Source organism: Bos javanicus, chromosome 2 (assembly GCF_032452875.1).
Source record: "Bos javanicus breed banteng chromosome 2, ARS-OSU_banteng_1.0, whole genome shotgun sequence".
Lineage (NCBI taxonomy): Eukaryota > Metazoa > Chordata > Mammalia > Artiodactyla > Bovidae > Bos > Bos javanicus.
The window spans coordinates 19389095-19677452 of record NC_083869.1 but is presented as its reverse complement, the minus strand read 5'-3'; the positions used below and the strand labels follow the sequence as shown (position 1 = coordinate 19677452).

The 288358-nt window shown below is 38.6% G+C and overlaps 2 protein-coding genes and 1 pseudogene across 8 annotated transcripts; 1 reads left to right on the top strand and 2 right to left on the bottom strand.

Moving 5' to 3' along the window:
* Positions 1-130736: 130736 nt before the first annotated feature.
* AGPS (alkylglycerone phosphate synthase) lies at positions 130737-264904 on the top strand. 7 transcript variants are annotated; one of them, XR_009739801.1, is made up of 21 exons: positions 130738-131020; positions 163754-163843; positions 172237-172327; positions 175091-175211; positions 175308-175382; positions 178321-178392; positions 179932-180011; positions 181302-181382; positions 191165-191290; positions 193794-193902; positions 201362-201489; positions 211990-212041; positions 218521-218597; positions 220409-220521; positions 226848-226917; positions 227757-227818; positions 232573-232662; positions 236283-236382; positions 239916-239973; positions 260218-261453; positions 264428-264904. XR_009739801.1 is itself a non-coding variant. In XM_061434399.1 (20 exons), exons 1-20 carry the CDS (start codon positions 130761-130763, stop codon positions 260226-260228), a joined length of 1866 nt encoding a protein of 621 aa, XP_061290383.1. In that variant the 5' UTR covers positions 130738-130760; the 3' UTR covers positions 260229-262924. The 7 variants fall into 7 exon arrangements, 4 of the variants coding, with proteins under 4 accessions (XP_061290387.1, XP_061290383.1, XP_061290374.1 ...); XR_009739797.1 differs by having other exon boundaries at positions 264404-264904; XR_009739807.1 differs by lacking the exon at positions 264428-264904 and having other exon boundaries at positions 260218-260326; positions 261333-262924.
* Positions 264905-271110: 6206 nt separating this feature from the next.
* Positions 271111-274045, bottom strand: LOC133258012 (intraflagellar transport protein 70B). Its single transcript, XM_061434367.1, has one exon. It carries the CDS (start codon positions 273714-273716, stop codon positions 271722-271724), a length of 1995 nt encoding a protein of 664 aa, XP_061290351.1. The 5' UTR covers positions 273717-274045; the 3' UTR covers positions 271111-271721.
* Positions 274046-281238: 7193 nt separating this feature from the next.
* LOC133235684 (histone-lysine N-methyltransferase SETMAR-like) overlaps positions 281239-288358 on the bottom strand; it is an 18798-nt pseudogene continuing 11678 nt past the window's right edge.

The following is a 288358-nucleotide window of genomic DNA, read 5'->3' as shown; positions in this document are numbered from 1 at the left end:
TATTGACTATATCCATAGTGTTGTACAATATACCTTGAAGCTTATTTCCTACATAACAGTTTGTACCTAATCCCTTACCCCTATTTAGCCCCTCCCATTCCCTGTCCCTGATGATAACTTGTAGTTTGTTCTCTATATCTGTGAGTCTGCTTCCTTTTTTGTTATATTCACTAGTTTGTTGTATTTCTCAGATTATACATATTGGTGATAGCATATAGTATTTGTCTTTCTCTGACTTATTTCACTTAGCATGATACCATCCAGGTCCATCCATGTTGCTGCAAATGACAAAATTTTCATTTTTTGTGGCTGAGTAGTATTCCATTGTGGGTATATGTATATGTGTGTGTGTGTGTATTTAATATATATATTTCTAGTTGTTCAGTTGCTTACTCTTTGCCACCCCATGGATAGCAGCACACCAGGATTCCCTGTCCTTTATTATCTCCTGGACTTTGCTCAAACTCATGTCCATTGAGTTGGTGATACCATTCAACCATCTCATCCTCTGTTACACCCTTCTCCTCCTGCCCTCAATCTTTCCCAGCATTAGGATCTTTTCTAATTAGTCAACTCTTTGCATCAGGGGGCCAAAGTATTGGGGCTTCAGCTTCAGTATCAGTCCTTCTGATGACTATTCAGGGTTGATTTCCTTTAGGATTGACTGGTTGGATGTTCTTGCTGCCCAAGTGACTCTCAAGAGTCTTCTTCAAAACCCGAGCTTGAAAGCATCAATTTTTCAGTGCTCAGCCTTCTTTATGGTCCAATTTTCACATCCATACATGACTGGAAAAACCATAGCTTTGACTATATGGACATTTGTAGGCAAAGTGATATCTCTGTTGTTTTAAATCTGTCTAGGTTCATCATAGCTTTTCTTCCAAGGAGCAAGTGTCTTTTAATTTCATGGCTGCAGTCAACATCCCCAGTGATTTTGAAGTCCAAGAAAATAGCCTGTCACTGTTTCCATTGTTTCTCCATCTATTTGCCATGAAGTGATGGGACTGTATGCAATATCTTGGTTTTATGAATGTTGAGTTTTAACAGTCATATGCTCTGAAAGCATTAGGACTTGTAATGCTTTCTCTAGAATTTAAAAAATTCTCCTGGGTACTGTGACAGAGGCAATATAAGCACAGATAGATCTGGGTTCATTTACTTAACTTGCTGTGTGATTCTGGGAAAGCTGATTTATCTTACTGAATCCATTTTTCTCATCTGTGAAATGAAGGTTGTTGTGAAGTTAACTGGCATAATGTATATATTTAAAGTTACTTGTGAAGATGAAATGATAACCCTAAACCAAAAAATTAGGATGTGAAAAACACTGAAGTAATAATAGATCACTGCCAATTTATAAACATAAACTATTAAGTTCTTTTCATAAATATTTGATATTTGGGCATAATAAAAAAGAACTGGTCTAAACTTGGAAGACCTAGAGATTCTTCTAAAGGAAGAATCTTAGACTTAAGATTCTTAGCTTAGACTTAAGCTTATACTTAAGCTCTTCAAGGGCTAGAGACTTTGCTATTTTGGTTTATCCCTAGTGTATTTTATTTCACTTGATATGGGAGACTCTTCATAAATATTTGTTAAATGAATGAATGATTACATGAATAGACTTATTGATTTCTAAATTTTCTTCCAACATCAAAGCACTGCTTTTATAGGAAGATGACAGGAAAGAGAGTACATTGTACAAGAGTATTTTGTCGAAAAGATTTTGTTGTGTTGTATTGGAGCACATGAATTAAAAATATCAGCTGCTGGTTTGGCTAAGACCTTGGTATTTATGTTGAAATAGGGAGGCTGTATTTTTGTACATTTTTTTGTTACATACTTGTAACATTCATTTTCTACTCATCATGGAATTTTCTGAGTCAAACGAACATGACCTTGAAGGAGACTCTGTAACATGAGATTTGCTTTATTATAAGGGAATGTCAGATTCCAGTTAGAAAATATTATAAATAATTTTTAATAATGGCAGTGGAAAATAAGGAATAATTCTTAGTGTTCTTTGCAACTCTTTATGTTTGTAACTTAGGAGTCCTTGCTGGCTAAATTCTCTGTTACTACTGCCAAGAATTTGAAGACTGCATAAATATTTTCATTTGCTGAAATACTAATGTCTTAATTTCAAAACAACATAACACTTGGTCCAATAGCTAATGATCTCTACCATTCACTTTTACATTGCCCTTAATTCAGAAATATTTTCCAACCTCGATTCTACATATGGGATTGAATACGCTATGTAAGGCCAGTGGCTCACTACGAGCCTGTAAAAGGAGATCAGTATTGATCTTAGCTACTTGTATTTGCTATAAGCAGAGCTGGCACTGTCACAACTACATGATTTCAGGGACTCAAACAATAATGCTTTCCTTGGTTAATACATGCTTTTAAAAACACTTTCCTACCTGTTTCTCAATGACTAAATTGTTGGCACTGGTTTTTCTCTGAGTGGTAGGTGTAGGAGTAGGGGAATGTTTACTTCCTACCTTGCGTATTTCTGAATTGTTTGATATTTTTAAGCAAGCACCGCATGCTCAGTTGCTTTAGCCGTGTCCAACTCTCTGTGACACCATGGACAGTAGCCTGCCAGGCTCCTCTGTCCATGGGATTTCCCAGGCAAGAAAACTGGAGTGGTTGCCATGCCCTCCTCCAGGGGATTTTCCCAACCCAGGGATCAAACCCACGTCTTTTGTGTCCCCTGCATTGGCAGGCAAGTTTTTTACCACTGCGTCACCACAGGAAAGGCTTATTTACATATTAATATTTGAATAAGTAATATATACCCATAATTAAAATATTTAAAAACTATAAATGTGAAAGTCTCTTCCTTTCCTCTCTCCCATTCATTAGATCTCCTCCCCTTTTCTCCTCCCAATCTACTGTTACTGGTCTCTTGGATATTATTTCACAGTAGCTTATGTATATATAAGCATATACTTAAATGCATTTTTTTCTTTTTATCACACAAAATGTAGCAGATCGTGCATACTGCTCTGTATCTTGCATTTTTTCTTAAATATATCTTGGAGGTTTTTCTGTATCAGTGCAATATAGAGCACATCCTCATTGTCTTTCTTTTTTATTTCTATCTTTTTATAGCTGTATAATTTTCCATTAATATGGTGTGCTTAATCACTCAGTCGTGTCCGACTCTTTGCGACCTCATGGACTGTAGCCCACTAGGCTCCTCTGCCCATGGGGATTCTCCAGGCAAAAATTCTGGAGTGAGTGGCCATGCCCTCCTCCAGGGGATCTTCCCAAACCAGAGATCGAACCCAGGTCTACCACACTGCAGGTGGATTCTTTACCATCTGAACCACCAAGGAAGCCCAAGAAGACTGGAGCAGGTAGCCTATCCCTTCTCCAGGAGATCTTCCTGACCCAGAAACTGAACCGGGGTCTCCCGCATTGCAGGTGGATCTTTACCAGCTGCTACCAGGAAGTCACTTAGTATACTGAGTACTAAGTGACTCTTTATGATCCCATAGATTGTAGCCTGCCAGGCTCTTCTGTCTATGGGATTTCCCAGGCAAAAATGTTGGAGTGGGTTGCCATTTCCTTCTCCAGGAGAACTTCCTGACCCAGGGATTGAACTTGAGTCTCCTATATTGGCAGGTGGGCTCTTTACCACTAGCACCACCTGGGAAGCCCTTATACTGGGTGGTCAAAAAGTTCATTCAGATTTTCCTATAACATCTTATGGAAAGAAAACTGAGCAAAATTTTTTGCCAACTCAAGACATGAATGCATCATGATTTATTTAACAGGTATTGTATTGATGGTCATTGGACTGTTTCTAATCTTGATATTACAAGTAATGCTTCAATTAATAACCTGTACCTACATCATTTTAGGTGTCAAATCTATTCATAGAATATATTTGATTAGAAGGGATTGTTGAGTCAAAGGGCATATGTGCTTGTAAGACTGGTTGATCTTGCCAAATTAACCTCCATGGACTTGTTACAATTTATAATCATACAAAGACAATCAGACTTAGATTTTTGAAAATCTGATATGTGAAAAATTATATATCAGCATAGCTTTAATTTGCATTTATCTTGTGTAAGAATTTGAATATCTTTTCATATATTTATGAATTTCTCTATGAGTTATGGTATTGTGATTTATAATAAGAAATATATATTTGTTTTTCTGGCACAGAGCTCCTAAAACCCTTGGAATTCCCTAAGTGGTGATAGCAGTAAATGTGTATCATGTTATGTTAACAAGACAACTTTTAGAAAGCACGAAAGATTGAGGGCTGGTTGACAGGGGAGCCAATGATGTGATTAGAGGGCTGGAACTTGTTTCTCCATGTCCTAGGAGGGGAAAGGGGCTGGAGATCGAGTTCAATCACCAATGGAAAATAATTTAGTCAATCATGTCCATGTAATGAACCCTTTGTACAAAACCAAAAGAAGAGATTCAGAGATCTTTTGGGATTGGTGACACATGGAGATTTAGGGAGAGTAGTGAGTCTAGAGAGGGCTTGGAAGCTCCTCAACCTTTCCCCATACTTTACATTATGCATCGCTTCCATCTGGCTGTTCCTGAGTTATCTTCTTTTACAGTGAACCAGTAATCCAATAAGTAATCCAATTTATCTGAACTCTGTAAGCTACTCTACCAAATGAATCAAATCCAAAGAGGGGAACATTGGAAATTCCAATCTATAGCCCTGGTTTTGAAGCACAAGTGAAAACTTGGACTTGCTACTGATCTCTGAAGTGGAAAATGGACCATCTTGGATTAAACCCTTAACCAGCTGGATCTAATGTTACCTCTGGGCAGGTAGTGTCAGAAGTGAGCTGAATTGTAGGACAGTCAGTTTGTTGATATAAGAATCCGCCTGCTACACACGCACACACACATACACACACACTGGAATTGGTACCAGAACCCTTTAGTTCTTTATTGATTTCCATTCCCCATGTTTCTATTAGGTTGTCAATTTTTTTGTTCTTATTTATTTCTAGTAGTGCTCTGTATATAAGGGATATTAGTATTTTGTAATATGACTTGAAAATACTTTTTCCTGGTTTAATTATGGTGCTATATATATATATATATATATATCCACACAGAATTTTAAAAAATTTTTTACATAATTGAGTTTATAAATTTTTAAATGGCTTCTGGATTTTGAGTCACATTTATAAAGACCTTCCAAGGTTATAAAGAAATTCTTTCATAGTTTTAGTAATTTTAGTATGATTTTTTTTACACTGAAATATATGATTTCTTTGTATTTTATTATACAGTGTGAAGTGTGGATCTAGTTTTATTCCAGATGACTATTCAGTTATACCAATACCGTTTATTGAACAGTTGCTCTTTTTCCTGGTGATTTATCATATACTAATTCCTTTATCTATCTGGGTCTGTATTAGAACACTCTTGGGGCTTCCCAGGTGGCACTAGTGGTAAAGAACCCGCCTATCAATGCAGGAGACATAAGAGACGTGGATTTGATCTTTGGACCAGGAAGATCCACTGGAGGAGGTCATGCAACCCACTCCAGTATACTTGCCTAGACCATCCCCATGGACAGAGGAGCCTGGTGGGCTACAGTCCATAGAGTCATACAGGGTTGGACACTACGGAAGCAACTTAGCATGCATGCATGCCGAACACTCTCATCTTTTCCACTCATCTGTATATTCATTTATGGACTAGTCTCACAGTGTTTTAATTACTGAGGCTTTATAATGTGTTTTAATATCTGACCTTTTCTCACACACAGATGTACATATTTCTCTTCTTTTCAGAATTTTCCTGGTTATTCTACCCCTGTCTCCAATATAAATTTGAAGATTATTTTGTCAACTTCAAAAAGAAAAAAATTGGCATTTTAGTGGACTTGTGTTAAAATTTTAAAGTAGCTCTGAGATAAATAACACTTTAACAATTTTTTATTTTCCTATCCAGTTATATCTTCTACTTGTTCAAATCTTTTTTTTGGAGTCCCCCCTCCCTTTTTTTCCTTTTAAGTTTTCTACATATAGGTCTTGTGCATATTTGTTAAATTTATTTCTAGGTATTTTCTCTTTTTTGTTGCTACTTTAAATAATGTCCTTTATCCTTCTATCTTCTAATAGGTTATTGTTTGTATATGTGAGATCAGTTGGTTTCTATATATTAATTTTGCATCCTTCTAATTTACTGAATTATCTTATTATTTATAATAGTTTTTATTGGGCTTATCAAGATAAAATCTTATCATCTGCACATAGCGAGTATTTTCTTTTTCTTTCCCAGTTTTTTATATTTGAAGTCTTTACTTTGTCTATGATTGCCAGTATCTTATGGAAAATTTTAACTAATAATGGTTGTAGCAAGCACTTCTGTCTTATTCCTACCTCTAGCATTTCCCTATAAAGCAGAATGCTTATCTTGGGAATGACATAGACATATTCTATCATATTAAAGAAATATTCATCCTTTCTTATTTCAAGTGCTTTTTATCAAGTGGTTGAAATCATGAGCATTTTAATAAACCCTAACTACAAAAAAGCTATTCTTCTGACCATCTATCCTCCAACCTCCAATCTCCTGCTGATGTCTTCCCCTTGGCTGGTCCTAAAAGAAGACAGAAGGGGAGGGAGTCCTCAGGGTCAGCCTCCGAGACCACAGAGCAGGGTAGAGAAGAAGGATTGAGGTTAGGTCTGGAAGACCAGACAGTGTATATCCTGTACAGAAACCAACAGTGGATAACAAAACAGCCTCTCTCTTCATTAACTGAAGATGTTTATAGGTGGCTAAAGCAATTTTCTTGAAGCTAGTAGCATCACCTTTGCTTATTAAAAAAAGTTAAAAGGGACTTCCCTGGTGGACCAGTGGTTAAACTCTGAGCTCCCAAAGGAGGGGGCCTGGGTTTGATCCCTGGTCAGGGAACTAAGATCCCACATGCCACATGGCACAGCCTAAAACAAAAAGGGTGGGGGTCTCAGTCTTAGGCAATTTTACGTGGAAAGCTGCTGGTACTAACCTTTTCTAGATCTAACATTAGCAAGCCCAGGGTCTGCATTTCATCATCAGGACTGATTGAGCTTCTCTCTCTCTCTCTTTTTTTTCCACATTTACTTTTTAGGATTGAGCTTCTTGAATACAGTTCCCCCCTATATCTAGTACCTTATTTTTAAAACCTTGTCACTCCTTCCCCAGATCTAAAAATAATATTCTAGTGTGATGGGGATCAGATGGGTCAGTTGTCAGCACCGGAACCAGACACTGTATCTTCTGGGAAGGACCCAGCAGAACACGCCCTTTTTTTACCGGCACCTTGGCCAGTCTCCAGGGCTATTCCGTTCAGGCCTACCTCAGATGCCCCACACATCAGCAGGCCTGGCACTGGGGGCAGCAATCTCACCTGACTGTGCCACATGATGCCCTCTCTGACAGGCTGCTTCCCTTCTGCCAGACGTTTGGAAACTGTTCCAAACTCTGCAGCAATCCTGGCCTCCTACTGCACAGGCTGCATGTTCAGGAGACTTTGTGGCTCAGATGGTTGCCAGATACTAGACAAGGCACCCAGTTAAATTTGAATTTCAGATAAACAGTGAATAATTTTTAGTATATCATAAATATCACAAGGGACGTCCTTATACTGAAAAATTATTCTCTGTTTATGTGAAATTCAGACTCAGCTGGACACCCTGTATTTTGCTCTACTAAATCTGGCAACTCTCATCACAGCTAATCCTCCACTTGTGCTTCCCCTTCTCCTCTAGTATTCTTGCCTGGAGAATCCCATGACAGAGGAGCCTGGGTGGGCCACAGTCCATGGAGTCGCAAAGAGTCGGAAATGACTGAGCAATAAAAGCAACAACAGTGCTTCCCATCCTCTCCCCCAATTTCAAAATCCCTCCACTGGCATCAAGTTCACTAAAGTGCTGCTGCTGCTGCTGCTGCTGCTAAGTTGCTTCAGTTGTGTCTGACTCTGTGTGACCCCAGAGACGGCAGCCCACCAGGCTCCCCTGTCCCTGGGATTCTCCAGGCAAGAACACAGGAGTGGGTTGCCATTTCCTTCTCCAATGCATGAAAGTGAAAAGTCAAAGTGAAGTCACTCAGTCGTGTCCAACTCCTAGCGACCCCATGGACTGCAGCCTACCAGACTCCTCCGTCCATGGGATTTTCCAGGCAAGAGTACTGGAGTGGGGTGCTATTGCCTTCTCCAAACTGAGCCACTCGGGAAGCCAAATATTTTTTAAGACAGGCAAGAGGCCCACAGACAGAAAGAGAAGAGTGGCCCCACTTGCCAAGAACGTCTGTCCCTCATCTGGCATGGCTTAGTCCCAGTCCAGGAGAGTGTGCGGAACAGGCTATCTACTTGGGAACAGCCTAAAGGCCTCAGAATTTTAAAGAAAAGGATAAATGAGTGTTTCACACACAGAATTGACCCATGGCCACTTTAAACTGGACTTTGCCTGTTTATTTGGGAAAAGGCCTTACCATTACCAGGGATTCTTAAGCTTGAGCCTGCACGGGAATCACCTGAGAGCTCTTTAACACAGTTTGTTGAGCCCCACTTCTAAAATTCACTTTAACATGGCTGGGGTGGACCTGAGAATTTGTATAACCAGTCCCCAGGTGATGTCAATGCTGCTGGTCTAGCACTAAGCTTTGAGAATCACTCAAAGCATATTTCTAAATATGCTTTCTAAGTATGCTTTATTAAGAGGAAGGCTTAACACTAAAGTGTTAAGACAACTCAAAAGGGGTATTTACTATACAGGTCATAGTTAGGAGTCACTTTTGTGGCCTTGGCCTCTGACTTCAACTTCCATTAACAGTGACTAGTTTTTCCTATCGGTAAATCTGTTCTTTGCCACCAAGAAAGACATTTTAGTGGCACTGGAGAACAAGAGTGGAGCATAAAAAAAGTAGATCTCAGCAGGTGTCTGTAGGAATCGGGGGGAGGTGGGTATCCAGGAGTAACTTAAAGGAAAGCCTGCAGGACAGAGAATGTTGACGCTAACTTGGACCATCTAACAATTTTGCCTGACTTGGATCTGTGCCTTACTCCTTCCTTGGGTCCCCGTTTCCTTCTCCTCTTTGTCTAACATGCACTCACCGCCAGGTGCTCTGACAGTAAAGAATCTGCCTGCAATGTGGGAGGTCCAGGTTCAATCCCTGGGTGGGAAAGATCCCCTGGAGGAGGTCATGGCACCCCACTCCAGTATTCTTGCCTGGAGAATCCCATGGATTGAGGAGCCTGGCAGGCTACAGTCCATGGGGTCACAAAACATGGGACAGGACTGAGCAACTTTCACTCACATCCTCAGGTGCAGGGCATGAGCTGTGTGCCAGCAGAACAGAAAGCAGGAGACCTGGTAAAGGAAAGAGCTAGCAAGCAACCAAGGGCTGGGGGCAAAATAGGCCAGGAGAAGTAAGACCAAGAAATATTTAAAAATTAGGGGCTTGACATTTAAGGAAAAAGTCCAAAGTTAGCCAAGAATAACTGCTTATTGCAGGATTCAAAACCTCTGAGTGACAAAACTTCTGAAAGAGGAAGTGGTGGCAGCACGGGGCACCCTGCTGACCCATCTCCCGTCCCCGATCACTTCTGCATCCCCCCTCCAGCCAGCACACAGAGCAGAGACGAAACCTAGTGGCCTTCTCCCTGCAGGCGCTGTGCCCCGCAAGGCTGCGGCTGACCCAGAGGCCCTCGCTATGAAGTCGATAAACTGGACCGCAGCCTTATTTTCTGAGACTGACTCAACCCGACCAGCCTTCCCAAATGCAGTGGCCCAGGAGGTTAAGAGTTCAGTCAGTCATGAGGCAGACACCACCTTACCTCACAGGACTGTTTCCATGTGGTGTCCAAGCTCATGGAGGCAGGACACTGACTACTCAGGGGAGCCAGCCTGGGCTAAACTGTGCCCTGTGAGTTTGTGTTGGCTGTCTTTACCCCCACCCCAGGGGTTTTGAGCTGGACCAGGCAACTGTGGAACCCTTACTGTAAGGCCCTGTGCACATCTGACTTGCCCAGAGAAGCTGAAGAGTCTGGGGCTTCCAAGTGAGTAGAGTGGCCCATCTCATCATGGTTTGTCCAGGACTTGCCCTGTTTAAGCACAGCAAGTCTCATGCTCCAGGAAACCCCTCAGTCTGAGGCAAAATGTGGTCATTCTGCAATCAAGACCGCCAAAGTGTGGGTACCTGTATATCAGTTACCATGGCTGTAAAAGGCTGGGGTTGGCCAATACAGCTTCTAATGTTTCCATTGCATCTAATAGTCCATGATTCACCCTCAGGCTCCTGACCTTACCCATCAGCTCCAAACAAAAGTTACTTGATCCAAGCCCTGAGTTCATGTAATCTGAAGACAAACTAGTCATCAGTGTGTTATGGCTCTAGGAGGAAGGCATATGGTCGGAGCTGAGAGGTTCTAATGGTGGGAGTTCAGCTTGGGAAATGGGATATCCCGCTCTGTGCCATCCTGAGAGGAAGATATATTTAGGCAGGTAGTTTGGAGGCGCTGGCCTGACAGAGTTGGCCTGACAGGCTGATTTCAGCTTCACAGTAGGAACAATAGCCACAGGCAGGCCTGTCTTGTCTGTCTCCAGCTAACTTTCACACTACGACATGAGTACAGTCAGTAGTTGAGACCGCAGACCCGAGAAGAAAGGAGATAGTCTACTGATAGACTATTTTTGAATGCATCTGCTCAGAGCCCCTTTCTGCCATCTGAAATACAGATATGCAGCTATAATTTGGGGGATAGGTTAAGAGTTCAAACTCTGGGATCACAGCCTACTAACTAGGCAAGTATTAGGCTGAATCATATGAAGTTGCTGATAGTAGACCTTTTTTGATCTGCAAAAACAGGGATTCCATGTGGTTCAGGTAATAACTTATCATCTCTTTTTCTTGGTTTCCTCGTGTGTGAAATGCAGAGGCACCAACCTTGAGGGATTGCAGAGAGAAGACAGGGAGGTGTTCAGACAGCCCCTTCCTAGAGATGCCCACTCTATGGCTCCACCACCTCCACCTCTGCCACTACTGGTGAAAAAGCATGCAAGGCCCGTCAGCTGAGCCCCGGGAGACCCGGCCTGCTTCCAGGACACCTGACACCAACAAACCAAAGCAGACTGATCACTTTAGCTCAATGTAAAACTTCATTCTCATCCCAGGGTTCAGAAAGAAGAATAAGGTTCATACCATAGATTTTTCAGGTCATTCCGAGAACTGAAGGTTTTGCTTTTTCTCCCACTACAGAACAATCAGTTCCAAAGCCTAGCAAAGGGCTTCAATGATGGGGTTTTGCTGTAATAAAACTGGGCCCCACCTTTAGCCTTACATCTGTGTTTGTAGCAACCACATAAGGCAGTCACCTATTCAGTTTAGTTATATACGCACACAAACGCGGACATTGGGAAGTGTATGCGAAACAAATGAAATAGTCTTATCATTATCAGAGTGCAAAAAAAGTTACACTGAATTTCTTCTCTCAATAACTAACAGGAAGCAATAAAAAGAGAGGAAACATAAAACATTTTGCTGTGGTATTATCGTCATAATTAAATAAAATTTATTAACTTAAGCAAATTCACTTGGCTTTTTATAGCTTCAGGAACCTAGGAAATAGCTTCCTTACATATAATGAGGAAGTGCATCCCTAGGCCTCTTAATATGTTCCTTCCCTATACCACTCCTGTGTTTTATCTGTTGTTTTTTTTTTTTTCCAAGTTCATTCCCTTGACGTAAAGCAATCTCTTCACACAAGAATAGAGAATACTATTAATCCTGAGGTCAAATCACAGCTAGGGGAGACTTTGGCCTCCGAAGCCAGCATTTCCCTACTGTCTTGATCCCATAGACACAAAATCACAAATCTAAAAAACAAAACAACCGTGTGCCTGGCTTGGTTTAAATTCTCTCTCAAGCAGGCCTCTTAACTGTGAGAAAGTTCAAATTCTCAACATGTATTAACAAAAGGTGTTCACAACATAATGCCTGGTTGTGCCCAATAATGGCTTTGCTCTGTGAATTAATTGTTTCTTCGTGACAAAGGCTGAGCTCTGGAACTTCTGGGTATGGCTTGGCAGGGCATTTTTACTTGGCGTGGCTCTCTTAAGTGGGTAGAAAAGGCTTGGTTGGGCACCTGGTATTCTGTAGCCAGTAATTATACTACAATTGTTACTGTGTATCACCGAAACTTCAGCTTTTGACCACAAGCCAAGTGTACTCTAAAACAAACATCTTTTGAAAGCCTAGTGTGTTTTGAAATGATTTTAAAATCCACTTTGCAAATAATATTTGGTACAAGTCAGATTTTTTTTTAATGATGCTTTGCTTTCAGGCAGCATTTCTTTGCCTGTCAGTTGATCTGACTTCTGCAGCTCTTACAAGTGATCCTTCCACTTAAGTCATCTTCATGCTTCCTTTAGCTTCATCATTGAGGACATACTGTACAATGACATGTCCTCCCGGGAGGAGGACAGATTTACTCTAGGGTGCATGCTCATAACTGAGGTAGGGGAAGTGAAGTGATAAACATTTAAACACACAGAGAAACATCACCTTTGCCACATTTAGAAGGCTAGAGAATCATCTATAGACAACCCAGCTGTGGGTCTTACTCTGAGAAGGTCCTCAATTCTTAAGTGAAAACTTGATCACCAAGATCGCTGGATCAATCTTTTGAGGGTAGATTCATAGGGGATGAGGTAGAGGAAGGGAAATGGTACATTTAAAGACCAGTCAGGCAGGAAGGGGTTTAACCTGCTAGTTCCCAAATATAACAACTTTCATCAGTGCCTCTTCCCCTCAATGTTAGTTTCAGGAAAATGACACAGAACTTCACCTCACAAGGACCTGGTGAAGTTACACGTGATACACATGTGATAGTGAAGTGGTTTCTTTCTTGGTATTCCCCTGTCCCCACCTCCATGCCTTGGACAGCAGGTTCTTTGTTTCATTGCCTCAAGGTAAGAGAATGATGTGACAACATAAAAAGCAAAATAAGAATGAAAAACTTCTCTGAGTTATGCTTTGTGTTATAAAAGCCCTCAGAGGACTGGAGAGGACCAGGCGCGCAGCCAAAGTGATTCAGAAGAAAAAGGCCTGGGGAGATTGGGGTTTCTCTGGAAGATGAGAAATACTTCCCTTCACTGGGTGGGAGGAGAGATGGATGAAAAGTGAGACAGCAAAGGCCTGGTGGATCCATCCCTCCTCCCTTCCCCGCTTTCCTCAGAAAGGCACAAGCCTGGGGAGATATCAGCTATGGGGTGTGGGCTTACAAAGCTTGCCAGACCCTGGAGTGACCCCAAAGTAGCAGGGAGCTGCTGGGCATGCATGGGCTGTGTGGACAGGAAGGAGGGGCCGATGCATCTTTATTAGTAGGGAGACTAGCAGGAACTGTAGTCATCTGGATTTACGCCTTCTCCAAAAGCTGACTTGAGGAACAAATAGATCCCCCAGTACCTTGGCACTAAGCCCTGCATCCTGCCACGTCCCAACCCAAACCTGGACACACCTTCAAAGACAGAAAGATACTAAAATGATTGGACTCATTGCTGACACCTTCCAAGAGAGAGCAGGGGCTTAAAGAATAAATTAGGCTGCTTTATAGTAAAATTAAAATGTATTTTCTGCTCACTTAATCCTGTGCCTCATCTAGTGTGAGCTGCTGGGGTAGATGGGATGGTGTAGAGGAGAGACCTCTGACCTGAGAGCTGACCTGAAAGCGAGCTCTGTCCCAGTTGTTGTTCAGACCCTCAGTCATGTCTAACCCTTTGCGACCCAGTGGACTGTAGCACGCCAGGCTTCCCCGTCCTTCACTATCTCCTGGAGCGAACTCAGACTCATGTCCATTGAGTTGACAATGCCATCCAACCATCTCATCCTCTGTCACCCTCTTCTTCTGTCCTCAAGTAGGATATACATTGGACAAGTCATGTGACTATTCTGGCTCTTGAGGTCCTCGGTCTATAAAACGTGTATGATAACACCTGTCCTGACAACTCACAGTGCCATTGTGAGAAATGGGATGCTGCCCAGAGGTGTCACAAAGGTGTCGCAGAGAACCGTGCCAAGCAACGAGGCAGACTAAATGGTGTCGAATGCAAACCACAATTAGAAGAAAAACACTATGTAACTCACCTTGGAGAAACTTGCAGGGAAGACTGGCTAGATAGTCATCAATTTCATTTTCTCTTCCTGGCACACAAAAGACAACATTTCCCGGCTCCCCTGCAGTTAGGATGGGACCCCGTGGTTGGATTCTGCCAGTAGGATGTGACAGAAGTCGTGGCCAGTGCTTGTAGACCTAGTGACAATCTTTAGCGTACTCTCTTCTCCCTTGGGGGCAACTGTTGGGGCCAAATGTCAAAGCTGATGGCATTTTAAGATGAAAGGAACCTGAATCACCACTTAGATTCCTCTAAGTGGTGGGGACCTCTGTAAGATGTAAACTTTTATCATGTTAAGTCAATAAAATGTTGAGCTTCCCAGATGACACTAGTGTTAAAGAACCCTAATGCCTGCCAATGCAGGAGACATAAGAGACTGGGATTTGATTTCTCGGTTGGAAAGATACCCTGGAGGAGGGCATGGCAATCCAGTCCAGTATTCTTGCCTGGAGAACCACAAAGACAGAGGAGCCTGGTGGTCTACAGTCCACAGGGTCACAAAGAGTTAGACACGACTGAAGTGACTTAGCACACATGCCATAATATTCTGGGTTGTGTATTACTGCAGCCTATCTAGCCTCTCCTGACTCGCATAGTAATAGAATAATAGGATAATAATATAATATAATCAGTATTATGCTGCTAAGTTGCTTCAGTCGTGTCTGACTCTGTGAGACCCCATAGACGGCAGCCCACCAGGCTCCCCCGTCCCTGGGATTCTCCAGGCAAGAACACTGGAGTGGGTTGCCATTTCCTTCTCCAGTGCATGAAAGTGAAAACTGAAAGTGAAGTCGCTCAGTCGTGTCCAACTCTGTGCAACCCCATGGACTGCAGCCCACCAGGCTCCTCCATCCATGGGATTTTCCAGGCAAGAGTACTGGAGTGGGGTGCCATTGCCTTCTCCAAATCAGTATTATACATACACACATATCACATACATATTATGAGATGTCTCAAGTCATGAAGAAGTAGCTCAGTCTGTATCTTCCCTTCCATATTGCACAGAACAGAAAAGTTCAGTCTGTGCTGTTCTTGGGCAAAAATGTCACAAGTTACATTACAGTCTATCACTTTCTCAGTGGAAGCTGATTCACCTGTAAACCTGCAGGAAAGCTCCCACCTGGAATTGATAGACCCTAGGCCCTCTGCACCTCCTCATTACAGCTGCTAAGGTTTTACCTTGCATGACAGCTGCCTGGTCTTAGCTGGGAGACAGTCCCCCTCCTTCCTCAGCTCATATTCTCCATGGACACTCAGCATTCTAACCAGAAGGACCCAGGAGATGCTCTTGGATCCAGGCAAGGAGGAAATCTGTTCTATAGGGAGCACAGCTGTTACAAAACATCTCAAAGCAGTAGGTTTTATTTGTTTGCTTATTGTTATCTCCATTCCCCAAACACTTCCAGCAGGCACACATTTGCAGCTTACCTTAACTTTGGTGACTTTGGTGCTCAAGTCACCAAAGCAGGAGGTGCTATCAACTGTACTCAGAGACTAAAACTTCACTGCAGCCCTGGAGAATGTCCCACAGTAAACAGTGGGACAGTGATACTTTCCCCAGAAACCACACTCTCTTTGTCCAGGGCTGGCAAGAGAGCCCCGTTATCCTGGAAGGTCCTGGGCTCCAAATTTCCTCTGTCTCAGGCCTGACTGCCACCTCCTTTTTTGGTAAGGCTTTCTTCTAATGCCTTTGACCAGTGGGGAGGATCTTTAGGGAGGGCTGGGGCCTTCATTCCTTAACAAAGACTATAATCCTTTGGACCAGTTAGTTGGCTTTGACCCATGTCAGAGAATTCTGCCCAGTGGGCATGTAGACTTGGGCCATCGGTCATACAGGGTGAATGAAGAACCATGAATACAATGGGAAATTAGTCAGCATAATTGAAGGAAATCTCAAAGCTCCTGTCCTATTGAAGGCAGGTAAGTGCAGGTGTATCATCATCTTTGAATAAATGGTACTGATCTTCAGAAAAAGAAAGCATTAATACACTTTTTCTAGGTATTATTGTTATTATTATTGATCTACTATGAATTGGTAACCTGAAGAGTAAAGATACTTTGCATGCGTGCGAGCTAAGTCACTTCAGTTGTGTTGGACTCTGCGATGCTACGGACCATAGCCCGCCAGGCCCCTCTGTCCATGGGATTCTCCAGGCAAAATACTGGAGTGGGTTGCCATGCCCTCCTCCAGGGGATCTTCCCAACCCAGGGATCGAAGCCACATCTCTTATGTCTCCTGCATTGGCAGGCACACTAGTGGCACCTGGGAAAGATATTTTAACTTTTGAATTTTTGCTTTCTATAATAAACACTTTAAAAAATAATATGCACTTATTGTGGTAAATTTGTTAAATACAGAAAGGTATACGAAATGTTTTAATAACATCTCTCAGCATCTGCCTTGGGATATAGTGAGTCATGTACATGTCTATCTCCTTTCAACACTGTATATTTCTTGAGGGAAGAAATCATAGACAGCATTTCTTCATCTTTGTGTAACCCATAACATCTCACCCCAGGGCCTTTAATTCCGTAGAATACAATAAATGTTTGTGGAATGAGTGTCATTCAGTGAATTTGGGAAAATTGGTGTTCTCACTTACTTTTGTAGACCAGAGTTTCCACAGTTGTAAACAAAATAAAAAAGAAAGCCCAGAGATAAACCCACACACCTATGGTCTCTTAGTCTACAACAAAGGAGGCAAGAATACACAATGGAGAAAAAAACAGTCTCTTCAATAAATGGTGCTGGGAAAACTGGACAGCTACATGTAAAAGAATGAAATTACAACACTCCCTAAGACCATACACAAAAATAAACTCAAAATGGATTAAAGACCTAAATGTTAGACCGGACACTATAAACTGTTAGAGGAAAACATAAGAACAACACTCTTTGACATAAATCACAGCAAGAACTTTTTTGACCTACTTCCTAGAGTATGAAAATGAAAGCAAAAATAAACAATTGGAACCTAATTAAGCTTTAAAGATTTAGCATAGCAAAGGAAACCATATACAAGATGAAAAGTCAACCCTCAGAATGAGAGAAGATATTTGCAAATGAAACAACAAAGGATTAATCTCCAAAATAATAGAAACAGCTCGTGCAGCTCAGTGTCCAAAAACAAACAACCCAATCAAATAATGACCAGAAGACCTAAACAGGTATTTCTTCAGGGGAGACATACAGATAGCCAAGAGGCACATGAAAAGATGCTCAACTCACTAGTTATTGGGCTTCCCTGATGGCTCAGAGGGTAAAGCTTCTGCCTACAATGCGGGAGACCCGGGTTCGATCCCTGGGTAAGGAAGATCCCTTGGGAGAAGGCAATGGCAACCCACCCCAGTACTCTTGCCTGGAAAATCCCATGGACTGAGAAGCCTGGTAAGCTACAGTCCATGGGGTCACAAAGAGTTGGACATGACTGAGCGACTTCACTTTCACTGTTGAGCATCTTTTCATGTGCCTCTTGGCTATCTGTATATCTCCCTTGAAGAAATACTTGTTTAGGTCTTCTGCTCATTATTTGATTGGTTTTTTTGTTTTTTGACACTGAGCTGCACGAGCTGTTTCTATTATTTTGGAGATTAATCCTTTGTTGTTTCACTAGTTATTACAGAAATGCAAATCAAAACTACAATGAGGTATCACTTCACACCAGTCAGAATGGCCATCATCAAGAAAGCAACAAACTATAAATGCTGCAGAGGGTGAAGAGAAAAGGGAACCCTCCTACACTGGTGGGGGGACTATAAATTGATACAGCCACTATGGAGAACAGTATGGAGGTTCCTTAAAAAACTAAAAATAGAAGTACTATCATGACCCAGCAATCCCACTACTGGGTATATACCCTGAGAAAACCATAATTCAAAAAGGCACGTGCACCCCAATGCTCACTGCAGCACTATTTACAACAGCCAGCACATAGAAGCAACCTAAATGTCCATCAACAGATGAATGAATAAAGAAGACGTGGTGCATATATACAGTGGAATATTACCCAGCCGTTAAAAAGAGTGAAATTGGGTCATTTGTAGAGAAGTGGATGGGCCTAAGAGACTGTCATACAGAGTGAAGTAAGTTAGAAAGATAAAAATATATATTGTATATTTATACATGTGGAATCTTGAAAAATGGTACAGATGAACCTATTTGCAGGGCAGGAATAGAGACAGACATAGAGAACAGATGTGTGGACCTGGGGTGGGAATGGATACACTTGGGAGATTGGGACTGACATATATACACTGCTGCTGCTGCTGTTAAGTCGCTTCAGTCGTGTCCGACTTTGTGCAACTCCATAGATGGCAGCCCACCAGGCTCCCCCGTCCCAGGGATTCTCCAGGCAAGAACACTGGAGTGGGTTGCCATTTCCTTCTCCAATGCATGAAAGTGAAAAGTACTACCATGTGTAAAATAGGTAGCTAGTGGGAAGCTGCTGTGGATCACAGGGAGCTCAGCTCAGTACTCTGCAGTGACCTAGAGAGATGGGATTTGAGAATGGGTGGAAGAAAGTTCCAAGAGGGAGGGGATTTATGTATACATATAGCTGATTCACTTCTTTGTACAGCAGAAACTAACACAATATTATGAAGCAACTATGTGTATGTGTGTGTATGTTAGTTGCTCAGTCGTGTCTGACTCTTTGTGAGCCTGTGGACTGTAGCCCACGAGGCTCTTCTGTCCATGGAATTCTCCAGGCAAGAATACTGGAGTGGGTTGCCATTATTTTCTCCAGGGGATTTTCCTGACCCAGGGATTTAAAAATAAAAAGATACATGTAATAAAGACTATCTACACCCAGGTGGTATATGACTGTGGTTTCTGAAGTCAGACAGACATGGTCTGGAATCCATCTCTGATCTCATTGTGTCCCCAGGCAAGTTATTCCAATGCTCTGAGTCTCTTGTTTGATGGACTGGCCTCATTCCTGGACTCAAGCTGATGGAATGATCACTACTTGAAACATTGATGCCTGGAGGTGTCCCAGTTTTAGCACTGAAAATCCCACTCCTTGGAAAACTCCTCAATCCCAGGCAACCAGGAAGGCTGGTCATCCTACAGACAAGGAGGACAAATCACACACTGGCTCTTGAAACTTTTGTGCAGAAGCAAAATGCAAAACTTCTGCTTCAGTGAGCCAATCAAGTCACATGGCCATAGAGAACTCTGAGGGGCAGAGTAGTGCCATCCTACTATATTCTGGGAAGGAAACCTGGAAATATTTACTTGCCAGCTCTAATGACCACCACACCTGCTTCACCATTCTCACCCCCATTGGGGTTTACAGTCTGCTTAGAGTGACATTCAGCTCTAGCACCTGATCTTAGCACAGTTATTGTCAATGGATTCTCCCTCCCCACACTTCACTCCAAGAATGGCAGTTGGTAGTAAGGTGGGCCGTGGATGCCAAAGACAGAACTGGCTTCTCCTTCAATGACATCCATTCATTCATTTATTGATTAGTGGATTCATTGACTAGATAAATGCTGATTGAACCCCTATTTTGTCAGAGACATGCTATGTGATATGATGTGATTTTCAGTACAAAATATTTAAGTTCCAGAAATGGTGAGCTGGTAAAACTAGGTTTTTACAGATCTCATTTTCTCTATTAAATTATTTTGCAGATAATATAATATTTTCTCTCCTGCTTCTTCTCAATGTTCACTAAAGATGGAATGTGTAGGCTTAAAGTAAGTAACACTACTAAAGTGTTCAACCTGATTAGCTCGTACCTGCTTAGCCAAGGAGCATTGCTCATGCATGGTTCTGCGTCCTGGCTTAGGTGCAGGTTTTAGGGAAGGGGACAGGACTTAAAATTGGGACATTGTGATGCTCTTACATATGCGTTAGTCCCTGCAGCTTGATTTCATGCTGTCAGCGTGCCATTTGCCATTCCCAGACGCAAATGGCTGTTTCCAACGGTCTAGGTCAATCGCCTGGGGAGCACTGAGACACTTGTGCCCAGGCCTCATCCAGAAGCAATTAAAGCAGAATCTCCAGGGTGAGGTGAGACTCAGACATTGATATTTTTAGTGTTTAATATTTAAATGTTTAATGTTTCCCAGGCAAAGACACTGGCCTAGGACCACAGTTCTAAAATTTAAACATATATCAAAATCACCTGGAGGACTTATTAAACCATATCTACTGGGTTCCCCTCACAGAATTTATGATTCAGTTGGTCTGGGGTGTGGCCTGAGAATCTGTATTTCTAACAAGTCTCCAGATGATAATGAAGCTGCCACTTGGGGACAACATTTTGTGAACCACTGGTCTAGGAGACCCTCAGCATTCGGAATAGCCTAATGGAATGGGGATGGACTAGTGGCTGCTGCTGCTGCTGCTGAGTCGCTTCAGTCGTGTCCGACTCTGTGTGACCCCACAGACGGCAGCCCACCAGGCTCCCCGTCCCTGGGATTCTCCAGGCAAGAACACTGGAGTGGGTTGCCATTTCCTTCTCCAATGCATGAAAGGGAAAAGGGAAAGTGACACAACTCTTAGCAACCCCATGGACTGCAGCCTACTAGACTCTTCCGTCCATGGGATTTTCTAGGCAAAAGTACTGGAGTGGGGTGCCAGTGCCTTCTCTGGGCTAGTGGCAGGGAGGCCCATTCTAGATGTTTGTTACCTCTGGAGGATCCGGTCGGGTTGCACTGTGAGCAATCTCTATAAGAAAGAGGTGAAATAGCAGGGCCTGGTAGACAGTTGTGAGGTTTAAGTGAAATAAGGTATTATACCAAGCCCTTAGTTTGAAAGTGGCCACAAGCAAGCACTCAAGCAACGCTAACCTGCAGTGCTAAACCATCGTTCCCCAGAAACCCAGGAGTGAACTGGAACATTGGAGGAGGGTCTGAAACCTCCATGTCTCCCACAAGTCTTTCTTCTCTTACCCCATCTCTTTTCAAATAGTTTTTGAAAAGGCAATACACATTTATGAGTTAAAATAAAGAATTGTGCAAAAGGATGAGAAGTAATTTTGCCTCTCCCAGATCTCCAATTCTCCTATTCTGCCCATCAGAGATAAGCACTAGTTCAACTTTATTATATATGCCTCTAGAGGCATTTTTTTGTAGACAAAACTATAAGGAAGTGTGTGTGTCCACCTCTTCTTAAAAAGTGTTAATGACAGCATGCTATACACACTGTTTCTACAATCTTGTTTTAATATACATCCTCATGCAAACTTTTTTTACTTAAGACTGTGTCTTGGGGATGGTGGTGGTGATTTAGTCACTCAGTCGCATCCAACTCTTGCAACTCCGCGGACTGTAGCCTACCAGGCTCCTCTGTACATGGGATTCTCCAGGCAAGAATAGTGAAATAGGTTGCCATTTCCTTCTCCAGGGGATATTCCCGATCCAGGAACTAACCTGGGTCTGCTGAACTGTAGGCAGATTCTTTATCGACTCAGCCATGCTGCTGCTGCTAAGTCACTTCAGTCGTGTCCGACTCTGTGCGACCCCATAGACGGCAGCCCACCAGGCTCCCCGTCCCTGGGACTCTCCAGGCAAGAACACTGGAGGGGGTTGCCATTTCCTTCTCCAATACATGAAAGGAAAAGTGAAAGTAAAGTCGCTCAGTCGTGTCCAACTCTTCATGACCCCATGGACTGCAGCCTACCAGGCTCCTCCGTCCATGGGATTTTCCAGGCAAGAGTACTGGAGTGGGGTGCCATTGCCTTCTGCGACTCAGCCATGAGGGAAGCCCTATTTTGGAGCTAGTTTCATGTTAATGCATATAAATCTGCATTATTCTTTTTTATGAGACTGCGTCATCCCACTGCAACTATGTACTGTAAATTACTTAACCAGTTTTATAAAAATGGATGTTTAGTTGTCTTTTTGTTTGCCATCATAATCATTCAAACAGCCAGTCAGACAGATCTATCAGATAAGTTCATTACGGTAAAATTGTTAGATCAAGAGTATATCCAATTTTCCTTTTGATCCAAACTGCCAAACTCCCTGGGAGTATCCAAGAGCTGGCTTAGTAACAAAAGTTCTGCTGTCAGGCTGCATGCATTCAGCCACTGGCTTAGACACTTACTCCTTATGTAACCTGGGGCAAATGACTCTACACCCCTGTGCCTCTGTTTCCTCATTCACAGAATGATGAGAGAAGCAGTTCTTCCCTCACAGGGCTGTTACAAGGACTATGAGAGAATAGCTGTGAAATAGTACAACAAAGCAAGTTCTTGGAAACTCTGACACAAAACAGAAAATAAAAAGTCAGAGCAGGGACCTCCCTGGTGGTGCAGTGGATAAAAATCCACCTGCCAATGCAGGGGACACATGTTCAATCCCTGATCTGGAAGATTCCACATTCCTTGGAGCACCTAAGCCCATGAGCCACAACTACCGAGCCTGTGAACCGCAGCTACAGAAGCCCGTGTGCCTAGAGCCTTTGGTCCACAACAAGAAAGCCACTGAAATGAGAAACCTGTGCACTGCAATGAAGAGTAGCCCCTGCTTGCTGCAACTAGAGAAAGCAACAAAGACCCAGTGCAGCCAAAAATACACAAAAGTTTTTTGAAAAGTCAGAGCAAGACAAGTAGAGTCCCTGAGACAATGATGGGTAATCCAGATTATCCCATTTTGGTTGGGCTTCTGCATCTATGGGGCACCAGAAGTTCCCAATGAGCCCATATTTGGCACACAAGTAGGTTGCACTGATGGGACTTGTAGGGCAATGTCACAAGGAACTATGTGACTTCCCTGAGGATCAGGCCCTTGCCATTGCTTTGGGTCCTGTCACAATAGCTAACACAGACTAAGTGCTGGGTTCCAAAACTAGAGCTTCCAAAGGAATGATGTGCCAAGAGTGAGATTTAATGCTGACGACAGGTATAGGAGGCTTACTTGAGGAAACCGACACTGCAGGAAGTGAAGCGACTTGTTTAAGATTACACAAAAAGAATGATGCAGGTGGAGCCGGCATAGTAGAAAGCATTGTCTTTCAATTGTGCACAACAGTCCTCCCGCTCCCTTGCCCGCTTCTCATTTAAGGCATGGTTTTGGCCATGTAAAAAAAAATGGTGATGATAACGATGATGCCTGTGACAATAGCAGTTAACTAAAATGAATTGAATCCTGTGGGCGAGGTGCTGTGCTAAGCACTTTATATGGATTATTTTGTTTAATTTACTCAGCCATAGGGTTGAGTGTGCACTCTGTGCCAGTTGCTCTTCTAAGCACTTTATATATTCAGATTCACATCATTGTCAGGACAATCTCCTGAGGTAGGTACTAATCCTATCTCCATTTTACAGATGATGAACTGAGGGATCGAGAGATTAGTTAATCTCCAAAAAGCCCGTGAATAGTGGAGTCGCAGTTTTGACCCACATATTCTGGGGTTTTTTGCTTGTTTTTAAAACTTCTGGTACAGGAGGTTATATTAATCGCACTCCTTGATCTATAGTTCGCTCTCCTCATCAGTTCCTCTAATGGCCCTCTCTGGTTTTATCAATCAGTCAACCAATCCTCTCATTTTGTTTGGGCCTCCCCCCACCCTCCTCCCTTTCCCTAGAAGCAACCATTCTACTATACTTAATATGTACTTTGTTTCTGTGAGTTGTTGCAAAATCTTTCTTGTAACACAGGTTGTGTTATATCACGTGCAGCTTCTTATTTACTCTAAGGGCAGTAAAAGCTTGTGCCATCATTGTGTAAGATCACTGCCACTAGACGCTGCCCCCAAATGCTTGAACTACCATACTAGAAAAGTTAACTTACACTCTGCTCTCTCTGGGCTCCCCTCATGGCTCAGTTGGTAAAGAATCTGCCTGCAGTGCAGGAGACCTGGGTTCGATTCCTGGGTCGGGAAGATCCCCTGGAGGAAGGCATGGCAACCCACTCCAGAATTCTTGCCTGGAGAATCCCATGGACAGAGGAGCCTGGAAGGCGGGTCGCAAGAGTCAGACATGACTTAGCAACTAAACCACCACCACCACCACCGCTCTCTCTGCGGATAAGCATGAGCCAGTAAGTGAGTCTGAGAGCATGGAAATCCTGCAGTCTTCGTTCCAGCTAACACATTTGGGTTACTATAGTTACAATAGATCTGGGAAGGTCAGCAGGATGAAAGGATAAAGTAGAGATGGATGGATGTCCAAAAGCTGGTTAGGAGTCTGACCTCCCTTACCTTCAACAGTTCCCCTATTTGGGAGGTCATCCCAAATAACAACAGACCATATAAACACGATGGGCTTGCCATAAACATTGGCTTAGGGCAAGTCCCTTAGCCTCGCACTTCCAACAAGATTATCACCCCAAGTCTCTGCAGAGGACTGGGTCCATCTACACTAGAGCTTTAGTAAACCACCTAATTCACGTATCCAAGTCAATTCCTGACGGAAAAAAAAATGCTATTCTAAAGCTAGAGGTGTAATTAAATGTGTTCAAACCAGTAGTTATCCCAAACTCAGACTCATTTGCAGCAAAAAGTATTTCCGCCATTCCCTAGTGTTCAAAAATTCCACTTGCATCTCTGCCACACTGCCCAGATCCCATTTCTCTCCTCCTCCCCCTACCTACACCACTTTCTTTCTTGTCATCAGGCCTTTTATTGGTTGAATTGTGTCCCCTCAAAGAGAAATGGTAAAGTCCTAACCCATAGTACCCCTGAATGTGTCCTTATCCATAAACAGGGTCATTGCGGGAGTAACCAATTAAGATAAGGTCATTAATCCAACATGACTGGTGTTCTTACAAGAAGAAGGCCATGCCAACACACAGAGAAACATGGGGAACACCATGTAAAATTGGAGGCAGAGATTGGAGAGCTGTATCTCCAGCCAAGAACACTTAGGAATGTCAACCATCACCAGAAGCTAGGAAAGAGGCACACAGTCCTTAGAAGGAACCAACCTTGCAAACACCTTGACTTCTAACCTCCAGAACTCGAGGAGCATACATTTCTTATTGTCTTAAACCACCCAGCTTGTGGTACTTAGTTATGGAAGCCCTATAAAACCAACCCTGGAAAGCCTGCAATCCATAGGGAGACATTCCAGCAAAGCTTTGGCCAGCACCCCTGATTCCATCATTTCTACCTTCCCCATGCAGCCAATCCTGCTGATCTCAATTCTAGCTGGGACACACTATCTAATTTTTTAGCTCCTATCCACAGCTATTAAGGAGATAGTGCAATTTAATGAATTGGTTCTGTTGCAGAGTCATTCTCTCCCTTTCCCCAATATAAGTCCCATGGATTCACCCTTGAGGGTCTTTAGACCTCTCCCTTGGTAACTTAATTCAGTCTCTGGTTTCTCCATCTACTGGTATAATGTCACATGTCATCTGAAAATCTTTCCAGCTCTGAGCTTTTCTCTCAAGGTCTACATTTCTAGTTGCCTCCTGGACATCACTATCCAATCGTCTCACTACTTTAAATTCCATATGTCAATGAATGACTTCACTGAGGCTTTCCCCCTAGACCTGCTAAGTCCTTCCTTTTATCTTCCCACTCACCCAAGCCAGAGAGCCCCTCCTCGCCTTCCATACATAACACAAGTCAAACTCAGTGAATTTTAACCAGCTAGTACCTCATATCTGCAAGGCATGTGACCAAAAAATATGTAAGGCATTAGTGCCACTCGGCTACTGCTCCATAGTTCTTGCAGCTTTTATTGATCCTCTGTGTGGTATTCACAGGTCATGACTTTTTTTTTTTTGGCTGAACCTCTGTGGTATCCAACAGCTCATGACTTCAGGCTCACAGTTTTTTAGTTGGTCACATTCTTCATTCATTTTCTGGCATTCCAGTCTTATCTCCATTTACTTAGTGGTTAATGGCTACAAACATGCATTTCAGAGTTTTGAAAGACTGTGACACTATAGACTACCATGACTATTGTTAGTAGGATAATTCCCAATGTCTGGAGTGTACCTCAGAACCGTGATCCCCAAGACTAAACCAATGAAAATCAAGTAAGTCAAAGAAAGGACTGCATGAAGGAGTCACCCTTTCAGGCAACTGGCTTGCTTAGTGTTTGTATGTAAATGAGTTTCAACTTCCCCAGAAGTGCTAATTCAGGTGCAGCAGGTAGTGCTGGCCACAGAACAGACACCTCCTTGTCCAGCTAAAAGATAAACAAAGGCTAGCCTATTATCAAGAGCAACTTCAGAAAGAAAGTCTACGAACTGTTGTTGGGGAGCTATTTCTTTAGCAGTAGACTCCACAATACTTTCAAGAGTTAAGGAGAGGTTCCTGATCATGGCCTCATTTACATTTACTCTTAACTAGGGTAGTAGGGACCTGCCAAAGGAAGAGAATTCTGAAGCACAAAAAATGCCTGGTATGTCCTTTCTAACCTGAGAATGTAAAATTCAGGGGAGTTGACAGGTGAGGTGCCTCAGTTTAATTGTGGACAGTCAGAGGGACGGTTAGATAACCTCGGGCTTCCCAGGTGGCTCAGTGGTAAAGAATCCACCCACTAATGTAGGAGACATGGGTTCAATCCCTGGGTCAGGAAGATCCCCTGGAGTAGCAAACGCCAACCTGCTCCAGTATTCTTGCCTGGAAAATTTCATGGACAGAGGAGCCTGGCAGGCTGCCTTCCATGGGGTCACAAAGGGTAGGACACAACTGAGCACACACACAATGCACAGTTAGATAACCTGAGAGGCATTTTCCCAGTTACATGCTGGCCATCTAGGCACCCATAGGCTGAAGGAGAATGAGAACCACTACAGACAAAGATAAATCTTTGGGGGGCCCAAACCACTTTCCCTAAAGTGGAACTGTTAATGGATTCATTTGCAGATGCTGTTTCACTTGCCCATTCAAGCCAGGGGTCAGTTATCTTTTCAACGCATTCAGGGACTAAATCTCCTAGTCTGAAATAAAAAGTTGTTCCAAATTCTAGATACCCTCCTTAGTAATGGCCTAGGAGATGTGGACAATCATGTTATCTTCCCAGGCAAATGCCAGCGTAAGGAAAAGAAGAAGAAAGAGTTTCATGTTAAGGTATGAAGTCTTGATCAAGCACCTTGAGAGGAATCAAGCTACCGCCATGCTGGCTACCTCTTAACCCAGTCAATTTGACTTAAAGATCTCACAGCTGAAGACTTCTTCAGCAGTGAGATGCCTTCCTAAGGTTCAAATCCCTGAAGTCTGGCTGTAGTTAGGAAGATATGGTATAGCCTCTTCCAAGGAGATACAAGAGCATTCTATGTCCTCAGTGATTCCAAATCAGAAAAGGGGAAGAAAATTGGAAATGTAGCAAGATACTGAGGTAACTACAAGAGTTTAGAATCCAGACTAGTTTATATGCCTAAAGACAGTTAACAGAACTAGAATCTAATAGCTACAAACATAATTTTTCTCTCTACAATTTCCCCCATTAAAAACAGATAATCACAGTAAAACTAATTTGTTTGCATTAAACTTGACCTGTAAGTGCAGTGAAAACAATGACTGACCATATAAGCTTTGGTCAAATCTGAGTCCATGTATATCTCTCTCAAATATGACATTGCAGTCAGAGCCTTGGTAATATAGCCAATGTTTCCAATCGTGTTCTGTTACCAGGAGAACAGATTCATACTGAACTTATGCAAATAACTAACTCTATTGCCGAGGAAGAATACTCAAGGATTTTCTAATTATGGAAGGGATCAAATAGGGAGAAAAAGCAAATGTTTCATCTGTGTTTACAAAGGTATCTTTTACCAAATTGCTGCATGTCATGTTCAGATGAAGAGGAAAGGTTTCCTTAAATCTGGGAAAATAAAAATATTAAGGAACCAATGTTTCAAACAAAAAGTCATAAAAAATTATAATCATCTTCCTCAGTTCATTCAGTTCCATCCACTTGTTTTGCTTGAATCCAGTTTTTCCATTAGTTCTGGAGTTCTCACTCAGTTCAGTTCTATGATCTTCAAGTTAGTAGAAACCTGTACTTGTCAAAGTCTTTTTCATGAATCTCCTTTAAGATGAAGCACTTTTGCAAGAACATTTTTGCAAAAACATCAAAGTAAAACCATAACTCTATAAACGATAAAGGACTTTAAAATGGGCATGGTTAAAAATCATTTTAAAAAAAGATAAAAAGATCTGATGAGAATTCATTACAATGTTATCGACAAGGAAATTCAGGTATTTCTATGACATATACATTTTAAGATATAATTGTGACTGATTACATTAGACCAGAACTTATCAGATTTCCAGGAATTTAGCTCAATTTCAGGAACACATATAAACATATAGAAATACAATATAAAGAAAGTTTAATATTACTTCTTATTTGACAATGCTTCCTATGTAATTGGGCTTCCCTGATGGCTCAGACAGTAAAGAATCTGTCTGCAATGCAGGAGACCCGGGTTCAATCCCTGGGTAGGGAAGGTCCCCTGGAGAAGGGATTGGTAACCCACTCCAATATTCTCGCCTGCAAAATCCCATGGACAGAGGAATCTGGTGAGCTACAGTCCATGGGGTCGCAAAGAGTTGGACACGACTGAATGACTAACACTTTCACTCTCCCATGTAAATAAACATATCAAATAAGCTTAATTAGTTTAACTTATGGGGTCACAGGGCTTTCCTGGTAGCTCACCTGGTAAAGAATCCACCTGCAATGCAGGAGGAGCTCCTGGCTCGATTCCTGGGTTGGGAAGTTACTCTGGAGAAGGGAGTAGGTGGCCTATCCCTTGGGCTTCCCTGGAGACTCAGACGGTAAAGAATGTGCCTGCAATGCAGGAGACCCGGGTTTGATCACTGCATTGGGAAGAGCCCCTGGAGGAGGGCATGGCAGCCCACTCCAGTATTCTTGCCTGGGGAATCCCCATGGACAGAGGAGCCCGGCAGGCTACAGTCCAAGGGGACACAAAGAGTGGGAACAACTGGGCCACTATGCACAGCACAGCACAGGGTCACAGAGTCCCAGAGCCCCCGCCCCTGCCCCGCCCCAGGAAATCCTAAAGTTAGTTATAAATCAAAACACTTTATTTAGAATCTGACTTGGGGAAGTTTGTAAACAAATATAAAAAGATTTTAAAACAATTAATCATAAAAAGATCATAGGTCACTATAATGAAATAAGAGCCATTTTACCACAGCGACAAAGACTTTGAATGCAAATACAGGAGGGTACGTAGTTTTGAGCAAAACTTTGCTTTTTTAATAGCAAGAAGAGTAGGTTTGCTCAAGTAATCAAAGACCTGATAAAAACAACAAACACAGGAAATTATTTTGATAAAATACAGAATCTTTGTTTTCTAGGCAGACCACTTAAAAGGTAAAGAAAAACTTTTGTTTACAATGTCTTACTAAGAGCAGACTAACAATCCAAAACAACGTGTCCTTTCAACAGAGAGAAAACCATATTTTAATACTGTACCAGCTTACCTTTGATATTAAAACTCACTGACTTAAATAAATTCATTTTGATCTTAGCCAGCCTGACCACATGTAAAATTCTTTTCCCAAGATTATTTTTCCACAAACCTACAATTTGTCCTGCATTTTTTCTCCTTCCCATTATGAAATAAATGGCAACCCACTCCAGTGTTCTTGCCTGGAGAATCCCAGGGACGGCAGAGCCTGGTTGGGCTGCTGTCTATGGGGTCTCACAGAGTCGGACACGACTGAAGCGACTTAGCAGCAGCAGCAGCAGTCTCTAATCAGGACAAAGTTCCTTTCTTTTTCCTCAACATAAATGCACCTCCATTCCTTGTACCTTCTTTTATACAAAACACGTTTCCTACTTTCCTTGAATATGAAGATGTTTCCCTTATTATTTCTAGTAGCTTTTGTTGTTATTGCTCAGTTGCTAAGTCATGTCTGATTCTTTGCAACTCCATGGACTGCAGCACTCCTGGCTCCTCTGTCCTTCACCATCTCCCGAAGTTCGCTCAAACTTATGTCCATTGAGTCGGTGATGCTATCTAACTATCTCATCCTCTGCCACTTTCTCCTCCTTTTGCTTTCAAACTTTCCCAGCATCAAGGTCTTTTCCACTGAGTCGGCTCTTTGTGTCAGGTGGCCAAAGTATTGGAGCTTCAACTTCAGCATCAGTCCTTTCAGTGAATATTCAGGGTTGATTTCCTTTAGGATTGACTGGTTTGATCTCCTTGCTGTCCGAGGGACTCTGAAGAGTCTTCTCCAGCACCACAGTTCGAAAGCATCAATTCTTTGGCTCTCAACTTTCTTTATTGTCCAACTCTCATGTCTGTACATAACTACTGGAAAAACCATAGCTTTGACTATACGGACATTTGTCGGCAATGTGATGTGGCTGTTTTTTAATATGCTGTCTAGGTTTGTCATAGCTTTTCTTCTAAGGAGCAAGTGTCTTATCTACAGTGATTTCGGAGTGATTTTATTTTATTTCGAAAATAAAATCTGTCACTAGTAGCTTTAATTGTATATATAGGCTTCCCAGGTGGCGCTAGTGGTAAAGAACCCGCCTGCCAATGCAGGAGACATAAGAGATGCAGGTTCAGTCTCTGGGTCGGGAAGATCCCCTGGAAGAGGGCATGGGAAACCACTCCAGTACTCTCGCCTGTAGAATCCCATGGACAGAGGAGTCTGGCAGGCTCTGCCAGGTTGCACTGAAGCGGTTTAGCGCGCGCCCACACACACACACACACACACACACACACACACACAACAATTGTGAACTGTTATATTAGCATTCTGTGCTTTGACAAATTTATGGATACTTTTTTATGATTTCTAGAAACATATGCTTTCTCACAGTAAATTTTTCATCGTGACCAGCCAGATTTATGTTTACTAATAAATCCAAGTATCTTTAATTCCTCTGGGAAAGGAAGCAAAAGTAAAAGGGCCTGTGTTTAGTAATTAATGTTTTAGTATTTTATATCATTTGGGAATGATCTAGGTACACAATGACTGTCCATCATTTAATTCAGCAAAACTTTAAGGTTTCAGTACACCAAAAAGGTTTGTGGAAACTAGTTTAAAAGTTCACCTAAAAACTTTTATCCTGTTTATATCTATTAAATTCACTTATTTTCAATAATTATGTTTAGACTACCCACAAAAATTTCATGAGACATTAGATAAAGTCAGCCATCATCCCAAGTTATTTTTCTTTCTGACAGATTGTGTAAGAAAGACTACATGAACTTATTTGACCAAGAAATCCGAGTATAGATTGGCCAAAAAGTTCCAACTTTAATGGAATAAAGTATACCTGCATTATTTTAATGCTGATAATTCTGAAGACATACCTATTTTAATTAACCTAACAAACTTGAACTAGTTTTTATTTACCAAAGATTATCTCAGATCATGTGAACTTGAAAAGCATTTGGGTTAGTTTCCATTATATTTTTGAGAGTTTAGGATTTCTTAATTCATATAAGTGCTTAATTCTCTTCAAGCCAAGTAGAGTGCTTTTACAAATTAATTTTGGTTCTACCATCCAAAGGTAGAAAACATTACACATTTATTACACACACACACAAACATATAAACAGATGAAAACGAGACCTTATAGCTTCTGTTTTAAAATTACTGCCATGGAACAGGTATAAGACAAAACTTACTAGTCATGAAAGCAGTTGGATCAATGTTTTCCGATAGATGAAATAAATTAAGCTTATCTGTTCAGATGGCTAGAGCTGTTTACTAATATTTGTGGAGAAGACATATAAGAGATTTTTCATTTGTCTAAGTTCAAAATGACCACCTCTTCCACTTTATTTTGTTGTTTGTTTTAATAAGAATTACTTCCCTGAAGTTGATATCCTAAAGAAATGATCTAAGAGTTCCTGGAGCATTTCTGGTTTTGCCAAGATTCATAAGAAAATGACAGTTGTTTTTAACTCCTAAAGGAATTGGGTTTCAACTTAAATGACATCATAGGTTGCTCCACCCATTTTTAGAAGGTTTTTCTTTTACTTTGTGTACACAGTTTTATTTTAGCTTAGTGGAGGAGGCCTAGAAAAATTCCTATCAGGGTCTGAATGTCAGCTTTCAGCCTGGCCAATTTCTGACCACAGAGCTACTTAAAAATCCTTCTAAATATCTTGTCCATTTTCAGCCAGGACAAACAGTAAATATTTCTGGAAGTGCTGAACAACTCCTTTGTTATCTCCAAAGAAAATGCAAAAGACATTTTATTTTTCTCTTTATTGGGCACTGTAGACAGATCTGGGAGAGCTGACTCTGGTTATAATTCTCCCCTTAGCTCGATTGTATAAGTCTTTTCAGGACCACATCTGCAGGCTCTGAGAGGGGTTTAAAGTAGAGAGTGTAGCTTCAGTATCTGAAAGAATTTGGCAAGGTTTTCCATTAATTTTAGTTTTCCTTGGCTGTTTAAGGGAATAACGTAATAGTTTACCAGAAAAGCCCTCGGAGTCTCATCAACTCTGGGAGGGACCCATACAGGGACCCTCCTTTGAGGGTCAATATAAGGACATTCATATCTACAAATCAGCTGAATATTATGCAGAGGCTTGTTTGAGGACATTTTCTTTTCCAGAGTTCCAGTTGCTTACCACTGAGACATCTAGCCATGAGTTAGCATTTTAATGATGGACTCCAAGAAGACTGTGATGTAGGGGCCCAGCATCATTTTAGGTGACTGACATTATTTCAGGTGACTGACCTTGGAGCTGTTATGACTTTAAAGCCAACTGCTTGGTGGATTTTTGTTTACAATCTTGTTCCAAAGTCCTTTTAAAGTGTTCAGCTACAGTCATGAGTTTGGTCAAACAGGTAGCTAGCCTCCAATCCCATTTTTTTTTGGTTTGTTTGTTTTGGTCTTTTTATTAATCCACTAACTTCAGGACATAAACTATTTACAAATAGTGTAGCTAGAGCAGGTTGGGTGACTTCATCCCTTGAATGAAACCCAGAAACCTGTAGGAGGAGAGCCTCCAGATGAGCTCTAAAGTCAGCCACAGATTCATCTTTTTTTTTTGGTTGCATGTTTGAATAACAGACCAGGGAACTCTAGGATTGGCTCTCAAAAGATCAGTTTCTACTTTGAGAGCATTTTCTGCTCCACTGGAGACCACGTTGAAGATTGAGGATCTCAAGTTATCATCTTCAGGGTTTTGCTTTTTGCTTCCTTCATTTTTGTGCTTCATCAGATTCTACCAGCATGTGCACAAGCTGATAAAGATCTGTCAGACCAGGGTCATAGGCTCAATAAGGACTCTAAATTCTTCAAGACTTTTGAAGTGGTTTCTTTTTATATCCTCTCTGGGTTTAGGAAATTCTTTAAGTACCGCCCTTGATTCAGTCTTGGACTAAGCCGTGAAAGATACATGAGAAGGATTGCCTACAACCCTGGGCGGTTTTATTTTAAACTGCTTAATAATCTCTTTAGAATGGAAAGGCGGGGGGTGGGGTTGGGGTGGCTCAAGAGGGAGGGGATATATGACTCACACTGTTGTACAGCATAAACCAACACAACATTGTAAAACAATTATCTTCCAATAAAAAAAAAACAAAAGAGTGGAAAGGCGGTTCAGATAGAGAATTAGTGGAATGTGAATACTCAGGTAAATGAAGGTAGAAAGGAGCAGTAGGAGCCATGTTACTCATACTGTCTTTTATTTTAGGACCTCTTGTGTCTTTTATTTTTTATTGGCCTTTCCAATGAATCTGTCAATGAAGCTGCTTCGGAATCGTGAAGGCTTTTGGAGGCCCCTGCATGCCAATTAAAACAGGTATCTCATTTTATTTAATTTGGGAATCCTAGCTTTCAAGTGTACTTCTTAAATGAATGATCTTATCTAACTATAACATTCCCCATTATGGCCACTGGAATCCTAGCTTGTTTTTGGTAAGATTTTGCCATTTTTGTAAATATCTACAGCTTCCAGGTCCATAGTTCTTAGCCATAAAATAAGCAGGTGTGCTGAAAGGTGGTGTGCTTAATGCTTTAGAATTTGAGTTAGTAATTAACTTTTAATTTTATTATTTTTAAAAAACAATTATTACTTTAAATTATTTACTTATGTATTTATTGAGCTAGCTTTTGGAGTCAAAATAATACTAAAAAGGGATGTGCCACTTAGGAGAAAATTGTATGGTGTTTTACAGTGCACTTCATTGCATGGCAATGTTCTTGAGGTTGGCTGGTGACCTAGTGTCTGTCTACCCAGTCTGTGGTGAACTTATTCTAAAATAGGAGACTTAAAGTTTGGTGAGAAGTGCTCTAATAGCTTTTAAGTGTTCAATCCATGCTCACCAATTTTTGTGGCTTTTCTGTTTCCAAGATCTTTATAAGCAATAGTCTTTCATATAAAACAAAACAAATGTGTGCCCCTTAATATACCAAGCAGTAACCAAAGAAACGTTACCACAGACGGGCCAGCAGAAGGCCCTGTGCACACGGCCAGCCATTCCCAACGTGGAGCTGGGGTTGGGGAGAGAATTGAAATAAAAGACCTCAAAGATGGGCATCGCAAACTGATTTCAAAGGAATGGGAAACTGCAAATTAAACTGCCAACAGTTCCCAGCGTGGAATGTGGTCACAGAACCAAGGGCTAAGATTCCCAAACAAATGAGTTGAAAACTGAACCAAGACCTAGGAGTTAGTTCTGGGTGGAACTGTCTGCTAGCTTAAACTGACCTGCCCTGGACTGGAAAGTCTATTAAATCAGGAGCTTTATCCAAAGAAAGCGAAAGCAACCAAGAGGAACTTACCGATGACCTTCGGAAATGACAAAGAAGACAGAAAACTCAGTGGGTTTCTGGAGTAACATGCCTCTGTCCCCTGCTGTTCCTGAAGCCATCGGAAGTTCACTTCAGATCCCACTGCTGCCACCAAATCTGTTAAAAGACAAAATTCAACTGAGTAAGTTTTATAGGTCTTACTGACTTTGTTCAATGATCCATGAATTGGTAGCATCCTATGTAGCATATATAAAGGTGCTATACACAATGAAGGGCTTTTATAAGCAGAAGTGGGCATGACAAGGAAAGATCAGATTACCTTATCTTTCTCTTAGAGGATGGAAGGGGTCTCTAAGGCAGATTACCTCACTAGTGCTGACCAGGAAATTCCAGACTGAACAGTTTAGACTATATTCCTGGGGGAGGTTGAGACTGCAATTAGGTTATGTATTAAGTCTTGATCTGTGACATGGCTTAACACAAGTGATTCCATTTGGGTTTTTTTTTTGTTTTCTTCACACCAACAGTGAGTGTTTTACTCTGTCCTGCCCTTCTAAGAAGTTGCTGCTTTAGCTCCTGAGTTTTCATAGCTCTTTACATAGACCTCTCTTATGACACTGAACATTTCCTTTGTGTATTAAAGTTACTGGTATCAGTAACAACAAACATCCTTTGTTATAAACTTAATGCATTATTTTGTTTTATATTGCTAATTCCATTTTATATTCCTAATTTATTTTATCCCCATTTTGCGGGTTAGGAAACTGAAACATGAAGAGGTTAAATAATTTATGCAAGAATATGTACATGGTGGAGTCAGGGTTCAAATGAATAAAGCCAAGAGCCCATACTTCTAACCACTACTACACAAAACAGTATTGTGGTTACTAGACTGGGAGCTTCTGGGTGGCAAAATCTTTCTATGCTCCATCTTTGCACCTCCCAAAGTACCTAATGCCATTCATTGCCCTTTAAAGATGCTCAGTAAAAAGAAGCACACATTTGGTCAAATATCACTTTCCTCTCATCAGAAGGTGGATGAATTAGTGACTGGTACATGATGTTTAATGCAAATACTGAAATCTCATTTCCCCACTGCTCCTCTTCCCTGTTTCTCCTTCTCCTTTTCTTCCCCCAGACTGTTGAGAAGGACTATTGTTGGGAAGGGCAGAGGGGCTTCTTTCCACTCTAAGGAGAGTTTAGAAAGTCCCCACTTTCCTGGGGACTAGACACCTCCTGAGTAACATGGAGGCAGCAGCCCTTTTTAGCTGGCAAATGCTCTATAGTTTGCAACCTCAGATCATTCCAGAGAATGAATCTTTTGAAATAAACACAGAGGAATGGGATCTTTTATTATCTCCAGATGGGACTGTGCAGCCTTGCAAGCTGTAGAAATAGTTCTGTTATGCCTGGATCATGCTTCTCTTATCTTCCAAAAGGAAATAAAATTCCTTTCACTGAGGAGTGGTAAATTGTGTTATTTTAAAAAGTCAGCTTGGATTAAATTCTGCGGATTGACCCCCCCCACTCCCACAACCAATCCATATTTTTCTGGTTTACATTTTATTTAAATTAACATCCCTCTCCTCCATTTAAAATAAAATATTAGGTTGAGTTGAAAATACACACACACAAGTAAAATTGTCATTTTTAAGTTGTTATCACAGATTTAGATGTTATTTTGTAAAATAAGAATGAAATCTGAAAGTGGAATGTCCTTTAGGGTATACTAGGAAGGGAATAGGTTAAAGCCTATCTGTAGTATTTTTATTTCTCATTCTGTTAGTGGTAGCCAGCAGGGCAGCTTCCACATAGAAGATGCCCAATAAACATTTATTGAATGAACTGCATACTTAAAATTTGGGGTTACAAAATAGAAAACGTAATTTCAAAATTGATGATGCCACCTATTGGCAAAGATAAAATGTAAAACAACACTTACATAATAAATTACATCATGTTTCCCAGGCATTTGTTATTTATCCCCACAGAGATTATAAGAATAATTGAGGAGCTGGAAGGAATAGCTTGCTTGGTCCATGCAGACATGAAGCCCACTTTAGTTGCTCTCCATTGTTCAGCTGCTCAGTCGTGTCTGACTCTTTGCAATCCCATGGACTGCAGCACACCAGGCTTCCCTGTCCTTTACCATCTCCTGGAGCTTGCTCTCTACTGGAGTTGCTCTCTACTAGATGCCTATTAAGTGCACAATAATTTGGAAGATGTTAGCGAAGTGAAGACATAGCCCTATCTTCAAGGAGCATCTTATCTAGTTGGAAAGTGAAGATCTATCTCTAGGGAGCAGTCAACAAATACAACACCAAACAATAAATAGCCTGATATTAAAATGCATGATGGGGAAACAGTAGAAACAGTGACAGACTTTATTTTGGGGAGCTCCAAAATCTCTGCAGATGACTGTAGCCATGAAATTATAAGATGCTTACTCCTTGGAAGAAAAGTTATGACCAACCTAGACAGAATATTAAAAAGCAGAGACATTACTTTGCCAACAAAGGTCCATCTAGTCAAAGCTATGGTTTTTCCAGTGGTCATGTATGGATGTGAGAGTTGGACTATAAAGAAAGAATTGATGCTTTTGAACTGTGGTGTTAGAGAAGACTCTTGAGAGTTCCTTGGACAGCAAGGAGATCAAAACAGTCCATCCTAAAGGAAACCAGTCCTGAATATTCATTGGAAGGACTGATGCTGAAGCTGAAACTCAGCTTTGGCCACTTGGTGTGAAGAACTGACTCCTTTGAAAAGACCCTGATGCTGGGAAAGACTGAAGGCAGGAGGAGAAGGGGACGACAGAGGATGAGATGGTTGGATGGCATCACCGACTCAGTGGACATGAGTTTGAGTAAACTCTGGGAGTTGGTGATGGACAGGGAAGCCTGGCATACTGCAGTCCATGGGGTCACAAAGAGTCGGAAACAACTGAGCAACTGAACTGAGAATGCATGATGTTCATTCCATGTATATGGTTATATTTTACTTATTACATACTGGCTGTGGCAATAGTAGTAAAGAACCTGCCTTCCAATGCAGGAGATGTAACAGACATGGATTCGATCCCTGGGTCAGGAAGATCCTGGGGAGAAGGGCATGGCAACCTACTCCAGTATTCTTGTCTGGAGAATACCATGGATAGAGGAGTCTGGAGGGCTACAATCCATAAGGTTGCAAAGAGTTGGACATATCTGAAGCGACTTAGCACAGCATAGCACAAACATATTTTGGGTACTCACAGGGCAGGAATAAGTCTATTTTGCTTACTACTTACCTCAGAACTACCACATCAATTAGAAGGACATTGATAAACACTATTGAATAATTGAATAATTTAGTACTCATGGTTAGATACATGTAGCTTAGAGAATATTTTAAATCCTGACTGGCAAAACAGATCAGAAAACACATGTGAACACAGGAAGTCATATGGAGGAAGTGGGGTTTGAGTTCTGGAAACTCCCTCAAGGGATTTATAACCTAATACAGATGAAGCCATCAGTGTAGGGAGATCTCTTGTAATCTTGGATTTGCATTTAAACTGGAGATTTTTGTGGTTTGCTGTACCAACCCACGCTTTTTCCTCAGTCGATGACTGAGTTTTTGCTCAATCCTGGTGAAGTCCAAAAGCAAAAAAAAAAAAAAAAAGGCAGACGGTGGGTAATTGCAAAACTGCAAACATACATTTTACCCCTGAAGTCTGTGGGCAGGTAATCTGGAAAGGTTTTTCCTTTCTCCCTTTCCCTACCCAGCTATGTGCTTCAGAGTATTCCTATAGCACTTGGCAATATGTATAAAGAGTCTTAAAATGGCTATATCTTTTGATCTAGTATTTTGTCTAAGAAAGTATGCTAAGGAAATAATCAGGAATGTGAGCAATGCTTTCTGGTACAAAGGGAAATCTATACTCAACATGGAAGCAGTCAAGTTTTGCTACAGATTTAAGATAATTCTCATACAATATTAAAAAATATGGCACAAAATTTGTGTATGAAGGTTATCCCTGACTAGAAAGGTTACAAGTTGTTTTGATTTTACTCTAGAGTAATTAAGTCTTTGAAATTTAGCGGATGAAATTTAGCTCATTGATTCTGGTTACTTCTGCTTTTATTGTCTTTGACTAGACTATTTTCCAATTCAGTAGAGAAAGAGGGTTAACATGTAACATGCAAATGTTTCCTATCCATAGCTATATAAATGATTCCTATTAATACAATGTAAATAAATTTTGCTGGTAGATAATATGTGTGTGTTCAGTCGCTCAGTTGTTTCTGACTCTTTGTGACCCCCATGGGGTGTAGCCTCCAGGCTTCTTTGTCCATGGTATTTTCCAAGCAAGAATACCGGCGTGTGTCACCATTTTCTACTTCAGGGGATCTTCCTGACTCATGGACCAAACCCCTGTCTCATGTGTCTCCTGCATTGGCAAGCAGATTCTTCACCACTAGCGCCACCTGGGAAGCCCATATAAATCTCTGTGTCCATCAGCAGACAAATGGATAAGAAAGCTATGATACATACACACAATGGAATATTATTCAGCCATTAAAAAGAATGCATTTGTATCAGTTCTAATGAGGTGGTTGAAACTGGAGCCTGTTATATACAGTGAAGTAAGTCAGAAAGAAAAACACCAATACAGTATATTAATGTATATACATACGAAATTTAGAAAGATGGTAACGATGACCCAATATGCAAGACAGCAAAAGAGATACAGATGTAAAGAACAGACTCTTGGACTCTGTGGGAGAAGGGGAGGGTGGGATGATTTGAAAGAATAGCATTGAAACATGTATATTATCATATGTGAAATAGATCGCTAGTCCAGGTTCAATGCATGAGACAGGGTGCTCAGGCCTGGTGCACTGGGATGACCCTGAGGGATGGGGTGGGGAGGGAGGTGGGAGGGGAGTTCAGGATGGGGAACACATGTACACCCATGGCTGATTCATGTCAATGTATGGCAAAAACCACCACAATATTGTAAAGTAATTAGCCTCCAATTAAAATAAATAAATTAATTTAAAAAATCTCTGTAAATCAAGTTCATTTGAACTATCTATAGTATCTTACTGTTTCCTCACCAATGAGTTAAATAAAATCTTTACTGTGTGTTAATTCGATATTTACATAAGTCACAATTTTACCTTTTTTGAAAGCTATCCTCTAACACTATATTTTTCCTGTAGTCTAGATATTTTTGAAATTAACATGTGTTGCCAAATTTTTGGTAAACTTTAAATTTAAGTACATTATGCATGCATACAAAATTTAAACATGTATGTTTTAATTAACTATGCATGCATACATACATAAATTTATAGCTCAACTAATTCTCACAAAATCAATATACCTATGTAACCAGTCTTCAGATCAAGAGATGGAATACTATTATTAGCCCAGAAGTTGCTCTTGTGCCTCCCTCCTAGTCACTAGGCCCCACCAAAACAGACCTGACTTATAACATCAGAGATTCATTTTGTCTGTTCAACTTTTGGCTACACCATGTGGCTTGTTGGATCTTATTTCCCTGACCAGGGAACCTGGGACCCCAGAAGTGAGAGTGCTGAGTCCTAACCACTGGACTGCCAGGGAATTCCCTATTTAACTTTATGTAGATAAAAATCACATGGTGTGTACTCATTTGTGCCTGGCTTCCTTTACACATCACCATGTTCATAACATTCATCCCTGTCATTGCATAAAGTTTTGGTTCCTTCGTTCTCACTGCTGTGTAGCTCCATTTTATGAATAGATTACAATTTATCTATGGGCTTTCAGGTTGTTTCTGGTTTGGGGCTATTAGAAATAGTGTTGTCATGACTATTTTTGTGCATATTTTTTGGTGAAAATATGAATATATTTCTGCCAATTATCACATGTATTAATTTAAAATCTGAAAAAATAAACCTAAACTACATTACAAAATCAGTTTCCCTTTTTTCTCTACAAATCATTCCATCAAGATAAAATTCTTCTGATTACTAAACTCTTTTAACATGTAAATATATTCTAGAAGAATTAGTCCTCATTTATGCCTTTTTGTGAATTTCTATAATCTGATATTGAGATCAGCAGCTAGTTGAGAAGTGTCCACTGGCGCTGGAGGGTGTGAGGAAATCTGGCGTGAGGAAAAGGGAGAGGGAGATCTGGGTCTGATAGAAGGCAGTGAGTGTCGGGCCAGGGAGAAGAAGCGAGAGGTGGGAGATGGAGTGACTTTTCCACCCACTCAAGGTCTTGGCTGCTTCCCTTTGAAGAGAACCACTACAATAATTGTTAACATGATTTATTTGTTTTAAATAGTTTACAGTTGGCAACATGCTTTTATATTTATTACCTCATTTGATCTTGCTCTCACAAGATGGTTGGTATTTTCATTACTGTTCTTGTTGGCGGGTTACAGTCCATAGGGTTGTGAAGAGTTGGACATGACTGAAGCAACTTAGCACACTTGTTTTAATAATAGATACTTAGAGCTTAAAATTGGATACCATGGTTAGACTGGTAGGCTAGGGTACCATTTCTTCACCACAGAGGCCAAAGTTTATGCTGTCCAGATCAGTTTGGTATCCTCCATTCACTCGCTGCGTGCTTCCCTGGTTGCTCAGTCGGTAAAGAATCTGCCTGCACTTCAGGAGATCCGGGTTCAATTCCTGGGTCGGGAAGATCCCCTGGAGAAGGAAATGGCAACCCACTCCAGTATTCTTGCCTGGAAAAGCCTATGGACAGAGGAGCCTAGTGGGCTACAGCCGATGGGATTACAAGAGTTGGACACGACTTGGTGATTAAACCACCACCCATTCAGTCCCCATCTTGGCAGTAGGGAAGGAAGGGGGAATTAAAAAGAAGAAAGAGCAGAAAATATGTCTTCGCCATCTGTGAAGCACCTCAGCAGACCTGCTGGTCAGATGGCAGGGGAGGAGGCTGTGGTGCAGGCCTCGGATGGATGGTCAGATGGAATGGGATTCACCTGAAAACTCCTGACAGCTACTCTCCTGTGTCCTTGGCTTCAAAGCCCTGAGAAAGGGATTAAATCTGATCTGTGCCAACCCTGTCAGTGGGCTCATCTAACTTGGCCAGCCTATTTTTGTTGACAGCTTCCAGGTGTGCATTTTCTTAGAGATGGATCTAAGGCACAAAAAATGCAATTCTCATTGCCAAGGTATTAATTTAACAAGTAAACAAGTTACAAAATGCTGAAGGGGAACATAAAGACGTCTCCAGCTTCCCACTGGGCTCATCAGGAACTGCTTCTCTGCCATTTCCCACACTCAACAGCCCAACAATTCTGCCGTAGATAGGGTGTGTTTTATTTTATTTTCTTTCTTAATACATGTTTGAAATCTTATTCTTATACCTTAGGACCCAGCACTGTACACCCAAAGAGCACCTATCATTGAATTTGCAGATTAAACAGAGTATGATTCCCATTTTAAATCTATAAAACTAAAGGAGCCCAGGAGATTAACATAAAGGAGTCAACTATTGTTCTGCATGATACAGTAAGGTTTTAACCCTGAACTGCTAACCTGTAATTAGGTATCTATTCAAGCATCTATCCTCCATAGAGAACCCACGGTCTTGTGAAATCTCACTTCCCACACATGAGAACCATTAAATGCAACCTGGCCAGGCTACCAGTTTAGGGCACATTTCCACAAGGCTAGCCCTTCCAGGAGAGCAGGAAGCTCTCAGCTGCTTCTTATTCTCTGCCTTTTAAGTAACCAAAGGATTTGGTCACTCCATAGGCCTCTGAGATAAACGCTTGATTATCCTCTCAGGATTGCGAAGTTGTTCTCCGGGGACAGCCCAAACTTGATTGCTCAATGTTTGCAGGCAGAAACACAGATTAATCATCGGCATGTGAGTTCCTTTTTTACGCTACCTGAAGTTTCTTGGATGGCATTTTAACTTAAATAATAAAGTGGTAACCTATTTAATGTTCCTTCTACAAATGGCATTTTCTAAGTGTATTTCAAATTCTGAATTTTTTTTTTTTTTACTGATGAATATATATTTGAGTTTCTTAAAATTTCATGAAGCACTTTACAAAAGAAAAACAACTGAACTGCTGGTTATGAATAGCATTTGACACAGACTGGGATTGAGTGATTTTGGTAAGGTGAAAACTTATGATGCCATGGCATCTTATTACTCAAAAGTGCTCCATTTGGGGCAGCAGGAGGAAATGAGATGGGTCTAAGGAGAGTCATGAAATCTGGTTGCCTTTGTAAAAGACAGGAGCCACTGGGGGCCCACCGGCCAGGTGAAGGTGGAGTGAGAGCCACACATTCTGTTAAAAATTTCTTTAAAATATATTTTTCTTATTACAAAAGGAACAATTCCTCATATTTCAAATAGAAAATCTGACTAAAGAGAGCGGGGAAGAGAATAAAAAATACCTTAATACCACCACTCACTGTTACTAATTTCTGCACCGTCTTTCCCTAGTTTGGGGAATTAACTTCTAAATCTAGGGAGATATGAGAATTATCCTTGAAAATACCTTTGATTACTCAGTGCCAGAATAGAATATTGCTTCCTCAGTTGATCCCTTATGAAGCTGTTGTGTTAATAAGCCATGTTATTTAAGTCTCAAAAAGCAAATAAAAACAAGAGGATCTATCAACACTAGAATAATATTCACTGTGGCCAGATACTACAAATATGAAAAGTACCTGGGACCAGAAATGTATCCAATTTACATCAAAATTATCTCTTTTGGATTAACCTCAGGTTAAGTTCAAGCTCAGTTAAAGGCAGGTCAGGCAGAAATCATCACATCACTTAAAACACCCTCTTTTGCTCACCACCACCCTCCGACGGCGCTCCTCTCCTTCCCTTTCCCTCTTTCCTTTCTTCTTCCTCTTTTGCCTTCTTCCTTTAGCAAATGCAAAATGCTGTGATGCTACTTATTAATACATTTGTACCTATCCTGCAATAACTTTTATTTTTTTAATTAATTTTTTTAGGTAAGAAGTGCACAACACTTTGGAAGTGGATTGATTTAGAAACACACTCTGCAGACAGAGTGTGGGCCATCTCAGCCCTTCTAAAGGTACAAAAATACATACATACTAATTTAAAAATTCAAGTAGTACAGAAAATATAAAATAAAAAGTAAAAATCTTCTCTTTCCATTCTCTTGTCTTATTCCTCAGCTTTCTTTCCACTTGAAGAGAGGTAGGCAAGACCCAGAGTTGGGCGGAGGGTGAGAGCAGAGGGCATTTCTTTTTGTACATTTACACACTGTCTTTTGTGATTCTTTCTGGTTTAAAATCATTTTAGTGGGATGTGGAAAGCAAGAGGAGATCAAATACATGTGTTCGGTCCACCATTTTGAGTCAGAAGCCCTTTGCTGCTGCTGCTGCTGCTAAGTTGTTTTAGTCGTGTCTGACTCTGTATGGACATGTACAGAGTCTATACGTACAGAGTCTGTGTGGACGGGCTCCCCCGTCCCTGGGATTCTCCAGGCAAGAACACTGGAGTGGGTTGCCATTTCCTTCTCCAATGCATGAAAGTGAAAAGTCCTGTCTGACTCTTCACGACCCCATGGACTGCAGCCTACCAGGCTCCTCCGTCCATGGGATTTTCCAGGCAAGAGTACTGGAGTGGGGTGCCATTGCCTTCTCCAAGAAGAAGGGCTTTTAAAACCACCCTTACTTTCACACATGTATTCATTTTACAAAATTGGAATCTGTTGGTTGGTTACCTTTGTTTGTCCTTAATACACTTTAGAATCTTATCATATGAATAAATATTTATCTATGACATTACTTTAAATATAAATAGGACACTTTATATGGAGGTATTTATTTAACTAAACTCATTGTTGGCTGTTTAGGTTGCTTCTACTATTTCTGTATGGTGAACATAGCTTGGATGATCTGCCCAGGAACTCCATCTTTGCATATATGCTTAATTACTTCCTAAGGGTAGAATTCTAAAATTGAAATTGTTCACCAAAAGATATGTGGATTTTTGAGTGTATGGGACACTTGCTGTTCTTACATTTTTAACTGTGTAGTCTAGGAATTAACAATGAATTTAGCTTGTTTTCTAGGGTGGGACACTACTTCAAACTGCTTTCATGTCAAGATCTGCCTCATCTTCCTACATGGGAGTTCCCAGCATCAGACTTATGGAGGTGGAAGCATAATCCCCTCCTATAAACTGGAGTGAGTCACTATCAGCTTTCCTTTCTCCACCCTTACTGAGTCCATACACATCCCTGCCTTTTTTTTTTTTTTTTTTTAAGAGGTGGAATCCAGCCTAAGGGATACATTGGAGTGGAATTAGAAAAAAGCATCTGTCCTAGATCATTCTTGCTTCTAGATTGGCTCCCTTAAACAGAGCCATCTTAAGATAAGCTATTATTAATATCTTAAGAGGTAACCTTAAAAATCTTAACCAATGTAACAAAGTAAAAAATCTTCACACGTCTTTGAAACTATTATCAATAAAAATGGTTATTATTTTTTGAAAAGTAATGACAGGTACTTGCGACGGACAGTTACTTTGTCAGTAAGATTAAGGTGGATACTCTGACATTTGGGTAGATTTCCTAGCTGATTTGCGTTCCTTTCGATTTGAACACTAGATGGCTTTCATGGAACTTTTTGGAACATGAAGAAAACTCAGCATCTGGTCATGCACACACAAATATACCTCACTACCTATCCACACTTCTCTTCCTGTTTGCTTCCTATTGCTATTATCATACCACCAAAGTCCAGCAATGATTTTAAAATGTGTAATGTGGTCATTATGACTGATCAGGGCACTTTCTAGGTTAAAAAAGGAAATATAAAAATGAATTTTCAAAATCTCTCGTGGCATATATTACTTTAAACACAAAGCACTTTCACACATCTGATATGATCTCATAATTCTCCTGTTAAACAGTTTTTAAGGCCCCATGTCACAAATAACAAAATTGAGATGGATGGAATTTTAAAAATGGCTCAAGATAAAGCTTGGGGTTATCACCCATGCCAGTCCTCTCTCATTCTTTGCAGGTGTTATGCTCAGGGATTTCATCCTATTGAAACTGCTCCTGATCTAAGGACTAAGCAATGAGATCACTCTCTGCATTAGGGATTTTATGCTTTTTATTATGAAGCCCTGACATTCTGCTTTCTCTATCAGGAACCTTGGACCGTTTGATCAGGCTCCTGTACCATGACTTCATGATGAGATGGAGAAAACGGTGCCAATTTACTTTTCTCTAGGACTAAAATCATGGTCATAGAAATCTAGGAGGAAATGTACTAGTAAAACTAGCTTTCATGGTAGGTCATCTCACATTCAGCTAATTTGGGATTAATTTTCAGGAGATTCCAGATAAATAAAGGTAATTAAAACTTTGCAAAACACTGCTGTAAAGTCTTAAACGATCCCTATCAGACAGATCTGTTTTCCAGAGGCACTAATTTGCTCAAGTTGAGAACTGGCATCAAAACAGAGACATCTACCTCAAAGAGTAAAGAACAGAAAACAAACACGAGAAGTTCCACTTAAAATAGTCAGGATTACAAGTTAGAGTACCGAAGAAATGCAAAGAATGCAACATGGTTAATAATCAAGGAGTGTAGCCAGATTAGTTTCCAAAATTGTTTTTGGGGGACATGTACATATTTTCCCATAAAACCTTTCATTTAGTGATTAGGTATCAGGTTCGTCTACAAAATCTATCAAAACTATATTGAGTCTAAAACTGCATTTCAGTTTCCCAAAGATTCCATCCTTATCCGAATCCCTGTGGAAGCCTGAGTGAACACTGGGAAATCGCAACTTAAGACCCACCGAACCCTGAGAGACTGTGGGTGGAGGTGGGCCCTTCAGGGTTCAGTAGTAGAATCAATGTATGCTACTTCTGGGAGAGGAAAAAGCCATCAAACACAACAATGGCTGTTCATATATTTTGCTCCAGATACATTTTGTTGTTCCAAGGATCACCCTGTACTTTCTTGAGCAGGATCTAATGGGGAGAAGTCTGGTTGTAGGGAGCTTGTTTCAAAACTTCCTTTGTATAGTACCTTACAACAGATTGAGACATCAGTTGTTCCACCTGAAGAAAAAAATGCCAGGGGTGGTTCCTATAAGTGGGGAGAGAAAGGGTGATGAACCCCACTTAGGAGAACTCACTTTTTCCTCAAGCCTTTTATTTATTTTTTCTAGTTTTACTGAGATGTAATGACATACATCTGCACAAGTTTAAGGTGTTTAGCATGACAGTTTGACTTACATATGTTATGACATGATCACTGCAATATGTTTAGTCAGCATGCATCATCGCACATAGATACAATCAAAGGAAAAAGAAAAAAAATTTTTTTCCTTTTAATGAGAACTCTTGGGATTTACTCTTATTAACGACTGTCCTATATATCATAGAGCAATGTCAACTGTAACCATCATGTTGTATATTACATCCCAAGTACTTATTTATCTTATAACTGAAAGTTGGTTCTTTTTGACTACTTTACTAAATTTCTCCTCCCCCAGCACAACCCACTCTGAAAACCACATATTTGATTTCTTTTGCTATGTTTGTTTTTTTTTTTTTAAGATTCTATATACAAGTGAGATCATACACTTGTGTCTCTCTCTCACATATATCACTCAGCACAGCGCCTTCCAGGTCCATCCATGTTATTGAAAATGGCAAGGTTTCTTCTTTTTTATGGCTGAATATATATAGTGGAGTATTACATGTCTCACAATTTCTTTATCCATTCATCCACTGATGGACCCTGACATTGTTTCCAGGCCCTCAAGCCTTTTAGAACAATGTCTCATACTTAACTGTACTTTCTTAGGTTGAGTAACAAAACTACAAATCTTTCAAAGTATTCTAACATTCACATTTACTCACCAAGCCTAACCTTGGATTTCTTTTCACTTGTTTGAAAGCAGATCAATTCTTGCTGTAAGTTTTGAAAAAGAACACAGTGCTCTTGCAATAATGATGACCTTCCAAGAGGCAAGGTAAGGAGAAGAGCAAAGCAACTGCCCAAGATGGACTGTGGCCATTAGGGAGGTGTGGAATCTGGAAAATCGCTATCACAGAAAATCATACTGAAAAAAGAGGTTCAGGAAAATTCAGTTTGGCGCTCCATGTTTTACAGTGTAAAAACTTGTCTAGGTTAACAGGATTAGATATGGTCTCTTGGCAATCAGCTTCATTTTCACTAACTTCTATAGATATCTTACCCCCCCAACCCCGCACAGTATTATAGGAATTGGAAGGCTCAAAACTATATTTCCTACTTTTCATCATGAACAAAAATCAATATCAGATGAATTATCAATTACGATGTCAACAGTAAAGCAAGCTTTCACAAGAAGACATAGGAGAAAACATTTATGACCTTGGAGTCAGCAGTCTTAAACCGGATGCTCACAAAATAAATGGACCATAAAGGAAAATCTCTGATAAACTGAATTACATCAAAATTATGAACATCTTCATCAGATGACATTATTAAAGGAATGAAAAAAAACAAGCCACAGAGAGGCAAAAGGTGTTCCTGATACATATACTAAACAAACAGTGGTAAAGAATTAGCCTGCCAATGCAGGGAACACAGGTTTGATCCCTTGGTTCGGAACATGCCCCGGAGAAGGAAATGGCAATCCATGCCAGTATTCTTGCCTGGAAAACCCCATGGACAGAGCAGTCTTGGTGGGCTACAATCCATAGGGTCACAAAAGTGTCGGACAAGACTTACCAACTCAACAATAACAACAACAAAAGACTCATATTCAGAATGGTGGCGGTTGTGGTTTCGTTACTAAGTCATGTCTGACTCTTGTGACCCCATGGACTCTAGCCCTTCAGGTTATGGGATTTTCCAGGTAAGAATACTGGAGTAGGTTGCCATCTCCTTTTCCACATACTCAGAATAAAGAACCACAAGGAACAAGAAAAATCAGATAAGCTAATAGAAAATTGGGTGAAAGAGTTGGACAGGCACTTCATGAAAGAAAATATTCAAGTGGCCAACAAACATAAAAAAATGATGCTTTACTTGTTAGATATCAAGGTAAATAAAAATTAAAACCACAATATGATTTCAATATATTGCATTAGTCTTTCAACAGAATGGCTAAAATGTAAAAGATGGAAAATATAAATTTTGATAAGGATGTGGCACATTCATTACTTTGGAAAATTGTCTGGCAATATCTACTTGAGCTAAGCGTATGCATTTCTTATAACCCAGAAATTTCATTTAAAAAAAGTATTTATTTTAATTGGAGGATAATTACTTTACAATATTGTGCTGCTGCTGCTGCTAAGTCGCTTCAGTCATGTCCGACTCTGTGCGACCCCATAGACAGCAGCCCAACAGGCTCCCCCATCCCTGGGATTCTCCAGGCAAGAACACTGGAGTGGGCTGCCATTTCCTTCTCTAATGCATGAAAGTGAAAAGTGAAAGTGAAGTCGCTCAGTCGTTCCTGACTCTTAGCAACCCCATGGACTGTTGCCCACCAGGCTCCTCCGTCCATGGGATTTTCCAGGCAAGAGTACTGGAGTGGGGTGCCAGTGCCTTCTCCAACAATATTGTGCTAGATTTTGCCATATGCCAGCACGAATTGGCCACAGATATACACGTGCCCCGCTCCCATCCTGAACCCCGCTCCCACCTCCCTCTCCACCCTGGCCCTCTAGGTTGTCCCTGGTTGTCTTTGGGTGCCCTGCTTCACGCATCGAACTTGCACTGGACTTCTATTTTACATATGGTAGTATACGTGTCAATGCTGTTCTCTCGAATCACCCCACCTTTGTCTTCTCCCACTGAGTCCAAAAGTCTTTCTTTACACCTGTGTCTCCTTTGCTGCTCCACATGTAAGATTGTTGTTACCATCTTTCTGAATTCCATAGATATGCATTAATATACAGTATTTGTCTTTCTTTTTCTGACTTATTTCACTCTGTACAATAGGCTCCAGTTTCATCCACCTCATTAGAGCTGACTCAAACATGTTCCTTTTTATAGCTGGGTAATATTCCATTGTGTATATGTACCACAGCTTCCTTATCCGTTCATCTGCCCATGGACATCTAGGTTGCTTCCATGTCCTAGCTGTTGTAAATAGTGCTGCAATGAACATTGGGGTACCTGTGTCTCTTTCAATTCTGGTTTCCTCGGGGTGTGTGCAGAAATTCCGTTCTTTTAAATCTAGCTGAAATGCATACATGTTATTTTCATAGCAGCACTATTTGTAATAACCAAACTGGACACAATCCAAATGTCCATCTGCAGTAGGATACATAGATTTTGTTATCTTCATCCAGTGCAACAACATACAGCAATACATGGATAAATCTCACAAAAATACTGACTGAGAAGATCCAGTCATAAAAGAGTACATAGTATATCATTCCAGTCTGTAAAAGATCAAAAATAGGCAGAATTGTTTTATGATGTTAGAAACCAGCCTTCAAGGGGGACAATGACTAGAAAAGAACATAACAGGTACTTTTAGGTGCTAGAAACTTCCATCTTCCAATCTGGGTGCTGATTACATGGGTATGTTCACTTAGGAAAGTTCATCAAGCCGACTGATTGTGATTTGTGCATTTTTCTATGTGTATGTTATACTTCAATAAACACTGACTTACAGTTAAAAAACATTATAGTTTAATATAAACTAGATTTTGCCAAGCAGACACCATGAAGTGAGATTTGGAAGGTAAAAGGAAGATGGATGCCATTTTCCCCACCTGTTAGATTCCCCTCCTAGGTGTTAATGTTCATGCAGTATTAGAAATAATTGTCAATGGCTAGACTCTTTCATGCATTGGAGAAGGAAATGGCAACCCACTCCAGTGTTCTTGCCTGGAGAATCCCAGGGACGGGGGAGCCTGGTGGGCTGCCGTCTATAGGGTCGCACAGAGTCGGACACGAATGAAGCGACTTAGCAGCAGCAGCAGCAGCAGACTTTTTCTGCCTCAGTATAGCCACCACCTCCACTGGTGAGAAGTGGCTGTGGTGCTGGCAGCAGTCACCGTAGCTTTCTGACCTCTAGGCTGTTGCTGTGTGGTCTGGCCTGAAGTTCTAGGACAGCCTTCCTGAAAGTTTTGTGATCATATTTAATTCTTTGTATTCAATACATACAGCAGTATCTGCACAGAACCCTAGTCAATATATCAGCTAGTATTACAACTGATGGGCAATGTAGTTAGGATTGGTTTTAAGTCTTTGGAAAAAAAAATTATCTTTGGCAATCTTACTACCTAGGATCATCATTCTCATGAGAAAGTTCTGCTTTAGAGCTACCTAAATCTATTCTATTGTATTGCAAAGCCATTTATTTCAGAGGATTGCTGGTTTCAGGTGTCATTCAAAAATGATTCTTAAGGCATCCTTTGTTCTCTCTTCACAAGCTACATAATGACAGTTCTTTGAAACTTTCTTTACATGCTCTGCAGCTCTTCCTGGTTGTGGATGTTTGAGTAAAGTATTCATGTAAGGACTGCCTATACTGGTAGGATTTACTGCCCTTTTCTTTTTGTTACACTCGGCTCACACTTGCTTATCTAACCAAAGCCTTACACTGCTGACTCAAGTGTAGTTTATGGTCCAAGCCCAGAATTATGTTATTATTAGCCAAAATCCCTGTGGATTGAGGCAGAATTGCAGAAGATTGAAAAACAAAACTTTTCAGCCATAAGTAAGAATTTTTACCTGGCCCTCCCAAACACGACAATATCTAATACAACAGCTTATAACAATGAGAATCAGAAGCCTAAAGAGAAATGAGCCAACAAGCATAGAGGAATTATTGAATAGTGGAATTGTACAGTTAGAAGAAATTTAGAAATAGTCTATATAAGCCAGGAAATGAAGTTCAGAAGTCAGACCAGCATCAACAGCACCTGGGAACCTGTTAGAAATGCAGAATCTTCTGCCTCGAGGTCCATAAGGTCAGAATCAGCATTTTAACAACCCCTCCCACCCACCAAGTGATCTGTATACATGTTAAAATTTGAGGAGATATAGGCAAAGGCCTTTTCATACTGTTCATGGGGTTCTGAAGGCAAGAATACTGAAGTGGTTTGCCATTCCTTTCTCCAGTGGACCACATTCTGTCAGTATGTAAAGGCAAAATGATAGGACACTGAAAGAGGAACTCTCCGGGTCGGTAGGTGCCCAACATGCTACTGGAGATCAGTGGAGAAATAACTCCAGAAAGAATGAAGGGATGGAGCCAAAGCAAAAACAATACCCAGTTATGGATGTGACTGGTGATAGAAGCAAGGTCCGATGCTGTAAAGAGCAATATTGCATAGGAACCTGGAATGTCAGGTCCATGAAACAAGGCAAATTGGAAGTGGTCAAATAGGAGATGGCAAGAGTGAACGTCGACATTCTAGGAATCAGCGAACTAAAATGGACTGGAATGGGTGAATTTAACTGGAATGGGTGAATAAAATGGACCATTATATGATGACCATATATATAATATATATATATATATGACGATATATATAATATATATAATAATATATATAATGATGACCATTATATCTACTACTGTGGGCAGGAATCCCTTAGAAGAAATGGGAGTAGCCATTATGGTCAACAAGAGTCTGAAATGCAGTACATGGATGCAATCTCAAAAATGACAGAATGATCTCTGTTCGTTTCCAAGGCAAACCATTTAATATCATGGTAATCCAAGCCTATGCCCCAACCAGTAATGCTGAAGAAGCTGAAGTTGAATGGTTCTATGAAGACCTACAAGACCTTTTAGAACTAACACCCAAAAAAAATGTCCTTTTCATTATAGGGGACTGAAATGCAAAGGTAGGAAGTCAAGAAACACCTGGAATAACAGGCAAATTTGGCCTTGGAGTATGGAATGAAGCAGGGCAAAGGCTAATAGAGTTTTGCCAAGAGAACACACTGTCATAGCAAACACCCTCTTCCAACAACAAAAGAGAAGACTCTACACATGGACATCACCAGATGGTCAACATTGAAATCAGATTGATTATATTCTTTGCAGCCAAAGATGGAGAAGCTCTGTACAGTCAGCAAAAACAAGACCAGGAGCTGACTGTGGCTCAGATCATGAACTCCCTATTGCCAAATTCAGACTGAAATTGAAGAAAGTAGGGAAAACCACTAGACCATTCAGGTATGACCTAAATCAAATCCCTTATGATTGTACAGTGGAAGTGAGAAATAGATTTAAGGGCCTAGATCTGATAGATAGAGTGCCTGATGAGCTATGGAATGAGGTTCGTGACATTGTACAGGAGACAGGGATCAAGACCATCCCCATGGAAAAGAAATGCAAAAAGCAAAATGGCTGTCTGAGGAGGCCTCACAAACAGCTGTGAAAAGAAGAGAAGCAAAAAGCAAAGGAGAAAAGCAAATATATAAGCATCTGAATGCAGAGTTCCAAAGAATAGCAAGGAGAGATAAGAAAGCCTTCCCCAGTGATCAAGACAAAGAAATAGAGGAAAACAACAGAATGGGAAAGACTAGAGATCTCTTCAAGAAAATTAGAGATACCAAGGGAACACTTCATGCAAAGATGGGCTTGATAAAGGACAGAAATGGTATGGACCTAACAGAAGCAGAAGATATTAAGAAGAGGTGGCAAGAATACACAGAAGAACTGTACAAAAGAGAGCTTCACAACCCAGATAATCACGATGGTGTGATCACTGACCTAGAGCCAGACATCCTGGAATGTGAAGTCAAGTGGGCCTTAGAAAGCATCACTACAAACAAAGCTAGTGGAGGTGATGGAATTCCAGTTGAGCTATTTCAAATCCTGAAAGATGATGCTGTGAAAGGTTGCACTCAATATGCCAGCAAATTTGGAAAACTCAGCAGTGGCCACAGGACTGGAAAAGGTCAGTTTTCATTCCAATCCCAAAGAAAGGCAATGCCAAAGAATGCTCAAATTACCGCACAATTGCACTCATCTCACATGCTAGTAAAGTAATGCTCAAAATTCTCCAAGTCAGGCTTCAGCAATACGTGAACCATGAACTTCCTGATGTTCAAGCTGGTTTTAGAAAAGGCAGAGGAACCAGAGACCAAATTGCCAACATCGCTGGATCATGGAAAAAGCAAGAGAGTTCCAGAAAAACATCTATTTCTGTTTTGTTGACTATGCCAAAGCCTTGGACTGTGTGGATCACAATAAACTGTGGAAAATTCTGAAAGAGATGGGAATACCAGACCACCTGACCTGCCTCTTGAGAAATTTGTATGCAGGTCAGGAAGCAACAGTTAGAACTAGATATGGAACAACAGATGGGGTCCAAATAGGAAAAGGAGTACGTCAAGGCTGTATATTGTCACCCTGCTTATTTAACTTTTATGCAGAGTACATCATGAGAAATGGTGGGCTGGAAGAAGCACAAGCTGAAATCAAGATTGCGGGGAGAAATATCAATAACCTCAGATATGCAGATGACACCACCCTAATGGCAGAAAGTGAAGAGGAACTAAAGAGCCTCTTGATGAAAATGAAAGAGGAGAGTGAAAAAGTTGGCTTAAAGCTCAATATTCAGAAAACGAAGATCATGGCATCTGGTCCCATCATTTCTTGGGAAATAGATGGGGAAACAGTGTCAGACTTTATTTTCGGGGGCTCCAAAATCACTGCAGATGGTGACTGCAGCCATGAAATTAAAAGACGCTTACTCCTTGGAAGGAAAGTTATGACCAACCTAGACAGCATATTCAAAAGCAGAGACATTACTTTGCCAACAAAGATCCATCTAGTGAAGGCTATGGTTTTACCAGTGGTCATGTATGGATGTGAGAGTTGGACTGTGAAGAAAGCTGAGAGCCGAACAATTGATACTTTTGAACTGTGGTGTTGGAGAAGACTCTTGAGAGTCCCTTGGACTGCATGGAGATCCAACTAGTCCATCGTAAAGGAGATCGGTCCTGGGTGTTCATTGGAAGGACTGATGCTGAAGCTGAAACTCCAATACTTTGGCCACCTCATGTGAAGTACTGACTCTTTGGAAAAGACCCTGATGCTGGGAGGAACTGGGGGCAGGAGGAGAAGGGGATGACAGAGGATGAGATGGCTGGATGGCATCACTGACTCGATGGACATGAGTTTGAGTGCACTCCAAGAGTTCGTGATGGACAGGGAGGCCTGGTGTGCTGTGATTCATGGGGTCGCAAAGAGTTGGACTCGACTGAGGGACTAAACTGAGGCAAAGGCACCACAGGCTCTTGTGCTTCGATTTAAAATCTTGCCTAAATTATATTGCATAGAAAAACCTGATCTCTTTTGGACAAGACCACTCTCCACTTTCACTTTCATCAAGAGGCTTTTTAGTTCCTCTTCACTTTCTGCCATAAGGGTGGTATCATCTGCATATCTGAGGTTATTGATATTTCTCCCAGCAATCTTGACTCCAGCTTGTGTTTCTTCCAGTCCAGCGTTTCTCATGATGTACTCTGCATAGAAGTTAAATAAACAGGGTGACAATATACAGCCTTGACGAACTCCTTTTCCTATTTGGAACCAGTCTGTTGTTCCATGTCCAGTTCTAACTGTTGCTTCCTGACCTGCATACACATTTCTCAAGAGGCAGATCAGGTCTTCTGGTATTCCCATGTCTTTCAGAATTTTCCACAGTTTATTGTGATCCACACAGTCACAGCCCTGGGATTTCTTTGGAAGGAATGATGCTAAAGCTGAAACTCCAGTACTTTGGCCACCTCATGCGAAGAGTTGACTCATTGGAAAAGACTCTGATGCTGGGAGGGATTGGGGGCAGGAGGAGAAGGGGATGACAGAGGATGAGATGGCTGGATGGCATCACTGACTCGATGGATGTGAGTCTGAGTGCACTCCGGGAGTTGGTGATGGACAGGGAGGCCTGGCATGCTGTGATTCATGGGGTCGCAAAGAGTCGGACACGACTGAGCGACTGATCTGATCTGATCTGTGTTATTATAGGTCTTGGTCTAATAGATTATTTGAATAGCTTGATTAAAGGAAAAGACAAGCTCTCTCTAATGATTTCTGAAAAAAAAAATAGAGGGCATCTGTTTGAGCTGTGCTAGTTTTTAATGTACCCATGCAGATTTTAATCTGCTAGAAAAATTAATAGCCTATTTGGTAGTAGCATGTCCTGCAGAAATAAGTGCTATAAAATGGAAGTATTTAAATGGATATTTAAACTATGCAGTCCTTGGTGATTTAGTTTTCAATTACACAAAGGTAATTACACTAGATTCACCTCATTCACCCTTCCGTGAGAAACTGCTAGAGTGTTGTAATAAGCACTGCTGTCGGGCAATGAGTGATCTCCACTCCTTTTGGCTAGGACCTGGATTCATGTGTTAAGCAGTTTAGGGTGTATGCTAGGAATATAAATGACGGAGACACCCTTTGTGACCCTTCTCACACAGGAAGCCTTGTCACTATTAAGGGTTCATGTGAGGCCACAGGCCCAGCCTCTCAGACTGGGAAGGGCTCACATGGCCCACAGATTTGGCTTGTGAGACAAGAGCGGGACTGTGGCAAAGGAGAGCTCCACAGCTGGGCTCTTCCTATGACTCTGGTTCTCAAAGTTCTCGTGCTTTCCGGGTGCCAGTCATGCTTTATTTCTTCATCTGGGTGTTGGTTTCATGAGTGTTTTCATTTATGAGCTTTCACCTGTAAAAAATATATACTTCCCTGTGTGTATGATACACTGCAATAAAAATTCAAATGTAGAGAAAGTTGCAGCTGCATAAGAGCAGATTTCTCTCCTATCTCTTTCCTATTCAGATGCAGGTGATCTATGTTTCTTACTTTGAGAAACACTGCCCAGAGCAATCCGGGAAAATTGATGACCAAGCTTCATTTATCCAACCTATGCATAGACATGGACAAGTAAAATCAAACAAGTTATAATGCCCAGTTCAGGGTGTAATATAAACACATTCTTCTGGTCTTCATACACCCTTGGGAGGACAATATTATCTCCATTGTACAGAGAAGGCAAAAGGCACCCATAGAGTAGGCTGAGCCAAGAGGCCATGTCAGGTGTATAAAACCAAAGTCTATCTTACCACTGCTGGGCAGCTTGAAAGGGTAAATAAGTCGCAAGGACAGCCTGAGGGAGTGAGAGTGATAGAGAAAGAACACTGAATTCTCTGCCAAGGTAGTAGATAGTCATTAAGGGCAGACTGCAAATAGGAACCTCTGGTCTTTTCAGAATCTTCTGGTAAGTATTATAAATGGCATTTTCGCAGAGGTAATGCCTTAAGGCCACAGTCAAGGGATCTCTAATTACCTGGAGGAGGTCCTACACATGTCCCAAACTTGGCTGAACATCAGAAACACTTTGGGAAGATTTGAAACATACAGATTCCCTTTTCTACCCTAGAGACTCAGTTTCAGTACATTTGGGGTGAGGCCCGAAAGCTCTTTAAACCCGTCCAGGTAATTCTGATGATCAGCTGGGCTTGGGAACCACCAGTGTAGTCATGCTGACCAGATAAAAAGTCGGGCTTGAACTGACCTTGGTAGCAGTTCATCCACAACTCAAACAGGGGAAAGCAAAGGGCCCATTATGGTTGTCCTCAAACTAAATAAATGAAACAAAATATCAGGTCAAGAAACAAAGTGGAATAAAAGGAAACTTGCTATCATGAGACGGAAAAATGTGGCTAGTTTAGGCCTGCAAATAAAAGGTCTACACTGATGTGTCCCAGGTATTAACACTCAACTAGAGTTCATTCCCCCAGCCTGTTCACAAGGAGAGCATCTAAAGATTCTCAACATTTCTTAATTTTTCCTCTTTAAAAAGTTGAGGACTTCCCTGGTAGTCCATTGGTTAAGAACCCACATGCCAATGCAGTGGACACAGGCTCCATCCCTGCCCTGGGAAGATTTCCTATGCCTCTGGGCAACTAAGCCTGTGCAGCACAGCTACTAAACCACGCACAACTGCTGAAGCCTGAGCATCCCAGAGCCCGTGCTCTGCAACGAGAGAAGCCACCACAGTGAGAAGGAGAAGCCCAAGCACTGCAGCAGTGATGAGCAGCCCTGCTCCACAACCAGAGAGAGCGCGAGTGCTGCAGTGAAGACCCAGGGCAGCCAAAAATACATAAAATTATTGTAAAAATTGAGATATAACTGGCATATAACACCATATTGGTTTTTAATACTGTTAACTTTTTAAAAAGTGTTGTACAAAGAGAGTATACAAACTTCCATAGTTGTGGGGATGTAAAATGTACGCCATGGTGACGACAGGTAATACTGGCGAAAAACATGAACCATAAAGCAGTTTATTATCTGATCTTAACATGAAATACTTGGTCTAGACTGTTTTTACTTTGGAAGTTTAAAAATTTTGAACACAGCAAAATCAGACTTTCTTTGCAAAATTTCAGGAGACAGTGTTGCAAAGGTAACAAGATCCAAGGGCACCTTCCCCTACCACAGTGACCTGAACTGTTTTATTCTATATTTAAACTATGACCTTGAAGAACCTAGACTTCCATTTGACCCCAATGCTCAGTGGTGAAAGTACAGAGGTGATTTTATACAATCAAGAACTTCCCTATCTCATCTGTCAACCAGAATAAACAGCTAAAACTGATAAGTTGATAAACAGCTTTTTTTTAATTGGAGAGTTAATAACTTACTGTAAAGTAGAATTTAATTACTGGACCTTGCTAACAACTGACATATGAATTAATTACCTTAAATCACTGCCAAGTTTAATCCCCATTCAAGTTTAAAGGAACACTTCACAGCACTCAAACCTAGAGGAAATATTTATGATGTAAATGATAGAACACAATTAAATCTATTATTCATTGGTATAAATGGAAACAAAATACAGTAAACAATGAAATAAACCTAGATAGGATTTATGAAAACCATCGCAACTCAAAACATGTTCTCATCTTAAATCCTTGTCTCATTTGAGGAAACACCCCTTGTTCCTCATTTATGAGATTAGAGTCTCATGTTTTATTTCTTTCCATGTGTGGAAGTGGGGTGAAGAGATCTTTTAGCCAAGAAACACATTCTGGGTCCAAACATTAGACAGACGACTGATCTCATAAATTTTATTAAAAAGTTAATGTTACTCTTCTGGATAAAAGAAAAAATGAGGACAGAAAGGGGGAAATTAGAACACATACTCAACAATTAAGATGATCCTTGGTGTGATCTCAGTTCACCAGTTTATTCAGCTTTCTGTTACCCTGATGCTGGGAAAGATTGAAGGCAAAGGGAGAAGGGGATAGCAGAGGATGAGATGGTTAGAAAGCATCACCAACTGAATAGACAGGAATTTGAGCGAATTCCAAGAGATAGCCTGGCGCCCTGCAGCCCATGGGGTTGCAAAGAGTTGTATATAACTTAATGACTGCGAGCTCAGTCACTTCAGTCGTGTCCGACTCTTTGTGACCCCATGGACTGTAGCCCACCAGGCCCCTCTGTCCATGGGATTCTCCAGGCAAGAATACTGGAGTGGATTGCCATACTCTTATCCAAGGGATCTTCCTGACCCAGGGATTGAACCCTCCTCTCCTAGGTCTGCTGCATTGGCAGGTGGGTTCTTTACCACTAGCGTCACCTGGGAAGCCCCACTCAGTGACTGAACAACAACAATTCCTGTCTGGGCAAAATACCTCTAACAGGAAAGAATGCTTTCAGCTGCAAATATAACTTTTTAAAGTTTTTCATTTATTTAATTTGGGTGTGCCGGGTCTTTGTTGCTGCTTGGGGCTTTCCTCTAGTCGCAGTGAGCAGGGACTACTCTGCAGCTGCGTGCTCAGGCCTCTTACTGTGGGGCTTCTCTTGCTGTGGAGCAGCAACTCTAGGGCACTCAGGGCTCAGTAGTTGTGTGTCTCTGCATGTCTCCTACATTAGGAGGGAGACTCTTTACCACTGAGCCACCAGGGAAGCCCTATTCTGAAATTTTTGATTTAAATGTGTCACAGTAACCTGAGATGCAACCTATTACTTATCCCTTTAGCAAAGAAATTATAGACATTAGAAAAAAAAAAAGTATTTTAAAAACTCTTATACCCTCACACTATGGTCTGGTTGTTTTTTTGTTTGTTTGTTTGTTTTTATGGTCAGTTGGTTTTTGACAAGGGTTCTTGTCAAAAATAATAAATGAGGAAAGAATAGTCTTTTCAACAAAACATTTGGGACAACTGGTTAGCACATGCAAAAGGATATAATTAGACCTTTACCTAATTACAACAATTAGCCTCATCAAAGCAAAGACTGAAATGTAAGAGTTAAACCTATAAAGTTTAGAAGAAAATATATAAGCATAAATATGTGACTTTAGTCAATGACTGTTTAGATATTAACACCAAAAGCAGAAGCAACCCAGGTACATATGACTTCATCAGAATTAAAACCTTTGTGTTTCAAAGGACACCAGCAAAAATCTTGTAGAAGGTGAGAAAAGACTTGCAAATTAGATATCTGGAATGAGATCTGTATCTAGAATACATTAAAAAAAAAAAAAAAAAAACTCTACAGTAAAAAGACAACCCAGTTTAAGAATGGGCAAAAGATCTGAATACACATTTCTCTAAAGAACATATACAAATGGCCAATAAACATATGAAAATATCCATAACATCATTAGCCTTCAGGAAAAGGGCAATCATAATCATGATGATTTCCTTCACACCCACTAGGATGACTAGCATACAAAAGACAGATAATAACAACTGTGGTGAGGGACTGGGGAAAATGGAACTTTCATACATTGCTAATGTAACTGTAAATGGTGCAGCCATGTAGGAAAACAGTCTGGTTTTCTCCAAAGGCTAGACAAAGAGCTACCCTGTGATCCAGCAATTGCCTTTTTAGGTATACAACCCAAAGTAAATGATATCATTGCTAAGTCACTTCAGTCATGTCCGACTCTGTGCAACCCCATAGACGGCAGCCCACCAGGCTCCCCCATCCCTGGGATTCTCCAGGCAAGAACACTGGAGTGGGTTGTCATTTCCTTCTCCAATGCAGGAAAGTGAAAAGTGAAAGTGAAGTCGCTCAGTCATGTTCAACTCTTAGCGACCCCATGGACTGCAGCCTACCAGGCTCCTCCATCCATGGGATTTTCCAAGCAAGAGTACTGGAGTGGGGTGCCATTGCTCCACACAAAAACTTGTATAGAAATGTTCATAGCAGCACTATTTGTAACATCTAAAAAGTAGAAACAGCTCAAATTCCATCAACTGAAAAATGAATAAATGAAGTATGTTATATCCATACAATGGAATACTATTCAGCAATAAAAGAAAGCTGATACACACTGAAACACAAACGAACCTTGAAAACATTAAGTAAAAAAAGCCAGTCACAAAGGACCACATATTGTATGATTTTCTTTATAGTAATGTTTCTGCTACAAAGCTAGTGGAGGTGATGGAATTCCAGTTGAGCTATTTCAAATCCTAAAAGATGATGCTCTGAAAGTGCTGCACTCAATATGCCAGCAAATTTGGAAAACTCAGCAGTGGCCACAGGACTGGAAAAGGTCAGTTTTCATTCCAATCCCAAAGAAAGGCAATACCAAAAAATGCTCAAACTACTGCACAATTGCACTCATCTCACACACTAGTAAAGTAATGCTCAAAATTCTCCAAGCCAGGCTTCAGCAATACGTGAACCGTGAACTTCCTGATGTTCAAGCTGGTTTTAGAAAAGGCAGAGGAACCAGAGATCAAATTGCCAACATCCGCTGGATCATTGTAAAAGCAAGAGAGTTCCAGAAAAACATCTATTTCTGCTTTATTGACTATGCCAAAGCCTTGGACTGTGTGGATCACAATAAACTGTGGAAAATTCTGAAAGAGATGGGAATACCAGACCACCTGACCTGCCTCTTGAGAAATCTGTATGCAGGTCAGGAAGCAACAGTTAGAACTGGACATGGAACAACAGACTGGTTCCAAATAGGAAAAGGAGTACATCAAGGCTGTATATTGTCACCCTGCTTATTTAACTTACATGCAGAGTACATCATGAGAAACTCTGGGCTGGAAGAAACACAAGCTGGAATCAAGATTGCCAGGAGAAATATCAATAACCTCAGATATGCAGATGACACCACCCTCATGGCAGAAAGTGAAGAGGAACTCAAAAGCCTCTTGATGAAAGTGAAAGAGGAGAGTGAAAAAGTTGGCTTAAAACTCAACATCCAGAAAATGAAGATTATGGCATCTGGTCCCACCACTTCATGGGAAATAGATGGGGAAACAGTGCAAACAGTGTCAGACTTTATTTTTCTGGGCTCCAAAATCACTGCAGATGGTGACTGCAGCCATGAAATTAAAGACGCTTACTCCTTGGAAGGAAAGTTATGACTAACCTAGATAGCATATTCAAAAGCAGAGACATTACTTTGCCAACAAAGGTCCGTCTAGTCAAGGCTATGGTTTTTCCTGTGGTCATGTTGTATGGATGTGAGAGTTGGACTGTGAAGAAGGCTGAGTGCCAAAGAATTGATGCTTTTGAACTGTGGTGTTGGAGAAGACTCTTGAGAGCCCCTTGGACTGCAAGGAGATCCAACCAGTCCATTCTGAAGGAGATCAGCCCTGGGATTTCTTTGGAAGCAATGATGCTGAAGCTTTAACTCCAGTACTTTGGCTACCTCATGCGAAGAGTTGACTCATTGGAAAAGACTCTGATGCTGGGAGGGATTGGGGACAGGAGGAGAAAGGGACGACAGAGGATGAGATGGCTGGATGGCATCACTGACTCGATGGACGTGAGTCTGAGTGCACTCCGGGAGTTGGTGATGGACAGAGAGGCCTGGCGTGCTGCAATTCATGGGGTCGCAAAGAGTCGGACACGACTGAGTGACTGAACTGAACTGAACTGAACTGAATGTTTCTGCAACAGACAAATCTATAGATAGGAAATAGATAGTGGTTGCCTAGGGCTGGGGCAGGAGCGTTGGAGGAAAATTGGGAGTAACTGCTAAGAGGTACAGGGTTCTTTTGGGTGTGATGAAAATTCTCTAAAACTGACTGTGGTGATGAATGCACATACCAGTTAATATACTAAAAATCACTGAATCTTACACTTTAAACGGGTGAACTGTCAGATATATGAATTATGTTTCAGCAAAGCTGCTTATTTTTTATAGAAGTAGAAGAGAATTTGTCACATCCAAATAAAAGTGTTTAAGACCCTGTATGATTTTGCTTTCTCTTTCTCTGCTAAGGCAATCTTAGAAGCACGTATTGATAGGAAAGTGCTATAAGATCAAAGCAGCTTAAATATGGAGCCAACACATGAAAGGAAATTGTTCTAGAGATTCACCCAGACCCACAGCTGACTCTGAGTAAAAGAGAAATAAAATTTTGTGTTTTTTAAAAAATCACACTTCATTTCGATATAGTGTTAAAAGAAGATTTAGAGATCGTTCATCTAGCCCAGAGTTTCTCAACTCCTTAGTATTGAAATTTTGGATAGGATAATTCTTAGCTGGGTGTTGGCCAGGGCCAGGGCGAGGGGAGGGAGCTGTCCTATACAGTGTAGGATACTGAGCAGGATTCTGGCCGCCTCAGTTGTGAATGTCTTTAGACCGTGTCACATGTCCTTGCGTGAGGGCACAAAATCCCCACTTCCCCTGCCTGTGGAGAACCACTGACTTACTCTAACAGTAATTTCCAAAAGAGTGTTTCTTAGAATATTCATTTCACCCACCGCTGCAAAAGAAAAGGGTTACACAGTTTCGTTAAGTGTGGAAAACAGAAAGCTAAATGAATTCTCTCACCCCTTCTGCCCTCCTCACGCATTTTATAGTCAGAATATGTAGAACAGTGTCTTGTGTCACTTAAGCAATGACTTAATTGTAGTTTTGAGTTAAGAACTTGGGTCTTCTCAAACCAAATCAATGCTCTTTTGACTCTTTTTGAAACCAAGGCTCCCAAATTCTAGAACTGATACCCTCCAAATAAAGCTTTGAGATTTGTTGACTGGTTGTAAACTACTAGAAGGTCCAAGCGCAGACTCTCCCAAGAGGTCACATTCCATTCTGAGAGTCAAGATGTGGAGTGCGGGTGGAACGAGAACAGTAGGCTCTGTGAGGCAATCCAGAGGCCATTTCCCCTCCCTTCTCTTAATGACCAAACATTTTCAGCTGTACCTGATCCTCTCCCTTTAATTAAGACCTGATCATGAAGGAAAGAAGATATAAGGCATGGATTTGCAGGACAGGTCTCAAATTTAGCATTAGTCAGATTGAATATAACAGTAGGCATCTGGAACATATGAAAAAGATATAATAAACAACATCTTCAGAAGCAGAAGGGATGTATACTGAAGATATATTCTGATATTTATGGTGAAAGCTGCTCAGTTGTGTCCAACTCTTTGCGACCCTATGGACTATATAGTCCATGGAATTCTCCCGGCCAGAGTACTGGAGTGGGTAGCCGTTCCCTTCTCTGGGGGATCTTCCCAACCCAGGGATCAAACCCAGGTCTACCGCATCACAGGTGGATTCTTTACCAGCTGAGCCACAAGGGAAACCCAATGTTTGTTGGATGGGATTATACTCAAGGCCGAGCTATGTACCTTGAATGATACAGTAGGATAGAAATGTTCACACATTCTTTCAGGAAATTCAGCTTACATACAGACATTAGTAAAATGGGAACACATTCTATCAAGTGACAAAAAATGATATCAAAGATTAGGGGAGAGCTTCGGTTGCCAAAACTTTTTAGAAACCCAGAGAGGATTTTAAATGGATGTCTGTTCGTCACCATCTTGGGATAAAATTTGGACGTAACTATATGTCAAATAGACTTAAAATAATAATTCTGAAGAGCTATTCTGCACAACCAGCAAATAAAACACTGCGGAGCCAGGACTGCCCCTGACATTCTTGAGACCGAGAGGGCAGAGCAGAGGTCTGCGTCTTGTGTCTAAGGGCTTCCCAGGTGGCTCAGAGGTAAAGAATCTGCCTGCCGATACAGGAGATGCAGGAGACGTGCTTTCAATCCCGGAGTCAAGAGGATCCCCTGGAGACAGAAATGACAACCCACTTCAGTATTCTTTCCTGGAAAACCCTACGGACACAGGAGCCTGGGACTACAGTCAATAGGGTCACAGAAAGTTAGACATGACTGAGCAACTGAACTCATACACACCCCATGTCTAACTGTGGAAATGCTACAAATAAAATATGTTTCATTTTTTTTAACTTAGTAACTTTATTTCCCTCATGATCTCAAGGCCAAGTTTGAATGGTTGATTCTTGAACCCCTCAGAGTTCTGCGGTAGGACATGGAGGCATGGGGTGAGCTGGATCCCAGGCTGAGGCTGCCGCTCTTCTTGTCCCATCCCTGGCTCTGACGGAGAAGGGCCTGTTCTGCAGGAGTGTGGATGCCCTGGCCCACACACCCACGCTGTGTGTACCTCCCCTGGGGACCTTCAGGCTGAGGAGTGAGTGTACTAGTGGCATGGTCTGCCCTTGAGAGGATGGGACCAGGGAGGAAGTATAGGCTGGCCTGGAAAGTGAGCCTGATGTTGTTTGGGCAGGGAATTCTGGGATGGTCCAGGGTACCCAGAGTCTGGTCTAGAGGCAGTGGTCCCCAATCTTTTTGGCACTAGGGATCGGTTCGTGGAAGACAATTTACAGACTGGGGCGGGAAGGGATCATTTTGGGATGATTCAAGTGCATTACATTTATTGTGAACTTTATTTCGATTACTATTACGTCAGCTCCACCTCAGATCATTGGGTATTAGATCCTGGAGGTTGGGGACCCCTTGTCTAGAGGGAATCAATGTGGGTTCTGAGTGGGTACATCCTCTTGGCCCCAGTCTCCTCATCCAGTGGTGAGGGGCACAGCAGGGAGGGTTAGAGCAGGGCCCTTTAAAACCTGAAAGGCTCTATCAGCAAGATCCCGGAACATTCTGGAATGTGATAATTAGTCTGAGACACAGAATCCGGCACATACTTCAGGCCTGCTTTGGCAGGAGGAGGGAGGCCAGATCAAGCTTGTCCAGACAGGAGAGATGGATCATGCCTCACTTGCCCTGGAGGGTTCACAGAAGCTTATTGATTCCTGGCAAAGCAGAACAGCCCAGGCTGGAAGAGTCTGCCAGATCTGAATGCTGGTTTAGTTAATGATTTAAAGGGACATTCACCTTTTAAATTTATTTGGAGACTGGACTGCAAAATTCTGGTGTGATTTTTATCAGGGCCATTGAACTTTCTGTTCGTCCTCTTCATTGTGACCCCTGCTACGTCATCCACCACTGTTCTCATGGCACCAAAGACCCATCAGCCCTGCTGCCTTCCTCTCAGCTTGTTACCAGTGTTGACAGTTTCAGGAATAATCTTCATAAGTGCCCTTTACCCTTTGGCCCTCCATTCAGTCCTATTTTTTGTACTCCCCACCCAAAGTGAAATCTACCATATACTTTCTATTTCTGCTCTAAAACAGAAGATGTTGCTGGGGAAAACTGAGAAATCAGATCCAAGACAATGTCAACCGACTGTTTCCACTGAGCCCTTGCTACCAACAGGCAATTGTCTGATTTTTCAATCAAGATAGGTGCTTTCCCACCGTATTTTCTTGATCTTTCCTACAATCCCACTTCCTGTGTATCACTCCCATCTTGCATGATGGAAGAGATCAAGATTCTACAATGTCAGCCTCCTCTTTCTGCGGCTTCTCTGCTGAGAAATATTTAAACAAGGTATTTCCTTTTCTCCCTCCATCTCACCTCAGATGAAGATGGTAACCCTCTCTTCTCTAGGTTTGTTTTCTTCTTGAGTCCCAGAGTCCACGGATTCACATGGGGTCTCTTCTCTGTTCTACATCTGTTTCCCAGTATGCCAGTTTTCTTACTTACTCTTCACTACATCAGAGCATCCAATTCCTTGGCTCCTCTTCTGCCTCTTCTCCACCAGGCCCCCTCCCCAGGCTATTGGTGCCTTCTTGGCTCACTTTTATCACTTTTGAGCTATTGTTTATCACTTTGAACATTTTTTTTTCATAGCATAATCAATCCCTTTGCCCCTTGGTCTTTCTGCCCCAGCAGATCATCCCAGAAAATTCCAAGTCTTGGATCAGTCTACCACCAATTTTCTCAGCTCTTACTATTAATAATCCAAACTGTTAAAGAAAATCATGCAGTTATGTGGACTAGCGCCAACTGCAACTTTGGTCTCTTTCTTCAGCCACACTCTCAAGAGGCAATAATTCTTCTAGCTGTCCTCCCTTGTTTAAGCCGCTTTCCTACTTCTCTTGGTAATAAATCTAATTTTCGGCATTTTCATTTCTACCCTTTCACTCATCATCTTCCTATTTTCGAATCATTTCCTTCCTTCCTTCCTCTTTCTTTTATATTCATTAATACCTTGGATGTGCCTTATATTCTTCTTTCTTTTCTCTCCTACCTCGTCTCACCAGTAACCACATCCGGTTGATCTTCCCTATAAAACATTTCCTAAACTCATCCTCTCCTCTTTATTTTGTCATTTTTCTTAATTCAGGCTTTCACTGTCTCTACCTGGCCTTTTTGAACTGTCTCCTAAATGGCATTCACTGATTCTAGCCGTATCTCTCTCCAATTCCTATTGAATAAACTTCTCAGAGGGATAGTTTCTTAGGGAAAGGAAGGGTGAGTTGGGGTTGGGGAGGAAGGAAGACTGAAAGGAGAGAGGGAGACCCAAAGTTTGGAAGCCAAAGAAGGACACTAAAGGGAGAATAGAAATGCTTGCAGTTAAACCCTCTCTTTTGTCTCTTCATAAAAATTTCAGTCAAACCTACGTTGCTTACCTCTTCTTTGTGGAGTTGACTTGCTTTTAGAGAAACGCAATCAAGTACTGAGTCCTGCTGTAAGGCAAAGACTGCACATGAAGCCAGCTAACATCTGGCCTGTGTGTTCAATTATTCTTCATTCATTTACTTATTTCTTACTTAACAAATATTTACTGAGCTCCTATCACATGTCAGGCACATGCTAGGTGTTGGAAGGTGATCCAGACAATCTTGCCTTAAAAGAATTTATAGTCTAGTGGAGAGCAGACAAATAAACTAAGATGTGGTAAGTGCAATGACATGAGAAGTTTATGGGAGTGCCTGGAAGGGATACATCAAAGTCAAGAGTGGGAGGGAGTCCAAGGGGACTTCCCCAGGGAATTGGCATTTAACTGGAGATCACAGGAATGTGCAGGTATTAGCCAGGTGTAGGGAAAAGATGGAGAAAATCTAGGAAGGTGAAGAAAGTTCAGAGGCAAATGAGGGGATGGTGAGCCCAAGGAACTGAAAGAAGAGGGAAAATTGTGGGAAACAAGGTAGTATAGGTAAACTGGGGACAGATCTTAACTTGTAAGTCAAGTTTAAAAGTTTACACTTTATCCTAAAGGTAATGGGAAGCTACAGACGGTCTTTTAGTGGGTGAATGACTTGATCAGATTTATGACTTTGAGAGAACATGTGACAGGATGATATGTGAAGTATTAATGGAACATACTTTGTCTGTTCATCTCTCTCCCTGGGCTCTGAGCTACCAACCTGCACCCTGCTAGCTCACCAAGACACACACAGACACACACGCACACACACTCCATCAGACTTCTTTGTTAGCAGAGTGAAAAGCACATTGATTACTGAGGAGGTAGTCTACTGCTGAGAGAGACCCAGACTGTGCTACATAATTCAAAGGGTTCTGCACTTTAACTCAGAGATTAAACTGATGAGATTAAACAATTCACACAAATGCATAAATGGGAATTGATTTTTTTTTTCCCCCTTTTGTGCTGGAAGGGGAGAAGAAATGACCTGACCTGGAAAGGGGATATGATGGACAAAAGGAAGAAATGTTCCTGGATTGCTCTTTGGGGTTGCAGGAATGTGGCTGCCCCTTTGAGAGGTGAAGCTACATGGGAAGTGGATGTGCATGCCAGCCTGTCACCACCATCAGAGCCAGCAAGGTCCAAAAACCTAGAGGAGACACTGAGCCCTGCTGTGTGAAGAGGTCAGATAATGGCAGCGTTGCCAGCAGGCTGGTGCTAGCATGAGGATCCAGCCCAGAAGAGATGAAATGGGTAGTTCTCACTCCATTGCCATATGCAGCCAATCAGACATAAACCACCATCCCCGTCCACAGTTCCCTTGGGTAGTTAGCCCAAGGAGACTCCAGAGTAAGGGGCTGGAAGAAGGGAAAGAAAGTCTGAAATAATTATAAACTGAAATACTTGAATAATCTCAGATTCTGTCACATCACTGAATCTACTTGAGAGAATCTAGATTAAGTTGTCTGCCAGGAAGAAGGCTGGAAGTTCAGATTCCGATATTAAATTTACTCTAGGAAATAATGTTTTGTTTTTGCATACTTTGCATCTTTGAAATTCCTTGCTTACAACAATCACATGTTTACTGTGTGGGGAATGATCTGAGAGGAAGAACAGAAACAGAGAGACTTCCCTGGCCATCCAGTAGCTAAGACTTTGCCTTCCAATGCAAGGGGTGTGGGTTCAATCCCTGGTCAGGGAGCTAAGATTCCACATGCCTCATGGCCAAAAAACCAGAACATAAACAACAGAAGCAATACTGTAGCAAATTCAATAAAGATTTTTAAAATGGTCCACACAAAGAAAAAACAAAAGAAAGAGAGACCAGGATTAGGTGAGGTGTGATGGTGGTAGAGAGGAAGGAGATAAGTAAAATGATTAGAGAAAGAGAATCAAGAGTTCATGGTAATGCAGACAGATAAGAAAGAGGATGGAAAGAAAGCAGTCAGGAACCAAACACAAATTTCTGGCTGCATCAATGAGCACACAGTAGTACTTGCCACTCAAAGGGGAAATCAAAGAGATACCAGTTTGAAGAGGAAATTAGTTCAGTTTAAAGTGTGGAAAATTCTGAAAGAGATGGGAATACCAGACCACTTTACCTGCCTCTTGAGAAATCTGTATGCAGGTCAAGAAGCAACAGTTACAACTGGATATGTGCCGGGAGCCGGCATATTGCATATTGAGTGCATATTGCATATTGAGTGCAGCACTTTCCGCAGCATCATCTTTCAGGATCTGGAATAGCTCAACTGGAATTCTATCACTGCCGGTAGCCAGCGTGAGGAACTCCGCCCATGACAAAGGTCATGAGGAAGGAGGCTCGGCATACGCAAAGGCGGGATCGAGCCTCAGGAGTCCCCCATCTACGCCCAAAACCAGAGTCTGCCTACTTTCTGCTTTGTGCTTTCACCTACACCTCTGACTTTACGGGGGGCTGTCCCCCACTACCTCTCTCTGAAAAAAGAGTTAGCTAACAGCTCCAGTTAATAATTCCTGGGTGTGACAGTGTTTCAACCTACAAACTCCTTTGAAAGTCCTCTAGCCTGCCTGAATAGGTTTTTCCGGCCACATGTGATTGCTCAGAGCCTCCCAACTGTGAGAGGCATGAGATGTTCTAAACTGTCTAAATACAGATTCCTTTGAGCAGTTAAAAGATTGATTAGAAATTGTATTGGTGAAGGGATTTTCACTTGTTGGGCCAATGTTTGCTGCTAAGTTTCCATATCCCTTACCTGCTGTGTCCCTGGCAGTGTATTGATTAATATAATTGGTGTAAGTAGTAGCTTTAATGTTTGTAACCTGGGACCCTTGAGTTAATTCTTTTTCTTATTATAGCCCACCACACCTTTGCTCTGTAGGAATGCAACTTTATCTAATGCTTTTGGAGGGTGGCGCTTGACCAATCACCTTTAGAGAAAAATAAGTTTTCTGAAGAAAGGGTCTTAAAATGTTAACAGGCCTCCGGGCCAGAAGATGATGCAAATCACCTAAGCTTTTGCATATGATAAGTTTGCAGGAAGAAAGCCTGGCTTGCTGCCTGTCTCTACCCCTTCCCCCATTATCCTCTATGCATAACTTAAGGTATAAAAACTACTTTGGAAAATAAAGTGCGGGCCTTGTGCACCAAAACTTGGTCTCACCATGTCGTTCTTTCTCTTACCTTCTGGCTGAATTATTCAGCCTCTTTTCTCCACTGAATTTCTTCACTGAGCTATCCTTATTCTATTACTCTTTATATCCTTAATTAATGTTTAATTAAGCAGTTGTTTCCTGATCCTCGCCGACGCCGTCCCCGCTTCGAATTCCCTGGATCAGCCGGGGCTGGTCCCCGGCAGATATGGAACAACAGACTGGTTCCAAATCAGAAAAGGAGTACGTCAAGGCTGTATACTGTCACCTGCTTATTTAACTTACATGCAGAGTACATCATAAGAAATGCTGGATGGGATGAAGCACAAACTGGAATCAAGATTGCCGGGAGAAACATCAATAACCTCAGATGTGCAGATGACACCACCCTTATGGCAGAAAGTGAAGAAGAACTAAAGAGCCTCTTGATGAAAGTGAAAGGAGAGTGAAAAAGTTGGCTTAAAGCTCAACATTCAGAAAACTAAGATCATGGCATCTGTTCCCGTCATTTGATAACCAATAGATGGGGAAACAGTGGAAATAGTTGCTGACTTTATTTTTCTGGGCTCCAAAATCACTGCAGATTGTGATTGCAGCCATGAAATTAAAAGACGCTTGCTCCTTGGAAGAAAAGTTATGACCAACTTAGATAGCATATTAAAAAAGCACAGACATTACTTTGCCAACAAAAGTCCTTCTAGTCAAAGCTTTGGTTTTTCCAGTAGTCATGTATGGATGTGAGAGTTGGACTATAAAGAAAGCTGAGTGCCAAAGAATTGATGCTTTAGAACCATGGTGTTGGATAAGACTCTTGAGAGTCCTTCGGACAGCAAGGAGATCCAACCAGTCCATCCTAATTTGAAATCAGTCCTGAATATTCACTGGAAGGACTGATGCTGAAGTTGAAGCTCCAGTACTTTGGCTACCTGATGCGAAGAACTGACTCATTTGAAAAGACCCTGATGCTGGAAAAGATTAAAGGCAGGAGGAAACAAGGACGACAAAGGATGAGATGGTTGGATGGCATCAGAGACTCAATGGACATGAGTTTGAGTACACTCTGGGAGTTGGTGATGGACAGGGAAGCCTGGTGTGCTGCAGTCCGTGGGGTCACAAAGAATCGGACACGACTGAGCAATTAAACTGAACTGAACTGAAGATGCCTGAAGGGACTTCCCTGGTGGTCCAATGGCTAAGACTCTGCACTCCCAATGCGGGGTGTTAGGGGGCTGGGTTCGATCCCTGGAGAGGGAACTAGATCCCCCATACTGCAACTAAGAGTTGGCATGTGTAAAGATCCCACTTGTCACAATGAAGACTGAAGATCCTGCCTGCTGCAACTAAGACCAGGTGCAACCAACCAAATAAATAAGTAAATATTAAAAAAAAATAAAATGAGTAGAGATAACTTCTATAAGAAGTTTAGCTGCCAAGAGGAAGACAGGGCTGTGGGTGGAGATGAATGTGGCTTTGTTTTAAACTGAGAAATAAGAAGCCAGTACAGAGGAAGAGGTAGACTATAAAGATAAGAGTGAGAAAGAATAACTCAGAGTGAGGTCAATGAGATGTCAGGAGGAGATGGAATCCAGAGCACAGGTCAAGAGATTGGCCTTAAGATGGGCGAGAAGAACCTCTTTTATAGTAAGGGGTAAGATGGGTAACAATGCAAGTAATGTATAGGTTGCCATGGAAAACTGAGGCTGCTCACATCTCATAACTTTTTTTTCCCCTTCCCTTAATGAGTGGGAAATAAAATCACAAGCAGAGAAGGTAGAGAGGGCAGGCATGGAGGTTTGGAGAGAGAGGAGAATTCTTGAAATATCCCCTCTGGGGACTCAGGAAGCTTATGCAGACAAGAGGAATGTGACAGGACCGCAGGCCACAATGAAGGCCTTCTTAATGTTGCCGACCATGAGCGTCCATGTGACCATGTGGCTTTCTCCAGCAGTGTCCAGCAGCTCAGGTAAAAGAATGGTCAAACCAGACAACTGGATTTGAGGTATGTGTTCTAAGTCATGTCAGGCAGATGAAACAGAAGTGTAATGCTGCAATGGAGTTGAGGACTCTGGTCAAAAGCTTATGTATGCAGTACGGGGAAAGAAAAGGAGACAGAAAGTAGATGATAAATAAGGAGATAGAAGAAAACAGAAAGATTATCACTTTGGACAACTGATAAAGTGAAAATAACCAAGTGAGAAGGATTGGAGGAATAGAAAGTTGTGGGTTCAGAGGTGCTATGGTTTTTTTTTTTCTTTTCCTTCTTTCTTTTGTTCACTCAGACACATGGCTCAGGGGATCTTAGTTTCCCAGCCAGGGATTAAACTTAGGCCACAGCCGTGAAAGTTCAGGTCCTAACTACTAGATTGCCAGGGTATTCCCAGTGCTGTGGTTTCTTGATGACAAAGTTTGAGTGACCATGGGATTGAGAGATTGAAGCAGAATGGAAAAGGTAATTGGAGATGGAATCAAGGAACTGAGAGGTCAAGAAAATCTCACAGTCATACCAAACGGGCCAGCTTATTGGCAGAATTTGGAATGAAAAGGAACACTCTGGACCTGTTGCCAGTAACTTCCATAAATAAAAGGGTAAGACCAGGCGGTCAGTAGATGACAGCTGGAGTAGAGAGTGTGCCATAATGGCTATGGTGCCTGGGTCTCTGAGGGCACAGAACGAAGACCATGGAAATGGCAGTGTAGGACAGAAAGAACCTGACCTGGCAGCTTCCACTTGCCAGGGCTGCAGAGAAAGCAGTGTGACTGGGGGAAAAACCAGGTTTCTCAGGGGTGAGGCTGGGGCTATCAGGGGCCTTGTTGACAATGGAATGGGATTCCTGGGGTCACAGAGGGAAAACGCAGGAGAAGATGGAGAAGTGGGACACTGAGTCAGGTATGAGGATGAACGTTCCTATGAGGATAACTCATTGGAAGGGCCTCTCTGGGCACATATCAGGGCTATCAGGGGCCTGAGGGATGGTGGTCTGGCAGCTGCCTTGAGGCAGGAGCATTCATAGTCAGGCCTCTAGGGATTCAGCTTTGTCCTGGACACTTCCTGAGTGTCACATTTCAGGAAGAAATGAGTTGGGTGTTGACTCCAGGAATAGGCTATAGTTGAGGGCTGCTGATCGGCAGGATGGTGTGAGACGGTATGACCCTTGTGACATATGTAAGCTGGTGGCTGGGTGATTCTTAACATCCCAGCTTCCTTCATTCCCTCATATCCTGCACTATCTCAGTGCCTCTCTGCCTGTTCACTTTAGGGCTTGCTTTTGTTTCTAAACTTAGAGCCCAGGGAAAAGCATTCAGCAACCTTAGAGCACCAGGAGACGTCTTGGAAAAACACCCTGAGTCATCATAGGATTAACTAATTTCAACCAAGGAACATCAAAGGGTCCTCCTTCAAGGAGAGATGCAGTGTTTCGTTTCCTACTATTTTGTTTTCAGTTAAAGAGAGAGAGAGAGAAAATTTATAAAGGACTCTGATCACTGCAAATTGATTTTTTCTTAAATATGAACCATGGTCCACTTGGCCTCAGGTTGGTTTACTTACACACCATATTTATTTTCACTCCCCATGGTGAGTTTTTTTGTTTGCTTAAAAGTCACAGGTCACATTTTAGAGTCTGTCCAGTTCACGACAGATGAACAATTTACTGTTCTTTGAAATACTCTTGAGCCCTTGAAATGCCATAGGTTGATGCCTTCATCTTCCTTACATTCCCTCTGTCAGCAGATTTTTTAGTGAACATCTTGTTGGTAGACCCTGTTTTATTGTTTAATACAGAGATTCAATGACCCTAGGAAAAGGGAGGTTTTTAAGAAAGTCCCAGTGGGGCTTTGATATAAAGATCTTCTAAGTCCATGCCACTTCTTCTTTCTTGCATTATTAATGCATACCTTCCATGCTATTAATGAAGTGTTCCCTTCATGCTAACTTCTTGGGCTCTAAGCTTCAGTGCAGCATCTGGTGACATGGTGATCACCTGACAAAACAGCCAGTAAACAGCATTTTTATGCATACATGAATCTAATATTTAAAGCAAACCAAGTGGCTTGGATGAAGCACAAGCTACAATCAAGATTGCCAGGAGAAATATCAATAACCTCAGATATGCAGATGATACCATCCTTATGGCAGAAAGCAAAGAAGAACTAAAGAGCCCCTAGATGAAAGTGAAAGAGGAGAGTGGAAAAGTTGGCTTAAAACTCAACATTCAGAAAACTAAGATCATGGCATCTGGTCCCATCACTTCATGGCAAATAGATGGGGAAACAATGGAAACAGTGACAGACTTTATTTTTGGGGTACTCCAAAACCACTGCAGATGGTGATTGCAGCCATGAAGTTAAAAGAGGCTTGCTCCTTGGAAGCAAAGCTATGACCAACCTAGTTCAGTTCAGTTCAGTTGCTCAGTCGTGTCCAACTCTTTGAGACCCCATGAACCGCAGCACACCAGGCCTCCCTGTCCAACACCAACTCCTGGAGTTTACACAAACTCATGTCCATTGAGTCGGTAATGCCATCTAACCATCTCATCCTCTGTCGTCACCTTCTCCTCTGCCTTCAATCTTTTCCAACTCGGGGTCTTTTCAAATGAGTCAGCTCTTTGCATCAGGTGGCCAAAATATTGGAGTTTCAGCTTCAACATAAGTCCTTCCAATGAACACCCAGGATTGATTTCCTATCAGATGGACTGGTTGGATCTCCTTGCAGTCCAAGGGACTCTCAAGAGTCTTCTCCAACACCACAGTTTAAAAGCATCAATTCTTCTGCACTCAGCTTTCTTTATAGTCCAATCACATCTATACATGACTACTGGAAAAACCATAGTCTTGACTAGAGAAAAAACTCAGCAGTGGCCACAGGACTGGAAAAGGTCAGTTTTCATTCCAATCCTAAAGAAAGACAATGCCAAAGAATGTTCTAACTACCGCACAATTGTACTCATCTCACACGTTAGTAAAGTAATGCTCAAAATTCTCCAAGCCAGGCTTCAGCAATATGTGAATCGTGAACTTCCAGATGTTCAAGCTGCTTTTAGAAAAGGCACAGGAACTAGAGATCAAATTGCCAACATTTGCTGGATCATCGAAAAAGCAAGAGAGTTCCAGAAAAACATCTATTTCTGCTTTATTGACTATGCCAAAGCCTTTGACTGTGTGGATCACAATAAACTGTGGAAAATTCTGAAAGAGATGGGAATAACAGACCACCTAACCTGCCTCTTGAGAAGATCATGGTATCTGGTCCCGTCACTTCATGACAAATAGATGGGGAAACAGTGGAAACAGTGACTGACTTAATTTTGGGGAGGCTCCAAAATCACTGCAGATGGTGATTGCAGCCATGAAATTAAAAGACGCTTACTCCTTGGCAGGAAAGTTATGACCAACCTAGACAGCATATTGAAAAGCAGAGACATTACTTTGCCAATAAAGGTCCGTCTAGTCAAGGGTTTGGTGTTTTCAGTAGTCATGTACGGTGATCAACCTAGACAGCATATTAAAAAGAAGAGACATTACTTTGCCAACAAAGGTCCTTCTAGTCAAAAGTATTTTTCCAGCAGTCATGTATGGATGTGAGAGTTGGACTGTGAAGAAGGCTGAGCACCGAAGAATTGATGCTTTTGAACTGTGGTGTTGGAGAAGACTCTTGAGAGTCCCTTGGACTGCAAGGAGATCAAACTAGTCCATTCTAAAGGAAATCAGTCTGAATATTAATTGGAAGGACTGATGCTGAAGCTGAAACTCCAATACTTTGGTCACCTGATGCGAAGAACTACTCATTAGAAAAGACCCTGATGCTGGGAAAGATTGAAGGCAGGAGGAGAAGGGGACAACAGAGGATGAGATGGTTGGATGGCATCACCAACTCAATGAACATGAGTTGTGAGTAAGCTCCAGGAGTTGGTTATGGACAGGGAGGCCGGGTGTGCTGCAGTCCGTGGGGTTGCAAAGAGTCAGACACGACTGAGCAACTGAACAGAACTGAAGTGGCTTGGAGTTGGGTTGTATCAGATGCCCAGGGTAATCTTATATGCTTACATAGCAGGATGCATGACCTGAATGATGTAGCAACATGGATGATGTTATCTTTAAGATACAGAGAACTACTAGAATGGGAGAAATGCTGCTAGGTAGTCAGTTTTCTCACTCACTGATAACAGTTTGTTATGCATTCTTTCCATCCTCAAGCAAGAGAGTTCCAGAAAAACATCTATTTCTGCTTTATTGACTATGCCAAAGCCTTGGACTGTGTGGATCACAATAAACTGTGGAAACTTCTGAAAGAGATGGGAATACCAGACCACCTGACCTGCCTCTTGAGAAACCTGTATGCAGGTCAGGAAGCAACAGTTAGAAGTGGACATGGAACAACAGACTGGTTCCAAATAGGAAAAGGAGTACGTCAAGGCTGTATATTGTCACCGTGCTTATTTAACTTATATGCAGAGTACATCATGAGAAATGCTGGGCTGGATGAAGCACAAGCTAGAATCAAGATGCTGGGAGAAATATCAATAACCTCAGATATGCAGATGACACCACTCTTATGGCAGAAAGTGAAGAAGAACTAAAGAGCCTCTTGATGAAAGTGAAAGAGGAGAGTGAAAAAGTTGGCTTAAAGTTCAACATTCAGAAAACTAAGATCATGGCATTTGGTCCCATCACTTCATGGGAAACAGATGGGGAAACAGTGGAAACAGTATCAGACTTTATTTTTCTGGGCTCCAAAATCACTGCAGATGGTGATTGCAGCCATGAAATTAAAAGATGCTTACTCCTTGGAAGAAAAGTTATGACCAACCTAGACAGCATATTGAAAAGCAGAGACATTACTTTGCCAACAAAGATCTGTCTAGTCAAGGCTATGGTTTTTCCAGTGGTCATGTATGGATATGAGAGTGGGACTATAAAGAAAGCTGAGCGCAGAAGAATTGATGCTTTTGAACTGTGGTGTTGGAGAAGACTCTTGAGAGTCCCTTGGACTGCAAGGAGATCCAACCAGTCCATCCTAAAGGAGATCAGTCCTGGGTGTTCATTGGAAGGACTGATACTGAAGCTGAAACTCCAGCACTTTGGCCACCTGATGTGAAGAGCTGACTCATTTGAAAAGACCCTGATGCTGGGAACGACTGAAGGCAGGAGATGGGGACAACAGAGGATGAGATGGCTGGATGGCATCACTGACTCATTGGACATGGATTTGGGTGAACTCTGGGAGTTGCTGATGGACAGGGAGGCCTGGTGTGCTGCCGTTCATGGGGTGGCAAAGAGTCGGATATGACTGAGCAACTGAACTGAACTGAACTGATGAAAAGATCCCTTAAACAATAATCATACTAGTTTTATTCATCATAACTTAAATAATAAGCTTTGCTCCTGTGGAACAAGGCCATGTTCATCCATGGAACAAAATCGCCTTAAAGAAATGTTTTTGAAGTAGCATCCATTGTTGGAGGATTTTACCTTATTTTTAAAAAAATAAAAAGTCAATGGTCATGAATATATTCTATATTAATTTTGGAAAATGACATTCTTTGTGAAACTGTGTGAATTATAGAGGTGTTTCTCTTTTGATTTTTTAATCTGCACTTTAGGAAAAAGAATATATAATTCATGCTTTTGACTCAAGAAGTAATGTCTCTATTTATAAATTAATAAGGATAATGATAAAACATCATCCCTCACAAAGGATGCATATTATTTTCATTTTATAGAAGCAACTGTGGCCTAGAGAAGTGAATCAGTTTGTCTAGTAGTTATAAATGGTGGAACTGGGTTTCAATTCCAGTTCTGTCTGATTCCAGATCTTTATTATTCATTTCCCTTACGGTGGGGACAGAGTAATCTTAGAAAATATTTGCATACTACCTGATTTCCATAATACAAAATAAGACTTGCCAAAGTGAAATGCGGAAAACAGTTTTCCTGGGATTTAGAGAATTACCCATGCACAGACACACACATACACACACACACAGGTGATTGTGAGCTTTATGAGAGCAGAAACCATGGGACCATATCTGCTTTCTTTATTATACTAATCCAGTGTTTAGTATATGCCCTGCATGTAGGTCCTCAATAAGGATATGTTCAATCAAGTATATTCAAATGATCATGTTTGTGATTAGGTGGTGGGCACACTTAAACATCTTTAATAGTCTACTGCCATTTTTTTTTTTTTTTTGCAATAGAATTCAATTATAAATCTGTAAAGTGTTCTTTCTTAATGAAATGGTCTGAACCTGGTCAAGGTAATTTTCTACATTTGCAAATGTATTTTCCAGGCCAGGTTTAAGAATTAATCACATTGTGAGTCAACTTGTGGATGATTGAGAACCTTTGCTTACACAGTTGTTTGGTCATTCTGCAAATGTGTTAAAAGAAATTATGCTTGAAAGAAAACTTGAAGGCAAAGACTATTTTGTATCTTTGTATTCTTAGCACTCTGCTTCATAATAGGTGCATGGTACATGTTGAAAAAGAAGGAAGAAAGAAAGAAAAGGCAGGGGCAAGGAAGAGAAATTAGAGTAAAGAATCTTGGACTTTAGCCTTAGGTTGGTTATGTAAACTTGGACCAGTTATTTATTTTTTGTTTCTCAGTTTCCTAATCTGGAGCTAGGAATGGTGACCTACTTGATCACAAAGGCCCCTCCAGATTCTAAATGCGTGGAAGAGCCTGGGGTCATTCTTGGTATAAACGAGACCATGTTTCTTTGTGTCCACCAGGGGGTACTGTAGTATTAGTACAGTGGTCACGGTCTTCAAATTTCTCCAATTCTGATTTTGTTTTCCTTAATTTACTCCTCTGAAAAGCATTCCTTACTTTTAACTTTCAAACTCAGATTTATACTACAAAGTATAAGATTTAATTCTATAGTGGAAGCTGGATAAACATAACAAGAATTTAGCTCAATGGTTAATACAGCTTAGTAGAGAATCAGAATCATAGAATTATTTGCATAGTAAAGTTATAAGATGTTAAGATTTTAGTTGGGCAAAAAGAGGGACTTGACATTCTTTTAAAGGAAAACAAGATGGAACAAATTCCATCTACCCTAACAACAGAAATATAAACTTAAGAAATGTGTCAAATCTATATGAAGACAACTATATAACTAACCAAGAGAATAAAAGAAGGCTTGAATAGAGGGGTATACCATGTTCTTGGATAAGAAGAATCAACATTGTAAACTGTAAAATTATTCCCTCAAAGTATTAATAAATACAATAAAATTCCAATCAAAATTCTAATTACATATTCTTAGAATCTTGATAAAAGAGTTCTGAAATTCACCAAGAAAAATGAAGCTGAGAAGAACCAAGCAAAAAAAATTTTAAACTTTTCAGAGGGAAGGGGATTTGAGTTATCAGACTTTAAAAGAAATATAAAGTGACTGAAATTGAAACAATATTATAGTAGCAACAGACCACTAACACATCAGTAAAATAAGATATGAAGTCTAGAAATACACTAAGTATGGTGGCCTCCATGTGTGTGCGCACAGGTGTGTGTTTGGGTGTGTGTGCATATTACCTCGGAGAAGGCAATGGCACCCCACTCTAGTACTCTTGCCTGGAAAATCACATGGACGGAAGAGCCTGGTAGGCTGCAGTCCATGGGGTCGCTAAGAGTCGGGCACGACTGAGCAACTTCACTTTCACTTTTCACTTTCATGCACTGGAGAAGGAAATGGCAACCCACTCCAGTGTTCTTGCCTGGAGAATCCCAGGGACAGGGGAGCCTCGTGGGTTGCCATCTACGGGGTTGCACAGAGTCGGACATGACTGAAGCGACTTAGCAGAAGCAGCAGCAGCAGCGTATTACCTAGCATATGAATGATGAAGGGCAGATCTTCCTTCTTCTAAATATCAAGGGCATCAGCATTTAACTGAAGTTTATCCAATGAGATTCTGCCACTGAATCCAGAGGGAGTGATACAGAGACTGTGGTGATGTCAGTAACCCAGGAGAAGAGAATGCCTGGTGGTATCAGCGTCACTAGCTACCTTGCCTGAGCTTGGTTTTTAACCTTGTCTTGGGAGCTACCTGGCATCCTTCCAACAAATTTCAGTCTGTTTAAGCTACCTAGCATTGGCAGCTTGCAGTTGTGACTCCTGACATGTACCCAAGTTGTTAATGAGGAGTTGATTATAGACAATAGTCTTATGGAAATGAGGAAGCTATAATTATCCAGATTCACTATGGCTTTTTTAAGTCTTTATTGACTCTGTTACAATATTGCTTCTGTTGTTTATGTTTTGATTGTCTGGATGTGAGGCGTGTGGGCTCACAGCTCCCTGACCAGGGACTGAAACTGCTTGGAAGGCAAAGTCTTAATCACTGGGCCACCAGGGAAGTCCTAGAGACTCATTATCCTTGAAGATAATAAAAACCCAATTAATATTCAAAGATGGGATACTGGAGGCCCATGGCCTGTTACAGGGAAACAGCTAAGGAAATTAATGCCTCTGAACATTAGGACTATGGTGGGCATTGAGGACAAGCCCCTGGAGGACCTAACTGTCATTGCCATAGAACAATATGAAGGGTATGAGGAATAAGAGCTGTGTGCTGAGGTTGGCTGCTTCAGTTGATGAGATCAACAAGAAGAAATCTCTAGATTCTCATTTTAAAACATGAACTGAACAGTCTTTTGGACTCTGTGGGAGAGGGAGAGGGTGGGATGATTTGGGAGAATGGCATTGAAATATGTATAATATTATATATGAAACAAGTCGCCAGTCCAGGTTCGTTGCACGATACTGGATGCTTGGGGCTGGTGCACTGGGACGACCCAGAGGGATGGTATGGGGAGGGAGGAGGGAGGAGGGTTCAGGATGGGGAACACACGTATACCTGTGGCAGATTCATTTTGATATATGGCAAAACCAATATAATATTGTAAAGTTAACATGAACTGAAACCCAAACTGTGAAATTGTTAAAAGAAACTCTTTTAGCCCTAGGATTGAAATAGGTATAAACCAGCATTTGTTTTTGTTGATTGCTGACTTGCAAACCAGTTAAATTCACCTCCTTATTTGGGGTCTTACATGAACATATGTTGAGATGCTAATCCAGACAGAGTTACAGTTACAGAGATCAAGATGGTGGAGAAGGAGGATGTGGCCCTCACCTCCCATCAATGAACACATCAAAAATACATCCATGTGTGGAGTAATTATCACTGAAAACCAATTGGAGACTGGCAGAAAGACTTATACAACCACAGCTATAAAAAAAGATCCACACGAGTCAGGTAGGCAAGGAAAAGAAGTGATCAGGTCAGGATCTGTAACACTAGGAGGGGACACGGAAGAGGACAGGAGTATCATGGGGTCAGAGATCCTTCTACAAGAGTGAGTGGTTTGAACCACATATTAAGCACCCTAGCTCTGAAGCCCAACACTGGGAAGATGAGTCCCTTTAGCTGGTTTGAACCAGGGGGACTAACAGGAGGTCAGTAAGAAACCTGGACTCCACTAGTGAGGAGCCATACAAACTTGCTTACTCTTGGGAACAAGGTGGAGGAAACAGATTGAAACTTTCTGGAACTCTGACTGATTTCCCGTGACTGCCCCAGCATATGCCCCAAGCCCATGCCAAGCATGCAACCTGGGTCCTCTAGCTCCAGTGCAGCTCCCCACTAGGCAGATTGCCACTGCCAAGGAGCCTGTGCAGCTGTGGGGAACAGAGCTGGCTCAGACCTGGCACTGCATCTGAATGAGATGATGGTGCCATTACTGTCACTCACAAAGTCAGCAGGTTGGGAGCCATCTGAAACTCTTGACTGGTGTGTCAAGACTGTCCCAGTTCACATTCTGGCCCACATCAAGCACCCACACTGTCCCCTCTTGTTCTGGGGCATCTCCCCTCTAGAGGGAAGGTTGCCATTGCCCTTGCCAAGGAGAGGGTACACTGGTAGGGACAGAGTCAGCTTAAACCTGGCACTGCATCTGAACAGGGTATGGAAAGCCATTGCTGGCACTCACAGAGACAGCATTGTAGGAGTCGTCTGGACCTCACTGCCTAGTGACTGGCATCACCCGACAAGCACCTCAGCCTATACTGGGCACCAGCGCCAGCTCCTCTTACTTCAGTGCTGCTCTCCTTTGGGGCAAAGGTGACCGTGCTGGAAGAGGTGAGAGCTCACACTCAGAGTGAACAGAGCCAGTTCGGACGTTAACCTCAGGGCTTCTGCACAGCACCTTGGGACCTGCTATGAACAGCTATATGTCCATAAGCTGGACACCCTAGAAGAAACGATAGATTTGTCGAAAAATACAGTCTTCAAATACTAAATCAGGAGAAAATCGATAATCTGAACAGTCCAATCACTAGTAGTGAAATTGAATCAGTAACCAAAAATTTCCATCAAACAAAAGTCCAGGACTGGGTGGCTTCACCAGGGAATTCTACTAAATATATAATGAAGAGCTAATATTTATCGTTCTCAAACTCCAAAAAAATGAAGAGGAAGGAACATTCCTAAATTTATTCCATGAGGCTGCCATTGTTACCCTGATACCAAAACCAAAGACAATGCAAAAAAAAAGAAAGTTACAGGATGATATCTTTGATGAATATAGATGCAAAATCCTCAACAAAATAATAGCAAACAAAATTCAACAATATATTAAAAAGGACCCCATATACTATGATCAAGTGGGATTTATTCCAGGGAAGCAAGGATGCTTCAGTATCTGCAAATCAATCAAATGTGATACACCACATTAACAAAAGGAAGGATACAAATTATACTATCATTTCAATAGATGCAGAAAAATCATCTGACAAAATTTAGCATCCATTCATGATAAAAACTCTCATCACTTCAGTCGTGTCCGACTCTGTGCTACCCCATAGACGGCAGCCCACCAGGCTCTGCTGTCCCTGGGATTCTCCAGGCAAGAACACTGGAGTGGGTTGCCATCACCTTCTCCGATAGAGGGAACATATCTCAACATAATTAAGACCATACAAGAGAAACTCATAGCTAACATCATACTTAACAGTGAAAAGCTGAAGCTTTTTCTCTGAAATCAGGAACAAGACAAGAATGCCTACTTTTACCACTTCTATTGAATATATTATTAGAAGTACTAATCACAGGACTCAGACAAGAAAAAATAAAAGGCATCCAAATTGGAAAAGGAGAAGTAAAACTGCCATTATTTGCAGATGACATGATACTGTATACAGAAAAGCCTAACATCTCCACCAAAAAACTATTGGAACCAATAAGTGAATTCAGTACAGTTGCAGGATACAAGATCCATATATAGAAATCTTGACTTTTCTATATACTAATAATGAATGATCACAAACAGAAAGAAAGAAATCCCATTCAAAATCATATCAAGAAAGATAAAATACCTAGGTTTGTGAAAGGACCTTTAGGTATGGGCCAGAAGATGCAAATACCATATCATATTTTATATATTGTTGCAGAGTGGAGATGATTAAAGTCCCTGGTTATAATTTGTAATTAGTTTGGGGGTTTACACTGAAGATTAATTTATAAAACAAGCAAACTTGATCCTGCAGTGGTTGATTCTGGTGGAGTGTGTGTATGTGCGGCAAAAATTCCACCTATTTCCATCTCACTCTTCCCTTACAAATCCCTAGGTGACTCAGAGTATGATTAAAGCTACTAATGTAGTCCAACCTCATTTTAGAGATGAGACAATGTTCGAAGAATTGACTAGACCTGTTGCAAGCCATCCTGTTAATGGCATAGCCAGGATGAAAACTCATGTCGGTCTCTTAAGCTAGCGCCCTGGTCCAGAATAGCATATTACTTCTGAAAGTGGGAATAAATGTCATTTAATAGCAATTCTACTCTTCCTTGTTATTTAATCCAAAACTCATAATGCCACAAAAATGACACCATTTTCTATTCTTCAAAATGTGGAAAAGAGAGTTGAAGGATAGACACTAGAATAAAAATTTTAAATATTTGAATGCATCTTTATAATCTGCATGACACAACATTTTCCCCTCAGACTTGGAATGGCCTTCTAGTTATAGGTGGTAAACATTGTGTTAAGAATGTTGTATTCATCGTGTAATTTAAGGGGAAGGCAGTGTAAGTCTCTAAAAAATGTCACTGTCTCCAGCTGTGACTTTTATCTAAGGCTGCATTGTCCACATGAGGCTTTTGAGCACTTGGACTCTGGTTATTCTAAAGTAAGATGTATTGTAAGTATAAAATACACATTAGACTTTGAAGATAGTATGAAAAAATAATGTAACATATTTCATCAGAAATTTTAAGATATTGACTATATGTTGAAGTAATAACATTCTGGAAAATTTTAGTTAAATAAAACATTATTAAAATTAATTTCACACTTTTAAAAACTCTTTTCTTAGTGTGGCTAACAGAAAGTGTAAAATTACATTTGTAGTTTGCTTTCTATTTTTCTGAATCAGTGCTGATGTAAGAAAACTAAATCAAATTGAAAGGAATTTGGCCAAAGTTCCCTGAAGCTCATTAGAACTGTCAAAAATTTAAAGACATCAATTATTTCACAAGTCTATAAGCTGCTGAACTTCTACTTGTGACAAAATCACCATCCACAAATTGGAATTTTGCATTTTTCAGAAAACATTGGAATGGCAGTGAGGAAGGCAGGACTGTCTAATTCCGCTTTTAACCCAGAACAAGTTACATTGACAGCATTTGGTAATTTTGCTCTGGAAATCAGGTGGACAAGAGCAATTTAAATCCCTAGGGAAAGTACAGTAAAAAGGGGCCTATAGTTAGTTGCTTTGAAAATGGAAAGCTTTATTTTGAAAATATGAGTCTTATATCACTTTATCATATTCTTTCCAATTTTATTTCATTATAAAATTTTAATTTCTCTACAATGACATTGAGCTGATGATATTCTTTTTGATACATAAAATTTTAGGTTGGTTATAATTACTCTTTTAACAATATTCATGAAATCAAACCAATAAAGAAATAAAATATATATATTAGCTATCTGGTATATACAACATATTATATTAGACCAATACACACCAGCATGACAAAACCATAATTTGAATTAGTTTGGCAAAATTAGAAATTACTGGCTTATGGATTCCAAGAAAGTTTTAAACAAACCAACCTAAGAGATGGGCAGGGCTGTAGCTGGGCCTTAGGCACAGACTGCAGGAACTCTACTACCATCACAATTCCTTTTGACAGATGGCTCAGCTCCCCTCTGCAAGTCACCTACATCTGTTCTCACCGCAGAGAGGATTTCCCCACAAAGTATAAAACAAGGATAACAACAGTTCTTTGGGTCAGTGTTCTTTAACAACCATGTAGCTTACTTTCTTTCTTGATTCCAGCTTGAAAAATTCAGAGGAAAGCCTCTGATAGTACTGTGTTAGGCCAGATGCCTACCCCTGAACCCCGCAGGTGTGACCAGGGGAGTGGGGTCATGTAAGCAAGAAAAGTTCTGCCTACAACCACATGGATAGTAGAGAGGGAGGGGAACACCAGTTCTTAAGAGAGCTTTTGGGGAAGGCAGTATCACAGACAATCACTCTAGTAATTATTAAAAATTATTTTAATGATATTAAATAAAAACATCAGAAAATTGTGTAATTAATTATATTTAACTTCAATTTTAATTACTAATTGATCCAGGCCTGCTAACATGACAGCTGGTGCCACTATAATAGACTTTTAGCCTTGTGTGGCCTACAAATTTCTGCTCATACTTTGCTTATTCTAAGGTTTTCTTGCTCATTTTGTTTTGTCTAATGATAATCGCTCAGTGGTGTGCAACTCTTCACAATCCCATGGACTGTAGCCTACCAGGCTCCTCTGTCCATGGGATTTTCCAGGCAATAGTACTGGAGTGGAATGCCATTTCCTTTTCCAGCAGATCTTCCTGACCCAGGGATCAAACCCAGGTCTCCCGCATTGTAGACAGATGCTTTACCGTCTGAGCCACCAGGGAAGTCCATAATGATAATTGGTTCCAAATACTGTTAATTTAATTTCCTAATAGTCATAACTCATATTTCTGTATTTGTTTAACTTATTGGCCAGAACTTCAAGAATCATATAAAATAATCATTTGTATTATTGTGAAATTTTTGGATAACTGTATAAATAAAACCTAGCAGGGTAAGGAAGTAGGAAAAGGGTATCTGTCTAGGTTCCTGTTGAAGCTAGATGAGAACTCAACAATAGAAAGGCTTATAACAAGCTTATAAAAGAGGCTTCTAACGGAGTATGGCATTCCCAGTTTTTAAAATATTGGAGCAATGGTAAATGGGTTGGTGAACTGGGGCTGCCCTGAGATACTATCCTTCCTCCTCGTCTCCACAATTAAACACCTAAAATTGTTAGATCATGGCATAGAGGGGTTGATTGGTTCTGTTAGGTAGTTAGAATAGGAAAAAGGCGTCCAGAATAGTGGTGGCTAAAAGACAAAGAAGGGGAAAAGCCCACGAAAAATAGAACAAAGGAAAGTCCAAGGACTAGAGTGAGAACCTCAGGTAAAACAAACAGCCCTCCTGGCTAGCCCAATTTACACAGGTCAGGCTCAGGGGGAGGAGAAAAAATGTATAAAAAGAGGAGCCAAAATTGGGCCTCTGGCTTCTCTTCTCTTCGCTTCTTTTGGGTCTGACTGCCCTTACACCTTGAGGATGTATTTCCCTTTGCTTGCCAAACAAAACTGAGCTGTAACACCAATCTGTCCGTCACTTCAAATTTTTGTTGCAGTGAGACAGAATCAAGGAAATTACAGTTCCAACTGGTTAATATTTTGAGTATCAGTGACATTAAAACAACAATTTATGTAATTTGATTCCTAGTGGGATACACCTTCAGGACCAAAAAAAAAAAAAAACCACAAAACCCTGCAAAAAAGTCTTATACCAGCTTTGATCTCTGAATTGTCAGTAAATATTTTGTAAGTATTAAAGTATCCTAAAAGAAGGAACCAAGATTTTTAGCAAAAAGAAAAGAAATACAACTATAAAACCAAAGAAGTAAAACTCTATACTTTTAAGTTTGTATTGATAATAATAGTGCGAACTTGTAATGCATTTTCATTTTTAAACTTCTATTTCCTAGTTCTAGTCACTGAAAAGGCCCATAAACAGTGAACAACCTCAGAGAAATAAATACTATGCCAGCCTAGATTGTGGGAAAAGACTGAGGAACCAGCTTGAAAAGGTTCCCACAGTTTGAGCATCAGTAAGAATAACTGCAATTGATTAAACACATCAGGTGTGTTAAAATCCATGCAGTCACAATAACATTTTTAAAAGAGTTTCATTGGTCACCTTTGGAGGATGATGGTAAACCAACTCATTATTCTGAAAATTGGTAAGTAAAGGGTAAGAATCAAGCATTTAGCCTGCCTTTCTCTTATAAGCTTTACCTTCTGGGAGTTAAATAATTGAGGTCAGGGAAATTATTGAAATAGATATTATAGAAATAGTGAAGATAATAAATTAAGAAGAAAAATATAATTAGAATATCACCATTTTGCAAACCCCTAATGAAAATAGCAATTACCATTGAGGACTGTTAACATAAAAAGAAAGACATTAGACATCACTATCTCCTGATGGAATAGCTTATTACAACTTATGAAATATTTTTGTAAAAAGAAAAAGAATCAAACCTGAATCAGATCAAACCTCTAGATCTAACTAGAAGCTTGTAGGTGATTAAAAGTAACAGAAAAACATGTTAACTGATGCCATAGGAATGCAATCAAATCCAGAAGTGGAAAACATTTTAGGATGAATGACCACAGCTGACACTCACAGCCTGATGGGAATAATTTTTAGGCTTTCTCCCCTAAGCTAAAGTGAAACTATGTACTTTAGAGGAAAGTACAGAGTAAAGAAACAAATTGGAAAAAATATAGTCAGAAGGGCAGGTCAGTCTCTCTCATTCAGGCTGAGACTCAGTTCTTTGGAAAACCAGAAACAACTGTCTTTGCCTTGGAAATCACTACAGGGCCAGAGGTGTGTCTCTAGAAAGTGGTTCGAAGTTCACCTGTCCTTTTGGCAAAACCCAAACCTCTCTTTGAGTCCCTTTGGTGGTTCAGGCGGTAAAGAATCTACTTGCAATGCAAGAGATCTGGTTTCCATCCCTGGATCAGGAAGACTGAGAGACAGTTTCACTTTCAAACCTCTCTTATTCATCTCAAACTGTTTATAGTTACCAGGACACAAAATTGTGCCTTTGTGATATAGATTTTCTACCCATATCATCTTTAGGGCCTAAGAGCCATTCTTTGAAATGCAAACTTTAGGGAGCTGTTTCAAAACAAAATTTGAATTCAACCATTCTTTTATAAACTAGTGAGTTTTGTACTACTGTACCTCTCTCACAAATTTTCTAAAAATGAAAGCTATAAGATCTTTGCATCTGTGCATATGTTTGTGTGTATCTGTATATATATGTTGTAGATGTGTGATATTTTTCTACCTTCAGATGGCATTGTAAACAGATAGGGTATGGGATCCCCAGAGAAAGAGAACCAACCACGGATATCTTGACATAAGATAAACATTTTGTGGCTTACAGACTTAAACATACGGCATGACCCCATAATACTCCTAGAACATAGGAAAAACATCCTCTGACATAAATTGTACCAGTGTTTCCTTAGGTCAGTCTCTCAAGGCAATACAGATAAAAGCAAAAATAAACAAATGGAACCTAATCAAGCTTACAAGCTTTTGCATAGCAAAGGAAACCATAAACAAACAAAAAGACAACTTACGGAATGGCAGAAAACATTTGCAAGTGATACAACCTACGAGGGTTTAACTTCCAAAATATACAAACAGCTTATACAACTCAACAATAAAAAAAACCAAACAACTCTATCAAAAAATGGGCAGAAGAACTAAGTAGACATTTCTCCAGAGAAGACAGATGGCAAACAGGCACAGGAAAAGATGCTCAACATCGCTATTGCTGCCAAGTCACTTCAGTCGTGTCCGACTCTGTGCAACCCCATAGACGGCAGCCCACCAGGCTTCCCCGTCCCTGGGATTCTCCAGGCAAGAACACTGGAGTGGGTTGCCATTTCCTTCTCCAATGCATGAAAGTGAAAAGTGAAAAGTGAAAGTGAAGTCGCTCAGTTGTGTCCAACTCTTAGCGACCCCATGGACTGCAGCCTACCAGGCTCCTCCATCCATGGGATTTTCCAGGCAAAAGTACTGGAGTGGGGTGCCATTGCCTTCTCTGCAACATCGCTATTAGAGAAATACGAATCAAAACTACACTGAGGTACCATTCACACAGGCCAGAATGGCCATCATTTAAAAAAAGTCTACAAAATAACAAGTGCTGCAGAGGGTGTCAAGAAAAGGGAACCTTCAATACTGTTGGTGGGAATACAAATTGGTGCAGTCACTATGGAAAGCAGTATGGAGGTTTATCAAAAAGACTAAAACTAGAGTTGCCATATTACTCAGCAATCCCACTCCTGGGCATGTATCCAGACAAAACTATAATTCAAAAGAAACATGTACTCATATGTTCACAGCAGCACTATTCACAATAACCAAGACGTGAAAGCAACCTAAAAGTCCATCAACAGTGAATGGATAAAGAAGATATGATACCTATATACAATGGAATGCTATTCAGCCATAAAAAAGAATGAAATAATGCCATTTGCAACAACACAGATGGAACTAGAGATTATCATACTAAGTGAAGTAATTCAGAAAGAAAAAAACAAATGCCACATATCACATATGTAAGATCTAAAACACAGCGTGCAAGGAGATCCAACCAGTCCATTCTGAAGGAGATCAGCCCTGGGATTTCTTTGGAAGGAATGATGCTAAAGCTGAAACTCCAGTACTTTGGCCACCTCATGCGAAGAGTTGACTCATTGGAAAAGACTCTGATGCTGGGAGGGATTGGGGGCAAGAAGAGAAGGGGATGCCAGAGGATGAGATGGCTGGATGTCATCACTGACTTGATGGACGTGAGTCTCAGTGAACTCTGGGAGTTGGTGATGGACAGGGAGGCCTAGCGTGCTGCGATTCATGGGGTTGCAAAGAGTCGGACACGACTGAGCAACTGATCTGATCTGATCTGATCTATGAAAAAGAAATAGACTCACAGACATGGAGAACAGACTTGTGGTTGCCAAGGGAGAGGGTAGGTGGGGGAGGGATGGAGTGAGAGTCTTGGGTTAGTAGATGCAGACTATTATACAGAGAATGGATAAACAACATGGTTCTCCTGTATAGCACAGGGACCTATATTCAATATCCTGTGATAAACCATAATGAAAAAGAATATAAAAAAAGGATGTGTAGATATATGTATAATTGAATCACTTTCCTGTACAGCATCAACTATACTTCACTTAAAAATGTGGGGTGGGAGCACCTCCCTGGTGGCTCAGTGGTAAAGAATCTACCTGCTAATCTAATGCTCTGGAGCCTGGAAACCACAACTACTGAGACCACACACCCTAGAGCTTGTGCTTCGCAACAAGAAAAACTACTGCAATGAGAAGCCTGTGCACTGCAACTGGAGAATAGCCCATGCAGCAAGCCAAGACCCAGCACAGCTAAACAAACAAATAATTAAAATTATATATATATATGGCTTAAAAATCTCATCTACAAATATTAGTAAAAAAGGCTTTTTTGTCTTGTAAGTTACTCAGTCATATCTGACTTTTTGGTCTTACTCAGTTTTGGACTTACTCAGTCATATCAGACCCCACAGACTGTAGCCTGCCAGGCTCCTCTGTCCATGGGATTTCCCAGGCAAGAATACTGGAGCGGGTTGCCAATTCCTCCTCCAGGGGATCTCAACCCAGGGGATTGAGCCTGCGTCTCCTATTACATTCACAGCAGCACTATTCACAATAACTAAGACATGAAAACAACCTAAAAGCCCATCAGCAGATGAATGGATAAAGAAGATGTGGTACATATACACAATGGAATACTATTCAGCCATAAAAAAGAATGAAAATTTATATATATATTTAAAGGAAGCCACCATTTTGGCTTATGCCATTTTGTGATCTAAGCCTGGCCACAATGTTTGCAGTTGAAGTAGGTCTCAGTAATTAATGATCTTACAGGAAATGAGGGAATGCAGGAACAAAGGAAAAGCACTCAAGAAACAATAGTACAGTGATAAAACAGAGTTCTAGTTCCTCCACAAGGGCTACAGATAACAATCTGATACACACCTTTGAGTTCTATAGGAACTAAGGGTCCAATTCAGGTGGAGGACAGAATGATGATATTGAACTTTTTTTAACATTCATGACTTCAATCAACTAAAACTGAGACTCAGTCAATCTTTGCCCCAATTCTATGCTGAATTATCCTCTGTTTCAGCCTCTTCATATACCCTTCACTTAAAACTTCCCCAATTTTGCTCTTTGGGGAGATGCCACTTTGGGAAAGATGCCAGTCTTCCCTTTACTTGTTGCAAGTAATAGATTCTTCATTCTTCTGATCTTTGACTTGGTTATCTTTTAGTTCAACACCCACCAAGAGGCAAATCCAGTTTTGGGGTAACAAAATTTTACCAAATTAATTTTGTTGCCAAAATTAATTTTAAAAGAGCTCTGTTAAATTGATTTAAACACATAAATTAAGTGTTCCTGCACACATTTTAATCTTATCACCAACCCCTCCTTGAACTATTAGTATAAAAACTCCTTACCAGTTCCTCCCAGGTTGGGACCCACAGTTGTTTGGCGCAGGAAGCCACTGTGTCCCTCTTTGACTGACAAAGAAATAAAGCTATTCTTTTCTGCTTCACCTGAAACTCTATCTCCGAGATTCAATTCGGCACTGGTCACAGAGGCTAAGTTTTCAGCATCAAATTTATCCTTACTACAAAATTTGCCAGCAAAAAAAATGTGGCATGACAAAATTTTCATATCACAATTGTTGAAAACAAATACATTAAATAAATATAATAATTCTGTTTTATTGTAGGTACACTTAAAAAGAACTTCCAAAATCATTTGGTAACTTGAAACTTTAGTGTTTTGCTAAGTTAAATTAAATGATGTAAATTTATTGAATAACTAGATCATTTCCAAATAAGATAAAATATTTTTCATTAATTATTGAACATTAGTTTATCGCCTTCTGACTTCTTATTACAAAGGAACTAAAAGATAAATTTGTGTTTGTCAGTTAGCAAGTCTTGTGCTTTGAAAAACAGTATAAGAAACACATGTTATGGAAATTATAAAAAATATTTATTAGCCTGCCAATTCACAAAAATGCTAATGTAAAAGTTCATAACTGCTTACTTAGTTTTCATTAAAAATTAAAGTTTCTAAGATTAAAAATTCTAGTTACTATATGTAATTAAAGTTACTAAATATAATAAGGGAAACAATTCTGCATGCAAGGAAAATGAAATGCACTTTTGGATAAGAAAAGTTATGAAGTAAGGAGATGCATTTTTATTAAGGGAAAACAAAGTGTCCTAAAATATAGCCAGTATTCCAGAATGAAAAGGGAAATAAAGGACTAGCTCTGGACATAGAAAATTGTAAAAGTTTTACAAATAAGAAATCTTGGGAAAGGAATTTTGTTTGTGCTGGATAAGATTGAATGGATTTATTATAAGGATTTCAGAAACAAGGTTTAATATCAATAGTGTATTTATGTAAAACTAAAACCTAATTTATTATTTTTTTAATTTATTCATTTATTTTAATTGGAGGCTAATTACTTTACAATTTTGTGGTGGGTTTTGCCATACATTGACATGAATCAGCCACAGGTGTGCATGTGTCCCCCCTCCCAAACTCCCCTCCCCCCTCCCTCCCCATCCCATCCCTCAGGGTTGTCCCAGTGCTCTGGCTTTGAGTGCCCTGTTTCATGCATCGAACTTGGACTGGTCATCTACTTCACATATGGTAATATATATGTTTCAATGCTATTCTCTCAAATCATCCCACCCTCACCTTCTCCCACAGAGTCCAAAAGTGTGTTCTTTGTATCTATGTCTCTTTTGCTGTCTCATGTATGGGGTTGTTACCATTTTTCTAAATTCCATATATATGTGTTAATAGACTGTATTGGTGTTTTTCTTTCTGGCTTACTTCACTCTGTATAATAGGCTCCAGTTTCATCCACCTCATTAGAACTGGTTCAAATGCATTCTTTTTAATGGCTGAGTAATATTCCATTGTGGATATGTACCACAGCTTTCTTATCCATTCGTCTTCTGATGGACATCTAGGTTGCTTCCATGTCCTGGCTATTATAAACAGTGCTGCGATGAACACTGGGGTACACATGTCTCTTTCGATTCTGGTTTCCTTGGTGTGTATGCCCAGCAATGGGATTGCTAGGTCGTATGACAGTTCTATTTCCAGTTTTTTAAAGAATCTCCACACTGTTCTCCACAGAGGCTGTACTAGTTTGCATTCCTACCAACAGTGTAAGAGGATTCCCTTGTTGGCAGACTTTTTGATAGCAGCCATTCTGACCAGCATGAGACAGTACCTCACTGTGGCTTTGATTTGCATTTCTCTGATAATGAGTGATGTTGAGTAAAACCTAATTTCTTTCTGCCCAAAAAATGAAATATTTTTTGTCTACTGGTCTGCTCTTGATAAGATTTTATGAAAATTTTTTGCCTAGAAAGCAGAGACTTTAGGTCTTATCAACTGTGCTTCACACTATCTCTACCAGGTCTTTGATAGCTTAAAATTGAATCTTATTAATATTACAAGAATTGAGTTTTACTTACAACTATTTAACTTTCTGTATTTACTGACAATTGGGACTTCACTCGTGGTTCAGTGGTAAAGAATCCAGCAGAGGAGATGCAGTTTCAATCCCTGGGTCAAGAAGATCACTTGGAGAAGGCAATGGCACCCCACTCTAGCACTCTTGCCTGGGAAATCCCATGAACAGAGGAGCTTGACCAGGCTACAGTTCATGGGGTCACAAAAGAGTCGGAAATGAAAAGTCTTATACAAGAATTTACAGAACCCTAATGCAGAAACTCGGAGAAGGCAATGGCACCCCATTCCAGCATTCTTGCCTGGAAAATCCCATGGATGGAGGAGCCTAGTAGGCTGTAGTCCATGGGGTCACTAAGAGTCAGACACGACTGAGCGACTCCCCTTTTACTTTTCACTTTCATGCATTGGAGAAGGAAATGGCAACCCACTCCAGTGTTCTTGCCTGGAGAATCCCAGGGACGGGGGAGCCTGGTGGGATTCCGTCTATGGGGTCGCACAGAGTCGGACACAACTGAAGCAACTTAGCAGCAGCATCAGCAATGCAGAAACTGATGGCTTCATAAACTTCTACAAAAGATGAAGAGTCACAAGAATTAATTACACGGGAATGAATAAACTGATGAAGATGATTATAATTCTTTATGACTTTTTTGTTTGAACCATTACTGATTTTTTTAAAAATGTTTTGACTTTTCAGATATAAGGAAATCATTGTCTCTTTTCTCTAAATCTATCAACAATTTGTAAGATGCGTTTGTGTACAAAGATGAGACTTTTTTTCTCTCAACTTGAGCCCTTCAGGATTCAGAAACTCTCAGTAAGTATTATTATTTTCATAGCAATTTAGCTATCTGTACAAGTTCAATGGGAATCTATTCTCCTTGCAACAGAATACATTTGGAAACTGGTTATATTACCAAGGGCTTCCCAGGTGGCTCAGACAGTAAAGAATCTGCCTGAAATGCAGGAGACCCAGGTTTGATCCCTGGGTGGGTAAGATCCACTGGAGAAGGAAACGGCAACCCACTCCAGTATTCTTGCCTGGAGAATCCCGTGGACAGAGGAGCCTGGTGGGCTACAGTCCACGGGCTTGCAAAGAGTCGGACAGGACTGAGCGACTATATTACCAAGACTCTGGATTGGAACACCATTTTTGAGAAAGTCATGCATAGTCTCACATTTGATCAGTTGGCTTTAAGGAACTAGAGGTTGACTTTATGGAGCCAATAAATCCCCTTAAACAACAACAACACCGGATATATTGCTTACAGGGTTCCCAACAACCTTAATGAAGTAATGAAGGTCACATCCTAGCAGGTATAAGAAACCTCAGGATTATTTGGGTGACCTTGAGAAGAAAGAAATTACTCAAATCTATAGGTATTGCAAACAAGCCTGATGGCATGTTCTTAGTTTGGTTTTTTAGCCTTAGGAGGCCTTTACAAGTTCAATCTGAGATTCATTAAAAATTTCCAACAACAGAGATGAAAAGAGCCTATAAGGGCAACTGTTTACCAAATATTTGTTTTTCTATTTCTCTGCGAATTTTGTTCCTCTCCTCTGAAGTCCCAAACCCCTACCCTCTTCTCCTTTTCTTAGATGGCATATAAGCCTCAATTGTCTAACTTGTCCCAGGGTCTCATTTTTCTCATGGGGCCACCATACATATGTAATTGCATTTGATTTTCCCTTGTTAATCTGTCTCATTTCAATTTAATTCTTAGACCAGTCAGAAAAACCTAGAAAGGGTAGAGGGAATTTTTTTCTTCCCCCAACAGAATCAACAATTCAGCATGTTTGATTTATCAGTAGACTGTTTTTTTCCCTTCCTTTTTTTTTTTTTTTTTTTTGAGATATCAGTTTCATGCCCCTGGCATTTTTAAATTCTTATGTGAATCACTGATTGAGGAAGAGCAGTAAGGTTTTAAATATACTATACCCTTATATATGAAGCCAAAACTCCAATACTTTGGTCACCTGATCCGAAGAACTGACTCATTGGAAAAGACCCTGATGCTGGGAAAGATTGAAGGCAGGAGGAAAAGGGGATGACAGAGGATGAGATGGTTGGATGGCATCACCAACTTGATGGACATGAATTTGAACAAGCTCTGGGAGTTGGTGATGGACAGGGAAGCCTGGTGTGCTGCAGTCTATGGAGGCGCAAAGAGTCAGACATAACTGAGCGACTGAACTGATACCCTTATATGAATTTATTGGCATTACTTAGTTTGTGTGTGTGTATGTATTTAAAATTATTTATTTATTCCTTCTCTGTGCTGGGTCTTGGTTGCTGTACAAGCTCTTCTCTAGTTGTGGTGAGTGGGGGCTACTCTCTAGTTGAGGTGTGCATGTTTCTTAGCAGTGGCTTCTCTTACTGCAGAGCACAGGCTCTAGGGATGAGGGCTTCAGTAGTCGTGGCTCCTGGGCTCTAGAGCACAGGCTCAATAGTTGTGGTGCGTGGGCTTAGTTGCTCCATAGCATGTGGGATCTTCCCAAATCAGGATCCAACTCATGCCTTCTGCATTGGCCACCAGGGAAGTCCTGTATATATTTTTATATGCCTCTCCATTCTTCTTCTTCTGGAATTTTGGAAAGCTTTCACAGGAAGGGAGAAGAGGCCAGGGTGTTTCTATTCTCTGTACTGCTTCATGGAAGCAGGAGACAATGCACGCATGCATGCTAAGTCACTTCAGTCGTGTCCAACTCTTTGTGAACCCCTGGAGTGTAACCCACCACATTACTCTGTCCATGGCATTCTCCAGGCAAGAATACTGGAGTGGGTTGCCATGCCTTCCTCCAGGGGATCTTCCCGACCCAGGGATCAAACCCTGGATCTGATAGGACTAAAGGACTCTGCTCTAGTCACTCTGGCACTATATCTATGGGGGGGAAAAATCTAATTTAATGAGTGTTTAACATTGTGTTAGATGCTGAGATATAAAGATGATTCAGATAATATATCAGTGCAGTCTGTGTCTTGAGAGAGTTTAGGTTAGATAGCTGAGTATCAACAACTACTATAGAAAGCCAAAACAAATGCCAAATGGGTAAAAGCAAAATGCTTTGTCAAGAGGAGAGAAACTCTAAGAACAGGCAGGTTTTCAGAAGGAAAGTGGCATGCGATTAGGCCCTGAAGGACATTACTTCAGCTGACGAAAATAAGTATTGAAGACATGTCACACGAAACTGTTGGTGGTTTCAGTTTATAAAGGAAATGGGTAAGGATATCATGTATTCTGAAAACACTGGTGTGGCTGTAACTGCCAGCTGCAGTTCTACCCAAGAGTTCCTTCTCATCTTTTGGAAATAAAGTGTAAAAGCATAGAGGACAAAAAGAATCAAGCCAGATCAAAGTGGAAAGAATAACAGTACAGGATACAATAACAGGATGGCTTCTCTACGCTGCAGACGCCAGTGTGTCAGGGAGTGGCTGTGTGGTCTTTAGAAGACAGGTACTGCCACTCAACACATATTTAACAGCTCCACCCCCTCCTGCCACTGCTTTGTGCTGGGCGTGGTGATAGATGCTGGGGGATAAAACAGTGGACAAGGCAGTCATGGTCCTTTAAACAATAACTATGTAATTGCAATGGTAATAAGCAGTGTGACAGAGAAGTGTGAGATGTTAGGGGAACTTCTGACAGGGACCCTGGCTTAGTCTGGCACATTAGGTAAATTGGCCCTAAACAAGTGATATTTGAGTTGAGTTTTGAAGGAAAAGCAGGGGTGCTGGGTCTGGGGTTAGGATTGAAGGCAGAAGTAACAAGGCTGGGAGCAGCACCAGTGTAGGTGGCCCACAAAGAGTGAAAAGGCTGAGCAGAAGCCTCTGTATGCGTGACCTTGTGGGCCTTATTCATAATTTGGGTCATTACCCTTGCATGTCAGGAAGCAACACATTGTCATTCTGAGGGCACAATGGAGAAAGGATCAAAGTGAGACAAACACAGGTGTGGAAAGGCCAGTCAGCAGGCTACAGGCCTGCCTAGAGCCTGGGCAAAGAAATGAGGGTGACTTGCACTAGGGTGGAGACGGTGGGACTGGAGAGAGTCCAGAAGAAAGGCTGGGAGGGGGAGGGCACATTTTGAAGAGAGCCTGGGTTCACAAGATCACATGTGCGCCTACATGTGTGTGTTCCATAGCTGTGAGAGGGATCGGATCATTTCTGTAAGCAGGAACTGGATGTTACATTAACAATTCTGCAGAGTTTTTACTTATACTCTCTTTTCCTTCATGCCAGAATCTCCACATTCCCAAGCCAGGCCCAAAGTCAGACCAGAACTTCAAGAATCAGTCATCCTTTTCCTAATCCCCATACACAGAAACTTGTCAAGATTTGGCTTGTGGGGTTACACCCTCAGCTTCCACACTCCCTTTCTAGAACCTGGTGCTCAACTCTAAACAAAGATTACAGGGAAGGATGCTAGGACACTCTAAGTGGAAAGAGGAAATCGGTAATCAGCTAGAAAGAAAAGGGAGATGAGTAAATATGAGTTAACTGTACTGAGTCAGAAAAATATATTAGACAAGTTCCCCAGACCTTCCTGTTTTGGGTGATAATAAAATCACTCTTTAGTTTGAAGCTCTTAACTGCTGTAACAACACTTATTACTAGGGCTTGAGGCTTTCAGTCACTCAGTTAATATTTGTTGAACTGAAGCATAACAAAGTTAAAACAGGTTGTCCCAAGATCCTGAGGGCTATATATTCTCAGCATAATTTAGTCTTCAACTCCTGTGCTTTCATTATGGAAAGGAGAAGGAAATAGGGAACAGATAGGGGCTTGGTTACTGCTGTGGAAACAGGAAATTTGTGGCATATGAAGTACGTTCTGGGCCAAGAGTTCTAGTAGTAACTGGTTGACCCTTGATACATCTGTCTTGGTTTTGTTTTAAAGTAAGGGGATAATTTAACATGGGCTCCAACTGTAATTTTTAGTCTAATGTTGTATGGGCAATAAAGCCCAAAATCTTATATAGATCTGGGTGGAGAAAGAAAAAAGAGCAAGTTAATTACTGAAGGCAACAAAGGAGGCTTCTCTGCTCCGTTTCAATTTTAAATTAAGACAGGTTCCAAATGTGTATTCTTCTCTCTGGGCTTCTGAGTAGGAAGTGATTCTTGTCATCTGTTTTTATTCACACCAGCAGCTATTATTGTCTAAAACAAGTATTCTCCATTCGCTAAGGTCTTCAGTTTCCCTGTAACTTTCTTTACAACATAGGAAGCCCTGGAGCCTTGCCAAAGACTTGGTTTCATCTAAGATTCTTCAGCCCAGCCTCCTAGGACCCTTATCTAGAGTGGCTAAGCCTCAGGTCTCCTTTCCAGGACCCTTAACCTTTCATAGCTAAGGAAAAAGTTATTTTTTAAACCCTAGAAATAAATATAACTTTATAACCCCTAATGAATTCAATTCTCTCCCTGCGGCAATGAGGGTAGGTATGGTGAGGCTGCCTGGGATCTCCATGCCTATTTACTCTTTGCAAACAGTGACCTCTGCAGCTTGTGGAGCTCACTGTCTTTGGTGCTACAAGTCACAGGTAACCAAGACCCTGCCAAGCTTAATTGTTCCAAAAGGCGTAGGGGCAATGGATGGACTCCCTTAATGTTTTAATCAGGATAGAAATTAAAGACTGGTGGTAACATCCTATCAAAATTTATTTGAAACACTGATGGGCAAGCTTTTTCTTTATCTTGTGCAAATAGAAACTCATATCAGCAGTGAGCAAGCATATTCTCAAAAAGGAATTTTTGACAAAGAGCCTTTAGATACAACATAATTATCAATGAACAAAATGTCAACAAAGAGCCTTCAGACACTATAATTCTCCTTCCTTATAACAGATATTCAAGCTACTTCCTCAAAGGGCCACAAAGTTCATGCTTAAGAACAACAGACAGCAGTCACAGTCCTTAATTCCATTGGTCAGAAAAAATTGTGATTTAAGGCAATCTTTGGTCATAGATCTTTTCAAGGTATCCTGTTACAAGGGTCAACACAGAAATATAAAAAACTTCCAGCAGACACAAATTTAAGAAAATTTTAAAAAATTGGGTTGGCATTATTTGGATCACCCTCAGGGACTGGTTCAGGCCTATCTGGGTCTAGCTAAACTGCAATATACTAGCTTGTCCTATGTTTCTCTAATAGGGTTTCCATGGCAGTCCTGTAGATGTTCTTGCTTCTCATTTACCACTGCCTTTGCCTGGCAACCAATGTAATTAGAACAAACCTGAAGTTCTAAAGACATTCACTTTATTTGGATGAAGTTCCCTTGTCAGGTTCAGAATAGGGTATTTGGCACCAAACAGCTTCCATAAAGAATCACTTAGAGCTGTTCTGCCTAAAATGATACCCACTAGCCACATGAGGCTATTTAAATTTAAATTAAGAAAAATTAAAAATTCAGTTTCTGAATCTCAAGTGCCATATTTCAAACATTCAATAACCACACTGGGCCAATGGCTACCTATTAGACAGTACAATTATACAGCATTTCCATCATCATAGAAGTTCTGATGGAAAACACTGATTTAGAAGAGTCATTTATTTATAAATATATCAGTTACTAATTCAATTTCTAATTCATTTAAGTTGAGACATCTCCCTAAATTCTTTCAGCCTCACTGCAAAAGGAGAAAAAATGTGACCAGTCTTCTACCTCTTGAAAAAAAATTTGATATTATATTTCTTTTAAGGATTGTCATAATTGGGTAGTCTTTCTATAAGTTGTTAAAAAGTTAACACTATCTTTAAATGCAGCTTCAAGTGGGGCTGGGTGAAGAAAAGGTCCTTATTAGTGAATTTGGAGGTCTGATCATATGAAAGACATAATCCACATTGTTCTCCAATTTGAAAGACTCTTGGACAAAGCCTTCCCATATTTGGTATGAATTTAGGGAACTGAAGAAGGTCCTTCTGTCTTGCCTCTGTCTTGCCTCTAAATATACCTTCTCCACCTACTCATTGATATAGGAAATTACTTCAACAGAAAGAAAAACCTCTTATTAAGCAATTACATACAAAGATTTAGTACAAACATCCTTGGAAGAAACATGCTAAGCTGTAAATGACTCATATTTACCACTTTCCAATAAGTTTTCATAGGAAATGAAAATTTCAGGTTGCTGAATTCCTAGACTGAGGTGGAACTGAGGAGAGAAGGATCAGAGGAGACAGGTTTGGAATAAAGGTAGATTTTACTACCCTATTTTGTGAAAGCTTGGCCTTTGACATTTAGGGAGTATGTAATAACAAATTGACAAAATATTCAGCTCTGGTTTCCATTTGCTTAGAAAGTAGGGTTCCTCTAGACTCTCAATAAATTTACTGATTGTTCTTAGGGTAAGAATGGTCAGAATTGGTTTAGGCTGGGATTTTAAAGATGCGCTTGACTTTTGGTGATGCTATATTACAGAATTTCAGAGCCTGAGGAACTTTGAGGACCATCTGGTCCATTCCACTAAATTGAGAATTTGCAAACTATTTTCCTTTCAATTTCAGGGGTGCATGTGAGGGATATAGTGAAAATTTACCTGAATTTTATTCAAAGTTGTAAACTGCACTAGATTAGATTAAAAGCTTCCTGCCTGCTGTCTCAGGTCTGTAGCATAGGGCAAAACACCTTACAAGGCTTCCAGAACTGCTGAGCTACAAGGCCTGACTTTAAAGATGAAGGACATAAAGGCTAGAGAAGGAAAATGCTTTTCCCAGGGTCACAGAGTGAGGTAACAGTCAGACAGGACTAGGACAGAACTGTGTGCTCTTTCCACTGCACTCTGCTGATTTCTCACAACTGCCTTCTTTCTTGAATACTTAGTTCTGGAGGCTGGTACAGCTTCCCACAGTTCAACTAGATGCCATTATTGTTTCTCCTCTATTTTTGTGTTTTTTATTCATTTCTTGTCCACCAGTGCTGAAAGCATCAAATGGAAGTATTTTTCTTGTACTAAGCAAAGACAGTCTAGCATTAAAGAAAAACAAAAAGCACTAGGAAGAAATTATATAAGAAAAAACTATCAGTACATTTTTCTGGATGTGGAGTTAGAAACTTCTACTTATTTTTGCCTTATCTTTTTTTGTACATTTCAATTTTTCTACAATAAGCATTAATTAAATTTCTTAATTAAAATTTTCTCATAATTACTTTATAATCAGAAAAGAACAGTACACACACACACACACACACATATATAAATGGATTTCCCAGGTGGCTCACTGGTAAAGAATGCCAATGCAGGAGCTGCAGGTTCAATTGCTGCAAGATCCTTTGGAGGAGGAAATGGCAACTCACTCCAGTTTTCTTACCTGGAGAATCCCATGGACAGATGAGCCTGGAGGGCTGCAGTGCATGGTGTCACAAAGAATCAGACACAAGTGAGCATCTGAGCATGCACAAACATATATTTTTATATTTATATATATATACATATATATATATGCTATGCTATGCTAAGTCACTTCAATCATGTCCGACTCTGTGCGACCCCATAGACGGCAGCCCACCAGGCTCCCCAGTCCCTGGGATTCTCCAGGTAAGAACACTGGAGTGGGTTGCCATTCCCTTCTCCAATGCATGAAAGTGAAAAGTGAAAGTGAAGTCGCTCTAGTCGTGTCCGACTCTTAGCGACCCCATGGACTGCAGCCTACCAGGGTCCTCCGCCCATGGGATTTTCCAGGCAAGAGGACTGGAGTGGGGTGCCATTGCCTTCTCTCTCTCTCTCTATATATATATGTGTGTGTGTGTGTGTGTGTGTGTGTGTGTGTGTGTATATATATATATATATATATATAAAACCACCTCTTTCTCACCCTATTTCCACTGTATGAAAGGATCCTGCCTTCATTTAAATAGAGTGGAGCAGTGGGCTCCTATGAAGCAAGCTGAGGGGCACATTAATTATTTTCCAGATATTTGGGACAATAAAGGAGGACACTTATTTGTGCCACTTCATTTTCCATATTTTCAGCTGCTATCTGAAATCACTGCTAATTTTTCAGCTGAAACCAGCTCAGTCCCTTTTTTAGTTTTTTCCAAGTGTTTTAGTTCTCTGTAAACGGTAGCCTTGCTTCATTCTTACCAATCTATTAATTTTCATATATAGAGAGTGTCTTTTTGCTCGCTTACATAATTTAAGCTAAGAAAAATGTGTAAATTATTAATCCTAGGGGTAGATTTTTTTACTTCACTCAACAGATAAAAGGTTATTAATTTAAATTTCTTAATAGTGTACTGTAACACACAAAAAGGAGAAGTATAAGCCTTTTGTATGTGAGAAACAAGAAAAATGCAACCGTAAACATTTTTCCCCCAAGCTGGGTGTCATGCAAGATAGGGGCTCACACTCAGCCAGATTATTTCCTTGTTTCAGAAACTACTAATGATGTGAGAGTGTGTGTGTGTGTGTATGTTTGTGAGAGAGAGAGAGAAGGAGTGGGACCTTTTTCCTCTATGAGTCAGCCTGGATATATATTCTTTAAGGTGTTTTTCAGATCCACCACCACCACCACCAAAAAAAATCTCAGAAAACTTAAACTCTGAGTATTTTCCAAACAGAGGAAATACAGAAATTTTTAATCTTTCAATACCTATTTGATGCATACATTTCTTTCCCCTCTTGCCCTTTTCTGAACCCCAACCATCCTCACCATATCAGTTCTATGCTGCTAATCAAAATAAGAAATCCAACAACAGCATCTGCTTTGTTACTTTTCAGCTTTGCCCAGATATTAGCAATTAAAGTCTCAAGAAGCTGTGCCAATTGCTCATTGACATTTTAAAATTTAATAGATAGGTAATACAAATTGTAAAACACACATTTGCCCCACGAGTTTGATCAAGTTTCAGGAGTTGGTGATGGACAGGGAAGCCTGTCGTGCTGCAGTCCATGGGGTCACAAAGAGTCGGACACAACTGAGCTACTGAACTGATTTAATTTAGGGTCTGAAAAAATGCAACCATAAACATTTTCCCCCAAACTGGGTCTCGGGCAAGATAGGGACTCACACTGAGCCAGATTATTTCCTTGCTCATTTAAAAAATTTTTATTTCTTGCCATCAAAACTGCCCTCTTTGGTAGTTCTTTCTCCAGGGGCCATGTGGAAGACCAGAACGTACCCCAAACACAATAGATTAGTAGGTCATAACTTCAAAGACCTCTTATGGAAAAATCCCTTCTGAAAACCACCTCTAAGTAACTCTGATTACTAAGAGGCCAAAGGAAGGCCTTCCTTCTCGTTCTCCCTATTTCTCTGGCTTCTCTTTTTGCCCCTTTCTCTCACCTGCTCCGTCTTCCATCTTTCTTCTCTCTCTTCTTCCTCCTTATCCTTTCCCTCCCCAGTCCCTCCTTTTCTTTTTACTACTTTTTCTCCCTGTCTCTCTCCTTGCCCATTACTGAACTTAGTGATGTACCAGATGGATGGGCCTTTTAATACTTATTAAGATCCTAGTTCATAACCCTTGGGGATTATGCCATAAGACTGTGTGGAAATAAATTCTTTCTCATATTTCCTACTGTTATTAACAATTATTATTACTACAACTAATAAATTATAACTATAATGATACCTTATTTTTGTATCATGATAGTCATCTTATAAAATAATGCTTCCATCTAATACTAATCTGGTTTGATTCTCAGCATTACCACATGAAGAAGGGGAGCAGGTATATCACTTTTATTTTTTTAGGTGAAGAAATAAGGCTCCAAGAGACTGACCTGCCTTTGATAGCATAATTAGCTAGTAGTGAGTTTGAGACTAGGATTTAAAAATTCTGGGGTCTTTGTTCTTTTAGATGGAGTTGAAATTGGATAACAGTAGCTAATTTTAAGTTACAGCAAGCAGTGTCCAAGAAAAAAGGTTTGTGCTCAAGGGTAAGTCCAAATGTAAGATAAAGGCACCTAACCAGCAAAGGATGGCATCACCGACTTGATGGAGATGAGTTTGAGCAAGCTCTGAGAGTTGGTGATGGACAGGGAAGCCTGGCGTGCTGCAGTCCATGGGGTCGCAAAGAGTCGGACATGACTGAGCAACTGAACTGAACTGAACCAGCAATGTGTTATAGTGAACACTTGGCAGATGTGACTGAGGGGGCTTTTATCTAGTCTGACTTCCAGGGACTATTCCTAAAGCACTCTTGGTGGTTGCTGCCACACATCTGAATTTAAAGTTGGGGCTAGTCACTGGGATGATCCAGAGGGATGGTATGAGGAGGGAGGAGGGGAGGAGGGTTCAGGATGGGGAACACATGTATACCTGTGGCGGATTCATTTTGATATTTGGCAAAACTAATTATGTAAAGTTTAAAAAATAAAATAAAATTTAAAAAAAATAAAGTTGCAAGCTCAAGATTTGGTCAGAACAAACAGACAGGGTTTGGAACTTGTTACAAAACAGTGAAATTATTTTCTTTTACAAATTTGTTACTTTCAGCTTTCGTTACATTTAAAATAGACTTTCAGGGTCAAGAGGGATATGTGAGGCAGTGTGTCAGTGAGACTGGTAAAGCATTGTACGTCAAATACAAAGATAGTAGTAGAAGACATCATGAAAAAAAGAAAACAGCATTGGTGCTGCAGGGGCTTGCCCAATTATCTTGACGTAGCCATCGAACGCAGAATACTTTTGCTCTAATTTCCTTTGAGGAAAGACGTGAACTTTGTTTTTGCAATTGCTTTTGCAATTGCTCCAGGTGCTACTTCCCTCTGCATAACTTAAACCTTTCATATACCCCTTATGCAATCTCCTATTCACTTTAAAGGGCTATGTCAGTGACTCTACCCAAGTTTTTTATTTCCTCTTCCATCTTGGTCTCATTGCCAGAGAACTCTGCTCTGGTGCTTGGCAGTAGCATTCTATTACTCTGATCATAATTAGGAGGCCATATTATCTTTCTGCGGAGAAGGCAATGGCACCCCACTCCAGTACTTTTGCCTGGAAAATCCCATGGATGGAGGAGCCTGGAAGGCTGCAGTCCATAGGGTCGCTGAGAGTTGGATACGACTGAGCGACTTCACTTTCACTTTTCACTTTCATGCATTGGAGAAGGAAATGGCAACCCACTCCAGTGTTCTTGCCTGGAGAATCCCAGGGACGGGGAAGCCTGGTGGGCTGCCGTCTATGGGGTCACACAGAGTCAGACACAACTGAAGTGACTAAGCAATAGCAATTATCTTTCTGTTCTTTTTTATGATGGAATTGCAATGTCTTTGTGATACTTTTTCACTGTCTCTGTGAGCCAGCAACTTGGTGTGTGAAATCTTGAATTGTTACCTTTAGGTGATAACACCCAACTCCAGATATTTCCATGTGGTGAAACTCTGCTGCTGCTACTGCTGCTAAGTCGCTTCAGTTGTGTCTGACTCTGTGCAACCCCATAGATGGCAGCCCACCAGGCTCCTCTATCCCTGGGATTCTCCAGGCAAGAACACTGGAGTGGGTTGCCATTTCCTTCTCCAGTGCATGAAAGTGAAAAGTGAAAGTGAAGTCGCTCAGTTGTGTCCGACTCTTAGTGACCCCATGGACTGTAGCCTACCAGGTTCCTCTGTCCATGGGATTTTCCAGGCAAGAGTACTGGAGTGGGGTGCCATTGCCTTCTCCAGGTGAAACTCTAGGCATCTCAAAATCAACACATCTAAAAACTAAATGTACAGTTTTCCTCCAAGCTTACTCTTCTTTTTGTACTATGTCAATTCATTTCTTGATGGACTAGGCTTGCAATTTGCTCAGTTTTATACAGCAAGATCTAGTTTAAATTTTCCCAGTGCCCTCAGATATCTCTAGTTTCCTCCATCAGAGCAAATCCTTCTGTACCCTGTCAGCCTTTGGCTCATATCAATAGGAGAGAAACCACCTCCATGGCATAGCAGGTGGGAGTGGGGTGTCAAAAACCACAGGAACTGAAGTCTAATACAGCATGCACCTCAGCTTTAGCATCACTCGCTGACATGTCCCTAATTGGCTCTCTTTCCCATTCCTCTACACAGCTATTTCAATGGGTGCCCCATTCCTCATCTCCCTTACCTTGCCACTACTCTGGCTCACTCTCAGGAAATAGCCATGTCTTCTACTTAATTCTGAAAAGTTGAGAACATTTAAGGGAGAATTTCCTTCCTAGAAAGTGTTCATTAGGCAACAGACTCCCTTTTTTTTTTTTAAGCTGACTTTGCATCCTGACTCCACTACTTGATAAGATACTACTCTCTTCCCACATTGCAGTTTCTTCATCTGCAAAGTTGGGATAACACTAGTGCTTATGCTGAAAGCTTATTGCAAGAATTAAATGAGGCAATTTATGTAAGCCACTTACACCTGACACAGAGTAGGTCCTCAAAGAATATTAATGTTATTAATAACTTTCTCTTTCAGCCTATCTTTTTTGCCCAGCAGAAAAGGCAGCTCTTTTCTGTAGTGGCTAATGCTGACTCTACACATGGACATCACCAGATGGTCAACACTGAAATCAGATTGATTATATTCTTTGCAGCCAAAGATGGAGAAGCTCTATGTAGTCAGCAAAAACAAGACCGGGAGCTGACTGTGGCTCAGATCATGAGTTCCTTATTGCCAAATTCAGACTGAAATTGAAGAAACTAGGGAAAACCACTAGACCATTCAGGTATGACCTAAATCAAATCCCTTATGATTATACAGTGGAAGTGAGAAATAGATTTAAGGGACTAGATGTGATAGACAGAGTGCCTGATGAACCATGGACGGAGGTTCGTGACATTGTACAGGAGACAGGGATCAAGACCATCCCCATGGAAAAGAAATGCAAAAAAGCAAAATGGCTGTCTGGGGAGGCCTTACAAATAGCTGTGAAAAGAAGAGAACTGAAAAGCAAAGGAGAAAAGGAAAGATATAAGCATCTGAATGCAGAGTTCCAAAGAATAGCAAGAAGAGATAAGAAAGCCTTCCTCAGCTATCAATGCAAAGAAATAGAGGAAAACAACAGAACGGAGAAGACTAGAGATCTCTTCAAGAAAATTAGAGATATCAAGGGAACATTTCATGCAAAGATGGGCTTGATAAAGGACAGAAATGGTATGGACCTAACAGAAGCAGAAGATATTCAGAAGAGGTGGCAAGAATACACAGAAGAACTGTACAAAAAAGATCTTCATGACCAAGATAACCACGATGGTGTGATCACTGACCTAGAGCCAGACATTCTGGAATGTGAAGTCAAGTGGGCCTTAGAAAGCATCACTACGAACAAAGCTAGTGGAGGTGATGGAATTCCATTTGAGCTATTTCAAATCCTGGAAGATGATGCTGTGAAAGTGTTGCACTCAATATGCCAGCCAATTTGGAAAACTCAGCAGTTGCCACAGGACTGGAAAAGATCAGTTTTCATTCCAATCCCAAAGAAAGGCAATGCCAAAGAATGCTCAAAATACCGAACAATTGCACTCATCTCACACGCTAGTAAAGTAATGCTCAGAATTCTCCAAGCCAGGCTTCAGCAATACATGAACCGCGAACTTCCAGATGTTCAAGCTGGTTTTAGAAAAGGCAGAGGAACTAGAGATCAAATTGCCAACATTTGCTGGATCATCGAAAAAGCAAGAGAGTTCCAGAAAAAAAAAAAAACATCTATTTCTGTTTTGTTGACTATGCCAAAGCCTTTGACTGTGTGGATCACAATAAACTGCGGAAAATTCTGAATGAGATGGGAATACCAGACTACCTGACCTGCCTCTTGAGAAATCTGTATGCAGGTCAGGAAGCAACAGTTAGAACTGGACATGGAACAACAGACTGGTTCCAAATAGGAAAAGGAGTACTTCAAGGCTGTATATTGTCACCCTGCTTATTTAACTTATATGCAGAGTACATCATGAGAAACGCTGGGCTGGAAGAAGCACAAGCTGGAATCAAGACTGCCGGGAGAAATATCAGTAACCTCAGATATGCAGATGACACCACCCTTATGGCAGAAAGTGAAGAGGAACTAAAAAGCCTCTTGATGAAAGTGAAAGAGGAGAGTGAAAACGTTGGCTTAAAGCTCAACATTCAGAAAACGAAGATCATGCCATCTGGTCCCATCACTTCATGGGAAATAGATGGGGAAACAGTGGAAACAGTGTCAGACTTTATCTTTTTGGGCTCCAAAATCACTGCAGATGGTGACTGCAGCCATGAAATTAAAAGACGTTTACTCCTTGGAAGGAAAGTTATGACCAACCTAGACAGCATATTCAAAAGCAGAAACATTACTTTGCCAACAAAGGTCCATCTAGTCAAGGCTATGGTTTTTCCTGTGGTCATGTATGGATGCAAGAGTTGGACTGTGAAGAAGGCTGAGTGCCGAAGAATTGATGCTTTTGAATTGTGGTGTTGGAGAAGACTCTTGAGAGCCCCTTGGACTGCAAGGAGATCCAACCAGTCCATTCTAAAGGAGATCAGTCCTGAGTGTTCTTTGGAAGCAATGATGCTAAATCTGAAACTCCAGTATGTTGGCCACCTCATGCGAAGAGTTGATTCATTGGAAAAGACTCTGATGCTGGGAGGGATTGGGGGCAGGTGGAAAAGGGGACGACAGAGGATGAGATGGCTGGATGGCATCACTGACTCGATGGACGTGAGTTTGAGTCAACTTCAGGAGATGGTGATGGACAGGGAGGCCTGGCATGCTATGATTCATGGGGTCGCAAAGAGTCGGACATGACTGAGCAACTGAACTGAACTGAATGCTGCCTCACCTGTGATTCGCCTCCTTCTCCATTTCTCAGTTATCTAGCTTTACCAAGCACCTTTCACTCCAATTCCCCTGTATCTTAACCTTTCCTACTTGGATTTTTTCCCTTAGCCTATAGAAGGGTTCAAATTTCCTCATTGTAAAATAACCCTCCTTCAACATTCTAAGGAGAAGGCAATGGCACCCCACTCCAGTACTCTTGCCTGGAAAATCCCATGGATGGAGAAGCCTGGTGGGCTGCAGTTCATGGGGTCGCTAAGAGTCGGACACGACTGAGTGACTTCACTTTTACTTTTCACTTTCATGCATTGGAGAAGGAAATGGCAACCCACTCCAGTGTTCTTTCCTGGAGAATCCCAGGGACAGGGGAGCCTGGTGGGCTGCCATCTCTGGGGTCGCACAGAGTCGGACATGACTGGAGCGACTTAGCAGCAGCAGCAACATTCTTATTCTCTTCCTGTATTAATCCTAACCCTTTACAGCCAAGTTTCTCAGAAGTCTAATCTACACTTATTGTCTCTCTTTCTGCACAGCCCCAGTCCACTGCAATCCCCTTCCATCTAACAATCCCTTGAGGACATTCTTTCCAAGGTCCCTAATAAACACTTGATTGCTAAATCCGGGGGACACTCTAATGTCTTCATGTAGGGCTTTGATGTTTCTAGTCAACTGTTCCTTGAAATTCTCTCCTCTCCCTTTGGCCCTGGTTTTCCACTTTGTTTTGGGATATCTCCACATCCCTGGCCAGTTCACCTTAACCTCCCTGTGGGCCACACTGCACTTCAATGTTGGTATTCTTATCCTTGGCCCCAGTCCTCTGTTTGTTTTCAGTCCCTCAGTGACCTTACCCATTCAGAAGGTTTCAATCACCACTTCTCTCTCAATAACTGGGGAATCTGTATTTCATGCCTGGGGTTTCCCACAGGTTTCTTTAGACAGTTAGTGTGCTAACAGGCTTTGTGACTGACTCTTTGGGAAAGGAAGTGACAGTGGCCAGGGTTTCTCACGTTTATTTGACCATAGCTTCTTGTTTGTTTTTTCATGGAGAATTTTTCAGGACTAGTGAGCTGGGAAACACAATTTTGACAATGATGTTCCACTCCTTACTATTCCCAGTCTAATTTAGTTTTGTTTCCTCTGGCTGCCCCAAAGCACCCACCCACACATACTTAAATTCCAAGTCCTCAGCACACTGATCTCCTACAAGTTCCTTCAAGGCAAAGATTACATCTCTTGCAATTGCATGGTACTTGGTATATTGTCACCCTGCTTATTTAACTTACATGCAGAGTACATCATGAGAAATGCTGGACTGGAAGAAACACAAGCTGGAATCAAGATTGCCAGGAGAAATATCAATAACCTCAGATATGCAGATGACACCACCCTTATGGCAGAAAGTGAAGAGGAACTAAAAAGCCTCTTGATGAAAGTGAAAGTGGAGAGTGAAAAAGTTGGCTTAAAGCTCAACATCCAGAAAATGAAGATTATGGCATCCGGTCCCACCACTTTATGGGAAATAGATGGGGAAACAGTGGAAACAGTGTCAGACTTTATTTTTCTGGGCTCCAAAATCACTGCAGATGGTGACTGCAGCCATGAAATTAAAAGAGGCTTACTCCTTGGAAGGAAAGTTATGACCAACCTAGACAGCATATTGAAAAGCAGAGACATTACTTTGCCAACAAAGGTCCGTCTAGTCAAGGCTATGTTTTTCCTGTGGTCATGTATGGATGTGAGAGTTGGACTGTGAAGAAGGCTGAGCGCCGAAGAATTGATGCTTTTGAACTGTGGTGTTGGAGAAGACTCTTGAGAGTCCCTTGGACTGCAAGGAGATCCAACCAGTCCATTCTAAAGGAGATCAGCCCTGGGATTTCTTTGGAGGGAATGATGCTGAAGCTGAAACTCCAGTACTTTGGCCACCTCATGCAAAGAGCTGACTCACTGGAAAAGACTCTGATGCTGGGAGGGATTGAGGGCAGGAGGAGAAGGGGATGCCAGAGGATGAGATGGCTGGATGGCATCACTGACTCGATGGACGTGAGTCTGAGTGAACTCTGGGAGTTTGTGATGGACAGGGAGGCCTGGCGTGCTGCAATTCATGGGGTCGCAAAGAGTCGGACACAACTGAGCGACTGAACTGAACTGAACTGTCCTGGTATACAGAGATTGCTTGGTAATATCTGATGAGTGAATGACTACAGAAAGGTATGGGAACCAGCCTCTTCCTAGCATAGCACAGAATATTCAATGGTACATTTAAACTGTTAATAATTGGCTAGAGTTTGACCATGAGGGTTGATCTTGAACAAGTCTTATGTTAGGGCTACAGCAGCTGAATGAAAACAAAAACAAAAACAAAAAAACATGAAACACACTCTCCTCAAGGAAGATAAAATGAATTCAAATGAAATCACTTGGGAATACTTAATTAAGCATTGAGCTATATGCAAGTACTATGGGTACTTTGAGGTTACCATGGTCTGGAGTAGTCGATTTACTACAGGGTAATATAAATGGTACTTTACTAAGACTATTCTGGGAGAAATGTATGTAAGAAAAATTCAAAAGTGGGAACCTGGAGAAGTTAGGTTGGTCAGGAGTCAGGAGATGTGGCCTGGCATAGGCTATGGTAGTAAGAATAGTGAGGAAAAGGCAATTCCTCTTCTGGTGTAACGTGGTGATGGTTGGGATAGAAGCGGAAGAACAGCAGACAAGTCAGGGAGAGCTTTTGGGTTTCTTTAGAGATTAGAGAACAGTGGTAGCACCAGTCAATTTGAAAAAATTAGTTATTAATGGGCTTCTCTGGCTCAGTGGTAAAGAACCCGCCATGCCAATGCAGGAGACTCAGGTTCTATCCCTGGGTCAGGAAGATCCCCTGGGGAAGGAAATGGCGACCCACTCCAGTATTCTTGCCTGGGAAATCATATGGACAGAGGAGCCCACTGGGCTACAGTCCATGGGGCTGCAAAAGAGTCAGACATGACTTGGTGACAAAACGACAGTAACAGTTGTTAGCGGTGCCACCAATATAAGCTCTTGGAAGCTGCAACTCTAAAACATATTGGGAAGACTGTGAACTAATCGCCTTGTGAGTTATAGACTATACAGACACTTTGATTGGAAATTTAAAGAATATATCCAACAAGAGAGCTGATATCATTGACTTGAGAAGGCCTGTATTGTAGGTGATAATGACTAATAACTTGCATAAATTTCAGGCTAGGTTTGGTAAAAATGTTATGCATGACAGACTATGAAAACAGTAAGTAGAAGTTCATGATTTCACATGAATGAGGAGTAATTCATTTGCAATTCACTAATCCTGCTATTCTATAGCAAGTCCTCTTTTTTCCCAGCCAAGGGAAAGATGATAGAACAAAACATGTCTTTGACTGTACATGTCTTCAAAATATTTGGTATTTCCACGATAATGCAGCATGAGATTTGGTGGCATTGCAAATCAACACTTAACAGAACTACTTGAGTAAATTACCTTAAGGAAACAAAATCAATATGCTTTAAAACCTAGACACAGTTTAAAAGTGATGTGAGAGTTGGTTTTGCTAGAAACTTGGGCATTAAGAACCCTGAGTTGGACCTTATTTATTCTCTGTCTGACTTTGTGCTCTTCATCTAAACTTCTTTATCATCATTTGCTGAACACCCCCAGGATGCTTATACCCACCCACAACATGCCAAAGATGCAGTCCTAGAAGGTCACTTACTAAACAAATGGATAAATACACACAGATGATTCTTTTCTTTTTCTGGATAAAAAAGCTGAAAGAGGATAATGAGGATTATTCATGGGATTTAGGGTAGGAGATAATCTGTCCATTTCATACAAACATGAAACTTTTTCTGAACCCCATTGTTTATAATGCTGTTGTTAATTCAACTTGAATATCAAAGACAAAGCTGTTAATTCCATCCCCCACCATATATAACTCTATTCCAGCAAACATCATCCTCTCAAGAAACACAGGAGTACATTTGGAAGGATTATGATTCTGTGTTGAAATACTGTTAACTGCCTTTCTTTTCTTTTTACAATATTTTTCTAAACCTGCACTTCTCCCTTCATTGTAACTAAGAAATAGACTCCTTGTTTCTTCTACACTACCATTTGTTGAATGTTTCAATATTATCTTGAATTCTTCTTCGTTGATCCAGGAAATTAGCAGTCTCACAGACCTTGGTCACCCATCTTGATTATGGCTTCCATGTACAAAAACTTTGCATTTATATGTTTACATGTGAGTATCTGTGTGTGCAATAACTTTTCAGGTTTGTCTAAAAGGCTCAGTTCTGCCCTACTGGCTGAACTTAACCTTATAGCTAAGAAAAAAATTTTCATTACATAGATTTAGACTTTAGTATCATCTTCAAATGTTAAAAATATGCATCCATGACTATCATTTAGGACATCTGTAATTTAAATTTTGGACTGACAGCTTTGGCCCACCATTCACAAAATGACTGATCAATGATCATAGTTCTTTGGACACTGGCCTTGGCTATTCATATCTTGAGCACTTGCTCTGTAGGACCTTATAATTTAAGCCAATGCATCCCAAAGAGATATAAATAGGTCTTAGGGGGAAAACCATTCTGTGGGTAAACATACTATTATAAAGAATTTTCAGATCCTTCATAAGCTAATAGGTAACGTGCCTTCAATGGGGCAGAGTTATAGTGGGAAATGTTTTCCAAATTTATGATGGAAGAACCACAGAAACGTGCCCTGTACCCAGAAGAACTGCTGCTGCTGCTGCTAAGTCACTTCAGTCAGGTCCAACTCTGTGCAATCCCATAAACGGAAGCCCACCAGGTTGCCATTTCCTTCTCCAATGTGTGAAAGTGAAGTCTTTCAGTCGTGTCCGACTCTTAGCAACCCCATGGACTGCAGCCCACCAGGCTCCTCCATCCATGGGGTTTTCCAGGTAAGAGTACTGGAGTGGGGTGCCATTGCCTTCTCCACCCAGAAGAACTAGCACCATATAGAATTTACATTGGAGAACCCTGGACTAGTTAATTTCCAAAGTGGCAGATTCCTGCAATCCATATTCTTCTTTTCTCTCCTTCTCAAGGGAAAATTGCAGAATATCCCATTTTCTGGGAAGTGCCCAATCGAACTTTGGGGTTAGACCAACTCTAGACAGATTATCAGAACCAGATGTACAGCTACCAACCTAATGTGTGGTCACCAAACAAGTTCTAGGGTAGAATGTAAGAATCCTGACCTTGAATGTAAATAGTTCCTCCCATTATGTTACGTTTGTTTTTGGTATGTGTGTGTGAGAGACAGAGAAAGAGAGAGTATGTATGTGTACATACTTTACAACTGCACTAAAACATCAATTTTAAAAATATTTTATATTTAATTTCCCATTTATTACTCTAGATACCCCAACATTCCAGTTCAAGGCTAAAGCCATAAGTTTTACCTAAACCAATAAGCAATTACTAGTCATAGAATGAGAAATGGAATGTGAAACAAAGTGAAAGTTTTATTAGTTTTTCTCCAATCATATTAAATATTTGTGGGCATTTTAATTGTGGCTTGAAGTAGACTTACCTGTTATTTTTTCCTTATGTGGATTGTCTGCTATTATGTTATAAAATAAATGTGTTTAGCATCAATTCTAAGAAGCCATATTAACCACATAATTAACCATATTAACCATATTAATCTGAGCCAGGGATTGGTACTTTCCTAAAGAACTGATAATATTATTTTATTGATTTGTGTTAGTATTTTTTGTTTAATATTTATTTGACTGTGACAGGTCTTAGTTATAGCATGTGGGATCTAGTTTCCTGACCAGGGGTTGAACCCAGGCCCTTCTACATTGGGAGCTCAGAGTCTTAGCCACTGGACCACCAGGGAAGTCCCCATGTTTTAGCATTTTTGATCTCTGGTTCCTCTGCCTTTTCTAAAACCAGCTTGAACATCTGGAAGTTCGCAGTTCATGTATTACTGAAGCCTGGCTTGGAGAATTTTGAGCATTACTTTACTAGCGTGTGAGATGAGTGCAATTGTGTGGTAGTTTGAACATTCTTTGGCATTGCCTTTCTTTGGGATTGGAATGAAAACTGACCTTTTCCAGTCCTGTGGCCACTGCTGAGTTTTCCAAATTTGCTGGCATATTGAGTGCAGCACTTTCACAGCATCATCTTCCAGGATTTGAAATAGCTCAACTGGAATTCCATCACCTCCACTAGTTTTATTTGTAGTGATGCTTCCTAAGGCCCACTTGACTTTGCACTCCAAGATCATGGTGTGAGTGATCACACCATGAAAGTAGGGTAGGAAACCCTAAAACTACTATTTTTAAAAACTACTGGTGCTAGAAATCAATATGTAAGTGTGGATATAGAGTTGAATACAGAGAAAGAGACTGAAGTATAACTTTAATTTGGTATATATAAACTTAGGTCTAAGGATATGTAGGACTGTCAGTTTATAAAGTTTCTCATGTATTCTTCAAGACTTCTAGTTGTGAATATGGTGATTATTTTCTTCTCTTTTTGAGATTTTAAGTTAAGGGCAAAACCCACTGCTGTATTTTCTCTCCCTTCCATCATTATTATTGGGTTGGGATTGTTAAGACTAAGAACAAAAAGTCAGGCTAGAACACCTGTGCCAAGACAGACTGAAGTCTACCAGGAATGCAGCTAGAAACTAGGAACTGACCTTTGGCAGAGGCATGCATAACCCTATTTGGGAATGTATATATGTGAAAGTCGCTCAGTTGTGTCCGACTCTTTGTGACCCCAGTGACTATAGAGTCCATGGAATTCTCCAGGTCAGAATACTGGAGTGGTTAGCCTTTCCCTTCTCTAGGGGATCTTCCCAACCCAGGGATCAAACCCAGGTCTCCCACATTGTAGGCTGAGCCACAAGGAAAGGTGGCGATAAAAAGATTTTAAGAGAACTTAAGGGAACTTGGTGTTCCCTTCAGTTTTGAAGGAAGATAAAATCAGCAATCCTCTAGATTTCTTCAGAGGGTAGTTTGCTTTTGTACATGGGGATTTATAGCATTAGGTATCTTGAAAGTTTTAAATAACCGGAAGTTATTGTTTGGCTCCCTCTTTGGTAATATAACCGTCCCAGATGGATCAGGGTCCAAATATATTTCACTTAAAGACAACCCCTGCGAGTCCATTTTTATATATCTTATCTCTAATATTTAAGGGTATTTCTATCTTCCATGTAGTAGCCAGCCTCCAAAATGGTCCTCAGTGATCCTTGTCTCCTGTGTTTCCTCTTCCACTTAGTACTAGGGGTTGTCTGTCTGACCAACTGAAGGAGGCAGAAATGATGGTCTGTTACTTGCAACAGTTAGAACTGGACATGGAACAACAGACTGGTTCCAAGTCAGGAAAGGAGCACATCAAGGCTGTATATTGTCACCTTGCTTATTTAACTTATATACAGAATAAACTTTGCAAAATGCTGGGCTGGATGAAGTACAAGCTGGAATTAAATTTGCTTGGAAAAACATCAATAACCTCAGATATGCAGATGACACCACCCTTATGGCAGAAAGTGAAAAGGAACTAAAGAGCCTCTTGATGAAAGTGAAAAAGGAGAGTGAAAGGCTGGCTTAAAACTCAAACTTCAAAAAACAAAGATCATGGCATCCGGTCTCATCACTTTATGACAAATAGATGGGGAAACAGTGGAAACAGTGACAGACTTTATTCTCTTGGGCTCCAAAATCAATGCAGATGGTGACTGCAGTGATGAAATTAAAAGACACTTACTCCTTGGAAGGAAAGCTATGACCAACCTAGACAGCATATTAAAAAGCAGAGACATTACTTTGCTGACAAAGGTGTGTATAGTCAGAGTTATGGTTTTTCCAGTAGTCATGTATGGATGTGAGAGTTGGACCATAAAGAAGGCTGAGAGCCGAAGAATTGATGCTTTTGAACTGTGGTGTTGGAGAAGACTCTTGAGAGTCCCTTGGACTGCAAGATCAAACCAGTCAATTCTAAAGGAAATCAATCCTGAATATTCATCAGAAGGACTGATGCTGAAGCTAAAGCTCCAATACTTTGGCCACCTGATGTGAAGGGCTGACTCATTAGAAAAGACCCTGATGCTGGGAAAGACTGACGGCAGGAGAAGGGAATGACAGAGGATGAGATGGTTGGATAGCATCATTGACTCAATGGACATGAGTTTGAGCAAGCTCCAGGAGATGGTGAAGGACAGGAAAGCCTGGCGTGCTGCAGTCCATGGGGTGGCAAAAAAGTCAGACCTGACTGACCAACTGAACAACAATTCCCATCTTATTTGATATTTGAATACTGGGAGAGGTTATGCATGCTAAAATATTTTCCCCCTTTTCCTTCACACTACTATCCTGTCTAGATTTTTTGCAATCAGCATGGACTATATTTGAAATAGTAATTTAAAAGATAAATTAAAAAATTTTAAATATAAAGTTTTAATTATGGAAAATCTGAAACATATACAGAAGTAGGGAGTATATATGTGCCATCACCCAGCTTTAACATGACCAATTTTGTCTGACCTATTCTCCAAACACCTTAATGTCTCCTTTGCTTATCATCTGCATTGGGTTATTTGGATGCAAATTGAAGACACTGTCCTCTCCCATTGGTATGTCTTCTCCCATAAGACAAGGTAGTTTTAATAATCTTATTTCAAATCTGGGAAGCAGAAGTTTACCTGTCATTCTCACGGATTGGTTCTAAAGAAAATGTTATTTAGCAGAAATATGTTTTTATTGTAGGCAAGTTGCATAACTGGTCATCATCCTGCACTGTATTATTTATTCAAAGGTATAAGGTATTAAAAAACTTAATTTTTACACATTTTTGTGGGGATTTCACATACTCATATGCTGAATTCTGCATTTATGCAACTTTTTCTCTGACATTTTAAGATCTGCTGGGAAGCTGGAAGATCTGTAGTTTAGTTATAATAAACAAACTCCTTCAGTGATGGAGTTTTAGAAAACTATAGTTAGAACTTGGGATGGTACTTACCCTGAATTCAAATGTACTTGTAGTTAAGGCACATAAGGTAGGCCAGTGCATAGTCAATGAAGGATGATTTTCCTGACCCCTAGTGCTTTATAAGGAACACTCAGAACTAGCATGAGAAGTGGCCCATTCACTCAAATATCTTCCCCTCCCTTTTGCAGAACCCCTGGGTGCAGTGGGGCCTAGATCTCTTCATGATAATTATTACTGCATCTAGTGTCTTATTTTTCCAGCTGGTGCATTGCTTCCCTGGGGAGGCTTCTTGATGTTCACCCTCTACGAGCCTCCTGCCTGCTCTCTGGGGAATCATCCTATGACCCTACTCTATATAGACAATGTCTGCTTCTAACCTGAATTGTGATTAAATGGATGGGTTTAAAAACTGATTATGGCTCACCACAAAAATAGTGTTAGAACTATGATTAAAATTCCAGTTATGTGAATTTCAACTCTGTCCTCCTCCTACCACATACAAGCAAATCAGAATATTACTTTGGATCCAGTAGCTTTGGTATTTTTTTAAAAGAAATGAATGCGCTATTAGTACCGGTACTTGAATGCCTTTGAAAGAGAAATGAAAAATTGTCTAACACTTTAAACACACAACTATTTTGCACACAAGTTTAAAGTAAGCTGGATCAAGGATCCATTTTGAAGACTGTCTTTAAAGAGGGTCAGACAATGTCTTTAAAGAGCATATTTTAGAAAAGGACTCCTTTAACAGAATTAGTTGGCTTCCATTTAGACCATCTTCACATTCCTGCCTTGCCGTCTGGCTATCAGTTGTTCTGTATAGGCCTCTACTTTGGGATGTGTTTCCTGCTTTGTCTTCCTCTATGGGGACCTCCTGGCATTAGCCTTGGCTGTCTTCCCGTGACTTTATCTCTTGGCTCATGGATCAATTTTATTGCTCATTTCATGACCCTGAATACTTTATTTCTTCACCTTTCTCTAGTCCTGCATTATACTGACCCATGTAGAAAAAACAGAAGAGAAAGAGTTTAAAAGAAAGAAAAAAGAAGAAGAAGGGGTGTTAAAAATAAGGAAAAAGGGTAAGAAGAACATGAAAAAGCTACCATATATCTTGCATGAAAAAGTCATTTAATATGTCAACATTTAAAAAGTAGATTGCAAAATCAGATATTGCTACTTTAAATGGTAGCTATAGGGCTGCAGTAGAAACACTGCCTTGGCAGTTAATGTCGTTTAGTCGCTAAGTTGTGTCTGCCTCTTTGCGATCCTATGAACTTTGTGATCCTATTAACAGGCTCCTCTGTCCATGTAATTTCCCAGGCAAGAATACTGGAGTGGGTTGCCATTTCCTTCTCCAGGGGATCTTCCCAACCCAGAGATCAAACCTGCCTCTGCTGCTTGACAGGTGGATTCTTTACTACTGTTCCACCCAGGAAGCTCATTGGTGGTTAATAGATCATTTAAAAAACCCAACTCAGGGACTTTTCTGGTGGTTCAGTGGGTGAGATTCTGCACCTACACTTCAGGGGATTATGGGTTTAATCCCGTGTCTGGGAATTAAGATCATATCATGCATGGTATGAACAAAACAATCACAAATCACCTAGTTCAAAGTAGCTTATATACTTCCTCAGGCTTCAATATGTGATTGTTGGGGTAGTGCCAGGCAGTGCCATGGTTCAGTTGGATTAAGGAGAAAATGTGATTCTCTGTAAAAGCATAATGATGGAGTGACCATTAGAGGTGTGTGTACTCCAAATACACTCACAGTAGCTTCTCATACTATAATCCTATAACCCAAATCAGTAGTGTCCCCTTTCAGAAGTCAGTTCTTTAAAGAAAAATAATGGGAAATGGTGAGTAGAGATTATGCCACCTGGGAGGGTTAAGCAGCAAATTACTTCCTCAGTAAGTTCTCCTGAATATGGAATAGGAATTCCTAAAAGTGTCTGCTGTGCTAAAGCAGATTTGCCAGAGCTGAGTCTAGGACCCTGGAGATTTATGCTACAATATCCTCAAACCTGGCTCTCTCTGGTGCTCTGGAAGAGTCTCAGTGAATTCAAAGACACTCCTTTCCCTACCCACCAAAGAATACTTTTGATCTACGGGAAAACAAAACAAAACAATTCTGATGGGAATGAATTAGCACAGAAAAGACTTGCCTTTGAGAATATCACTTGTTCCTGGGTGCTCCATCATTGTTGGCCACACACATGAAAGCACTGATGAGGAGGGCTAAGAAACCTGGAGATACAAAAAGTTCAAATGCTAGGATTTGTGAATAAAGAATTTTGCCAAGCTATCATCTCTACAGCATTAAAAAATGACCTTGGGAACATCCTTTAAACTCTTTACCACTAATTTACATGCACCAATATAAATAATATTGTAAGACTAACATAGGAGTGAGCCTGATTTTATAAGATAGCTTAAGCTATCATGTTACAACACAAAGGTCACACTAAATTTAGATACCCCATTTATAAGAATTAAGTTTCTATTCATATGTGAATTGGATTTGGAAATCTGATTTTAAAGTACAGGAATCACTTTCAAATGTGATCTTATGAAATTTAAAAATACGTATTTCATATAGAATGTATCAAAATATGAAATTATTCTTTAAATATTTTTAACACCTTTGGTTTATGAATAATGGGCATTTCATACTACTTTGTGGCAAGACTGTTAACTACTTTTAGCATTCAGTTGTTTAGAGCTTACCCAGCAAATGTTTTAGTATGTATCTATAGTCCCATCACTTCATGGGAAACAGATGGGGAAACAGTGGAAACAGTGTCAGACTTTATCTTTTTGGGCTCCAAAATCACTGCAGATGGTGACTGCAGCCATGAAATTAAAAGACGTTTACTCCTTGGAAGGAAAGTTATGACCAACCTAGACAGCATATTCAAAAGCAGAGACATTACTTTGCCAACAAAGGTCCATCTAGTCAAGGCTATGGTTTTTCCAGTGGTCATGTATGGATGTGAGAGTTGGACTGTGAAGAAAGCTGAGCGCCGAAGAATTGATGCTTTTGAACTGTGGTGTTGGAGAAGACTCTTGAGAGTCCCTTGGACTGCAAGGAGATCCAACCAGTCCATTCTGAAGGAGATCAGCCCTGGGATTTCTTTGGAAGGAATGATGCTAAAGCTGAAACTCCAGTACTTTGGCCACCTCATGCGAAGAGTTGACTCATTGGAAAAGACTCTGATGCTGGGGCGGATTGGGGGCAGGAGGAGAAGGGGACACCAGAGGATGAGATGGCTGGATGGCATCACTGACTCGATGGACGTGAGTCTGAGTGAACTCCGGGAGATGGTGATGGACAGGGAGGCCTGGCGTGCTGCGATTCATGGGGTCTCAAAGAGTCGGACATGACTGAGTGACTGAACTGAACTGATAGAAATATTTTAGAGTAGCTGTTCTTAAATGTGATCTGGGAATCTTTGTTGGGTCTTCCAAACCCTTTCAGGGAGTGATCAAGGTCAAAACTATTTTCAAAACAGACTAAGGCATTATTTATCTTTTTCACTCTGATTCTCTCATATGTGTAACTTGGAGATTTTTGGTAGTTACATGGCATGTGGTATTTCAACTGATTGAATTCAGAAGCAGATATGAGAATTAAACTGTCTTCTATTAAGCAAAACATCAGTTTGAAAAAATGTAAAGGAAAGCCATTTTTCTCATGTCCTCTCCAAATACAGTTATTTTTAATAAAATATTTTATTTATATAAATATGTATTATTGATCATCATTATTTTAAAATAAATTGATAAAGAAGTATTTTAAATATTTTAAAGTTTTAATTTATTATATGGTATAGGTAGTATGTAGGTAGATATAAACATAAACAAAAACTCTTTGTGGGGGGGGTCTCGATTTTTAAGATTTATAAAGAAGTCTTAGAGTCCAAAGAGCTCAAGTTTACCTAAAAGCAAAACTTTAAATGTTTACAGGCTTAAAGTACTAACTGATAAATAGCAAATCTTGATTTTAATCTGTTCTAAAGAAAATAATTATTTTAAAGTAATTTTTGACTTTGGTTTCCAAAGTCCTTGCATATTTATCACTTTGCAATAAATCTGACAGGTAGGCAGGTCAGAAATTATTCTTAACTAAAACATGAAGAAATCAAGAAACAGTTTTAGATTGCATAGTAAGTTAGTAGCAGAGCAGCTACAGAACATAAAGTACTTTCAACTCTAATCGAATAATTTGGCACATTAATGTAGTTCCTCCTCCTTTCCCTATTTAGGGTGATTGTGACATATAAAATATTAAAATGGTATTGCGACAGAACATAGCCTGTAGCCACTTTCCCGTTAAACATCTTCATTCTCGAGCTAACTCAGTGCCCTTTACTGCAGCAGATAGCTAAGCACGGTTAAATGCTTTCCTGTCATTCAAAAACATTGCTAACTCCTACAGACTTTTTTGTAGGAGTTTTTTATGTCTTCATCATTTGCTGGTAGAGCTTCTTTTTATAACTACGGACAGCTTCGCAGGTATACCTGATAGGCGACTTCCATTTGAGAATGAATTTCAGAGTACTGGTCTTTCCTGGATTGTCATGCTAATTCTTTGCTCAAGAACTTAAAAAAACTTCCAGCAGATCAATGTTTACTCTTCTGCTAAGTTTTCAATGCTCCTCAGATTTGGTTTCACATTTCTCATTCAACCTCATTTCTTTTCCCTCTAGTGTGCACTATCTTATGTAGGAGGGTTGTCATCCTTATACCAACCTCACTCTCACTTCCATAATAGCAGTTGGAATTTTCTATATTCTTGCTCATTAATCCTTTAATACCCCTGGGAAGTTGTTATTACTATCCCAACTTTATAGACAAGGAGCTGAGCCCAAAGATATTAATGTGACAAGCTTGAGACAACACATCTTTCTGATCAGTGGTGGAGCCAATATTCAAACCTATGTCTGTCTGGGAAGGGGGTAATGCTGTTAGCCATTACACCATATATATCAGTAAACGAATTAAATTTAAATAGGTTAAATGATCCAAGATTTTGTGCTAATACTTCCTAAAGAAAACAACTAAATACTATTTACAAGAGACACATCTAAAACATATAAATACAAAAAGATTGTAAGTCATAGGATAAGGCCACCCCCTTACTCTCCACACTCACATACAAGCTGCCATAGTTAAACTTTACAACAAAAATCATTATTAGAAAGCAAGAGGGATATTTGATAATTATAAACAATTCAATTCATCAAGAAAATATCATAATTTTGACATTTAATATAGAGGTTCAAAGTACTGAAAGCAAAGATTAGCAGTAGAAGGAAAAAGAGATAAACCCATAATGATAGTGGGAGATCTTAACATCCTTCAATAACTGATAAAGTAAGTAAACAAAATATCAGTTGGGATATAAAACAATACAATATATAAAACAATACTTGAACTTGAATACTTGAATATAAAACAATACTTGAACAATACAATCATTAGATCAAATTTGTATCTGAGGAACACTATACTCCTAAACAAGAGAGAATACAAATCATTCTTTTCAAATACAAGTGGAAACTATTTGGAACTGAAAAATCATGAAAATAATGTTATCAAAACTTGAGTTAATTGCTTATAGAGAAATTTATAGCCCTAAATGTAAATATCAGAAAAGAAACACAACAGAAGGCTGAGAAACCAATGAGCTAAGCATTCATTTAAAAAAATTAGGAAAAAACTGGAAGATAGGAAATAATATTAGTAGAAATTAATTTAAAAAAGCACACATATAATTGGATCAACAAAGTCAAAAGTTGGTCTTTTAAAAAAGTAATAAAATTGCTAAATGCCTGGTAAATTGATTTAAAAAAAGAGAGATAGCAAAATAACCAGTATTGGGAATAAAAAAGTAGGACATTACCAAAGATTCTATAGACATTAAGTGATAATAGAAGATACTATGAAAAACTTTGTCATTAAATTTGAAAATGTAAATGAAGCAGACAATGTGCTAAAAAAAACTGTTAAAAACCAAAACAAGCAGATACAGAAAATCTGAGTAGCATTAAACTATTTAATCTTTTAATAAAAAGACCTTCTCATAAAGAAAACTCTAGGTTCACATTGTTTCTTTGGTGAATTGTAGCAAACATTTAAGGAAGAAATAATGATCAGTCTTACACAAAGTCTTCTTGAGCCTAGAAAACAAAGAAGTACTCACTAGCTTGTTTCATGAGACCAGCAAAATCTGACATGTTTCTATTAAAAGAAGGAAAATAACAGACCAACCTTACTTGTAAACATAACACAAAATATTAAACAAAAATTTAATACTACTGTATATTCAATGATATATAAAAAGGCCAGTATATCATGATCAGGTTGGGTTCATGCCAGCATTGCAAGGTTGGCTGAAGAGTAGAAAACCAATCCACGTAATTTACCATACGAACAGAATAAAAGAGAAAAATCCTATGATCATCTCAACAGGTACAGAAAAAAATCTGATAAAACTCATTTCCAATCATGATAAAAACTCTCAGCAAGAGAGTTAGGATTAGAAGGGGAATTCCTTAATCTGCTCAAAGATTTGTTAAAAAACAAAATGAAACAAAAACTCAGCAATCCTGTTGAAACACTGATGAAGTGTTGAAAGATTTCCCTTTGAAGTCAGGAACAAGATAAAGGTGCCACTACCACAACTTCTCTTCAACATTGTAAGGGAGGTTCTAGCCAGTCAACTAAAACAAGAAAAAGAAGGATGGAAAGGGAAAATCAACTGTTACTATTCACAAATTATATAATTCTATGTAGAAGATGGAAAAAAATAAAGAGGAGCTACGCCAGTGTGATACTGGCATAAGGTAGATAAACAGACCAATGGAATATAATAAAGAGCCTAGAAACAGACTAATGTTATATCAACAGTTGATTTATGACAAAGGTGGTAATGTAGAACAAGGTATTTTCAACAAGTAGTGCTGAAACAACTGAATACTCATACTGGGAAAAAAAAAAGAAACCTGATCTCCACACCATAAGTAAAAATCAATTCCAGGTAACCTGTAATTATAAATGTGAATGGAAAAACTCTAAGGCTTCTAGAAAGTAATACAGGAGATCTATCTTTATTGTTGTTCTTGAGTCACTAAGTCATGTCTGACTCTTATGACGCCATGGATTGTAGCCCACCAGGCTTCTCTATCCATGGGATTTCCCAGGCAAAAATACTGGAGTGGGTTGCCATTTCCTCCTCCAGGGGATCTTCACAACCCAGGGATTGAACTTGCATCTTCCATGCTACAGGTAGATTCTTTACCACTGAGTCACCGGGGAAGCCCAACAGTATATAATTGTATACCAGAGTTTATTCTACAATTAGTAGAGTTGTTTCCAGTTTGGGACTGTTTTGGGTAAGATTGCTATAAAATGTCTCTAGGTGGACATGTAGATGAATTTCTGTAACGTATTCATCTAAGAGTGGAATTTCTAAGTCCTCAAGTATGCATATATTTAATAGATAAGGAAATGCCAGGCTTTTCCAAAAGTATTATGAAAAGTTAAAGGGTTTGTTGCTCATTGGTGTCCTACTCTTTGTGACACCACGGACTGCAGCCCTGCCAGACTCCTCTGTCCATGGGATTTTCCAGGCAAGAATACTGGAGTAGGTAGCCATTCCCTTCACGAGGGGATATTGCCAGCCCAGGATCAAACCTGGGTCTTCTGCATTGCAGGCAGATTCTTCACCACTGTGCCACCAGGGAAGCCAAAGGAATTGTATAAAATCTATTCCAGCAACTTAGGAGAGTTCCCATATGAGAGTTCTGACATGTTATTGTCAGTCTATTTAGTTTTAAATAAATAAATATGGGAAGTATCCTATGAAGCTGGAATGATTTTGTACAATCCCTTTGGAAAAGTCTGGTATTTCATTATCTATTAAACGTATGCATATTTGATGACCTAGAAATTCCACTCTTAGATGAGTATATGTTACAGAAATTCATCTATATGTCCACCTAGAGACATATTCCGGAGAAGGCAATGGCACCCCACTCCAGTACTCTTGCCTGGAAAATCCCATGGATGGAGGAGCCTGGTAGGCTACACTTCATGGGGTCGCTAAGAGTCAGACATGACTGCACGACTTCACTTTCAATTTTCACTTTCATGCACTGGAGAAGGAAATGGCAACCCACTCCAGTGTTCTTGCCTGGGGAATCCCAGGGACAGGGGAGCCTGGTGGGCTGCCATCTATGGGGTTGCACAGAGTCGGACACAACTCAAGCGACTTAGCAGCAGCAGCAGAGACATATTCAAAAATATTTATAGCAACCATATCCACAACAAAAAACAAACTGGAAACAACTCCATTAATTGTAGAAAAAACCCTGGTATACACATTCAATAGAATACCATACAGCAAGGAAAATGAACGTACTGCAACTACATGCAACAATATGAATGAATCTCATAATGTTGAGTGAATGAAAGCAGACACAAAAGAACATACTATATCATACTATTCATATAAATGAAAAAAAAAAAACAGGAAACATATGCATGCTTTATTGATAAACATAAAAAACCAAGGAAATGTGTATCATAAAACTCAGGACAGTGGTTACTTTGACAGGTAGAGAGTGTGAACTGATTGGGAGAGGGCATAAGAGGGACTTCTGGGGTGCTGGCAACCCTCTATTTTTCAATCTAGATGGAAGTTACATGGGTTTTTGATCTATGATAAATTATACTTTGGTTTACTTTTTCTCATTTCCTAATAAAAATGTCTAAAATTCAAGAATTCCTTCCAAGGATCACTAATCAACTCTGAAGATAAGCAATGAAAGTCAGTGCAATAAAAAAATTTGGTGCATGTTTCAGGAGTTAATTTCACTTTTTCGTGCTTCATATTAGAAGAGATGTTGTAAACGCAAATAAAGCACTCTCCATGGGGATCTAGGTTATTAAGGGCCACGTGTTCCAGGACTCAAAAGGAATAAGTTTGTGGAGATGGCCCTGCTGAATGTGATTATCACTGAGGTTTTGCCTTTGGAGGGCATCTCAATGGACCATTGTTGTTCAGTCACTCAGTCGTCTCTGACTCTTTGTGACCGCATGGACTGCAACACGCCATGCTTCCCTGTCCTTCACTATCTCTCAGTTTGCTCAAACTCAGTGGACCATGCCTCATGTGAAATATCTGTTTCTCTTAGGAAGGATGAAATAAGTAACAAGGCACTCTGCTTGGGCTTTGCTCTTGTAAGGAGAGGGGTTAGGGGAAAGGATTTCCTAACGTAACCTATATCACACTTATTTCACTTAATAGTATCACAGTTTCTTCCTCACATATATCCCAACTCCTAACTAGCTAATTTTACCATGTAGATGAAGCACAGGCTTAAACGCTTTTGCATCTCACAGCACATGAATTAGTTATGTAATAGGCTCTCACCAAGTGTTGTTACTGCCTACATGGGTTTCATTACTGTGCACATATCTGAAATATATATAATCAGTTTTTCTAATGCTATAATAGTTTACACCAAAAATATAATTTTGGTTTATATCAAATTTTCCATCACCCAGAAGGTAAGGTTTTTTATTATTGTTGATATTGGCAAAATTTATGAATTTTGTCTCCTGAGAGTTGGCAAGAAGTATGTTCAACTTCAACATGGAAAAGACTGTGGGAGTCAGTTACCTACATTTGCATTTAAGGCATGACAATTGGTATTAGATTGAGCTCTCTGGGACTCAAGCAAAAATTAATAGACCTGTCCTATTCCAAAGATTCTGAGGCAGTTGTTGCTTATACAGCATTCTGGCAAGAAATCAAAGACTTTTGGAGAAGGAAATGGCAACCCACTCCAGTACTCGTGCCTGGAAAATCCCATGGACGGAGGAGCCTGGCGAGCTACTGTCTATGGGGTCGCAAAGAGTCGGACATGACTGAGCGACTTCACCAAGACTTCTACGTGATTGCAAGCAAACATGCTGCTTGGTGTTTCAGTACTGTTCTAGAAACATCTAGAAGGGTGTGAGAAGCTCAAAGACTAGAGTTGCTGAATTCTCAAATTTAAGCAGTCTTTTTCCTTAGAGCATTCACAGCAATTTACTCCTGCTGCTCCCTTTTCCCACTCCTAGTCTATCTCAAAGAGACAGTGGTTAGAAGCAGCAGCTAAACAGGAGTGGGGCTCCGTGATTCTGTAGCTAGACTGGATGCTTACTGCTGAACTCTCTTTCAGATTCGGTGGTCAGGAATACAAATCAAGTCCTCTTCACTGTTTACCTGAATTTTCTCCAAATTATTAAATGGTTCTTTTGTATTGCTCAAATAACTTCTGGAATATCTTAACTCTTTTGCAGAAGACTGTGTTAGCAAGCAGGTGGCTACTCAAAAAGGAGGTGAACTCAATGGACTCGGAAAGCTTATGGCAACGCCTTCTCTTACCATTCCCAAGACTTACTTTTAAATCGCACCTTATGCGAAAAGGAACTTCTGATGGTAGAGGTCTGCAAGGTGGCTGATAAAAGTCTATCTGATTAACTGGCTGAAAACGATTGTGGAGCACAGTCCTACTGACGCACCTCCCATTTCTCTAAGTGCCGCTCTCCAGAAATGAAGTCAAAATGTAGATGACCGAGACGTCTTCAGAACAGTTGTTGGGTAATTTTATCTTTGGGTTTCCCAGGTGGCTTAGCGGTAAAGAATCCGCCTGGAGACGCAGGTTGATCCTTGGGTCAGGAAGATCCTCTGGAGAAGGAAATGGCAATTCACTAAGTATTTTTGCCTGGGAAATCCCATGGACAGCGGAGCCTTGAGGGCTACAGTCCATGGAGCTGCAAAAGAGTTGGACAGGAGTTAGCGACCAAACAATAACAATTTTATCTCTAGCAACAGAAATCTTTGGCACTACTAGGAAAATGCAAAGAAGGGCGCAATACCCAGTAACCACAAAAAGAGAACCTAGGTTGCAACTCAGCATTAGTGATTACTAGATGCATGCCTTTGGGCAACTTAAGAGTCTCCGAGTCTGTTTTCTCATTTCAGTTTTTTCAAAGCTTACTTACTTGAGATCTAGCACTGAGCACAGTGCCAGGCTCGAAGTAGGTGACGAGAAAATGATAGGAATTTGCTTTGATGGTTATAGGCAACCAATCAGTTCTGAGTTACTTTTAGTGACCGCCGCAGCGAGGGAGAGAAGAGGTGGGCCCAGGAAATGATGGCATTGGTTAGCTCGTCAGGTCCCCAGATGGTCCGAGGAGTCTGGTCCTGAGAGCTACTCCGGAGAAGACCACCCAGCGTACTAGGTCACCTCGGGGAGCGTTTGCGGTTTGGCTCCAAATCTTGCCTGACTCAGGCCGGGCCAATCCCGGGACTGCTCGAACTCACCTGCTTGACAGGTGTCAGCGGCCTGGGGTGTGACTGTGGAGGCGGGCGGCCGCGGTGGGCGGGAGCTGAGGATAAGTAGCTCCAGGCGCATGGCACCCGCCGCCCAGTCGCCGCGGTGGCTGCCGGGATGCGCCGCAGCGAATGGTCGCGCCGGGCGCCGCTCTGAGTGACCTTTCACCCGCGCCCAGCGGCCCCGGGCGGTGGCACAAGGCGGAAGCCATGGCGGAGGCGGCGGCTGCGGCGGGCGGGACGGCCGCGGGCGTGGGCTCCCGGTCCACAACGGACCGGGACCGGGACCGGGATCCGGAGCGGGACCGCGCCGGGCGGAGGCTGCGAGTTCTTTCAGGCCATCTGCTGGGCCGGCCGCAGGAAGCTCTGAGTACCAACGATTGCAAAGCGCGGAGAACCGCGGCGACCGGCACGGCGGCGCCCACTGCCACTCCCGCCGCGCAAGAGTCGGGCACCATCCCCAAGAAGCGGTGAGTGACGTCTCTGTTGAGCCAAACGCTGGTGAGGGACCAGGCCGGGCTTGTGCTGCGGAAGGGCACGGGCGAGGTGGGAAAGGAGGTGACACGGGAGGGGGGGGAGGCATTCCGGTCCCTGAAAGTGCGGACCATCTCTTTGAAGAGAGCGTAGATGACAAGCAGGATGAAATGGGTTTTGGTCACTGTTTGAGAGTAATAAACCTGAAGAACTCATATTGGGGAAGGCTTTCAGGGGACCTTTTTTCATGGATTCATAATGCCAGAAATTCATTGTCTGTCTTGAATTAATATTTAGGAAGCCAGCGTCTTCGAATATATAGAAGGGGTTTAATTATGATCCTCCAAGGAAATTAAGTTTGTACCAAATGATGGATCTCTTCAAATTCGCTCTAGCTTGGGTGTGAGGTGGCGGTTCCTGGAAGAAGGTGCAGCTGCTGGTTTCTACGGTGGATTTCTGCTTAGGGGCATGCATTGTTTGAGAGAGGAGGAAATCGAGGGATGGGAAGAAGCAATAAGTAGAAGACACTGCTAGTGACTTAGGGTGTGGTGGTAGCTACTGAGCTCTGGTGTAACCAAAAGCTGAAAGATCCTTGTTTGTGGGTGAGGTTGTTTGTAAGATATCTGAAGACTTTTTAGAGATCTGATAAGCTCTGATGCAAGCCACTAGGAAAAGCTGTTATTTGAGATGTGGCTTTGTCAGCACGGATAAACTTTGAAAGTGAAAAAAAAGTTGTTAATGTTTAATGTGTACTTTCAATGTCAGAGATTGTGCTAAATCTAATTTCTTTTACTCCTCTCCAAACTGTGAGGTAGGTGCAGTTAGCTTTCATTTTATAGATGAAGAAGTAAACAAGATTTAGAAGCCTGCTCTAGGCTTGGCAGGTTCACTGTGGCAGGTTAGTTTTCGAAATCTGGCCAAGTTGACTTTAGGGCCAAATTCTTAAACTGTACTGTTTCTGATGAATTCATTCATTAATTCAATATTCGTGAGTCCTACTACATACTCACTGTACTAAGAATGTAGAGATTTAAAAATGCAGTATTTACTGGTAAGGAACTGATAACCTAAGAAGATAAAGTTATAATACAGTATGATAAGAAAGTTAGCTGATAACCATAACAAACAGTCACTTAACCCAGTTTTGGGTATTTATTTATTAGGGCGAAGGCTTTCCAGGGTAGCGATTGCCTGAGTAAATCTCGAAGGTTGTTCTGGGAGTAGCCTGCCAATGGAGAAAAGCATTCTTAGTGAAAAAGCTGTGTTCATAGGTAAAGCAGTGAGAGGTTGACCTGCTAAGAGTTAAGTGTTGCAGGAAGAGGTGAGAATAGCTTGGGATGAGGAGCGGATAGGCTGGTCTTGTTTACAAGATTTTATGTACAGTAAAATATGATTACATTTACCTTTAGAAAGGTCACACTGGGGATTGAGTTGAAGGTTTAAGCAGTTGAGCATATGGTTTTGGGGAACATAGATTTGAGTTTGAATTTCCACTCCACAATTCCAGCTGCATGACCTTGGGCAAGTTACTTAGCCTCTCTCAGAGCTTTAGACCCCTCATCTGTGAAAATGAGGACAGTAAGTCCTGCTTTGCATTGTTGCTGTGAGAATTGAATAATGTAAAGTGATCAAGTGCTTAGTACAGTGCTGATTTCATAACCCTTCAACAAATGGGAGATGCAGTTTTGATTGAGCCCAAGAGATTTAAAAGAATAAACCATTTATTTAGAAGACTAATATCCCAATGAGAAATGCTGTGATTCTGAACTCGGGCAAAATGCTGGGAGTGGGCAATCTATTTGAAAAAGTATTAGGAGGCAGATTTTCCATAACTTGATTACTGAATGGTAGGGGAGGAAGGAATCAAGGGTCACATTCACATTCTGGCCTCTGGCTTCATTTGAAGTTATATTAGCTGTGATTGGATTTAAAACTTTAAAGTTTTCTAATGGTTTAATGTACATTTATGTCCATTCTTTTGTGTGCATGTGTGTGATTGTACATTTATATGCAGGTTCATACTCTTGAACTAAGTAGAGAGGACAAGTGTTCCTTAAAGTTGGACTTGGGGCCTTTATGGCATTCAGAGAAAAATAGTAATGTTTGGAAGGCACAATGGGGTAACAGATGAGGCTTCCCGCAGCTGAGGGTGACTGGTCTGGGAGGCCTTCTGTAGCTGCTCCATGGACTGAAGGCCCAGCTGCATGTAATCTATGCCATTAACGACCCTGGTGTTTCCTTCAGGATTAGATGTGGTAAAATCTAATCCTGTACAACTATGTTAAAGTTTGAATAATAGGATGAGGGAACACAAAACTTATATCACATGAAGTATCAAAAGCACCTTCACAAGAGTGATCTGCTCAATGTGTTTTTCATGGGACCCAGGTGTCCCTTCTACTTTCTACTGCTTAGCTGGATCTCAGTCTACCAGCACCAGAGCAGAGCCAAAAGGGAAGCAAGTGATGGAGAAGGAAGGAGCCAGTGTGTATTTCTAGTGAAGTGTGAATGTGACTGTATATTGTTATTTTGGAAGGATTTGGTCATGTATGTTATTTGTATAACTCCCTTTCTTTTATTACCTAGGATGATGTCATTGGTTGAAATTCTTTTATTTCATGGCTGGTTATCATCTTGGAATTGCAGGAGTAACTTCTTGAAACTTCATGCTTTCATTCCTCTTACAGGGTAGTCATGTATATATCAATTTACTTAACATTTATAGAGTAGTTGCTTTATGATAGATGTTGTCTTAGGTACTGGAAGTAAAGAGATAATAGTCCTTGGCCTCAAAAAATTCAATCTAGCAAGGGAGGTGTACATTCCAGCACATTTTGAGTAGAGCCAGTGTAGATACAGATGTAGCACAGAGTAAAGAAAGAGTGATATATTCTGTCTAGGGCCTCAGAAGAAGCTTTCTGAAGACGGTTTTAAAATATGGATGGCAGTGTGGCAGGTTGATTTGGTGGTGAGGAGTGTTGGTATTCCAGACAGAAGTCATGGCATATGGCAAAGCAGGAGGGCGGGAAAGTGCACCTTGTATTTAGGTAATTAGACAATTCAGTATTGGTAGAGGTGGGAGTAAGTTAAAAGAGGAGGGCGTGAGCAGGTCATGGAGGCCCTTGGCCTGTAGGTCATCAGTCCTTTCGTTCTTTCACTCATGTATGTGTGAGTGTTTGAGTGCTTACTATGCAGCATATAACAGTGAACAAAAACTCTACCCTTGTAGACTTACATTCTGTTTGGAATGGAGATAGTGTAACAGACAAGTAATACAGTATGTCAGATCATCGTGTGACATATAATGAAAAACAATGCAGCGTAGGAGGCGTGGTGATGGAGAGCCCTTAAAGGAATTAAGCTGAGAAGGGATGTGATCAGATTGGATTTGGGTTGGAGAGCAATCACTGCAGCTGCAAGGTTAAGAATGGATTGGAGAAGGATGAGGATGGGTGTGGGAAGATCCATTCAGGGAGACTGTTAAAGCAGAATACGGGAGAAATACTGAAGGATTAATTCAAGATGATGGCAATGAGAACAGAGAAGCGGATGGGTTTGCATTTTGAAAGTTGGTGCATTAGTTGATATTTAAAACCTGTTACACTTGTCACATGATCTCTTATGAGTAGATTTTAATTACTTCTATCCAAGAACATATATTTTCTTTATTTGAAGTTGTGGAGTAGAGTTTTGAGGATGATGGTTTACTTTTGGACTTCTATTTTCCTGTAAGTGCCTTATTACTCCATGAACAATTTCTTTCTGCTCTTGGTTCTGAATGCAGTTTTAGATTCCTAAAAATCATAGTAAATGTCAGCCAAATATGTGACATTTTTATGCCTTGGTTTTGAATTTTTTTCAATTTTTTTAGTTATTATAGTGTTATGAAAAAGAAGGAAAAGAACCCTTGTTCACATGTGTCCCTCCATTACCAGTAACCACTTCCCCAGTTGTAATTTTGACTACAACCTCTTGCGGTTTGCATTAGTCAAAACTGTTCTGTGGTAATTTTTATAGCAGTTGTAAACTCTTATAGTTCAGATCAAAAGAATATCTGATTAAGAAAGCTGTTAATTATGTAATTTACTTGCTCATAGTGTCATTTATATACACCATTCTTTAAAAAATAGTGTATTATTTAACATCTACAAGAACCTTGGTAGATATTTTCCAGAAGGAAAAATTTGAGTTAACTTCTTGTAAATATTTCCCAGAAGGGCATCTTGAAGCCTGTAAGAGCTGATGAATTTCTGCAACAAGGTTATTTGCACAAGTGACCTGACTTACAATTTACTGTCATTTGACAAGCTTAGAGCTTATTTTAGTAATTATGCTGAATGAAATACTTAGCCTACTTTGAGTTCCTAACTAGGAATTCTAGTAATAGTAGTAATAGAACTTTTAATTTGCTTTAATTTGCTTAAGGTATCCTGCTGAGGCGTGTACATTATCTCATTTAATTTTCACAATAGCTCTGAAAAGGAGGTGATACTATATGTATGTTACAAATGAAGAAGGAGAGACTTAGGGTAGTTGACTTGTCTAAAGTCACACAACTACAAAATAAAAGAGACAGCAATTCAACTCTGATCTGTCTTACCCCACAGGCTGCATTTCTCACCTATGCAGTATTACTGCACTTGACAGTGTTCTCTAGGGGGAAGCTACCTACTTGGTAATCATCAGGTTATTTTGTCATCTAAATTTCAAATCTTTTGTGATTGAATAGATCATGATCGTATACAGTGTCATAATTAAGACAGCATTAGTTTATATTGTACTTATATTATAAAATATGTTTTATATATTTTTATATATTATAAAATATAGATTTCATTTGGATCCTGTCAAAATGAAATTCATAATTTAAGAAAATGTTTAAAAACATAGACCAACCTGTTTCCTTTTGCAAGTGAATTTTGTTGTTTGACCTGTGAAAGAAGATGGTGTCGGGGATAAAAGGGAAAGGAGGACTGTGGGTGACCCTAGATCGGAGGAGAAAGGAGAAGAGAAGTAATGGGGGATTTACTGCCTGGGCGTAAATTAACTATCTTTGGATTATAAGTGACTGGGTGTGTATGTGTGTTAGTCACTCATTCGTGTCTGACTCTTTGCGACCCCATGGACTGTAGCCCTCCAGCCTCTTCTGTCCATGGGATTCTCCAGGCAAGGATACTGGAGTGGGTTGCCATTTCCTTCTCCACTATAAGTGAGTAAGAAACCCTGAATACTTAACCTCCATGGTTATTTGGTATGATACTTCTCTTAGATTGGAAGTATTATTTTGAGATAGACCCCATCTTCTGTATGTAGACTTCCTCTTATGTCAGGAAGTTTCTACTATAGAGCTATCACTTCCAGTCACTTAATAAACATATCTAGTAGTAAATTAAGTGATCTTCTTTTAGGCTGCAGAAAAATGAAGTTCTGTTGTAGTCAGATGAGATACTTCATGGAATGCTTTAAAAGCAAATGCTAAGAACTCCTTTTGGTTTTATTTTCTTACTCTTGAAATAAGATATTAATAATAAACTAATCTTTATCAGATTGGTATGTTAGTTTCAAATCCAAACCAAATCAAACGATTCTGAGTAGAGTTTACTCTCTTTATTTGTTGAGCTTTGCAGTAATATTTAGTTATACCTCTGTCCCACATCTGAGTTCAGAATGAATTGAGAAGTAAGATTCAGAATATAGACAGATGGAGTAAAACTGTCAGCTTTATTATCAATAAAGCTGGTTGGAGTATATGGCTTAGGTCAGGGCTGCCTAATATTTGCCCTGCATTAGTTGTGCTCAGTCACAGGTCACGCTGGACCACTGGTAAGCCTCGTACAGGGCACTGAAAGACTCGAATATAACCTCTCCATAGTGGATATATTGGAGAGGCAGGAAAAGGGCTGACCCCAGGTTCTTCGTGCCTCCTCTCAGAAGCAACTAATCGCGAAAGTCATTCTTCCCATGAGAAAGAGTGATTATATGAGGGCTAGGGAGAGGACAGGATTGTTACCTTTCTGAAGTTCCTCCACACTGGAAGCTGGAGGCTGGAGAATGGAGATTTTGCTGGAATGTTTTTGGAGAAATTGAGGGAAAGGGCTGAAAACTTTTTGGTAAATAAAAGTCTTCCACCTGCATCATTTGCTTGTGTTATCCCCACTGCCTCTTGAATATGTCATAGTGTCCTTGGTAGGGCAGTTTGGGTCCGCCAGCAGGATCTGTCTAAATAAGCCTTTCCAGGCTATCTTTCATTTCCTGATACCTACTGTGTATTCTAGCTGCATACCGGAATTATTGCTGTTCCCAGAATGTGGTCTTCCTTCCGCTTTTCTTTCTTTGATATGTTGGTGTGTCTCCAATATAGTGCACGTAGCACTGATGGTCCTGAGATAATTTTGGGGTGGTATAAACTTATCTGGATAGTTATAAATATTTGTATATATACTTATTACTTTTGTTAAACTTTATTGAATTATTACAAATTTATTCTAAAAGTAAATGCAAGAATCTTAGTTTATAGCTTACTTTTTACAAAGTGAACACATCTATCTTACTAGTATTTAGATTAAGAAACAATATTACCAGTACCCCAGAAGCCCTCTTCATGTTCATTTCCAGTGCTGCCTCCCCTCCAGGATAACTGCTACCTTGACTTTTAACACAGTGGCTTGGATTTGCTTGTTTTGGACTTAATATTAATGAAGTATTAATAATATAATGGAATCACATATGTACTCCTTTGTGTTTGGCTTTTTCCTTTCAATATTATGTTCAATATATTCACACATGTTGATGCTTCTGGTTGTATTTTGTTCATCTTCATTACTGAATAGTATTTCACTGAGTGGATACATGCCATAGGTTATTTGCTCTGGAGCTGACTGTGGCTCAGATCATGAGCTCCTTATTGCCAAATTCAGACTTAAATTGAAGGAAGTAGGGAAAACCACTAGACCATTCAGGTATGACCTAAATCAAATCCCTTATGATTATACAGTGGAAGTGAGAAATAGATTTAAGGGCCTAGATCTGATAGATAGAGTGCCTGATGAACTATGGAATGAGGTTCGTGGCATTGTACAGGAGACAGGGATCAAGACCATCCCCATGGAAAAGAAATGCAAAAAAGCAAAATGGCTGTCTGGGGAGGCCTTACAAATAGCTGTGAAAAGAAGAGAACTGAAAAGCAAAGGAGAAAAGGAAAGGTATAAGCATCTGAATGCAGAGTTCCAAAGAATAGCAAGAAGAGATAAGAAAGCCTTCTTCAGTGATCAATGCAAAGAAATAGAGGAAAACAACAGAATGGGAAAGACTAGATATATCTTAAAGAAAATTAGATATACGAAGGGAACATTTCATGCAAAGATGGGTTCGATAAAGGACAGAAACGGTATGGACCTAACAGAAGTAGAAGATACTAAGAAGAGGTGGCAAGAATACACAGAAGAACTGTACAAAAAAGATCTTCACGACCAAGATAACCACAATGATGTGATCACTCACCTGGAGCCAGACATCCTGGAATGTGAAGTCAAGTGGGCCTTAGAAAGCATCACTACGAACAAAGCTAGTGGAGGTGATAGAATTCCAGTTGAGCTATTTCAAATCCTGAAAGATGATGCTGTGAAAGTGCTGCACTCAATATGCCAGTACATTTGGAAAACTCAGCAGTGGCTACAGGACTGGAAAAGGTCAGTTTTCATTCCAATCCCAAAGAAAGGCAATGCCAAAGAATGCTCAAACTACCGAACAATTGCACTCATCTCACACACTAGTAAAGTAATGCTCAAAATTCTCCAAGCCAGGCTTCAGCAATACATGAACTGTGAGCTTCCAAGTGTTCAAGCTGGTTTTAGAAAAGGCAGAGGAACCAGAGATCAAATTGCCAACATCCGCTGGATCATGGAAAAAGCAAGAGAGTTCCAGAAAAAAAACATCTATTTCTGGTTTATTGACTATGCCAAAGCCTTGGACTGTGTGGATCACAATAAACTGTGGAAAATCCTGAAAGAGATGGGAATACCAGACCACCTGACCTGCCTCTTGAGAAACCTGTATGTAGGTCAGGAAGCAACAGTTAGAACTGGACATGGAACAACAGACTGGTTCCAAATAGGAAAAGGAGTATGTCAAGGATGTATATTGTCACCCGGCTTATTTAACTTCTATGCAGAGTACATCATGAGAAACGCTGGACTGGAAGAAGCACAAGCTGAAATCAAGATTGCTGGGAGAAATATCAATAACCTCAGATATGCAGATGACACCATCTTTATGGCAGAAAGTGAGGAGAAACTAAAAGGCCTCTTGATGAAAGTGAAAGTGGACAGTGAAAAAGTTGGCTTAAAGCTCAACATTCAGAAAATGAAGATCATGGCATCTGGTCCCATCGCTTCATGGGAAATAGATGGGGAAACAGTGGAAACAGTGTCAGACTTTATCTTTTGGGGCTCCAAAATCACTGCAGATGGTGACTGCAGCCATGAAATTAAAAGACGCTTACTCCTTGGAAGGAAAGTTATGACCAACCTAGATAGCACATTCAAAAGCAGAGACATTATTTGGCAACAAAGGTCCCTCTAGTCAAGGCTATGGTTTTTCCAGTGGTCATGTATGGATGTGAGAGTTGGACTGTGAAGAAAGCTGAGCGCTGAAGAATTGATGCTTTTGAACTGTGGTGTTGGAGAAGACTCTGAGAGTCCCTTGGACTGCAAAGAGATCCAAACAGTCCATTCTAAAGGAGATCAGTCCCGGGTGTTCTTTGGAAGGACTGATACTAAAGCTGAAACTCCAATACTTTGGCCACCTCATGCAAAGAGTTGACTCTTTGGAAAAGACTGTGATGCTGGGAGGGATTGGGGGCAGGAGGAGAAGGGGACGACAGAGGATGAGATGGCTGGATGGCATCACTGACTTGATGGACATGAGTCTGATTAAACTCCGGGAGTTGGTGATGGACAGGGAGGCCTGGCATGCTATGATTCACGGGGTCGCAAAGGATCGGACACGACTGAGTGACTGGACTGAACTGAACTGATACATTTAAGTGCCTGCTACTTTAGGTTTGAGTGGTTATTTATTTATTTACAATATGAAGTACAAGTCAACTAGTGATTTTATTGCTGTTACTATATAAAAATAGGCTGAAGTAATTAAAATAGTATTAATATATTCAATTTTCTTAAGTACATCAATTGTCCGTGGTAATAAACAAAATAATCCTAGGTACTAAATCATTCTTACAAACATATTAAATTGAATTTGTAAACACAGTGACCTTAAATATTTGCAGTGTTCAAATAAATGTAATTATGAACTTAAAAGATTTCTACCTAAAACTATAAGTCTAAGTCTGTGACTCAGTTACACATTTTAAATTTGTTACAAGTCAGTTATTCTTAGAGGCCAGATGCTGTTAAATTTTGTAAATATGTAAAAGATCGGTTTTTATTTAGCTTTCTTAAAATTATTAATATCTGACTTTGATTCTGTTAAGCATCTGTATATTAATTCTAGGTCTTTCTGTAGTTGAAGTATGCTTATTCATTAAGGAAAGCTGTTAGAGTTCTAGGTACCTGCAGTGACTTTTGACAAGGGAGTGTTGCTTCTTGAGTGAGATCATCTTCATGCTAAGAAACATACTGTATTGTATATAATATTTGGCCTTGCCAGCCTATCTCAAGTTACTAACCAGATATTTGGGCCAGGATGCTGACCAGGTTCTTGTTAGTAACTTTACTGGGACTCTCCAAACTATTATAGTTGCCATGCCAGTCACCTCATGGCATCAAGTGGGGAGTATTCATCTATCTCAGGATCTTGTAACCAAGTAATACAAATTATTTGATTTTTATATTCACAGTTTGCAACTCCCACTCCGATTGATTATGCAGTTGAATTTTGAATTTCTTCTAAAGATGTTTGAACTTTATAGCATCAAGGATATTAAATCCAGCATCAGGGATATTAAAATGACACCCACTTGAATTCTATTCTGTTGTCAACTGAAATTTTGTAAATTACTCTCCACTAGAGCTTTCTGTGATGATGTAGATGTTCTGTGGTCTGCACTGTTCAATATGGTAGCCACTAAGCACATGTGGCCATTAAGCACTTGATATGCAGCTAACGTGACTGAGGAGCCAAGTTTTAAATTTTGTATACTTTTAATTAATTTAAATTTAAATAGGCACATATAGCTAGTGATACATTGGCACAACTGTATTTTGAAACTTAACTCATTACCTGTCCTTTCTTGTTTCCAGGTGAAGTTACTGTTCTGAGTTCTCTTATTTCTCTAAGTGTTAGCCTTACTTTTGAACTTCTTCCCATTCCCCTCCCCCCCACCCCTCAACTTTTAAAAATTGAAGGATGATTGATTTAACAATGTTATATTAGCTTCAGGTATACAACATAGTGATTTGATATTTTTATATATTACAAAATGTTCCACCACGCTAAGTCTACTTACTTGTTACCGTTGTTGTTGGTTAGCCACTAAGTCATGTCCGATTCTTGGTGACCCCATGGACTGTAGCCTGCCAGGCTCCTCTGTCCGTGAGATTTCCCAGGCAAGAATACTGGTGTGGGTTGTCATTTCCTTCTCCAGGGGATCTTCCTGACCCAAGGATCAAACTACCATCTCCTGCATAGGCAGGTGGATTCTTTACTACTGAGCCACCAGGGAAGCCCTCTGTTACCATGGAAAGTTGTTACAATATTATTGACTTATAATCCTTAACTGTACATTACATCTCTGACTTATCTTTTTTATAACTGGAAGTTTGTACTTCTTAATCTCCCTCACGTATTTCACTTAATCTCCCCAACCCCCTTCCCCTTGGTAGCCATTGCCAGTTTGTTCTCTGTATGAATGAGTCTCATTTTTTCTATTTTATGTTTGTTCATTTGTTTTGTTTTTAGATCCCACATATAAGTGAAATCATACAGTATTTGTCTTTCTCAGTCTGACTTATTTCACATAGCATAGTTCCCTCTAGGCCCATCCGTGTTGTCACAAGCAGCAAGACTTCATTCTGTTTTTAATGGCCAAGTTGACCAGTAATATTCCATTGCGTGTATGCCATATATTTTCCTTTCTTCTTCTTTCTTTTCTTTTCTTTTTTTTTTTTTTAAGAAAAATACGTATTTTATTTCCTTATTTGTTGTATTGCTTCTTGGTTTCAGCACACTGGATCTCTGTTGTGCGTATGGACTCCCTGTTTGTGTTGCGCAGGCCCAGTGGTTGTGGCTCTTGGACCCTGGAGTGCTCAGGCTCAGTAGATGCAGGGCGTGGTCTCAGTTGCTCAGGGGCGTATGGGATCTTAGTTCCCCAACCAGAGATTGAACCCACCCACATCCCCTGCATCACAAGGTGGCTTCTTAACCACTGGACCACCAGGGAAGTCCTCATATATTTTATCACCTCTTCACCTATTGATAGACACTTCCGTATCTCGGGTTTTGTAAATAATGCTACAGGAAGACCCGCTGGAAAAGGACACGCAGTCCACTCCAGTATTCTTGCCTGGAGAATCCCATGGACAGAGGAGTCTGGTGGCTACAGTCAAGGATGTCACAAAGGAGTCAAAGACAACTTAGTGACTAACAACAACAGCAATGTACTTACTACCATTTTGTTCATTGTTTTGGGGGTGTTTTTGGTAGTTTGTTTTTCCTTTCTTCTTTTTGCTCTCCTCTCTTGTGATTTGATGATTGTCTTTAGTGTTACTTCAGATTCCTTTCTCTTTTGTGTGTGTATCTATTACAAATTTTTGGTTTGAGGTTCCTGTGAGATTTATTTGTTTGTGTTTGGTTATACTGGGTCTTTGTTGCAGCATGGGCTCCTCATTGTGGTGTGCAGGCTTCCTTGGTTGCTGCACACAGGCTTTTCTAGTTGGAGCATTCAGCCTCTCTACTTAGGGCACACGGCCTCAGTAGTTGTGGCACGTGGGCGCTGAAGTGTACATGGTCAGCAGCTGACGTGGGTTTCTCTGATTGTGGTGCATGGCTTAGTTACCCTGTGGCATGTGGAATCTTAGTTCCCCAACGGGAGATGGAACCTACGCCCTCTTATTAGAAGGTAGATTCTTAATCACTGGACCACCAGGGAAATCCCCCATGAGACACATATATAGCAATCATTTATACTTGGTGATTTTAAGTTGTTGGTCTCTGAATTTCAAATGTATTTTAACAGTTCTGCGATTTTACCGCCTCCCCCATTTTTAATTTTGACATCATATGTTATTCTTTTTGTGGATACACACTGTAATGTAGATACAGATGATTTTTGCTACTTTTGTCTTTTAACCTTTTGGTTAGCTTTATAAGTGGTTGATCTACTATCTTTACTGTATAATTGCCTTTACCAACGAGGTTTTTCCTTTTGCATTGAATACTTTGCTTTTTTTTTTTTTTCCTGGCCATGCCACATGGCATGAAGGATCTTAGTTCCCCAACCAGGAGTTGAGCCCATCACCTTGCAGTGGAAACACAGAATCTTAACTGCTGGACTGCCAGAGAAGGCCCAGTGCTTTTCGTGTTTCTAGTTGTGGCCTTTAATTTTCTGCTTAGAGAAGTTCCTTTAACATTTCTTACAAAGCTGGTATCATGGTGCTAAACTCGTACCTTTTTGCTTGTTTGTAAAATTATTAGTCTCTCTTTCAAATCTGAATGAAAGGTTTTTCAGGGAGAGTATTCTTGGTCTAGGTTTTCTCCTTTTATCACTTTAAATATGTATCATACCATTGCCTTCTGGCCTGTAGAGTTTCTACTGAAAAGTAGATACTGATAGCTTTATGGGAGTTCCTCTGTCCATAACTTATTGCTTTCCCCTTGCTGTTTTTTTTTTAATATTCTCTCTTCTTTAGTTTTAATTTTTGCCATTTTAATTACAGTGGGTCTTGGCATAGTCCTTTTTGGTTTGGTCATATTTGGGACTGTCTGTGCTTCCTAAACCTGAATATTTGTTTCCTGTCCCAGGTTAGGGAAGTTTTGAATATATTCTGTGCCCCTTTCTGTCTTCAGAGACAGCTATAATGCGATGTTAGTACACTTGATCGGAGAAGGCGATGGCACCCCACTCCAGTACTCTTGCCTGGAAAACCCCATGGACGGAGGAGCCTGGTGGGCTGCAGTCCATGGGGTCGCTGAGGGTCGGATACGACTGAGCGACTTCACTTTCACTTTTCAGTTTCATGCATTGGAGAAGGAAATGGCAACCCACTCCAGTGATCTTGCCTAGAGAATCCCAGGGACGGCGGAGCCTGGTGGACTGCCGTCTATGGGGTCGCACAGAGTCGGACACAACTGAAGCAACTTAGCAGCAGCAGCAGCAGTACACCTGATATTGTTCTAGAGATCTCTTAAATAAACTGCACTCTTTTTTTTTTTTTTTTTATGCTTTTTTCTTCTTTCTGTTCAGCTTAGGTGATTTCCACTGCTCTGTCTTGTAGTTTGTTGATCTGTTCCTCTGTATTGATTCTAGTGTACTTTAAAATTTTAGTTATTGTATGTTTTTATTTCTGGTTCTTTGTTTTCTCTTTGTTAAACTTTTCACTGTGTTCATTCTTCTAAGTTTGTTGAGCATTTATATGATCATTACCTTGAACCTTATTGAGTAGATTGCTTATCTCCACTTTGTTTAGTTCTTCTGGGATTTCAACTTGTTACTTTGTTTGAATATATTCTCTGTTTCCTTTTTCTGCCTCATTCCTGTGCAGCCCGCTGTGTATTGGCCTCAGAAGTCCTTGGGCTGGTGCCTGTCCACTGGTTGTACTAGCCCCAAGTGCCAGTATGCTAGAGGGAGGAATCCAGAATGGCACTTTGCAGTGCTGTTGTTTTCGTGGTAGAATGAGCTATCAAAATATTGCACCAGTGTCTGTTCCCAGGGCAAGTCCCAGTTGTCTCCTACCTCTCCCAGGAAGCTTTGCCAAGATTAGCAAGCAGGTCTAACCCAAGTCTGCTTTCAAATTTCTGCCTGTGTGCTGGGACTAAGAGTGTGTGAGACTTTGCATGCGCCCCTCGAGAGTGGAGTCTCTGTTCCTATCGCCCTCCAGCTGTCCTGTGTGCAAGTCCCACTGGCTTTCCAAGCCAGCCATCCTGGGGGCTCGTTTTCCCAGCGCAGGGCCCCAGGCTGGGAAGTCCAATGTGGGCCCCAAACCCCTCAGGCCTTGAGGAGGACCTCTCCGTGGATTCCATTATCCTTCTGATCATGGATTGCCTGTCTGGGCTTGTGGGTCTTGAGTATAAAATGTCTCTGCCCCACTTACCTGTCTTATGGTTCCTTCTTCATATCCAAAGTTACAGGAAACCTTTTCTGCATCATAGATAGTTGCTCTGTATATAGTTGTAATTTTGGTATTCCTTTGGGAGAAGATTAGCTCAGGGTCTTCCTACTTTGCCATCGAGGCCATGCCCCTCTTTTCACTCTTTTAAGATTAAACTCTCTTTTGAATTAATTTATTCAAATTAATAATTCTATGATCCCTCTGCTGCTTTTGTACATGTTTATATCATCTGATCCTCATAATCACACATTTTATAGATTAGTAACTGTAGACACTTGCCAGAAAATAGTCACTTGTTAGCTAGTAAGAGTAAAGCTTAGATCTGAGTCCAGATCTTTTCTCTCGAATCTAGAGCTTTTTTCGTGATTCTGTACTGATATTACCAAGTTGTGCTCGTTTTTTCTTCACAATCTTCCTCACACTCATATTTGCACATTAAGCAAGTATTTATCAGTCACTTGTGTTCTAGGTCCTTGGGCTGTATCAGTCAACAAAATGGACAACAATTTTTGCCCTCATGAAGTTTACACTTTAATGAGTGAAATGGGTAATTATGTTTAGTTAAACTGTGAAGTCTTGTAGAAGATAAGTACTGTGGAAAAAAGAAAAAAGTGGAGCAGAGTTAGGAGGTAGGGTTCAGATTTTAATAGGATGTTATTGGAGAACATGGCATTTGAACAGATATTTGAAGATGACAGAATTTAGCGGTATTCATGTCTAGTCAGATGAGCATTCCTGGCAGAAGAACAGTGCATGCAGACACCCTAGGGGAGGTGCACACGTGTCACGTTTGGAGAGCACACTGAGACTGCTGTAGCCAACGTCACGTCATGAGGAACATCCTGCCTCCAACCACTGTTTAAAGTCTGCACCTTTAAAATCTTGACTTCTAATTTTCCTATCTCTTTTGTTTTAGGCAAGGTCTCTTACTCACATTATATTTTCTGACTTCCACATCTTGTACCATTCTCTGGAAAACCTTTGTGTATTTGACACTGGGCTTCAGGATTATTGTTTTGGGGATCTTTTCGTTTTTGAGAATTGAGGAAAGGGCACACTGGGTTTGTTACCTCTTCCCCATGATTTCTCATATGAACAGTAATTCTAAAAAAATACTGTTAAGTATCACGCAACGTAACATGTAGTTCTGGAGCTTTTACTTTGACCAAAAATGAAGAATTGGACATTATTGGAATCCTAGGAGAATGACTGCTGTCATGTTTGAGCTGATTTCAATCTTATAGTTTAAGAAAGCAACTTTCTAGAAATTCAGATAAAAAGGAATTATATGTTTTGTCCTGGATTGCTAAGGAGAAACCAAAACATGACCATAGGAAGCCTAGGAAACTTTTCTTAACTCTGGTTCTCTGAGGTAATGAGGAGGAGAGAGATGTGAAGCAACTAGCTTAGATGTGCAAATTTAAACTGCTTATGGTTATCAGTAAATACTGTCTGAAAAAAAGTGAAAGTGTTCGTCACTTAGGCCATACTTACTCAGTTGGCTCGTACTTACTGTTTGGGCAAATCCCTCTATATGAGGAGATACGCTTTAAGGATTATACTGTCAGCAGTTTCCTTTTTCTCCCAACATATTATTTTGAAAAATTTAAACATACTGCGAAGTTGAAATCACAGCTTGATAGTTAAGGAGTGTTGGAGTCAGAAGACCAAGACTTAAGTCCTCATTGTGAAGTGTCCTGTTTATGTGACCCTGGAAAACTTACTGGCTCTCAGCCTGTTTTCTCATGACTTAAATAGAGATAATAACGCCTACATCATTGGATTGAGGTGAGAAGGAAATGAGATAATTATTAGGACTTCCCCTGTGGCTCAGATGGTAAAGTGTCTGCCTCCAATACAGGAGACCCGGGTTCAATCCCTGGGTCAGGAAGATCCTCTGGAGAAGGAAATGGCAACCCACTCCAGTAATCTTGCCTGGAAAATCCCATGGATGGAGGCTACAGTTCATGGGGTCGCAAAGGGTTGGACACGACTGAACGACTTCATTTCACTTGGGAAAGTTTAGCTTTACAGCATTATGTGGGAGAAGGCACTGGCAACCCACTCCAGTACTCTTGCCTGGAGAATCCCATGGACAGAGGAGCCTGGTGGGTTGCAGTCCATGAGATCCCGAAGAGTTGGACACGACTGAGCGACTTCACTTTCACTTTTCACTTTCATGCATTGGAGAAGGAAATGGCAACCCACTCCAGTGTTCTTGCCTGGAGAATCCCAGGGATGGGGGAGCCTGGTGGGCTGCCGTCTGTGGGGTCGCACGGAGTCAGACACGGCTGACGTGACTCAGCAGCAGCATTAGGCGATACTATTACTACTGAAGTAAATTGTATAGAAAGGAGTAATAGGACCTTGTGCTGAAATAGTTTCTGAAGGTGGAAACACAGCAAGCAGTAGGAAGTCCTCAGTGGAGACCATGGCATTTTAATAGCAAAAACAGATTTCTAATAAATGTCACTTTATGCATTAAAGGTGGAAACAGTGACACTTTATTTTGCTGGGTTCCAAAATCACCGCAGATGGTGACGGCAGCCATGAAATTAAAAGACGACTGCTCCTTGGAAGAAAAACAATGGCCAGCCTAGACAGCATATAAAAAGCAGAGACATTACTTTGCTGACCAAGTTCCGTCTATCAAAGCTTTGGTTTTTCCAGTAGTCATGTACGGATGTGAGAGTTGGATCATAAAGAAAGCTGAGTGCCAAAGAATTGATGCTTTTGAACTGTGGTGTTGGAGAAGACTCTTGAGAGTCCCTTGGAGGCTGCAAGGAGATCCAACCAGTCCATCCTAAAGGAAATCAGTTCTGAATATTCATTGGAAGGACTGATTCTGAAGCTGAAACTCCAATACTTTGGCCACCTGATGCGAAGAACTGACTTATGGGAAAAGACCCTGGTGGTAGGAAAGATTGAGGCAGGAAGAGAAGGGGACGATAGAGGATGAGAAGATTGGATGGCATCACCAACTCGATGGACATATGTTTGAGTAAGCTCTGGGAATTGGTGATGGACAGGGAAGCCTGGCGTGCTGCATTCCGTGGGGTCACAAAGAGTAGGACACTACTGAACGATGGAACTGACTGATGCATTAGAGAGGAAAGGAAGAAGCCGAAGAGTAGAGAGCATCAGCAGTTTCTCATGCTACATGGGAAGCTGCTGGTCAGGGTCATGCACATGTTGGTGACCCTTGAGCTCTTCTCACTTCGCAGCTTTTTTTCCATTGCTCTTAGGAGTCATGGCCCACTGCTGCTTCTACTTGGTATGTGGCCTTGGAATATATTGGAATGTGAACAAAGGTATTATTATTCTGAAGACAAATTATCTGATAAATCATTGTCTTAATTTTTATGCTTTGTAACCCTTTTAATATGTATTAACTAGGAAAATTTCCATAAGAGATCAACTTTGCAGAATTTGGATCAGTAAATATTGTCTCTGTATAGCTTTCATTCCCCCTTCCAGCGTAACCCATTATAAAACTTGGATATAGATCTGTCCACCTCCTCTATCCTGTAACCAAATCTCCGTTTCCTGTTCTCCCTTCTCCTGTCTTCTACAGAGGGAATGCCCCCACTTTGTCCTCTTGCTGCCCTATTTTGTTACAAAACTCTCCTCAGGTCGATCCTCTCCTATAATGGAGTGAGTGTAAGGTTTTTCTTTTTTGCTCCTTTCCTTCAATTCCAGTCCCTTCTGATTTTGATAGTTTGGGTGAGAGCAACTTGGTTTTAAATCATTTGTATTATTACTGGCTATATTCCCCATACTGTACATTTCATACCTGTGACTCATTTATTTTGTAACTAGAAGTTTGTACCTCTTAATCTCCCTCACCTGTTTCTCATCCCTCCATCCATCTCCCCTCTGACAACCACCTGTTTGTTCTCTGTACCCATGACTCTGTTGCTGTGACTTTATTTGTTTTGTCTTTTAGATTCCCACGTATAAGTGAAATCATACAGTATTTGTCTTTCTCTGACTTATTTCACTTAAGATAATACCCTCTAGGTCTGTGCATGTTGCTGCAGATAGCAAGATTTCATTCTATTTTGTGGCTGAATTATATTCCATTATATGTATGTCAGTCACGTCTCTGTAGGTGTTGGCTACAATTTTGGCTATTATAAATAATAATGCAGTGAACATACATCATTGTAAACAATAATGCAGTGAAACATCTTTTTTCAAATTAGTGTTTTTATTTTCTTTGGATAAATACTTAGGAGTAGAATTTTAGGAGCATATGGTAATTCTATTTTAATTTTTTTTGAGGAACTTCCACACTGTTTTCCATAATGGCCACACCATTTATATTCCTACCAACACTGCATGAGGGTTCCCTTTTCTCCACATCAGGACTCTGATTTTAAAATGAACACCTAAGGTAATATTTATACTCCCAAGAAGTTTGAGAACCTCTATGGTTGTGATTGGGTCCAGATTTTAGTATTTCCTTTTCTCTCCCCTAAACTTTGTGGTGTTCATTTTTTTCTGTGGGTTTGCCAGAAGCAAGGATAACAATCCCAACTACTTGTCATTTAAAGTAGAAGGGGCTGCTGCTTATTATTGTTACTATTTTAAGTTTAAAAAAAAAAAAAACACTTTTTACAGCTAGAATACCACGTATATCAAGCAGATGTGGACTTCAGTCTTGGCCTTTTGAAGGTCTTGTCAAGGTATTGAGTTGTCCCCTGGAGGACAGCGAAGAAAGAAAACTCAGAGGCTTGGTTTTCATGGTAAAATGACATACAGATTTTTAGAGACATTCATACTGTCTTGTTTGGTTTTATAGTTTTTGCAAAAATGAAAGGCTGTAGCATAAATGGCCTTTGGTCACTTACAGGTTGGTCAGTATAATAAGCTTGTGATAAAGTTCCTCTTCTATTTTCTAGCAAACTGGAGAGAGCAACGAAAGTTAAGTGACATTTTCCTAGCTCATTGTAGAGAAATTCTGGAATTGATTACCTAAATTGCCACATTGATTAGATCACAAGTGGACAGTGGATAAAACAAATTTGAAGTATAGTTCAGGGAGCACACATAGTCAAGGGAAGTATATCTTTGTTCTTTGTCTTTTGCTGAGACAATTTCCTGATACAGATTTGGGCTGTTTTCCTCAGTTACATAGACCGATACATGGAGAGTGAACAGTAGAATGATCGTGCCTTTCCAGGTCTTCAGAATGGCAGATAGCAAGTTAGCGTGTATGTGTTCGCGCTGCTGCTGCTGCTTAGTCGCTTTAATCGTGTCTTGACTCTGCGGCCCTACGGACTGTACCCCACCAGACTCCTCTGTCAGTGGGATTCTCTAGGCAAGAGTACTGGAGTGGGTTGCCAGACCCTCTAGGACAAAATACTTGGAAATTATACTACCATAGGTATGAATGACTGATAGTCTGTGTTTCCATTTTCAATATGGAAATGAAAGAATTCAACAAATTGAAACAATTCAAACAAATTGAAACAATTCAATTCAAACAATAATGAATTTCCAGTTGGTAGAATATGGTAGGGTACAAAAGGAGTACTCAAGGCTGTATATTGTCACCCTGTTTATTTAACTTATACGCAGAGTACATCATGAGAAACGCTGGGCTGGAAGAAGCACAAGCTGGAATCAAGATTGCCTGGAGAAATATCAATAACCTCAGATATGCAGATGACACCACCCTTATGGCAGAAAGTGAGGAGGAACTAAAAAGCCTCTTGATGAAAGTGAAAGAGGAGAGTGAAAAAGTTGCCTTAAAGCTCAACATTGAGAAAACTAAGATCATGGTATCTGGTCCCATCACCTCATGGGAAATAGATGGGGCAACAGTGGAAACAGTGTCAGACTTTATTTTTGGGGCTCCAAAATCACTGCAGATGGTGATTGCAGCCATGAAATTAAAAGACGCTAATCCTTGGAAGGAAAGTTATGACTAACATAGATAGCATATTCAAAAGCAGAGACATTACTTTGCCAACAAAGGTCCGTCTAGTCAAGGCTATGGTTTTTCCTGTGATCATGTATGGATGTGAGAGTTGGACTGTGAACAAGGCTGAGCGCTGAAGAATTGATGCTTTTGAACTGTGATGTTGGAGAAGACTCTGAGAGTCTTCTCAAGAAGATCCAAACAGTCCATTCTAAAGGAGATCAGTCCTGGGTGTTCTTTGGAAGGAATGATGCTAAAGCTGACACTCCAGTACTTTGGCCACCTCATGCAAAGAGTTGACTCATTGGAAAAGACTGTGATGCTGGGAGGGATTGGGGGCAGGAGGAAAAGGGGACGACAGAGGATGAGATGGTTGGATGGCATCACTGACTCGATGGACGTGAGTTTGAGTACACTCCAGGAGTTGGTGATGGACAGGGAGGCCTGGCGTGCTGCAATTCATGGGGTTGCGAAGAGTTGGACACGACTGAGCGACTGAACTGAACTGAACTGAACAAGACAAGTGTGGGGGTAAGGAAACATATCCAAGTAGACTGCAATGAATAATGAATCCAGGTTCGCTCGAGGGGTGACCCTGGCCTTGCTTTATTTACCCCAGGCCTCTTTGTGCCTCTAAGGATTTCCCCCACAACTGTATATTTCTTTTTCCTCTATTCATTAATTTATATCGAGTATAATAGGAATTGGACATTAGGGACATTAACTTTTGGCCTTTGAATTCAGGTCTTAAAAAGTTGCTTCACAGTACCAGAGTCTTGCAAACTTTATATAAAAAAAGAGTTGACTGTAGGAAATTAAATATGTATGTGATTTGCTGTATATTTGATGCTGACTCATTTGTAATGGAATTCTGTCATTTAAAAAGAAAACTGCAACTTGTAGAGATTGCTAAGTAAACCAGCAATGAGTTTTATAATGAACCATCATGGAATTTCTGTATGTATGTCAAAGGAAGGATTATTTTCTTGGAACATAGAGAACTGCACTGAGACTCAAAGGATTGAGCTACGTATTTGCTTCAGGTTCAGAGTTGTGGCAATCACACTTTTTAAGTTCATGGCATTTGCCTATGAACAATTGTGAGAACTCTTATCTTTATTTCCTCAGTCTCTGATTTCTAATCCCATCTCCCCTTTCCCACGGGTACTCTTGAATATTCTTAAATATGTGTATATATGTTTTATAAAATATGTAGCATTATTTAGTGTGTGTATTTTTAATTTGCCTAAATGGTGTTATGCTATAGATCATATTGTTTCTCCTTTTGCATTCACTACTGTTAAAAAAACCTTCATATTTCTGTATATATTGAGTGTATCTGTGTACCTCTCTGCTTCTCATTGCTGCATAGTATTGGGTTGGCCAAAAGGTTCGTTCAGGTTTTTCCATTAGTATCGTACAGGAAAAACTGAACAGACTTTCTGGCCAACTCAATATTTCAGGGCATTTACTTACTACTCACTCATTTTGCCAGTGGTTGCCTCCAGCTATTCTTATAAATAATACTCTGGAGACTATATCACACATGTTTCCTGATGAAACTATGTGTGAATTCCTCCCCAAAGTATACCCAGGGGTTGTATAGCTGAGCCATGAAAATGACATTACATACAAAAAGTTAGCACATCATTGCTCTATGGAGTGGTTTACCAGTAATGCTTACTAGTTCCTCTTTTCCATGTTCTTGCTGACAACTTCCTGTGTCCAAAATCTTAATCCCATTTACACTATCACACAGGCTAAAGTTATAAAACTGACTCATTACATGGAGGGGCCAGATTTTTATTATGGCAGGTAAAGTTTTAATTTAGGGTATATTATAGGAAGATTGAAATTCATATTGAAGTTCAAAGGGTTGCATGATAATATCCAGGCTTTGCAAGGAGAACGCACTGTTATCTTGTTGACCTGTTCAGAAACCTGATCTTCTTAGGGTCCCAGAATTAATTGTACTTAGATAGTTTGACTTGTGTTAACTTCCTTCACTAGTGACCAAAAGTTGAAGTGCCAGTAGAGAACTCATGATGAAAAAATTGTCAAGCCTCCTGGCCACTTCAGTAGGCCAGTTTTTCTCTGTAGGAAATAGAAGCATAGTTAGAAGAGTTAATGAGTTTTATATCAGGGCAAGAGGAAATATTTTGTGGTTCAGGTATTTGACAGTATTAGGCTTTCAAAGTCTGATGGCATTTATCTTTTTAAGTTAAATTTTTTTAACAGTCTTAGAACTGGGAGATTTGTAGCAGTGTAAATTAAGTGGTGGTTACCTACATTTTCTCTTTGATTTTTTCTGTTCTTTTTTGTGGTTTTTTTCCTGGTGGCTCAGCGGTAAAGAATCCTCCTGCCAATGCAGGAGACCTGGGTTCGATCCCTGGGTGAGGTAGATCCCCTGGAGAAAGAAATGGCAACCCACTCCAGTATTCTTGCCTGGGAAATCCCATGGACAGAGGAGCCTGGGGTCTACAGTCCATGGGGTCACAAAGAGTCGATATGACTTAGTGAATTAACAGTTCTTTTTTGTAAAGGGGCTTGCATTTTATAGTACATAAATTATTATACTTATAGCTAAGCTGCTGCTGCTAAGTCACTTCAGCTCTGTCTGACTCTGTGCAACCCCATAGACGGCAGCCCACCAGGCTTCTCTGTCTGTGGGATTCTTCAGGCAAGAATACTGGAGTGGGTTGCCATTTTCTTCTCCATATAGCTAAGCTACTTAGATTAATAATTATTTGAATGGGGGGAGAAGGAAATAGCAACCCACTCCAGTATTCTTGCCTGGAGAGTCCCAGGGACAGAGGAGCCTGGTGGGCTGCCCTCTATGGGATCTCACAGTCAGACATGACTGAAGCGACTTAGCAGCAGCAACATTTGAAAGGGGATTAGTTGCACTCTTAGATCTAGACAATAAGCATCGTAAATAGTTGTATGGGTGTTTTGCTATTGAGTTTTTAGAAATAATTTTGTAGGACTTGTAGACTAAATATTAACATGATTTTAAATGTGTTGTAAATCATATACATTTTAAATTAAATTTACAGGTAAATGGTGTTCTGCAGATTTCTCCCCTCATTAGGCCTTTATATTTTTAATGGGACCTCAGCTTCAATTTTTTAAAATAAAACCTACTAGGAATAAAAAATAAAGGTTACAGATAATCTTAACCTACACCGAATATAGATCCTGTGTAAAGTAGGAATATTCATCAACCAATTGTATCATGTACTGAACTTGCATGAATGAAATAATTTCTGATTTTTATTAAAAAAAAGAGAAGCTAGTAGGAATATGTTTCATTTATAGGTTTTTTTGGTAGCATATCTTTTCAGGGAAATATTTATTAAATCTTGGTATCTTTCTCAACACTTATCTTTTACTTCACTTTCATGATTTTCTTTGGATTATTTGGGTTTTAAAATAATTAAACACATTACCAGGTAAGGATTTTAACTAGTATAAAAATAACCTTGAAAGACTAAAAAAAACTTTTAACGTCTTAATATTATAATACATGTGGAATTGATTTGAATTTAACTGATCCTGAGCTTGGTTAGTTAGAAATTCAGCATTGGGGCTTAAGTTTCATACTTTAGTTTTTATTTTTCAAAAGTGATATCATATGATGTTTTTCTCATTGTTTAAGTTAGAAAATATAGGGAAAATTTTGGTTTTTATCTGAACTGAGCAGTAAAGAATCTTGTATTAGAATTTTGACTATTGGAGTTATATTGGAAATATATATGTATATATTTTTAGTTATCAAGCTAGCTGAACTTTTTTTGTTGTTGCTTACATGTAATAAAAATAGCTCAAAGCATATTTTCCAATGAAAACTATCATGATTAGAAATACTAATGATAGGAAATATACATTTATATCAAGATTCTTTCAATTTATCACTAATAGAGAAATAGTGATGTTACTATTAATCTATGTTTATACAGAGACTTAAAAACGAAAACTTCCCATTTTGAGAAGGAGTTGTATGGTTTTGACAAAGATAATGCTAACCCTAAATTTCAGTTAAAAATTTTGCAAAAACAGCATTTGGAAGCGCAGGCCACTGAGTATGTGCAGCATGGGAGAACACTGCCACCTTGTGTGCGTGTGATGGTATTTCAGTGTCTCCTTTTTCTTTTGTTAATCCAGCTAATACTGTGCTATTTCACTGTTTGATACCGTGGTCAGATCTGTGTGTTTGTGCTCAGTCATCTTCGATTGTGTGTGACCCTGTGGATTGTAGTCCACCAGGCTTCTCTGTCCAGGCAGTTTTCCAGGCAAGAATATTGAAGTGGGTTGCCATTTCCTTCTCCAGGGGATCTTTTCAACCCAAGGATCAAACCTGTGTCTTTGACATCTCTTGCACTGGCAGGCAGATTTTTTTACCACTGTGCCACCTGGGAAGCACTATGGTCCCATATATCAATGTGTAAAACATTGGATTTGTGTGTGTGTGTGTGTGTGTGTGTGTGTGTGTGTGTGTAGTAAAATTGATCCAGGTTTTCTTTTTTCTTGGCAGAAAGAGGGAGGTCTTATATTTTGAAGACATTAAATTTGTAGTTAGCTCTAAAAATTGGCAAGTCTGAGAGATCAGTCTGATTAATTAATCTCTGTGGTTAGTTGAGAATTGAATTATTTGAATCTTACGGAAAGTTGAAGATTCTTTGATCATTATCCATTTCAGTTTTTTAGTGCTTTGGAGTCATTATTCTGAATGGCAGAATTCATTATCCCAGTAGATAAAGAGACTGTAAGTCATTGGGTGTACTAATACAACCAGATTCCTTGATTTTTAAAATGTTTTCCTTTAGGTCAAATGCAGAAGAATGACTATAATAATAACATGTAATAGTATTTAGAAAAATGTTAATGTGATGAAGAAGAGTTTCCTTTAAACCATTTTGGTTACCTGAGAGCATGACTTAGTAGTTTTCAAATATTACATGCCTGAAGAGGAAGCATGACAGGACTGAGAGTTCACTTTCTGGTGCTCACAGTTAACGTAGCTGTGTAATCATGAGCTCTTCTCTGGGCACGCATTATTTTTAAATTTATTTTTTTATTGAAGGATAATTGCTTTACAGAATTTTGTTGTTTTCTGTCAAACCTCAACATGAATCAGCCAGAGGCATACATTTGTCCCCTCCCTTTTGAACCTCCCTCCCATCTCCTGCCCCATCCCACCCCTCTAGATTGATACAGAGCCCCTGTTTGAGTTTCCCAAGCCATAAAGCAAATTCCTGTTGGCTATCTATTTTACATATGGTAATGTAAGTTTCTGTGTTACTCTTTCCATATATCTCACCCTCTCCCCATGTCCATATATGTTTCTCCATTGCTGCCCTGTAAATAAATTCTTCAGTACCATTTTTCTAGATTCCATATATGTGCATTAGAATATAATATTTATCTTTCTCTTTCTGACTCTCTTCACTCTGTATAATAGGTTCTAGGTTAATCCACCTCATCAGAACAGAATCAAATGCAGTCCTTTTTATGGCTGAGTAGTATTCCATTGTGTGTATGCACCATAGCTTCTTTATCCATTCATCTGTCGATGGGCATCTAGGTTGCCTCCATGTTCTAGCTGTTGTAAATAGAGCTGCAATGAACAATGGTATGCATGTGTCTTTTTCAGTTTTGGTTTCCTCAGGGTATATGCCTAGGGGTGGGATTGCTGGGTCATGTGGTGGTTTTCGGAGAAGGCAATGGCACCCCACTCCAGTACTTTTGCCTAGAAAATCCCATGGACGGAGGAGCCTGGTGGGCTGCAGTCCATGGGGTCGCTAGAGTCGGACACAACTGAGTGATTTCACTTTCACTTTTCACTTTCATGCATTGGAGAAGGAAATGGCAACCCACTCCAATGTTCTTGCCTGGAGAATCTCAGGGATGGGGAAGCCTGGTGGGCTGCCGTCTATGGGGTCGCACAGAGTCAGACACAACTGAAGCAACTTAGCAGCAGCAGCAGTGGTGGTTTTATTCCTAATTTTTAAAGGAGTCTCCATACCGTCTTCCATAGTGGCTGTATCAGTTTACATTCCCACCAACAGTGCAAGAGCATTCCACACCGTTTCCAGCATTTATTGTTTGTAGATTTTTTAAGGAGGGCCATTCAGACTGTTGTGAGGTGATTACCCATTGTAGTTTTGATTTGCATTTCTCTAATAATGAGTGATCTTGAGCATCTTTTCCTGTGTTTGTTAGCCATCTGTATGTCTTTGGGAAAAAGTCTAAGTCTTTTTCCCACTTTTTGATTGGGTTGTTTGTTTTTCTGGCATTGAGTTGTATGAACTGCTTGTATATTTTGGAAATTAATCCTTTGTTGGTTGTTCATTTGCTATTTCCCATTCTGAGGATTGTCTTTTCACCTTGCTTATAGTTTCCTTTGCTGTGCAAAAGCTTTTAAGTTTAATCAGGTCCCACTTGTTTACTTTTGTTTTTATTTCTGTTACTCTAGGAGATGGGTCATTGAGGATCTTGCTTTGATTTATGTCATCGAGTGTTCTGCCTGTGTTTTCCTCTTAAGAGTTTTATAGTTTCTGGTCTTATATTTAAGTCTTTAATCCATTTTGAGTTTATCTTTGTGTTTGGTGTTAGAAAGTGTTCTAATTTCATTCCTTTAAATGTAGCTGTCCAGTTTTCCCAGCATCATTTATTGAAGAGGCTGTCTTTGCCTTATTGTATATTCTTGCCTCCTTTGTCAAAAATAAGGTACCCGGAGGTGCATGGGTTTATTTCTGGGTTTTCTATCTTGTTCCATTGGTCTGTATTTCTGTTTTTGTGCCAGTACCATACTGTCTTGATGACTGTAGCTTTGTAGTATAACCTGAAGTCAGGCAGCTTGATTCCTCCAGCTCCATTCTTCTTTCTCAAGACTGCTTTGGCTATTTGGGGTCTTTTGTGTTTCCATATGAATTGTGAAATTTTTTGTTCTAGTTCTGTGAAATATGCCATTGGTAATTCGATAGGGATTGCATTGAATCTGTAGATTACATATGGTAGTGTAGTCATTTTCACAATATTGATTCTTCCTACCCTGGAACATGGCATATCTCTCCATCTGTTTATGTCATCTTTGATTTCTTTCATCAGTGTCATAATTTTCTGTGTACAGTTCTTCTGTCTCCTTAGGTAAGTTTATTCCTAGATATTTAATTCTTTTTGTTGCAGTGGTGAATGGGATTGATTCCTGAATTTCTTTTTCTGATTTTTTCATTGTTAGTATATAGAAATGCAAATGATTTCTGAATATTGATTTTGTATCCCACAACTTTGCTAAAGTCACTGATTAGCTCTAGTAATTTTCTGATACTATCTTTAGGGTTTTCTATGTACAGTATCATGTCATCTGCAAACAGTGAGAACTTTACTTCTTCTTTTCTGACATGGATTCCTTTTTATTTCTTTTTCTTCTCTGATTGCTGTAGCTAGGACTTCCAGAACTATGTTGAATAATGGTGGTGAAAGTGGACACCCTTGTCTTGTTCCTGATCTTAGGGGAAATGCTTTCAGTGTTTCACCATTGAGAATAATGTTTGCTGTAGGCTTATCATATATGGCCTTTACTATGTTGAGGTAGGTTCCTTCTGTGCCCATTTTTTTAAGAATTTTAATCATAAATGGGTGCTGAATTTTGTCAAAGGCTTTTTCTGCATCTAGTTAGATGACAATATAGTTTTTATCTTTCAATTTGTTAATATAGTGTATCATATTGCTTGATTTGCATATATTGAAGAATCCTTGCATTCCTGGAATAAATCCAGCTTGATCATGGTATATGAGCTTTCTGATGAGTTGCTGAATTCTGTTTGCTAAAATTTTGTTGAGGATTTTTGCATGTATGTTCATCAGTGATGTTGGCCTGTAGTTTTCTTTTTTTGTGTTGTCTTTGTCTGGTTTTGGTATCAGGGTGATGGTGGCCTCGTAGAATGAGTTTGGAAGTGTTCCTTTCTCTGCAATTTTTTGAAAGAGTTTTAGAAGGATAGGCATTGAGTTCAGTTCAGTCGCTCACTCGTGTCCAACTCTTTGCGACCCCATGAATCGCAGTATGGCCAGGCCTCCCTGTCCATCAGCAACTCCTGGAATTTACCACAACTCATGTCCATCAAGTTGGTGATGCCATCCAGCCATGTCATCCTCTGTTGTCCTGCCCCCAATCCCTCCCATCATCAGGGTCTTTTCCAATGAGTCAACTCTTCGCATGAGGTGGCCAAAATATTGGAGTTTCAGCCTCAGCATCAGTCCTTCAAATGAACACCCAGGACTGGTCTCCTTCAGAATGGACTGGTTGGATCTCCCTGCAGTCCAAGGGACTCTCAAGAGTCTTCTCCAACACCACAGTTCAAAAGCATCAATTCTTCAGCACTCAGCTTTCTTCACAGTCCAACTCTCACATCCATATATGACCACAGGAAAAACCATAGCCTTGACTAGACGGACCTTTGTTGGCAAAGTAATGTCTCTGCTTTTGAATATGTTATCTAGGTTGGTCATAACTTTCCTTCCAAGGAGTAATTGTCTTTTAATTTTATGACCATCTGCAGTGATTTTGGAGCCCAAAAAAATAAAGTCTGCCACTGTTTCCACTGTTTCCCCATCTATTTGCCGTGAAGTGATGGGACCAGATGCCATGATCTTCGTTTTCTGAATGTTGAGCTTTAAGCCAACTTTTTCACTCTCCACTTTCACTTTCATCAAGAGGCTTTTTAGTTCCTCTTCACTTTCTGCCATAAGGGTGGTGTCATCTACATATCTGAGGTTATTGATATTTCTCCCAGCAATCTTGATTCCAGCTTGTGCTTCTTCCAGTCCAGCGTTTCTCATGATGTACTCTGCATAGAAGTTAAATAAGCAGGGTGGCAATATACAGCCTTGACGTACTCTTTTTCCTATTTGGAACCAGTCTGTTGTTCCATGTCCAGTTCTAACTGTTGCTTCCTGACCTGCATATAGATTTCTCAAGAGGCAGATCAGGTGGTCTGGTATTCCCATCTCTTTCAGAATTTTCCAGTTTCTTGTGATCCACACAGTCAAAGGCTTTGGCATAGTCAATAAATCAGAAATAGATGTTTTTTAGCTCTCTCTAAATGTTTGATAGAATTCTCCTGTGAATTCATCTGGTCCTGGGCTTTTGTTTTTTGGGAGATTTTTGATCACAGCTTCAATTTCAGTGCTTGTAATTGGATTGTTCATAATTTCTGTTTCTTCCTGGTTCAGTCTTGAACTTTTCTAAGTTCAAGTTCTAACTTTTCTAAGATTGAACTTTTCTAGACTCTGTCCATTTCTTCCAGGTTATCCATTTTATTGCCATATTGTTGTTCATAATAGTCTCTTATAACCCTTTGTATTTCTCCATTGTCCATTGTAACCTCCCCTTTTTCATTTCTAATTTTGTTGATTTGATTCTTCTCTCTTTTTTTCTTGATGAGTCTGGCTAAAGGCTTGTCAATTTTATCTCCTCAAAGAACCAGCTTTTAGTTTTATTAATTTTTACTATTATTTCTTTCATTTCTTTTTAATTTATTTCTGCTCAGATCTTTAAAATTTCTTTCCTTCTACTAATTTTGGGGTTTTTTTGTTCTTCTTTTTCCAGTTGTTTTACGTGTAAAGTTGGGTTGTCTGTTCGATGTTTTTCTTGTTTCTTGAGGTAGGATTGTATTGCTATAAACCTCCTTAGAACTGCTTTTGCTGCATCCCATAGGTTTTGAGTTGTCATGTTTTCATTGTCATTTGTTTCTAGAAAATTTTTTATTTCCCTTTTGATCTCTTCAGTGACCTGTTGGTTATTTAGAAATGTGTTGTCTAATCTTCATGTGTTTGTGTTTCTTACAGTTTTTTTCTTGTAATTGATACCTAGTTGCATAGTGTTGTGGTCAGAGAAGATGCTGGATATGATTTCAATTTTCTTAAATTTACTAAAGTTTGATTTGTGACCCAAGATGTGATCTGTCCTGGAGTATGTTCCATGGGGCTCACATTTCTTTATCTGAGAAATAGGCACTTGAACTCGATAGTTTCTAAGGACCTTTGTAGTTTTCGAATTCTATGACTATGTAAAGTTTTGCTTTAATTTTTAAAATGTTAATACTGTAATGGCCTTCAGTGTTCTCAATACATTCTTCTACATAAGAAGTTATTTTAAAGTTTAAGGTACTCATAGTTGTGTGTAAGTGTCTTAGGAAATATTAATCATTTGAAAGGACATATGTGTAAAAGTTTAAAATCAGAAGCCTAGGAAATTTGCCTACTTTTTATTTAACATGTGGAATACTTTGAAAATAATAGAAGATTGGTTTTGAGCTAACATAGATTTTAATTATATAGTATTTTAGCAACATAGGCTTGTATTTTTTTTTGGCACAAATGCATTACTAATGCCTTTATTTCAACTTGTGGGAAGCCTCCAAAAATTGGTATGAATATGGTACGCCTATATCATAGGTAGAATTTCTGATTGAAATGAAAAAAAGAGAAAAAGGTACCTTAGCCTATAGTTGAAAGCTTAGAAGTTCTTTAGGATATTACCCAACTGAGAATTTCATTTCCAGACTCTTGAGTATGTCTTCATTTCTCAGTATACAGCAAGAGATATTTCCTGCTTACCTCGATTAATTTTTCTTGTGAAGTGTTAAGAGTGAACACATGTAATCACATTTAGCTTTTTACTTTGAGGCCATCTGGGGATAAGTTTTTTAAATTCTAAGTATAATTTTTAAGGAAAATGATGTTCATTGTTAAGCTGTGTAAACATGCCAAATCCATGATCTGTAGTGAAATAATTTCCCATGGCTAATGATTGTAATATCAAGGCAAAATGACTATATTGCTCTTTTTGCATTTATTTTGTGTAATACCAAACTACTATTTTATAGCGTGATTTCCTGGCAAATGTTTAAATTCACTAATAAAATCATTTCATATATAAAAATTTATGCACACATTATAAAATATTAAGTAAAGATGTAGCTAAAATCTCCATATTCTCTTATGGAAATATAAAAATACTAGCTAAGTTATATTCATAAAAATGAAGAGAAGTGAAGAGAATGCAATCATTAAAAAAGGCAAAGTGAATGATTACCTAATCTGTTTTTACATTGTATAAACTTAAGAAAACGAGTGTGTATTAGTCATATGACAGTAGATCTTTCTGTAGAGATTTTTTTCCAAGAGCTGTCTTGCAAAACCTGTCTCTACTGTGGGGTAGAATTGTGAAATAAGAAGAAAATATTGAGTGGTAGTTTATAACAGGCACATCTGCAAATCTAATATCTGGATTTGATACTGTTTAAGATGTTTTTGAAAACAAAGCATATGTTTTTGAACAGTTTGTTTTTGTATAGTGACTATAGTTTTTATTGATAGCAGTTATAATTTTAAAGATCGTATTCCTAGCTTCTTTTCTTAATTTTATGTACAGATAGGAATTTCATACACTATTAATGACTGTATTTGGTTCAGTTGTATTGTGTTAGCATTCTACTTGTTTGAAAAGCCTTTGAATCAGGAAAAGAATTATGATTATAATAAAAGATTTGCTTGTCAGCTGTCATTTTCTTCCTTGAGAATTATGGAGAATTAGGATACTCTTTAATAGTACATCATTGTTTATTTTGAAATTTAAAAAAAATTGAAGTAAACATGACATGTAACATTATACTGGTTTTAAGTATACAGCATAGTGTTTCAGTATTTGTATATATTGTGAATTTATCACCATAATAAATCTAGTTAACATTCATCACCACACATAGATTTTTTTCCTGTGATGTATTTTGAAATTTTAATGAAGCAAGTAACTTTATTCATAGACAAGAGTTTTCTTCAGCTATTTTCATCATAAACTGCATCGCTGAATTTGCAATAAGAAGATTCACCATTAGTTTATTTCAGTGACCCAAGTGTACTACAGTACCATGCTAAAATATGTATTAATGCTGATATAGTACTTCAGTGTGGTTGCTTATTGTGTTCTACATGGGTCCAGGCCTGTCTACTTCTTTTGTAATGTGTAAAATTGGATGGGTGAGTCATTGATTTTGATGAAAATGACTTTGTAAATTGGTATTTTTTATTCTAACAGAAGATTGATAATTGTGATTTTTCTAATTTATGCAGAAATTTGTTTCCTGTTCAAGTGAAATTTGAATGGGAAATTACATATAGACCATTATATAATGCAAACTCAATAACATGTACAGAATGAAGCATATGTGTACTCTTAAAAATTTTTTTCCATTCTTCTTTCTTCCTTTTTCCTTTTTATGCATTAAATTTAGTGGCTGTAGCTCTTTAGGAAGCAGGTGCTGACCATCAGTGATTCTATATTTAGAAATATTCATGCACAGACATTTTTAATATATTTGTTTTATTTAAGGCAACATAATATTAGTAGAATAAGGTCTTCTATTAAATGATTGTGGAAGTTAATAGTCAGTGATGCACTGTTCAGTTTTGAGATGTTTAGCATAGATCTCATATATTTTTCTGCTTATTAGGCAAGAAGTTATGAAATGGAATGGATGGGGATATAATGATTCCAAGTTCATCTTCAATAAGAAAGGACAAATTGAGTTGACTGGGAAAAGGTAACTGGTTTATTCTGTTTTGTTCCTTTTATTTAAATATCTATGAAAAATTTTAAACATAAATAACAAATGTAACATTAAATAATAGACATACATAAAAGTAGAGCAGATAATATAATGGCTTCTCCCTAGGTTTAAAAGTGACTAATACTTTGTAATAAATGCTTTTCTTTTTCTTTTGTGTATCAAATTCTGACATTGTCATGTCCCTTCTAAACATCTATATATATATATATCCCTTAAAAGGACCTGGTAAAACCAATTATATAATACTGTTATCATACTCCTCAGTATAACAGAAATTTTATAATACCTGGTTATCCATTTCACATTCCGTTTCTCTAATTGTCAAAGATGTCATTTTATAGGTATTTTGAATCAGGATCTAAAGATTGAGTGTTTATATTTTCAGTAGAATAATGTCTAATACAGTAGAAACTTGTCATGTAGAGATGGCTTTACAAAATCTTTGGGGGGAGGGGAGTGAATCTTTTCAACTTAGAAAAACCAACTTCCTCTCTTCTCAGATATTACCTTCATTTTTCTATCTTTGGGTGTTGAAGGCATAGCATCTTCGCTCTATGTGAGGAGCAGATAGGCACTTTGTGCCCAGCACCATTGAAAGCATAAACCTCCTGTTTTCTGTGGAGTAGTGTGGCTTTCTAGTGGTTTATGTTAGCAGTGTATATATGTTAAGTGAATGATTAATCACAGAAAGTGTCACAACTGTTTATACCTTACTGTATGAACCCTTATACCCATTGTTTAGGATCTGGCTTTTATTTTGGGTGTTCTGACACTTGACTTGCCAGTTTTTCCAGAAAGGATCAGGTTACATGTGGCCGACATATGTGCAACACTCATAAGATATTAGAAAAAAATTAGAGCCCCGGTGCATTCATTTATGATTAGATTATTTCTTTTTCAGAGTGTAGAACACTTATTATTGCCTTTTCTGATCTTAAGATATATAGAAAGCAAAATTTGTAATTTATATATTGTTTGGAGAGCATAAATTCAAAGCAGAGGGAATTCAGTCATCATGAGAGAAAGTTTTGTTCAGGTTGTAGTAGAATTAGAGAATTCTTCTGTTGACTTTGGACTTTGGAAGAGTGCTGCTGCCCTTCCAAGCAGAATGATTCCATAAAGGCTTCATTTCTTTTGCACTGTTGCCTCCTGAGTCCAAGTCCAGTGAGGGAGAAGGAAGAAAACAAGAGTACATCTGACTGGCAGAGCCTGCACAGGTAACCTTTGCTTCTCACTGAGCTACCCACTATGCAAAGGGTAATTCTGTGAACATGAAGATGGAATTTAAATGCTGGAGGGTTAAATATGTGCTGCATAAATTATTTAATAACTAAAACCAAATAACTGAATAATACTCAATTCCCACCATTACTTTATCACAGACAGGATAATAAACAGGATTGAATTGAATCATAGCTTTCTCTAGTCTAGTCTCCTAGGGATAATGGTTAATATTTTTTTAATTAGAAAACATTTACAAATGTTCTTTAAGATAACAATAGCTATTATTTATTGAGTTCCTATTGAGTTATCTTAAAATAACCCTAAGTGGGTAGTGATGTATTCTTAGAAATAATTAGGAGATTGTGGATGAGGGAGGTTAAACACCTTACTTGAGGTCACCTGTGCAGTGGGAAATTGTGATTAAAACTGAAGTGCTTTTAAGGTTCATTCTTGTGCTATTTCTGTTATACTGTGCTAATAAAATATCATACTATCCATTGTATTGATCTTATTCTCTTTCCAGTCTCTGGAATCACTTTATAGGAGCCTTCTACACTCTATACACTGCTACAGTAGAGTTAGTCATATTGTAAAAAGATACTCTATGACTAAAGTTCCTGTTGTTCCAGAGTGGGGGTAAAGGACAGAATCATAAGAAGGTTGTGATTTACCTAAAAGAGAAAGTGAAATTTCTGACTGGAAAGGTTGAGTATTCACAGTATCAGTTCACCAATTTGTATTAATAATATTAGATTGTAAGGCCAGTTTTAAAAATTCTTTGTGAAGACTTTTATTCTGGCATTGTAGTGGACTGACCCTTTGCCTTCTATAAGTAAGTGAAGTCGCTCAGTCGTATCCAACTCTTTGTGACCACATGGACTGTAGTCTACCAGACTCTCCATCCATGGAATTTTCCAGGCAAGAGTACTGGAGTGGGTTGCCATTTCTTTCTCCAGGGTTGCCTTCTATAACCACATAGAAAACATGGATAAAATACCACAAGAAAGAAAGATAACAGAGCTGGAAAAAAGAAAGGGAAATCCATAGGTGCCAGAAACTGACTCCCAATGAAAATTTATGGGGGTTCCTCTATTTCTGATCCAAGAACATTAAAAGGGTAGAAAAAGTAAATGTGGTTGGTTGTCTGTATATATTTTGGGGAGGTTAACTTTGGCATTTCAAACCCAGCCATTAATTTAGAAGCAATTATAAGCTTTCATAGATGTCAGGGGAAAATAAGAAGATTTTCCCTGAACACAGTCTATTTTCTGAACAGATTTGTAATTTGACAGTTTATAATCCTGTAGATTTATAATCTTGCCGTTCTTATTATTTCTAGATACAGATGAATTGAGTCCTCCTGAGTTTAAGCAGCAGAAAGCAATACTTCAGAGCTAATGCTATAGATTTCTATAAACTAAAAATTTTGAAAGATGTCATTATTCTTTGACTTTAAAAGTGGTTATACATTAATTGGAGCTTTCAAAGCATAAGTTAGGGATTAAATAGAGAGAATTTGTTTGGGTTTCCTGCACTTTGTATTTTTAGTAGCATAATTTTTAAAGTTTTATTTCATTATAAAAAGTTTTAAAATTGGTTAGCAGTTGTGGAACTCTAGGTCTCAGGATAGATGGTTGCATCTACTAATATTCTGCTGCTTCTGTGCACTGCCCCAGAGTGAGAGTTACTTTGTCTTTAGTCACATTAAATCTTTTTTTTTCTAAAGTGTGAACATTTATATTTAATTTACATTTTGACAATTTGCACATAAATAACAATTTAAACCAGTATGTAAACATAAGATAGTTTGTTCCAGCAGAGTAAAAAGCCAATAACTTTGGTCAGTTTTAACTTTGAGTAGAAGGAAAAGAAAAAAAGCCACTGTTGATTGTGGGCTCAATGTTCACATGTGAGAGGCCTCAGAGGGAAAGTCAAATGGTAGAATTATGAAGTCTCAAACCACTGTAGTCACGTTAAATCTTGATGTGCACTTCCTTCTTGGATATTTGTGTCCACAGAGTTTTCTTTCCATTATAGAATGATTTCATTGGTCTTGAAAGTTTGCTCTGGTTCTGTATCTTCTATAATATAGTCTACTTTGATCTTAAGAAAAGGTGGTAAATTGATCTCACCTTATATTTTACAACAAAAATCATTTCTTAAACTTTTCAAACCAATTATCAGTCATGGTAAAGATCTATTCTGAATGCAGAGTTTCAAAGAATAGCACAGAGAGATAAGAAAGTCTTTGCATGTGATCAATGCAAAGAAATAGAGGAAAATAATAGAATGGGGAAGACTAGAGATCTCTTCAAGAGAATTAGAGATACCATGGGAATATTTCATGCAAAGATGGCACAATAAAGGACAGACCTAACAGAAGCAGAAGATATTAAGAAGAGGTAGCAAGAATACCCAGAAGAACTATACCAAAAAGATAATGACCCAGATAACCATGTTGGTGTGATCACTCACCTAGAGCCAGATATCCTGGAGTGCGAAATCAAGTAGACCTTAAGAAACACAACTACGAACAAAACTAGTGGAGGTAATGGAGTTTCAGCTGAACTGTTTCAAATCCTGAAAGATGATCCCATTGAAGTGCTGCACTCAATGTGCCAGGAAATTTGGAAAACTCAGCAGTGGCCACAGAACTGGAAAAGGTCAGTTTTCATTCCAATCCCAAAGAAAGGCAATGCCAAAAAATGCTCAAACTACTGCACAATTTCACTCATCTTACATGCTAGCAGAGTAATGCTCAAAATTCTCCAAGCTAGGCTTCAGTAATATGTGAACTGAGAACTTCCAGATGTTCAAGATGTATTTAGAAAAGGCAGAGGAACCAGAGATCAAGTTGCAAACATCTGTTGGATCATAGAAAAAGCAAGAGAGTTAGAAATACATCTACTTCTGCTTCATTGATTACACTAAAGCCTTTGACTATGTGGATCATAACAAACTGTGGAAAATTCTTAAAGAATGGGAATACCAGATCACCTTGCCCACTTCCTGAGAAACCTGTATGAAGGTCAAGAAGCAACAGTTAGAATCAGACATGAAACAATGGACTGGTTCCAAATTGAGAAAGGAGTCTGTCAAGGCTGTATATTGTCACCTTGTGTATTTAACGTACATGCAGAGTATGTCATGTGAAATGCCAGTCTGGATGAAGCACAAGTGGAATCAAGATTGCCAGGAGAAATATTAATAACTTCAGACATGCAGATGACACCACCCTTATGGCAGAAAGTGAAGAGGTACTAAATAAAGAGCCTCTTGATGAAGGTGAAAGAGGAGAGTGAAAAAGCTGACTTAAAACTAAACATCCAAAAAATGAAGATCATGACATCCAGTCCCATCACTTCACAGCAGATAGATGGGGAAACAATAGAAACAGTGACAGGCTTTATTCTCTTGGTCTCTAAAATCACTGCAGATGGTGACTGCAGCCATGAAATTAAAAGATGCCTGCTCCTTGGAAGAAAAGCTATGACCAACCTAGATAGCATATTAAAAAGCAGAGACATTACTTTGCTGAAAAAGATCAGTCTAGTTAAAGCTATGGATTTTCCAGTAGTCATGTATGGATGTGAGAGTTGGACTATAAAGAAAGCTAAGCACAGAAGAATTGATGCTTTTGAACTGTGGTGTTGGGGAAGACTCTTGAGAGTCCCTTGGACTGTAAGGAGATTCAACCAGTCTACCCTGAAGTGAATTAATCATGAATATTCACAGGAAGGACTGATGCTGAAGCTGAGACTCCAGTACTTTAGCCACCTGATGTGAAGAACTGACTCATTTAAAGACCCTGATGCTGGGAAAGATTAAAGGCAGGAGGAGGAGAAAACAGAGAATGAGAAGGTTGAATGGCATCACCAACTGGATGGACATGAGTTTTAGCAAGATCTAGGAGTTGGTGATGGACAGGGAAGCCTGGCGTGCTACAGTCCATGGGGTCACAAAAAGTCAGACATGACTGAGCGACTGAACTGAACTGAACTGAGCCTCTTAAATTATGTAATGTCTCTGTGCGTTAATGTCTTTCTTTTTTTACAAAATGGAGTAATATCAACTTTATAACATTATCATAAGTTAATATACATAACAAACTTAGAACAATACCTGGCACATGATAAGACTTGTTTACTAAAATGAAAATTTGGCCATTTAAAAATAAACATTTTGAAATTTGTTTTGGTTTGTTCTGAGGGTTATTTTATTACTGCTTTATAGCACATTGGACTATTATTATTTGCATATCAACCTTCTTTACTACCCTAATCCTAACCCCAACCACTAAACCCTAAACCTAACCCTAACCCTGAGATTGGATGGTGGATATTTATCTCTTTATTTCTAGCACTTAATATTTTGCCATCTCTGATAAATATTTCTAAAAGTGAAAAGGTCCCCCTCTAAGCACTTGAGTTTTCTGCATCATTCTTATATATATATACAGTTTAGGACTTCTTGTGTATATGAAATAATGTTTATGATTCATATAAACTTATTTAAATAGAATTTGGGTTAGAGGATAAGAGGAAACAAAATTTGAGTAGCAGATCTACTTCTTTCCATATTGTTCCTGCTCTGTAGAGTTCTTTTGTGTGTTTTAAATGTTTTGTAGCACTTTATATAAAATACAAGCACCTTCCAAATCTGGTTTATTTACTATTCCCTGTTCTTTTTATGGTTGTCACATCATGATATGATTTATAGTACTATCACTGAAATCAAGAAGAATAGTCAGTTATATTTGCTCACGTATTTACTCTTTCAGTCCTTACTTATTCCATTGTGAACAGTTCATTTAGTGTTACACTGCCCTTCGGCCTATACAGGTTCCTCTGGCATTTCTTGTAGTGTAGGTGTGCTGGCTCTTAGTTCTCTTCGTTTTCATCTGAAGAGCTCTTTGTTTTACTTTTGTTCTTGAAAGATACCTTTTACCAGATATAAAATTCTAAGTTGGCATTCTTTTCCTTTCAGCACTTGAAAAATGTTGTTCAATAGTTTTCTGGGCTTTCTTTTTTTTTCTGGACTTTCTGATGAGAAGTCAGTCATAACTTTGTTATTACATTATGTGTAGTATGTCATTTTTCTCTCAGTTCAGTTCAGTCGCTCAGTCAGTCCGACTCTTTGCGACCCCATGAATTGCAGCACGCCAGGCCTCCCTGTCCATCACCAACTCCCGGAGTTCACTCAAACTCATGTCCATCGACTTGGTAATGCCATCCAGCCATCTCATCCTCTGTCGTCCCCTTTTCCTCCTGCCCCCAATCCCTCCCAGCATCAGAGTCTTTTTCCAATGAGTGAGCTCTTCACATGAGGTGGCCAAAGTACTGGAGTTTCAGCTTTAGCATCATTCCTTCCAAAGAACACCCAGGTCTGATCTCCTTCAGAATGGACTGGTTGGATCTCCTTGCAGTCCAAAGGACTCTCAGGAGTCTTCTCCAACACCACAGTTCGAAAGCATCAATTCTTCAGCACTCAGCTTTCTTCACAGTCCAACTCTCACATCCATACATGACTACTGGAAAAACCATAGCCTTGACTAGATGGACCTTTGTTGGCAAAGTAATGTCTCTACTTTTTAATGTCTTTTTCTTTTTCTCTTTGTTTTTTAACTTGCAATTTGACTGCAATGTGCCTCTGCATTTATCTTCTAGAGTTCTCTGACTTTCTTTAATTTCTAAACTCACGTCTTTCATCAGATTTGGATACTTTCTGTTATTATTTCTTCAAATACTTTTTTAAAAATTCCTTTTCCTCGTGTTCTTGGGTCTCCATTTATATGCATGTTACTATTTTTCTATTGTTCCACAGGTCCCTACAGCTCCATTAATTTTTTCTATTTTCTTTGTTGTTTAGATTATATATATTTTATTGCTCTAACTGTAAGTTCACTGACATCTCCAGTCTGTTCTTGAGTTCCTCCAATGAATTTTTATTTCAATTTTAATTGTAGAATTTTTGTTTTTTAAAAATAATTTCTATTTCTCTGCTGAGATTTATTTTCTCTTATTCACTGGTAACATATTTTCCCTTTTGTCCTTTAGTGTGGTTATAGCTGTTTTCAAGGGAAGAGGCAATGGCACCCCACTCCAGTACTCTTGCCTGGAAAATCCCATGGACGGAGGAGCCTGGTAGGCTGCAGTCCATGGGGTTGCTAAGAGTCGTCACAACTGAGCAGCTTCACTTTCACTTTTCACTTTCATGCACTGGAGAAGGAAATGGCAACCCACTCCAGTGTTCTTGCCTGGAAAATCCCAGGGACAGGGGAGCCTGGTAGGATGTTGTCTGTGGGATTGCACAGAGTTGGACACAACTGAAGCGACTTAGCAGCAGCAGCAGCAGCTGTTTTCAAATGCTTGTGTGCTATTTCCAATATTTTGGATCATCTTGGGGTTTCTTATTGATTGCCTTTTCTCTTAATTATGGATAACACTTTGTTGGTTGTTTATGTCTAATAATTTTGAAATGTATCTTGGACGTTGTTACTGATATGTTGAGGAAAGTCTGTATTCTGTTACATTTGTCTGTAAAGGTTTTTTTGTTGTTTTTAAACCAAGAAGTTAACTTGACTTACCTCAGGTTTACTTCTGTGATGGTGAGCAGCTGAATTATATATTCAGTTATTTTAAGCTTCACTGGGCTGCTTAGAGTCTGCTCCATACACTTGTTATTCAAGGTCAGCCAGACATTTGGACAGAGTTTATTTACAAGTCCCTCTCTAACTACTCCTGGATTTGCGTGATTTTTCTGTGCTCTTCCCAGATGCTGTGTTCACTGCAAACACCATCCAGTGGTTTAAGCCAGGAATACTATAGAGTTTTTGCATTCTTGCATTCTTTATTCTTTCTGTGGTACTCTGTGTGCTGGAGCTTTCCCTTTTAGCTAAAACCTGTTGAAACTGTAAACTTCTGTGGTGCTCTTTTCTTCTTACCCGCTATTTTTGCCTATCATTGGACTATCTATACTGTCCTCAAATAATTAGGTTTTTTTTTGTTTTTGTCCAGAGCTTATCATTATATGTGGGAGGGTTGGTTTGATAGCAACTACTTGACCTTTGCTAGAAACAGAATCTAAGATTTGAATTTACATGAATATACTTTGCTCTAATGTTTTACTTCTTTTTACCTTAGGTACCCTCTTAGTGGCATGTCATTGCCAACTTTTAGAGAGTGGATCCAAAATACCCTTGGAGTAAATGTGGAGCATAAAACTACCTCTAAAGTAAGTGAATAAAAACAATTAATAATATTCTTAATTGAGTGTGTATATATATGTGGTTAATCCCAAATTAATTAAACTTATCTTTGTAATATGTTACAGTTGCTTTAATATATTTGTTCTTTTTGTTAGTTTGATTGGCCTTGTTAGACTTTCTAGGGGTATTTTTTATTTGTTTGTTTTTTAGCATCACAGATGTAGAGCCTAATCTCAGCATTTATCCTGAGATTTATCTCAAACTTTTAAACTCTGTGAGCCTCAGTTATCTTAATAGGAGAAATGAGAGTCATAAGTGTCAGTTATATGTGTCACGAGTAGTAGTGAAGTTCAAATGAATGAATTCTGTGCGAGGACTTTATTACCAAAATATAAGTTGCTGTTGTTTTTACATTTTGTAATGAACTGACAGTAATCTAGGATTTATATAGAATAATTTAAAATAAAAATGTAATATTATTATCAAAACATTTAAAATATTTAAAGATTAAAAATAGAATTTTGATTAAGATATGAGTGATAGAGAATTTTAGTTTGCTCTTGTATCACTTTTCTGAAAGGGGGGTTAAAAACCTTTAAACTGTATTAAGCTAATGAAATAGCATTTCTTTATATAATGATAATGTTTATTATTTATTACTTACTATGGTATAGTATTCTGTATATCCCTTTGTGTATAACTTCCATAAGTGCAGAGGCTATAATTTATACTATATTATCTACTATATTCAGAGACTTCCCTGGTGGCTCAGATGGTAAAGCATCTGCCTACAGTGCGGGAGACCTGGGTTCAATCCCTGGGTCGGGAAAATCTCCTGGAGAAGGAAATGGCAACCCACTCCAGTATTCTCACCTGGAAAATCCCATGGATGGAGGAACCTCGTAGGCTACAGTCCATGGGGTCACAAAGAGTCGGACACGACTGAGCGACTTCACTTCGCATCCACTATATTCAACATATTATTAAGCACTGTAGATATTCAGTGAGTGCTTATTTTGTTTATTTATAAGTCCACAGTTACATTTTATTCTTGTACTTAATTAGACTAAACATCTAATTCCTACCTCTCCCAAACCAAATTCTTTTAACCTTGCTTTTAAAAAAATCTCTTCTATTTCCTTAATTTTTTCTGTTTGTTTGTTTGTTTTGTTTTGTTTTTTGAGGCAAGGAATGCGACTTTGTTAAGAGAGCTGGCTGGCTGAGAAGATGGCATACTAATGTCTCAAAATAACCATCTTCTCTTTCTGTGTTTTGACTATTTGTTTTACTTGTTTTTTTAAACTGATACAATCTATGTATCACATTCGTAAATTTTACCAGTTTTACATGCACTTCTATTTTTCTGTTTTAAGCCATTTCAATTTTCAGGAACTTAAAATTAGTAATCCGTATGTTTTATCAGGGTTCTTTTGGTCATTTCTTTCCACTATAGGTTAATTCCATGAGGTCAGTTTTTTGGGTTTAACTCACTGCTGTATCACTAGGGCCCTATAGCACATGTGCAAGAAATATTTATTATATAATTGAATATTAAATATAGAACACTAATAAGATATTTAAGGGCTATGTAAATATTTTTCTTTACATATTCTTATATTTTAGTTTTTCCAAATACTGTACCATAGCTTTATTAACATAACAGATTTGATTTGGATAGCCATTTGTAGAACTCTTCCTATATGCTGCTGCTGCTGCTAAGTCGCTTCAGTCATGTCCGACTCTGTGCAACCCCACAGATGGCAGCCCACCAGGCTCCCCCGTCCCTGGGATTCTCCAGGCAAGAACACTGGTGTGGGTTGCCATTTCCTTCTCCAATGCATGAAAGTGAAAAGTGAAAGTGAAGTCACCGAGTCGTGTCTGACTCTTAGCGACCCCATGGACTGCCACCTACCAGGCTCCTCCGTCCATGGAATTTTCCAGGCAAGAGTACTGGAGTGGGGTGCCATTGCCTTCTCCATCCTATATGCTAGGCATGATAATAGGTGCTTTTCACAAAAATTACACATTTAACTCTCCTTTCTTATGTCAGTTGTATAAATTTGATGGCGATAATCTCATTTAATAGTTGAAGAAACCAAGGCTCAAAAAAGTTGAGTGAGCCAATGTCACATAGTTTTAAAGTTGAATACTTGTTAGTTGAAATTAAGTATCAAGTTTATGTTGTTAGTTTTAAAGCAGGCCTGTAAAAATGGGTTTACTTCTTATTGAGAGGCTTTTTGCTGATCATTCTGAAATGATAAATTTTATCTAAGATGAAATGTAGATAATGCAGAAGTTATCTATATCCGAGTCTCCCTAGTTTAAAATTGAAGATTTGAGACTTTTCTATCTTCTTAATTGTAATCTTTATTTTTATTATATTTATTTGTTTTTGACCACACCATGTGGCATAGGGGATCTTACTTATTAGTTCTCTGATCAAGGATTGAACCTCTGCCCCCTGCAGTGAAAGCTTGGAGTCTTAACCACTGGACTGCCAGGGAATCCCCCTTAATTGTAGACTTTAGAAATAATGAAAAGATGGGACATTGAAGCAAAAGAGAAAACATAAGGTTCTTATAACTTATGTTACAGAATGTGGTTTTTCAGACCATTTTTAATTGGTTATTCTCACAGAGTTGGTTTCCATATGTATTATTCATTATTTTTCTATGCTTCTGTCCTAGTTCATATGTTAAAAAACATTCATGTTTTATAGTCACTTCTCTGTAACATTTCAAATTTTTATTTTCTAGAAATAAGTAAAAAAAAGCAATTTTATTTTCTAGGCATCCTTAAATCCTAGTGATACACCTCCTTCTATTGTAAGTGAAGATTTTCTTCATGACCTTAAAGAAACTAATATTTCATATTCACAAGAAGCAGATGATCGAGTATTTAGAGCTCATGGTAAGCAACTTCATATAAATCCTATTTAGTTTTAAGTTTAAAATTTCCTTTAATTTTAAGATATTTTTACATTTTCTTTTTTAAACCACAAAACAGGTCATTGTCTTCATGAGATATTTTTGCTCAGGGAAGGAATGTTTCAGAGAATTCCTGATATAGTTTTATGGCCAAGTAAGTTCTTGCTTTTCTTTGTATTTTTAATTTAGTATTGTTAAAATTTAAGTAAATTTAGTATTGGAAATATGTACTTTTAAACATATGAGCTGTAAAAAATATAGATAGCTATATTTTTAGAGTCTCAGTTCAGTTCAGTTCAGTCGCTCAATTGTGTCCGACTGACTCTTTGTGAACCCATGAATCGCAGCATGCCAGGCCTCCCTGTCCATCACCAACTCCCAGAGTTCACCCAAATTCATGCGCATGGAGTCAGTGATGCCATCCAGCCATCTCATCCTCTGTCATCCCCTTCTCTTCCTGCCCCCAACCCCTCCCAGCATCAGGGTCTTTTCCAGTGAGTCAGCTCTTCACATGAGGTGGCCAAAGTATTGGAGTTTCAACCTCAGCATCAGTCCTTCGAATGAACACCCAGGACTGATCTCCTTTAGGATGGACTGGTTGGATCTCCTTGCAGTCCAAAGGACTTTCAAAGAGTCTTCTCCAACACCACAGTTCAAAAGCATCAGTTCTGCAGCGTTCAGCTTTCTTCACAGTCCAACTCTCACATCCATACATGACCACTGGAAAAACCATAGCCTTGACTAGACGGACCTTTGTTGGCAAAGTAATATCTCTGCTTTTTAATATGCAGTCTAGGTTGGTCATAACTTTCCTTCCAAGGAGTAAGCATCTTTTAATTTCATGGCTGCAATCACCATCTGCAGTGATTTTGGAGCCCCCCAAAATAAAGTCTGCCAGTGTTTGCACTGTTTCCCCATCTATTTCCCATGAAGTGATGGGACCAGATGCCATGATCTTAGTTTTCTGAATGTTGAGCTTTAAGCCAACTTTTTCACTCTCCTCTTTCACTTTCATCAAGAGGCTCTTTAGTTCTTCTTCACTTTCTGCCATTAGGGTGGTGTCATCTGCATATCTGAGGTTATTGATATTTCTCCCAGCAATCTTGATTCCAGCTTGTGCTTCTTCCAGCCCAGCGTTTCTCATGATGTACTCTGCATATAAGTTAAATAAGCAGGGTGACAATATACAGCCTTGACATACTCCTTTTCGTATTTGGACCCCTTCTGTTGTTCCATGTCCAGTTCTAACTGTTGCTTCCTGACCTGCATACAGATTTCTCAAGAGGCAGGTCAGGTGGTCTGGTATGCCCATGTCTTTCAGAATTTTCCACAGTTTCTTGTGATCCACACAGTCAAAGGCTTTGGCATAGTCAATAAACCAGAAATAGATGCTTTTCTGAAACTCTCTTGCTTTTTTGATGATCCAGTGGATGTTGGCAATTTGATCTTTGGTTCCTCTACCTTTTCTAAAACCAGCTTGAACATCTGGAAGTTCACGGTTCACGTATTGCTGAGGCCTGGCTTTGAGAATTTTGAGCATTACTTTATTTGCGTGTGAGATGAGTGCAATTGTGCGGTAGTTTGAACATTCTTTGGCATTGCCTTTCTTTGGGATTGGAATGAAAACTGACCTTTTCCAGTCCTGTGGCCACTGCTGAGTTTTAGAGTTCACTGAAGGTCATATAATTCTTAATATGATCATCCTGAATGGTTTAATGATTAATTTTGTTTTTGATGATTAAATCTTCATTTAATATGTGCATATCCTTTTAAGAAGTCAGTATAAAAAATTTTTTTTGCTAATTTGAAAGCTTAATAAAATTATTATCAATCAATGATATATTCAGATACATAGAAACTTTTAGTTAAGATAATTGATTACTGCAAACTAATAGTACTTTGTTGATATCAACTTGTGGGCTATAAACTAATGGTGTTCAAATAATGAAGCAAGTTGTTTAATATAAATAATTAAATTTTGAGAAAATAATTTCATTTAGGGATTTGACTTGGGATGGAAGGTGGATGAGCTTTCTGCTGTTATTTTGCTCTTACTGATGACTAGGCCCTATATTAATATGTATAATCCTTATATCCATCTCTTGTAGCAGAAATTTTAAAGCAGAATAAGTATATTGCTTCTTACTGGCCATAATTACCTTGTAAAAAGTTCTGCTAATCTTCTCATCCATTTTTCTCTTCAGATTCCATAAAAGGAGTATATGGAATGTTTTATTTTTCAAAAAATTACCTCATATATGAACTTTTAGTTCTTAGATGTGATCTTTTTCCTTTTCAGGGAGTATCTGAGGGAAAAGTGCTTTAATTTTGTGATAGGAAGGAGGTTAACATACACAGGAAGCAAATAATCTGTTTGAGTAGCGTGAATGTGAACGTGAAGTCGCTCAGTCGTGTCTGACTCTTTGCGACCCCATGGACTGTAGCCTACCAGGCTCCTCTGTCCATGGGATTTTCCAGGCAATAGTACTGGAGTGGATTGCCATTTCCTTCTCCAAGGGATCTTCCCAACCCAGGGATCGAACCCGGGTCTCCTGCATCGTAGACAGACGCTTTACCATCTGAGCCGCCAGGGAAGTTGTTTGAGTAGTGTATTGGTGCCTAAATCAAAATTTTGTTCTGTTGACTCTTTCAGTATAAGAAGTTCTTGGGAAGTTTCCAAGAAGTTTGTTTCCCAACATGTTGTCATTTCACTGAGGTCTTTGTTAAACTCTAATGTAAATTTCCATTGGGTAATAAAGTTCTAATTTTTCTTTGCATGAAAGCAAGTTTTGAGACAGTAAGGCAATTTGAGACAATGTGGTATTCCCCACAGTGGAGGTGGGTTTCTCATCTTGTAGTTTGAATATCTACGTACCATGTATGTGTGTATGCTGTGTAGATATTTAAACTGCAAAATGTATAAAATTATTTAAAAATGAAAAGTTAATGATACAAAATAGTTTTAGGATAGTGATTTAATGTGTTCATGAGTGAATAAATGAAGAAGTTTATTGCACTTTAGACCCTTGTATTGCAATATTACCCAGATTTTTTTCATGTTCGCATTAATTTATTTTTCCTTTTTTCAACAGCATGTCATGATGATGTAGTTAAGATTGTGAATCTAGCGTGCAAATATAACCTTTGTATCATACCAATTGGTGGTAGGTATTGTGCCTTTTAAATTTTAATGTGATGTAAAGTTGTTCTATCTTAAATATTTTTGTATTAAAGTATTCTTATAGTTATGATATGGTTATCCTGAAAAATTGGCTTATGCTGCTCATTTCTGTTCTCAGTAGATCTACCTAAACTGTTTGAGATATGATTTACCCTAGTTCATGGCTTCTTTCCCATATGGATTCTAATTGAAGCTCTGACTTACTGCCTAAATAGGAAAATGTACCTTCTTTAAGTAATTACTTTCTAACCTTTATCTTAATGGAGAGAATATTATTTTTTCAAAGACTAACTGTACCCAACATAAATCTTTGAGGAGGGATATGCATATGTAAAAGATCAACCAGTATAGTGATGACCAAATGAATAGTATCTTTTAATACTGAAAATTAACATTATTTTACATTTTAAAGCAAATTTAATCTCTTTTGATCATTCATCAACCATATTGTTTTAACAACTTCCACAAGCCAAAGGAGATTGCCTTCACTGACTGAATTGGCATTCAGTTCAGTTCAGTTCAGTCGCTCAGTTGTGTCTGACTCTTTGCGACCCCATGAATCTCAGCACGCCACGCCTCCCTGTCCATCACCAACTCCCAGAGTTCACTCAGACTCACGTTCATCGAGTCGGTGATGCCATCCAGCCATTAATGGAATAGAAATGGGACCCCTACACGTCATAAGTTCCAGACACCTTTTTCTGCTGATACTTCCTGTTGAATTCATGAACAAAAGGCATTACAGAGCCATTTTTAATGAAATAGTTTTCTGATTTCAAATGACTTTGACAAGAAATAGTGGTCACTGGTCATAGCCATGTTCTTAATATTATCATACCTTGAAAAGTTAAGCTGAACCTTGGAGGTAAGCACCCCCTATAATTCTTCCCTTGTGTCAAGGTGACTTCCATGTGTATTCTGTCCAAAACATATGAAAGTACCTATTAAAATATATTCTGCTATATGATTATACAGATCTGGTTAAGAATTGAGAATACTATATTGTTCTATACTGTTATCAAGAAAGCATTTTTCCTTTGACAACAAATGTTAAGGAATATATTCTAATTTATTGAGGTCTTTTTGTATGGAAATATAAGATAGTATTTTAAATGATAAGTGAATCTCATAAATATGATAGAAAGAAGATAATGGTGTGTCTAGTTGTATAGGATGGGTATTTTTTTCTTTTATGCTGTCTCTCCACAGTAATCATTAGCTTAGAACTTCTCTAATTATGTTTTTGGAGTTCCACAAATTGTTAGGGGCTTCACTTGAGTGTGCCCAAGGCATGGAGCCATGTCCCCTTGCTTTCAGCTCCATATTTCTTCATTTTGGCACGCACCATAAAATAAAGGTGAGTTTACTTTTAGTGTGTTAGTATTTGCCAATTACATTTTGCAAAGTAGAAATAGGTATTTTTCCTAGTGGGCCTATCTGTATACTTTGTATTAGGGATTTGCCCTAGATATGTAACTAAAAAATAATGTTTAAGCATAGTTATTGTCTTCTATTTTGGCAGGAGGGACAAGTGTTTCGTATGGCCTGATGTGTCCTGCAGATGAGACAAGAACAATTATTTCTTTAGACACTTCACAAATGGTATATGATAACATAAGATGTGTTTGAAGATAGTGTTTGGTTTTAAAAGTTTTCTTTATGGCTCAATCTTAGTTGTTTTTAAAAAGGTATATTGTCCATTTTGTTTAAAATTCTTTTCATCATTTTATCTTTGTTTTCAGATCTCTAAAAGCTAAGTTCACTCTTACTTAGTAATATACCTTGATGAATTCTACCAAATTAACTGATAATTTGAGAAGCATGGATTGAAATTGTGATACAATAGATGACCTGCTTTGTATTATTAAAAAAAAGTAATATTAGTTAATGTTAATTTGAGTCATCAAAACTTACTTGTTTCCCAAATTTTTACTAATGCTATTGCACTTTGCTTTTGGAAGAACAGAGGGGCTAATTAATTTTAAGATTAACTTAAAATTAGTAAAGTGAAGTGAAGTGACGTCTCTCAGTCGTGTCCGACTCTTTGCAACCCCACAGACTGTAGCCTACCAGGCTCTTCTGTCCATGGGATTTTCCAGGCAAGGATACTGGAGTGGGTTGCCATTTAAAGGAACTATTAATTTTAGGATTATTGTTTGAAATTTTGGTTCATTATGGTCTAAGAGTTGGCCCTTATGCTACTTTAAAGTTTTAGTTTGGGTATGAACTTGATCTTCATACAGTCAACAGTACTCCTGCTTCTATAATCCTTTATTATAATAAAAACTTTAATATTTATGATTTTGTTGAAATTTTTAAGCATCAAAGTTGAGAGAATAATATTTCTAGTCTCTAAATAATTATTTACATTTGTCATATTGACTTTATCTTTTTTCCTCTACTATTTTTAAAGCAAATCCTGATGGCATACTACTTTACACCAAATGTTTCTGTGTATTTCTTTTAAAAAAGACATTTTCTTACTATGTTATCACTTCTGACAAAATTAAAAGTAAGTCCTTATGTCATTTAGTATCCAGTCCACATTTGTTTTCCAGTTATCTCAAAACTGTCTTTATTTTATAGTTCATTGTATGAATAGGCATTCAGACAAGGCCCACGTTAGCTTTTGGTGGTTTCTTTTAGTCTCCTTTAATTTGAAACCGTCTTCCTCCTTTTATGAGTGTCTATGTTTTAAACCAACTCCTGTGCAGTATACTGCCTATGTCACTAACTCTGTGATGTTGTGTAGTCAGGGACAAGTGGAGCTTTCTAGTATGGGTACTACTACTTAATTTCTATCTTGTCACTTGCTGCTTAGAGTTAGGAAGTTGTATTTCCTGAGAAAGTGTCTGTTCATGGAGATGAGACTTCTTTCTTCTTTTGCAACAGAATCGTATCCTCTGGGTTGATGAAAACAATCTGACAGCTCATGTAGAGGCTGGCATAACAGGACAAGAATTGGAAAGACAGGTATGTTATTTAAGATTTTCAAAACTGCTGTGTGTCCCCTCTGTTAAAAAAGTACCTTTCACAGTATATTCACTGAGATTTTTCAGTTTCTGCTGTGAGTCAGGTATCAAACTGGATGCTGTGAACTCCATAGTGAATAAGACACCCATCTCTTACCCTTGGAAAGCTTATATTATGACAGAAAATTAGGTAAAAAGACAATATAACTCAATAGTTCAGTTCAGATCAGTCCCTCAGTCATGTCCGACTCTTTGCTACCCCATGAATTGCAGCATGCCAGGCCTCCCCGTCCATCACCAACTCCCAGAGTTCACCCAGACTCATGTCCATTGAGTCGGTGATGCCATCCAGCCATCTCATCTTCTGTCATCCCCTTCCCCTCCTGTCCCCAATCCCTCCCAGCGTCAGAGTCTTTTCCGATGAGTCAACTCTTCGCATGAGGTAACCAAAGTACTAGAGTTTCAGCTTTAGCATCATTCCTTCCAAACAACACCCAGGTCTGATCTTCTTTAGGATGGACTGGTTGGATCTCCTTGCAGTCCAAGGGACTCTCAAGAGTCTTCTCCAACACCACAGTTCAAAAGCATCAGTTCTTCGGCGCTCAGCTTTCTTCACAGTCCAGCTCTCACATCCATACATGACCACTGGAAAAACCATAGCCTTGACTAGATGGACCTTTGTTGGCAAAGCAATGTCTCTGGTTTTCAATATGCTATCTAGGTTGGTCATAACTTTCCTTCCAAGGAGTAAGCGTCTTTTAATTTCATGGCTGCAGTCACCATCCGCTGTGATTTTGGAGCCCCAAAAAATAAAGTCTGCCACTGTTTCCACTGTTTCCCCATCTATTTGCCGTGAAGTGATGGGACCAGATGCCATGATCTTCGTTTTCTGAATGTTGAGCTTTAAGCCAACTTTTTCACTCTCCACGTTCACTTTCATCAAGAGGCTTTTGAGTTCCTCTTCACTTTCTGCCATAAGGGTGGTGTCATCTGCATATCTGAGGTTATTGATATTTCTCCTGGCAATCTTGATTCCAGCTTGTGCTTCTTCCAGCCCAGCGTTTCTCATGATGTACTCTGCATAGAAGTTAAATAAGCAGGGTGGCAATATACAGCCTTGACATACTGTTTTTCCTATTTGGAACCAGTCTGTTGTTCCATGTCCAGTTTTAACTGTTAAGGCTCATCAAATGATGTTCAAAAGGGAGTTGAAGACGGTATCATAGAGAGCTTGGCATTTAAAATGAAACTTCAGGATAAATCAGAGTGAAAAGGAAATATGGGGGTGGAGAGAACAATCCAGTCAGAGGAAGCAGCATGTGTGGAAGGTTTATAGGCAGCTGTTGCTTGAGGGGATCTGCAGGTAGCTGAGTACGGCTGAGATGTAGGCTGTGTATATTGGAGAATACATATTCTTGGTGTTTGTATTCTGGATGAGTATACATATAGTTGGGCTTCCCTTGTGGTTCTGCTGGTAAAGAATCTGCCTACAATGCAGGATTCCTGGGTTTGATCCCTGGGTTGGGAAGATCCCCTGGAGAAGGGAAAGGCTACCCACTCTAGTATTCTGGCCTGGAGAATTCCATGGACTATACAGTCCATGGGGTCGCAAAGAGTTGGACACGACTGAGTGACTTTCACTTTCTATCGTACATTTAGTAGTGGTAGAGGATGAAGCAGGTCAATACAAAGAGGTTAGATCATAAAGTTTGAACTTTACCTTTGTACTTAGATAGTTCTTGTATGCTACTGTGTGGAGGATGGATGGACACATAAAGGCAGATAAAGTGGCTGCTGCAATAATTTGGGCAAGGGCTGATAGTGACTTGAAATAAAGTAGTAAAAATGGAGCAAAATAGAGTACGTTGGACATAGAATTTTCAGAAATTAATAAATTTGATCAATTGGTTGGTTTTGCTAGTCATTGAAATTTTCAGTGAATAATTTTACTGAAAACCGCTTAGTTATGTCATGAATGAGTGAAACTCTTAGAGCCCTTAAATACTTTTGGGATCCTAATGAATTTTAGGAAACTTGAGGTTTTCTTCATGGAGTCTAAGCAGGTCATTATTAAAATGTATTGGTTCCTTCAGCCCTTTAAAATCTGGTCAAGATAATTGTAACTCAGCTTTTGCAAACAAAATTAAAAAGTCCAATTTGCTAATGATGAACTGAATGTTTTGTTCAGTTTGGAATACAGAGACCCCCTCCTTCCTGTCTTTTAACAGAACATGGAGATGTGACATGCTTGTTGAACTTCTCTTTATTATCTTTTTCCTTATTTCATAGTAAAGAGTTGAAGGCAGTTGGTGTGTGTGTGTGTGTGTGTGTGTGTGCATGTGCTCAGTCATGTTTGACTCTTTGCGACACTATCGACTGTAGCCTGCCAGGCTCCTCTGACCATGGGATTATCCCAGTAAGAATACTGGAGTGGGTTGTCCAGTGATCAATTATGGACGAAAGGCTTTGAAAAAAATTATTAAACTTTTATTTTTCTTTTTTTTAATTTAATGCACTAAGGTACAGAGAACTAGATAAAATTGAATGTATTCATTGAGGCATTAAAGATCTTCAGTAAGTCAAGGTTTTATAAATTCAAGGTAATTAGATTTGTTAATTATTATACTTTATAATTAACTTCATGGGTTGAATAATAGCATTTAATGAAAAAACCTGTAAAAAGACCTGTTTCGTTTTCTGTTGCTCTGAGAGGCATTATCAACACAGCAGTTTTGTTTTTTTTTTTATAACAAAGTCTGGCCTTTCATGTCTATAATTTTATATCCTTTATTTCAGCATTTGATGTAGTATTTTAACCTTTCCAAGATTTTTTGTAAAGGTTAGAATTAAAATTCAAGGAACATATTTCCTTGAAATTTAAATGACATTTTACTAGACTAGGAACTTTTAATATTTTACTTACTAGTTCATTTCCTTAAATGCCAACATAGAACATTTCTTTTTGCCTCTGGTAGACTTTAAAATAGTTTCTACAGCTGTATTGATCCTAGTTCAGGTTCTTCCTCACTTATGCTTCTGTATCCTTCAGTTTCTTCTTCAGCTGAGGTAACTGACTTAAAATTTGCTGCTTTTTCATTCTAAAAGTTTTTAAATGACACAAATATAGTAGTTGGGTAGCATAGATTTTCATCTTTTTAACTTGTAAATTACATTGATTTTAATATGTGTGAAATTTAAGGGAGGTCACTAAATGTCGTTATGGGTTTTGGGAATTTGTTTCTACATTTATTAATTCTTTGGCTACTTAATTTTACTAGTTAGTAGTCTGGGGATATATGACTTAGGATTTTCCCCACCTCTGATGCATTTCTCTATGCCTCAGTTTCTTTATCTATAAAATGGAAATAATGATTCCTGTTTCATAAAGTTTTTGTTGAGATGAAATAAATTAATAAAGTGCTTAGAACTTTTATTTATTTCACTAATTTTTACTGAGTACTGTTTGCTTCATTCAGTTCATTCAAGGATAGCTGATTTTAAATATTCCTTCTATATGCCAGACTCCAATATTTGTATCATCTCAGACTTCTTTCTTGAATTCTAGACTTGCGTATCCACTTGCTTAGTTGATATCTCCACTTGTATATGTAATAGACATTTTAAACTCAATATTTTAAAAATTGAATTTCAGTTTTCCCTCCACAATTTGTTTATTCTGTAGCCTTCTCAATCCCAGTTGGTGATAGTTCAATTCTTTGGGCAGCTTGAGCTAAAATCTTGAGTCATTTTCTTTTATTTTGTTTTATAATAGTTTCATTGAGATATAATTGTCACACAGTAAATTGCAGTCATTTAAAATGTGCAACTTGATAAGGTTTGGTATATGACTACAAGCATGAAACCGTTCCTGCAATCAAGATGTAGAACACATTCACCAGCCAACCCCAAAAGTTTCCTTTTGACCTCTTTATATTTCTCTCCATCTCATCTTTACTATATCCCTGTCAGTCTCTGATATGCTTTTTGTTACTGTAGGTTTGTTTAAATATCCTATAATTTTATTAAAATCAAAGCACATATCCTGTTTTTTTACAGGGGTGGGGTGTAAAAACCTCAATAAAACTGTTTAAATTTTTTAAAGTAAATAAAGGCATACAGATTGGAAAGGAAGAAGTAAAATTGTCTTTATTCACAAAGGACATGATCATCTATGTAGTAAATCTAATGGGAGCTAAAACTTTTAGAACTAGTTAGTAAATTTAGTAAGATTGCTAGATATAAAAGCTATACACACAAATCAGTTTTATTTCTGTATACTAATAAAAAATCAGAAATTGAAAACTTTTAAAATACCACTTATATTATAAAATACATATATAATACTTAAGGGAAAATCTATTAAAAATATGAAATACTGGGACTTCTCTGGTGGTCCAATGGTTAAAACTCCATGCTCCCAACACAGGGAGCTGGGATTCGATCCCTGGTCACACAAGTAGATTCCACATGCTGCAGTGAAGATTGAAGACCAGGCATGATGCAGCTAAGACCCAGAGCAGTCAAATAAATATATTAAACATTTTTTAAAAGATATGAAATACTTGAACACTAAAAACCGCAAGACCCAGCTGAGAGAAATAAACAGACCTAAAATAAACCTAAAGCTATACCATATTCATGGGTCAGAAGATTCAGTATTATTATTGGTTCTCCCCAAATTGATGTATAGAATTGATGCAATCCCCATCAAAATCCCGAGACTTTTTTTTTTTTTTAAGAAATTGATAAGGTGATTATAAATTCCATATGAAAATACAAAGAACCTAGAACAAAAAATAGAGTGTTTTATATTAGTAGTGGATTTTGGATTTTGTCAGATGCTTTTTTTATGTCTTGAGGTGGAAGATGAGGTGATTTGAGGCCTTTCTTTTTTTTTAATATAATTTAAAAATTTTATTTATTTATTTTTGACTGTGCTGGGTCTTTGTTGCTTTGCATGAGCTTTCTCTAGTTAATGGCAAGCAGGGCTACTGTTTGTTGGGGTGTGCCAGCTTCTCACTGTGGTGGCTTTTCCTGTTGCGGAGCAAAGGCTCCAGGTGTGTGGGCTTCAGTTGTTTCAGCACACAGGCCCAGTAGCTGCAGCTCACCGGCCCTAGAGCATAGCGAACTTAAGTAGTTGCAGCACGTGGGTTTTGTAGTCGTGACTCGGTTCTGAAGCATGGGCTTAGTAGTTGTGGCGGTTGGGCTTAATTGCCTCATGGCACATAGACTCTTCCCAGACTAGAGATGGAACCTGTGTCCCTGCATTGGCAGGCAGCTTCTTACCCACGGTGCCGCCAGAGAAGTCTGAGGCCTTTCTTCTTAATATAGGTTTTCAGTAATATAAATTTCTCCCAACTACTGCTTTAGTGGTATTCCACAGATTTTGATATGTTTTCTCATTTTCATTCATTTCAAAATATTTTTTACTGCCCTTTTGATTTTTTCTTTGACCCATAGGTACTCCCGTGTTGTTGTTTAGTTTCCAGTTATCGGGGGATTTTTTTTCAAACATCTTTCTGTTACTGATTTCTCTGTTAATTCTCTTGTGTTCAGAAAACATTCTTTATATGACTTAAAGCATATCAAATTAATTGATACTTGTTTTATGGCCTACAACATGGTCTACCTTGTAAATATTCCATGAACACTTGAAAATAATTTGTCTTTTGCTGCTGTTGGTTGGAGTAGTCTTTAAAGTCAAATTGATTTATAGTGTTGTTTAGGTCTTCTGTATTAAAAATTTTTTCTTTTGACTACTTGTTATATCAGGTATTGACAAGGAAATGATAACTTCCAGTTATTATTGCAGATCTATTTTTTCTTGCAGTTCTATCAGTTTCACTTCATATATTTTAAAGCTTTGTTATTGGGAGAATAAATGCTTGGGATCCTTATAGCTTTTTGACTAGTGAACAGTTTTGTTGTTATGAAATTACTTGAAATTACTTTCCTTCTTTCTGATGGTATTTTTTGCTCTGAAGTCTACTTTATCTGATGTTAAAACAGCCATTCCAGTTTTCACTGTTGTTGGCATGGTATATATTTTTCCTTTTTCCATTTTTAAACTTTTTACTAATATATCTTTATATATATCTTTATATATATATATATTTTATATATATCTTTACTTACTATATCTTTATATTTAAAGTGCTTTTCTTGTAAGTAGCTAACAGTTGGTTTTTCCTTTTTATCTAACCTGACAGTCTCTATCTTTTAATTGCAGTGGTTAGACCATTTACTGTCATTGTGGTTTATTGATATGCTTCAGTGTAAGTCTGTCATCTTGCCATTTGTTTTTTATCTTACCTACGTGTTTTTTCTCCTTTTCCACTTTTTACTGCCTTTTTTCGGATTGAATTTTGTATAATGATACCATTTTATCTTTTTTGTTATTTTAAGGATTGTTTCAGGTTTTATAGTATATATCTTTAACTTAAAACAGTCCACTTTAAGGTGGTAATATAATACTTAGAGTTTAGCATAAAACACATAGAATATTATGTTTCTTATCTCTATGCCTTTGTCACATGTTCTACTTTAATAATTTTTACTGAAATATTAAGTCATCACCTATTTAAACAATAAGAAAGCATCTTTTATATTTACCCATCTAGTTACCCTTCGTTGTTTTGTATTTTGTTGCTTAGTCACATCCAACTCTTGCAACCCCATGGACTGTAGCCTGTCAGGCTCCTCTTTCCATGGGTTTTCCCAGGCAACTCATTGGAGTTAGTTGCCATTTCCTTTTCCAAGGGATCTTCTCAATCCAGGGATCGAATCCATATCTGCTTCATTGGCAGGCGGGTTCTTTACCACTGAGCCACCAGGGAAGTCCCTAGTTCCCCTCTGTGATGCCTTTTATTCAATCTGGTGATTCTTTCTTTCTGCTTGAAGAACTTGTTGTAAATATTTATATCTTTAGTGTGGGTCTGCTGTTGATGAATTTTTCTACATTTGTCTGAAAATATCTTTGTTTCATTTTTTTTAAACACCCTATATTTTTAGAGCAATTTTAGGTTTAAAACAAAATTGAGAGGGAGGTACAGAGATTTCCTATATGCCTGTGTCCCTGTGCATGCCTAGCCTCCCCCAATATCAACATCACTCACAAGAATGGTAGATTTCTTTTTTTTGAAATCTCAGAATTTATTCATGTTGTAATTGGAAGTTTGTACCTTTTGACCACTATTGTCACATTTCCCCCACCCTGTCATCCCATGATAACTACCAGTCTATGCTCTGTTTCTTTGAGTTCAGCTTTTTTAGATTCCCCATATAAATGATACAGTGACATCCTACATTGGCACATCATAATTACAGAAAGTCCTTAGTTTATTTTAGGGTTCGCTCATGGTGCTGTCCATTTGTGGGTTTGGACAGATGTTTAAATAATTGTTGAGTACCCATCATTATAATATCACTCAGTATTTTCACTGCCCTACATTCTCTGTACTCTCCCTATTTATTTTCCATCCCCAACCCCTCACCTCTGGCAACCATTGATCTTTTTTTTTTTTTTAATATTTATTTGCTTAATTCTTTGGCTGTGTCGGGGCTTAGCTGTAGCATGTGGGATGTTCAGTACTCATTTGTTACAGCCTTGTGGCTTCTTTAGTTGCGGCATGTGAACTCTTGGATGCAGCACCTGGGATTAGTTCCCTGACCAAGAATCAAACCCAACGCCCCCTGCGTTGGGAGCCCAGAGTCTTAGTCCCTGAACCACCAGGGAAGTCATCCACTGATTTTCTTATTTCCTTAGTTTTGCCTTTTCCAGAATGTCGTACAGTTGGAATCATAGAATATGTGGCCTTTTCAGATTGGCTTCTTTCACTTAGTAATATATGTTTCCTCCATGTCTTTTCATGGCTTGATAGCTTTTTTCTTCTCAGCACTAAATAATATTCAGTTATTTGAATGTTCCATAGTTTATCCATTCACCTACTGAAAGATATCTTGATTGCTTCCAAGTTTTGGCACTTAGGAATAAAGCTGCTTTAAACATTTGTGTGCAGGTTTTTATGAGGACATAAGTTTTCAACTCCTTTGACTAAATAGATGAAGTATGATTGCTAGAGTATATTTAGTTTTGTAAGAAATTGTCAGTCTTCTAAAGTAGCTGTACCATTTGCAGTCCCACCAGTACTGAGAGTTTCTGCTGTCACATATCCTCTCCATCATCTGGTATTGTCAGCATTCTGATTTGGGGCCATTCATTTGAAGTTGTAGTGGTATCTTGTTGTTTTAATTGGTATTTCTCTGATGACATATGATGTGGAACATCTTTTCATATGATTATTTGCTATTTTCAGTGAAATGTCTGTTCAGATCTTCGGTCTATTGTTTAATTGGATTTTTTCTTGTTTAGTTTCAAGAGTTCTGTGTGTGTGTGTGTATTTGTTACCTTCAGAAAAGTTGAAAGACAGTAGTCTTTTGAGAGTAAATAATATGGAGTAGGAAATGGTATCCCACTCCAGTGTTCTTGTGTAAAAAGTTCCAGGTAAGAGGAGACTGACAGGCTACAGTCTGTGGGGTCACATAGGGTCAAGACATGACTGAGCACAGCACAGTATGAATATAGATTGTTGGGATATGAATAAAGATTGTTGGGGAGTTAGGGAAGTATATTGGTCTGATAATCTTGATTTTAACATTCAGTTTTGTATTTAAGCTACTTATTTACGAGTGGTTATTTACCTCTTAAAATTAAATTAACATATTAAATGTTTAGTGAAAAATTCTATTATTTAATAATGTCTTTTTAAATCTTGTTTTCTAGCAACAGAATTAGACATGATAAATAATTTGCATTGCTTATCTGCAGAAGCTAACAAATTATATTTAGCCTACTCGACTTTCAAAATTTGGATTATAACTTGCATACGATACTTAAATACACAGTTATAAACACAACTGACATATTCTACATCTCTGCATGGCTTACTTGAAAAATAGAAACAGTTGCTTAATTGGATGACTATCAAAATGGTCAACACAGATTGATGGGCTTGAGTGCAGTAGACAGTGGGTATGCAGATGGTGGTGTCTGTAGCGTTCGACATGAGATGGCTGAGCCTTTAAAATGATTTTAGTGGAATGGCTTTGGTGTTGTTGCAGTAAAGGGCATCCATTCAACCTCAGGTGCTGTGCAGATGGCAAAGCCAAGCTAATATAGAAAAATGAGAAACAAGTGACTATTTAATGTACAGGAATGCATGATCTGCATCACAAATAAATGATGGTATTACATGCAGGAAACCTAGCCAGATGGCTGTACATTAAAACACATGACTCCTTGAGAGATTTAAGTACAGGCAATTTGCTCAGATTTTCTGCAGGCCTGCTGCAGATTATATTAGGATAGGGAAAATAAGAGATTAAGTGCTTTATTTATTGAAAGTGTTCAGGTGAAGTCGGCACTTATTTAGGTATAATCTGAGGTCTATAAGAATTTAAATTGTCTCTTTGTTGGAATAAAAAATAAGAAGGGTAGTTGTCTTTTAAATGAAAGATTGTAAGGAGTATGATTGCCTGGTGAGCCTGTGGAAAATACAACTGCCTCTTGGTTCATAGTTTTCAGTTTTGCGAAGTTTTCCACTAGGCAAAAGCTAAAAATATTTTTGGACAAGTATGATAAAATGTTTCTTTATCTATTTAGGTTTTAATGAGTCTAGATAGCAAAGACATATGGAAATTCTAATGTGAAAAGAATTAATGTGTTGAGTGCTGTGCAAAATGGGGCCATTTTCACTGGTAAAATATTACATTTTTGTTTTTCAGCTTAAAGAAAGTGGTTATTGTACAGGTCATGAACCAGATTCCCTGGAATTCAGCACTGTGGGAGGATGGGTATCTACTCGAGCGTCAGGCATGAAGAAGAATATCTATGGCAATATTGAGGACTTGGTAAATTTTTTCTCATTACTATATAATAATTGATTGGTCAATAGAGATTATTATAAAGTTGTTAAGCTGTTAAGAATTGAGTTGAAGAGTCCCCTCAAAAGTATACCCCTTTTGATTATAATAACATTGACTATGCATTATAATCCAAACAGTTGAAAGACACAACTGTGGTCATTTAAGAATGCTTCTTTTTGAGTGAATGATATCTAAGCTTTGTAGATGTTTTATCTGACTTATAAATACATATAAATTTTATTTTTCAAGACTTAGAGCCTGAGTCTTCAACTCTACCAAGATTTTAGTCTATTTAGTTAGGTGGTCTGTCGTTACTATTCTTTGGCCTTATGAGATATTTATTTTACTGAAAAAAAGTTTCTGTGTAGAATTAAAGAACCCAGTGGAAAATGTTCTAGTTAGTGTAATGTTTTTTGTACACATCACTTTTTTTTTCACTGACCTGGTGTTATTACTCTTGAGAGTGTGTGATAGGCATCCTGGCTAGGCATTCAGTATCATTTGTTCCATTTGTAGTTTTTACAGTGATTAATTGTGTGACCTTGTGCAAATTGTTTCACCTTTCTAAACTTCAATTTCCTATGGTATAAAATAGAATGATGTTATTTGTTGTGTAGAATTGCTATGAGGAATAAAGGACATAAAATGAAAACTCTTAGTGGAATCCCTGGTATGTAATAGGTACTTCATTCATGTTAGTTCCCTTTGTCATCAATATTTTGATAACAATTTGAAAGATAATTTTTGAGACTATTAATGTGGTGTTCCTAACATTATTCTTAGAGCTGTTTAGCTTTGTTTTTCAACTCTAGCATTACAATATTTTTATCATGTCTTTGTTGATAGAAATATCAAATTATATTATATTATATTATAATATTATATTGATAAAATATATTGGTTCTTTGTAGTTAACACCCAACAATTTAAGACTTTGTCTATATAATGAACACTTTAAAAATATTTACATTATCTTTTTTTAATTGAAGATATTTTAGAAATCACATTTTTCATTTTGTAGTTAAGATAACAAATTCAGGTTCAGAGGACAGAATTTGATCCTTTTGCTATTGAATTATTAAAAGCTTTATCAAAGTTAAGCATATTTGATAGACTGCTACCTTTAGTACTGCTAAAGCATGTAATTTGTTTTAATCCTTTTTACAGTTACTTAAGGGCCACAAATTATAAGTACACATCTTAATATACTTATTTGCATGTTTATATCTAGTTTTAATTATAAAAAAGCATCATACTGTGTTTAATCAGCTCTTTAAACTATGTTATCAATACATTACCATGTATATGAGCATAGATTTGTATCATTAGTTTTAAAAACTGCATATAATTCTCTTTCATTGATAATTTGTGATTTAGTAAAGTAATTCCCTATAAAAAGTATTTAAAGTTATTTTTTATTTAAAAATTATGGAAATAAATAAAGGGAAAAATATCCTTTGTAGTAATTTCTTTAGCATACATCTTTGATCATTTTCTTTGGGTAAGTTCCCAGAGTTTGAATTGTTGGATCAAGCATGTTTTTATGTCTTTGGACCCTTATAGCCAAGTTGCTCTTTAGAAATCTTGTGCCATTTGACAATCTTACTAGCACTATGAGAATGTTTATTTTACTAGACCTTTTATTTATGTTTTTGTCATATAATTTTATATTTCTTTGTTAGTAAATGTAAACTTTTAAAATGTCCTATTGGCAATTTTTCTTTTTATTGTGTAAATAGTTTATTTACATCCTTTGTTCATTTCCTTCAACAATACATACTCTATTTTTATTTATCACATCCTAACAATGTGTTGGGTTTTACCTAACCATTTCTGAGTCAGATCTGAGGAACATATTTTGATTGACTCTCTCCCGACAATGATTTTCTCACATGTGTGAGACATATCTCACACATATCTCTCCTCCTCTTTTTAACTCAGTCACATCTCCCTCTTCATCCCAATTTTGGTATGATCAGAATTAATACTTCATTCTTTTCTACTGAGTGGATAAAGTAGATAAGTTGAAGGTGGGAATAAGACAAGAATAAATCTTTTCTTAGAATGCTAAGCATGTAAATAATGCTTGACATGCATAATGGTGCTTCATAAATGTTAAATGAGTGAAAGAATGAACCCATTAAAATATGATCATTGCATATTTTTCCTGTTCTTTAGTTCTTTACCACATGGACAACCCTAGAGTAACTTTGGTTTAAAGAAATTGTTTTTCAATTTTAAGACTGTGAATATTCCTAGACCAATAACAATCTTAGAATATTTTTTCCCTCTTTTAAAGTTACATAAAATTTATTTTTAGTCTAATAATTACTAAAAGATATTAGAATTCTGAAGGGAATCACCATTTGTCACTTAAACCAATATTTTAAAAATAGTGTTTTATATAAATATATAGGGTGTGTGTACCCACACAAACAACATTCACTGACAGACATCTAGAATTTACATCATGCATTGTATTAAACAGGTGGTTCATATAAAAATGGTAACACCTAGAGGTATAATAGAAAAAAGCTGTCAAGGACCTCGAATGTCAACAGGCCCTGATATCCATCACTTCATCATGGGATCTGAAGGTAAATATAACTGCAAATTTATTATGAAAAAATACAGGTTAGTGATTCAACTTTGTAAAAATTTGTGATATTGTGATATCAGATTTTTGAAAGAAAGACATGTTTTGTATATTTAAAGAAAGGTGTTTTTTTAAGTTTTATTACTTTAATTTAGTACTTCATAAATTTTTATTATGAGAACATCTTATTAAACTTTCTCCTGCATTTTGCTTTTTTATGGTTTTAGAACCAGCTTAGTCCTTTTGGTGTTATTTTATTTTTCTTTTAGAAATATATTTTAGAAATATATTTTCTTTTAGAAATATATTTTTCTTTTTGAATCAGTTTTAGCAGGAGTAGTTGTTAGGGTTTAAAATGGTTTGCTATAATATTTTATGGTGTGATATTTTCTAATCTCTGAATTATCAAGAAGAAAGGATTAATAAAGTATTATCTTATTGTCTTTTGTCTTTCTATAATTTTATCTTTTGTTATTTGCTACTTGGTGTTTTAAGAAGTGGAATTTAAAATTCTCATCTCTTCAAACTTCTTAGTCTTTTATTTTTTTTGCTTAAGTCATGTCCTTTGCTTGGTTACTTAATACTGGGTAGGTTAGAATATAGTTTTTCATTTTATGCAAAACATTTAATTTCTGTATCTATCAGAAAAAACCAAAAACTAACCTTCCTTCTGGTTTGCAAACTGTTATGTAGGCACTGAATTTTATGGGTAAGGTGAAGTTAGGCATATTTTTCAGTTCTTAGGATGGTAGAGGGGGATAGTTATCCTTTAAATTTAGAGAAATAAAGTGTTTCTGTATTACCAGAGGAACTCATTAGTAATGTCAGAAGGTAGTACAAGTTGTCAAAAAGATTTTCAAAACATATAGCTATATTCATGGATAAAAGAGCACTTATAATAAGGGTTTTTAGGGCATAATTCTAACTTCTGATGGTAGCATCAAGGAAAAAATTACAAATTATGTGTCTTAGTAATATACTGAAAGTCACCTATTAAGTTATGATGACCAATGGTAATAGCCTAGATATTTTTCATGATAATTAGTGACAAACTTTTGTCAAGGTATTTCACCAATTTACTCTTACTCTTTTTCTAGCAAACAGGTCAGTGTACTGTTAGATGGAAAAACAGAACTGCAGTTTTGACGAGAAAAACAAAATGTTAAATTCCTTTAAAATAATAGAGTTCTCTAAAAAGTATAATTTTTGGAACTTCTCATATTAATGCATCATCTAAGAGTTAACTGAAAAAAATACAACTTTCTCCCATTAAATGTCAAATTGAATAATAGGTATTAAAACTGATAATTATTAGTTTTACTGTTGGTATATAGATAGTTGGAGTCAACCCTATAAATTATCTTTTCAAGTAACCACATCAGACATTTTTTTCTTCCATCAATTAGCATTTTAAAAATTCTGATTGCTAGGTACTGTGCTGGAACACTCAAGGACACAAGTAATAATTGACCATTATTGATAGAATAAGATAAATTCTATGATAGACATAAACAGAAGAGAAATACAGACAAAGGTCATATAGATGGGAGCTTAGGCAGATTTCCTTTGAGGGGTTGTGCCTAAAATGGTCCTTCAAGAGTGATAAGGAGGAAATAATTCTAGACAGTTGCAGGAATAGGTGGGGAGGGAGTTGCCCTGCAGAGAGAACTGCATGTGAGCAGATTTACAAGTGAGAAAGTGCTGTGTCTGCCTTGTGAAGGTGCCAGGTTTTCAGTACAACTGGAACATAAGATTTAATTTTAGGGTGGAGTGGACTGTAGATTAGGGTGGAGTGGTAAGGATTACAGGGCGATTACAAGAGATAATCTGGTCTTTTATCCCTTTTAAAATAGTTTGAACTTTATCCAAAACACTGGGCTGCCTCGTACCTCAATAGTAAATTATTATATGAATTTAAGGAGAGCAAACTTATAATAAACTGTATATCTTTGCTTACTTTTTAAAAAGCATATGTACTAGGGTACATTACTGTATTTAAATGAGATTTTATTATAAAGATCCATGCAGAATGCCATACTGATTTAAGAGCATGAACTGTGAAATCTTTCAGACTTGGATTTTAGTCCTGGTTTCACCACTTATATTTTTGTGACTGTGTAAATTAGGTGATTCTCTGTGCCCAATGTCCTCAGCTGTAAAATGGGGATAATAAAAGTATCTGTATTCATAAGCCTTTTGGGAGGGTCAGATGAGATTATGCCACACAGTTTATAAGCAGATAGTAAGTACTCAGAAAATGTTAAATTTATTACTATTGTGGCTCTTCATTATTTTTGCATCAGTGATCTTTGTAAGTATATTTGTGGTCCCTGGTCACCATTTCTGTATGTATGTGAATATAGAGTCATCTTACTATAGGCCAGGAGACAGCTTGATTGAGAAGGTAAACTTCTGTGAAATCATATTCTTTAACAGTACTGTGCTTTCTGCTATTTTGAACTATCTCATAACCTCCTGCCTTAAATTTGAATCATACACTTTTCCTTGAGCTTTAGAAAGTATTTTCTTTTGCTGTAGTTAAATCATTTGATGACAGCCTTGAAAACATTATGTTTGTGTTAGTTGCTCAGTTGTATCCGACTCTTTGCGACCCCATGGACTGTGGCCCGCCAGGCTCCTCTGTCCATGGAATTCTCCAAGCAGGAATTCTGGATTGGGTTGTCATTCCCTTCTCCAGATCTTCCCAACCCAGGGATCAAACCCGGTCTCCTACACTGCAGGCAGATTCTTTACAGTCCGAGCCATGAGGGAAGTCATCTGATGACAACCTTGAAAGTATTACTGTTATAAAAAACCTATTTCCCCCTATCCTACTAAGTTCCACATGTGACTAACAAAGTTAAGTTTAATGTTTTTGTCTTGTTTTGTGTTATGAATTTTTCATAATTATTTTTTGGATAAGCAGCTTCCTCCCATTTTATACATTATATAAATTGATCAATATAATTAAAAATATAATAAAGCATTTGAAATGTTTTTTATTCTTTTCCTATATATGGAATTTACTAGTAATTTATAATGACTTGCTCTTTTATTTGAAAAATGGCTTAAAAGCACATTTTTATTTTTTAACTCATTGCCCACCCTTGTTTTAGTCTTTGCTCTAAAATGAAATGGATGAAATACTTACTGTTGGTTCTTCTGTGTCACTTTACTTCATCTTTTGGTTAAATAAAGCTCATCTTTTAGTAGATTTCCTCAGGAAAGGCACATTTGTATATCCCATGAGTTCTGGAATCTTAACTATTTTCTGTGGCCTTGATACTTGCATGACAGCTTGAGTGACTTTCATGGGTCACACATTCTTTCCTTGTTTAAATACTATACCACTGTTGCTTTGGTTTTCTGTGCTGTTTTGAGGAATCTGATGCCAATTCTCTTGCCTTTTTGCCTAGAGGCACTGAGAGTGGTGGTGGTGGTGTTGTTTTTCATTAAAGTTTATGTTACTTTTGCTCTGGTATCCAAGGGACCCTTTCTGTGTGTATATGCTGGTCTTCTTTTATTTCTGTAAAGGTTTTTGGGGGACTGTAGTGTTGAGTAGTAGGATTTGGGAGCACATTTCCCCCTTCCCTGCAGTGTTTTGATTTTTCTTTTGCAGGGATACCAATTATATGTTTGTCTGAGTTTCTTTGCTTGTTTGCCATTTCAGCCATGATTTTGCAAACTTCTCCCCTCAACTTCTTTCTTAATATCATTTTCATTCACTTGGTTATTTTCTTGCTTTTCTTCAATGCCCTCTATTAAGTTTTCATTTGAGTCTATTGTTTTTCCTCCTTGTAACCTAGTCTTCATTTTTGTTGTTCTGTTTCTTCCCTGAGTTTGGTCATCTTTTATTTCATTTCTTCTTGTTTTTTGTCCATTTATGTTTTTAGTGTTTATATTTCTAATTCAAGTGTTTTTTTTATATCCTCAAATGTTTATTTGACAATATTGAATTGAGTTTGAAAAGTTGTGTTACGGTTTTCTCCAGGATTGTTGTTTGTTTTGTTGGTGGGGGGGGGGTGGTGGGGGGGTGGGGGGGGTGCGGCGGCAATCTCATCAGTGGAAAAGCTTTTATTTGCATTTTCTGACCTTTCGTAGTAGTTTTGTTTGGGTTTGGTTTGCTTTTTCTCTGTTCCTGTTTATTGCCTGGAAAGCCCCCTACTTTGAGTGTTCTGTTCTGTCACTTATACTCTCTTTTGTGCTGTTTGCTTCAGGAATGGTGGTGTTTTTAGCCATGACATATCTTGTTTTTTATTTCTTTCAGATCTTTAATTTTTCTCCTAATTTTAGTCTTTCCCTTCACTACCTTGTCTCCAAGGAGTACTACACTACTTTCAGTTGATGCTTCTTTGAAAATACTTCCCCTGCTTCTCCAAGGGTATCATTTCTGGTTCCATCTTCACACCCCTCCAGGGTTATGGAGAGCCAGGGTTATAGATTAGATCACCAAGATTTATATAGTATTCGGGTTTATTGTTGCACTTTTTCTTTCTGGGGTTGATTTTGTGTCTGCCTCCTTTAAGTCCTCTGCTGCTTTTATTCTTTCTCAAGGAGTCTTAACGAGTCTTTCTTAAAGAGTCTTTCTTGAGTCTTCTAACCCTCCTCAACCACCACTCCTCACCCCTTACTCACTTTCTACTTGTAGCAGCTGGAAGATTGTAAAAGGTCTGTTGGAATTTTTACTTTTTATCTATACTTAGGAATAATTTGAAGATTATAGTATATTTTGTCTCCTTTTAATACTAAAGTATCTGTCCTGTGTGGTTTTCTTTGTTTTCCTTATTGATTTTCATGTTGAGCGTGGGGAGGAGTAGATTGAGAATCAAATGACTACCATTTTTCTCAGTCCTGAAGTCATCTGAAGGTATATTTTCAAATTATGAAAGATTTTATTTACTTCAAGCAAATACTTGCATTTTTATTAGATAGTAGTTGAAGCTTTCAGTTTTCTTAACATTATGTTTGAAACTGTAAAACAGGAAATTCTTAAATTTACAGCAGCATACTTTTATTGAAAAAGAAAAGTGAATGACATCTATGATGTCACTTAGCTATGGAGTTGTTTACAATTATATAAAATGGGTATAAAATATTACTATAATGTGCAAATAATCAAGTGATAGATAATCTTAAGTAGTTTTATATCATTCCACTGACATAAAATTCCCAGAGCAAAAGAATCAATAAATAATAAAGCTCAATAAAATAATCAGTAAGCCTAACAGAAATGAGCCTTTTGATGAAGTGAATTTAGATGTAAACTGTTTTAATTGGATTAATTTGAATATAGATCTGTGTGGAAGAACTGCCCTGAGTCAGAGTGCATTGGGGACTTGGATGGAGTTTCCTTTTAAAGTGGGGACCCCTTCAACCCCTACCTCCTGCTGCAGAACTCATAGCTAAATAGTTGCACAGACATGCCTTGGTCATTTCATTAATCTTGCAACAGTGCAAAGTCTCATTTTACTAATTTTTATTTTTTAATCTTACTTAGTGTTACAGTGGGTTTTACTGCTTTAGAGTACCTACTATACATATGAGGCAATACAGCTACAGAAATTTAGGGCATGGTCACTGCTTACCTAATACCTAGAATTTTGATGTAAAATTAGAATTTTAAAGTTTGCTAATGTTTTGTATGTGTGTGTGTAAACTTTTTGAGCATGTACATAACTCCTTGTTTAAAAAGATGACTCTGAAGTTTCCTTTGTTTTATTGAGATAGAATTTACACACTTCACCCATCTAAATTTTACAAAATTTACCCATTTAAAATGTATCCCTTAGAAGGGATAGTTCCTAGGGTTAGTGTTTGAGATTTTTTTCTGAGCTTAGGAGAGGTTCTTCCCACTGTTCCCCCTGGTTTTACTGAACAATAATTGACATGTATCACTGCATAAGTTTAAAGTGTACAGCATGATGGTTTGATTTACATGTATTGTGAAATGATTACCATAGTAGGTTTAGTTAACATCCATCATCTCATATAGATACAACAAAAAGAAAAGGAAAAAGAAAACTTGTCCTTGTAATAACTCTGGATCTACTTTCCAAACAACTTTCCTGTATATCATACAGCAGTGTTAACTGTGGTCCTTATGTTGTACATTACATTCCTGATACTTATTTATCTTATAACTGAAACTTTATACCTTTTGACCACTTCAATTCTTTCTTCCCCTGCCCTCGGTAACCATAAATCTGATGTCTTTTCTATAAGTTTGCTGTATGTTTATTGTTTATTTTTATTAGATTCCACATGCAAGTGAGATCATATCTATTTTTAATTCAGGTATTAAACAGGCCAATCTTGCAGAGCTGTTGTGATTTACAAATCAAAATAGGTTTGTATTTGCTGTCTGAGTAGGAAATCATTTGTATGTGTGACAAGCATAATGTTGTATAATATAGTTTACTTTTTGTGGATTCATAGTAGTTTTTAACCTTGTATTATGTATTGATATTTTAGGTATATTATAAATTTATTGGAATCATTGTTTCTTGTGATATTTTTAACATTTCTAGTGTTATAATTAAGTTCTACAATTTCAGATTTCCCTTTTGTTCTTTGTTTCATGATTCTCAGAGAATTTACTTAATATTATTAGAAATAATTTATATCATTTGTACATTAGAAAGCACTGATTTGAAAAGCTTGGCTTTTTGAATACATTATTTTTAACCATGGTTATTCAAATATTTTAGCATAGATGTTTAAATCATATAGTTATATTTAACTTGTTTTTTTCCTCTCTGATTTGTCCTCCACTCCTCTGTGTGATAAAGAAAAGGACATATGTTTCATTAATGGTCCTCTTGTGCTAGCTATTTATGATAACTGATAACTTTTTTGTCTCTGAAATATTTGGGGTTTTTGTTCGTTTGTTTCTTTTTAGGACATCTGAATACTGTCTTTGTCTTTTCTTTTTATGAATTCTTAGGGAAAAAAGGCAAAGTGTGATAGTCTAACTTCTTCTGTCATCTTAAATGACATAGAAAATGTCATCTTAAATTCTCATAGAAAATTAGGTTCTTTTTGCCCCAGTAAATTGTCATAATAAAAATAGGCTCAAATATCAAAATATACCTTTGTTTGAATGCATATGAGGTATGCAAACCTGTTGCTTTCAAGATTTTTAAAAAAATTTTAACAGGTTTTATACTTTAAAAACTATTTTAAATTGACCTTCTTGGAGAAAGGTTGCCTTAAAATGTTTTAAAATATTTATACATAACTAAGAAAAATGTATTCCAAAGACCTCTTTTAAGAAATTATAAAATTTGCTTAGTTGTTTTCCTAGGAAGACTTGAGTAGCCATTATTCCCCATATAGAATAGATTAAATAGATTTAAATATGAGTAATAGAATAAATTATTAGAAAAAATAGATAAAATAATTTTAAATATGATTTAGAAAATTGGCATGTGATATATTGGATATTCCCCCTTCTTTTTCAGGAACTCTTGGTGTGATAACAGAAGCTACAATAAAAATCAGACCAATTCCTGAATACCAAAAGTATGGCTCAGTAGCTTTCCCTAATTTTGAACAAGGAGTAGCCTGTTTAAGAGAAATTGCAAAACAGGTAAAAACAAAAACAAAACCCCACCCATATATTATATTTTAAAAATTCTATTGCATAATTGATTTTGCTATGTCACATATAATCTTCATATTTAGTTGTGTTATATTTGTGGTTTTTACCCAGTTCTATATGGAAAGGTAATGTTGTAAAATCATTCCTTTCAGTTGCTATTTCTTTCCGTAATTATACACCTATTTCTTGATTTAAAGAATGCTATTTGATTTTAAGCCAAGGTAAGGTATGTACCTGGGTTGACCGCTTCAAATGATTCTGCCTTTTATTGAATGTTTTCTCAGGTTATTTTTGGGTAAGATATTTTGTGATTAATTGAAGTAATGTTGCATTTTTCTTAAATTAAGATATTTATTGAAATTAAAATAAATGGCTGAATATCAATAGCCCCCAAAAATAGAAATTAAATATATGTAATCAAACTTCATCAGTTCTTAGAATGTACTGCTACTAGGCCTTACTTGTTTATAATATTACCTAAGCTGTGTCTTAAGTAACATAGTATAGTATATAGGAATATAACATATTTAGATATAAGCTAAGAAGAATTCCCACTTTCTCCTTTTTTGAAAAAAGGAATATATTGTCAAGGAATATATTGTTTTGAGTAAATGATGCCAAGTAATCTTATTTCTGTGTTTAGTTATATGTATTATTTTGGAAATTCTTGCATTTCTTTAGATATTTGGTCAATGGTTTGAGCTATAATGATTTGTGAAAAAATTTTATTTCAACATTTCCTAGCAGGGAGAAGGTCCAGCCTCTTCTTGCTTTCTCTGAACTCATAGAATTCTTTAATACTTCCCGTCAGCTATACCCACTTGAATTTTGAGTGCAAGGGAGCTCTCTTATGTGTGTGAGAAAGAGATATATATAGGTCAGCTTCCTGGTATCCAGAATAGGATGGAGGGAGGATCTGATGAGGAAAAGGAGTGGTATCTGGCAAGTGCTCCATATTCATTGTGGACTTCATAAGGTACTGGACCTTACCTTCCTATCATCCCAAGAGAACCAAACCACTATTAATGTTTTAAAGAAATAAAATAAGTTAAAAAAATGTTATATTTCCCCACATATTTACCATTGCCAGTGTTCTTTTTCCATTCACTCAATCTTGTCTTCTGAGACAGTCGTTCTTAGAATTTCCCACTTTAAAAAGTCCAACTGTGTGATCACCTAATCTAACAGTTGACAAGGGTAATTTTTATAATCCCTGGTAGCTTCAGTTGCTTGTCGTTGGATTTCTTCTTCTCTCCTCAAGATTTAGCCATAGGCTGCTTGATGTTGGTTGTCTTACCCTTAGGTGAAGGGAGAGTTTTAAAAGAAGCGTGTGTAGTCTTGGAGTGAACATTCTTGAACTCGTAGTGGGTTACTTTGGTGATGTTAACGCAGAGGTGAATGTTGTTGAAATGCTTACATAAGAGCTCCTAATTCATTCAGACTTCAAGGATATTATGTTATGGTCAGAGAGCTAAAATATATAAGTATTATGCTATGTTTACTAAAATAATGAGATGGCAATAATATTTATTATAAGTGAAATTATCGAGTAGAGGAGTGGAAATAAGTTTAAGAATAAATATTTGAGCACGGAGCAGTAAAGTTCTGTGTTCTGATAACTTGTTGCTAAAACCTTCCATCACTTACAGGCCAAGGCCATCTTTAAATTTAAGATACCCCAGGTATTAAGAAGCAAAAGAAGTGCTTGAAGAGCCTTATGGTTTTTTTGCTTGTGAATTCATACCTAGAAGAATGGGAAACTAGGGGGTTTTTGTTATTCTTTATTTTTAAGAAAATAACCATAAATTCACCATTTAAAATCAAAATAAAATAAAATGTTTTCCATAAATAGATTGTATTTTCTGATTAATTTCAAATCTTCCTTAGTGAGATTTTTTTTTTATTCTAATGTTTTTACTTTGTACTGTAGTTTATTCTTTGCGTTAAGTACTTTAATTTATATTGACTTTTCATCTTACTCAAGCTTGACTATATCCCCTCCAAGAAGAGCTTTATTATTAAAGATACAGTCTATATTGTCTCTCTCATTCAGATTTTCAGTGATATGTTTTTAACTGGCCATTGTTGCCTGTTGCCTCCATTTTTTTTTTGGTAAGGTAACTATGGATGCCAAATTAGATTTTTAAAAATAATTATAGAATTTATGAAATTAGTCAAATTTGTTTGTATTTTCAATAAAAGATTTTAATGAGGTTACACTCTATGTTGGCCAGCTCCACCCCTCACAATGTCTCCACTCTGCAGAACACAGATTTAGTAGACTTATCTTCGGAATAGAAGTAGATGTATTTTATGCTTGAGTGCTCTATTGCTTTTCCATATTACAAATACTTAAATGTAATTCTGTCTTAGGTTTCATTAATGAGAAATGGTGTACAAATTTGTCAAAATCCTGAACTTTTAATTTCACTAAAATTGGAAGTTAATTAAACATAAATAGTTGGTGGAATTTGATGCAGTTTTTGTTACAATTTAATATATTCCTGATAGAAAGTAACAGATAAAAGCCACTTGGGCTAATAAAAGGCAGGTGGTGAGGTTTTTCTTCATCATTGAGTAAGTCAATAAAAATTGCTCTTTAAAAAAAAAAATTGCTTGGGTATTCACAATATGACCATAATCTAAATTCACTATAGAAAACTATATTGGAGGTATTTCTCTCTCCCTCTCCCTCTCCCTCTCTCTCTCTCTCTCTCTCTCTCTCGGGATAAATAAAGGTGATGGTTGATTGAAATGTTCTTTCCACTCTAAAGTTTTAATAATTTTGTTCTGTATAATTAGTAATAGCAATTTTTAGAGACAAAAATACTGTGTAACTGGAAAGCTTGCCTTACTTGAAACTGATTGAAAAGCCTAGATAGGTATTTCATTCTCAAATATTGCTCTTATGAATGAAACAACGGCTGAGAGTAGTCAATGGGATTTGGAGATATTCCACTATTTGGGGAACCTGCATTTTTACTCTTGTTATACTGCACATATAGAGGGACATTAATATCTATCTGCCTTTCCTGGAAATGAGTAAGTGTATTATGGTTTACACACATTTTATATTAGTTTATAGAGTATGCAAACTGCATGTGTCAAGAATAGTACTGTATGCTGCCCTGCCTTGTAACAGTATTTTCACACAGAAAAAGTGAGAAAATGATCAGGTTTTGGCACTAGTCATTCAATTTGTGATTGGAAAGTTCAGTTGATAGCAAGAGAACTAAGATCCATTAAAATAGATGGTACATGGTTTACGATTGTGCCAAATTCTTGATTGAATAATGAGTTGGCTGCTTGTAATTCCTCACTGTCATTTCATAGCATTTCCATTTTTGCACTGTTTGCAGACTCAAGTTGCATTTGAAATGGGAAACTGTATGTTGGTTGAGTATCTTTTGGAAAGGAGTGGACGTGATTGTTCACAAATAGCCAAGTGCGCTCTGTGTATATTTTTTATCACTATTCTTACTGAAGGAAATGAATTAAGCAACTTTATACTGGCAGCAGCAGGATTCTATTAAGGTCGCTCATCTGATCTTTGTCCATGGGAGGAATTGCCCTCTTGCAGTACTTCAGTGCCTTGTGAGGAGCTAGAAAGGAAGATTTAGTGTAAGATTAATGTGATTCTGCCTCATAAGTGGCAGTCCAGTAGAACCTCCAGCTTTACTCAGTAGATGGGTAAGTGGCTTTTATGATTTTCTCAGAGAATAGATTTCCTACAGTAGCCTCTCAAGGGGGGAAAGTTGTGTTTTTTAATCAGAATATTAGTGTCATGTGATATTTTTCTGTTTTGTTTTAAAATGACAAGTATCTTTTTACAAGATGTGAAGGGAACACTGAGTGTTGAAACAAGTTCAAAAGCAGTTTTTAAAGTTTGGGATCTTCCCCCCATCCCCTGCCAATAAAAACTTAAGCATACCTCATGATATTGAGAGAGGACCAGTTTGTTTCATTATGAGGAAACATTGTGTGTATGTGCATGGATTAGTACGAATTCCTCCGAAAACTATTTCTCAGTATCAGAACTAGGTTTTTAGAATTACAGATTAAAAGATAGCTTTTTTTTTTTTTTCCTTTTGAGGATGGTGGCGTTTTCTACCTGCCATCACTTTTATTTTAAACAATTTTAAACTGATAGTATTTTTTTCTAGTGAATTTATACTGTAATTTCATAAGATATACATCATTCTTTTCTAACACTTCAGACTGTTAAATTCTGAATTGTTCTGTTTTCAACTTGATTTATCCTGTAGGGGTTCAAATAAATTGAAAGGAGTTAGGTTCAGCACTTAACACTGTAAAACATTTAAAGCTTATTTATATTCAGTGATAATTCTTAGAAGATGGTTACATATAGAAAATGAGATTGTTATTTTAAATCGTTTTTTTGATGTCATGTTTTTGTCCTTCTGAAGCAGAGAGAATAACCTAGCAAAATGCTTGGTTAACTGGAGTTTTTATTGTGTGATCCAGCAAAATGTATCAAACTTGAGGATAGTTAGGAGACATGCTGTAATCACTACACTGTTGCTAAACTGCAGATGTAAAGTTACCACCAGGAGACTGTTTGGCATTAACTTTTGGCCTTTCCCTTAACTAACTGGAAGGAGATATCTATCTTGCATTATGCATTTGTTTCATTCTTTAAAACCAAGAGATAATTCTCTTGTTAAAAGAGTTCTTGTTTACAATGTAGACTCCTAGCTGGAAGCCTGTATATAATTTCCAACAGGACTAACCAGTTTACCAGTAGCCTTAAATATTGCATGGTTTCATCTGTGGTGTCAGTTCTGATACATTAGTCAGAGGAAGAAATAATTTTGTCTACATTTTAAGCTTTTATACCTAGGAATTTGTATTTAAGAGAATTCTCTTCTTTATATATCCTTGTTTGAACTTATAAAAATTAACGTATTGATTATGTGCATGCAAAGTCACTTCAGTCGTATCTGACTATGTGACCCGTGGACTGTAGCCTGCCAGGCTCCTCTGTCCATGGGATTCTCCAGGCAAGAATACTGGAGTGGATTGCCATTTCCTTTTCCAGGGGATCTTCCCAATATATTATTTAAATTAATATTAATTATTTTATTGTGAGTTTTTCTGTGAGAGAGTATGCTTTTAACTTTATTTCTAACACAGTACAGTTGACATTATGTAAATTAAACAGACATAGTTCCTGTCTTGTAATAGTCACCAAAGGTAAAATTTTCTGTATTTGATAAAATTTTCTGTACTTAAATGTTTCTATAACTGTGTTCAAGGGGTTTGGTATTGAAGCATTAACTTCTGATATAGTGTGGATTAGCAGACTATCTCCAGAATAGTTTTAAGGCTCAGGAACTTGGGCCATTCTAGAGTCTATACTGGGCTTCCCTGATGGCTCAGAGGTTAAAGCATCTGCCTGCAATGCAGGAGACCTGGGTTCGATCCCTGGGTCGGGAAGATCCCTGGAGAAGGAAATGGCAACCCACTCCAGTATTCTTGCCTGGAGAATCCCATGGACGGAGGAGCCTGGAGGGCTACAGTCCACGGGGTCCCAAAGAGTGGGACATGACTGAGCGACTTTACGTTCACTTTCAGAATCGATACTGAACGTTTGATTTACTCCTTGGAGGAAAAAACCTTTTCGGTTCAAAGGATTCATTTTTTAACCTTGATACCAGTGCTTTATTTTATAGTTTATGAAGTTAGAAGAAATCATGTAGACAAATGAAACTTGTTAATACTGAATTTCTTTAGCTGGTAACTAGTAAACTAAGATACCTCTTCTAACAGAATGTCTCATCTGAAGTGCAAGTTCTGTTTTTCCTTGTGACAAGGAAGAAATACGACTTAGTTCCTTGAAAACAAAATTTGCAGAAAACTTTTGATGTATTTCTTACAGGGACTATTTTTCAGAAAAAATGGTTAGATTGAGAAAGAGTTTGCTTTTTAAGTTGTCGGGAATTCTGTTAAATAAGATTAGAGTGGTTGTTTTTTTTTTTTTTTTATTTTTCAAGTTATATATTCAAGTAAATTCCTGGTTGTAGCATCATTAAAGGGAAGAAGTTGCCAGCAACTGGACTTAGTGAATCTTATACCCATGCTTTGAAGTCAGGTTATTTATTTCTTCTTTGCTTAGATACAACAAAGATATGGATATTTCTTTGTTAGTCCATACTGGGTTTCCTGTATCTTTTTAGACTATTTACTAAGGATAAAGTACAGATCAGGTGTCATAGACATGAGTTTGAGCAAACTCCGGGAGATAGTGAAGGACAGGGAAGCCTGGTATGCTGCATGCAGTCTGTGGGGTCACAAAGAGTTGAACTCGACTTAGGTACTGAACAACAACAGGTGTCATGAGAGATTTTAGTCAGAGCGCATTTATCATAAGAATGAAATCAGTTTATTTCATTAATTCCACTTAAAGTAAGCCGTTTTTGTTTGAGTGTTCCTTAAGTGCCCTGAATGTATCATTTACCCAACATTAAAGTTACTTGGGGAAAATATTCCCTCTCAGGTTAGTTCTGATCACCTACCACCAGGGGTCACTTTAACTCAAGGACCCCTTTTCTTCTTGCCTTGTCTATGGAATATTCTAGCAGAGTGTAATTGAATAGCATGAGTATGAACTTAGACCTCAAATTCTCAAAATCATCGGAATTTATGATGTCTTTAACTATTAAAGGAGATGTTTTGAGTTTTTCTTAACTTACCAAAGTAGTTGTATAGCAATTGAAACATAATCCAGTCTTAACTATAGATATAGTAACTCAGCTTGCATGTTGTTCTTTAAGAATAGTAATACTGTTTTGCTCTTTTGATTACAAGCACTTCTATTTAATTAGGATGTCATGATTTAAAATGTTTTGATTTAAAATTCTAAGAAACTTTTCCTCCTTTGTAGTTTTAGAATGCTGAATAGTGATTTACAAATTATCAATTGCCAGAGAATCTAAAGTAGTCTTGCTATGTTTTAATCTGAGTGTCTTTGCTTATGAGAATTTACTTGTGACAATAACTGAAAAACTCTATTTACTGACTTTTTAAAAAAATGTGCCACTGTTAAAACATGAGATTTAATAAAGCTATTGGTTTGATTTTGATAACTAAAAAAAAAAAAACACTTGAAATTGAATTTAGTATTTATCATTCAAAAAGCTTTCTTTAGCTTTTTATTCTTTTGGATAGTATTAGTCTGCAACCATTCACTTTGCTTCAGTATGAATAGGAACCGTGGATGACTGACTAGTTTATATGACTCAGCTGTCAAGTTAAAATCATGTTTAGGATAATTGAATATCAGTTGCTATATGTAGCAAGTACCCTGAAACAAGTTTCGTACTATTTTTTTTCAACTTTTTAATTTGAAAATTTTAAGCATACAGAAACTTTGAAAGAATTTCAAAGTTGCAGTGACCACCTGTATATTCATCTAATATATACAAAAAATACTAACTCTTTGCTCTGTTTTATATACTTGTGTATTTTTCCCTGACCGTTTGAAATTAAGTTGCATTATGACATTTGGCTTCTGAATACTTTAGCATATGTCTTCTGAAAATAAAGGTGTTCTTATGTCATGTCTAGGAAGATCAGCAATAATTTTTTCCTTGTATTTTTTATTAATTTTTAAATCTCTATATAAATTTTAAAGATTGCTTTCCATTATAGCTCTTACAAAGCATTGGCTATATTCCCATGTTATACATCCAATGCGTCCTTGAACCTATCTTACGCAGTAGTTTGTGCCTCCCACTTCTCCACCTCTGTTTCACCTCCTCCCAGCTGATAACCACTAATTTGTTCTCTATTATGAGTCCAGAAGTAATTTCTTAATCCCATCTAGTGTTATTCTATAATCAATTATTCCAGTTGTCCCCAAAATGTATTTTGTGGTTAGTCTTTTCAAACTAAGATTTCATCAAGGCCTACATATCATATTTTAGTTGTTTGAGATTGAATTCCACTAGTTTACTATAAATGTAATATATTAATCCTTTTTTCATTTTCCGATATATGTGTGCCTATGTGGGGTGTTTTCATTATTAACACCTGCTATAAATACAGGTGGAATAGAATCTGGGTGGCAGTAAGAGGTAGAACTTACAGGTCATTGGTAGGAGTTTAAAAGTTTTCTTTTTTTTTAATAAAACTGAGTTCTTTCTTACATTTTACTGGTGTGCTTAAGCCTAAACATATAAATATGTATGTTAAGTGATATTCTGTTTCTTTTATGAAGAAAAGAAATTTTGTCTCCTCAGGTTTTGTATGTTTTATTCAAAGTTGATGTGCCTGTTTTAATAAAAACATTTCAGGAAAATTGATTTTCCTTCAGTAGTTTGGAAACTGGTAATGTTTTTAGAAGCACTAACTCAACTACAAAGATACCTTTATACCAAGATTTGAAAGTACTCAGATTGTAGATTTTTATTTTATAAATATTATACTTTATCAATACTACAAAATAGCAAATAAGTGGGTTTTCATGTAATTTTTCTTTCAAATATGACTTTAAAGCTCTGCGTGAAAGTGTGTTTACCTGTTATGTTTTATTGTTTGAGGCTATGTGGTTTATTTGAAATATTATTCATCTAGCAGTCAGAATATCTTGGTCCTAGTTCTACCTTACTCTTTTACAATCATCTAACCTCAGGCAAGTCTTTAATCCCTTTGGTTCTTATGTTCTCATCTGTAAAATGGCGGTAATATGAGTTCTGCTACTTTGACAAGGTTATTTCTTGTTTCTTATATCAAATAAAGACATGAAAGTGGCTTGTACACAATAGGATTCTATAAAATGTAAGGCAATAGGTTATTGTTATGCTAAGTATATAAAATTACCTGGTATTGTTCGTTAGATTTGGCAGTGACTTTTTAAAAATATAGATTATATTATCCCTTTACTATCAAGGGCGAGTAAATAAATTATGCGTGCGTGCATGCTCAGTCGTGTCCAACTCTTTGCAACCCATGGACTGTAGGTTGCCAGGCTCCTCAGTCCATTGGATTTTCCAGGCAAGAATACTGGAGTTGGTTGCCATTTCCTCCTCCAGGAGATTTTCCCAACCCAGGGATCAAATCTGCATCTCCTGTTTCTCCTGCATTGTTGGCAAATTCTTTACTGCTTAAGCCATAGGGGAAGTCTCGTGCATTGGTAGGCAGATTCTTCACCATCTGAGCCACCAGGGAAGTCCAATTAAATTATACAATGTCCAAAATAAGAACCTAACCATTTTGTTGTGTAAAATAAAATATATATTATGAATGGTTTTATAAAATTAAGTATTCGTTCAGTTAAAAGCACATAATCGCAAAAATGTTATAGCACAGTTAAGGTATAAAAGTTTTGTTCTTTCGAATGATTCTCATAAATTTTAACATTGTGTTAATACAAATTTATTGATAAATGTTATTCAGGAGATAAATGTTTAAAAACTCTGTCAGTCAAAATTTTGTAGTCTGAAAGCAGCTTCATTTAAAAAAATTTTTAGAATGTGTATGTATTTGTTTGTCTGCACTGGGTCTTAGATGTGGCATGCAGGATCTAGTTCCCTGACCAGGGATCAAACCCAGGCCCCAGGCATTGGGAGCATTGAGTCTTAGCCAGTGGACTACCAGGGAAGTCCCTGAAAGCAGCTTCTTGGTGGAAGTTTAACCATATTAAAAAGTTCCATAGAATATAAAAATCAAGTTTAGAGTGAAGCTCACTTTAGTTCTGTGGGAAAACTGTAGCTAATTTAAACCTTGTTAGTGTTTGTATGATAGCGTAGCATCACAGAATTTATATGAATATTTCCTTTTGTCATTTCTCTTTCCTGCAGCTTTCACTGTGTGTCTAGACTAACATAACACTGGTGTAGATATCTTAGATACATAATATTATGCTTCAGATTTTGTTGCTGTTTTCATCCAGGTAACCTTGAAAGAATTCTGGACATTGAGAGTTTTTCTATTTAAAATGAATAGAAACAAGTCCTAGAGTTATCTATGAAGACATCACAGTTAAATTTTTAAAGTAGTTTGCCTCACATAAACACCGCCGTCTCCCTCATTTTAGCAGAGTATACGAGTCTAATGACACATTATAGTTCATAAATGGCATAATACTCTAGGCTTGATTTTAGTCCTATAAATTTTCTACTTTGTTTTAAAATAATCCACTCTGAAGCCTAATACTTGCGTTAGGTATAGCTATTTCCACAGGTCTTTTCTGAGCATTTAGCAGATGTTGCAAATAAAGATCTGGCAACATATGTATGTATGTATGCATTATATACATAAATTTCTCCTCTCCACATGTTTTATAGAAGCATTTAATGTTTTATTTGTTGTCATAAAATTATATAAAAAGTTAAGATTTTTTCCCCCATATGTATCTTTAGGAATTAAGCTCTTGATCTCAAATACAAAAAGGTGACTTTCATTTTCTAATTGTTTAGACTCTTTACCATATTAACTTTGTATCACATTTTTTTCTCTTTAAAACAGAGATGTGCTCCTGCATCTATTCGCCTAATGGACAACGAGCAGTTTCATTTTGGTGAGTAAGGAATGGTGCTTTTAAAATCAGCACTCTAAGCCACAAAAATTTATGAAACACCAGTTATGTGCCAGAAGGAAGACTTGAGTGCAGAGCTGGAAAAATAAATGTCATAGCTCCTAGTCTTCAGGAAGCTGTCAGTCTAATGAGGACAGATAATTATATAAATGAATAAGTGCAGGAGTACTAGATGATATGAAAGACTGTACTAAATACCCTGGGGTGCAAATGAAGTAGGTGGATCCTACTTGATTTTGCATAAGATTGGGGCAGAGAGCGGGGAAAGCCTTCTTGAAGGAGTCATGCTTAAACTAAATCTTAAAACGTGAATAAAAGTTTGCCTGAGACCATCTCTTCTTTCTTACCAAATTTTTCTTCACTTGTCAACTAAAAATATGGTATCATAAACCTCTGAAGTGTTTGAACTTCAGATCATTCAGTGTGACTCAAAAAGAGGCTAATGTGAGTGCGGTTACAGAAGATAAAGCCGAATGGGTAGACTAGGGCTTTGCAGGATAGATTTGGGTTTTCTCTTGTCCACAGAGGGAAATCTTTGTAGAGGGAATAGAATAAATCAGCTTTACATCTTAGAAAGCTCATTCTGTTAGCATTATGCAGAATGGATTAGAATGGTGCAAGTGTGGAGGAGGAGTTTAAAGGTTTAAAGAGGCAAATATTGAGGGCTAAACCTTGTTTAAGGCAGTAGCAATGGAGATGGAAAGTAAGGAATAGATTTTCCAAAGAACAGTTTGCCAACTGGATGTGGAATGTTAAATAAAGGGAAGCATTTAGGGCAACTCCTGATATCTGATTGATTGATTAATTGGATGCATTGAATAATAGTCTAGAAGAAGAAATGATGATTCTGGGAAAAAGACATTACAATGGGTTGTGTTTTAAGGTGCCCATGGGATATTTGGGTGGAGTATTCAGTAACAGTTAACCATGTTTCTCTTTCTTCCTATTTTGCTTGAAGTCGTAAACTTTCTAACACAATTTATTATCTTACCGATTTTAGTTTTATTGCTTTTGAGTTTTTCTATATGCTGAAATTTATTTTTTTATCTAATGTAGTATATTTATAAAATTTATTTATTTATGAAATTTAGTTTGGGATTTAAGTTTATAGAATTTAAGTACCCTCAAAATAGTCCTAGAATGATTGCTCAATAATAATTACTAGAGGCTGTTAGGCAGGCTTTTGTTTGGTCTAAGAGTAGCTTAAATTTTTATTTAGCGAAGAATGATTATCATAATTATATAGAAATTGAACTAAGGAATTCAGATTGACAACATAGAAAATGTTTTAAAATCATAAGTCACAGCTTTCATTTTTTTTTCCTTTTTTCTTTAAATTGGAGGATAATTGCTTTACAATATTGTGTTGGTTCTGCCATGTATCAACATAAGTCAGCCATGGGTATACATATGTCCCCTTTCCTAAGTCACAGCTTTCATTTCTTTAAGTAAATTTCTTTCAGAATATCTGTACTACTGATAAAAGTTTCAGATAAATGTGTCCTATAAATGATGAAATTTAATATAATAATTAAATGAAAACTAAGCCACCTGTGTGTCTGGCTTGCATTCAGAGACCTAGGTATTAAGAGAACCATGTGTCTGTCTGATTGATAAGACTGTATTATCCATTTATATGCTAGTATTGTAGTAAACTGTTTTGGACATTGACCTTAGTAAAATTAATTATGTGGGCAGATTTTATTTATAACTGAGACCTATCAGTTCAGTTCAGTTCAGTTGCTTAGTCGTGTCCAACTCTTTGCGACCCTCCCTGTCCATTACCAACTCCCGGAGTTCACTCAAACTCATGTCCATTGAGTCAATGATGCCATCCAGCCATCTCATCCTCTGTCGTCCCCTTCTCCTCCTGCCCCCAATCCCTCCCAGCATCACAGTCTTTTCCAGTGAGTCAACTCTTCGCATGAGGTGGCCAAAGTACTGGAGTTTCAGCTTTAGCATCATTCCTTCCAAAGAACACCCAGGACTGACCTCCTTTAGAATGGACTGGTTGGATCTCTTTTCAGTCCAAGGGAATATCAAGAGTCTTCTCCAACACCACAGTTCAAAAGCATCAATTCTTCGGCGCTCAGCTTTCTTCACAGTCCAACTCTCACATCCATACATGAACACAGGAAAAACCATAGCCTTGACTAGATGGACCTTTGTTGGCAAATGTCTCTGCTTTTCAATATGCTATCTAGGTTGGTCATAACTTTCCTTCCAAGAAGTAAGCGTCTTTTAATTTCATGGCTGCAGTCACCATCTGCAGTGATTTTGGAACCCCAAAAATAAAGTCTGACACTGTTTCCACTGTTTCCCCATCTATTTCCCATGAAGTGATGGGCCCAGATGCCATGATCTTAGTTTTCTGAATGTTGAGCTTTAAGCCAACTTTTTCACTCTCCACTTTCACTTTCATCAAGAGGCTTTTTAGTTTCTCTTCATTTTCTGCCATAAGGGTTGTGTCATCTGCATATCTGAGGTTATTGATATTTCTCCTGGCAATCTTGATTCCAGCTTGTGCTTCTTCCAGCCCAGCGTTTCTCATGATGTACTCTGTATATAAGTTAAATAAGCAGGGTGACAGTATACAGCCTTGACGTACTCCTTTTCCTATTTGGAACCAGTCTGTTGTTCCATGTCCAGTTCTAACTGTTGCTTCCTGCCCTGCATACAGGTTTCTCAAGAGGCAGGTCAGGTGGTCTGGTATTCCCATCTCTTTCAGAATTTTCCACAGTTTATTGTGATCCACACAGTCCAAGGCTTTGGTATAGTCAATAAAGCAGAAATAGATGTTTTTCTGGAACTCTCTTGCTTTTTTGATGATCCAGCAGATGTTGGCAATTTGATCTCTGGTTCCTCTGCCTTTTCTAAAACCAGCTTGAACTTCTGGAAGTTCACGGTTCACATATTGCTCAAGCTTGGCTTTGAGAATTTTGAGCATCACTTTACTAGCGTGTGAAATGAGTGCAATTGTTCGGTAGTTTGAGCACTCTTTGGCATTGCCTTTCTTTGGGATTGGAATGAAAACTGACCTTTTCCAGTCCTGTGGCCACTGCTGAGTTTTCCAAATTTGCTGGCATATTGAGCGCAGCACTTTCACAGCATCATCTTCCAGGATTTGAAATAGCTCAACTGGAATTTCCACCACCTCCACTAGCTTTGTTCGTAGTGATGCTTCCTAAGGCCCACTTGACTTCACATTCCAGGTTGTCTGGCTCTAGGTGAGTGATCTAGGCTGTGCTTTGCTGGAGCAACCATGAAGAGATACTCACGTCCAAGGTATGAGAAACCTAAGTAAGACAGTAGGTGTTGCGAGAGGCATCAGAGGGCAGACACACGAACCATAATCACAGAAAACTAGTCAATCTAATCCTACGGACCACAGCCTTGTCTAACTCAATGAAACTGAGACCTAATAACAATTTTTAAAAAGTTTCAAAGCAAAGATCCTTCTGGCTGCCTGCCATCCCTGTTCCACGTTCTGGTAACTATACCTTGGAACATGCTCTAAGATTGGGTCTACCCTCTTTAGTCTTCCTCTCTAGTCTTTAGTGTGTCTCCTCTCCCTCTGCCCTTTACTTGGCCACCAGTACAGATTTGATCTTGTGTCTTTGCTGTCTATAACCTTTATGATTTCTCAGTATTCACTGAAGCCTTCCCTCCTATATATCTTGCCATGGATTCATGATCAATCAATTAAAGAATAACTCTTAGCACAGCAAGAGGTGTCCAAGACCTTGTACCAGCCATGTGACTGACTGGTCGATATTTGTACCATATTGGTTGTTAATAGAGCACAAACCTTACTATTAATTGTTAATATTTTTATTATCACCCCTTCTCCTGACCTGACTCTTAATATATTGAAATGATATGTTTTCAGTATATTGAAATGATACATATCATTGAGTACACTGAAATTATCTACAAATTTTCCCTGTGAACTAACATTTGTCACATTTAGGAGCTGTTTCTTGTTCATTTATATGTGTCCTGTATCTATCACATAACAGGCGCTTACATGTTGATTGACTTAATCATCAAATTAGCCCTGGAGGAGGAAATGGCAACCCACTCCAATATTCTTGCCTGGAGACTCTCATGGACAGAGGAGCCTGGCAGGCTGCAGTCTACAGGGTCACACAGAGTCGGACATGGTTGAAGTGTCTTCACATGCACACATGCAAGCACATTGTCAAGGACTTCTCTGGTGGCTCAGATGGTAAAGAATCAGCCCGCAATGCAGGAGACCCCTGGTTTGATCCCTGGGTCAGTCTTGAGTCAGGAAGATTCCTAGAGAAGGGAATGACAACCCATTCTAGTATTCTTGCCTGGAGAATTTCATGGACAGAGGAGCCTGGTGGGCTACAGTCCATGGGGTCATAAAGAGTTAGACATGACTGAGTGACTTAACACTTTCACTAAGCACATTATCCGTAGCACACAGCCATCCCTCAAAACTGTATTTCCAATTTATAAACAATTGAATAGCTAAATATTTTGGGTATAGTCCACAAGTTACATGTAGTAGAGCTAGGGTTGAACCCAGATCTGTCTGACTCCAAAGCCCGTGACTTTTTCTAATGCTTCAGAGCACTTCTTTGAAACAGGGATTTATTGAATCCTTTAAAACTATTTAATTAACACTGTAACAATAACAAAATTCACTAATCAAAACTGTCTAGCTAGTAAATTTAGCAACTAGTTCATTTGTTTACATAAAATAAAATAGCTGGAATATATTTAGGATATAATTAATTTGATAGGCAAAATTAATATAAGTAAAAGATAATATCCTCTTAATAGTAATACTTGACCCACTTAAAAGTTAGTATCACTTTTATAACAATTATGCTTCAAAGCTATCATGTCAATTCATTGTTAGAGATATATGGGACTAATTCACAGTGGTGGTAACGAATAGAAGTTACGCATTTAAGTTGCAGTGTGATAAGATGAGCATATACCCTTAAGGATTATTCTATACTAGAATAGTAATGTTTGGAATCTTCATACCTTATGTAAAGGTATGTGGACCAGAAGTCTTTTATGAGGAGAAGATACACATGCTCTCACATTTATGTTTATATATTTATTTCCAATTGCTGTTAAAGCAGGATAAATTTCACCTGGGACTCATTTTGTTGCTATCTTTAACTTTATCCATGCTAGAAATGGTATCTTTTAAAAGTGCTGATTATACTAGAGAATATCTCTGGTAGGTTACAACAAAAGAAAACAAAATCCCCAAACGTCTTGTGATCCAGTATCTGAAAAAGATTGCTAGGTTGATCTGTATCTAATCCGCCCTTCATTTTTTGTTTTTTGCTTTGCTCAGTTACAGCATTAACATATAATTCTTAGCTTCTGGTTAAGACTTATGTTACTTGGTCTTTTATGTAATATAAATTCTTATTATAATGTATAAGAATGTAAGAAGTATTACAGGTTCAGAATCTCACTTTAAAAAAAATAGATGAATAGACAAAGATAGCAAGTGATAGTTTTTCCTCCAGAAATCTCTCTCCACCTCTCCCTCTTTTTTCCTTCAAAAAAGATAGTTTGTTGTTTACACTTATTTTAAAAGAAGGTATCCACACTTTAAAAATAAACAGAATCCCAGAATCTTAAAGCCTTTTTTTAAAAGTAAACTTTTTAATTGGAAATAATTTTAGATTTACTAGAGGCTTTAAAATTCTTTATAAAAATTTTATGTGAATGGTATGCCAAATTTTTCTGAATTGAGCTCATAGTGCCAAGGCCAGATGCATGACTCTTAAATGTAACTGTCATGGGAGTTAAGAAGTTGCTACTTTGAAAACAATGAGAAAACAGTAAAAGACTTTCACTCGATTAAGTTCATTCCGGAGGCAACAATGTTAATTTAACAGACTCTGAGACACCATTTATGTTTTGGGGGGAATTTTAGCTCTCTGGGTGTAATTAAGGAAACAATTACTAGTTATATGCAAGAATTCTGGATGAATTAAGAATTAATTAGGAAACAACCTTAAACTTGGCATCGACTCTGTATTTGGTTCTAGTTCTGAATGGTTTCCGCATAATTTAAAAAAGACAAAAGTAGCACTAGCCACTATTGGGTGTTCCTAATGAAATAAAAATTAATGAAGTGATTTTACTGTGTATAAACCATACCATTGAAAGATAAACTATGTGTAGTAGTAAGTACATGTAGTATTTGAGTTTTAAAAAACCCAAGAAGGAGTTTGGTAAACAAAAAGTTCTTTGTGACTTTTGAAGGAAATGACAAAGATAAAAGATGTAGATCTTAATACCAATGTTATATATATATCATAGAGAAATTTTAAAACCTAAAGTCATGAAAATGTTCACTTTCTTTTAGGATACTAAGTTAAAGTAGCTTCTTGCTGTTACGAAAAACATAGATAAGTTAATTTGCTATTAATTTAAAATATGAACTTTTTTCTTATTAGGTCATGCGCTTAAACCTCAGGTTTCCTCTATCTTTACATCATTTTTGGATGGATTAAAAAAGTTTTATATTACAAAGGTAAGGGTTTTTTAATGCTTAGGATATTGATTAATTTTGTTTCTTGCATTCTCTTCCTTAAACACACCTGTTATGCTTTTCCATGTTGCTGTGTGCATTTCATAATTGTTATTTTTTATGTTGTAATAAATATTTAATCAAGCAACTCAAGTACACGTTCAATTTCAGGAAATATAAACTCTTTCTCAGATTTGAACTGCCTGAAATAACATTGCATTGAATATTTTATGCATACAGTGTTTTTTATAGTTTGAATTTTTTCCTTCATAGTAGATATCTAGAAGTGAAATAAAAGTAGCAGTTTTTTTAAACTTTTGACCAGTGGCGATGCACATGTGCCATTTTTTGGTTGCATCCTTGGACATGTGGAATTTTTTCTTTTGTTTTAAGTTTAGTAAATCCAGGGGGAAGATAGTACTTTATTTTAGTTGCTGTTTCTTGAAACTCCAGTGAAACTGACCATTTCCCTGTATTTCCTAGACATAATTTCTTTTGTGAATTAGTTGAATGAGGTTATTTTGCTAGGGGTAGCAGATTTGTGGAGTTTTTGTTTGTTTAAGGGGGGGATGGCTTAGTGCTTTGCTGTGTGTCTTTTGAATAATGAAATTATTAGATGCCTTTTTCATAAATGTTATAAGTAGTTTTTCCAGTCTGATGACTTCTTTTTAATAAGGTTTCTTTTTATTTTTTGGTACAAAATTTTCTAATTTTTATCTTTCCTGTGATTGTTTAATCACTCTTAAACTTAGAAAAAGCCTGCCTTCCTCCAGAACTACGATAAAGGCCATTTCCTTCTCTCTCTCACATTTTTATATTAGGAATTTTAAGAAATATTATCTTTATTACTGTTTGAATTTATTTCAGTTTTATGGTATGAGATGACTAAATTAACCTTCATCTCCTGCTCCCCCCTGATTGTTAACTAGTTGTTATAACATCATTAAGTAACCTATCCCTCCTTTTCTTATGTTGATTTGCCATGTCTAAGACATTTTATTACATACTTATCTAAGAAAATGACATTCTAATGTATTAGATTCTTTTTAATGAGTTTTTGTTCTTGAAAAATTAAGGGAATTTAATTTTGTAGATCTAATTTTCCCTCTTATTTTTCAGAATTTTCCTTGTTATCCCCATTATCTACCTGTTCATAATCCTAGAAAAACTTTAGAAACTCTTCATCATTTTAGAAAGCTTATTGATATTTTTTATTAAAATTGCAACAGCAGCAGTTTGTATATTAATTTGAGCAAGAACTGACTGATTTATAATTCTTAGTTTATGTGCTTGGGAATGTATGTTTTCCTAACAAAGTTATGTATTTCCTGTTAAGATTATTCTTAGATATGTTGTGTTTTTAATTGAAGATGTAAGATTTCCTTTGAAAATACTATTTAGAAAGAAGTTATTGGTGGTATTTAAGGATGTTGTTGGTTTTTTACTTCCCTGCCACCAAACGTCCTCAATATAATGATACTAATTATGTTCTTTCATTTTGGTAGTTTTATTTGATTCTTTGGTACATTTATAATTCTTGCAAGTTATTTCTTGTATTTCCTTACCAATATATCATTGTAATTGACACCTCAGCATACTTTGAAATGAAGCAGTTTTCCATAGTACTGTTCTATTGTAATAACCTAAACAGGTACATTAAGCATTCTTTTTGATTGACGTATAAAATTCCAAAGCTCAAATTTTAAAGAGCTGGTATGTTTGAGCTGAGATCAAAAGAAAAAAAGAGCAAAATGTATTTTGATTTATTGTTTTGTAGGCTTAAACTTATCAGTAATAATAATATTCTTTTGTAGTTTAAAGGATTTGATCCAAATCAGCTAAGTGTCGCTACATTACTGTTTGAGGGGGACCGTGAGAAGGTTCTTCAGCATGAAAAGCAAGTGTATGACATTGCTGCGAAATTTGGGTATGGCTTTAAGTTCATAATGCCAAGAGAAAGTTAAACTGAAATTCTGGTGTCTCCAAGCAATTGTTAATGTACTCTTTTAAATATTAAATTTGTGTTCATAAATGACAGTCAACTTAAAATGTTGTGTTGGTTTGTAGGAAGCTGAATTGGTATGTTGCTCTTACTATTCTAATGATATACATGACATAGTGAATCTTTTATTGTATTTTCTCATTAATGATAATTTTATAACTGTTTGTTGTGCTAAGTGAAGTAGAAAAAAGCTCAGTCATGTTGCTATTTAGTGGTAATAGTATATGTATAAAACATGCTATGTTTTTAAAAGGAAATTGTGTTTAATCAAAACTGTTTGATAAATTATCTGTACTCCACCCCCTGTCACTTACTGTTTTGTGCTAGTATAAAGAAACAGAAAACATTTCACATTTATAACCAACTGAATAATGATTGGGTGGTTTCTGTCTGTCTGTTTGATGGATTATAAGATTGATGGATGAGAACTATAGTGAAAATGCCATTTATCAGGACTACATTTCCTTCCTTTCATTTTTAAGTACATAATAAACTGACAGTTTTCTGGATACCAGTCTTTTTTTTTTCCTTCCTAATTTCAGAGGTTAAAATATATCATATACATTATCTTTAATCTGGGTTCTATGTAAATATTTACTTTTATTTCCCCTCCCCTTTTTTTTTGCTCTTCTTTATGAGAACAAATGAACACTTAATTTGGAGCCATGTGTCTTAGAATGCTCTGCTTTTATGTGCTTTCCTCATATATAATATTCAGTCCTTTGTCTTTAGGGTTTTCTGAACTTAGTATTAAAGTGTAGTATTCTTAGAGAGAAAAAGATCTCGGGCTTAATTTTTAGTTTACCTTTGAATTGTGCTTGATTATTGCAAAATAATCTTTCAGTTTTATTTTTGCCCTCTTCTAAAATTGGCTAGTGGAATTATACTTTTTTAGTAAAAGCTAAAATTCATTACTCTTTCACTGTTTCTTCTCCTTAGTACTTTTTGGGAACTATTGATGTTTTAACCAAATTAGTTAAAAGTACTATAAAAATTTATTTAATGATTGGATGGCTTAGATATCAGGTTAACTCTGAAATTTTTTGAAATGTACATGTACATATTTTTTAGTTTCCAAGTTATGTGGAATACGTATGCAATTTGATTTGAAAACTTTTTTCTTAAAACCCATGTTATTAGTGAGAAACAATTAAGGAGATTCAAATGAAAACCTGATCACTGTAAGGTTAAATTTGCTTACGTTAATCTTGCTACTTCCCACTCCCACCTCTGTGCACACACACCGAAATTGCACTTTATAGACTATAATTATAATCTCAGTACGGAGTAACCAGCAAATCATTACTAGTTACGTGGCACATATCCTGTTATACTGGGTACAGGATGGTGACAAAAGACCTTTTTGTCCTAATGCACACATAATTTTTATATTATGTCTCTTGGGGCATCACCATTGATGCCTGGTATATACTAGATGCTTGATTAAATATTTGCTGAAAGGATTAATGAAACCAGAATATTTTCCCCTGGCATCTTCTGCTTTTTTTATGCCTGATTACTATGGCACCCTTAAAACAGTGTGTTTTAATCTTCAGGTATTTATCTAAACCGTTTTGTCAGTTTTATTTAATTTGAACTGTCAGCTGTGGTGAACTGGCTTTTCATGTAATGCCAGTTTTGTTTTTCTCATATAACATCAGCCATTTACAGCTTAACAGTAAGAGTGAATCTTAAGATGATTCAGCTCTCTTTATATACTGATAGTGAGACCCAGCAGAGAAGGCAGTGGCACCCCACTCCAGTTCTCTTGCCTGGAAAATCCCATGGACGGAGGAGCCTGGTGGGCTGCTGTCTATGGGGTCACACAGAGTTGGACATGGCTGAAGCGACTTAGCAGCAGCAGCAGCAGCAGCAGCAGCAGTGAGACCCAGAACTACTGATTTAATTGCAGCAATTTGTTTATACTAAAAAGAATTTGTATCAAATTCATCCATTAAAAATAGATTATAGTAAATGAGATATCTATTTAAAGCAATGGTAAAGGGAGTGTAGTTTTTTTGTTACTGTTATTTGTGACTTCTTAATTATGTTTTGTAATTAGTTTTGTAGTATACTTTCATCTGGTGCCCTTCATTTAGATGAAGAAGTCTGTATTGAATAACTCCGTGCTATCTCTAGGCAGATGACTTAGGGCTCTTTTGATTTTTTGATGTGGTTTTCTAGTAGAAGTCCTGGTTTTTCCCTAGTTTTCTCTAGGCACTAGTTCTTTGTTTCAGCCACTGAAGATTCAAGCATATTTTTATTTAAGATGCTACGCTGCCAACTCCTATTCCTTAATCATTTCTCCTACATGATTAACTGAAGGAAAGCATCACTAAGTTTCTCTCTAATGAAGTTTTCGTAAGTTAGTTTAGCTTACATATTTTGTTTTGAATTAGGGCATTGTTAATCTGTACTTTGTTTTCTGTTCTTTTGTTTCATCCTCTGTTTCTACCACAGTTGAGAACTTTTTTGTGTATTATCTTAGCAGTTTACCTTTTTGCTTTCCACTCCCACCCAAACACTGTTAAATACCTTTGAACACATATGATCCAACAGAATATAATAGCAAATGTTGAATAATCGTACTCTGGTTGTTTATCTATGTTTGCTGGTAACATATTTTAAATTCTGTAAAAACTAAGCAGAATAAACATTGCCTGTCACCAACCGTGACAGATGTGTTGACATATAGCATAGAACTTAAGGTAATATATTACTATTTTTAAAGGGTTATACTTAAAGTGTGACTTTTAAAGTGCTTAAGTTGTTTGACGTAATTTAACGTGAGTGATTAGGTTCACCAGATGGCTCTTTTATGTAAAAAAATTGTCTCACTCCTCTTTCAGTAGTCTTCCTAGTCCTTCATGAAACAGCGTTAAATTTGTTTAAGACCCTTGTTAATTGATATTTAAAATTTCTGGTAGAGGGGTAAGAAGTAGGGGATGGATAACATAAGGCAGTTGAAATTAAGTATAGTTTTTTGAAATGGCTGCAAAAGTGGCAAGTTACAAGCATTTAATCTAAGCCCTACTATAGTTTACATATTGTATCTTAAATAATTCTGGCTGGTAAGATACTTTATCTTAAAGTAATTCTGAAAGCCTTTAAAAAAAAATAGAGCTTCCAAAAAGCTAAATTTGTGGGGAAACCTGTTATTCAGAAAAGCAAAGCCAGAGCAGCTTTTCTTTGCAGAGGTTTATGAATTTAGGATGGACATCTAGTTTTTTCCTATTTTAGATTAAAAAAAAAAAAAGCATATTTCTGTACTTTGTTGTACTAGATTCCAAGTGAAACAGGTTCTTTTTTCCCTTTGTCAGATTTAGAAGAGGATCTAAAGAAAAATAGCTTTGACCTGGGACTGCAAAGTTGAACTCTTTCTCATCTTGATATATATGGATGCTATATTTTATATCAGTAGGCCAGATATTAAAATGATAGACAGGTCTGCTAAATGTTTATACCTGTTACTTCTCACCAAGTACATACTCAGAATGCAGCTTCTCAAAGATTCCCAGCAATGATCTCTTGCACCCTTTCTTAGTCTTCACTCTCCTTTACATGAACTGTGTTTCTTATATATCAATAGGGTTTTTCCTCTCTTGGAGTCAGTGTCTGACTCCAGTTCATATCTACCTGAGGTATGGGTTCGTCTGTTTTTTTGTTTTTGTTTTTTTTAATTTGTCATGATTTTATTAAATGTATATACATTTTGAATATTGTTTATCCTGTTATTTTTCCCACAATTTTGATAACTTCATGATATATGCTTATTGTTTAAAAAATGAACAGAGAAAATTGCAGAGAAAAAGTAATAATCACTTAAAAATCTTCTCTTTAACGGCCACCGTCATTATCATTTCAGTGAGTGAATTTCCAAGGAGCACTTAATCTTTCTCTTTGCCAGTGATTTTTGTTGTCGAAACTATCATGTAGTAAGTTTATAGATGTACTGGTATCTACTTCTGTATTTCTTTTGATCCTGGTTACATATGCTGCACTGTTCAAGTGTTGTTGCTCAGTCAAGTCCAGCTCTTTGTGACTCCATAGACTGTAGCCTGCCAGGCTCCTCCCTCCGTGGGGTTTTCCAGCCAAGAGTACTGGAGTTGGTTGCCATTTCCTTCTCTGGGTTCATCTGTTTTTTTCCAAGCACTTGCCACAGCAATTTTCTGACTAGTTTCCTTTTTGTTTTGGAACTTTATTTGACTCCCTACCCCCACCTCATATCCATACGCATCCAACCCAGAACTGTCTTCTGTTTCTCCTTACTTTTCAATCTCAGCTGCTTGATGTAAATTGTTTTCCTTGCTCATTAACATTCTACTAACAAACACCTCCCCTTTGTTTCTTTATACCCTGTTCCCATGTAATTCTAGATTGGAGGTGTTCCTATTAAGTCTTTACTACTTCTTCTGGATGATACTAATTTATGTGTATCCAACTATAATACTGGCATATCTGATCATAGGCAATATGTCCTAGCTTACAAGTGTCTTACAGTATTTCCTCAGGAGATGTGGGTTTGATCCCTAGGTCCAAAAGATCTCTTGGAGGCATATGTGCTTAATCGCTCAGTCGTGTCGGACTCTTTATGAACCCATGGACTGTAGCCCTCCAGGTTCCTCTGTCCGTGGGATTCTCCAGGCAAGAATGCTGGAGTGGGTTGCCATTTCCTTCTCCAGGGGATCTTCCTGACCCAGGGATTGAACCCGGGTCTCCTACATTGCAGGCAGATTCTTTACCATCTGAGTTACCACGGAGGCCCTTTTGCCTGGAGAATCCCATAGACAGAGGAGCCAGGCAGGCTACAGTCCATAGGATCACAAAGAGTCAGACTTGACTGAAGTAACTTAGCATGCATGCACGCATGCACATTTGTATAGAACAAAGGTACATATGCATTGTATTATTTACTTACTGCCTACTGCCAACTTCAGGCAAAACATTGAGGGGAAGAAAGGAAGAAAGGAAGGCGTTAATTGAATTCATAAGAGAAATGAGAAGAGGCTCAAAACCTGAGTCTTAAGCAATACCTCGGTTAAGGGCTCAGCATCCTGAGACCAAGAAGGTGCAGCTAGTGTATTGAGAGTGGAAGTAGCTTCAGTCGTGTCTGACTCTTGGCGACCCCATGGACTGTAGCCCTCCAGGCTCCTCTGTCCATGGAATTCTCCAGGCAAGAATACTGGAATGGGTAGCCATTCCTTCTCCAGGGGATCTTCCCAACCCAGGGATCAAACCCAGGTCTCCTACCTTGCAGGTGGATTCTTGATCATCTGAGCCATCAGGGAATCTCCTAGTGTATTGAGAAGAGAGACATGAAAGTTAACCCTCAGTCATGGCCCAAGAAAGCCACAAGAAAAGATATTTTTCCTGTTCATTTTTATTGAGGGATTTTTAGTGGGTGCTTGGAGAGTTTGGAGTAAGTTTTGTTTAGTTGACTGAAACTACTTAAATTTTAATTTCTGCTTAATGGTAGAAAAAAGCAAAATCAAAGACTCTGTATTGAAGGTAGTAGAAATCAGTGTTTCCTAGTCTTTTAAAATTAGAATGACTTTAACATTTTACTTGGACTGAAATATACATTATATGGGATTAATTCTAACTAGATCACCAAATACATCCGCTATGTATAAAATTACTTTCCAGTTGAAATGGATATGTTCATACTATTGCTCTTGTACCTATCTGTATGATGCTTCATAAATTTTAATATATCTGTATGTTTTGTCTGTCTTTTAAATGATAAGTCCCATAAAGTAAACACCATGTCTAATATTCCAGATGCTATATGCTCAAGTATTCAAGAAACTTCTTGGTGTTAGAAGATAGTAGTCATTCATTGCAAATCTTTATATATGAATAAGACTATAATACATGAATACACAGATTAGAATATGAGTAAAATAGTATTTTAAGTATCTTGTCCTTGTGAAGATTATTTAAGCTTATTTCTCATGGCTGAGTCTCTGTTCTTTTTACAGTCTGAATAGAATTGGTTGAGTTTATATCACTCATGTTTACTAGTTTGGTGGCTATAAAAGTTTAAAATTAATTACCAAACTGAATATTAAAAATTCTTTTGTCCAAGCCTGTTCTCTTGATAGCACATTTATACCTTTATGATAAATGAGATTGAAATTAAAATGAGATGTAATATGTGTTAACCTTATAAGCAGTTATCTTGAGGTATTGATCAGTTTGGCTAGTAATATTTATTTTGAATAGTTCATGTGAAATATATTTAATTACAGGGGATTGGCAGCTGGGGAAGATAATGGACAGAGAGGTTATTTGTTGACCTATGTCATTGCATACATTCGAGTAAGTTATCTCATATTTCTCTTGTCTTTTTATGTTGCAAACAATACATTTTCTTATTTTAAGTGAATAAAATTTTCTTTATTTTCTTAAATTTTAACCTATTGTAACTTAACATGAGTCTGTGATTTTTCTACTTTATAAAGTTTTCTTTCATACCTTTGCACTTCTGTGGTGGCTTACGACTCTTTCCAGTTTTGATATTAGAACAGAATTGTACTCTGGGTAAAAAATTTAGTATTATAAGTTACTTATTATATAAGCAATATATTTTATATGCTATAAAACATATTTTCCTAGCTGAGATGGGTCCAGATGTTTTATCTATTTAGTCACTACAAAGAGAAACACTCTATTCTTGAGTTTATTTTTAAAGAAAAGTTGATTTGAAGAAGATATCTTTTCCTTTCTCTAGTCCCCTCTGCCTGTGACTTCCCTATCTCCCTGCTCCATTGATCCTAATGATCACTTTTTGGTATTGGTCAATTTGCTGTTTATTTAGGCACTAAAATCTATCCTGCTGGTGTTCTCTGTGTACACACAGGCAGTTCCTGGGTAGAGACTGCATTCATTAGGGAAATATTTGAGTACCTACCATGTTTAGGCACTCCAACTGGTGCCAAAGGCACAGAGGAAAACAAGACAAAGTTTCTGTCCTCCTGGAGGTTGTATCTTGGACTTGGGACCACTTTCCCATACTCTTTTGATGTAGATTGTAAAGAGTCCAGAAGGTTAAATTAGAAACACGAAGTACTTACTAACAATGAACAAGAAATACTACTGATATTATGGACTTCTGCATCTTTTATAATTCCTTGATTTTTGTGTATGTGTCTTAACAGGATTTGGGTTTGGAATACTATATATTAGGAGAATCTTTTGAGACTTCTGCTCCTTGGGACAGGTAAAATGAAACAAAATGCCTGATATTATTAAAATATGCTGTACAAGTTGCTAGACTAATTTATCTTTGTGTGTGAATATGTAAACTTCTAAAATTTTGTAAAGAAGCATTGAAAAAAGGTAATCACTTTTATTTAAATTAGTATCTTCATCAGAATGTCATATTTGCAAGCCATTTAAAAAATTTTAGATTTGCCCATGCCCCGTAGAAGGACGGTATTACTGAAATCTAAATTTTAAAGAATTTTATTGAACACTAAATGTCATTGTGTGGTTTGACTTAGCTTTGATTTAAATTCTTAAATGGTTAATATGCTTAAATGTTCTCTAGAAAGTCTCCCCAAAATACAGCCTCCTATTGTAACATATCATTTAGCTTTTGATATTTGTATGTGTACTATTAAGCAAGATCTTAACTGGAATTTAAGTGATTTCTGAAAGAAATCCAATTTTAAGAAACTGTAATTTCTGTTTTAAAATTACATACATGTATACATACAAATATTGGTTAGGGAAATATAATAAATGCTGATTAGGAAATGTGAAATGGCTTTATTAAAAATAGACCTATGAGTTAACTCATTCAGTAAATAGGAAATTCTTGAAATTGTCAGTACATTTTTATTCTAGGTACATTTTACTTTTTCTTTATAAAATTTACTATTTTAAATCTGTAATAAAGCATATAAGATCCAACAGATCCCACTGAACACACCTGTTAGGTGTTACCTACCTTAACATTTTTGTTCGACCTTAACCTCATTTTTTTTCCTCCCCCAGAAAACTTTTTACTTTTCTACATTGTCTTCATCTACTGTGAGTGTTTGACTTCAGTGTATTGATGCTAATACTCCATGCACCATAAGATAGTAATCAAATTTAGAGTATCAGTCTGTTAAATTCATAGCATTCAGTTTTGGATGCTAAATATTAATAGGGGGAATAAATCTTATAAATAAAAAGAATTATCACCTCATCCACATCTGACACTTTTGAACAGCAAATATAGTTTGGGAGCTGTTCATAGTTGTCTCAGAGACCACTTTAGTCTTTAATACTTTTCCTTACTGGGGAAAATGGGTTAGTGTAGTATTACTTCTTCAGTATTATGAATTTCCTTGTCATCAATTCCTGCTAACTGATGATTTCCCTTTTGTCTTTAAACTCTTCCAACTGTGGAAACTGATCATGCACTCTCTCTTCATTTTTCTTTATCCTTTGCTTGTATATTCTGACATATTTTTTCAACTCACTGACTATTATCTGTTTTATACAGGGCTACATACTTGATTAGTTTTCATTTAAAACAATGTCTTCAGCTAAAGTATTAATAAATAAAACTAAGGGAAAACAGCTGTATTCCTGACTTAAAATTTACTTGTTACCATTTAGTAACTTACTTTCTCTTAAACCTTTAGCTAGGTAGAGACCATATTTAGCAGCAAACCATGGGATTGGGGTCTTCAACCCTCACACATGATTAGATTGCTTGGCCTTTTTGTGCATAAATCTCTTAAGAGATTATGGGTCTTACTAGTTTTTATGCGTTCCTCTGTGGCCTTAGCACAGTGACTGCACCTGTTAGGTGCTCAGTGTGTATTCTGTATAAAGTCCTGTGAATGAACTCTGGAACAGTGTAAGAATGTAGCCTATAAAAATAGCTGCTTAAGAGATCCAAGTTGGAGATTAGAAGATTTTAGAGATACCAACTTGAGATTTGTGATTAAAACCAAAGGAGAAGATACAATTTCAGGTTAATGAATGAAAGAAAAAAGAAGGCCTGAGAAAGAACTCCAGGGAACCCCAGCATTGAAGGGATACAAACAAAGATTCATTTAAGTCATCCAAATAAGAGTTAACAAAGGAAATTAAGGATTACAGTCTAGAAGATCTGGAGGAAAACCACTGCTGTGAGAGGAGCCAAAGGAAATTTTTTTCAATGAAGAAATGGTCAGTAGTGTTAAATTAGCTAATAAGGTCAGGTAAGAATTTAAAGGCAATGCCAAAGAATGCTCAGACTACCGCACAATTGCACTCATCTCACAGGCTAGTAAAGCAATGTTCAAAATTCTCCAAGCCAGGCTTCAGCAATACGTGAACCGTGAACTTCCAGATGTTCAAGCTGGTCTTAGAAAAGGCAGAGGAACCAGAGACCAAATTGCCAACATCTGCTGGATCATGGAAAAAGCAGGAGAGTTCCAGAAAAACATCTATTTCTGCTTTATTGACTATACCAAAGCCTTGGACTGTGTGGATCACAATAAACTGTGGAAAATTCTGAAAGAGATGGGAATACCAGACCACCTGACCTGCCTCTTGAGAAATTTGTATGCAGGTCAGGAAGCAACAGTTAGAACTAGACATGGAACAACAGATGGGGTCCAAATAGGAAAAGGAATACGTCAAGGCTGTATATTGTCACCCTGCTTATTTAACTTATATGCAGAGTACATCATGAGAAATGGTGGGCTGGAAGAAGCACAAGCTGGAATCAAGATTGCCGGGAGAGATATCAATAACGTCAGATATGCAGATGACACCACCCTTATGGCAGAAAGTGAAGAAGAACTAAAGAGCCTCTTGATGAAAGTGAAAGAGGAGAGTGAAAAAGTTGGCTTAAAGTTCAACATTCAGAAAACGAAGGTCATGGCATCTGGTCCCATCACTTCATGGGAGATAGATGGGGAAACAGTGGAAACAGTGTCAGACTTTATTTTTCTGGGCTCCAAAATCACTGCAGATGGTGATTGCAGCCATGAAATTAAAAGATGCTTACTCCTTGGAAGGAAAGTTATGACCAACCTAGATCGCATATTGAAAAGCAGAGACATTACTTTGCCAACAAAGGTCCATCTAGTCAAGACTATGGTTTTTCCAGTGGTCATGTATGGATGTAAGAGTTGGACTGTGAAGAAAGCTGAGCGCCGAAGAATTGATGCTTTTGAACTGTGGTGTTGGAGAAGACTCTTGAGAGTCCCTTGGACTGCAAGGAGATCCAACTAGTCCATTCTAAAGGAGATCAGCCCTGGGATTTCTTTGGAAGGAATGATGCTAAAGCTGAAACTCCAGGACTTTGGCCACCTCATGCGAAGAGTTGACTCATTGGAAAAAGACTCTGATGCTGGGAGGGATTGGGGGCAAGAGGAGAAGGGGACGACAGAGGATGAGATGGCTGGATGGCATCACTGACTCGATGGACGTGAGTCTGAGTGAACTCCGGGAGTTGGTGATGGACAGGGAGGCCTGGCGTGCTGCGATTCATGGGGTCGAAAGAGTTGGACATGACTGAGCAACAGCACTGAACTGAACTGAAGAATTTAAAAGTATACACAGTTATGTTTACCTCATATATAGTGATTGGTCCAAATGGACTGTATTGACCTTTGCATGAGCTTTGTGAGAATTATACAAATAATTTCTAGAAAGTATCTCATTCAAGTAGTACATAAATTCCATTTTCTAGAGTCATAATAAAGAACTTATTAGCTTTATAAATTTGTAATGCACATTAACTCCTAAAGATATTAAGGTTAAGCAGGTTTTATTTATCTGCCTTAAGCTCTCACAGAATAAAGCAGAATTTAACTTCAATATTGTTTTGTAAAGTCAGAATTTATAGAATTTTTAGATACTATATTTATAAAATTGACATGCTAATAAAACACTACAACCTTTTTCATATTTATATTTTATTTGTTCTTTGTTCTTATTGGAAATAAAGGTAACTTTTGGTCATCTTTTATGTTCTAAAGACCAAGGTTTAAAACACAGAATCATCATCAATATGTAGCCATAATATTTATTGGAGAATAAAATGCCTTATGTATACTTTGAGTCTTATTTTCCAGATGAAACAAAATATATGGTTATAAAAATATGTTACAACTCACATTAAAAAATTGATTAATATTGTTAAATATTGCCAGTCTTCCCTCCCCTTTAAGAACTTGCCTTGCTTTTCTGTTTTCATTGACTTATAATATTAAATAATCTGGCATAACTTTACACATAGTTTGTATCCAGTAAGTCTTTGTTGAGCTGGATTTTATCCTAGTGCTTGAAAATAATCTATTGAACGTTTGGTATAATAGTGTGATTGCTAATGCAATTCTTTTTAAATTAGGGAAGACTTCTTAGACATGGGTATAGATTGTGTGTGGGGAGGGGGTTGTGTGCACGTGCATGCACAAGGCCAGTCATGTTAGACCCTTTGTGACTCCATGTACTGTAGCCCATCAGGCTCCCATGTTCATGGGATTTTCCAGTCAAGAATACTGGAGTGGGTTGCCATTTCCTTCTCTAGGGGATTTTCCCAACCCCGGGATTGAACCCGCGTCTCCTACATTGGCAGGCGGATTCTTTACCACTAGCACCAACTGGGGTATTCCTATAACCCAGAATTGAATTTTCATTAATATTTTCTTTAGAACTTTTAAAAAAGTTTTTAAAATCTTAACAGTTAAATTTATTTCAAAATTGGATTTTCCTTAGCGTAGGAAACTTATCTTTAGGAGACCTGAGTATGCTCCTCTGACTTCTGTCTTTCCTGTGACAAAAAGGGGAAGGACTTTGCTCCCTTAAATTTTTGAATGGAAGGCTCAGTTTGAATGATCATGACTCTTGTTCATTCTTGAAGGAATAAACATAAAAGTTTAAGAGAATTTCTGACTTGAAGTGTGCTGATAAACCAGCAATTGTTAGAATTTTTGAAACTTACGTGAAAACTTAATATTGTATTCCATTCTTGTTTTCTAGGGTTGTAGATCTCTGTAGAAATGTAAAAGAAAGAATAACAAGGGAATGCAAAGAGAAGGGTGTTCAGTTTGCTCCTCTTTCTACATGCAGGTGAGTTTTTTTGTTGTTGTTCTTGTAGTTCTTATTCTGAAAAAACTTTTTAAAATTAATGGAAAAGTATAATTTGTGAGCTGAGGAAAAGCTTCAGTCTGTTCCACTTAGCAGGCTTTCCTAAACTTCACTTGCTGTGTTAGTGACTTATTAGGACTGTGCAACTAAACTAGGATTTTTACAGTGGTCCTGAGCACAACAGAAGTAGAACACCCTTCCACAAGTGAGCCTTCTGCCCTGTCTGGACAGCACGATGATAAAGATAAAGAGTCAAATGTCTGCACTCTTGGACCTCTTCATTCACTGAAACTATAAATTTCATGGGTAGTCAGGAAACTGTAAATTACAAACACATTCAATATAGCTCTTTCTTTAATAGAGAAAAAGCATTTTAACCACTTTGTCAGTTGTTGAATAAATCATTGGGTATGGACTATAGGAATGAGTGGAGCCAGAAGATCCAAATGAAGATTAACTCATTGCTTTCTAATAGATCTTTCTGTGATAAGGGAAATGTTCTGTATCTGTCCTATCCAGTATGGTAGCCACAAGCCACATGTGGCTGTTGAGCTGTTGCAGTGTGGCTGATGTGACTGTGGACCTGAATTTTAAACTTCATTAATTCAAATAATTTAAATTTACAATGCCACATATGGCTAATGTCTTCCACATGGGACAGTTACGATCCATATTGGATCACAGTTAACTAATAATTTTGTCCTCTTGGTTAAATAGCAGCAGACCCAAAGGATGTTTTCTTGAGAAGGGGTACTTTGTGTCCAATCTTTTGATACTAATTTTCTCTGTGAACTCACAGAATAAGGCCTGACTGTCTAGTCTGTCAGGCCACATATTATAAAACTGAGAACAAATCAGGCCCACTAATCCAAAAGTCATTTATTAATAGTAAAACTTAAAGCATTTAAAATAACAGGGTGTATTCTTGTCAGGTTGAGAATTTTTTATTCTTCTGTTATGTCAAGCCTCAGCTTAACAGATACCCTTTCTTCCTTCTTCTGCCCTTCTTCCCTGTTCAGCATCTCTTGACATCTCCCCTTCCATTATGAGACTACCATTGCGATGAACTACTACTTACTGAAAGTGACTGGGAAGTAAAATATTCTGTCTTTAGGACACCTTCTATAACAACACTTACATCTAGGTTCTTTAAATGGTACTCATAAGGCCTAAGGATCTTCATTATGTATTGTACTGCAGGTGGATAGAATTGTTATATATGTATTCTGAATTGATCATATGTCATTTATTATGTGGCTTTTTTTTTAAGGATTTTCTGATAAAAGCCAAATGCTTTAGCTTCTATGATTATCTTATAAAACCAAAGTTTAGAATGTGCAAAGTCTAAGTTAATTGAGTGTTTTACTAAATAGGAGTTTTAAATATAGTTTTAATAGCACATACTTGATTAAACTAACATTTAAGTAGAGTTTAATTTTAGTTGAGTTTGATTTGGGCTGATTAACAATGGCTAAGGAGATTATTTTGTGTTGAGTGTAAATGCTTGAATGTGTGAGATGAACTTTTTAAATAAAAAGCTATTATGAAATTAATTTAAATAGTAGATTTCATTGAAATCAAAGATTCTAAGGAAAAGAATTCAGCTGTAGCATGCATTTACTGATTTTACTTCATTTCTGTCTTTTAAAAATTATTTTGTGTATTGGAATTCTAATCCTAAATTTTCTGAACAAATTTTGTAGGAAGAAATTACTAGCCAGTGAGTCTAACATAAGTACAGTACTTTGAAAAGTATATAGCGCACTTTTTTTTTTTTTTTTAAGAAATTAAAGAATAATATAACAACTTTGGCAGCAACACTATCTCTTGTTCAGATGATTTTGGACGACATTAGTATTTAAGTGTCTTAAGTGATAGAACTGAGCTGTTAATAGGTTTTAGTTCTAAGTCATTTTCTGAAATGGTCCCAAATTAAGGGTTTTCAAAAAATGTTGTCATTTCTACTTTGTTTGAGATTCTGATCAATCAAGCTTTACTGTAATTTTAGAAGCCTGCCTCTCTATTGAAAACTGAATTGTGTACTATAGATCTTGGGTTTGTGGGAAGGTGGCAGTGTTCTACTAATATTAATTATATTTTCTGTTTATTGATATTGATGATTCTCATGTGAGTGATACATATTTTCTAATTGCTGTAAACTCATTTCATTCTATATTCTTTAAACGTGGTCATCTGTAGTGGTAGTGCCCTTGTAGTTAACGTAGTTCTCCAGTTTGTCTTAAACTTTGTAAATCTGGTACTTAAAATGTGAACATTCAAGGGATCTTTTTTATGGGTGTGAATTAACACTAGAAGAAAAACACAGCTGGCAAATTGACAGTAGCATTGTTAAACAGTACATTTCTTCTGTTTTCAGGCACCTAACATTTGGCCTAAAAGGCCATTAAATTTTTAGATTAGATTCTGTTTGTATTGTGTAGTAAAAAAGAGTATTTCCTCTATATTTGCTCCTTCTGTTGAATTAAATTCTTTGTGGGAACCTCTGTAAATTGCTTTCAGAGATCTGACTATGATTACCTTAGCTCCCTTTTAAATGCTTCACCTAATTGCATTTTTAAAGCCCAAATATATATCATGTATATGATTTATTAATCTAACATTCTTGATATCTTTTGCAAACACACATACAGCATCCTCAAATATGGGACCTAGAGTATAAACCCTTCAGAGACACTGTCTTTTTTTTTTTTTTCTTCCAATTTTATTTTATTTTTAAACTTTACATAATTGTATTAGTTTTGCCAAATATCAAAATGAATCCGCCACAGGTATACATGTGTTCCCCATCCCGAACCCTCCTCCCTCCTCCCTCCCCATACCATCCCTCTGGGCCGTCCCAGTGCACCAGCCCCAAGCATCCAGCATCATGCATCGAACCTGGACTGGCAACTCGTTTCCTACATGATATTTTACATGTTTCATTGCCATTCTCCCACATCTTCCCACCCTCTCCCTCTCCCACAGAGTCCATAAGACTGTTCTATACATCAGTGGAGAGACACTGTCTTAAGGCTTTGTGTCATTCAATTTGTTTTCAAAGTCATTACTAATTTATTAATGTGAACTTGGCGAAGATGCTGTATTTTACCCAATCATTTTTGGTATTTGAACATTTTTCTTGTTTTCTAGTTTTAAGTTCTCATATTTATTTCTCTTAACTTTGAGGAAGTTCAGAAGGCTTTTAAGGGATCACCAAGTTCCATGAGGTCTGTTTTGGAGCTGTCTTTAACTGCAATATACTTTGTAAAAAAAAAAAAAAAATTCCTTTCTGAGGAAGTGGCATTTTTGTTTATTTCAGGCCAATTGGAGAAATATTTATATCATCTTAAAATTTTAAAACTTTTTGGGATAACAGTACAGACTTACCAAAAAAAGTTATGAAAATAGTACAAATAGTTCATTGGTATCCTTTATCTAGCAAATCTGTTTATCTGTTTTCCTTCCTGTGGAGTAGGAGGGTAGGTAGAGAATGAGATTATGGATTAAGCAAATCATTCAGAGATACTGCCTCTAAGTTTCTAGATACTGAATCTGGTTTCACTTAAAGCCTTGTGGGGGGTTTTTGTCTGTTTGTTTTTTAGGGTGACACAGACTTACGATGCAGGTGCATGTATCTATTTCTACTTTGCCTTTAACTACAGGGGAATCAGTGATCCACTGACTGTGTTTGAACAAACTGAGGTAATTTTGTGTACATGAATATAGCTCTTATATTCTTTTATTAATTTAAATAAACTTTACTGTCAACTTAAGGATTTTAGTTTGACTCTGTTTAATAACTTGTGGTTTACCTTGGTGATAGCCCATAGAAATGAAAAATGTAAATTTTGCACTGGATTGAATGCTGAATTAGAAGTCTAAAATGTATATTCCCTACACATACTGTAATCAGTATTCTAAAATTAACATTCTGTGGCCTGTGATTCTTTCATTATTACTTATATAATACCTGATTAAATTAAATAAGACTATGAAAGTGAAAGTGAAGTCTCTCAGTTGTGTCCGACTCTTTTCGACTCCATGGACTGCAGCCTACCAGGCTCCTCTGTCTATGGGATTTTCCAGGCAAGAATACTGGAACGGGTTGCCATTTCCTTCTCCAGCAGATCTTCCCAATCCAGGGATTGAACCCAGATTTCCCACATTGTAGGCAAAGCTTTATTGTCTGAGCTACCAGGGAAGTCCGATAAAGACTATAGGGATCGTTGATATCGCTCTGGCAGCCCACCCAGCTCTAGATGGTGACTGCTCTAAAACTGCACAGTTTTAGAGGTCAGCAGCTCTAAAACTTAGTCGATGTTGCTATAATTTCAGTTTATATTTTAACTGATTTTAATTAAAAAATTAAAGTTATACGTCGGGCTTTAAGGTTCATTTGCTAGCAGTTTCTATTACATTTCTTAAATAGCCTCAAGCTTCTGATTGTTGTCAAGCCTTCTCTTTGATAATCAAGGTTTCTCATGACAAGAATGCCTAGAGTGGAAGAAACAGACTAGAGTGTGGAGGAAGTCGGGGGAGACTGGGCTTGTTAACACCTCAGGCGTCCTCATGTCAACTCTGTATCCTGCCTGCCAAAGGTAGCACCACAAGATGATTTTCAGTGGCACACTGTTAGACCCAAACCACAGACAGGGTTTGGTTGGCTCTCTCTGAGGCCTCCTTTTTTAAAAACCGAAACAAAAAACAGCTTTTCTGAGGTGTAATTGAAATATAGTAAACAGCCTAAAGTGAAGTTGCTCAGTCATGTATGACTCTTTGCGACCCCATGGACTGTAGCCTATCAGGCTCTTCCATCCATGGGATTTTCCAGGCAAGAGTGCTGGAGTGGATTGCCATTGCCTTCTCCAAAACAGCCTATGAAGTGTGCAGTTTCATGGGTTTTGACATAGGTATGCACCTATGAAATCACCCCAATCAAAATAATGAGCATATCCATCATCCTCAAAAGTTCGAATCCTCTCCTATCCCTTTAGCCTTTTCAGTTCAGTTCAGTTCAGTTCAGTCGCTCAGTCGTGTCCAACTCTTTGCGACCCCATGAATCACAGCACGCCAGGCCTCCCTGTCCATCACCAACTCCCGGAGTTCACTCAGACTCAAGTCCATCGAGTCAGTGATGCCATCCAGCCATCTCATCCTCTGGCGTCCCCTTCTCCTCCTGCCCCCAATCCCTCCCAGCATCAGAGTCTTTTCCAGTGAGTCAGCTCTTCGCATGAGGTGGGCAAAGGACTGGAGTTTCAACTTCAGCATCATTCCTTCCAAAGAAATCCCAGGGCTGATCTCCTTCAGAATGGACTGGTTGGATCTCCTTGCAGTCCAAGGGACTCTCAAGAGTCTTCTCCAACACCACAGTTCAAAAGCATCAATTCTTCGGTGCTCAGCCTTCTTCACAGTCCAACTCTCGCATCCATACATGACCACAGGAAAAACCATAGCCTTGAGCCTTTTAGTGTCTTCGTATTGCCCTCTGGCTACTCAGAGTCCCCTTCCCAATACTATTAATACTATAGAAGTGAAAGTATTCTTTCTTTCCCAAGCCAGTCATTCTCTAAGTGCTCCCGGTTTCAAGTAATTATTGCTTTACTTAAAATAATTTGTTAGAAGATATAGTCTCTTAGAGTAGGGCAAACATAGGTATGATTCATTTGAAAAACCCTAAATCCTAAGTGATGAGGGTTCTTATATGTTGCTTCTCAATGAGATGTCAGTCCTGAAGGGAAGGCTTCCTCTACTGTGGCCTAACTCTGATGGTTTATATACATCCAGGTAATTCTGAGAGGTACGAGGCACTGTAGGGATTTTACCTCATATCTGCTACACATTCATGAGTAATTGAGTGTAGTTCCAGTTACTGTAACCCTTTTTTCACCCTGTACTTCAGCCATTCTGTATTTTGCTTTAAGTTTTTATCTTTCTAACCTTCCTGCTTTATAAGGAGACTAGTTAGAGCCTAACATGTTAGGAGGATAAAACAAGGGTCCACATGCTGCCGCCCCCGCCCCCCCCCTCCCCCCCCCACACATTTATATATCCAGAAGCCTGGCAAGTTATTTGTCCCAAAGCAAGGACTTCCCAGGTGGTGCTAGTGGTAAAGAATCCGCCTGCCAATGTAGGAGACACAGGAGGTATGGGTTCAATCCCTAGGTTGGGAAGATTCCCTGGAGGAGGACATGGCAGCCCCCTCCAGTGTTTTTGCCTGGAGAATCCCATGGAAAGAGGAGCCTGATGAGCTACAGTCCATGGGGTCTCAAAGAGTCGGAGACAGCTGAGCCACTGAGCACATCTTGACCTAACAGATGTTCTCCATCAGAGTTTTTATCATTAATCCCTGATAGTTTTGTAAGTAATCTTGAGTCTGTGTACACTGTATGATATAGGTGAATAATTTAACCACCTAAGCTTTGTTTTCTTTATCTGTGAAATAGGAATAAAAGTAATTATTCCATATGGCTTTAGTGAAAATAAATGAATTATTGCAGGTAAATTGCTTTTTACTTTTCTGGACATACCATAAGCAGTCAATAAATGTTTGTTGGTATCGTGAGATGTTTACTTCAGAGTAGGACCTGACTCCTTACAAAACTTTTTAAAATTGTTTTTAATCATTTAGTGCTGCTGAATTCATCATTTTGCCTCTTTTTCTTTTCTAGAGTCTTAAAGTAACAATTGTAGAATTTGTGACTATTCACTAGAAAAAACTTACAAAGCTAGGTTGCATATTTTAGTTGCTTTTTAAAATACAGTTACTCTAGTAGAAAGACTCTTGAGGGTCCCTTGGACTGCAAGGAAATGCAACCAGTCCATTCTAAAGGAGATCAGTCCTGGGTGTTCTTTGGAAGGACTGATGCTAAAGCTGTAACTCCAATACTTTGGCCACCTCATGCGAAGAGTTGACTCATTGGAAAAGACCCTGATGCTGGGAGGGATTGAGGGCAGGAGGAGAAGGGGACGACACAGGATGAGATGGCTGAATGGCATCACCGACTCGATGCACATGAGTCTGAGTGAATTCCGGGAGTTGGTGACGGACAGGGAGGCCTGGCGTGCTGTGATTCATGGGGTCGCAAAGAGTCAGACACGACTGAGTGAACTGAATAGAAAAGAAAATTAGACTTCCCGTTTACTATTTAACCCAGAACGTTTGTGCTTCCTTTGAGAGTTGAGTCTTACTCTTTCACTTCAAAGTGATCTATTTGTTGTTTTGTTTCCAAATACAGGCAGCTGCTAGAGAAGAAATCCTCGCTAATGGAGGGAGCCTATCACATCACCATGGAGGTATTCTTTTTTGAGGGGTAGAATTTCTAATATTCTTACTGTTTAAAATATTTGGTTTGATAAAATGCTGGGACTATGAGGAATTTGCTAACACTAGAGATCTCATCTTGGAAGTTTTTGTGTCTGTCACTGAGGTCACCTGTGTTGTGGTAGTAACCAGCTGAAGCTTGATTTGACAAGCCTGTCTGTATAACAGGACCTGGTCATTCTTCTGAGTTCTTAGGAACTTCATGTTACCCAGGATAGCCCAGCCAGCCTGGAAGGTATTTGACCATTATAGCCAAAGTTCTTAAGGGGGAAGAAACCTGCATAACTGTTTTTCAGCCAGTATTGGAATGTAGCTGAACGTCAGTTGTATCATATTACTGAAGAGCTGTTCTGCCACTCAAAATTCAGCAGATTAATCAAGACAGGATATGAAAAAAATCTTTTTTCAATATTTTAATTCTGTTATAGTATTCCTTTTTGATCATTATAATATTAAGTTACTGGAGAGTTGATCATATCACCAATAAAAATTATGATATGTCTGTCTATGTTACTAGCAGTGTTTTTAATATATAAATTAGTGCCTAGAAAAATAGATATGTGTAGTTTTCTTAGGGAAGTGCATGAAGATAAATGACCACTGATTTGAAAAATCCAACTCCTACTCTGGATTCTCCGTATCCCTCTTTTCCTGTTTGATTTTCCATCATAGCGCTTAGCATTGTCTAACATTATAGTTAGCTATCTCCTTCTACTGGAAAGTAGGATCCTAAGTAGGGACTCCTGTTTCATTCCTCCCAGCACCAGAATAGTATTGGCCCCAGCCAGCTCTCCTTACATGTGTGTAAGAAGAGTGAAAGAATTTTGGTAGAAAACATAGTGAGCTCTGGAGAATCTGTATTCAGCCAGGCCTGAAGAAGATTGCTAATGTGGATGAATGAAGTAGAAAAATAGTTCCCAGCATCACTGTATCGATTTACTCTATTATATTCCCCCTACTTTTTCTTACTCTTCACAAATAAATTTCTAACGTAGCTGACTGATAAGCATTAAAGTGAATGAATTGTTCTTGCCCTTCTCTTCCTATTTATTACCTTTTGATGGAGATTCTAATGGAGATTTCATGTTAGAACGATGAAAATGAAGAAGGGAAGAAACTGCATATTAGAAACCTCTTAAATGGAATTAAAAGCTTTTGACTAAAGGTCTAAACCTAATTTTGGAAATGTAAACATGAGGAATTTCATAAAGGTGCTTAGATTTTTTTGTACCTTTCTTTAAAATGTTCAGGAAACTATATACAGTACTTAAATTTTTTTTTGTATTTTATTTTAGGATGCCACTCTATTATTACTATGTAAGCAAAGTACATAGTAATTTTACATAGTATCATGAAGTATGTTCTTAATTCTAAATTGATTGAATAGAGGGAGGAAGCAAAATAATTTAGCTATAATTACTTATTTAAAGAAAATTTTTTTTTCCTTTCCAGAGCCAACAGTTTTGCCTTTTGGTAGATGTCAGCAGCCAACAAGTGTACTTTTTCCTTCAAGATAAGAAACTGTAGGATCCTTGTTTGTGATAGTAAATATGAGAGAGGTATAATTCTACAAGAGGGTGAAAATAGCCAAATCTTGTACTGAATAGAAAGAAATAGAGGCTTAATTGTTAGATAATCAGGTTAGGTGAACTAATTTCCTTAATTGTGAGAGGATGGTCTCTGTTTACTCAAGTTTTACAATGCGATAAATTCTACAGAAGTTAGAAGTGACCAAATGAGCTGCAACATTGTAGAGGCCAAACCAATGTTTTTTTTCTCTCACCTATGACACTTTATGCCTTTAGGATCTATGAGGATATTCAGGTCCAGCCAGTGGTGTCTCTATATGAAATGCTGAAAGCCTAATATGGTGGAACGGCTGTCAGTACTTACTCAGATACCCACAAGACGCTGAGAGTTTCTTAGTAGGCTTTAACAGAACCTATGTAAACGTACTTGAAAGAAAAAGAAAATACACACAAATTTAAAATAGTAAAGAGTTAAATAATTCTAGTATAAATTTATTTGAGACAGACTTTATTATTTGTCTAAAGCTATGGTTAATAATTTGTTTATTATTAGTTTATTATATTTATTATTAATTTATTACTGATAATCTGTTATTTAGTCAATGAACACAAATAGAAATTAATTTAAAAATAGTTGGAAAGATGTAAACGTTAACTAACCAGAAGAACATGATCATTCAATTCTTGATTCCAGAGCAAAAAATATAAATAGCTCCTGGGATATTTTTGATACCAGATATGCCTAATGCTTTTTAACATTGTTGTATCGTTATAAACATTACTTGTCCACGAGACAGTAGGATTTCAAAGAATGGTACTCTTTCTCTTGAAGGATCTTATAGTTCCATAAAGTAAAATATAATAGCATTTCAAAACGCCGCTGATCAAAACTAGTAGGATTATGATATCATCATATTTTAACCAAGATAAGAGTTCCCCTCTTCTTTGAAAAGCACTTAGAAGGTGACTTTAATAAACATATAAATGCTGTAGATGTTAAAACATCAAAGGGGAGGGAGATGAAATAGGGAAAGGAATTAACGTTTGTAAAGCATTTGCTAGGTGCTCTGCTTGACAGTCTCTTTTAATCCTGATCAGAATGCTGTGGAATAGATACTGTTCTTGTCTTTCAGATGAAGAAATACTAAGGCTCTGAATGTACAGTAGCTTACTCCAACGTATGAGCAATAATTGTTAGAATTTGAATTTGAACTCAGGGCCTCCTATGTCAGTGTCCTTGTCCTCTGACTTAAGAACCCAAAATAGTGAAAATAGGTCAAAAGCTAAAAAAATTTAAATTGAACGCCTTTGAAAAGAAGCACTTGATTTTAAGAGTATATGAGAAGAAATACTAAACATCACTGTTTCTCTTTTAAAATAAAATAATAGCTCTGTTTAATTTTGACCCTAAGTTTAGTTGCTTGTCCTGCTTTAGATGTTAAACCAGGAATGAATTAATATTTTAATTTCCTTATCATGAATATTGCATTATTTTCTAAGTTCTTGCACATAAGTCAGTTTGACTTTCTGGTTGTTTTTGTAATTCCTGACTAACGTTTCTAACATTGTCAGTAGCAGGTAATAAAACAAATGCAGGTCAGATCATGTTACAGTAAAGCTCCTGTATAATTTATGTGCATTTTCAGGTTCTAGGTGTATAAGCCTTTATTTGTTGAAGACTCCAAGGTCAATGAAATAGTTTAATTATAGAAAGTATTATCTTGAACTTGAATGTAGCAAGGTTCGATTGCATATTAATTTATTGAGAGGTTCTGCTTCATTTAAATAAGGAATCTTTTATTTCTATCACATTTCTCATTTTTTTTTTCATACAGTCAGAAATATGACTGTGTGGAAACAAATGCTAAACCACTTTGATTCCTCTATGGCTTAGAAAAAGAAACTAAGTAAGCCTGAACACAGAATATCTTTCACGTGTCCAGGTAAAAAGATGCTTTCCCTTTGCTACCTTGCCTTTTTTTATACTTTTTAAACACGGGCGTGCTCCAGAGTTCAGCCCAGAGCCAGTTTCTTCCTCCGTGTTCCCCTCACTCCCTCAGTGATTACTTCAGTCCCAGGACTGAAAACACTGTCCTTATGCTGATAACTCCCAATACCAGAAGGCATCACCAAAACCACCCTCATTAAATCACTATTTTTTTCCTTCTGGGACAACTGCAGTAGGCTCTTTACTGGTCTGTCTGCCTCTACGCCTATTGCTCTGCCGGTATTTCTCTTGCTGTCCGGGTAATCTTTTTTAAACTCATTGTTTTCTTCTCATATTCAAAATAAAACCCAGTGTCCGTATCGGGTTCTTCAAGGGTATACATTGTGTGTTTATCTCTGTCTCTTCTTCTCTTCCTTTTCCCCTATGGCTTTCTTGCTGTTTCTCAGACCTCTCAACCCCTTCCTCTTCAAAGTCCTTTGCTATTTGTTCCATCTCTTTCTGATGGTCTTTCTCTTGTGCCCCCTCCCCCAGATATTTGCATGGTTCACTTTCCCCATCATTTAGATCTCTGATAAAAATGTCACTTTCTTAGAGGCATCTTCCCTATTCTCTTGTAGTTTATGCATTTCCGTAAACTATTTCCATAAACCATTTGAGTAAGTTCAATGGGGTTACTGACTGTATCTTGTCTGTCACTGTTCCCGAGCCCCTAGAAAAGTGACTGACTATTCTACATAGAAGTAGGTAATCAATGAATATGTTATGTGACTAGTTAAGTGTCTAAGTGCTCACAGAATTTTGGGCAGTTTTGCAGATTCTCAAACATCTGAATTTTTCATTAACATGAATGGCATTAATCTCCTTGCTGATTTAGCTTCAAATGCTTAATAAGCAGGCCTTATTTGGATATAGAGTCATGCTTAATCACAGAAAGGCTTAGTTTATTCTGTAACATTATTTCTGAGAATGTATATTAGCAGAGTCAGTTATTTAGTGGAAAAGTAGGGTAAAATAATATGCATTTCTCTATAACTGCCCAACCAGCCATTTTAGTTTCCTTTCTTAGATGGATTATGTATGTAAGATTCCATTTAAACTTTGTCTTAAAGCAAATATAAGTTTGAAAGGCTTACAGACAGAGGAGAAAGAACATAGACTTCAGAATCAAATCTGTATTTGACTTTTGGCTCTGTACTTAGCTAGCTGTATCACCTTAGAGAATAAATTCTCTGAACTGCAGTTTTCTCATCTGCAAAATGGGAATAGTACCTACCTCAGATTATTATAAGACTTAAGTGTCATAATGTATGTAAACATCAACGTGTCTTGCATATATAGTAGGTGCTTAAAAAACAATAAACCTTTTAAAAACATGAAAGAAGTAGACAGCACCAAGTGAAACTCTGGTTTGTGTACTTAAACCTCTACTGTAACCATTGAAAAAAGGGTTACAGTTTGAAAAAGACCCTTATCAAGGAGTAAGATTGAACAGTTATTTTAATGTTTTCATCTATAACCTGTGGTTAGTCTTACTCTATAGGAGGTTCTGTTACCATCTGTATGAAAGCAATAAATTTTCTTCACACTATTGGCTGCAAAATTTGCTATAAAAATGTCTATTTTCATAAATGCTTCTGTGCTTAAAGTTAATCATCTCATTTGTACATTTCAAATATCCCATGCTATTCAGTATAGTTTCCTAGTTTCATTTCAAGCAGAAATCTTTCCATATAAATTTTAAATAGAGTGGGTTTAATTATCCTTCTAAAGTTAATAATAGAGTTATTGAAAGATCGCTTTTTATATGTGTAGGAAAGGTTTTCCTTAATATGTATCCTGAACTTAAAACTCAAGGCAGCCTCATAGTACCATCTTTAGTTACTGACCTTCAGGCAGTGTCATGACATTCTCAGTAACATTTTTGAGTTCAAGAATAGAAGGGCTGGGGGTTGGGAGAATATTGATGCAATTTCTCTTAGAGAGTTTGGCCTGTAATTGTGATTAATAACAGTCGCTTTCCCTATCGGGAAACAGACAGGCTGGTTTGTCTGCCTACAATCATGCTGTGATAAATGGAGCTATTTTAACTCTGGTTTTGTGTATCAAAGAAAACAGATGTAGTCTGGAACTGGAGGCTATAGGAAATACAAAGCCTGCTTAACTTAATCTTCATAGCGCTTGTTTTTGTAACTGACGAGCTGGTCAGTTTAAACAACAGTGTTTATGTCAGCCATATATTTAATTTCAATTTATGACTTAAGTTTTTAAGTTGTTCATTTGCTAAAATTATACCTAAGTCCTTGTCAGGAAACAAAAAAAAATCTTGATTAAATGTAACCAGTCTTAGTTTAAATATTGAGTCTTTACCTAACCAAACTTATTTCCTATTATTCAGAGAATAATTATGGGGTAGCTGCTCATAGCAGTTTTTGTGGTCTTGACATAATCCAGTAGTGTCACAAACTTTAAAAGTAAAGAGACTACTCAAAGTAATGAGCAAAAGATCAGTTTTGTTAAAAACCTATACTGTGAAATAAAAGACATGCAGATTGTCAAGGTGAATATCACTATTTATAGATGACATGATTGTCTTTGTAGAAAATGCAAAAAAAAAAAAAAATATACAAAAACAAAATCAGCAAGATTGCAGAATATAAGAGCCCCCACCAAGATCAGTTCCATTTTTGTATATTAACAACAGGCATATAGAAACTGCGATTTAGAATGTAGTATCATTTACATTTGCTCCAAAGAAGGCATTTAAATCTAATAAAATATGTATATGCTTATGCATAAATCTAACAATATATATACTGGATCTATGTTCTGAAAATTTCAGAATGCTGATGAAAAAATGAAAGACCTAAATAAATGGGGAGATATGTTCATGGACTGGTACAACACTGGACATGGAGTCAACATGTCAGTTCTCCCTAGAGTGATCTACCCATTTAATACAGTTCCTATCAAAAATTTGCAAATATTTTTAGTAGATATGAAAGAGATTATTCTAAAATTTATATGTTAAGGTAAAGGAAATAAGTAGATGAAAAAAGAACAGCAAGGTCATAGGAATCAATTTATCAGATTTCAAGACTTATAGTCATCAAGACTGTGGTATTGGAGGAGTACTGATCCATACAACAAAGTAGAGAACTGAGAAATAGACCCACATGAATGTGTCCAACCAGTTTTGACAAAGATATAGCAACCAGTGAAGGAAGTATATAGCTTTTTCAACAAATAGTGCTGGAACAATTGGATGGAAATTCATAGGTTAAAAAAAAAACCTTGACCTGAACCTCACACTTTATACTAAAATTGATTCAACATAGATAATAGATTTAAATGTAAAACATAAAATAACAAAACTTCTAGAAAAAACAAAAAGCAAGAGAAAATATTCAAGATCTAAAGTTTGGCAAAGAGTTCTTAGACTGTTCACAAAAAGTACAGTCCATTAAAGGAAAATTTGATAAATTGGATATTGTCAAAATTAAAAATGTTTGCTCTGTGAAGGACTCTGTTAAGTGGATGAAAAGTTAGGCTTTTCATATGTGCAAACCACATTTCCAGCAAAAGATCTATGTCTATAAAATATAAAGAACTCTTAAAACTCAATAGTAAAATGCAAACAATTCAATTAGAAAATGGGCAGAAGACATGAAGAATCATTTCCCTGAAGAGGATGCACAGATGACTAATTACATGAAGAGATGTTCAACATCAGTAACCATTGTTGTTGTTTAGTTGCTAAATCATGTCCAACTCTTTGCAACCCCATGGAATAGAGCCTGACAGGCTCCTCCTGTCTGTGGAATTTTCCAGGCAAGAATACTAGAATGGGTTGCCATTTCCTTCTTCAGGGAATCATCCTGACCCAAGGACCAAACCCATCTCCTGCGCTGGCAGACGGATTCTTTACCATTGAGCCACAAGGGAAACAATAACTATTATGGAAATGCAAATTAAAACCACAAGAGAAACCACTATACACTGATCAGAAAGCTAAAATTAGAAAATAGTGGCAGTGTCAAATGCTGGCAAGGATGTAAAGAAACTAGATAAATCATGCATTACTGTTTGGAATGTAGGGTAGTAACATCATTACATAAAAACAGTTTGCAGTTTCTTATAAAAATCAAACTTGTAACTACCATTCAACCCAACAGTTATGCTCTTGGATGCTTATACCACAGAATTGAAAACTTAAGTTCATGCATAAACCTGTACATGTACATTTACAGCAGATTTACTCATGGTAGTCCCGAACTCGAATCAGCTCAGATGTCCTTCACGATTAAATGGCTAATCAAACTATGGTATATGTGTACCATGGAGTACGACTCAGCAGTAGGAGAAAACAAACCATAAACACACGCAGCAGCTTGGATGAATCTCCAGGAGATTACCCTGACTGAAACAAAGCCAGTCCCCCAAAATTGCATACTGTGTGATAGTGTTTCTATAACATTTTTGAAATAGTGGAATTAGAGAAATAGAGAACACATTAGTGGTTTCCATGAGTTGCTGTAGGACAGGGGTGACTATAAATAGGCAACACAGGGCTCCTTGTGGGTATGTAAATGTTCTGGATCTCGACTATATCAGTGTCAATATGCTGGTTGTGATTTTGGGCTTTTGATAGCTATCAGATGAGTATACCCTTTCCAGTATCAAATCTTTATCAGATTACCATAAGATTGCAGAAGTTTGTTTTGCTCTTTCTTTTTTGTGATTTGCTTTTTCTCACAAAACTTAAAAGTGGAATATAATATTTTTCCACTGAAGCAGTGTTGTAAATAGTGAGATTCTAAGACCAGACTGTAAAAGCCAATTTAATTTCATGATGTAGTTGAACATTTAACTACTTAACTATTTCAACCATGTCACAGTACAGACAGATTTGAGAGCTGACAAAATCTATTGTAAGAATGTATTGACCCTCACATCTTCCTCCCCATGCAGGCTACAGAGGCGCAGTCCCAGGCAGAGGGCAGGGACAGCATCGTGTTTGTCACCTCTTACCTAGTGCTATATATATACCTGTAGTAGCTTCCAGCTTCAGGTGTATTTTCTCAGCCATGAGGAAAGAATAGGTAGCTTGGATAATAACCATTTCTCTTTGGACCTCTAAAGGAACTCTTTCTCCTTAGCAGTTTTATGACCAAGACTCTTTTAAGTGGGCTTCCTTGGTGGTTCAGAAGGTAAAGAATCTGCCTGCAGTGCAGGAGACCTGGGTTCAATCCCTGGGTTGGGAAGATCCCCTGGAGGAGGGTATGGCAACCCACTCTAGTATTCTTGCCTGGAGAATTCCAATGGACAGAGGAACCTGGCGGGCTACAGTCCGTGGGGTCGCTAAGGGTCGGACATGACTGAGCGACTAAATACAGCACACAGCACAGTACTCTTTTAAGTACTAGATGTTTGTTAATCTCAGAATACCTCTACTATATTATTACATTGTTATAGACTCATTAGCTTTTCGTAGCTATTTTTTCAGGTGATTAGCAATGAATCCTAATAGGTATTTTCAAGTGTAAGATCTGTTAAAAGTGACTTTGCTGCTGCTGCTAAGTCGCTTCAGTTGTGTCTGACTCTGTGCGACCCCAGAGACAGCAGCCCACCAGCCTCCCCTGTCCCTGGGATTCTCCAGGCAAGAACACTGGAGTGGGTTGCCGTTTCCTTCTCCAATGCAGGAAAGTGAAAAGTGAAAGTGAAGTCGCTCAGCTGTGTCCGACTCTTAGCCACCCCATGGACTGTGGCCCACCAGGCTCCTCCGTCCATGGGATTTTCCAGGCAAGAGTGCTGGAGTGGGGTGCCATTGCCTTCTCCGAAAAGTGACTTTAGATAAAGTTAATTTTTAATAATCTGTGTTGTCTAACACAAAAACTACTAGGGTATTTGTGGCTATTTAAATTTAAATTAAAATGAAATAAAATTAAAACTTTATTTCCTCATTTGCAATAGCCACCTTTCAAGTGCTTAATATCCACATGTGACTAGGAGCCACTGAGGTAAGCACTACAGATGTAGAACATTACTGTTATCACAGAAAATTATATTGAGCAGTGCTGTGAAGCTTTATTTCATATATATTTTCACACATTGGCTGGGAAAATGACCCAAAAATATGACTTAAAATTTTTTTCAGTAGAAATTACATTCAGGTCTTTAGGAGTTAAGTTCTAAAATAAACTAGCATTTGTCATTAATGGCAGGTTTTCTGAGTATAACTTCTGTCTACTCTACCACTTTTTCCAGAATTTCTTTCAGTTTGGTGAAGTGAAAATCACTCAGTCGTGTCCGACTCTTTGTGACCCCATGGACTAAGTCCATGAAGTTCTCCAGCCCAGAATACTGGAGTTGGTAGCCTCACTTTAGTCAGTATCCTCAAATTTAAAACGAGGTCACCTTACAATAGCAGGAGCCATTTACTTCTAATTCAGTTGATTGTAGCAGTGAAGATATGTTTGCTTTTGTGGAAATTATTTGGGCTCCTGGGAGATGGACCTTTGGAAATATATGGTCCAAAATTTCCTGATCTTGGCACTGTTGACACTTTGGCTAGATAATTCTTTGTTGTGGGGGCTGTCCTATGCATTGTAGTATGTTTAGCAGCATCCCTGGCCTCTACCCACTAGATTCTGGTAATATTGTCCAAATTACGACAACCAAAAATGTCTCTGCTGCTGCTGCTGCTGCTAAGTCGCTTCAGTCGTGTCCGACTCTGTGTGACCCCATAGACAGCAGACGACTCTGTGTGACCCCATAGACAGCAGACCACCAGGCTCCCCCGTCCCTGGGGTTCTCAAGGCAAGAACACTGGAGTGGGTTGCCATTTCCTTCTCCAATGCATGAAAGTGAAAAGTGAAAGTGAAGTCGCTCAGTCATGTCTGACTCTTAGCGAGCCCATGGACTGTAGCCCACCAGGCTCCTCTGTCCATGGGATTTTCCAGGCAAGAGTACTGGAATGGGGTGCCATTGCCATCTCCAAAAAATGTCTCTAGACGTTGCTAAATGTCCCTTGTGTTGCAAAATTGTCTCTATTGAGAACTGTTGATATAGTCCAAAGGCTCCTAGAGATTTGAAGGAAGAGAGTGAGGTTCTGTGACATTCCTTCTCCTTTCTTAGCTAACGTAGAAGAACTCTTGAGTATATCTAAGAAATAATGTCAGAATATAGAGAATGCAAGGCAGATGAAACCAAATGAAAGTAAAGAAATCCAGATTGGATATTTGCATCCCTACTCTTTATCTAAAACAGCTTATAGGTAACTGTGGTTCAATATAGTTTAACTGACATTTTTTTTTTTATTCTTACTGTGTGGATACGCTGTATTATGGAAAGTGAAAGTGTTAGTCCTTCAGTTGTGTCCAACTCTTTGCCACCCCATGGACTGTAGCCCACCAGGCTCCTCTGTCCATAGAATTTTCCAGGTAAGAGTACTGGAGTCCCTTCTCTAGGGGATCTTTCTGACCCAGGGATCAAAGCTGGGTCTTCCACATTGCAGGCAGATTAGATTCTTCACTGTCTCAGCCACCAGAGAAGCCCTGTATTATGGAACAGGACTACAAAAATGAATAAAACATGACCCTTCAAGGAACATGTGATGTTTTCTATCCTTTCCTGCCCTTATCATGTTATTTGGTCTGCTTACTTGCTTTCTAACTGCCACTTGGTTTACATTTTGAGCTTGTCAATCCATCTTCTGGGGACACAGAACAGAATTAACACTTGATTGTGTTCTGAAGACAGATTGAATCCAACTCTTGTGTTCCGCTATCATCTTGGTCATTCCGATTTTCTTCCTGTTTCATAATCTCTAAAGACCTATTCAAGGATCTGTAAGATCTTAGAGCTGCTCTATGAACTGCACAGATAAAACCTTAGCATAGAGAAAAATAACATTTAAAAATATTTAATAAGAATCTTATACCAGATTTTTTAATTGCTTTGTTAAAAGTCCATGGTATCTATGAATTTTTCATCTTGATATTAGAAGTATCATTAGTAGTAGAAAAATAAATCAGATGACTTTAATAAAGAAATCAAACATGACTTTAAGTATCCACTAAACATTAAATCAGGGCTTCCCAGGTGGCTCAGTGGTAGAGAATCCGCCTGCCATTGCAGGAGATGCAGGTTCTGTCTTTGGGTTGGGAAGCTCCCTGGAGGAGGAAATCGTAACCCATTTCTAAATGAAGAGCCCATTTTGTCATTTTTCTTGCCTGAAAAATCCCATGGACAGAGGATCCTGGTGGGCTACAGTCCAGAGGAACTTGGTAGGCTATAGTCCATGGGGTTACAAAGAGTCAGACATGACTGAGCATAAGCATTAAATTAGAATCGTGGATAGTCATAGTCTCATCTCATGTGTCTTTAAAAGCTGGATATTAGTATCCCTCAGTTGGAGATCTGTTACTTACTTTCAACACGTACCAAAATCCAACACATACACACACACACGAATGCCTTATAGTACAAGCAAATGAACAACTAAGTCCTCTTTTCTACCCCACATCACTCCCTCCCAAAGAAATATCCTCATCATCAAATCACCAGATTCTCCAAAAAGCCAGAAGTTTCTTGGGGCCAGAGCTTCATCTGACAAGGGGTCAGTGTCCCTTTAGCACTAGTTCCTTACATAATCCACTAGTAGATTGGTTGGATTAATGAAATCTTATACAAAGTCAGTGCTTAGATCACTCATACAAGCGGCTAAATATAGAGTTTCTTTTTTAAATGCCCTATGCTGCTAAGTCGCTTCAGTCGTGTCCGACCACCCTGTGCGACCCCATAGACGGCAGCTCACCAGGCTCCCCCATCCCTGGGATTCTCCAGGCAAGAACACTGGATTGGGTTGCCATTTCCTTCTCCAATGACCTATAGAATAGTGTTAAAAAGATGCTTAAACTAGAGCTTTCAAAATACAGTTGTTAGAATAATGGTTACGTACTTTTAACTGGCTAAATTCTGATTCTAGGCTTTGGCTTCAATAATCTTCTAAAAGTTCAGCCCATTTCATAATTTTAAACATAAGTGTATAATAGATCTTTTCAACCTTGTAATCAACTCCATAATTCAAAAGTTTTTAATTTAGCTGAAAAGAATTCTGACTAGCAGACACTAGATGTGTCCCTTTTAAGATGAGATTATTTGGTAGTTTCTGCTAATTCTTTTGCCCCCTCCAAATAATTTTTGGTGGCTAGACTGGCCACCGTGTCCACACATTCCACGCACGACTCCCATTACCTGTCCCCCTTGTATACAGGTCAGTTCATTCTTTTCTGTTGATTTCCACACAAAGTGTATTCTTTCTTGGAGCTGTTAACATCCAGAGGGGACTGTTGAGCCTATGATTTCAAAGATTATCCGCAAAAGCTTCTATTTTCTCTGTTCCAAAAGTATAATTATTAATATGTACTGTATATTGTGGAAAAAACACAAAATATTTATTTTATTCTGTCTGTATTTATGAGAAATTCTTAAAAAAGTGAATTCCACTCTTCATTAAGCAGAAAAAGAATTTCCTCCCATTATTTTTCTGGACTGTTTATTATTTGGCTGGCTTATGATTTTTGTATCTTTAAAAATATATTTAAGACTCTTAAATACCTGACTTGAGCACTCTGAACATTGAATATATAGATAAAATGTGAATTGTGGAATACAGGGTCTTTTTCTTATGTTGAGAAGTGGTGGGCTTGGCTTTTTCTAGCTCACTGTTAGCTCTCAAGCTAGGTTTATACTTCTAGAGAATCAGAACTCAAAGGGATGTATTTGAGTCAGTAGTCATGAATACCCCCACACATCAGATAATCTCGGTCTAGAAAGAGGAATAAGCTTCATGTAGTGTGAATGTACACAAGCCTTTTCATGGATAGCTATTCATTCAAGAAATGTTGAAATAGTCTTGACCGTCTATTATTTGCTGTTTTCATTCATCCATTCTCCCCTTTAGTATGGCATGTTGCATAAAGGACAGAGTGTTGTTTCTACCTTTTCTGAAAATGATTCTGTAAATGTTTAAGCAGCTACTGTATAGTTATGCACACACGTGTGTTACATATGTCCAGATCAGTCTAACCAGCTAATTTCTAAAATTCCTAGCAATGAAAATAAAGACCGTACAAATGGCATTATTATTGCTGTTGTTTAGCTCTAAAAAATGAAAGTCTTCTACTTTCAAGTGTGATCTCCCCTTTGGGATTAGGGCCTTTGATGTTTCATTGTTGTGTTTTAATTTATTTATTCATCTGAGGCAGCCAGAGAAGAAGGTTCTCTAGAATTTTATGAAGACTATTTCCCATAATCTCTTATTATAAATGCTCATTAAGCATTTCTGCTTAAGCTCTATTTTCCATTTGTACATTTATCCTGTAGTGTAGTTGACTTAAATTGTTAAGCAAAACCAAAAAAATTTCTCATCCCTTTAATTGCATAAATTGTGATTTCTGACTTCAGTATAAATTTTCTTATCACTAACAGAAGAAGCTCACAGACCTCTGCCATCAGATCATCAGGGGGTTAAATTCTTTTATCAGATATGGTTATGAGGGGCCATAGCTATGCTGCCTGTACTGCCTTTCTTTCTTTTCTACTTTCTAGTTCACTAATCAAATGTATGTTAGATTGATTATTGTAAAAGTATAAACCATAGAAAATTTGACAAGATAGATGTGTAAATTATCCTTCTGACAGAACTAATGATGCACTCCAAGCACCTTCTGTTTTCCAGCGCTTGGTGAGTGACTTCATTAAATATGCAATGGCTGTTGGGTGGCTTCTCAGATGATGGTTCAGTTCCTTGTGGAATTGCATTATTACTAGAGGTGTAAAACCAGGCAGACAAGCTAGCTGTTGGGCATCCTGCTGAGGTTCTAATGTGCTCCATCTTGTTGGAGCAGTTGTTTGCAGTCTTTTCAGGACAATTACATCCATAACCACAGGACACATTCAGTGAAACTATATTACAGATAACAGTGGAGACTGGCATTGAGTGCTTTTCACCCCACTCTCCTGAGTTGCCTCAGTGTCGGTGGCTTAAAATAATGACACTTTTACTACTCACAGAGTAGGTTTGTTTTCTTTTTAATACCCTGGAGCAAATCTGGAAATAACTGATTTGTAACTTTAAGTGTTAAAATCATCCGATATTTGAGGTGAAAAGATCCTATAGATTCTAATCCCTTTGCAGATGAGAAAACTCAGGCTGAGGCATTGTGATGAGTTGTCAGGGATAAGGACCTGGTAGGACATCTTTCAGGTGGCAGAGATTGCATGAGTAGGAATTTGTATGTTCAGCTTCTGATTTTAAAACTCTTTTAAACAGAATTTTTCTTTTGAATTTAAGATTTTTTTCTCCTGCTGTAGAGCATTTTCCCTCATCTTAATACCAGCAGTACTTTTTTATTTCCAGAAACCAAGCAGAATATTTTGCTTTCTGAGAATGTCATGCTATTTATTATTTTAATGACGATTGTTTCCTGGAAAACTAGACAGAAAAGATGGTTTGATTTGAGCTTAAAATGGTATTTAAGATTTCCAGAAGGCAGATACTATGGTGTATCACTGCAGCCTGATAAATGGGAGTGCATTTTAGAATGACAGGCTGAATGCTTTAATGAAAGAAGCTTTCCCATTTTAGTTGGCCAATTAAATCATTGTTGATGACTTAGATCATTAATGAACATTTGTGGAAAATGACCATTTGAATTCAATTATTGCAATAATACATTTGACAAGTACTGACCACAAATAATCTAGCCATAAATAAGGTTTATCCGTTTTTCCACTGAGAAGTCAGCATCTTGCTTTGCCTTTTAATGCCACAGCAAGTTGATGTTTCAGAATTCTTTTATAGATTAAGTACATATCCTTTCTTACAAAAGTTCTACTTAGAAAAGATTATATTTTTCATTGAATGACTTTTAAAATATAATTGATGCTGCTATTATATTCGTTATTCTCAGAATAAATTAGCAGGACTTAGAAAACAAGAAGGGAAACATATAGTATGTAAAATCTGATAATTACATTTAAGATGGTTTAGGTATTTGATTTATTCAGTGACTAAAAAAACCTCTAATTCTGGAAAAACAATAGGAATAAAAATAACCATTATTTGAACATGCAAATTTATTATGAAGTCACATGGAAAGAAAATGCAAATGGAAAGCTTCATAACCATATTTTTTTTCTTAAGCCCAAAGTTCAGATTTTTTCAATTTTTTAAACAATTTTGTTCTTCTCAGAATATTTTATGGATATATATATATCTTGTCATTTTTGCTCTAGTATACCCCCCAAAAAATCATCTGGATGTGTTTTCTTTAGTTAATTTTATTTTCTCTGAAACGTTGGCATGTTTTGGTAAAGACCAGAGGTGGGTTCTTTTGAAACGCATGTTTTTCTCATTTTGTTATTTGTAAAATGGGCCATAATCTCAGTCCAAGCTTCCTCCATCTCCATTTTATAGTCTGCAGAGAAAGGAGATACTGTGGAGCACAGGCTTCCCCTGGGAATACATTGGGCTTAATGAGCTTGATAGTCTGGTGGGCTCAATAAATCAAATAAAGCAAAACATTTCTCATTTTTGAATAAAAGCATTTATCACACAGTGTTTGTTCATTCATGGTCGCAAGATTGATTGGTTTCCAGCATCATAGTGTATATTGAAGCATTTTTGATTTTGTTTTTTCAGTGGGCAAGTTACGGAAGCAGTGGCTAAAGGAAAGTATCTCTGATGTCGGCTTTGGGATGCTGAAGTCTGTCAAGGAATATGTGGACCCCAATAACATCTTTGGAAACAGAAACCTTTTATAAATCCATTACTATTGATAAGAAAAATGTCACTTTTATTTTAAGTCTTTAACTATGGTTATACCAGTAATCAAATATATCATGGACTTTTATTTCAGCTGCATTTGTTTGTTGGTTTAAAATAAGTTTGTTTCATTCTGTAGTTTGTTTTGTTTCTGCATCTATGGATTGACAGATGGTATTCCTAAATCTCTCTCATTGTAGGTGCATTAGTTTACAGCCAACTGGTTGTCATTTCAAATTTCAGTCAGGCAGCACAAGGCTGGCTCCCAGTTGTTATTTCAGAGGAGGATGCTACCAGCTGTTTTGTATTGATGTTTCTTCTTGGGGAACAAAGGCAGATTTTGGTGTCATCTATTGTTTCTCTAGCCCCCTTTTTAAAAGGTTTCTGGGAAGCAGCTATGTAGGGAAGGATTCCACTGAGGAGTTATATACATGTATTTTTTTTAAGAGTGCATTACTAGTGTGAGTAGGCCATTAAGGGAGAATACCCATCAAAGAGTATAGGCAGCCTCTTACTTAGGATGCCTCCAGTTCTGTAAGATGATTGGCCTACATTTTTCTTTGAAATTAGTGTCCAGTTATGAAACCTTAAATCATCAGGATGATTATTCTGTCAGGGGACATCTTTTGTTCTCCATATTTCTGTTTCTCCTGGGGTATGAGTTGAATTTGTATCACTGAGATAATGCATGGTTATATCCTAATTCATTCTTTATATGTTTTATAAGGAAAGCCAATGTCTCATTCATTGTATGTGAAGAAAAAGGTTTACCATGAAAGAAATGCCTTTATTCAGTTTAGAGTACTGATGTTTCTCATTTCACATTCTTGTTGCTGAGATTCAGAAGAAGCTGCAATAGGAGCAGAAGAGGAAGACTCCTTACACTGAATGTCTCCAGTTCAAAGAATTGTTTGGCTAAAGAAACGCAGTCATCATTCAGCTACTGAAATATGAAAACCTCAATAGTTTTAATGAGAAAAAACTTTTTGTAAAAAAATTAGCCCAAACAACATGAAAAATTTCCATATAAAAGTAAAGTTTCAATTTAGTTTTTAATAATGGTTTAATGCCTTTTTTGAATTACTGGTTTAACCTAAATTTTTAAAACAGTAGTTACTAATACACATGCCATAATAAAATGTTTGAAATATCATATTTCTTAAATAATAGAACATTAACCACATATAGCAAACATTTTTACATTCAAACATGCATATTAAAATAGTTACTTTGAATCACTGTCAAGGTTCATGATTCACATTTTGAGATGGATTCTTTTATTAATGCAATACCTAACTTTTGATAATTTTTTTAAAATTAATATTTGATCAGCTAATGTAAGTCAAAATGCAGACGATCCTTTAAAAGGACACACTGTCTGTTTATGTAGCAACAGCTCCAAAGTATTTTTGGGCAGTTTGATACCTTTTATATCTGAAGTAGCCTTAACCAGAAAAGTGAAAATCTAAAATTGACAAAGTGATATTTTAAGACTTCAAAATGATAAATAATTTTTAACAAAATTGGCCTCAAACTAATAAAATCTGTAAGCAAATAAAATTGAACTATTAGTTTAACAAAAACACAATATTTATGAGATGCTGCCTCTCTTCATTGGTGATTTATTTTTAATTATAAAATTTCCAGCAGATCTTTGCTTCAAGCCCTTGATATTTGAAATAGTTGGATACCTGATGAAGGAAGTAACACTTGGCTTCTAGGGTTATAAGAATCTCAGCTTTACAAAATGCATCTATTCATGAAACTAACTTCTCTAATTGGTGATCAAAATGTAAAATTTAATACAGTACTAATATCTCACTGACGTGTATACATGTTTCTGAGTAATATTTTTACAATAAAACATAGATTCATAAGCAGATCCATTCCTTTGCACGTGATTGTTATAACATTCTTTCCCAGGGAGTTCAGGATTCAGCAACTTCAGAATTAGGAAATGTAACACCTGAAATTGTTGGTTCACTATTCTACATGAACCTTATGGAAATTAGTGATTTATGCTTTTGTTTTTCTTCTCCCATGCATGCCTGACTCCCCAACCTTGATTTTGTAGTGATGACTACATTTTGTAGTTCGAATCATTTCTACAGGGATGAGTTTGAAACACATGAACACTTGTCAGTACTGTTTCATTCTGATTTAGTAAATCAGAAAGCCTTTCCCTGCTTCCACACTCCTGCTCCTGAGAGGCACCTGAGCATATACTTAGTGTCCGCAGAGAGTTGAGTTCTTGTATACAACAGAAGCACTTAAAACCTTGCCTCCTATTTCTGAAATATCTGAAAATGGCTTCATAAAAGTTAAAGCCAGGGGATGTTGCTTATGTGAGGCTTGAATAAGTTTATTTATGTAGCCTATTTGGTTTTCAGGACTGTATAACATTGATTTGTCCTTCTAAAATTAGTCTTGTTTCTAATATTTTATTTGATAATGTCACATTTGAGTTGGCGTTTTAGTGGGAATAGGAATTGCTGCTAGTGCGAAATGGCATTGAATACTAAGGACTCAGTATGAACAAGCTTTATTGACCCTTAGAGAAATGGTTGCCTTAATGTTCGGTGCACTTTACAATGTATAAGTGAGTTTATTATACTAAGTAACATGAGCTTTTTAGTTTTAGTTAGAATTGCAAAAGCCACATGTTTATTGTGCCCAGCATTTTACCACAAAGAAAGAGGATTAAATTCTTTCCTTTGTTGAGGAATTGGGAGTTTTCTTCCTAAATAGTACTCTTACCTAAAAGCTAATTATGAAGCTGGAAGCCTTCTGGTATACATAGCTGTGTTGATGTATTTTTGGAAACCAAAAATACAATGAAGGATGAGCGTCTATCAGTTTGTGTATTAAACCAGATACAGGTGGTTACAAGAAAACCTCTTTCAGAATATCCCTTTAGTAACTGCTAAGTAAGTCCTAGCTTGCATTTTTTTAAATGACTTTTGCATGTTGACTCCAGTGATTTTCTGCTGTCATATTTTTATATTTTCTACTTCCTAGCTATAGTCGATCAGAAAAGCCCTGTGGTCCCAAGCTGAAGTCTGTAACTCAGCTGCTCCAATGGACTGAGTTTGGTTGAGCATTTATTCTATGTAAACATAGGACACAAATATTTATTATGCATTGATGCATAAACTGCGCATGTGGGTGCTCGAAGCAACCAAGGTGGAATTCTGTGGAAAGCATATCTACATTTTAGGAAGCACTAAGACAGGAGTTAAAGACAGCTTTAATAACTTTTTGTTACCACTTAATCTTTAGCAACTTTAATTTTAATTAGGGTTTAGCTCATGGTGTGTGAAAAGCCAAAAATAAGAAGTGCCAGGTTAGGACTGAAGAATCCAGAACCACCTTTGGCTTAACGAGTTCTGGAAGCTTAAAGTCTTCACATTCCCAAATGAGCCACCTGTCAATATATGTGTTTAATCCTTACTAATTTCATACACATTGATGCTAAAATCCAAGAAGTGTAAACAATTGTTTTAAACTATTGAAATACAGTGTGTGACATAAAGTATGTAAGTTACTCAGCTTTCTTCTCCCTAAGCCAACTATTTGTCTTTAGTATGAAATATAACTGTAAAAGCTACCTGTAATGTCACCAGATTATAGAAACTTATTAATAAAATGGACCTGGGTCTAAGACATTTTTTTCTTCCAGGGGAGTATGAAGGTGTTTGTTCTTCTGTTTGCACCTGGGTTTGTCTTTCAGTTTTAGTTTTTCATCTTCATATTTCCACTAATTTGAAAAGAAAATTTTTATAATTTTATTAATGAAGCATAATCAAATACAACCTAAACATAACTAAATCCTTTTGGATTTATAGCTGAGTATATTGTTAGCTAGGTTTTATTACTCTCTAATTATTTTAAATCAATGTTATATTCCTAGGAGATGTTTAGTTTCCTGTGAACCTGAAGCATTCCCATTTGAACTTTGGAAGATCCTCAAAGAATGAGCACTTGTGTGCTCTTCTAACCACAACAGTTGCTTAAGAAACGTGAGTAAGGACCACTGAAGCCAAAGAACCATCATAGAATTAAGTAACTTTAATTCTGTGAGCATGAAAAGATTTCTTTTTGCTTCCCTAAGGAGTTTACTTTATACTTTTTTCCCCACAAGGAACAAGATAATACATTAAGTATCATTAAGAACATTTTTCAAATACTCTGAACTTCCAAATGAGAGAGAGAGAGAAAGGAAACAAATGTTTTAGTGTGGGTTTCTAAGTAGTATATGTACATGTTTTTAAGGCATCTTATTGTTGGTAGTGTTTTTTGTGAGCACTCTATGATAAAACATTTTGTTTAATCACTAAAGCAGTCTTGTTCACATATCCAAAAAGGACATGAAACACGTGTGCTGGTATACACTTTCTATAAATAATTATTTTTTGAGCTATTTAAAGAATATTCCCCCAAAGCGTACAGTGCCTTGTTGGGATTTTTTTTTTCCCCTCCCATGAAATAGCCATTATTTAAAATGAGTGGCAGAGGATTAGTCTTTAAAGACAGAACTTGTGTAGCAGTTCAAAGCTATTCCTCTTCGAGAACACATCAGGAATCAAGGAGTTGTATGTAGAAACATGGAAGAGCCCTTCCACAGTGTTGGTTTCAATCACCTATTCTTGCATATTTAACTAATTGTGTGGTAGACCTGTACTCTTAGGTACACCTATTCAGTCAGTGGGATTTACATGTACTTTTGCATTTTCATTCCTGCTGTCCCAACTTAGCAGCCCTAAGATGTGGCTCGGTGGATGTGGCATACTCCCTGTGCGTGGAGACGCCCACTGCACATTTTAGCTGTCTGCTCGCACAGCTCCCTGAGGAGCAGAGCCTGGAGTGGGGTGGGAGGGTGGGGTTCCTATTCCTCACGTTGTGTGTCAGTCCTTTTTTGTGTGATGGTGCCTTCAGAGTAATACATATTTGTTTCTGAACAATGATAAATCTTATGAGAAATATGTGTAGGTTATGTTTCCTAATTTTTGTCCTTTTTTTGCTAAGCCTGTGAAATACTTTGGCTCTGATACAACTTGACTTGAATAATATCTTATCCTGAGTCTTCCTCCAAGGCAGTGCATCTTTCCTGCCAGTACTGTAGTCACCTTTTGGGAACTACACGTGGGTAAGCACTTGTATGTAAGCCATTATACTGCTATAACTAACGCATACAAACAGTTCTTCTCTTTATACTAATAGTCTTCAAAGTGGATATGTAGTGGGAAGGAAAATTGCTAAGGGGTTCCAGTGTAGCTTTGTCAGTTCATGCTGAGCCATACTGTTTTCCAAAGGGCTCAACACAGTCTGTTTACTGTGCTTTTAGTGTCTGTTTGGATTCTCCTTTTACTGCTTTTCTTAGACTGTACTGTTCTATAAGTAAATGCCCATGTGTGATTTTTAAGATGTGCTGGGGAAAAAATAATAAAACAATACCCAAACCACTCGTTGTTACAGAAATTGTTGCTTTGTTCTTGTTGATTTCATTTAGTCTTTGTTGACAGCTTCATGCTATCCTCAGAGAACAACGACACAGTCTGTTCCTATAAGTAGTCTCTCCGGTAGTGAATGACCAGTGAACAGATGCTAATTTGTCCCTGCCTGTGGTTCCCACACTGGAGGGAAGGTTGGAGCTGTGTGGACTCTGAAATAATTAGGGATTGAACCTGTTAAACCCAGTCTTACTTGATAAATTTCAAGATTATAGCCCTTATAAGTTAGTTATAGTTAGTTAAAGCAGTTTTCTACTTGGCTCATATAAGGCTTAGTCTGAATGAACCTTAGAAATCATCTCGTCTTACTTTTGGTCAAACATAATTGCTACCAACCTTTCCATCCCCCCAGGCCACAAACAGATACCCTCATCCTGCTGAACATTTGCTGTGACCACATGGGAATTTATTGCCTTTCTAGCAAGCCTTTTCCCCATTTCTGAAATCTTCCAGAATTCATAGATTTTTGCCTATTAGACCAAACTCTGTGTCCTTCTGTCCATTAATGTGACCTCTGTCTTAGCTAGTCGTAAAGATTGTGCTGTTGCTCTGTTGCAGGGCAGCTCTTCAGATATTTAAAGACAGCTCATGTTCCCCCAGATTTTTCCAGTCAGCTGTTGCTCCTGTCACTTCCAGACCCCCATCTGTCTTCATATATGCCTACTTGATGTTCTTAAAATGAGGTGTCAAGACCTACCTGTTCCAGAATAGTTCCAGTGATTTCCTTATTCCTTGTTCCAATATTCTTAGTCACTCATGCGTCTGTGCTGGACCTTGCACTGGCACCTCACACTGACCTTGAATTTAACAGTTTGTCTTTTCTGCATGTTCCATTTTGGCCACATCTCCATGGAGGCTGATTTTTTTAATATATATATAAAGCCTCATTACTTATATTTATTCTTACTAAAATTTGTGTCTTACTCTATTTAGTTGCAGATTTTCAAAATTTTAGATTCTTGGCTCTTACAAGGAATACTCTTTGCCCCATCCAGCTTTGGGACAGCAGTAGAATTGAGACATGCACTGTTCTGGATTCTTATCCAAGTAATGGCGGGTCTGTGGAACTCATAGCCAGGGCCTGCCCAATAGCACATCCAGGAAAAAGCATTCAAGAGTCAGGGCGCTAGTATTTCCACTTAGCATGCTGTTGTTCACCTCTTTTTTGCATTTTGTCAACAAATAGGCTTTCTTTCAATGAATCAACGTTTATGCCAGTTAGACACTAAACATGCAATTACATCTACTTGATTTAAATCTCCAGATGCCAGACTGAAATCCTTTGATAAACCTTACTGCTCCAGTTTTCCTGTGCTACCCTATCAGAAAAACAAATGGGGTCCTACTGCTATCACATTTACTTTTGCCTGTGTTTGCCCTCAGGGGCCTCTTTCTTTTTCAGTATGCTTGTAAACTCCACTTGTGCTGCATTTCCTGATGTCTGTTGATTGTGTGTAGTATTGGCTGATGGAAACCTCTAAATCCATTCTTGCAAAGTTTTGCTACATCCTTTGTACCTTTTTGTGCCCACATTAGAGCTGGAAAGATAATTTTTTTAAATGACTGAAATGTGTCGCTATAAGCTATAAAATAATTTAGGAGAAGTTAGAGTTCTAAGTCTAAGAACACACTGGAAAGTATTCTAGTCTGGAAATTGTGTGGATGCTCAATTTTTATCTGCCAACTGCAAGTCACTTTTCCTATTTGGGCCTAATATCTTTTGTAAAATAAAAATCTCTGATGTCCCTTCTGACTGAGTCTGAGTAATTCTAATTGCTGCTGTTGCTGCTGCTGCTAAGTCGCTTCAGTTGTGTCTGACTGTGTGTGACCCCACAGACGGCAGCCCACCAGGCTCCCCTGTCCCTGGGATTCTCCAGGCAAGAACACTGGAGTGGGTTGCCATGCCTTCTCCAATGCATGAAAGTGAAAAGTGAAAGTGAAGTCACTCAGTCATGTCCCACCCTTCGCGACCCCATGGACTGCAGCCTACCAGGCTCCTCCGTCCATGGGATTTTCCAGCAAGAGCACTGGAGTGGGGTGCCATTGCCTTCTCCAGATTCTAATTGAGTCTCTGTATTTTTGCTTAACACTAGATGTCTTTAGTGGTGAAGAACCCACCTATCAGTGCAGGGGACATAAAAGACATGAGTTCAATCCCTGGGTCAGGAAGATCCCCCGATGGAGGGCATGGCAACGCACTCCAGTATTCTTGCCTGGAGAATCTCATGGACAGAAGAGCCTGATGGGCTACAGTCCATAGAGTCACAGAGTCAGACATGACTAAAGTGACTTAGGATGCACTACCCTAGAATTGATTATTGCATTAATAACTTTTTAATTTACCCCTTATTAGCCAGACACTGCTGGGCACTTAACCCTAGACAAGAAGTTCTGATTGTAATCACAACAGCCCTGTAAAGTGGGTGGTATCGTCCCCCTTTTACCAGTGAAATAATTGAGGTTTGCTCAGTCACTCAGTCATGTCCGACTCTTTGCGACCCCGTGGACTGTGGCCCACCGGGCTCCTCTGTCCATGGGATTTTTCAGGCAAGAATAATGGAGTGTCTTGCCATTTGCTTCTCCAAGGGATCAAACCTGTATCTCCTACAGTGGCAGGCAGATACTTCACCACTGTGCCACCTGGGGAGCCCAACTGAGGTTTATCGACGATGAATGACACCCACTGCTGGTAGCCGGGAAGTGGCATTGCCAGAAGATGGAGCCAGGTCTGACAACATCAAGTGCCTCTGTGCTGGCTTCTTCACTGCTCTAGGCTGTTTGTGCTGTGTAGTCAGTCAGAAGTCAGATGCATACAGAATTTCTGCCTTTTAAAGTAGATTATAGTCATTGCCTTCCGCTGAAGACCACAAGTAAGGAAACATAGTCTCCTAAGTACAGAGGAAAGACCACTATCTTCATGACTACATGCCATAGAGATATCAGGAAGCCTTTTGTCCCAGGTGCTGTCATGCTCTGTAAATGTTTAATCCACAAGGTTCTGTGATGATGCCTTTATAGGTTTAATATGAAACTCATAAAAGGAAGTGCTGTATTTGATTTAATAAATTTGCATTTTTATAATTTGTATATTGTATTCCTTTGAGGTGTACTTAAAAATGTAAGAATAACCTGTTACCATAAGTTATACATCTTCCTATAGGGAGACTAGAAATTGAAAACTATTTAAGATTAAAAAAATGTTTTTTTATGATATAAAACCAATCTAAGTTCTTAGGAAATTCACAGTTCCTTAAAACTGCTAATTTAAGAATTAAGGTTGCTGCTGAAGGATTTGAGCGACATTAAGGTACTCAAAAAGTTGCATATATTTTACAGTTAGAAGGAAGGTATAAATTTGGAATCTGGTGGCTACAGTCATGGTGATTATGTAGTTGGACAACCAAGAACCCACAGTTACGGGCTCATCAAAAAATGTGTTGTTTGACTAATACTAAAGGTATAGCCCAGTAAATGAAAACAAAAGCTCCAAATGTTACATTAGTCCTGGCTGTAGATCAACACGGAATAAGAGGCAGTTAGTGAATGGTGGGTAGTGAGCTGCAACTTACACCATTGCTAGGAAGCTGCTCAGTGTGGCAGAAGGCACCTTCAGGAAAGCACAGTCTCCCAGATGTTTCCAGATTGCTGGTAGTCATTAAAAAAAAAAAAGACTGAGGAACATAAGACAAAAGGTTGTATTTAGAAATGCTGCTGTTCACTAGAAATGAAAGATTTGTCTTTGGTGATGTTACCGTTTTAAAATCAGGTAGTGCAAACAGCCACACGCCGCTTACCTGGGTTAGACTTCCAGCACTGCTAACTCTCCAAGTGCCAGTGTGGAAATGAGTGCGGGCAATGGTTATATATGGCAGAGGGCTCAGAAAGTTACTCCTGTAAAGCTTCTTTCTCCTGCAAGCCATTTGCCCTTTCTTAAAAAAAATTTTTTTTTCTTTTGCCCTTTCTTATCTCACTTTTCCTTGTAAGCTTATTTATTTGGGCATCTACCCCATAGCCTTCTACACACAAATTGTTCTAATAACCTCAGGCCAAACCTATCACAGTTGTGTTAGGATTCCTTCTGAGGTGCTCCTCTGAGGTCTGAGAGGCTGTGCGTTCCTGTCTCACCGCTCTGGGAGGGAATGTCATCTGTGATTACAGCCGTCTCATTGCTCAATGCTCTCTGCCGAACATCCCGACCGTTTCCCCAGTTCCCAGTTGTCCGCTTCTCACAGATGGGTCAGAGTTAGCCACTGTACACTGACCTTCACAAATAACATTGGTGTGAATATCTTGGCTACAGCTAAGGCCAAATTCAAAGAGGGGCCGTCATGAGGAATATGAATGCTTTTGTAGGCGTGTCACGTCACTGATCAAATGAATCTACTTGGTGGTTCTGCACAGAGCAAGTTTTTGTTCATGTCTGAGAAAATGGAAATAACTACTTGTGTACAGCATGCTTATATTCTCAACGTGTGTGGAGGTGGGTTGACTAAGACTATGAAATAATGGATATAGTCCTTTAAAATGTACTGTCCAGGTATTATGGAGAAATCGTAAAGGAGTAAAAGCTGAAGAAATAGAGGGTTTTTTTTTTTTTTGTCGAGAAAAGTGCTTTTAGCACTGAGTCCATGAAGTTCTAGGAGCATAGAAAAAAGCTTTAGGGATGAAAGCCTTTGCTCACACGGCAATATGGAGTCATCATAAAGTTATTTGTCTACTGACATCAGTAAGCAGAGGTGAGTACTTTGAAGGCGAGTTTAAAAGAAACACATCCTAAAACTAGAGGACAGTAAGTGCTTGGGGAGTTAGATCTTCACAGTCTCATCCAGGGGTCTGACAGCCAGTTTTGGACGCTTGGCTGTTGCCAGGCAGCAACAGGATCTATCAATCCTGGTGGGTACCTCTCTGGAGAGCTCGTGTAATGAAGGGGACAAATGCCATAATTGACCTTTATTCCTTCACTCAGTGGTAGGAGCAGTCAGGATTTCCTGATGCATTACTAACCAGGAAATCCCAACTGCCTAGCGGCAAGGGGTTAAAAACTGCTCTGAAAAGCTTTTTATGTTCTGAAAGACTAAATTACACATACATGCAAACCACAAACACACAGCACCTGGATAAATAGAGTGTGGCTGAATAAAGAGTGAGCTATTTGCAAAAGGGAATCTGGAAAACATTTACTTTTGGGTGGTTAACATTACTTACACTTTCTGCTTTTTTTTTTTTTTTAAGAAAAGTTGAGGAAATATGCAGAAAAAATATTTTTAAAACATGGCTGTTAAAAATAAGATTTCAGTTGATTTACTTTCCAAATTTTAAGGGGCTATGGAGCTTGAGAGGGCAGGAGCTACTGCACAATGAAGCAACAACACTTTTAGCACAGAAGTTAAAGAACATTTCCCAGTGATGGTACTGCACTAAGGGATGCACTAAAGGGGTCATTAAACACTGATTGTCCTCCCAGTGTGGGTTCAAATATCACTGGCAAATGGTATCAGCTTATGTAATTAAGAATAAAACTGCTATAAATTCAAAATTGTTAGACTTCATAATAAGCCAGTTTCTGATAGATCTAGTAGAATTTGAGCACCCAGAAGGTCATGCTACAGAGGATTTATGCTGAGAACCTATGTGAGTCCCTGTATGGGTACCTATGTGGCTAACTGATTTCTCCTTAAAGGAAAAAAAAATTGTCAACTCAGCATCAAAAAACTAAGATCACGGCATCCAGTCCCATCAGTTCAGTTCAGTCGCTCAGTCGTGTCCAACTCTGTGCAACCCCATGAACTGCAGCATGCCAAGCCTCTCTGTCCATCACCAACTCCCAGAGTTCACTCAAACTCACGTCCATTGAGTCGGTGATACCATCCAGCCATCTCATCCTCTGTCGTTCCCTTCTCCTCCTGCCCCCAATCCCTCCCAGCATCAGAGTCTTTTTCCAATGAGTCAACTCTTCGCATGAGGTGGCCAAAGTACTGGAGTTTCAGCTTTAGCATCATTCCTTCCAAAGAAATCCCGGGGCTGATCTCCTTCAGAATGGACTGGTTGGATCTCCTTGCAGTCCAAGGGACTCTCAAGAGTCTTCTCCAACACCACAGTTCAAAAGCATCAATTCTTAAGCGCTCAGCTTTCTTCACAGTCTAACTCTCACATCCATACATTACCCTTGGAAAAACCATAGCCTTGACTAGACGGACCTTTGATGGCAAAGTAATGTCTCTGCTTTTGAATATGCTATCTAGGTTGGTCATAACTTTCCTTCCAAGGAGTAAGTGTCTTTTACTGTCATGGCTGTAATCACCATCTGCAGTGATTTTGGAGACGAAGAAAAATAAAGTCTGACACTGTTTCCTCATTTATTTGCCATGAAGTGATGGGACCTGATGCCATGATCTTAGTTTTTGGAATGTTGAGCTTTAAGCCAACTTTTTCACTCTCCTCTTTCACTTTCATCAAGAGGCTTTTTATTAGTTCCTCTTCACTTTCTGCCATAAGAGTGGTGTCATCTGCATATCTGAGGTTATTGATATTTCTCCCAGCAGTCTTGATTCCAGCTTGTGCTTCTTCCAGCCCAGCGTTTCTCATGATGTACTCTGCATAGAAGTTAAATAAGCAGGGTGACAATATACAGCCTTGATGTACTCCTTTTCCTATTTGGAACCAGTCCGTTGTTCCATGTCCAGTTCTAACTGTTGCTTCCTGACCTGCATACAGGTTTCTCAAGAGGCAGGGCAGGTGGTCTGGTATTCCCATCTCTTTCAGAATTTTCCACAGTTTATTGTGATCCACACAGTCCAAGGCTTTGGTATAGTCAATAAAGCAGAAATAGATGTTTTTCTGGAACTCTCTTGCTTTTTCCATGATCCAGCAGATATTGGCAATTTGATCTCTGGTTCCTCTGCCTTTTCTAAAACCAGCTTGAACATCTGGAAGTTCACAGTTCACGTATTACTGAAGCCTGGCTTGGAGAATTTTGAGCATTAGTTTACTAGCATGTGCGGTAGTTTGAGCATTCTTTGGCATTGCCTTTCTTTGGGATTGGAATGAAAACTGACCTTTTCCAGTCCTGTGGCCACTGCTGAGTTTTCCAAATTTGCTGGCATATTGAGTGCAGCACTTTCACAGCATCATCTTTCAGGATTTGGAATAGCTCAACTGGAATTCCATCACCTCCACTAGCTTTGTTTGTGTGATGCTTTTTAAGGCCCACTTGACTTCACATTACAGGATGTCTGGCTCTAGGTGAGTGATCACACCATCGTGATTATTTGGGTTGTGAAGATCCTTTTTGTACAGTTCTTCTGTGTATTCTTGCCATCTCTTCTTAATATCTTCTGCTTCTGTTAGGTCCATACCATTTCTGTCCTTTATTGAGCCCATCTTTGCATGAAATGTTCTCTTGGTATCTCTAATTTTCTTGACGAGATCTCTAGTCTTTTCCATTCTGTTGTTTTCATCTATTTCTATGCATTGATCACTGAGGAAGGCTTTCTTATCTCTTCTTGCTATTCTTTGGAACTCTGCATTCAGATGCTTATATCCTTCTTTTCTCCTTTGCTTTCACTTCTCTTCTTTTCACAGCTATTTGTAAGGCCTCCCCAGACAGCCATTTTGCTTTTTTGCATTTCTTTTCCATGGGGATGGTCTTGATCCCTGTCTCCTGTACAATGTCACGAACCTCAGTCCATAGTTCATCAGGCACTCTATCAGATCTAGTCCCTTAAATCTATTTCTCACTTCCACTGTATAATCATTAGGGATTTGATTTAAGTCATACCTGAATGGTCTAGTGGTTTTCCCTACTTTTTCAATTTAAGTCTGAATTTGACAATAAGGAGCTCATGATCTGAGCCACAGTCAGCTCCCAGTCTTGTGTTTGCTGACTGTATACAGCTTCTCCATCTTTGGCTGCAAAGAATATAATCAATCTGATTTTGGTGTCGACCATCTGGTGATGTCCATGTGTAGAATCTTCTCTTGTGTTGTTGGAAGAGGGTGTTTACTGTGACCAGTGCGCTCTCTTGGCAAAACTCTATTAGCCTTTGCCCTGCTTCATTCCGTATTCCAAGGCCAAATTTGCCTGTTACTACAGGTGTTAATCCAGTCCCGTCACTTCCTGGCAAATAGATGTTCAAACAATGGAAACAGTAAGAGACTTTATTTGGGGGCGTCTCCAAAATCACTGCAGATGGTGACTGCAGCCATGAAATTAAAAGACACTTGCTCCTTGAAAGAAAAGCTATGACCAATCTAGACAGCATATTCAAAAGCAGACTACTTTGCTGACAAAGGTCTGTCAAACTATGGTTTTTCCAGTATGGATGTGAGCATAAAGAAAGCTGAGCGCTGAAGAATTGATGCTTTTGAACTGTGTTGGAGAAGACTCTAGAGTCTTTTGGACTGCAAGGAGATCAAACCAGTCAATCCTAAAGGAAGTGAGTCCTGAATATTCATTGGAAGGACTGATGCTGAAGCTGACACTCCAGTACTTTGGCCACCAGATGCAAAGGACTGATTCATTGGAAAAGACCCTGATGCTGGTAAAGATTGAAGGCAGGAGGAGAAGGGGACGACAGAGGATGAGATGGTTGGATGGCATCACCGACTCAATGGACATGAGTTTGAGCAAGCTCTGGGAGAGATAGGGAAGGGAAGACTAGCATGCTGCAGTCCATGGAGTCAGAAAGAGTTGGACATGACTGAGCAACTGAACTGAACTGACCATCACAGCAGGGTTCACTATCTTTCAATAGAACACTGTTAGATTGGACCATAAAAAATTGCTAGTTTTGTAGTTTAAAAACTTCCAAAATCAGCAGTTTCATATAATTCAAGGTACTTTGTTTTTCTCTAAGCCAGGTCAAGAGTTGGGGTTGACAGATTTATGGAAAGAAAAGGGGTGGGGAAACAAGGTAAAGCTCTTGTATGGTTCAGAAAATAAAAATGCCTAAGCAGAATGAGTGGGGTTTTCATTGGAAGGGTTGTGGCCATAACTTAGCCTTATCAATCTACCAGATGAGGTTTCAGAACTGACCTTTTCATCTGTGATAGAGGTGGAAGAGAAGTTTGGTGGGGTCATGGAAATAGCTTAGATTTTTCTTTTCCTGAGAGGTTACCACACAGAAACAACACCAGCATTAACGTATCCTAAGTTACAAACGTAGGAAGTAAGCAGAGTTCTCAAGGTACCTCTGCTATTCCTCACTTAAATGAGAACAGAGTTATGAAAAACACTATATGTTGCTTATATATTCAAATTACTAACAAGTAGAACAAAAGAAAACTATGTAAAATTCTTTGACAACTGTTTATTGTCTCTAAACCACAGCACCATAATTATGTTAAGGGCACAAGGTCTCCCACTAACTTGCACATTAAAAAACCAGCAGCAACAAAAAAATTTATAATGTAAGGTATTTTGTTTACATAAAGCATTGTATCTTATATTGAAAACTCTGAAAAACATCCTAATGCTATATAATATGTATTCATTACAAACTATGAATTAGAACACACAATCCCTGAGATTATTAAAAGCCAAGAAATCCTAGACATTAACTACAGAGTTCTGGGCCTGTTAGGACTAGTACCAAGTCCCTGGATAATATAACCCTTACGCAGGTCACTCTCAAAATACAAAGCACCAATGGTAACAGGGAACATGGGTGCTAACAAGTTCTAATATAAATAGTGTCCCCATGCAGTTCTGAATTTTCATAAATCTTTCTAGATGTTCTTATATTTCACTTTGTGAAGATTTTTAAAAAATACTAATTATTTTTATTATAAACTGTACAAAGTCCAATGTGTAACAAATGTAAAGATGCCAGTAGCTAACTGGAGATTAAAAAAAGAGTGAAAAACAGACATAAAGCCATTATGATAAGTCCACTATCAGACATTACTACATATTCCATCCTATAATCTCATAAATCAAAGCTTTTAACTCTCTGGATTCATATGTGACTGTATTCTTTCCAATATGCATTCTTTCTTCTTCCAGGGTTTCTTCAATAACTGCAGGTATGTCCCTCCCATAAAGTTCACAGTGTTCTAAAAACTGAACACATTCTTGAATGACACTGTCACGAAGCATGATGGTGTGTTTTGACATGTTTTCTAATAATGACAGGAAGCATCTTTTGGCATAATACCATGTATCAGTTCCTAGTTTTTTATTACAAGGTTCCAAGCTTTTGATAACCCGGGAAATACCAAAGTCATAATTCCCTTTGGCACAATAAAGCGTCCCTATCACCAAATTCACAATGCAGAGATGGTAGATTTTCTTATCTGGATCATCATAGGAGAGCTGCTCTTCCTCCTTTCCAATCTTCCTCATCAACTCCTCAGCTTCTTCATTTTGACTTATCATAATATACGAAACACACAGGTTGGCCAGCACAATAGCACTGACATTCAGGATGTTGTCATAATGCTTCTTGACTATGGGCTCATAAAAACCTATGGCTTCTTTGTATTTGTTTTCCTGCATGAACAGAACATGAGCCACATTCAGCTTCCACACATGGTGGTCGTTACAGAATTCCACAGATTTGCGGAAGAGTTTTTCCACCATTGGGTAATTTTCAAGGTTCCAGTAGATTTTGGCCTGGGCCATCAACACAGGAATGTACTTCTCAAGGGTGTCCTCATATTCATTCACTGCCTTTTTGACAGCTTCATCATCTTTATTGTGTCTTGCTTCCTGCACTTGTATGGTGAGTTTCCGGAGCTGTTCAGTCAGCATCCCTGCTAGGCCATCAAGCTTAACGAAAGCCTCTTCAGGAGCTGTCTGGCAAGTGACCATGGCATCCAAGAAGTCATAGAGATAGGGTGTGAGGAATTCGTAAGTCAAATGGGCATTCTCTGCCAGGACGTCTGCTGCCAGGTCAAAATACTCATATTCACAATAGAGCAGCAACAGGTTGCCAAAGGTCTCTGGGGGAAAGGGGATCTGCTGGAGCAAAAACTGTAGTTTTTCAAACCCTTCTGTGGGCCTGGCATCCATGTTCATTAGTGCCTGATTGTGCAGGGTCACGGGGTCTAACTCCTCCTCTGCTCTTGGTGGCATGTCAGTGAGGGCCTCCTGGGCCGCCTCATAGTTTCTCAGTTGGTATTCTATGGCGGCCCTGAGGTTGAAGGCTTCCACCAGGGCAGTCTGGTGAAGGACTACGGTGTTGCCAACACTTCGAACATCAATGCCCACAGTGGTCATGCCCACACCCAGCTCTGGGTGCTGGCGGATGCCATGCTCAATAATGTCCGCGATATGCTTCAGAGCTAGGGCATAGTGCCGGCTGCTATAATAGGCCAAAGCCAGGTTGTAGGAAAGATCAGGCCGGTAGCCCGAAGCCTGCAGGGCCGCAGAGAACTTGGAACACGCGGCTTCATAATGTCCCTCCTTGTAGAGCAGACAACCCAGATTGACCTGGCCATCCAGCTCGTTCTCGCCCCCGCTGTCTTCTCCTCCTTCACTCAGTAGCTGCTCCACCAGGCTCCTGGCCCCGGGCAGGTCTGCCTCGCTGTACTTAATCGCGGCTTGGAGACGGAGGACCCGGTTGTGGTAGGCGGGGTTGTCCAGGAGGAGCAAGGACACGCGGGTGGCCTCTGGGTAAAGGCAGGCCTTGTACAGGGCCTGGGCCTGGTACAGGCGGTACTGCTCCAGCTCCGGGTGCAGCTGGCCCAGCTGCTCATAGCACTCGGCAGCCAGCGCGAACTCCTGTAGGCGGTAGTAGCAGTAGCCCAGCAGCGACAGCCCGGCGCGGCTTCTCGGGCTCCGCTGGAGCTCTCCGCCCAGCAGCTGCACGGCCTCGGCGTACCGGGCATCCCGGATGAGTCGGTAGACAACCGCGGTGAACTCCCCGTCGGGGATCTGCGAACCCCCCAGGCCCGCCATAACCGCCTCCGAGGTTGCTTACGCTCGTTACCAGGGCAACAAGACAACCGGAAACGGAAGGCTGCGAAAAAGGTTGGTGTTTTTAATGGGCTTTTTTGGGTGGGGAGGTGCTCCTAAAGTACTTTGCAGCGGAACGATCAACCTGAGATTGAAAAGAGTCACTAATGTGTGTATTCCAATTATTGGCCTGGTCCCTGAAGACTCCAGTGTGAGCGGCGTTAGACGCGAAAGGAAAGACCTTCTGGCCGTTCGAAGACGGAAACTCTACTTCCCGGCATGCACCGGTTCGCACCGCCAGGGGACGTAGCCGCGCTGCATGCTGGGAGGCGTAGTCCTCGGGGCGGACCCTGGGGTGAGGGGAGATGAGGTCGCGGTCACCTTCCGTTCTATGGTAAATGAGGATTGTTGACTGCCTGTTGTGTCTCTGGCGCGGAGGTGGAAAGTTTACGGTTTGAAGTCCCTTCCGTTTTTGAGCCTTTAGACACTGCAGTGTGTATACATAGTGGTGTTTCACGTTGTTTTCGTGAATGAAACGGGAATGGAAAAAAAGAAATGTCAGTTTGGTATTCTCCGCGAATTACAGTAGACTTTCTGTCTTTGGGCCGTCCCGTGGGCGCACTTTCTAAGAACAAAACAGTGCGGCGATCAATTCTTATTTTGTTGTTTCAGAGGTTGGTAGCAGGAAAGAGTGCTTGGAGTTTATGTGATACTTAGGTTCGACTTTAGTTTCAAGCGCCTGCGCTCCCGCTCCCACTACCCCTCCCGCTCCCCCCGTTTTTCCGTAACTACAAATATTACTGACTTCATATTAGCATTTAAACTTGGCCCTGAGGTCTGTCTTGACTCTCCAGATTTCACTACGAAGTGGAAAAACCTTGAAGAAATCTACGACCTCGTGTTTTCCAAGAAGGGTGGAGGCGAGGAGGAAGCACATTCCAAAGTTTTCCCTTTTCTGTGCACCGTTAGTCTTTGAACTTTCCAGCCTACTTAATCTGTGGCTGGATTTTCTTTTGTTCCTTTGTTATGTATTTGGAATAGATGCCCTAGATTCTGTGTTACTACTTTAAGATCTGTTTGTGTGTAAATTCTTTGGAATTTAATAGTGCTCAGTATGGGGCTTCCCAAGTGGAGCTAATGGTGAAGAACTCAGCTGCCAATGCAGGCAACATAAGAGATGCAGGTTCAATCCCTGGGTTGGGAAGATCTCTTGGAGAAGGAAGTGGTAACCCACTCCAGTATTCTTGCCTGGAGAATCCCATGGACAGAGGCGCCTGGCACACTACAGTCCATAGGATCGCAATGAGTCGGACGGAACTGAAGCAACTGAGCACACACACATGTATCACATGAGGGCCCAGCTTTGAGGGAATATAGTGTCTTGCTTTCTCGGTTGTTATTTTTTCTATTAAAACAAACAAGCAACTTTAGCTGGTAGAATTTGAACTTCCTTCCCTGAGTTGCAGCTGTGAGCAGATGTTAAGGAGGTGATAAGTGGGAGGTGGTGAATTTCCTAATCATCTATTATAGCTAAAAAGAGACTTCAGTATCAAGAAATTGACTTCATATTCTCATCCATTCTTCTCCCTTGCTGCAAAGTTTGCCAGAGTTGTGTTCTGCTGAAGCATGAAACTGGACAAGGAACTGTCCACTGCATAAATACCAAGTAAAAGACAAACTGCACTCCTTCCAGTGGGTTTGAGTGGGCCACCCATGATGCCCAGAGAAAGCAGCTGAGAAAGACTTTCTTTGGTCATAACTCAGTAATCTGACTCCGAGGTTTCTTCCAACTCAATCTCTGCTGAAGTCCTAAGAGGTCCATGATTTGAGGGATGCTGTCCAGTGCTGCTCAGTAGTAAAGGAATAGGGTGCCTTCTCCTTCATGCCTGCGGGATTGATACTTAGCTCTTGGGGAAAAAAAATATCCAAAAGGCTCAGTCTTTTAAAATACTTATGTATGACCTGATACTTTGGATAAGATGCTATTATAAATCAAGGTAACGAGACAGAACATGGAAATCGGAAATTGTGTTTTGTATCTTTAGTCTTATCAATCCGATTTTCAGGGTTGTATTTGCATCATGAAAGCATTCACCTTCAAATGGCCTCTTGGGAATGGAACCAAAATAGAAGGCCTCTACTCTTCCCTAAATCTCTCCCCTCCCTACAGGCATCAGTTGAGGACCCCTCTTTGTGCTGCTTCCCCTGTCTGTGAGTGTGGCTGCTGAAGTGGGCCGGAGGGAAGCCGTTCTTCCTCCTTATTTCATGTGCTGCTGCTCCTGAGGCCTGGCTTGAAAAAAGCAGGACATTCGGCTTAGACAGATGGAGGGCAGGGTCATTTTCAAAATGAAATGAGTGTACAAATCACACTGTGAAATTGGCATGACCATGCCTGCTGCTGTGATAGACCAACTTTTATTTAGTCTATGACAGGCAGTTGGAGAATAGATTAGGGTTTTTTTGGGGGAGGGGCAGGGGATGGTGAAAGAAGGCCCTTTAATTAATGATAGAAATTCTGGAAAGCAATAAATGGGGTGGGATATTATAAAATGTCATAAAGGATCATTTTCTTTCCAACAGAATCTTGGAAAGCTGAAGCATGTATCAAAAAGTTAGTGTATTGTACTATTTCTAGCAATAATATAGCATTTGGTGGTTGCAGTAAAAAGATTTAGTGCCTTGTTGAAAGGAATTAGATTTTAGGAAAATGGTGTTGGACTCAGGGTGGATTTTGCTGCATAAAGGGAGGCATATTTACCACACAGGAATTTCATTCAGGCAAAATGTATAGGAGCTAAAAGATGATGTTTGGTTCCTAACATGCTTATCTTTCTGCCTGTCAAAATTGAGATGATCAAATCCCATGTATATTCTATTTGGCATTTCTTTTAAAAAATAATTGGAAATGATTGTTTCTTAATTACCTTGTAAGAAGAACCACATCTTTTGGGCAAATATTGTTCATCTATGAGTATTTCAGGCATAGCTGTGGTCAGACATCTTGAGAAAGGAAGACATTCAGCAAAATCATTTTCCAAGTGGTTATTTCTGTCTCCCATTTAGACCATTTTTATGCTGGGTGGAAGATGGAGAGGCTCGATTTCCTTGCTTCCTCTGGAGACCAGCTTGATTGTTTGGCCCTGTGTGTCCATTGATAACGATAGAACTGATCCTTCTTTCATCGCCTCTTGCCTCTTACCCCTCCATCCCAAAAACAGGGAAGAAAAGAATGGATTAGTGTCAAGTTTTTAATGAAGTTCACGGACCTTTAGGAGCATCTGTTCAATCTTTTAAGACTTTGGGAAAAGACTGTATGCTGAATCAGCACTTGAGAACATTTATGCTTAGATGGTGAGAAATTTAAGTTCATTGAGAGCTTTTAATCTTTTTTTTCCCCAATAGTTCTAGCTCTATTAATATTTTAGATGGTAATGTATTTCCTTGGTATATTTTGCTTTTGATCAAATGATTTCTATTTTGAGGTTTATGATGTTATTATCCAAACTAATTTATTAGGCAGAACACAATAACTTTATGGTTTATAAAAAGAAATTAGCAGAGAACACACAACTTTGTGTACTGCCATTGAAATATTCATTCCCTGCAGTTAGAGTGTGCTATGGGATGCACTGGACATGGAACAACAGACTGGTTCCAAATAGGAAAAGGAGTATGTCAAGGCTGTATATTGTCACCCTGCTTATTTAACTTTTATGCAGAGTACATCATGAGAAACGCTGGGCTGGAAGAAGCACAAGCTGGAATCAAGATTGCCAGGAGAAATATCAGTAACCTCAGATATGCAGATGACACCACCCTTATGGCAGAAAGTGAAGAGGAACTAAAAAGCCTCTTGATGAAAGTGAAAGAGGAGAGTGAAAAAGTTGGCTTAAAGCTCAACATTCCAAAAACTAAGATCATGGCATCAGGTCCCATCACTTCATGGGAAATAGATGGGGAAACAGTGGAAACAGTGTCAGACTTTATTTTTTTGGGCTCCAAAATCGCTGCAGATGGTGACTGCAGCCATGAAATTAAAAGACGCTTACTCCTTGGAAGGGAAGTTATGACCAACCTAGATAGCATATTCAAAAGCAGAGGCATTACTTTGCCAACAAAGGTCCATCTAGTCAAGGCTGTGGTTTTTCCAGTGGTCATGTATGGATGTGAGAGTTGGACTGTGAAGAAGGCTGAGTGCTGAAGAATTGATGCTTTTTTACTGTGGTGTTGGAGAAGACTCTTGAGAGTCCCTTGGACTGCAAGGAGATCCAACCAGTCCATTCTGAAGGAGATCAGCCCTGGGATTTCTTTGGAGGGAATGATGCTGAAGCTGAAACTCCAGTACTTTGGCCACCTCATGCGAAGAGTTGACTCATTGGAAAAGACTCTGATGCTGGGAGGGATTGGGGGCAGGAGGAGAAGGGGACGACAGAGGATGAGATGGCTGGATGGCATCACCGACTCGATGGACGTGAGTCTCAGTGAACTCCGGGAGTTGGTGATGGACAGGGAGGCCTGGCGTGCTGCGATTCATGGGGTCGCAAAGAGTCAGACATGACTGAGCAACTGAACTGAACTGATGGAATGCACTGCTGGGGCTGCTACCTAAATTAGTTCATTTGAGCATTTTTTCACTGCTCTTAGTTCTAATAGGCAATGATTCATGGTATCATTTCTTTCTTCCAAGACTGGTACCCTTCATAGTCACATATATCCTGTCTATGCTTGTTTTCATTTCTGCAGTACAGCTATGAAAATAATAAATTGGATGGGAAAGGTCTTTGAATATATGGTTAAAAGATGATATTCCTAAAAGAAAAATACCATCAGCCTCTGAACACGTTTTCTGACATGCGAAGCCTCCAAAATGTTTTTCCATCAGAGAGCCATCCATGATGGTGTTGATAACCAGCTATCCTGTTGAAAAGTAGTATACTCCTTTTAAAGACTTTCTCTGTGGAGAGTTATGGAATACACATCCAGGGCCTGTGCTGGTGGACTAAGAGACCAACTCAGACGTCAAGCCTGTCCTTCAGGCTTCCTGCCCCCACATTCCTCACGTCCAAAGAATCAAGTTCTGACAATTCTGCCTCTGAAATATCTCAACTCTATACTTCTCTCCAATTTCTACTGCCATTACTCTGGTTTCTGCCACCACCATCTCTCTTCTAGATTTGCAACATACCTATATGGCTTTCCCTCATGTCTTACTGGAACTCTTACAAAGATTTTAAGGCATTTTATCTCCCTTCTTATTTAAGAGTTTTCCTATGGGAACTTCATGAAGGCTTTAACTTTTGTCCTTCTCTGGCCTTGGCAAATGGAACCCTGGAGACTTTCCCTTCTATATGTAAAAGACTTATAATAACAAAAAAGCAAAGAAATAAACCCAAAATTGATTAAGACATGAAGATGTCCATAGATGACATAACATACTTGAAAGAGGCTAATTTGGTATAAAACCACCTGAAGTCCAATCACTGTTCTGCCATACCAACAATGTAGACATGGAAAAGGTTCTTAGCCTCACTGAATCATGGCTTCCTTATTGGTAAAAGAGACCAAAATCATTTTGTTCAAGATAATACAAAGCGTCTGGCCCATAGTGGGCTTCCCAGGCACTAGTGGTAAAGAACCCGCCTGCCAAAGCAGGAGACGTAAGAGACACAGATTTGATCCCTGGTTCAGGAAGATCCCCTGGAGGAGGGCATGGCAACTCACTCCAGTATTCTTGTTTGGAGAATCCCATGGACAGGGGAGTCTGGCAGGCTACAGTCTATAGGATCGCAGAGTCGGACAAGACTGAAGCGAATTAGCGCACACACACACTGGCCTGTAGTAAATACTTAATGCATTTTATTATTATTACATATATGGAGCTATTGACATTTCTTTGGAATCAGAGTATTTTTGGCTTAAACAAGTATGGGACAAATTTACTGAGTTAAACATCTGCCATCCAGGAGTAGATGTTCTCCTGATACTTCAGATGTTGTATTCCTGAGTTCTGATAAACTCCAGAATGTGAAGGGCTTTTTGTTATCTGGCATAAATTAAAGCACCAGATTAATTATATTTTGTTCATTCAACAAATTAACAAGTGCTTACTCTACCCAAGGCACTGCATGTTGTGGAGAGTCCAGAATCTTCAAGGAGCATACATACAGTCCAGGGGAGATACTACAAATACATTTTTTAAAAAAATCATAAGCCAGGCAGCATATGCAGTGCTTTAAGAATGATATAGGGCTACCCAGATGGTACTAGTGGTAAAGAACCCGCCTGCCAATGCAGAATCTGCCCAACAGATGCAGAATCTGCCAAACAGATGTGGGTTCAATCCCTGGGTTGGGAAGATCCCCTGGAGGAGGGCATGGCAACCCACTCCAGGATTCTTGCCTGGAGAACCACATGGACAGGGGAGCTTGGCAGGCTACAATCCATAGGGTCACAAAGAGTTGGACACGACTGAAGTGACTTAGCATGCATGCATGCAAGAATGATATGACAGGGAGGTTCAGAGTTTATAATAACAATGAACCTCATTTGGCTGGAGCGGTGTTTTGCAACCCTATCAGATACCTTGCTCCTCCCTTTTATAGCAAATATTGTCCAAGGCCCTCTTTACTGTTTTGAAATGAAGTTTATATATAATAGGTAACATCCTACATGCATAATTTATTTTCTCCCGTCTCATTTTTCATTCCTTATTTCTCTCAAATTGTAGGTGTATGAAATAACTAATCATAATCCTTGGTCATTGACACACTCTCCATTATTGGTCTGTGTATGGTCCTCTTCTAGTCTTCTGTTTGTTTAGCTAGGTATTTAAAATAATGTCATAATCACCATTGAAACCACCACCCACCAGAAAAGATAGGACCTTTATTGTAACATCCATCTGACCCTGGAGATACAGATCCCTCCCTGCTATCTTTTTGTCTCCTTGTTTTAGGTAACCATTACCCTGAATTCCATATTGGTCATGTCTTGCTTCCTTTTTTATATAACTTCATTGAATCTGTATGAATTTCTTAAACATTCTCATTTTAATTGTTTCAGCCTTAAGAAAAAAGTTTACATAGCATGTTCTATTTTCAGTTAATATTGTAATTCTAACATCCATCCATACTATTGCATGTGGCAGTGTGATTCAGTGGTTTCAGCTGCTCCACTGTATAACATCATATGAATATTCCATGATTTACTCACTCTTCTGTCAATGGGCATTTCAGTTTTTCTAAATACAATAGTTATTATTTGGAAAGTGCTGCTGTGGACATTTTTGTACGCAGCTCTTGACACGTATATCTAGGAGTTTTCCTGTATATAAATCTAGAAGTGGAATTATTGTGTCATTAGAGTACTGATATGTTTTAACTTTAGTAGGTAAAATCAACTGTTTTCCACAACAGTTGCTCTAATTTAATTTCCACTAGCAGTGTATATTAGGTTGGTATAAAAGTAATTGCTGTTTTGGACCAGAAATTTTAAATCATTACAACTAGGCTCAAATACATCTTTATTAATCAAAATAGGAGCCATCACAGTCAACATATTTTTGCCAAGAAAATAAGTTGATTCTCGTGGCATAGAATCCCATACTTCGGGATCCAGCGTTCTTGGAAAGTGTTTTCTGCCTCATGCTGGTTGCGGAAGTGTTTTCCCTGCAAAAGGTTGTTGGGATGTTTGAAGACGTGGTAGTTTGTTGGCAAGAAATCAGGCAAATATGGAGGCTAAGGCAACACTTCCTAGGCCAATTTGTTCAACTTTTGAAGAGCTGGTTGTGCAGAGTGGGGTCGGGTATCGTCATGGAGAAGAATTGGGCGCTTTCTGTTGACCAGTGCCAGCTGCAGGCGTTGCAGTTTTTGCTGCATCTTATCAATTTGCCGAGCATACTTCTCAGCTGTAATGGTTTCACCTGGATTCAGAAAGTTGTAGTGGATCAGACCAGCAGCGGACCAACAAACAGTGACCATAACCTCTTTTGGTGCAAGTTTGATTTTGGAATGTGCTTTGGAACTTCTTCTTGGTCCAACTACTAAGCTGGTCATCTCTGGTTATTGTATAAAATCCACCTTTTTGTTGCATATCAGGGTCCGATTGAGAAATGGTTCGTCATCGTTGTGTAGAATAAGAGAAGTCAACATTTCAGAATGATGATTTTTTTCACATTCGGTCAGCTCGTGAGGCATGAGTTTTTTCACCTTTCCTCTTTGCTTCAAATACCAATCAACCACAGAATGGTCGACGTTGAGTTCTTGGGCAACTTCTCGTGTAGTTATAGATGATGCTCTCGGTTGGTTGTTGTCAGCTTCCAATTGCTGGCTACTATATACTTCATCTGCAAGGCTCTCGTCTCCTTTGCAAAACTTCTTGAACCACTGCTGCACTGCGTGGTCATTAGCAGTTCCTGGGCCAAATGCGTTGTTGATGTTGCGAGTTGTGTCCACTGCTTTATGACCCGTTTTGAACTCGAATAAGAAAATCGGTTGAATTTGCTTCTTGTCTAACATCATTTCTATAGTCTAAATAAATATAAAATAAACAGCGAGTAATAAATCATTGGCAGAAAAACATAAAGGGAGAAATGCACGTTAAAACGGTGTATAACATAACCACATTTATTTAAGAATGTATTCCAGTATCAAACTGCAAAGTTCAACAGTCAGTTCAGTTCAGTCACTCAGTTGTGTCCGAATCTTTGGGACCCCATAGACTGCAGCTCACCAGGCTTCCCTGTCACCAACTCCCGGAGCTTGCTCAAACTCACGTCCATTGAGTCAGTGATGCCATCTAGCCATCTCATCCTCTGTCATCCCCTTCTCTTGCCTTCAATCTTTCCCAGCATCAGGGTCTTTTCCAATGAGTCAGTTCTTCGCATCAGGTGGGCAAAGTATTGGAGTTTCAGCTTCAGCATCAGTCCTTCCAATGAAAATTCAGGTCTGATTTCCTTTAGGATTGACTGGTTTGATCTCCTTGCAGTCCAAGAGAATCTCAAGAGTCTTCTCCAACACCACAGTTCAAAAGCATCAATTCTTCAGCGCATGTTAGTGTGTGTGGTTTTTTTAATTTGATATTTAGGAGTTCTTTATGTACTTTGATACTAATCCTTTATCAGTTATGTGAATTGCAAACATCTGGTGCTAGTTTGTAATGTTTTCACTTTCTTTAAAATAAAGTGAAAGTGAAGTCGCTCAGTTGTGTCCTACTCTTCGAGACCACCTGGACTGCAGCCTACCAGGCTCCTCCGTTCGTGGGATTTTCAAGGCAAGAGTACTGGAGTGGGTTGCCATTGCCTTCTCTGTCATTACTCCCAGACATAACCAATTAGATCGTATCTTCTTATTTTCAATAAGCAGTTAGCACTTCTCAAATAATGTAGAACATTGATTTCCAGGTATTTATCTCTGTATGTTATTTATCCAAATAGATTTACATTGGAATTGAGCACTTTAGAAATGTATTAATAACAAAAATATATTAAACACTCATAATTGAAAAGTACTTAAGTTTAATGTAGTCAAATTTATTCCTTTTCCTTTTATAGCCAGTGCTTTTTATGTTTTGTTTAAAAAAAATTTTCCCTACTCTATGGCTAAATTATATTCACACATATATTTTTAAAGTTTTGTTTCTGCACTTAAATGTTTAATCCATCTGGAGTTGATTTTTGTATATGATGTGAGAAAGAAATTCAGTTTGGTTCTTTTCCCAAATGGATAACCCTGTTTTCTCAGTTCCATTTATTGACGTCTCTCAGTCCACGTCAATTTGGCATGCTTCTTGTATAATAGACAAAGTTCTATAGGCCTGTTTCTGGGCTCTTTATTCTTTTCCACTGTCAGTTTATCAAGTTTTCAACCAACATAATATGGTCTTAATTTCCGTAGCTTCATTAAAAATCTATAGGTGGTTGGGGAAACACCCCTCTGTACTTCCCTTTTTCAGAAGTGAAGTGTCATGATTCTTCTTGGTCTTTTATTTTTCCTTCCATACTTAATTTTTAAAAATCAACATAATATCCCTACTGTAATATAAAGAGGAAATAGATGAAAAATGGTTTACAGTAAAATAGCATGTAGTGTAATATATATAAGTGCTTAATCACACTAACACCAGAAGAGCATCCCCACAAATATTCGAAGTGCCGCCTTAGAGTAGTGCAGCACCCACTGAGAACTGACAGGCTGGAGAGGTGGGGTGATCCTGTGCACAAGCCTTAAAGATTCAGTAGGATTCAAGCTAGCAGATCTGAGAGAGAGGTAGAATTGCAGTGCGAAAGTGAAAAGAAAAAACCTCACCTGGTATATTTGTAGAAAATTCATCCTGCTGAAACCTGGTGTAAGTTGGAAAGATTTCTCTGAATGGGTTTGTATGTTTAGGACATGTGACACAGGCCATGATTACTGAGTACCTCTATCACAACCACTTGGCTGGGATAGGCCAACACACAGCTGACCTATCTACTTTCCTTTGAACAAATCATCTAGAGTCTAAATTACATTCTGAGAATGCAAACCAATAAACCACAGCAGTAAATCCAGCTTTAATAAAAATGAAAGAGGTTTCCTGCATTTTACTTGAAGCCGTAACTTTATTAAGTACATTTACCTTGTATTTTATTAAGCACATTTGTAATAACCTTTTTCTTTAATTGGAAAGTATTTCCTATTGTTTCATCCTATTGCACTGAGGATGGCTTGGATCTTTTGGAAATTTGAACATTTTAAGAGCACAGTTGTTATTGCCTGATAAAATCAGGTAGTAGGAGAGTGGACAGGGCCCTGCTTGACTATATGGTAACTAAGCTGGCCTAGTTTTGTTAGGTAAGGGTCCCTGGGCTACGTTTCATTCTGTTTACCGTATAGGGAAGGAGCTGAGGGGGGAACTATTCACTTGTCTCTATAGTAATTAGTTTCGATATACCTTTAAGGGTTTGAATAGTAATTGCCTTTAGAGATAGAATAGCCAGTGGGGTTTTTTTTGATAGTTAATAAGACAGTGGTGTTAGGACCTCCTTGAAGTTTTCATGGTTAATGTTGATGTTGAGAGCGAATATTCACATCATGTGTTTCATAGTCTGAAAAACCATGTAACTTATACAAATTTGTGAAGGACTTTGAGCCTGACTCTAAACACAACACTTCTGAAAATGCGCAATATTATTTGATTGAGACGTTCACTGTATCCAAGCCATACTCTTCTATGACATTTTAAATGTTTTTTACTTCTGACAGAGTCCAGAATTCTCCTACTCTAAGTCTTCCAACTTCCTCAAATACAACTAAGGGCATCTAGTATAAGGAGAAGTATATTTGGGACATAAAAAGTAATTTGTTTATCTGAAATTCAGATTTAATTGGGCATTCCTTATTTTATCTGGAGACCCTTCTCCACCCCAGATTTTTGTACTCAGATTTTTCACTTCCCCTGAATTCTTGGTTTCTCTTGTATATTACTCCTTGTTGCATATCCCCTCTTTAGGTTTATGTGGTTTAGTCGCTAAGTGGTGTCCAACTCTTGCAACCCCATGGACCATAGCCTGCCAGGCTCCTCCAGAATTCATGGGATTCTCCAGGCAAGAATACTGGAGTGGGTTGCCATTTACTTCTCAACCTGGGTTGAGACCCAACCTGGGTCTCCTGCATTGCAGGCAGATTCTTTACCAACTGAGCTACGAGGGAAGCCTTTAGGTTATGGTCTTATACAAATATGGAATATGCTCATTTTCCTTACTCTCTCCCAGATTCCATTCCCAGCAGGTACTGAGTAGGAGAAACACTGAAGAGGGGGATATACGTGAGAATAACTGTGTTAAAGAGAAGCTGTAAAACTCTGTCTCTTATCCTAGATACAATGTATAGGTGTGCATGGAAAAGAAATTGAGTTTGTTTGGGTGCCTGTATGTATGGCGTGGGCTTGTCTGGTGGCTCAGTGGTAAAGGCTGCCTGCCAATACAGGAAACACGGGTTTGATTCCAGGGTTGGGAAGATCCCCTGGAGAAGGAAATGGCAACCCACTCTAGTATTCTTGCCTGGGAAATCCCATGGACAGAAAGGCCTGGTGGGCTACACTCCAGGGGGAGGGTGGTGCAAAGAGTTGGATAAGACTTAGAGATTAAACAACAATATGTGCAACATATTTTGCTATTTTGAACTAATTTAGATGATCTTCATTTATTAATAATGATCATTATTTTTAAACCTATAGCTTTTTTCACTGAGCACATTTAATCCTGCTTGTAATATGAGACTGATGTCCAGAACAGAAAAAACAACTTTATATTTAAAAAATTAACCATTACTATTCTAAAAAGTCCATCTGTCATATCCTTCGCTGTGAGTTTCTCACTCACTTTCTCATTTCCTTGAATCATCTATTCCCTTCTGTTGCTGGGCCATCCCTTCTCATCTCTCCTAGCTTATCCTCTTTCCTGCGCACCCCATTCCTCCAACACTGCTCCTAGAAACTAAAAAACCCTCACTTTATAAACTTCTTGTCTCCATCCCACCTATGTCCTGAGGACCATCTTGCTTCAACCAAAATGATGTATTGAAATGTTTTGGTAAACAAAAGACAAATCTCCACCTGGTGAGCTCTGCTGCTAACTTCTAAAAGAATGTTCCCCTCCCCACTGCTGTTATTAAAGGGCAGAGAGATGGGAATCATAAATGCCAGTTGAGCCAAGAGGATGAAAAATGGACAGACCATCGATGGTCCTTTGGATTAATTTAAAGCCACTGTGGAATGAGGGCTGAAGATCAGAAGCTGATGAAGCTGCCCAAGTGAAACTTCATTGGTCCTCAATGGAGATGCCCAAGCCAAGTGACAAGGCGAGGCTCTGAAGGGACAGGAGGAGGCCTTCCTTGACCTCCAGCTTCCTTCTGGTGCCTGGAGTATATCTGGCTGGCACCCAGGGACAGATAAAAGTGTCCTTCTGACGAGCAGTGTCCTCTTCGGGCTGGGTTGTGAGCAGAGGGGAAACCAGTGCTGAAGAAAGACAGGGGACCACTGTTAACGGGCTGGTTCTCAGACCCTTATGAGGCTTCCTTTTAGGTCCCTAGGGGGATCTAGGGCACACTATGATGAGTGCCGAAAAAGAGGTCGAGACAGAAATCACACCTGATCATTGAATCTACAGAGAAGGCATTAATTAACTAGACCTTGAAGGAATTCTCACAGGCGGTCTTGCTTTGAGAAATCACATCTGTTATGAAAAGAGAAGTGCATCCATGTATGTAATTTTTTTTTAGTATTGTTGTTGCTAGCTAATGGATATAAAGACAATGACTTCCTGCTAAGGAAAAGACTGCATTGCTCCTAGTGAATCATGATAAATTCTCTCCCTGTGTTTTTTAACAGGTAGGTTAGTAATGTTGGTAGCTTACAAATGAGAACACTCGGGCGAGCATGAGAACTGAAATAGCCCACTGAGACAGTGGCTGTGGGCCATGTTAATTCATTCTACCTTCATGGAATCTAGGAGTACAGATGTTTTGTGACCCACAGAGAAATGTTTTTAAAAACCCACTTCCCAAAGAAGAAAAGCAAGCAGACAAATAAAACTCGCACCAGTATTGGAAAAAAAAAACAAAAAAACCAGCCAAGATGTGTCTCTGAGGGTCATAGAGGCAGAAAGTCTGTCACCTCCACCCTGGGAGCTGCATTCATTACAGCTCAACAGAGTGACTCTGCCCTCCCACTTAGAACCTTCTCTACGTGTGTGGAGGAAACGCTGCCAGCTCCGGGTGGCCGCATGAGAAGCAACTCCATTTGGTGGATGGACATTTTTAAAACCTGGTACATATGTTAGCCATTTTTATGGCATTTAAATTGTGGGGGGATCTGTGAAGTGAATGCGCAATAAAACCTTTCACAATAAACCATGTGGAAAATCATCTAATCCAACCCCTGGAGGTCAAAAGTCACAGTAACATATTGCTTTATACCATGAAAAAGAATTAAGAGTCCTTAATTCTTTAAGGGACAGCTTGCTTTTCCCTTTGTTCTTTATAGACTGGTGCTCCAGATTTGGGGTGGAAGGTAAATTGTGTGAAGTGGCGGTGTTGGGCTGAGGTAGGGCAGGGAGGCCTCCCCTGGCAGGTGGAACCTAGGGAGTGCTTTGCCAGTCATTTCCAAAGTAGCATCATTTCTCTGCCACCATTTTGCCATCCTCAGGACGAAGACTTTCTTCCCAAGGGATACAGAGGGGAGAAAAAAGAGAGCTAGCACAAGGAAGTCAGACACATAAGTCAGAGCAGGATGTCACAGTGAGGTATGTAAGAGTATGTATACCCCCCCAAACTCCCACAGTTTGGGGGGGTATATAAGAGATACTTACTTTTGTTTATTTTGTTATGTTTACTGAGACGTATGCATGGGAAAGAAAGTACAGCCTTCAGAACACTAGGGATCCCTTTTATTTTCTCTTGAAGAAATATAATGATCTAATTGAAAATAAAAACTTATAAGAGTTCTAGGACACATTCTTACTGATTTGTACTTTGACAACTAAGTGAAAAGTGGAAGTGTTAGTCGCTCAGTCATGTCCAGCTCTTTGCAACCCTATGGACTGTAGCCTGCCAGGCTTCTCTGTCCATGGGATTCTCTAGGCAAGAATACTGGAGTGAGTAGCCGTTCCC

What these genes read in the sequence shown, in the direction of transcription:
- AGPS (XM_061434390.1), top strand. Translation starts at nt 130,761, where the DNA reads ATGGCGGAGGCGGCGGCTGCGGCGGGCGGGACGGCCGCGGGCGTGGGC. An exon ending in TAAGAGAAATTGCAAAACAG is followed by an intron (nt 201,490 to 211,989) that starts GTAAAAACAAAA and finishes TCTTTAAAACAG; the next exon opens with AGATGTGCTCCTGCATCTAT. An exon ending in CCTATCACATCACCATGGAG is followed by an intron (nt 239,974 to 256,184) that starts GTATTCTTTTTT and finishes TTGTTTTTTCAG; the next exon opens with TGGGCAAGTTACGGAAGCAG.
- LOC133258012 (XM_061434367.1), bottom strand. Translation starts at nt 273,716, where the DNA reads ATGGCGGGCCTGGGGGGTTCGCAGATCCCCGACGGGGAGTTCACCGCG.